We start from the raw sequence: 282,719 nt of genomic DNA on the forward strand, positions 1-282,719 counted from the left end.
TAAAACGAAGGGACACAATTCGACACGCGACGATACGCTCAAGCAGAAATAAAAACAGAAAATAATGATCACCTCATTTTTAGAATCATCTTTTAATTTTACACTTTAAATAATAATAATCAAAATGCATGTTCCATAACATGCCTACTCATCTGCCAGCAAACTCATGCGCATTCCATCAGGTCTACGAAGGTGAATCCTCGGGAGGTGCATCTCCGATCAGCCTCAAAGACTTTAGTGCAGCCACTTGTGACATGAACATCAGGCCTGAAGGGTTCTTGTAACACTTAGCTAAAGGCTCGACTGTTACATCTGAAAATGTGAAACATATTTTACTCAACTTTAAAAAAACATAACCTACTTTAGTTGAAAGAAGACGATGAAAATATCCTATGTTATAAAGGTATTGATATTTATTTATTATTTATTGTCATGAAGGATTTGGCCTCCCTAACCTGTATGGCCAGCGCTGCAGCGTGGGGATTGAGCCAAATCCTGTAATAATATAAAATAAGCTTAGTATTGTTTATAAGTTAATTTTGAAAAGGAATAAAAGAGAAGCCATAACAGCCCATAAATCTTATTTCAAACCTTACAAAATGTAATATTTGAAAGATCACAAAAATACTACGATATTTTATCCGTTAAACCTTTAACGGCCATAAGTCTCGTTTAATGTTACGATAGGAACGCAGTATCGGGGTTAAAATAATAGCATTCCGATAGAGGCCACACATTACTTTGGCACTATGGCTTTATGCTCCGAACTAAATCTATTTTAACTGCCAAAACAATAACCTCATAATCCTAATTTCCAACGCACATAAAAGCTGGGTTTCACCAAGAGAAATGCAAATACCTATAGACATATTACAATCTCCGATAAATTGTTCTCTACCAATAAGGTAAATTTTAGTTTACCACAATGTCCACAATACTTCTAAGTAGTGGTAATCGAAAATTTTCTGAAAACCACTTCTTTGGTTTTGTACCCAGAATCTTAGTAAAGACAATCTGTCAAATTGTTTGCCAACGTGTCTCTCACCCATTATCCGAGTGTGGTAAAATAGATAGTAGTACCTAGTGAAATAAGTTAAGTTATATCCTGAGACTACTACTTACTGACTCCAGCAGCACACGACAACAAATCTATGTGGCAGTGGTTGATCATCGGTCTATACTTGAATCTGTTAGGCGAAGTCCATATCTGAGCACAAGCAGGCTCGTATGTGTCCACACAATATGTAGGACAAGTGTGGTTACACGCTTGATGTGCCCCCACAACACTGAAATCATTCAGTCGCCGACCCGTATAGAAATACACTTTTCTTCTTTTAATATTGCATAAAGCATCGGACACTTGACGAATATCTACAAAGCGATACATTTTCAAATTTCAATATATTTAAATGATTCCGTCTGTAGGATTTCGAAATACGAAACGAAATTGCTTTGACTTATAACCGTCTTCGACTCAATGAACTTACCAACGATTGATTTCAATTTGCATTTTATTCTATTCAAATGGCATTCATTGTGATACTTTTTTATTATTTTTACACCGTTCCTTTCTGCTACACCGCAAACATAATCAATTATATTGGAGCACTTTATTTCTGAGCATGATTTACATTTTGTCAACGGTAAATCTGTGAAACAATATAGTCATTTTTGTAATGAATAATACTTGTGTTATTATTCTAGAAGCAATAAAGAGGTGGAGGTCTAACAGTAGATACTTACGTTCTAAATGTATAAAACATACAACAAAAACCAACACAATATTCATCTTCCATTTTATTTTACAAAATCACGGTGCCATAATATTACCACGATTAAAACAAAAACTTTTGCAAAAAATTAAGTGCTTATTTATTACCTACCTACATACACAAGGCACTATAGGTATAAAATAGTAATTTAACGTCCCATGTTAACAAGATTCTGCAATAACTTTTTAATGTTTCTAGGAAGAAATTTATGAGAGAAATTTTAATTAAATCCGCCGTTAATCTAGTCCACGATATATTTTTATCTAACGGAACTCAGCGAGTTTTGGAAACATAAATGAATTATCTTGATACAAGCGATAACAATTTACCGATTATGACCACAGGACAGGGGAAATTAAAATCCTTATGATGCAATATTTCCTCAACTAAATAAGTAAAAACTTATGAACCTGCATTTCTAAAACTTTTATTACGAGCTTGTTTTGTTTATTACCTAATTAATTCACATTTAATAGTACAAGCTTTGCTTAATTTGGGACTAGAAGCGCAGTGTAAAATGTCCAAGGATATTTATTTATTTATTTTATTTATTTATTTAAAAATCATTTAGGATATCTTGAAATCTTCACTGTGAACCAACCAATAAGTGTAAATATTACGTTACTTGGTCAAAATACTTGGAATAAATCATTGTAATTGTGTATTAGGTAATTTTCGTAGAATTTCATTATTACTTTATTTAATCATTGGATTCTTTTCACAGCCTTATGAAACGCCATTATCTTGAAATGAAGCCCCTTATAATTTATGGTCTGTGAAATTAAAGTGTCTTCTTTTAGCCTTTATTGCTGTACTCATATTTGCAGTCGGTTTTTTACGTGTTTATTTTTTGGTTAGAATTACAATCGCTAAGTCATTAAATACATAGATGGGTTAATGATAGTTTAACCCCCTTAAACATTTTACGTAATACATTATTATTTTGTCTCTTTTAATTTATGTAAAATTTGGTAATAAGAAAAAGAAATAAAACCACAATTAAAATATTATTCTTGTCTGATATTACATTCTTCATTTATATTGTTTGTGCGTCGAAATACATTTTCTAATTCCTCCGATACGCTGTATACAGCAAGGTGAAGTAGGAATATGATGTCGTTAGGATCTGAAACGAAATAATACAAATATTCGATAACGTAATGGAAAAATCACTCGATAATTTTGATATTATTGAACAAATCGGTAGCAAAACGAAAACTTACTGAACTGTACGTAATCATCGTGATAGCCCGAAATTTAAACGCCGTGAAGTACAATGGCCTTTGTGATCTATAAAACATTAAGTCTGTTAATATCTCAAAGTGAATTTATTGATCCCTAAAAGTTCGAAGTGACCTGTTTACGAAGGGTAATCAAACAAATAGAGAAGCTCTCTCTCTCTCTCTCTCTTTCTCTCTCTGCTACACATTATAAAAAATTAAAAACAAATCTGGAACTCAGAACAAAGTAATTAGATAAATAATGAACTATTCATCTTGTGGTTTTATGAAGATTTGTCAACGTGGTTGGTTGATAAATCTTCCCTCGCAAATTCAAAGCTCTCTTTCATTTCTGAATTAAAGGATCACTTTTTAAACATACATTTCACGATTAAATATGGCAATATTCAGTTTACTACATACAACTGTAGCTAATCATAGTAACCACACTAACCACCAATATTTTTTTTGTCAGTTTCAATAGGTAATTAGGTGACCAAAAACCTTTTCAGAATATTATTTAGCAGTGCAATGCACCAAACGACACACTTCACTAGACCACTGAATTAAAATGATTACAGGATTTTGTAGGTACCTAACTACTATAAGTGACAAATACCTACATACTTTTTATTATGCTATCATCATCTGCTTAGCATATTGGTGTAATAAAATGCGCATTGATAGTTAAGGAAGTAATATCTGCGCATAACTCTAGCAATGGCTCATATTCATCTCGTGAGTCATGCCTACGCGATTCTGATTAAGCACTTAACTAGGGCATTACATATGGAAATGGATGGTAAAATGACACTAATATTTTAATCTAAATCAATTAACTTGCTAAAAATATTGGAATAGTATCTCTGGAGAAGATATTATTTACAGTTCAAAGACACGTTGTCTTCTATTAATTATTTTATTTCAACAAAATTATTTAAGTTTAATCATATTAAATCATTTTAAGGACTCTACACACCAAACCAGCTTATGTCAGCGGGTGATGGTGTAGACTGCATTAGATCAACTTGTAAACTGTAGCATCAGTACCTAATAGTAACTACCTAAGCTAAAATGTAACAAAATTGTATAGATTCGATATGAATGTAATCCGGAAGCCATTTTAGTATAATCATTAGGATACCATTGTAGTGTCCTCGCCTCTGGAGCAGGGTAAGTCGCTCTATGACATCTCATGTAGTTATAATGTGTGCTATTCTTTAACAAAAACGTACAGTCCTGACGAGCTACTTACACGTATTCTTAAGATAATCAAGTATCGTCCTTACCTCTGCAGCAAGACTAGTAGCGCCCTGCGGCATCGCGGGTCACAGCGGTACCAACCGCTCTCGTAAGCCGCGTCTGCTACGCCGGCGCTCTGCAACATGTAAAGCAATAGCTACACTGTTAAATGTTGTACCAAGAAATTGTTTTACTAAATGTTAGGACAGTTTCCAATTTTGTATTTTTGAAGAGACAGACTCTAAAATTATACAGTAAAGTAGCCCACAACTAAAGTCATTAAGATTGTAGTAAAAGGATTTGTTCGTCACATAAGCCCTTTAACGTTCATCACATAAATACATAGTTGGTCGCACCTACCTAGAACCTACTATGAAAGTTAAGATATTAGGTAGGTACTTAACTCGAGTCTACACGATGTCTACGCTATTTTTTCTTATAATCGTTCCAACTAGTACTCGTAAAAGAAAATGTTAATTATACATTAATTTCAGAATCTGATAAAACTGTATTTTTCCTTCTAAAAAATCCTACTTGTATTTTATAGAACGAGTCAATGTATTGTAGAATATTTTTTCAAGTTAAAAACGGATAAAATAAATGTTTCCTCAATCGCAAACATTGTCTATGTGAGTGCAGTTTTACATCCCGCAATTTTTCACGGGACCACATCCGGAACTGGATGATTCAGACCGTATCGAAGACGAACATATTTTACGGGCGGGAAATTTGAAATTTATGTTGCCTGTGAGTTATGAGTATTTTTCGTAAACCTTCAACTTTATATTTTGAGGCGGTTACGCGGTTGCCGTAGGGTAGACCGGGGACAATAGTACCATTTTTTGGAAATTGTTCAATATTGAGAAATCTAATGAAATGTAACTTATTCTGTTAGGATGCTGTAAAAACTAGACTCTTAAGCTACAAATTTAAGCATGCAGAGTTGAACTATTATTTCGAATACTTAATGAAAAACGAATTTGAACTGTACGATGTCTCATGTTACAATTGACCCCTACAACGGGTCAATTGTACCAATAATATATGAGGCAGTAAAAGTAGTTATGTTTATCTAATCATCACTTTTATTGGTATTCTGTTCTCTTAATCTCCTACAATCATCAGTCTTTATTAATTGAGATCGAAAATATTTAGGAACAAGTATGAAAAATCAACACTTAAGTTTAAAAACTACACAATAACTTTTCTTCCATAAAAACGAAAAAACTAACTGTTTCTACATTATATGCCATCTATTTGGCTCGGATATTGCATCTGAAACAACAATAAGCATAATAACAATGATAGAAATATCAAAACTGAAAAATCTATTTTTGTATGAGGGTACAATTGACCCCTGGTACAATTGACCCTGATTATTTATACCTACTACTGCTTCGACCTTTTAAGATTTTTTCATAAGCCTGTTCATAAAGGAATAGATCCGTTGATCCGCGATCCGTACTTTTGACTCTACGCCGAGGCATCTAAAACAAAATGTTCAAATACTTAGTTACTTACTGAATTAAGCTAAAATGTACATATTCAGAAGGGTTTTAGAAACCTATATTAAAACATTTTAAGTAGGCATTTAGGTACTTATATCACCTTTTTATCTACTTATTTAATAAAACACATTAAGTATGTATCTAATTAATGCTTAATGCATGCAACTATGAATGAGCCTAGACTATATTTTCAGTAGGTAGGTATGCCTGTAATTGTAAAAATATAATTGTAAAAATGTAAAATAACCACGTGAATGTTTTATAATAACTTATCTTATTATAAGTATAGGTACTTTAAAACCAATTTAAAATATTATGTAGTAAGTATAAAATAAGGTTCCGGGGGTTAATTGTACCACGGGGTTGATTGTACCGCTACAATTGACCCCATGGAGACTGGTACAATTGTTCCAAGTTGGTAGTCAAGAGAAATCACCTAAAATTCAGTCATTTTCACAGTGAATGCCAATAATTCGCTGTCGATACAAAGTTTAGAGCCTAGATAAACTATTGACAACAATACTTTGGTAACAAATAGCATATTAGGCAACTTATGGGCTCATATATTTGACATAAAAACTTACTGCGGCTGGGCAAAAAACAAAAATCCTTCCTGTACACCTTCGTTTCTCAGCACAAGCGCCGCCGACTGGTGAGCGGATGGAAACACAAAAAACGCATATTCTGACGCTATGCACACAATCTAACGTCGCTTGTATGAAGAAATATCGCCGATGGTACTATTGACCCGTGGTACTATTGTACCCGGTCTCCCCTATTATAAAATGTAAGGAAATGCTTTTCAACGAGTATACATAGATACCTAGTATTATAGGTATAAAAAACTTAAGTACCTATTGTTAAAAACAATATTTAACTTTTCTTGTGCAAAAAATAACTTTTCCATTTTTATCCAAAAAAGGATTAGAAAAGTTAATTTTTAATTCGATTTTTTTGTGCACCTTAAATAGCATATTCTTTTTTCTCATATAAGTATTATTGTTTAGAGACGTTTTTTCTTTTTGTAGTTTTTCAAATTACTAAGTTTTTTTCGCTCCGAGGTAAAAGTAGATAACATACCGCTCTATAAATATCGTCTGCGTACCAGCACACCACCCCCATCTGAGTTAGCGCTGCGCCTATGAACAGCTTGTTGGACATATCCATCACCGGTTCCAGGAACTGAAAGAAGTTCCCTCGTAAATGTACTTTGACTAATGTACAGGATCCAATTAGATGCAATTAATGACATTTCACAGTTAATGGAACTTTCCTGTTACAGAGTTAACTTACGAGAAAATTAGATTAATCTTGAAAGACTTAATTCTTCATTGATAAATCAGTAACTGTAGTAGATAATGAAGGAATAAACAAGCAAATATAATAAAGGTAAATCTTTTTTTAAGTAATGGATATGAAAAATTATATATTCGTGCCTTTAGTAAATAAAGAATCAAAGAAAACCCACGAAGGCCAGAGCGGGCTTCTTCCCGGTAATAACATATAAAAAATGTGAATTACAGTTCTATTATACCACATTACTTTATGTAATTTTCCTGTTCAATATTATTATTGTGCACAAACAAGATTTATAAAACACCATGTGTTTAGCATTTCATAATATTGTACTAAGATTCTGAACAAAATTACTTGAATACGCATTTAATATTTTTGCGTCACTGAGAAAAGCAATATTTTCCAACTCCGTAACACAATCATTTGATCATTATTCTCATCAATCATTCAGAACGTCAGGAGCATACTTTTAAAATAACAGCTGAAAGTGTTTATTAAATTCCGTAGATTTCATCCTTAATGTAGCGTCACGAAAACAGTTACAAATAGAGACGTTTTAACTTGTAAATAACGTATAACGGACTGAAAGTTTTTATAGCAGACCACAAGTTCTTTTTGCGTTCCAACGACATCTGTTGGGGCTGAACGAAATAGAACAAGAGAACAAATGTAGAGTGGACCTCGGAAGTTTTTATTATAGTTTACTAGTTCGGACTGCGGTTTCGCCCGCGTGGTTTGGTCTACAGAAAATATTTTTTATCCTGTGTCCCCCAAGACCATTGTACGAGTACTGACTGATATCTATAGAAATAGATCAGTTGCAGTGTTTTTGTTTTTAGAATAGCCTTAATAATATGGTTTTATTGTGTTTTGTCCATAAAATCGTAACGTCAAATGACTGGAAGCTTGCCCTATAAAGACTTGTACTTACGTAGTTTTACTTGAAACGTTAGTACTATACAAACACAACATAAAACACAAAGGTACATAATATGATATAACAGATATTAGATTTTTTGTGCAAAATCAAAACTATTCTGCTACATCTACTTCGTGGACAAATAAGTAGTTTACTTCTTTGTGGGTTACCCAATTTCCCTTTAAATTGAATATCCTTATTTTATGTTTACCTACCACTTAGATTAGCTGACCAAGTATTTACAAACAACATTGACCGTAGTCACTTAACTACGAGAGGTAACTGAAATAGGGACAAGAACTTTTGGAGTAAGAACCTTTCGTTTAGTTGATAAAAAAATGAAGATCAAACCTAAAACAGCCTGAGTGTTAGTTTACTAAGTCTGTATCTTTAAATATAAAACACTATTCTTTTGTTTATTTCTAAACAAATTCGGAATGAAGTCGGTTAAAAAACATTTCGTCGTCACGTAGACGCTATGTCCTTTTACTTATTCTACATTTTAGCTGACTTTTACTGAACTATAGGTTATTCGTACCAATAAATGCTAGTTTATAAGATGTGAAGTAAACCAATAACGTACCACAATGCTGAAAACAACGCAGCAAATGTTGACCGAGCTCAGAAGCACGTTCAGTAGATTTACCACGGTGAACGCGTTCTCCAAGTCATTGCCATAGCTATAAAAACAATCTTTGCTTAGTCAAGATAAATATTAATATGGATTCATAGAACCCTCGAAAAATTGTGGTGAATTCACGACTCCACGTGAATCCACGACTGGTCAGCTATGAAAACAATAAATTACTACCTGAGGCAATCGATTTTTTCACAAGTATTTTTTTTATTTTTTATTTAAATCAATATGAGATGTATCTCAAATGTAATGCTCTAATTTTCGTGTAGGTCAATTCTAGTCCTAGCTTGAATTCTAGTAGGTATTCATAATGTTAATAGGTACATTTTTAGATTTAAAAATTGATAGCCTCAGGTCAACTCGACAATGGATCACAACAAATACGAGTACAGAAAAATTTCGACAAAGTAACAAAAATTTCTGAAGCTAAGTGGTTAGAGCAAGTAATGCCAACTGCAAATAAAATATTCTGACTGATCCATCAGTCATCAATTGAACGTCTTTCCCTCCCCCGAGAAATCAACTTTTTGCGTATCACGATAAAGTTAATCTTCCAATTTCATCAGTGGAAAAGAAATCACACGTTTCAAAACGATTTCGCTCACCCAATATGAATAAGTCACGCCTTAAGATTTTAAGACCCGACTGATTTATTTTTCGTGGATAAATACCATCGATCAAAAATGTATTTTACTCCACTTTTTAAATAGTGTGAAAACTGTAAAACTTTAAGTTTTTTAACTTTATTCGAAAGATGTAACGAGTAAAGGATATGAATATAATTATATGTAAAATATCTTAGACAATCCTATAAGTACTGACATATACCTAAATTATGCTTTACTAACATAGTTACCTACCTATTTAATTATTGTCTGTATACTTTGATGGTACTAAATAAAGTCTAATTATAATTATCTGGACCTCCTGCTTTCGGCAACTTACCTAATTAGCCTCTGATGTATTTTGACAGCATCCACAATCATCTCATAGCTGTGTTGAGATCGTTTTCTCTCATCTACGTGTTCATCTTGGCCGATAGTGCCAATAAGACGTATCTTGACTTGCAGGAGACGGAGCAGCATGCTGATGTGGCTTGCCATGGTTATGAATAGGATGTCGGCGCTTAGCATGGCGTTTACTGATGATATGCCTGAAATGAAGAAGAAAATAAAGTTTTCTAATGAGAATGTTGACATTAAAAATCACAGAATATTTTTACTCTCATCACTACAGGCTCCATCACTTCAACATCTACTTAGGTACGAGTAACTTCATTTCATCCGTGATCAAGGCGGATTCAACTACATATCGAAATGAAATGGATTATGCATATCTATTGTATTTTTATTTAGTTACTAGAAACTTTCTCCGAAAAGGAGCCTGAATGCGATTAGGCTCGCACTACTTTGGTTGAGGTCTAATAATGCCATTAACATTTCCAACCAGACTGTGAGAAGTGAGTGAAAGTCAGCTAATAAAATTTCATTCCTATCTGTTAACACACATCGGAATCGAAGAAGTGTCAATAAAAACTATGCTATGCAGTATGCACTTACCACCGTACATTTCGAAGAAAAATGCCAAAGTATGCGGCAAGCGCTTGCTCGTATCAAACGGGTAGTAGACGTGCCAAATGTCGCCCAGCCGTGAAGGGTCGCCGCGGACGATGTGGTACAGATACAGCACTACTGGAGTCAGGTTGTACATCCACACACCGAACACATTCCAGAACATGTAAACTGTTAAAATAGAAATTAATATCGTGATGAGACACATTAAGGTATTTTTACAATACCTACCTAATATGTGATTGATACAGCTATAGCTCCTTATGCCACGGTTTCATATAAGTAACTGTAGTGAGCGCGCGGCGTTCAATATTATGATTGTGACACTCAAAATGACATCCACCCCGTGAACTAGACACCTCGTAGACTGGTACTCCCCGAGTAGGTACACCACGTTATGTCTCGAGCACACTACGTAATACGTATGCCCCAAGCACACCACCTAGGTAGGTACCTAAGAATACTAACGTCCTCGTACGCCACTCAGTACACGAACGCCACAAAGAACTAACCCTAACTCTGTATGCAGTAGGCCCGATAAGTAAGAAAGCCACACTAATACTAATAATAAAAACTTAAGATTCACTTCCTAATTTTACAAACAAAATATTTTACTAACATATTTGCATAACTCTTAACGCCTTCAGGCTGTCCCGCTTAATCTCGGCTGAGGCATCATCACCGATGGTCACTGGCCAGATATCGCTGAGCTCTTGGACCAGTTTCCGAAACACCGACGAGTTGTACCAAATTAATATAAACTTCCCGAAACCTGCAATGTTAACATGAAATTGTAACAAATTATTAAAACGTTTTAATTATTGAAATCCGCATATCGAAACTGGCGACCGTGGCTGTCATCACAAAAAAGGCTTACAAAATGAGTTCGTTATCATTGCAGCAATAATCGGCACAAAGCACAATAAACAAGACTATAAAATAGCCTCACTAAAAACTCGCCTATATTTACTGTATGTACCTACAACCAAATATCTACATAATTCAAATGCAATCAAATTACACACAAATTAGTAACTAATTACAAATGTTTTTAGCTAATCTCATCTTATTCTATAGGTAGGGTAGACCGGGGACAATAGTACCATTTTTTGGAAATTGTTCAATATTGAGAATTCTAATGAAATATAACTTATTCTGTTAGTATGCTGTAAAAACTAGACTCCTAAGCTACAAATTTAAGCATGCAGAGTTGAACTATTCTTTCGAATACTTGATGAAAAACGAGTTTGAACTGTACGATGTCTCATGTTACAATTGACCCCTACAACGGGTCAATTGTACCAATAATATATGAGGCTATAAAAGTCGTTATGTTTATCTAATCATCACCTTTATTGGTATTCTGTACTCTTAATCTCCTACAATCATCATTCTTTATTAATTGGGATCGAAAATATTTAGGAACAAGTATGAAAAATCAACACTAAAGTTTAAAAACAAAACAATAACTTTTCTTCCATAAAAACGAAAAAGCTAACTGTTTCTACATAATATGTCATTTATTTGGCTCGGATATTGCTCCTGAAACAACAATAAGCATAATAACAATGATAGAATAATCAAAACTTCAAAATCTATTTTTGTATGAGGGTACAATTGACCCCTGGTACAACTGACCCTGATTTATTTATAACTACTAATGCTTCGCCCTTTTAAATTTTTTTCATAAGCCTGTACATAAAGGAATAGATCCGTTGATCCGTGATCCGTACTTTTGACTCTACGTCGAGGCATCTAAAACAAAACGTTCAAATACTTAGTTACTTACTGAATTAAACTAAAATGTACATATTCAGAAGGGTTTTAGAAACCTATATTAAAATATTTTAAGTAGGCATTAAGGTACTTATATCACCTTTTTATCGACATCTACCTACTTATTTAATAAAACACATTAACTATTTTTTCAGTAGGTAGGTATGCCTATAATTATAAAAATATAATTGTAAAAATGTAAAATAACCACGTGAATGTTTTATAATAACTTATTTTATTATAAGTATAGGTACTTTAAAACCAATTTAAAATATTAAGTATAAAATAAGGTTCCGGGGGTTAATTGTACCACGGGGTTGATTGTACCGCTACAATTGACCCCATGGAGACTGGTACATTTGTTCCAAGTAGGTAGTCAAGAGAACTTCACCTAAAATTCAGTCATTTTCACAGTGAATGCCAATAATTCGCTGTCGATACAAAGTTTAGAGCCTGGATAAACTATTGACAACAATACTTTGGTAACAAATAGCATATTAGGCAACTTATGGGCTCATATATTTGACATAAAAACTTACTGCGGCTGGGCAAAAAACAAAAATCCTTCCTGTACACCTTCGTTTTTCAGCGCAAGCGCCGCCGACTGGTGAGCGGATGGAAACACAAAAAGCGCATATTCTGACGCGATGCACACAATCTAACGTCGCTTGTATGAAGAAATATCGCCGATGGTACTATTGACCCGTGGTACTATTGTACCCGGTCTACCCTACCTATTTATACTCACTCATAGAATCGTATCCAGCAATATGCACGTAACCTTTGATAATCTCTTCCACGGACACAGAACCAGTTAGCAAAGACGCCGTGAAAGCAAATTCTCCAACCAACATCAAAAACAATGCCGTGCCTGACACGACAAACGCAAAATACACCTTAATCTTATCAAGAATCGTTTTTGGTGGATCGTCGATGAAAGACAAACCATTCAACCTCATAAATATGTTGCTTTTACTCAAAGTTTGATGAATTTCTCTTTGAGCAATTACTCTTTCGTTTCCCGCCATTATTCTCAAATTAAGAAGAAAGCGCGCCAATTTTTGTTTCTTTTTACCTTTTTATTTTTTAGGCACGCGAGAAATATTACACGCAGCCAGTATTTTCCGTTATCAAAGACGAAAAAATAAAGACGTTAAATCTCAACGTTCATTCAACACAAAATGTTCTGTAATTTAATACTACACTACAATGTTATTATGTTAGACGAGTTGTTTAATATTTTAGCAGAAGATACTTAATTCTTAATATAAAAAATCCAGTTCGTAAGAGAAACTTCTTCATAAACGAGTAAAACTTAGTTCTAATATAATTATATCTTACTTCCAAACTTTCACCGAAATTATTAGTTTACCTAATCTGTATCGATTAAATTGGAACTAATAACTCCCTGAATTATTACTTCATACATATTCTAACAACTTACCAGATTAATTGAGTGAGACTAACTTTGGAGGTAATTTCCTAAATAACTTGCTTGAGCCACACAACTTGAACAAGGATTATATAAATTAAGAGAAAGTTTATGAAAGAGGTTAGTTAATAAATTATTTTCTGATTAGAGGTTGAACCTGAATAATGAAATAAATGGAACAAACACAAACAACGTTGTGCCTTGCAGCAAACAGCCTTCAGTAATAAAGTGAGTGCAAACAACCATGTATACGAGTAGAATAGCAGCTCGGAAGGTAAACATAAATAAAATTAAAATCAATTGTCATTAGGTACCATGCTCCAGTCTGTTTGATTCGGAACTTCATTATTCCAATTTGCGGGCGAACGATGTCAACTGCAATAATTGAATTCGTAATGTAGCGACGACCAGCCAAACCTGATCCCGTCATAAATCAGGGTTAGAGGTGATTTACGACCAACAAGGGATCACAGTTCAGTGGTTAATTCGGCAATGTAATTAAAACATCACTTTAAAACGATGCAACTAGGGCATTCATATACATTCAGGAATCAATATCTTCTGAAAAAAATGTTGCCAGAAATACGGACTAGTTGTTAAATGGTTTATTAATTTCTTAGAACGTTAGATTGCTTGGCATGAAAAACTTAGGCTGCATGGATTTTGATCTTTGCCTTTTGCAAAACGAATAAAAGCAGCAGCAAATCAAGAAAGTTCGCATCGAAGTTTGATTTTACGTAACATGTTGTATGCTAAAAGTCACGTTTAAAACATATTGGACCATCTAAACCAAAACTAGAATGGAACTCATATTCGTAAATTATCCACATAATCTGAAGTTACGAGAGAGTTTGCGGACGTGGTGGATGCAACAAGGATTTTGTGGCTGCTATTGCCGACTAGGGGCACAAGTTGACGCTGACGATGCAAGTTATGATGGAAGTCACGAGTTTGTAACTGCATTTCAAGTCTAAAGCACATACATATTACACACCTGAGACTGACACACCTGCCGAGAACACTGCTTGGCGGAATTGCCCCATACATTGTAACAAGTTTCCCTCGTTATGACAATGTATAATGTCAAGGATACTGAGTTGATCACTCTTATTTCCCCTCCAAAGAAAAGTAAAACTAAAGAACGAAGCTTTTGCGTTAGATTTATCTTGTTTTGAACAAAATTGACTAAACGACCTTTAAGGCATCCTATTGACCCAAAATCCAAGGCAAAGTAGGTAGACTGAACGTTAGTGTTGTTAACGACTTTCCCTTTAATCGATAAAATATTTACCACGGCATAAATTAATTATACTTAGAATGTTGTTTTTCAATCAAAGAGACTAAATATTTACATGAATCAATCTCTAGTTCGAACTTTATGTACTTATTTAACTTAGGTAATGGAAGTATTAAACTGACTTTTCGATTAAGAACCAACAATAAGATCTCTTTTCGTAATTTACGACTAAAAAGAATGAGAAGAATTTAGTTTAGAAGTAGGTAACTCGTCGAAACTAAAAAATACACGACCTAGTCTTTTTTTCTCACCGATTGCGCTGTCGGGCATCACAAATTCGCGATCGTTCTTTTTTAGAATTGATTCGAACCGGTTCGACAAATCCGATATCGATTCCCATCACTACGCCCCACCTGTCCAGGATTATTCCAGCGGCGCATTTAGCCGGCTTTGTGGGATTAGTCGCCGGGATCTCGCGAAAGTAAGCAGCTGCTCGTTTATCCAGTGACAGGTCGCTACTTTGTTCCGCATCTGGAGGCGCCTCACGTGGCCCTCTTCGACATGCCTCACGTCACTCAATACGGAAAGGTTAGGTTTGATGAAAAACCGTAAGGAATTCTAGGTTCTTCACTCGACTTCACCCGCGTGAATTTTGATCTCTCACAGAAATGTTTTGTCGCGCACGCATCCTCCTTTTATGTTTAAAATAAACGGGATAGGTAATTATAATTAGTTTTATATCTAAGCAGCTGCTCGTTTCTCTAGTGACAGGTCACTACTTTGTTCCGCATCTGGAGGCGCCTCACGTGGCCCTCTTTGACATGCCTCCTTACGTCAATGGGGAAAAGTTAAGTTTGATGAGCATCCATATAAAGAACTAGCTTCAGCCCACGCCTTCGCCTTCGCTAGAGAAAATTTCAGAATGTCACAAAAAATATTCGCGCGCGCCCTGCTTTTGTGTTTTAATAAAAGTGGAATAAGTATCGTTATGTTGTTTACAAATAAGTATTCATAAAAATACAAATACAAAATTTCTTTATTTACTACAAGTTATAGCTTTACAGTGGTGGGTGTTCTCCTTTTAAGTAATTATACTTGTATTAGGAGAAACACGCTCTTTCAGGAGGTACAGGTCAGGATTCATTAACGAAGAAAGGAACTTATTCTCAATATAAACTGTCATGCCCCATTTCAGCCCTTTCAAGTTGTATTATAAATAAGTAGGCCATGCTCTTCATATTTCAATAGGTACCAATCAAAATTAATTCAGTGTCTAAGAAGTAAAAAGGTAACAGACAGACCTACTTTCGCATCCATAATAATTGAATGGATAGTGTACACGTGAGCATTAATTAGGTTAGGTAAATGTATTTATTTAATATAAATAATTTCTGAAGCTACGATTTTATCGTAGATTAGACCTAGTAGTCTTTTAAGTATCGCGTGAATGGTATCCAACTGTGTACATTTAAGTACTGGATATTTGTATACGAACATATTCTGTTGAATATTTCAGTAATACAATCTGCGTGTGTACCACGAGTGTAAATGGTCGGTACTCGTATGAATAAAGGTCGTATATAAGATTTATCTAAGCATAGTTTTTTCTTCTTCGTTCCCTCATACAGCGTAGTTTACATGGTGCTAGAAGCTGCCTTCAATAGTGATTTCTGGAAATCGAACCATAGCTTGGCATACACACAAAACGAGAGCCATTCGGAGTTTTATAACTATTTATTTGTGACTGATTAAAACACGAATGGTAAAACCATTAAATTAATTCCAGACTCGAACAACTCCAACTACTGTTTACAATCAAAATAAAATGAACCTACCTATCCAATGCCTACCAATATGTCAATGAATCCAAAATTAAAACATCAGAGCGTCGCCTGGCGTTCTAAAATGACGTCAGTAATTTGTTTTAAAACGTAAAAAGGTATTTGTCAATTAAACCAAAATTAAAACATCAGAGCATCGCCCAGCGTTCTAAAATGACGTCAGTAATTTTTTTCGCATTTTAAAAATGCGCTAAATTAAATTATTTTAAAACTGGCCAGTATTTTATTGCAATAATACTTCGTTGTGAAACTTCCCAGGTAGCAGGCAGGTTTCCTAGCCTCTAAGCCGAGTGAAGAGAGACGTGGGAGCGCTGCGAGCTTATCTTCTTACACCGGCAATGAGAGGGAAGCCCACTCGACGTTTTAACAGATGAAATGTATGGTGGAATATTTTTCACATACGATTAAATACTGTGAGAAATGCCGCATCGTATTTAAGGAGATGCAATGTTGGAGAGATTTTACAGAGTACCTACTCTTATTATTTAATATTATATTTCACTGTAAAGACTTTATTGGATTGTATTGTTGAAACAATTTTACGACAGATTTTTCGGATTAGACGACAAGGAAATGCATATTTATTGTTGTTGAGGGAGGGTCTTATCTTATTAATAGAATAATACTTAGTCTAATTAAAATAGCACCTATTTTAGCTGTAATGCAATCATTATGTAGATTGGTATTTCACCGTGAAGTAGATCATCATTATTATTTCTTGATTGTCTTAGTAAATTATATGCAAACAATACAGAGCGTAATATCTAATAGGTTAGAGCCTATCACACCGCAACTGAACATCAAAGTAGGTAGGAGAAACAGCGCGGTAAAATATTATTTTTCGATTAAATTTTGAAAAAAGAAAATGCGTCTACATTCTTTAAGTATATCAGGAACGGTTTCATCAAAAACTTTTATTATCATTCATAAAAAACAAAACCCTCGTAACTAACGATTTGATTCGACCATTTATGGTTCGGTTTGACAAACCCATAACAAGGTTTGGCCGATCGCGTTATTTTCGTAGCTGCAAATTCATATTCCTAATATCGCAATACCGGGTGAATTCCATTTCGAATTTACATATAGCCGACGTAATCGCTACGGGCGCGAATATGTGCGAATTTCGGGTGCATCTACGGAACGATGCGTCTATGCCTTCGTGCCTTTATTTTTCTTTGACTAGAGTTTATTAATTGTAATAGATTGAATTCACCTTGGAGTATTTACATATTACATAAACAATATTTTTTTCTTATTTAGCCTATGTTCAGTAGTGGACGTCCTATGGCTAAAATGATGACGATGATGATGAGACTTTTTTAACCACGTCCTTGAAAAATATATGAGCAATATCCACAAAACAAGTCCGACAAACTATTGTCACGCGTACGAAGTTGCGGGAACAGCTAGTCTGTATATAAATTGCAACCTATGCTGGTTATGCTTCCCGAACACCCTGTATGCATGCAGAGCAGTGCAGGCCCAGTAATGATGCAGGCCAGGCGAACTCCGTCTCCACTTCAATTTGGCCCAACCGCTCTCCAGCTGAATTCAATTACGGATACATGAATAAACATACCTTTTTCTTCCATCCCCAAACTTCATCGGGATCACGACAAAAGGAATCAAATAAATGGAATTGTTTGGCTAGGTCACGTTTTTATACTTTACTCCGAAATCGATGCTTTAATATTGGGATATCTGAATATCGAACAATTTGAAATAGGTACGAGTATATACCTACCTAATTGAATATTGTTTTACAAAAATATAGTATACAGGGTGTTAGGTAAATGGGTATATGAGCCGGCACTAGCCCATGTTAACATGGGCATATAAATGGTATGGTGAAGTCAGAAATTTGATATCATCATTTTAATTTTTTTAATTTTCATACAATTTTTTTTTTATATAATCGGTTTGTATGAAAATTAAAATAATTAAAATGAATCATTTATATGACCATGTTAACATGGGCTAGTGTCGGCTCATATACCCATTTACCTAACACACTGTATACGTTAAGTACTTACATAAGTACGTTTTTATTTGTGTCTCACATAAGTTTTCCTCGTCTCAAGCGTACCTATACGAGTAAATGCATGATTATCATTAAGATTAAATTAGTAACATTTCATCCACTAATTCATTACCTGATATCAAAAATAAAAGTCCTAAAATTAAAACCTTACCCAATTGGATAAAGATACACCACAATATTTTACAATGATAAAGTTAAAAAACCACATGAACCTAAATCAAAAAAATATCAAGGTTTCACGTTCCCGTTATATCCGAAAACAAAGAGCCAATTGTGTTTATACAGACGTATTCTCTGCAAAAAACGAACGAGCGTGAAATTCTAAAACAATCCATTACGGTGAAGCAAGGTAGACAGGGCGTTGGAGGTAATTTTTACGTATGTAAGGAACATGGCATGAAAGGTTAACACTATGTCATCTTATGTGGTTTTAATAGCGGTTGGTAACAAAAACAAACATAATATGAAATCCTGTAAAAAAAAATATTTTACACAATAAGATTATACAGTTATCTAATGTCATGAAAACATGCAAAGCTTAGGTACATTACATTTCAGGAGTCAATCTAAAAAATAAAATTTTATTTAGGTACTGCCTAATAGCACGCTTCTACTAAACTGTATAATGTATTCATGCATAGAGTTTAACAAAAAAAAGCAAAAAAGGTCAGCTTAGTACAGTGTTTTGCCTAAAGAATTTAGCTCAATCAAAAACGGCTACGAGCGCCTAGTCTACAAAGCAAATCCAACCGATGCGCTATAAATCCTACACGATGACACTCCCCGCGTTTTCTGACTCTGCTTTTAACACTTTACGAATGTATGTTGTTACCTAATGTTTATTTAAAAGTAACCACTGGAGGCCCATGCATCACACAACATCGCAAATGTTGAGGAAAACAAAAGCTCTTATTGACTCTATTTCCTGAGGGTAATTAATTTTCTTGCTGATACGAATGGGGTTGTTATTGGGGTAGGTATCCGTCCTTTCATGAAACATTATTGAATAATGTTGCTCCCATTTGTGCAAATAAATGCGATATATCACATAATTCAATCGTGATCTCAACCCACTAATTCACCCAATGAATTTTACTTTGAATGTATTTGCAGTGAGGGCACACTCACCCAAAACTTTTCGGGTACATTTCCTTGTGAATAATCTAATTAATTTAACCATTAATCGATTGGTAAATACATACATTATGGTTCCCATGAGACGGATGATTTACGTATGTCTGATTTAAACTGAATTTCACGCGGGCAGCAACAATCTAATTGCTAGTTTGTGAATAAATAAACTGGTTTTAAGCCACCTGCTATTACCATGAGGCTACTACCAGGATAAACTGAACAGTTCTCGCTAATTGATGGCGTTACTAAGCCATTAATTACTATTTGATCGGTAAACCCAAACTTTGGTTATGTATAATTTTATAATTGGAGGTAGTACGTACCTACAAACAGGGATTACAAAATTGTTGTATAAAATATTACTAAATCAGATTTTCCAGTAAACCTATGAATATTTTGTTCTGTAGCACTCATTATTAGTATTTGCGATTAAATTAATTTGTGAGGTAACAACTTTACAGAAATGACAAAATGTTTACTACCGTCCCATCCGAATAAATAGAAAACCGAATAAGCATAGTCACAAACTTTTATACGACTACGAGTGTGGTCACGCTACGTAGAGCCGAGCGCATTTTTGCTACGGTCTACGCCGTAGCTGCTGTAGACTACTAGTCCAGTCATTTAAGCTTAAATTAGGTAAGAATCTCGGAATTAGAGATACCCAGCTGTAAGTCTGTAAATACTTGTATATTGACACCCTAAAAGTTGTCTCAAAACCTACATATGGTAGGGTGTAAGCAACTATTAAATTTTAAGGTCAAAGGTCACAAAAATCGGTTTTTTGCGCTTTTTTTGGAAATATCTCATTTCCTATGGGTTTTTTGCTATTTGTATTTATTATCAATATTGTAGAATACTAAATTCTCTACAAATTTTGTTTAAAAACTTTTTTTATACGGTGAACCGTTTTCGAGATAGAGGGCGGAGAGCGCGCGGTCACTGCATCACTTCAGGTCTACTTAAGCGGTTTAGATTTTTCATACAAAAGGATTTTCCCGCTAATTCCTGTGGGAATTTCGGGAATTCCTTGTTGTAACTAAGCTTTGAGTTTACTAAGGTACCTACATGCCAAATTTCAAGCGTCTAACTTCCGTTAAGCGTTTAGATTTTTCATACAAAAGGATTTTCCCGCTAATTCCTGTTCCCGTGGGAATTCCTAAGTATACTATAACCTGCCCAGGTGTATGAAGAATAATTGTACCAAGTTTCGTTAAAATCCGTCGAGTAGTTTTTGTTTCTATAAGGAACATACAGACGGACAGACAGACAGACAAAAATTTTACTGATTGCATTTTTGGCATCAGTATCGATCACTAATCACCCCCTGATAGTTATTTTGAAAATATATTTCATGTATAGAATTCTGTCCGTCTGTATGTTCCTTATAGAAACAAAAACTACTCGACGGATTTTAACGAAACTTGGTACAATTATTCTTCATACACCTGGGCAGGTTATAGTATACTTAGGAATTCCCACGGGAACAGGAATTAGCGGGAAAATCCTTTTGTATGAAAAATCTAAACGCTTAACGGAAGTTAGACGCTTGAAATTTGGCATGTAGGTACCTTAGTAAACTCAAAGCTTAGTTACAACAAGGAATTCCCGAAATTCCCACAGGAATTAGCGGGAAAATCCTTTTGTATGAAAAATCTAAACCGCTTAAGTAGACCTGAAGTGATGCAGTGACCGCGCGCTCTCCGCCCTCTATCTCGAAAACGGTTCACCGTATAAAAAAAGTTTTTAAACAAAATTTGTAGAGAATTTAGTATTCTACAATATTGATAATAAATACAAATAGCAAAAAACCAACAGTAAATGAGATATTTCTAAAAAAAGCGCAAAAAACCGATTTTTGTGACCGTTGACCTTGAAATTTAATAGTTGCTTACACCCTACCATATGTAGGTTTTGAGACAACTTTTAGGGTGTCAATATACACGTATTTACAGACTTACAGCTGGGTATCTCGAATTCCGAGGTGAACTTACTATAATGACTGGACTATACGTGTTTCGCTTCACGGCAAAGCGCAAAGGGAATTTTCCTGGTTAGCTCGTAGATCTCGTAGACAGCCGTGATAAAATCTTATCGATGATTTTATGACAAACCTAATCGATAAAATGGCGCGATAAAAGCTTTTTATCGCGGCACGCATCCTAGGCCTACAGGCAGCATTTTTATTGTGTTTTGTTCCGATGTAAGTAAGTATGCAAATAATACTATTAAATTCTAGTAAAATTTTGGTGATATTATCTAGATGTACTGTTCGTAGCAAAAATATTATGTATACAATGTTCTAACTAAATGCTCGGTACAATGCTCACAGCCGCACCGTATATTTTCTCTTATAAAATGTGCGTATAAAGAATGAATACATAGTGTTATTTTATTTTTATTACCTGTCATAAAACATAGCTGTGGTGCTGCCTTAACCACGTACACTAACGTATAGCTGTTAGAAGGGTTTCGTAATACATTATAACGGACCGCTTTCAAATTGAAATTCAATAATTTGGACTAATTTATCACATTTGACATTTTTTTTAATGTAGCTTCGTACCTAAGTAGCTGTTATTTCATAACAAGCCCGTATTTTGGGAGACGAAAATGAGGCAGAAACCTCGGTCTTTGTGGCTTTTTTTTAATTGGATACCTGGCACTCATGCCATGAACCTTGAAACCCTGAAATTAAGAGACTCACCGATAAACTGTCTAAAGAGTTTTTTTTAAATTCAACTTAAACAAACCAGACACTTAGAATGAGCAAGTTTAATATGAAAATCATGGTTAGTAGAATAATTTCATAACTTAGCACCTATCGATTGCGCTTTGCAAATCCACAAGCGCATTAGAGCGCACTCACTCTGTACAGTAGTGCCCTTATACGATGTACGTACATCGCTAAAAGCTAGTGCAGTTATCGTCAAGTGTTCTCTCTATGGTACACTAGCCGTGATATGCTGGTATAGTAGCAGTGAAATGCTGGTAGAGCGGTCGCCTTTGCGCACTATTAAACAAGGCACTGGATGAATACACACTGTCTGTGTACAGTCGCCATGATTCTACAAATGTTTATTGCAAAATAGCTCTTAACACATACACATAAAATCCCACAGTGTTTAGCTAGATGTACCGTCCTCCACAAAATAATGAAAGCTCCAATACACGATGGAATTCACCAAAGCAAAGGGCAATTCATGTAGAAGTGTGTATAATAGTAACAAACGATACGAATTCCACATGACTACCTACGTTGTTAAATGTGAAAAATCAAAGTTGAAACTTTAAATCCTGTGAAATGAGAGTACGTAGAATAATGTAAAAATATTATCGCATTAACTTTACCGTAGTACGAGCTTTACGAAAATGCATTTACTAAAAGCTAGTAATGCTAAATTAAAAACAGTTGAATAAGGTATCTTTTATTTTTATTACTTTACTAAAACAGACAATAGGTTATGTAGGTACTTAAGCTTTTGTTTGTTTGAAAAAGACAAGACCATAAAGAATGAACTTCATCATGAAAGAAGATACGACGAAGAGTTCGCCACTTTAAATTATTATGCATATTAGTAGTAGGGAATTTNCTGATACTTTATCCTTTATCTAACGGCATACCTCATGGCCATAATATGGCCATATCCAAGAAGCACAGTGCTAAATGGAAAAGCTCCAACGATATAAGATAAACCTCTCCAAATCATTCCTAAAGGGAAACACAGGGTCATGGAGAAAACTCATTAAGCGGAAATAAAAGGTTCGTTCGTTCGTTCGTTTCAGCCAAAAGACGTCCACTGCTGGACAAAGGCCTCCCCCAAGGATTTCCACAAAGACCGGTCCTGCGCCGCCTGCATCCAGGTACTTCCCGCGACCTTCCAGATCCACCAGATCGTCGGTCCACCTAGTGGGAGGCCTGCCCACGCTACGTCTTCCAGCTCGTGGTCGCCACTCAAGAACTTTACTGCCCCAGCGGCCATCAGCTCTTCGAGCTATGTGCCCCGCCCCCTGCCACTTGATTTTAGCGATTCTGCGGGCTATGTCAATCACTCTGGTTCTCCTACGGATCTCCTCATTTCTGATTCGATCACGCAGGGAAATAAAAGGTACCTAAGCCCAAGCAATTACTGGTACGCAAACTGTGGACTGTGGTCGCTGTGGACTACGCTTAGATCTAGCTTAGCTTAGGCCCTACTTAAGATAACCCAGACAGCAGCAGCAGCTTTGTATCAGCCTTGGCTACTGGCAGTATATCAAGGGATTCGCGTATAGGATCAGGTGCAAGCAACCGACTCGAGTCTTCCCTTTACCCGACTGGTTGGGGGTGGACCAGAGTCGATAGCAAGATGGAGCCTACATGGACCGGTTTGCCCGTAGCTGCCGAGGCTTGCCTGGAAATGGTGAGATGTAAGTGCAAGAAGTAGTGCAGAAGCTGGTGCTGTCTGAAAAAAACAACTAAAACGGTCACAGCCGTAACATTTGTGCTAAAAATATCTCCTGTACTATGATTGTGAAACCTCATTTTCCTCACACTTACCTTTCCGTTAAATCACTGGTACAATTGTATGTAGAAATAAAAGTGTTAATTAAAATAATAATAATCATTAAGACGTTTAGACAAATTAAAGTTCTTTATATAGTGCTTTCTTCTTATGATATTTTCAATATTAAAATGTATTTAAGCTATTTTCAACCTTATGTCTCACACGTAGAGTTCAAAATCAATTGACGAAAAAATACAAATTATGGTAGATTGATGTGCCAGCAACTATAAATAAATTCTAAAATAATAATCCTTGCTTGCTCATGAACCAAATAGTATGAATTCATGGATAAAATAAATATTTTTTTCCGATGCGCAATAAAATTAGCCCGCTTTGTCCTGAAGAAAAAAATTTTTTCACCTACTTTTTGCGAAAAAAGTACCATACAATGTTATATTTTTATAATCCTGATAAATGTAGCTTTCTGGTCATATTTTTTTTATTAGATTATCTCCAGTGGTTTAAAAGTAAACGACGTTTATTTAAAAAAATTATTTTTGGTTTTTGTGAATTTTACTCAATATTTCAATTTTTTTGTATGAAAAGGCAAAAAGTTTGTTCTAGAAATGAATTCGCCATCCTTTAATTATCCGAAAATGATACCACACTTGCCCTAATACCCATAGTTTTGAAGATATGGGGCTTAAAGTGAAGCGCGGCGGAAGGAAACTTGCCCCCCCTCCCCCTGCTACCACAGGGGGGGCTCCCGATGTCTACCGACGGAAATCCACTCAGGAGCACCCAAAGAACCACTGTTGCAAAAATGAGCCTTCTATACCAAAGTGGAGGGGTCTCCATACAAATCATTGCACTAAATTCCCTACTATAGTCGCTTCCTTCGTCTCATAAAGTTGAATTGTAAGTGCTTCTCTTCCAAGTGCCAGTTCAATTAGAGGGCAATCTCTTGATCTCTCTTCCCGAGAGCCTTTCTATTCGAGTAGAGATGTTTGTTGTATCGATAAATCGATATTCTATGATGGATGGGATTAAACGTGGTCCGTGATGGAGTAAGCTGCGAGATGAGATCTTCTCACTTGTTCGAGGTTTATCTTTATTGATATTAAATAAATGATTGTATATTAGGTTTTAAAAATGAAATGTTCAGTGTGAGAATAAATGAGCCAAACTTCGTGAACTGATAAATATGTTATTTACATCGCAAATTATAATCTGTATCGTTCACATCACTTGGCAAAGTCATCAATAAACACACAAAACAGTACAGTAATTATGTAATTCCAAGCTTTTATAAAGTTTCCACAAGAAGGCGGATTTACCATCGGCCATGGGAATCATCGACAGAATCAACTCAACATCTCTATATTTAAATGTAAACAAATTCTGGAATGACTGAAAGAAACACAAAAAGAAACGAGGATGCCAGTACTTCCCGGAATGTTATATGAATGAGAATATAATTAGGCCTTCTGTCGGAGCGTCATTAGTAAATAAGCTGACGCAGAACGTTCTTCGCAGCGGACGGACGCCTTGACGTCTAATAGGCATTTAAAATGAGCAGACTTTTAGTTTATGACCTCTATCTAGGCTACATTAATCTAACTTAAGAGTTCTAAGACGAAATTACTTTTTTAAGAGTTCTTAATAGACCACTTTGTCTTAATTCATAAAGCAATTTAATAAAAGGCTATAGCTGTGTTTATATTCGTGCAAGAAATAAACAGAAATATTTATTCTTCAGATTTCTATATCGTAACTTCGTACTTTTCTGCAAATTTCACTTCCACGTCTTGACCGTGTCACAAACTAAGTTACTAGGGTATAAAGAGGCAAATCCTACGCCAAGCCCGGGGGAGTAGCTACAACTCGGTGTCTGTCCCTACGCCTACGAGATACGTGTGCAACTCGAGACCCATCCCATAGACAATAGTAAAAGAGAACAGTAAATCATTTTTATACTTTTGCAGATTCGTGGGTGGGTAAAAAAGAGCGTTAGGAAGAACACTTCTTCTCAAAACAAAATTTGTTACAGCACTGTTTAAAAAAGGATAAGTGTAATATAACGCAGCAGATTTAAAAAAGTTAAAACGATTTGAGTCATACGAGTATGAAACACATGTGATGGCTCATAAAATTAGAGGTTACATCAGCTATTACAAGTCAAAATACCCGAAAATTGAAGAAGATTAAATTGACACTTTTATCTTGCACTCACAAAAATTTCACCTGAAAACTCATAGCATTTCTCTTCTCGTCAAAGCGATTAAAAAAGCTCCTTACATTCCTATTATAATTGCCATTGTATTCGTACGAGCATTTCTGTACATAGTTCAAGTACTTTGAACGTAATAATTATACTGTTATCTTTTACTATACCCATACACCCATACGGCATATTGTAGAGAATTCTTTTGTCCATTAGTGATCCGGGGGGATTGTGCGGGGAAATAGCCACAATAGGGTTGATTTTATGTATAAGTCGGATTGATGTGGGTGTAGCTTTCGTTATGGGAAATGCAAATGTTTTGTTTACGGAAATCCTGGTCTTATGGAAGGGCACTCCAGAAGTTATTTTTGAAGCGTAACTTACCCAACGAAAACAAGCAAAATAAATTATTTTTAGCTTTCTTTGAATCAAATAGGCACATTTACAAAACAAAATTCAAGTTGCAATTAATTAGATGGATAAATTATTTGGATTTGTAAAAAGGTTCAGAAGAACCTATAAGTATATGAAGCCCTTCAAGTATCAACGAATCGAAACATAATAGAAATCAATTATTACCGCGCTCTAATGCAATCGCTTAGGGTTAATTAGAGATAGAAATATACGTACCATGTAATTTTCACTATCTAAACCTACCCTTTTACCTACCTATACTATGTGTATATTTGATGAACCAAAGTTCAAGTCTCAAATCAAATTATTTCATCTAAAACCATTTTGTGTTAAATACTTATTTAACTTAAACGTAGGACTCTCACATAATTAAACGATAACGTCGAATTTAACGCTCCGCAACAGGTAACGGTTAACCGCGGAAAATATTATCTAAACAAAGTTTAATCTCGAAGTAAAACAACAACGGGGCGGATGCTGAATCTAATTAGCCGAGACTTTACTTCGTCCCCGGGCTAAATGCTACTTACATTCCAAAAGTACATGAAAGGTATTTAATAAGCACACAGTGTTAAAGACAGGCAGTAGAAACTTAAATAACAAAAAAATAAATATTTAAAAATGTGGGAATATCGTAACGTAAAAACTTCAGTGGTTTACAACTAGGAAGCAAAGCTGACTAAACGAGTTTCAAACGAATTTAGTAATATTATTCTTAGGCCCAGAACAGACGGTGAAACGCAACTGCAACGAAACTGCAACTGCTAGTTACTTTTGAGTAGCATCTAAGTTTCTGCCATAGCGTCCGTTGAGAGACCACACATGACGCGACCAGTTTCAAACTTTCAGTTTCAGTTTCATTCATCAGAATCATCACAAAGTTGCAGTTTCGTTGCAGTTGCGTTCACCGTCTGTTCTGGGCCTTAGTACCTAATCAATTCAACAGTTTTATGAAAACGAGATCCTGTAAGACTTCATCTGTTTTCAGTCTAGATAGTTCTCAACTTTTTAAATTAAAAATTATTTTGAGCATCAATAGCGAAAGCAAACCTTTGAAGTCATTTTCGATCAAAAACTCAGAATTATAAATAAGTTACCAATATAACGTGAGCAGATTGAGCAAAAAAACTCAGGTGTTCGGCAGCCGACGGGAGGAAATTAGTTTTTATATTAACATCTTCTTTGTCCCACGACATCAAAGACGGAGGTGGGACACTTCGTCTCGCCCCTGTTCTCATTATCGGTGGAATTTCCAATTGATTGGGGACAAGCCGGTGGGTAAATGCAATTTCAAAGAAACGTCCTAAGCTTTGGGCTTCGATTCGATTTCGAGGAGCATTGAGAAGTTCGATTTAAGAAAGCGTCGTAAACACCAATAAATTAAGAACTAAATTGTTTTCAAAGAGTCGCAGCTGTGGAAAATTTTACTCTCCTTGAAATACTTGAATCGTCTGACCTATTTAAATAGCTTGGCCTAATAAACTAAGTCTATACCTGAGTACCTAGGTCATTAGGATAAAGTAGAAAAGCTTTTTTCGATAGTAAATTATACACAAGATAAAATCATAAATTAGATTATTTTGAAGAAAAAAAAGCATATCACTCAAAACAAAAAAAAAGATCAATCAAGCATATAAAAAATTCTTTCATATTCATCAATTAAGTACATAAACCCAGTGAGAACAGTAACAACGAGAGTCTGTTTTAATAAAAAAACAAACACTAAAAAGTAGAAAAATAATTACCTACTAATTACTTATTTATTAGGACGAATTAATATTTATGTTATACCATGATTGATACTTCTGGAGTCGGTGCCAAGATTATGAAACGTGTGAAGTTTGCTTGCACCGACTCCAAAAGTATCAATCATGGTATAACATAAATATTAATTCGTCCTAATAAATAAGTAATTAGTAGGTAATTATTTTTCTACTTTTTAGTGTTTGTTTTTTGGAGTCGGTTTTATTTTTTTTATAAAAATTAACTTATTTCTTGCTTTTTAGTTAACTAATTATTACCTTGATGTTACCACTGAAGGTAGGCAGTACATTGAGACTATATTCTTCATGTCAAGTGCTCCTAAGCGTTAAGGAGTTGTACCTACCATGACCAGTTCATCATGATGAGATGATGACTATCTGATGCAAACACTTGAATAAATTTAGAAACTATAGTTATCTATAAAATTAAAAGAATTATCCTCCAACTCCTGAGCATTAAGGAGTTGTACCTTCTATCATCACCTCATCAATATGAGATGATGATTTCCAGGAGCAAATACTTGAATAACTTAAGAAAAAGTTTGAAATACGATATACGTGCCTATAAAATTTGAGGGTTGCCCTCGATTTCCCTAGGATCCCATCATCAGATCCTGACTTGGTGACAATGGGACCACCTCAGAAGTGTACCCTATCGAACAAAAAAAGAATTTTGAAAATCGATCCACAATTGACGGAGTAATCGGTGAACATACATAGAAAAAAAAAACATACATACAGTCGAACATATAACCTCCTCCTTTTTTGAAGTCGGTTAAAAATAGATATAATAGACCTGGAATTATTGCGTTCAATACCTTGTCTACCTTTAATGTGGTAGACAAGGTACCTATTGAACGTCTTCAAAATAGATTCATCAAAAAGACCTAAAACACAATAATATCGCAGTTAGCAAAATCAAACAGGTCAAGAGTGGAGTCATGTCGTGAATGGACCGAAGTGACTCTTTGTGTTAAAGGTAGCTGACAAAAGGATCCGCGGGACTTCAACTGTCCGTCGGCATTCAAGTGATCTAGACAGAAACCCAATATCTGATAAAATTGTCTTTTGACAGTTTAATTGTCTTATCTTGCTGCTTATTCTTAAAGCAATACTTAATTTAAGTAGGTACTCGTACGTTTTGTACGTTTCAGCACTTTAAGCTAAGACTCAAATCCCAAGTAGGTACAATTTTCTTTGAATTTATTATTTTATTTAAGTCATCGCCTCTCCATCCACACAAAAATCAAAACAACTAAAACGACTATTACCTAATTAAGCACCTAACAGCCCGTGTAACCCTAAGCGGTCACATTGAGATCGCGGTAACAATTGTTTTCTATGCTAGGTACTTAAAGGGTTTTAGGTTAGTTGCTGAAACTGAAGCCACCAAAAGATTTATACAGGAATTTTAGTTTCAGGAAAGACCGGCGTACCCGTTTTACCAATACGAGCACTTATGTAGTTCATAACAACAGCCATATGAAACAAATATTATGAGTCCCTTGAAACGCGACTGCTCACCTCGGCAACAAAGAGCGAAACTTCACCATTTTCGTTGAAGCACCATCGAGTACATTCGCGCACATTCGCACTTTTCGTTCAACATTGGAAATTCAACGATTCTCCACTTGGCAAAGCGTTTTTCAAACAAGTGGATTCTCAATACGATCTCTTTGTGTTTCGCAATATACCTACTACCTAACCTAGTGTGTTCAAGAAATATGATGTTTATTTGTGTCTGTGATATGAATTGAAAATCGTTTTCCCGGCCCCAAGCAAACACTTTGAATCAATAAACGACGTTTTATTGAAGGGTTGGATCTTTGCGCATCTTGATATAAAAATAAAAAGTTAGTAAAAACGTATGGAGTTAGACAGTATGCTACTTACGAGTATTTGAGCTAAAACGTTATAATCTAATGAAATCGGACGAAGGCATCTCACTTCTTACGCCGCGTAAGCAAAGTATCTTAGCTGGGTACAATGGAGATTCAAAAGATAGGACATGTCCTGGCACTTGAGCCGGGAGCACCGGGCACTTGAGCCGGGAGCACCGGGCACTTGCCTTATCTTCGAGGCTATCTCGAGATAGAAAAACCAATGACACCAAGAAGAGTAATTTTATGAAAAAGACCCTTCAAGGTGGTGATGGATAAAGTGTGTTTAGGCTACAGCCTAACATCTTACATCGCAACTCTTGATTTTAAGAATGCTCATATAACTTCTCATCACCATACCTGACTATTGTTTTCGCGAAGCAAAGTACTTATACATTACAGATGTGCAGAATGTGTATTGAAAATATCTTGTTCGACTCCGAGCATTGGCCTTTTGAGTATTTTTCTGTGGGAATATGCAAACTTTTCCAATATAGAAACTAATTTCCCCGTCCTTCTTACATTTAATTCATGTGATAGAAAGATGACAGACAAAGAGATGTCATTGTTGTCCTGCCATTGTCACTAAACAAGGCTCATGTATTCAAAGAAGAATTTCATGAAACAGTTTTTCAATATGTCCTAAAGTTTGTAACTCAATGTCCCCAGTGCTAAGCTGCCATGATTGTTACATGGCAACATTTGATTAAAATAATAATAGTGGTTCAGTTAAATTACGCAGTAGGCCTAAGTCCAGTGCACAAAGTAGCAAATCCCAGAGACTGGAAGATTGTGGAGTCTCTCGCCGAAGAATATCCCTATATTGTCGCGTTACTGAATGCTAGCAAAGACTATATGTGCACAGGTATCATTGTTAACAAGAAAACAGTGCTCACCTCCGGAAGCTGTATCGACCCGGATCTGTACTACATAGCCGTCGGATCGGCCGTTCTGAGCAAAAGCATCAACAACAACAGCCTATTCGAAATCGCTGCAACTAGGATCCACTCGGATTACGTATTCGATTTGAGGCCGTACGATCCTAACGTCACTCGATTGCACAGTAACATTGGCTTAGTTTTTTCTGTACGCTCGGAGTTGGAAGCTTACATCCCACACGCTGATCTAGGCAACTACTACGCGTCGGAGCTGCAGGATAAAAACGTGAAGGTGGTTGGCTACGGGAAGATTAGTACGTCTAACATGTACGTTTTACAACATCAGGCTTACCACCAAACGCCGTGCATGAATCCTAAGTGGTATTATTGTATTTGCGGGTACGAATATTCGGCGTACAGTAAAACTTACGAGCAAGAATTTGGGAAAGGCGCTCCTGTTTTCCTTAGACGCGAAGTAATAGGTGTTGCTGCTTCCCCGTGTGGGGCTATGGAGCTTCCTGACGGCATAAAGTACAATATTTTCACAGTCATCGGACCCTATATGTCGTGGATACAAAAAGAACACCCAAACATAACGAAACCAATAGTATTCCGTACTAGAAATAGAGCACATAGCTCTACAGGGCGTTGCGGTATTTATATTTTGTTTATAATTAGTAAAGTAATATATTAAAAATGCTTTCTGGCTGAAGGTTTTTGTTTACTTCTTCAACTTTATGACTGTGAACAGTAAAAGTTTGAATTTATTATTTTTAAGACACTTTCCATAGTAATGCAGTGTTCATGAACATTTCTGTTAATTAATGCCTACATAAGTACTTCGCTATACATCAATGGGCAAGTAATACGCATTAGGATCTACATTATCGTATTAGAATAGTTGACTTGCTATTCTTCTGATGAAAAGTTTTGCATTCACTACCTACAACTTTGTTCTTACTCAATTTTGTAAGCAACGCATATTAATTTTTTGCAAGAAATATAGTTTCTGCTTATTACTTCTCCACAGACTGCAAGTGAATAGGAATAACGTAATTAGGAGTTAGGAGCGCTGCCATTCGGTGGCCGGCGCGTTAAGTACAAAACAGCACATCAGATTCAGACTATACATTTTCGTTGCAAAATCACCTCTATCACAACTACTTAAGATGCCACAATGTTTACCTTGATGTGCTCTGTACTTTATGCATGGAGCAACACTCGGCCAGCCCTCTACTGGAAAGTGCAGTTCTTTGAAGAAAATAGAGTAAAGCAAGTAGTTACAGCCTTGGCCCTTTTTGCACGACTGACCAAAGAACATACGAGGCAGTTATTTGTTGTTTTACATCCTTACTGCAAATGCTTGACATTTTAGGACTCGCAGAAAAGTTGACTGGTACAGTAACAAACCTGTGGTCATTTTAATAAGAAATTATGATTCATCGTATATATCGTTGATAGTTTACGTCTCTCCAACAGTCTGGCAAGAGCATGGGGAGTGCAGAGGAAATCCTACGTTTACCTCTGGTTTAGATAGACTCTTTCTGATGCAGTGGAAACTAAATACACTGATGACGATGAGATGACAGTGGATATACTCGTACTACTGCTGGACAAAAGTCTCCCCCAACTCCACAACGACGGTTAAGTACTGCCCGCATCCAAATGCTTCTGCCGTGTTTAGACGTCTTTTCGTTGAAACGACATAGCTAAGTACGAATAGTCTTAAGAGCGTTGTAGCAAAAAGTTGGCGTTCGAATTTTAGGTTTTTATTGCTTGACGTCGCGTAGTGAGTGCGCAAACTGCATTTATCTGTACAATTTCAACGCTGCGTCGACTAAACGATCTTAATCCGTAGTTGTATCGTACCTAAGACAGTACATCATACATAATAATAAAGAAATTATGTATAATTTACCTATTTGATTTTTTCTCAGATCAGACTTTTAGCAAAATCAAGTTACGTAATTAACGTATTTTTTACACTAGTAAATCCCGCGACAAGTTTTATTCTTTAAATTGAGTAAAGTAATAAGTTGATGGGTTTGAAAGAATTTATGTTTTATTTTATTCTTTTTACAGCATCAAAAGCTTGTTTATGAAAAATATTTACTATTTAAATTTTACTTTTGACTTTTTAGTTTTTATGATGCGGGATGGAAAAATTAAAATTTATTCTGATTTTGTGACGTTTCCGCACATAAATATGGATAGGTTAAATATGTAGAATGAAATGTATGAAAACGAGCGTGCCATTTTTAAACCTTATCTATAATATCTGTGTCCATCAAAGAGCTCGTAACTAAACATCGTAAGCGCCATTCACATTATTATCTAAAAGTTAATAAAAAATATTTAGTTTTTGTAAATCTAAACAAGTCAGGAACAAGTTTAAACACTCATTATGTTTAAATAATTTAAATTGAAATGTTTCTCAGGAAGTGAATTATTGTTAATTCTTATGAGAAATAAAGTTCTAAAACCGTAAACCGTTAGGAAATCAAAGAGGTAAATACTGATATCATTGTGATTTTATAGAATTTATGTGTCATGCTCTGGGGCGGGACCACCTTAACGTAGGTACATATAATATATACGAAAGAAATGTATAAAATATGTATATAATTGTAGACTTAGTTAAAAAAAATGTATATCTATAGTTTTGTTGTAAACATTAATTCAAAGTGGTCCCGCCGGAGAGCATACTCCCTAGCGGGACCACCTAGAAGATTTCGTTACTGAAGGTTTCTGAATTCGTTTATAAGCCCATAAAAATGTATATTAAATGTATACAAATCTGCTATACTCAATTTTTTATTTGATTTAGTATAAACCGATTTACGGCAAATTTAAAATTTCCTTTCGGAACATTTAGGGGAGACTGGCCCAAAGCGGGCACCAAGAAAAAAACACATGTGAAATGAGAAGTGAGTGAGTGAAGCGAATCTCATGAGCATGAATACTATGTGAAATGGAATTTCCACAAAAAAATTCATCCCCTATTTTAATTTTACTCCCTTTTTTACCAACTTTAAAGGCAATATTTGTATCTAATCAACAGCCCATAGTAAGAGGACACGTTTCTGAGCCGTACCTATTATCATCATTGATAGCACACACATACCTGGTTGTAGACTTTCGTCTTTAGGTACTGAGATATTTTGAATGAAAAGATGTTGCGTAGTTTACTGAATGCTGCCCAGCCGAGTTGGATGCGCCATTTGATGCACCCGATTTTATAGTATTTTCAAATTAATTTTTCATTTAAAGATTGAAGATGGATATTTTTTCTTTTTCACACAATAATAGTACTATGATTCTTCTTAAGTATAAAGTAGTTTATGTTGCCAAATGACTTTTAGATTATGAGATGTGACCTGTTTTCTTGCAGTAATTTTCTCGAATTTTGACTATCTTAGACATGATAAAAATGCATTTTAATGAATTAAACATCAAAATTTTCTCAATACACTTTCTTCTTTAGGGTGTGCTTATTCTAATGAATACATTCTATCTTCTTACTTAGAAATAAATTTGTTGTAATATTAGTTCAAAGTTGTGCCTTCGCGAGTTACCTGGAAATCGGGCTTTCGAAATTCGCTGTTTTCGTAGGCAAAAATTCAATTTCAACGAGATTTTGTCAATAGACATTCCGTAAAAACGTATGATAATTACGATGATATAAGTCAAAAGAAGCTATAACAATAAATTATATGACTAAAATCATTTCGAAATCTGCCAAATTCTCGATTTCTGCATGAAAAATGTGACAACGCTCTTAACTAGATGCAGCAAAAAGTTTCTATCTTTTATTTCCCTGCTGACTGTAAGAACAGGAATAACCTAATTAACCGTTACCATTGGAGTGGCCAACGTGTTGCTTTCTTTATGCACAGAGGAGCGTCACTCAGCCCTCTAGCTGTTGCGCTTTAATTGCAAATCTGGGAAGTGCAGTGAGCTTCTTTGGGAGTTCGTAGAATGGAATGCATTTGTATGAAGTTTTGTACGTACGGCTGGTCAGGTAATTATTATGATTTCTTTCAGTGTTTCTGTTTTTCAGTTCATTTCACCTTAATTTAATTGAGCCTTTTAACTTCCAAGATTTGCTTGAATTGGGACAAAACAAAATGTTTAGAGTTTGGCAACGTTTTTAATAACGCCATGCATGAACTGCGTCCTTTTTTGACGTACCTATTTCATATCACTTGCTTTGCTCTCAATTTACTTTACAACTTCTCTCAAAAATTCCATTTTTAATACTTTCTTTCTGTGATTATTGAGGATCTCTCATGCTAAAAAATCGATTGAATATCTTTTACTTTCGATAAAATATCTTTTACCTACTTATTTCCATTAAAATTACACATGCCACATATCTTAAATCGAACTATCGTCGGAGGCAATATCGATGTTAAACATCATCAAATGGATTCCTTTATCTTACATGTGAATGAACACCATAATTAAATCGTCACGCCAGGTTTCTGTTCCGCACGAGGTGGCCTTCTTGCACTCGATCTGTAGATTTCATTTCAGTTACAAATTGGAGCTGCTGTGCTACACTCTTCCGTAAGTGACTTTATTCATGTCGCTACCTATTTATCAATTAATGCACCTATTTTCTCGAAAATCCCTATTACAATAAAATAATACAGTAAAATGTTAATACATCCAGTTCCGTTATGTCATGTACATACCTGAGGCAAAGAAGAAACAAATTTCTACAATTTGAAATCTCCATCCTTACTAGAAGTTTATCTGTGCCAATAAGTGACCATCTTACAGTTAACGACCTCACTTCACATCAATTATCTTATCCGAAAACAAATAAAATTGCAAATGTTTGAATCGTAATAGCTCAATGGCGTTATCTAGATCTCATTACTCACGTTCACCAATAATCTTGTTTGTGATGTAATTTAAAAATATCTTAAACATATCTCACCCTCTGACCTCAGAGTGGAGATAAGAATTATTTAGTATCGAATCTGTAGACTCTATAGTTCGGTATTGACAGTCGAGAATGAGAGTTGGGTATCGATAGCGTTGTGTATAGTGCTAAAAATGAATTCGATCAGAGTGTTCGTGAGAAACATGAGCAACGTGAGGAAATGGGAGCCTCTGAAGCGAGTGGGCATCGTCGGGGTGCCCTTTGAGAAGGGGCAGAAAAAGTATGGAGTTAGCGTCGCACCGGCTGCCATGAGAGCTGCAGGGCTCATTGAACAGCTTAAAGAAATCGGTAAGTAATTTATTGTTATAAGGTATCTTCATGCAAAACAATCGTAGATACTTGTCTTAACAATTCCTCTGTCGTGTGAGTCTAATTTACCTATCTCATTACATCAGTTTAACTTTATCTCCTGTCTACGATCGCGTTATTAAATGTAATAGTCCAGTCATTAAAGCATTATACATGGAAGTCCGAGGAACACAATTTCTGACTTCGGGACTTTATTTAGGAGGTGAACATAGCAAAAGTCCCCGCCCTTAGCCCTTGAGCCGGCGGGGAGAGGGGGTTTAAAGGTATCACTTTTCGGTTTTTCGCTTAATCCTCGGAAACTATGCGTCCTAGTGACATGACTACTATGAGCGAAAAAAAGATTATTGAATTTGCTACAGGTGAGATAGTCAAGTTTTTCTATATCTTGTATAGTTTTCGCGACATCTGCTCTAGAAGGTCTGTAATATTGGAAATTTTATGTTAGTCTATAAATAAAGTCCCGAGGTTAGAAATTGTGTTCCAAGGATTTCTCTCTACACCGTCGTTAAAGCATTCATTGACTGGACTGTAAGAAATATGTGGTTGTTATAATCAAAGTAGAGTCAAAATTCAAGTAGGTAGGTAATTATAAGCACATAATTTATCATTTCAGTCTTTTGTTTGAGTAAGACAAAATAAAAGTTGAAGAACCACTGGGAGCTTAGTGTCACAAACAGAATTGCGACCTTTTCTAATTAAACATTTATTTAAAATCCCGTTCATTAAACACCACAACAAAATTCTTTACAGAGACGATTCTGTAACCCAAGTAATTATTCACTTACGGTTTTCGACGGGACGAATTCACTTGGCAGGGGTAAATAGGTATAGGTATGTAGGGACGTAGCTGCAGGCAAGCGAAAGGGGTGTAACAGAAATAAGATAAATCCTCTCTGCGAACTAAGCGAGAGCTAAAACATCGTTGGCAAAGCAAACAAAAAGGACAACACCAGTGAGGGGTCTGACATTGTTTCGTTTCAAGCCGTGGAAAAAGTTAAATTCTGAAAGAGAATTAGAAGTGCCCAGTTATTTTAGTTACGTACTTCAAAACTGTTAGGAGAGTACGTACGATGTTAGAACGTAGCACTTTTAAATGTAGAGTTAGCAGCTCCAATTCTCGTATTATTTTTAGACGACGCTAAACTTGATGCAATCGTGAACATTTGACTGTATAATAAATCTTAATCATAGGTACGATTTTTTAAAGTTCAAGAATAAAATATTTTTCCTATTTTTTATTTCATTTAAATTCAAAAAGAAATCTAGGTAATTCCGATGTCTGGAACGTAAGTAATGATTAAACAGGGAGTTGTTTAATCTTCTTTTTGAGGGTTAGTATCAAAAGCTGTTGTTATCTAAACTCTTACATACTTTTGGTCAAAACTTCATTCAAAGCAAGAATATTAATTAAGCAGAAAGCAACTTTGTTTTACTGCTTTTTAGAGAATTTGAAATTCCCTCCCATTCGAAGCGCGTTAAAACAAAACATTAACTTGTAACAGGTGGCTTAGACGTAAAGGACTATGGGGACATCGACATCAGCTCCTGTGTGGAGACCGTAGCCGTGGACAACATGGCGCACTTGCCTCTGGTGTCTGAGTGCAACAGGAAGCTCTCCAGTAAAGTCTCTGAGGTCCTGAAGGATGAACGGGTAGCCATCACCATCGGCGGAGATCACTCTATTGGAGTTGGTGAGAATTAACTTTATGTAATTAGTTTATACGATTTTAACGATTTTAAATATTTATGAAATTATTCTAACTCTCTCGGATTTGAACTGCAGATAGAGCACATTCTAAAGAGTCGGAAATGTCAATAAAAGCTAAGCAATATTAAATTACTTTATACTTATACGATAATATCAATTAATATTTATACGAGTAGGTATGTAGGTAAGTACGAGTAACTTCAAACAGTTCAACCTCATAAAGGCAATAAAAAAACTAAAGGCAGCCATTTTGCGTAGTTCTGGAAATAAAAAATCTTTAGAACTTTCTAAAATTGCAGCTTTTTCAACTTTGAGTTGAAAAAAGTGCAATTGTTACTTGCTGCACTGTGGCCACGTATTCCCAGCTCGCAGTACAATTTTCCTAGCTTATTTATACTACAGACCGTTTTCCGCAAAATTTGATAGTAAAAAGTGAAGTTTACGGCAACCCGGACTGAACTTTCGCGCCTCCAGGGGTTTCAGATCCAGGTGTACAGGAAATATATTTTTCCAGTGACTATATTAATGTGACAAACTGTTATTGGTATAATATGTTTGGAAACACCCGGCACATAAAAGAAAGGCTCTACATAATATTACGCGCAGTTGTGTAATATTGAGCGCTGGGAAGTTGAGTCATAAATTAATACAGGGAGACAAAATATTTATATCGAGGGATCTTAAAGATTTAAAGGGGTTAATTAAAGGTTTTTGTGTAAGAATATAGCCTTATATTCCTACGGAAAACTCCTCAACGAGATGACAACAAAAAATTTTGAAAGAAGCAAAGGTAGAATCTATAGACACCTACTACTACTTAGGTACTTCTTACCTTTGTTTACTCTGACATTAATCTATTTGCTAGCCAATATTATACGTAGGAGATACCTTAACGTAAAGAATCCCAATATAAAGTCATTATTAGACAGACACACACAGAACTTATTAAAAAATCCTGCTCACTTACAATACCCAAAACACTACCCTAAAATTCACGCGTAACGCGACCCGTATCGAAGTAACATTAATATTCTGCGCTCGTTTTATCTAAAAAATAAATTGACTTCGTTCCCCAGGAACGGTGGACGGCCACTACAACGTGAACGAAGACATGATCCTCATCTGGGTGGACGCGCACGCAGACATCAACACCAACAAGACCTCGGACTCGGGCTCCGTGCACGGGATGCCGGTGGCGCTGCTGGTCAAGGAGCTGTCGGACTACTGGCCGTATCTGCCTACCATGGACTGGCAGGTACCCAAGTAAGTGATTCAAACAGTGATTGCATGAGCACTTCTCTAACACTGATTTAAGTAAAGTATAAAAAATTACAACCAATCTCCCAAAATATAATACTTTAATTGAGAAAAGTCAGGTTCAATTACTGGCAAATGACGCTAAGAAGGGTTCAGTGCCAGTCACCCTGTATATTATAAGCTGACAAACTTTCAAATAGAATTGTCAAATCCGTTGTGATGTGTGGATACCTAAATCGATATTTTATTGCTAAGTAAAAATAATGTAGAGATCACTGAAAAAAGCTGAAAAGTTGTATCTATAAGATACTACTTAGTATGAGGTATAACATAAATAGGTAGGTACACAAGTTGAGAACTTTTAGTACAAAATCAAACAGTAAAGATAAACAATAAATCACTTTAGACAAGCCAAACTACTTGACAAAACGCAGTCCCAGCCGTCTGCCAGGCTGTCCCTTAAAGTTACCTGCTAAAGTCCCTGCGGAGTTAGCCACAAAATCCGCCTCAACCGACACAACTTGCCTTGACAGCTTAGTGAGTACTCAAATCAAATAAATATTCCAGTAGCTCAAACAGTGACAAAACCCCTTGACATGACATGTGTACATGCTTTTTGTGTGGCGAGGTGAGACTATAATATGAATTATGGCGACAGATATGGGGGATAAGCAATTAAGCTATCTACTTACCTAAGCATGTGTTAAGTTTGTGAGGGAAGGTCTCTGAATAGAAATAAGCGTAAAATATTGTCACGACAATCACACAAATTCAAGAAACTTAGCGCCAATTTAAACAGATGTTTGAAACTAAGTATGCTCGTACTAATTCACTTGCCCTCTACGGGAATCGCACCATAGAACTAAGTAAGTAGTGACTGTGGTAGTGGTTGCAACTGTAGGTATTTGAAATATATTTTTTGTTTATCGAACCAAGTAAAAATCTATCAAGTAATTATAATTACCTAGATAATTAGATAAAGTTAATAGGACCATTTTATTATTTGCAGATTTTCCATAAAAAATCTTGGATACGTGGGTTTGCGGTCCGTAGACACATACGAGAGGTTGGCTATAGAAAAATACGAAGTACCAGCATTCGCAATGGAAGACATTGAACAGTAAGTTTCTTATTTCTATTTATGAATAAAGCATAAGGCGCCGTTATTTTTTTATACCAGTCAAAAGGAATCCTTATAATTTCATTATATCGATCTCCCATTCACCTCCCTTTATTTAAAAGCTTTTCAACGCAGGAAAATGCTTTTATCGTTAACAAAGGGCGAGAATTTTTATTAACAGCTATTTAAATATCTGGTAACACTCAGGCAATATCTATCTTGCATTATTTACGGAAAAAGGGAGGCTGTACTTTAACCTTCATTGACAATCGATATCTCATTTACATTTCTGATAATTACGAATTTCGATTACGATATAAAACTTTTATTTGATTGAATCACCCTGTATATTATGTCCTCAAGTTATTTACGTACCTGGGTAAATCTAACCTACACAAAGGTATGCAATATGAAGAATCGAAATCCGTAAGAAACGAATGCTACATTGTCCTGTGCCGGAGGTAAATCAACTTTCGTTACAGATTAAATTTCGGGAGCGCTTCGCGTAATTACTTACCAACATAATATTAAATTAATTACCTACAAAAGATGACGAACGAATTGATCACGAAACTTAATCTGCTACGAATATTACTTTGCCTATAGAACGATATTTCAAATATTTTACTGTATGAACAAATATGTAGAGCCTATCTAAAAATCATTAATCATCAAACAAATCCCCTTTGTATTTTCAGACACGGCATACAAAAGTCCATACACCACATTCTCCAAGTGCTGGATCCGGACATGAATAAGCCCATTCATGTAAGCTTCGATATAGACTCCTTGGATGCTTTGGAAGCACCTAGTACAGGCACACCAGGTATTTATGTAACAATAGGTACATTTTACAGTAAGCCTTTATAGCCTTTCTTCAAAAATGAAATCATATCTGTTAAGTGTTAGGTCATAAAAGAGATAAACTTAGGCAAATTAATAAATAGCACCATATGGACCTGAAGAATGTCAATTTACACAGAGTTCTATAATAAATTGAACAAGTCCATAAGTAGGTAAGTAATAACAAAAAAGAAACTCACCACTTCATCTTGCATTCACTCTTCCACTTGCAGCATTTCACTATATCTAAGTACACTACATCACACCATACCTAAACAAAAACATCTGACAATTTCCTCCCTATCTGTCAACAGTTCGTGGTGGACTGACGCTCCGCGAGGCTATATCCCTAATGGAGATCATCCACTCAACGGGGCGTCTCCGTGCCGTGGACTTGGTAGAAATCAACCCAGCGCTGGGCAACGACTCCGATCGTCGGAAGACGCTGGAAGCCGGCCTTTGCGTTCTGAAGGCAGCTCTAGGCTTTTCAAGAAGGGGAACCGCGCCTAGAGGCATCCTGGACCTACCTGTACAGACTTATCATAATCAAGAAACTGCTAAAGCGCAACAGTAGTGCGGTTTGAAAACGAGAAAAACGATTTAGATGTTTTGTAAATAGTTTCGCATAAGCCTGGATGGATCTAAATATTTAAAGGGTCAATAGCAGCCTTTTAGCCTTTTTTTATACTTGATTTTGAATTGAGTTTCATTTCAGTACTATATTATGCTTATTAACAGTATGATGGACTAAATTACTTAGCTGCTAAAAAAGGCCAAAATTGATATCAGCTTCCTGGAATATTTTTACTTCTTCTTAATTAAATCTGATATCTACCGATTTTAGGTAATTTCACTTGGAGACGCCCAACTTTAAGTCTACCTATTAACTTAATCAATCATAATTATCGCCTATTTCAAAGTAAAGTTTTAGAGTCAGTTACAAAGTTATAATTATGATTAAATGAAAGTACCTAGTCAGCTCCAGTTTCAGGAGCGAAAATAAAAATTTTGGTAGTTACGCTCAGCTGATTGAATAAAACCGATTGATTGAATAAAATCCGATCGCATTAACATCCAGTCTTTCATTACGATTGTCCCGTTTTCAATTTGTTACATGAGCCTCTCTACAATTTGTTGATAAGCGGAACGGCAGTTAATCTTTGATTGGATTGCTGAGAACAAAGGCAGGTATTTCCATTATTATAATTCCTAGATCTGCGGTTTTAATTACGCGCAGTATGAAAGCAAGATGATTGGAATCCTAGTAAGTGATTTTCTTTTGTTTTCACATCTAATAAACCAGTAGGGGATTCAGAACCATGCGATTAATCGAGCGACAAGAATGCATTTCAGTCTCACGCGGTTAAACCGATTCGTATTAAAACGGAGCTATTTTAATTAAAGTTCTGACTGGATCACCTAGTAATCTAGTTTTTTTTTTTTTTTTCAAATTGACTTGTTGCACCAAACATTGTTTGACCGTTCCATTTACTTTTCCAATGTAACGATGAAATGTACCTTTACAGATATTCGCCTTTATTATTACTTTAGGAAGAACCTTAGAAGCTGAAAAGGACGAAACTGATGAAGAAATAGTTAAAATTCTTAACAAATACATAAGCAAGATCCCAGATGTGGCACAAAAATACGTCATCAACGAAGGCCTCACCAAAATGATATCCAAGTACTTTGATGGGAAATTAAGTACTTTTCCACTGTATAAATTAAGTTTCAAAATAGATCGGAAACCTGTGAAAATTCCTTGGGAATTAGGAAAACCTAGTAATTTCAACAACACGAAGGGAAGTAAAAAGTACACCTACGTTCGAGTAGAAAAATTAGAAGAACCCCATAATAAGTAAAGCAAATAAAAAACTTGTGTAAAATATTCATGTTTATTGCTTTTATTCCATTTACAGATTGTAGTTCTAGCAAGTGCAGCAACCGTAACATTATAGTATTACTTAGTCCCGATTTTTATTTAACATTTAGATTAAGTTAAAAACAGAAGGTACAGATGAGCTTTTATGTATTTAATTATTTCTATTTTTGTACAGTAAAAGCAGTGGACTGTAACGTATTGGTTTTCAAAATATTTACATAATATTATTTTAAGTCAGGTATACGCATGGATGGATGGAAAAAATGTATAAATACCTACATGCTAAAACATGTTTGCAAGTTATTTCATGGATCCGCGTATTTTAATGTGTTAAAGAAAACGTGAGCATTTCTTTCAAAATGTATTACAGAGGGTGAATAATTTTTCGCTGGTTTTTCTCATGTCGAGTCTGAGTTTAACGTTATTTCAATAAACGTTATTGGTATATCTTACCGGATTTTATTGTTTTGTTCGCAAGTCATTTTGAAAACTAGGCATTTGTCCAAACTTGAATTTTTCATTCATCGACTTGATGATTCAACTTACTTAATAAAATGAGGTACAACTTTAGCTGACTCAAATAGTAAAATGTTTATGTCAACAATATAAAGGACACAAGAATGTATCTTTTAGTACCTAATTTTAATTACAGATATAATCTAAAACAGTATTTTTGACATTTCTAGTATCTATTTGACGGTTATTTCTAGTAAAATTAAATATCTATCCTACTTGAACAATCTTTTTACATTCAGTTATATTTTACAATTAGATTTCATCTACTGCACAACGATTTCACACACACGCACATACAACATCAAGTTTGGACTTCTTTCTTTCTCTAGAGATCAAAATGGCGACTTATTATTACGTACCTAAAGAATTTTGTGAGTATTTCTCAAAAAAAATGTACGTAACGAAACGGTAGTAACGAAATAGTAAGGCCATAAGGCTTGTTATACATTGGCGAAATATTGTGAATGCTCTAAATTTATTCAATTCGAAATATTTGTAAGTAGCACCCAAATACGGGGTAATATTAAGGGGTTAGAAATAAAATAAGGGAGTAATCATTCATACTATTTTAATAAAATTATTTGTGTTCCATCATGTTTATCCATTTTGAGTCGTTCTCTGTAAGCTTATTGCCTTTTGGCATTGGTTTTTGGCGGCATTCCTAAAAAAACAAAAGAAGTAATCACATAAAAACGTAATCTAAATTATTTGATTATTTTTTGCTGGTGGCACTTCTGTAAAGCAGATAGTATCCAATCCTTTTGTTATTGACGCTCTATATTTTTTGAAATAAATTAAGTAGTGAATATTACTATGCTTAGTCAGGTAATAACAGTATACACTCAGCATTATGTTGTACTTTTTCGTAACGTAACGAAATTCGTAAAAAACGTAACGAAATATTAGACAAAATGAGATCAGAAACAAGTATTTTTTTGATAAAATTTGTTACAGCAAATATAAAAGCTTACTAAATGTTCGTACCACACGTATTACAAAAAATGGTTAAATGAAGACTTACCGTTCTATATAAAATCGCTGATTTTACTGCCTGTTACGAAAAAGTAATCCCACAAAACACACACGTTTTCACTAATTTTCGCGATAGATGTAATGGCGGAGACGTCAGGCCAACAGCCATTCAGAGTGCAGCTATTGTTGTCCGTGTAAAATAAATACGGAATTGTTCAGAAACCATGGGAAAGTAGAAATAAATCGTAACTAAAGAGTAAATAACGAAATAGTAAATGAGAGCGACTCATTTTGTTTTTTTGCTTTAAATTGCCAATTCATTATGACACCCCATAGAAAATCAATTTGATACAGAAACTGCGATTACTGTAGAACGATAATACAAAGAAATTTACAATAATTTAGTTACGTATCGCATTTTATGAAACAAAAATACATGAAAAAGCTAGGGTGGCAAACAGGTTTTTGTATGAAAGGTAAAAAATGACTATTTTTGAAATATCTAAATATTTGGTAATAAGTAGGATTATAGCTATAATTCTTCGTTATCTTAAAGATTAATATTCATCCTTCAAAATTGTGTGTGTGTTTTTTTTTGTGTGATGATTTATAAATATAAAACTTTTGAACTGTTTCAAAGCACACTTTTTTTTTCAAAATGTACATTTTTTTTGAGAAATACTCTTGTATAACTGTACTATGAAGAACTAATCTATTATGTATTTTCAAAAGTAAACCAGGAAATTGTCAACTAGGTGTCAAATGATTTATAATTTATTGCAATGGTTTTTAAAATTACGTCTATTTTTGTTAAACAAAATTTATCAGCTCTGCAGTTTTTCAAACTATTTGAACGTGGTATACAACAATAAAGTTTACTAACAGAATGTGCCTAGAAGTTGACTTGAGGCCGGTAATGTTTCTGGAACTTGTTTGCGTTGAGCGATAGCTTCATCTGCCACTTGGCCTGCACTCGCTTCATGAAGTGGATGTCACGTGCTTTCCTGCAACAAACGTTTTAAACTTAGCAAATAATAAAAGATCTTATGAATACGTTAAGGTACAGTCAAGCATAGCGGATTTTAAAGTTTTCTTGCAAAATAGCAGAGCGCCACTCTAAAACAGTTAACAACTTCTTTAAAAAAATGGAAGTGCTTCAAAGTTTAAATGATTCAGTAAGTAAGTAAAATAAAAAAAAAACGATTTAAATGTTAGTACTCAGGATAGTCTGTACGTACTTTTTGTGGCTCATAAAGTGGCAAAAGGATATTAAAGTCACGAAGGAAAATATTTAACTTAGAATAAGTTTTACAATGCTTTGTTTAAACAGATGACCTAGGTATTATAAGTACTATTGTTATTATCAAACTGCGCCATACAATCTTCGGAATTCTGAATTCTTACACGCTATGCGTAATTATACACAACAAAGCTCTTTGTAGTACTATAAGGTCTTATCTACTACCTGCGCCTACGATTATTTATTTATTAGTCTACAACTATGTTTATTATCTTTTAACAGTTTTACTCTTATAGCAATGACGCAAGGTCAACATTTGAATGAACGCTTATTATCACTGCCCACGTGTAAGTTATACTACGCATAAGTTATAGTTGATAAACAAAATAATACGTGTTAACGATTTTGTTTTCTTAACGATTTTGCTACTTATTTTTTATGAGATTTTATTTATATTAATGCTCAAAAACCACTGAAGACTGTATAAATGACTATTTTTGTTTATACAGTAGTTTTATACATATTTATATAAAACATAGATTTCATATTAACTGAATTTATCCACAACATAGTGAATAATGGTTTATTTTTCCACTTAAAGTACAGAAAGGGTCCCATTGTAGGTTTTATATGGTAATATAAGATTTATACTTACTTGGCTGCCTGTGCTTGGTCCTTAGGCGCCCATCCAATTGCTTTGTACATTCCTAAAAGTCTATGTAATTTGCGATCTGATTTCTTCACTAATGCTTGACCGTTGTTTGTTATGTGTTGTTTATAGTATCTGAAAAAAAAAATCATAAACCACTTTACAATATTGTACTAACATACAGTACTAAGTAATGATTACTGGTAATTTCATTCATACACTTCCCACATACATAAAGTATTTTAATCTTTCAGTGATGACCTTCTAAGTATGAAAGCAAATTGAACAACACTGAACAAACAACAATAAATGATTTCACCAGCCTTGTTCTTTATAAAAAAATCTTAGTTGGAAATAAATAAATACTGGAATATGCACACAGTTAAGCTAAGCTTTAAACATAACTGCTCGTTAATGGGACTGGGTTTCCCAATGTCTGTTTTAATGTCTCTATGACACAAATGACTCATCGGTAACCATCAGATGAAGTTCAGTTCATCAGTCAAACACAAACTCAGTGAAAACTACAAGTGACTCACTTCATAAGGGACCGATGACCAACTGTAACTCCTGAGGGTAGCACCAGCTGGAAGTCATCGCCTTCCAGCGCTGTCGGAGACTCCACTTCTTCATCTATGTCCATGTTCTCATCGTCATCTTTATGGTCCGGGTACGAGGCACTGAAAATATCATGTCATGATATAGGTAATTACTGACTTAAACAATTGAGAATATCTCAGTGAGTATACTTTAAAGATAAAATCAGCATTGATAATATTTTGACATTGAAAGTACTCAGTGTTTTAAACAGAAAATGGTTGTACACAATGACACTATATTTATGAGTGCAAAGATAATTATTAATCTAATTAGACTTTTATAAATAAAAATATGAAAGTCATCATTTTTTCAAAGCTAAATACCTGTAGTCGTAGTAATCAGCATACTCTGCCAATGCAAGCCCTTCATGCAGCATTTTGCAATGGCCCTTATCTACCATATGGCCCCGAGCAGCCTCCATGGAGTAGAATGTTCGGCCTGTGTCATTGCACCACAAGCACATGAAGCCTTGTGATATCTAATAAGAAAATGAGAAAGCATGTAATTTTATAAAGTCCTAGTTAGTAAACCTAGTTCATTTATTGGTATGTAAATACTTTAGAATATAATACCAAAAATTGCCCAACATTTACATCAGATAGAAGTCAAGTAGGTATGTAACAGTAAATTACAGAGTATAAATTAACCAATTTACTTAATAAAAGGAGGTTTAAATTCTCTTGTTTATAAAACTATTGGGACATATTAAACTGATTGTGGAAGTTTCTGACAGTAAATCAAATTACCTTTTCTCCCAAATAAAGCAACAAGCCTTTGACATCAATGCAGTACTCCAGGTCAGGTATGAAGAATGAGTGGGCCTCAGACATGTGTTTGAGATTCTTCACCATGTTCTTGCTATGGTGTGTGCAGAACAGGCAATCTCGGGGTTTGATGAGAGAGTCACTTCCCTTAATCCGGCATTCCTCCCACTCATCGGAATCAAGCTGTAAGAGAAACAAGAAATAAGATTGCACAATTATATGAAATGAGGTGACTGCTAATAAGATTTGAATAGAATTTATATAGTAGTAATTACAAACCTCTTCAATTTCAGAATCTGTCTCTATGTCGTCATCGCCAGAGTCATTTGGATTAACAACTACAAACTTGCCAGGCGCAGTCCCTGGTTGGCTGGTCTCAACTTTAACGAAACTGTCAGTGTCTGAATGAGCACTGAGCTCCTCTTCCACATACTGTTCTTGAGCTAGCTTGTGCTTCTTACTATTGAGGTGGTTATTGTACGCATTCTTAGTGTTGAACACTTTTGAGCAACACTTGCAAAACTCTGATTCACCCTGGCTATCATTTTCAGCCTGCTTCTTGTGCTCTCTAGCTCTCTGTTCAAACTCCTCCAGTGATACAGGAGGTATTGAAGCTACTTTCCTCTTTAGGTTATACCTGTGCCAGTCCAATTTATAATGCTCCCGTTGAAGTTCGGGAGTTTTGAAAAGCACCTGGCAAGTAATACACGTGAAGGTATCAGGCATTTTGGTTAGTCTTCAGGGCTCACTACGAAGTATCACAGATTATTGAACACAATGAAACTATTGATATAAATAAACTGTAGATCAATGATGAATAATTAATGTAATAGGTTTTTACGCCACTGCGAGTTTAGGTTTGTGCGCAAGGTGTTTTTTACGCTGCTGCCTGGTGGTTTGGTTGGTTGATAATGAATGATAAGCGGAATAAGAGAAATAAAAAATAAGAATTGTATAGGAAACGCATTAGTGTGACAGAGACAAAAAGATTGAAGAACCAAGTTCCTTCCTGACACTGACGTTTAGTGATGACGTCATCATTAATACGGTCCACCAAAATAAAATGAGCCTTCAATAGGGTGAAAGTATTTATCACAGATTCTATCCATATCTGTGGTATTTATGGTACGTGTATGGTACCTTTATTTAAAAAAAAATTATCCGGACAAACTTCATACTTGTTTGTGTGACAGATGATGAATGAATGAATGAAGAACTATTGACCAGCTGTTTTGTGTCAAACAAAAATTTTTACATAATAATTGATAGCAGAAAATATAAATTGTGCCATTGTATATTCTCTAAAGTTGTTCCCAAATTAAAGAATAATGTGCTAGAAATCACATAATCGTAATATAATTATAACACTACTTGCACAAAAATGCTGGAAACTGAAGACATAGATGATGATTATTTTACTCCTGCATCGAGGTAAGTATTCTATTCTTAATAATATTTATTTGCACACTAACACTAAGCGAACCTATCAAAGGTCCTCACTTCCACTACTCCTACTACTTATTAATAAGTAAACTAGACGTAACTAATAGGTACTTGTATTTATTTATTATTATTTTTACTTAACTAAGTACTTTTATAATTTTGCCTTGTTCAACTTTGTAAAGCGAATGTCTGGATATTAATAAGGCTTGAGTACAACCACATAAATAAACAATACCTATTTTACTTTCGCAGCACTTCATTGGCAAATATATTTGGAAAAACCAGAAAAGAAGATGGAACGGAAAATGAATCCTTAAAATATACTCCGCCGAAACCAGCAAAACCTGAAGAAATAAAAACCACGCAATGCCTTTTCGCTTGTGTACTAATAGGATATGACTGGTTAGTGCTATAATAAAAAAAACTTGTCTCTTTACCTATTTCGAATCATTTAATCAACCAATTCTTTTTCACTTTCAGGCAAAACGGTGCTTATGTAGCCAGAGGAAAGTTGGGATTTGCCATTATAAAAATTATTAAAAGTGGCTTTCATAACATTGTACTATATGACTCAAATAAGACAACACTATCATGTGCCACAATATCATCAGCATTTGAAATAACTGTGAAAGAAAATGTGTATTTCTCATACCATGACAATGGCCAGAAATATTGGAGTTTGTATGCTTCTGAAAATGAAATGAAAAAAATTATTGATTTGTTAAAAAGTTTCAATGCTAAAATAAAATTTTCTTCTGGTGAAGAAAAAGAGCTTCCCCAGCCAAGTAACTTAAGTGTAGTTACGGACAAGGAGTCTTCTGAACCAAGTAACCAACATGTATTAAATGAGGTCATCTTAAACACACATGCAGAAGAAAAAGAAAGTGACACAGATTCATCAATTAATAGAAGAACAAAAATGTCTATACTGAATAGAATGGCAAGTATGTGGCAGTCAGTACTGCCCCCTCGAACTATATCTACAGAAAGAACTAGTGATTCTTCAGACACAAATGATACAAGTACTAACCATAAAGCTGTGAGGCATAAACCAGTCAAAAGCATTATGAAAAGGAACAGTTCTGATAAAAATCTTCCAGAATGTCAAAGTGTAATAGAAACAGGTCACATAAATATGGAACAGGCCACAAACAGTGTTCCATTATTTACCTATGTCAATGGTCAGCTTGTGCCTGTGACAAATAGTAACATAATAAGTTGTAATAGCAGTGGGAACGATATGAGCTTCTTTATCTCTGAACAAAGAGTAAGCAATAGTGAAATAAGAATAAACATGACTAGAATGTCTGATAAAGTTGATCAAATTCTTGGAAAACTCTCATTTATAGAAGACAAGGATAAAAACAATACAACAAGTAATTTTCAAGCAGAAGTATTGCAAAAGCTTTTATCAGAGTATGAGAATAAAATAAGAATGTATGAAGAATTTATAAAATCTAAAGATTTGAACAATAGTTCAAGTAGTCCATTTATGGGACTAATTCCTAAACAGGATGTTCCAAAAGTAGACGAAATTAACATTCAAAAAATTCAACACTTGGAACAAATTAATAAAGAAAAAGAAGAAAAAATTATCCAGTTAGAATTTCAATGTAAAGCTTTACAAAATGAGAATATCTTGCATATTGAAGAAATGAAAAATAAAGTGAAATTAACTGAAGAAATAAGTAAATTGAAACAAGAATTATCTTCTAAAAATGAAGAACAGAGTAAAAGGATCCGAAAAAATGAGGAATGTTCTGAGATTGAAGATAATATGGGTGAAAAAATAAAAAATATCATGAATGATACATTCCGTTCTATATCTGCTAATTTTGAAAATGATGTAGAATACTCTGGCGAAAGAATTAAAGCTCTAACTGCCTCCATTATCAAGAAAGTTACAATTGAAGCTCTTAATAAATTGTAATATAACCTGAAGAAATAATGTTGTTTAATACATAGTTATGTATGCCTTATTGTAATTATAAAACTTATGCGTAACATTCCTGTATTCAAGAATTAAAATAGATTTCTTGTATATTTTTATAACTTCTTAAAAGCGTTTAATTTTTTATCCTCTGAATGCCAGATTTTGTATGGAAGGTGGCGTCTTTTTTTTTCGCGCGGCCATCGACCAAAATTTGTTTTTTGATTACAAAATAGTGTAATAACCAACCTAACTGTGACATGTACCTCTAAACTCAGTCTAAACTGAGTTACGAGCGTTAGAATTTTGATGATTTACATACTAGATTTGCTTTTTGCGCGCAAGTTTTGTAAGAAATTAATTTCCAAACACTATTATGCTTTAAGCGAGTATCTCAATGATAAATTACTAGGCTCTAACTTCTGATACATCTTTCCGTTGATCTGGGGTGGTCCTCCTCTCTCCTAATTGCGGTGCCCTACAGGGCCCATAATGTTCTAATTTTAAGTACTTAGTGGATGCAATAAAATATTGAGTATTAAATAATCAAACTTCTAACGCTCGTAACTCAGTTCAGACTGAGTTCAGAGGTATACATGTCATAGTAAGTTTGGTTTATTACACTATTTTGTAATCAAAAAACAAGGTTTGGTAGATGGCCGCGCGAAAAAAAAAGGCGCCAATTTCCGGCATTGTCTTTTTGTTAATCAGTCCCACCAGACTTTAGAAACGTGACAGTTTTAATTCAGAAATTGCAACTTGCAAATAAATAAGGCATTTCGAAATTATAACTGTCACATATACGTTTTGCCACTTGTCTAGGGGGCTGGTTTTAGAACACGCTGTATAAATTTTAACTATCGTTCAGTTGTGTTCGTTCATTCATTCATCATTCGTTCTCATCTACATGTCATTTAGATTTGTTTCCAGTCAAATTGTAATTTGTTTGTCTTTCTGTTTGAGTCAATTTGAAAAGATAAAGCTATGAATAAATAAAATTACATATTATAAAGTATTAAAATGGACGATATAAAAACATCTATCAGGCAGTACAATGACCAAGTATGTATCAATCAATAGGTTATCTCCAAGGAACCAACAGGTTCAATAGTGTATTTATTTAATTATTCGTTTTTTTAGCTTTCAATGGTTAATGAGGCACTAGCAGTGGTCCAAGATGATAACGAGAAGGAATCCCTATTAGCTTTGCAGTCTGAACTGAAAGAGCTCATTCATCTAACCCAGGAAAGTTTGGATGCTTTGATTGCCAAAGAAAGCACTTCAGATTCTGGTGAAGCTGAGTCTAAGCCAGGTCCAGCAGTCAGTAATGATAACAACGAAGAACTAGATGATGAGTATGCTTTGTTTATGGTAAGGAAATAAAATAAATAGATATATTTAATTAAGTATCCTTGATACACAGTCATTGTTCACATGATATAAGATTTCTTGCTACTATTTTAAGTGAATTGAATCTGTGACTACAATTAATATTAATATTTATGATCTGAAAGTTGTATCTTTCAATTTCAGCAAGAAATGGCTAAAAGTGGTGCATATGAAGGAAATGATCAAGATCAGCCAGAATGTTCAAAATCTTCTAAAAATGATAAAAATGACAATGAAGATGATGATGACAGTAATATAGAGGTACTTTAAAGTTTTATGGAAAATAGTAATATGTTGCATTAGCACTTCATCAAGCCAGTGTTGCTTCAAGTGGCAGTAATTTGTAAATTTTGAAGATATCAGATACAGATAACAGATTTTTGCTATTTAATAATGATTAATTTTAATTTACTTTACATCACATGTATTTCAGGATGAACTAGCCACATTACAAGGCATGAAGTGTGCTGTGTACCACACACATAAATGGGGTGGCCAGCCTACTCTCCACAATGCCATGGTCAGTGAAATCATTCCAAAGCAAGATGATGACCAATTCACAGACCTTCAGGTAATTTAAAATACAATCCCATAACTTATCAGGCTATTAGAAGCACTCATTGTTATTGTAAATTATAATTTAATATCTTTTGTTTAGGTGCGCGTCTTGTTCACACATCCAACTCATGCAGAAATGCTACCCTGTCCATTCTACCTTGATGGCGATTGTAGATTTGAGGATGAACAATGTAGGTGAGTTTGTATCTAATGAAAATTATACTTCTAAAAGTTTTATATTATGCAGGATTTCAACTGACTTGCTTCTTTCAGATATTCACATGGGGCTGTAGTCCCTTTGTCTAATTTAAAAGATGCTATTGAACCAAACTTCAATTCAATAAGAGTTGGGAGCAGTATATTAGTTAAATTGAAACCCCCAGATGGAGAGGTAATTCTTCTGAGTTAATCATAATTTTAGTTTGTAACTTTTTATTTGGTTTTATACAATAAAAAAAATATTTTATCTTTCAGGACATTAGTCTAACAAAGAAGACATCAGAAAAATACCACTTATGGCACAGAGCAATACTTAAAAATGTTGATATTGAGAAAAGATCATGTATTGCCAAACTTGAGCATGGAGTAAAATCTGGAGAAAAAAGGAAGTCTGGATCTGAGGAAATATATGTAAAATTTGAAGAAATATTTCCACTGAATGGTAGCATAACTATTATTATTTTTTTAGCATAACTATTATTATTTTTTATGAATGGTGGTTTTTACAGAAATTATATTTTTAGCTGAAGATGATGACAGTAGTGATTCAGATGACAGTTTAAGCGACACCGAGTATCCAGAAAGCAAAACACTAAAATCTCAAGATGAAAGTGAGGGTCGAGCCCTCTTGATTGAAAAGAGTCTTATGAACAACGCTCCAGCTATGGGCGAGTGGGAAAGACACACAAGAGTGAGTATGTATTATTTAAAATATTCTCTGCATGCTATTTAGCATTGTTTATGTTAAACAAGGGCAATTTATAATTTGGGCATCACCTATAGTTTAAAATCTAACTGGTCTTCTTCTAAAACTGGCACTAAGCGAATGAATTTGTTGTTTCTATTGTTCAATGTATTGTTGTTTCGAATCTCGACTAATGCTGTTTCGTTTTCGAAAAATGCTGTCTCATTTCTCAACAAATGCTGTGGCGTATCTTGACAAATTAATACTGTTTCGTATCTCGACAAATGCTGCCTCGCATCTCGACAAATGCTGTCTCGTATCTCGACTAATGCTGTCTTGAATCTTAACAAAAGCAGAGCCCCGATTACGGTAATTTTTAACGTCAACAATCCAGACACGCTTCTCGATTCTGCGATACGATTGGTCGTTCAACAGCGTACGTCAGCTGTTTTGACCAATCGTATCGCAGAATCAGAAACGCGTCTGGATTGTAGACGTTATAAAAGTTACCGTAATCGGGGCTCTGTGTTGTATCGAGATACAACTACTACTAATACTAATGCTGTCTCATATCTCTAGACTAATGCTATCTAGTATCTTCACCAAAACTGTTTCGTTTCTCGACTAATGTTGTCTTGTATCTCGACTAATGCTATCTCGTATCTTCACAAATACTGTTTCGTGTCTCGACTAATGCTGTCTTGTATCTCGACTAATGCTATCTCGTATCTCGACTAATGTTGTCTTGTATCTCGACTAATGCTATCTCGTATTTTCGCAAATACTGTTTCGTATCTCGATTAATGCTGCCTCGTATCTCGACTAATGCTGTCTTGTATCTCGCTCGACTATGCTGTCTCGTATCTCGACTCTCGACTAAAGTTGTCTCGTATCTTAACGAATACCATTTCGAATCTACTAACACTCGTCTTATTTCATAATGAATGCTGGTTACTTTCTTGACGAAAGGCGTCTCGTATCTCAACGAATGCTGTTTCACAGGGTATCGGCTCGAAGCTGATGCTAGCCATGGGTTATGTCCCGGGCACGGGTCTCGGCGCGGAGGGCGCGGGCCGGGTGCAGCCGGTTGAGGCGCGCGTGCTGCCCGTGGGAAAGAGCCTCGACCAGTGCATGGCGATATCAGAGAAGAATGCCGGACAGGACCCGTTGAAGGTATCATCACAGAATAATCTATACTAATATTATAAATGCGAAAGTAACTCTGTCTATCTGTCTGTCTCGCTTTCACGCCTAAACCACTGAACCGATTTTGATTAAATTTGGCAGGGAGATAGTTGTTTTGAGTCCCGGGAAAGGACATAGGATAGTTTTTATCCCGGTTTTTGAAACGGATGCGCGCGATAAAGTTTTTCTGTGACAGACAAAATGCCACGCGATCGAAGCCGCGCACGGAAAGCTAGTAATACACGTCATGTACTACGTACAGAAAGTTTTCTTTGCGAACAATGGTGTTTCTTTTACATACGTCAGTGATCGGTATTATGCCGATGCGATAGGGCTGACTGCTAGAAGAAGCTATTGTGCACCACACGCGTGTTATTTCCAGAACTTTGAAACTATTTGTAATATAACATTTAATTTTTTTTTACATAATAATTAGATTAAAACTTCTTTGAATAAGATTGTTATTTAATTACTTTGTATGTAATGTTGTTGGTATACCTTAATAAATAAAATTGTGACAGCTTCTTCCTGGTTTCGAACAAATGTGTTTTCTGTACAGGTGGAACAAAGACTCAAAAGGCTACAAAAGAAGGAAGAAGAAAGGAATAAAAGAGCGTACGAACGTGAAAAAGAGAAAGAAAAAAGAAACGTTTTCAACTTCATCAACAGAACATTGGGCGACAATGAGGATCAGGAATCTACTGCTGCTCCGTCGCCTATGGATATAAAACAATCTACAAACAAAGATTTGAATATTGAGCAATTTAAACTTACAGAAGATAGTAAAAGAATTGAAAAAGATCTAATGAAGCTGAACAGTTCTTTGTCTCGCCAAACTCCCGGATCGAATAGCCATAACAATGTAAAAGCGCAAATCGTTGAGAAAACAAAAGAATTGAACATTCTTCGAAATAGAGAACAGCAGATAAGTAGAGAGCAAAGACATAGGAAGGATAAGCAAAAAATGACAGTTTTTTAACATTAGTTAAGTACTTTTTATTTAATTAGGTTTTATTGTGGATTAAAATCAGTATGACAAAGTTAATATAGTTATTTTATTTCAGATAAACCGTTATTTACGAATACTTCATAGTCATATAAATGTATTCTATTATGAAGTACCTACATATAAAAGTAACAGGAATGTGTAGGATTGGAATCTTCTTATCGTCTCGGGGCAGGATTGGAATGAAAGACAGACATATTAATTACAAATTCCTATATTTACATATGTGATGTTTTTAGTTTAAAATAAGCGTACATGGCATAAAATTACAATTGATATACATACGAAACATTTTTTCTATAAATTAGATATTTGTACTATCAAACATTACATAACAAAGTACTTAGACATGTTAATGGGTAGTGTGACTAGCAAATAATATTTGCTGAATTAAATAAAATTTTAATATTTTAGAAACAGTGGGTCAAATATTTTAAACTAAATTACCTAATATTATCTATTCTATACCTACATTAGGTATGGAATCGCGGCTTTGAAAGCCATTGTTTTAGTTTAATTGCAAGCATTAAATTGTATAATTTTGCATATTAAGAAAATTCCTCCGAAATCTTAATTTTATTACAGCTATTAAAATGAGTATAAGATGTTATATTAGAAATTGCATAAAATATTACACATAACACGACAACATACCCTTAATTTTGCTACATGAGCAATACATTTGTACTTTTATCCCAAAACTTTAGCAGTAGTGATGCCAACTCGCGCTCGACACTACACTATACCACAATTAAGATCTAATTTGAGAGAATCGTCTAGAGACCCACTGTACTGTACCACTCGTGTGTACATCCCAAAACTGCAAATGTACGAATGTCATCAGTACTTGCACTAATAAGTATCTGGTTCAAGTGCTACAAGGTACGTGATTTGCGTGAAACGTGACAACTTTTAACCGCTCCTGTACGCAATAGGAGCAACCAACGGCGACATGTGCGATTGTCATGTTAAGATTCAGTTAAAGTTATACTGCTACCCGGACCTGCCTGCGTAACAATACTACTAATAATCACTAACTAATAACTATGCATTGAAAATTCACAAATATTAAAATTTCCTAAACAAATTCATCACAGAGATTTGTTACATCCTCGTCACGACATTCGCCGCCATCACCTTTCGCTCTCGCTCAAATAACTTCTAGTTGAATCCATATTAAAAATTTAGTGCCTAAATTACGTTAGATATATTACAATAGAGAGTGATGAATAAAAGAGAGACATTCTTTGTACTAAACTAGACGTCTTGAAATTAATAAGTACACGCGTAATGAGACTCCTTGCCGCTCTTCGATTTGTGATGTCTTTATTCCATTTGTGATTGGTCATCGAATGTGTATTACGTATAACAACGAGTTTGTATAACAAACAATAGAGTTAAAGGGTGAGATTCAGATGTAAAAGAACTTGTGAGCGCTGTTAGCGCAGTGTAAATCGACCGGCCAATTCGTATTGGCATTAGAAAACAGAGGCGGCATTTAACTGTGTTGCACTGTCACGACACCGAATACATATCGTACAGAGAAACCATTCGATTCTCGCATGAAAAAACAACTTGCGAGATAAATCATCATCGGGTATCCTCAGTATTTCGGTGCGGTGCTTTTACTAAAATTATTTATTGTGTTCATAAAAATTCTAGGTGGAATGTAAGAATCTCCTTTCGGTCATGCTCGAGTACGTTCCTCTAGCAGTTCCTCTGTACGTTATCTACTCAATGGTGTGAGTGCATGTGCTATGTGGCTTGCTGTAGCGCGCGCATTCGGCCGACTACGAAAGCCATCGTGGACTCTACGTCATCGAACACAGGTACGCCGGAGCGCCGCGCCAGGTCTATGAGATAGTGTCGCCCTCTATTGTAGTCTTTGATCGCACATTCGCTGTACTGTAAAAGAAAAGAAACTTTGTTATATTTATTTGTCAGAAACAATATGCATAATTTGACTGGGTACCTCTAAAATATGAATATAACAATAAACTTTAACACAAGTGGATAAGGCGCAACATTTAACCCTCTAGGTATATTGCTCTGGCGAATTTATTTCCACCTTATATAGGACCTTGTTCACTTGTCATAAGGTCGAAAACCAATGAACATTATTAACATGTTGTGCCTTATAGAGGTTATAATTAAACCGCATGATAACCAGGGATCTATTTCATTGATCGATGTTCGTATGGTTCCTCAATAAATCTGTTAGTAAAAATCTTTGAATTATCTGTCTTTGAAAAATAATCAAATAAGGTAAATAAATATTGTTACGTAGTTTGTAATAGATGCTATTTTGCAACAAATATGTAGTCTGTGATCACGAATTATTTCTTAACACTAGAATCTTGTACATTTAATTCCACTTAAACTCACCATCGTGTTAGGGCTCATGGTTTGCACCAGTAGCACGATGTTGGCCCGCTGCAGGCCCATGTAGTGCGCCGCTAACACCATGGCGGGGAGGCACGGCGCGTCGGCGCTGAGGCTGAACACCAGGATGCGCGAGCCGAGCAACAGATCCTCGTCGTACATTCCTGGAGAGGATTGCATGTTTAATTTTTTATTTTGGGATTCTACTCGTACAATAATATATTTAAGTACGTCCAAAGCTAGAAGTGATAAATAGTCAATTATTCAAAACCATAATTACATGTAAAGTCCGGTCGCCGGGCAGATAGAATTTCGTACAATGACCCCAAATTACTGTTAGCGCCCGTCGCGTCGCACAGTGAGTGTGCGAGCTCGACAGCGATATAATTACGCGCGGACTAGAAGAATATTCTCTAATACCAACAGCGGTCGAGCGTCAAAATGTGCTGGAGATACCGTAAACAGATCTGTCACCATACACTTTAAAGGTATGACCCATCGACCAAAAATTACTCAATATTTTTTTCTCATGCTCACCTTTGAAAGGTTGCGGCGTAGAATCCTCGGTGACCGTGTAGAAGTCAGAAGCGCTCAGCCTTTCCGTCGGATCTACCGCTGCAGATCTTTCTCGAAACTGGACCTCGTCTTTCGGCGATGTGGGCGTGGCCAAAGGCGATGGGCGAGGCTTCTTGTCGTGGCGCGGGGACTCCGGGTGCGCTGGAGCGGACCGCCGGGCGGGCGCCGAGAACATTCGCGTGTAGTCGTTGGTACGTGGTATCACGTACGTGAAGCCCTCCCGTCTTAGTATCTCCTCGGGCCGCGTGCTGTTCGACTGCGGGAAAATAAATCTCGTTGAAATGGAATTTTGAATCAAATAAGACCAGTATCATGAAATGACACTCAGGTATGAGTCTCCCTTCAAAAAAGAGTCGTGTCTGTGATTGGCTCCTAAATATTAACATTGCACTAATATCACAAGCCAGAATCTCATCTTCAGATTGAATCGAATTTAGGGCGTGTCGCTTCGTTTTAAAAAACGGACCTTAAACATCCAAAAGTAGTTTACACACCTATTTTGCATACTTTATGTGATATCCTATCACAAAGATATGGGCGATATAAACTTCCTGTTTTATTTGATTTGCTCACGTTTTATTAACTTCAGTTCACAGTCTTTATGTTTGACGTCATACGAATTACTTTCATCCAATATCGAATATTATCTTAAATGTTAGATTAGGGCGCGATAAAATGGAAAGATATTAAAGGAAAAGCCGGTCCGTAGATATGCAACTGCTGGTCGCAAAAAAGTAGCTTTCGGTCACATCAGGGGATTATGAAGATATCTAATAAATACCAAGGTAGATCATTATCGTCGATGTAAATCGGTTAAAATCAAGTCCTGATAATAAACTTTAGTGGGAAAACCCCTGAGAAGTGGATTTTATTGTTATACGCTCTTAAGGGCGAATATAAGATGCCTCATAATAACTATGAGGCAACATGATAAGTAAGTACGATGAAGTAATTTATAGTTTCCGTTAAGTTATAATTGGCTTTGTGAAAGATAAATGGTCAATTATTATTATTTAACTTCGGTATTGTAATTTTCTGATATTTACACTAGTACATAACTAACTAGCCTAAGAAGTTAACTACATAGTGTATATTTCAACGGATATGACTGCGTTTAGATTATTTTTGTAGTACATAGGAACTTGACAACAGAAAAGCTATACCCAGTTACTCGAGCATTACTGGTCGGGTGTCATTGGCGACCAAATTGTAGATCCTGTCTATACTCGTAGCTTGACTGCCACAAATAGCTCAAGTAGTAAAGGCCAACTTTCTCCCGCGTGAACACAGAGTCGCTGCTGCTGTGACGTCACGCGGTGGCCGCGCCGCTGTCTGCCCGGTTACCGCCAGTAGCCGTTGCGGTGACTACTGGGAAAGCTCCAACGAGGTAGCGAGCGAGGAGTCGCTGCTGCTGTGTGATGTTACGTAGTGGCCTGCAGCCGCTCCAGCCGCCGCTCCGTGCCCGGCGTGAACACGGAGTCGCTGCTGCTGTGTGACGTCACGCGGTGGCCGCGCCGCTGTGTACTTACTGGGAAAGCTCCAGCGAGGTAGACGTCGTGCGTGGGCGCGCCCAGCATGGCCGGCAGCCGCTCCAACCGCCGCTCCGTGCCCGGCGTGAATACAGAATCACTGCTGCTATCTGATGTCGCCGCTGTGACCGCGCCGCTGTCACCCTCAGTCACCGGCCGGTTGCCACCGTTCTGTAAAGATGTGTACTCCGTTAGTATTTGAATTATTTGGACCAAATACTTTACACAGACAAATCAAATTCATAAAATTAGGACGGTACCAAATGGTATACGCTCAGTATGAGCTGAGAAGCGAGAGCGCATTCGTCACAGCTACTAGGACCTATTCTGCGAACACCAAGAGATTCATTTGTTTCGAACACTTCGACGTGTTTTAGAGTCAACGGGGGGCTACTACCTACCGTCGTTTCTAAATTTCAGAGGTCAAACGCAAGACTTAGCATTTTAATTTAAATATTGTTTCTTAACTTTTTTTCCATAGTCGAGTTTATGTCTCTGATTCATAGAAACAAAGCGGTAAGACATTACATTGATGAAATCTATTAAGTTAAGGATCGATCTTGAACCCATTTGTACCACAAAAGCGTAATGGTCATCAAACGTGCCATGGGGATGACGCAAAGCAAGCGCCGTGGAAGAGCTCTCAGCGTCGTAACTTACGAGTTACGTCATTCCTAATCAAACGGCGTCACGCGTCGCCACACGTCCATTATTATACGGAGATGCGATCAAATGACATTTTAAAGGTTATAAGGACTTTGTATTCTGTACACGATTTTCTTAAGAATTCGCAGATGATTTTTAAGCGTATACCTATTGATGAAGATCCTGAAGACTTTTTATACGCTATAATGCGGCGATTCTAAGCAAAACAACAAATTATTTGAAAGAAAATAAGTGTAAAATTGTGAAGAAGCATTTCCAAAACGTTGTCTTATAAAACTTGTCAGAATAACAATGGGTTTTCTTTCAAACAAACATTTAAACTTGTAGAACATAGGTACAAAGTATAGCGTGTGTATATTTGTTTATAATAAATAAATGTGGCAAATCCTTGACAAGATTTACTCTTCTTTGATCTTTCTAGATTCACTATACAGAGCCAGTAATTTATATTTTACTAATAAAATGAGTGCGTAAAAGCTCAGAAATAAGTGCGAATTTGGTAATGTCATTTAACGTCATTTCCTGTTGTCTTGTATGTCATTTGTTTGAATGTGGGAAATACGGCGCTGAAACTTCCTAATGACGTTTTAGTCTTAAGACAAATGTATGTAAACCCCTTTGATTATTATTGGTTATCCTAAATAAATAAAATAACCATTGGTTAAAGAGCTCATATTATGATTTTAAACCGAAACTTCAAAATTACTGACACGACATAGCAACAGTCATCATAACTAATTGTTTTATCTTAATAAATTCGCACTTACTTATTACACGTATATTAACTAATAAACAAGTGAATAACGGCTATTGTTTTTATTGTGACTCAGACCCCGAAAGGTTACCTAACACTAATCAAAATTCCCAATTTAATTTCAACTTTATGGGTTAATCAATAAGGTCACCAATCAATAGTTGACGTAATTTTTGGTAGGATGAAATGAACCATGATACCAATTTGATTTAGAAGTCACTCTGTATATCTATGATATCACTTTAGGCTAATGTTCGACATTCCTGATTTCGATAAGTGATAAAGAAATAATTTGCAATTTAATTAAGTTAACTTATGATTGTCGGCGTACCTAAATACAGATAATCTAAGTATTGATAAATGAAATATTAGATACATAAATATCCGCTATTTAAGCGAGGATGTGAACTAATCGTTTAGTATTAACGTCACAGTTATTTTATTGTATGTATATCCGATTAGGCAACGCAAACTTATATTGTGGATTAATCTTAACAAATGCCTAATCGCTTTAAAAATGTTATTGTCTATGACGTCACAATCGATTCTGCTTATTGCGTTTGCAATTTCCCAGAAGTGTAGACGAAAATAATACGTAATCATCGTTGTGTAAATAAATCAATAAAATTATTTATTATGTTAAATATTACGATAACAACATCTTCGCGAATAAAGAATGCGCCTGACTCAGTAATCTCTTTAATCTAGAATAATAAACATTTCAAAGTTCGCGTGTAATCAGTGCCCACACACTTTTGGTGTGCGTAAATAGAATAGTTACCTTAGGAATGAATAAACCGAGCTTCCTGCCGTACGCTTTAAGTCGCGCGTTGCATACGTGTAGTCCGTTGGTCTCCCGGACACTGTCCGAAACGCGTTCGCCCGCATTTCTTTCTGTCCGCGCCTCCGCGTCCGGCCCGTTACGATCTTGACTCTCTGGAGACAAAAACATAAATATAAAACATTTAGAATTTAAATATCATAATGGGACTGATTTCATGCAGCTTTATATGTCAGTGTATCTCTTGCCATCACAGTGAATGGAAATACACTAGAAGTAAAATTTTGGCTGTCAAAATGAGTGATAAATTGCCATATTTTTCCGCCTGAGTTCAACAATGACGGATGTGTGCGTTAAAATTGTTTATACATTCACTTTTCTGCTTTTTCATTTAACAGCGTCAATATCTACTGTTTTAAAGAAAAAAGAAATACAGGGATTTTTATGCACTAAAAAAATGTTGGTGCTTACACAAAAAGTGACTTGCGAATCCATATAAACAAAACTGGAGATAAACTTAGCAAGTATTGAGCTTACTCATATTTCTCTAATTAGGTAATACAAACATTTTGAAACAACAAAAATAGTTCATCTAGTCACTTTTTCAGTGTAATTGTAAGATAACGGGAAAACAGTTAAAAAAGAAGTAATAAATTTAAACACAGTCATAGACAAAATAAATAAACCTTCACACTCAAGACAAAATTTAAGGAAGGAACAAACCAACCGGTGACTGTTCCTTCAAGGAACGAATGAGACGAGCGATAAGATAATGCTTGTTTACAGCTGTCATGATAAATGTTACGCATATATGAGTAGTCGTAGTAACCTATTTACACCTACGCGAAAACCCCAAAATAAAATAAAAGGGCAATAAAATCAGCGTTGCAAAATCCAACGAAAGCGAGAGAAAGCTTGACAACGAAAATTAATTAAAACTCAAAAATAAAAAACTGTAATTATTATGAAGTAGAAAGTGAAATGATCGATGGTACTAGTATGATACTACACACAAGCGCAATAGTAGGCATCCAATAGCATGGATCAGTGTGAGTATTATTATTTTGGATGTAAAAACGAAGTAGCCTTGGTGACCAGTCATATTGTACCACAAACTGATATCTTGCTATCTGAGGTTGATTTCATGGTTACGCTTACGACCGCAATACGGAAGAATGAAAATACAAAAATATTTTGTAGTAGGTAATGTAGGTATACTATCAGTGATATACAGCTACGTTATTACGTATGATGCCTCGAAAACACTAGTGGAAAAGTGTAGCCAGAAATGTCGTACGATATCGTCCGATTTTGCCTTACTCCGCAAAAAAGGTGTGCATATAGAAACGCCAGTTTATGATGAAAATCAAAGGGAAAACTTTTCTTTTGAAAATAGTGCAGTGTATGTAGGAGGTATGTATTATGTTAACGAGTGCGTGTAATGTATACGAGTATGCCTTCATAATAACACCAAGGTAGAAGGGCTCCGGAGGCTCTATCTATACGATAGGCTTTAGTTGGATGCCTATATTGCCTATCGTTGAGCTTTTGGGCGATTTGTTTTCTTACAACTAACAAGTGTATCGACCATAAAAAAAAAGTTTCACTGCCCGCCCGCGCATCGTAAGCGTAAAACTGAAACGCCTCACAGCTCGCTTTCGCTGAAACGCAACACCGATCTTACTGGCGTGATGTAATGGAGTATGGTATTTAGTTGTCAGTGCGTCACGCACCGGGTGCTAGCCTGTCGCGTAGCGAGCGGAATACGCGCCGCAGCGCGGCCGCGACGCCGCCGCCGCCGCGCCCGCCCTCGCCCGCCCGCCCTTCAACAAACACACCCTTACGACCCGCCACCGTACCGCCACCGAGCATGTGAGAACATCGCTACGTCACTACCACCCGTATTCACAAACGATGCTTGCTTAAGTGAAGCAGCAAATCGAACGCACAGCGTTGAATAGAGCTCTGTGATTGATTCGTGTGCTACCCTGTGCGTCCACGCGCACTGTGAGACCTCATAGTAATGTTTGTGGACGTCACGAAAAAGGTGTGTTGTCGCTAATCGATTGTTCTTTCAATGCCGCGCGAGTTGAACTCGCGAGGTCGTAACGTTTGACATCTCGTGAGTCATGCAAGTAAAGGGTGAAGAATTTTATGGATCGTAGGATATAGTAGTTTTATTAGAGAACTGTAAATCAATAAGTATTACTGAATGGACACTTATGACGATTACCTACATTTATTTGATTTGAGAGTTAAATATTGGCAAATTTTAATTATGCTCTTCAGCAGGACAGAGTTTTCTAAACTTGTAATTCGATTTGGAAAAACTCTTAGACTACGTCACCGCTCAGACTTTTAGTTAATTACCGCCCGTTAAGCCCCTGGTAGCCAAGATATTGGCAGTTTACTATTGACCAAAGCCATATATTTGCCACAAAAAAACTTGGCCTTGCATGTTATGTAAATCTATGATAAAGTAAAAAGTGTACAATAATATGACGTAAGACTTGCAGAGCGTTCAATCATTTGACCGATAACGATTTTCTCACGAGCGTGAAACGTGGATACTTCGCAAAATGCATTTAATGTTAGGATTAGTAGTGTAGTAACTCAGGTACTTACCAGGGTCGGCGGCGAGCTCAGCGACCGCAGCGCAGAAAGTTTCGAAATCGACCGCGTCGGTACTTGGCAGGCAACTCTCCGCCGCCTCGCGGGAGCACTTTGTGACGTCCCGCAACGCGTCGACTGCTTTCGTGCGAGGCAAAAGTCCGTTTCTGCCACCCGCCGCGTCGTAAGTCCTCTTCAAACGCCGTATGGTGTACCCTAACAAGTGGCGAGGATGCGTACGCGCGCCGCGTATAACGGACCGCGCACACAACAAAGCCTTCTGTATGTCTGTGAACACCGGCAGCCCTCGCCTCTCCACCGCCTCTTGCAACGTCGCCCGAGCGCGCGACAACTCAACGTATTCGCTGAAACAAATAAAAACGAGGTTATCACATACATATTTATCGCTTTCGCTCAAAGGGTGATTCAATTTTCGCGTCTAACAAGTGATGTCACCTCTGCAAATACTTTAATGGTCATACAACATCAATTTTATCATTCGATCGTTGCAACTTATACACTGTGGTTTAACTGTATAATAAGAAAATAAATAGATACGGCTATAAATCTACTTGATTTATACGATCAGACGCGTGTACAGTTATACTGTAATACACATTTAAATATCGTTAGGTAATAATAGCTTGATTTCACTTTCCCAGTTTGTTTAACTGATTTTTACACAGTTCCGAAATGGAGCTAAACAGTAAAAAATACAGATTGTGTTGCTTGAACTCTACTTTATACTTATGCAAGTGATAATTTTTATATGATTAGCAAAGAAATAATTCTTATGAAGAAACATTTAGAAGGAAATTGCATTATGTTCGTACCATTTTTGTTAATTATTTAGCTGTTCATATTTTTTAATATCTTATAATTATTATGTGCCAACGGCCTACTTGGCCTATATTTTGAAATATTACTTCCAAGATTATTATAAGAATCATAACTTTAATTAAAGTTATGTGGCATGTTGAACATAACTTATACAAGAGCAATATTGAAAAGATTGATGATTATAATACTCATTTACCTAGTTCGCTGGCATTTATTATAACTGGTTAGATATTCGAGATAAATGATCATAATATAACTTAGTCATTTCGTATTTTCGTTCATACATTATCAATCAAGTTTTTCAACTATGACAGTTCAAAAGCACCGTTGTGACTATTGTATACGTCATTGTGGTGACGATGTTGATTGATAAGCCCTTAAGTGGTTCTAATGATATAAAAACGTGTGTCATGCTGATGATTGATGCAAAATCAATAATGGTGTTTTTATAGTCTTGCATTATGTACTTACATTGTAGTTTAGCAGTAGATTGTCGAGTATTGAGTATTTTGTTACAAATAGTGATTTGGTGTTTGCAAAAATTCTACTGATGACATATTTGCCATCAGGCAAATGTGCATAAGATCTCGCAGACTGTTTATCGGCCGATATTTTGGTCGGCTTCTAATTTGATTAAGCTTAGCGCTACCGCTGCTAAGTTAGCCGCTTCCACCCTCGCTGCGACTGCGCGCGTTTCCGAATCGAGTACGAAGAGAAGTGCCCGCTTGTCGATTTCGCTCGATTCTACATTTTGACAGCTTTAATCTAATGTAATACCTCCGAGAGATACAGCTATGGAAATGTTAATAATTATACTAACTGGTCAGTGATCTTCTCCTGGCCGATGGTCTGGTGGCGCGAGTACGGCCTGAGTACCAACAGCAGAGCCGTCGGCGCGGCCGCTGCTAAGTGCGCCGCCTCCACGCTCGCTGCGACTGCGCGCGTTTCCGAATCGAGCACGAATAGAAGCGCGCGCGCCGCCGCTTTCGCTCGGTGCTCCACTTCGATCAGCTCTGTCGACCAGTCGTCCACTTGCTGTAAAAGATGACTAAGTTAGAAAACGTATTCGCATCTCTCGTACGAGGGCTGCACTAAAAGTATCGGGAATGGAATATTTCCACTGTTCCAGTCATATTAAAATCTATTTAATTGCAAACTCCAGGGTTTTAAAAATCGTATACCATTTATTTATTTAAAAAAAGATTCTCGGTCGTATCACAAGGTCTTGTCAAACTTGTTTAGTCGTTGAGAAAATGGAATTGACTCGAGAAAATTCAAGAGCGATGATTTATTATGACTTTTGAAGTGGTTTAACACAAAAACAGTGTGTTGACCGGATGATTTCTGCATTTGGTAATGAAGCCCCATCCAAAACCACAATTTATCGCTGGTTTCCTGAATTTCAACGTGGACGTGTCAAGCTCAGTGATGATCCCCGTCAAGGTCGTCCAAAAACTGCAGTCACCTAAGAAAACGTTGATGCTGTGCGTAAGCTGATTGAAGAAGATCGACATGTGATATACCGCGAAATTCAGGCAACTTTAGACATTGGCATGAGTCAAATACAAATAATCTTGCATGAACAATTAGGTGTAAAAAAGTTGTTTTCCCGATGGATACCGCATTCGCTCTGTGAAGAGCAAAAAGCGGCTCGCGTTACTTGGTGCGTCAGAACTCTCGGGAGATTACATGCAGGATCCTCAAATGCTGTATACAACATCGTATCAGGTGACGAATCATGGATATACGCGTACGAACCCGAAACAAAAAACCAGTCACGAGTTTGGGTGTTCGAAAATGAATTAAAGCCAACAAAAATTGTTCGTTCACGGAGTGTTGCAAAAAAAATGGTGGCCACGTTTGTCTCCAAAACCGGCCATGTTGCGACTATTCCTCTTGGGGGACAAAGAACGGTTAATGCAGATTAGTATGCTAGCATTTGTTTGCCACAGGTCGTTTCTGAACTCCGTAAAGAGAACTGCAACCGCCGCATCATCCTCCATCACGACAATGCGAGTTCTCACACCGCTCACTGAACAAAAGAGTTTTTAGAGCAAGAAAACATAGAATTATTAGTCCATCCGCCGTACAGCCCCGACCTAAGCCCTAATGATTTCTATACTTTCCCTAAAATAAAGAATAAATTGCGTGGTCAGAGATTTTCATCACCTGAAGAAGCTGTGGAAGCCTACAAAACGGCCATTTTGGAGACCCAAACTTCCGAATGCAATGGTTGCTTCAATGATTGGTTTCGTGTATGGAAAAATGTGTCAAAGTTCGCGGAGAATACTTTAAAAAGCAATAAATACATTTTTAAATAGTAATGTTGTTTCACTTCCTTGATTCCCGAAATTTTCAGTGCCGCCCTTGTACCCATTGCTGTATAGGATCAATTCCTGTATAGGATCTGCAACATGACCGCTTATAAAAACCCAACCAGTGAAGGCCAAGTTTATCCCAAGGGGATGCTAAACTGTTAACTGATATTGGACTCGCAACAAAATTAATGAAGATAATATTATAGAAGTTCACGATAAATATCAATTTTAGTAAGTTTTAGTGCCGAATCGTCACACAAAATTTGTTTTGTAATAAGTGATACCTACCATCAAGGTTTTCCGAGAACTTACTTCTATGTTTCTTTCCTTTTGTTTAGTCAGTGTCTGACTAGAAACACAAAAAACGTGAATCAACTGTCGTGTAAAGGTAAGACAGTAATTCAAAACAGTTTATTTTATAAGTCTATTATGATAGAATTGATGCAATTAAATGCATATTTTTTGCTTACATTTTTTTCAAATATTTTGCTACAATTATATCTGAAACTACTCTAATTGGAAATAAGAAAGCGCGTTCGCCTGTCACACGCTCGAAGAGAGCGCACGCAAACGTCCAACTTAGTTACGTATTTCGCAAATAAAAGTAACACCAAGCAACTGGACTTGATAAGTATTCCAGTTAATTGATTCATTGATAAAACGATCGATCGATAAAATATATCTATCAAATTACATCATTCCATTACTTGAAAATCTTATCAAAGTAAATTACATCTTGAATTCGAAGATTTAAGTGTTATCAAGAACAAACGTGGGATATCTAATGTTGCATGTATAGGACCAAAACACGTTTAATTTTATCAGGCAAACACACATTATCATCTATCATAAAATAACAATGGAAAATTAATTGAAGACGATATAGGTAGCGTTAATTTGCGCAACGTAAGGTACTGTCAAATTGAATGCGAGGCGTAGGCGAAACGTTACTTACAACTTCAAGTTACAGCGCATACGCTTCACAAATTCGTTAAATATCAGTCTTGTAAAATCAATTGAAGAACGACGATTTTTTTTTTTATCCACAACGAGGAAGCTCTTGGCCTGTATCTCACCTGATGGTAAGTGACGATCAGGCTGAAGGTGGAAGCGAGCTTCACCCGGAATCCTCAACCACGGAGGAACTGGCTATCTTACCTCTAACTGCCGGAACACAACAATGCTGTTAACATTGTTGTTTTGGCGACAGACTTAGGTAAGATGGTGGTAGCTAGCCAGGCGGACTTAGAACAAGCCCTACCACCAACCAAACCGAACAGAAAAATCTGCCCCCACTTGGAATCGAACCCGGGACCTCTGCGTCTGAAGCAGGTGGTCTTACCACTAGACCACAGAGGCGGTTAAGTAGATAAGTTTATTTCAAAGTAAGACAACTTTAGTTATTATTAGAGCTAGTATTACCAAAAGTATTTCGATATCCGGCTCGCCTAGCGCTTGCTTCGCGTTGATTTTGACTAAGGTTTTATAAATGTCGTGGCTATCGCTTTAATAATCTTGCCTCAAAAACTTGCTGCGGAATGCCGTTATTATAATTAGCTAATTATGAATCCACCCACATAGTAACACCTAATACTGGGTGATTGTCTCCTACATACATAATACGCGATGAACTCAGACTTCATTATATTCGGATATTAAAATAATGTGTTTTGAAATTTGATGTCCTATATTTTATGTTTTGATAGAAAAAGCATGATATCAGTTCGTGTTTTTCTGACATTGTGTTCCAAGACAAGCTCAGCGTGTATTCACAATTTATTGTTCTAATATCTATTCTAATTCTAGTTCTAATATCTGGACATCCGAGCTTTACCAGAAATGAGACCTTATTAATTACAATATTGAGTTGATTTTAGTCTACTTACTTACATCATGTTAATGTTATCGTTATTGTCTTTTCGACAAAGCTATTAATTTATTGCACGTATGGAATATTAAACGAACGGACACAAAGTGCAAACGGGCAATTCGCTAAAAGTTATACAATCATAAAATAGTAATGGACAATAAAGCTACGGCGTAAAAATTTAATTGTCTATGACAACCGTATGAAGTTGTAAACGCAAGTCATAGGTGGTTAATAAATTCATCAATGATGTGTTCACTGCGGGCTAGAATTAGCGAGTGGTTAAGAGTTCGCTGGCATATTATTACGCACTAGTACTAGCACTAGCACAATGCGATTATCGCAAACAATGCTCCGTTATGATGTACGATAATGACTGACAGTTAGACGTGGTAGGGTTGCCAGGTCCAAAAACACAGAAGCCAGACTCTGTGCTTAATTTGGCCGGACATTTTACCCTAACGTACCCCAGGGCTTGAATTCGCGGAAAATATTCTTTATTTATATGTTTTTTTTTTCTAACTAAAGAGTTGTTTATTTTGTTTAGTTTGCACATAAGGCCCTGCAGCCACGTAAAAAGACTCGTCCGTAAAAAGCCAAACATAGCCGGACACCTGGCAACCCTAGACGTGGTTGCTTACTCTACACGTGGATACGTCCGTTGTATCACACAGCTACTGAGCACTACTAGACGCAAGATAACAAAAAATAATGAGTATGTACCCTAAATATTAGCATGTATGAATGAAACCCCAGGTCAATGATTTACATAGTTAACAATGCAAGGATCAACTCAAAGATTACAATCACAAAAGTATAAAAGAAGTACGATTCGACAGTGGTTAGGCCAGTTACACACCGCGATATTTTGCAGCGATTAAAAACGCGCTAGTGTAGTCTGTAGTTTAAATGCAGAAGTTATTATGAATAACAAAAATATACTTAGAAGTCATAATTAAAACGGTTTAGCACTAAAACTAGCTCCGTTGTGGCTGCTGATGAGTGAGTGATTAAATCACGTATGTACACATGACTGCAGTTGCATTTCTAAAGACTACAGCCACTGTAAAGTGACTGAATCACAACGTGTAGATGGCCTTAGTGACCTAGTAGATATAAAGTTTTATTACAATATTTTACCCTGATCATCCGATGTTTAAACACATACGTAAATCTCAACTGATTGTTAAATTGATAAATTATTCATCGAATGTAAATATGTTGGAAATGATACATCCTCATGCATCATCATGCTTAACTCCTTAGTCTCGATACGCAGCAGCGGAAATTAACCGTCACAGATAATGTTGCCAGTTTACTGAAACTCAGTACTCGGGGCAAAGAGTAGAAAATAAATCAGGACTTTAAGTTTCATAATATCTGAATTGCTTTTTTTCAAATGGCCAGTTATTGACTTTTTAAAAACGTTTCGTTGTATTTTCACTTTTTTCTTTTATTTGTGCTTATTAAAATTTGATGTTTTTTCAGATTCAAATTCAAATAGTTTATTCAGTACATAGGCCCTTTATAGGGCACTTATACACGTCACACGTGAGTTACGATTACTCAGAAATAGGGCCATTTCGTGTCCCCATCAAGGGTAAATTGGGTCCCGCGGAAACGGGACACCGCTTAGCCATTCTACAGTAAAGAGTTGTGATGGGGTTATTTTTCAACAAAAAAGTCAAAGCTTGATATGCTGTCCTTATTTATTAATATGCGTGTGTAACGGTAAGGAGTAACTCACCGGGTTAAAGTATGTGATGCCCATCTTCTTCAGCATCGGAATGGCTATGTCCGATCTCCAAGTGGTGGGGTTGCAGGAGCCTCCCAGGAACACCTCGTACGGCGGCGGGGACGCCTCGCTGCCTGCGCAACGCAACAAGTCAACCATATGCCTCACAAAAACATAATCTACGAAAGGTGTAATGGATTTTGCACTTTCAATCTTTAGTGTAAGTTAAAAACGCATTGAGGAATTTGCTTAAGTATGTTGGTATGACACGTTCCAAAAGATATAAGTGCGTAATGGATTTGGAAGTTTGAATTATCTTTAGGGTAGGGTTGAAAATGCATTGATTTGAGATTCTGTGGTGGTATGATATGTCCAAACAATGAAACGATACTCAAAAGGGCAATAGCAAATATATGAGGTTTTTAATCGTATGGGATGTAGCTGCTGAGGACTCGGGTTCAACCCTGGTGTCAGATCTATTGACCTGCAATAGTATAGTCTTACATGGCTCAATCAGGAATCATACTTCTAATCAGATAATCAAATTGATTCAAGCCAGCACTACCTTACTTAACCATATATAAATACTAACGGGTATAAATATTGCCTGGGAATCGAACCCAGAACCTTTGAGTCAAGAAAGTCTACTACTTAAATGAATGTTCACATGTTCGCCATATCCTGTGATTATACAAATTGATGCACATTTAAAATGACCTAAGACGTAGCAGACGTAGCAACAAAGCCTTCATAAGAGTATCGTATCAATATTCGAGTGATTATCTAACAAATCACAAGATTTATCAACTACATCAACATTCAGTGTTCAGATTAAGGCCCCTAATCCGACTTTAATGGTCACGTTATGCTAATTTACACAACCATTTGTCATTATAATGTTCTTTACATTGCTATTAGATATATGGTGATATGAGAAACATGTTTACACAGTTTGAATATAATAAATAAAGTGTAGGAGTTGCGACGGCCAGCAACTATCTGATTCTATAGACACATCTTATCACGTGTGTGTAGACCGAAACCCACGCATTTCATACTACCACCATGCCTAATGCCTCCAGTCTACGTCAATACTACGTATGAATAATTCCTCGGTTACTAGCGTAGTGAGGAAAGAGAAAACGCATTCGCATTCTAGAGCACCGACTTAAACTCGGTCATGAAATACGAGCGTCAAGAAGACGTTAAGAAATAATACTGTCATGAAGGATTCCTCAACCGCAAGTACACTGAATAGTTGACCTTATTTCTAAGATGGAATCATGGCACGCAAAAGAAGAATAGTTAATTGCTAACAATTGTAGTGCGACCGAGCACGCAACTGTGCGTGAGCTGTAACCGCGGTTTGACAGGGCACGATTACCAGTATCACTTCTCAGCTATGATGGATGGCTATCAATACAACAACGGCTGGCGCTTACCTCGAATATAATAATGAGGCATCACAAAGTGTGCTTATTTTTTTAAGACGGACACAAATATAAAAGATCAAGCTATTAATAGCAGTGACTAATAATACACCTTGGTTTAGAAAGCATCACGTTAATCCGAGTACCTACTGTGGTTCGTTCAACCAGCAGCACTCATCGTTAATGATTGATGTGTATCGGCGGCGTGGGCAGCACGTCCGCTGGGCTTTGTACCACTTACCGACACCCACTTATCAACCGATGGTTCCGTAAATAGGCAAAAAACTTGTGCTTACATTAACGACGAAGGTCTACACGCCAGGCATTCATAAATCTAGGACAACAAGCACCTACTACACTTAAATATAATTAGAGAAAGAAAATAACTCATTCATGCATCACTTAACGTAGCCAACACAATCCAATTCGGGAACCTCATTCAATGCCAAAGCGAAAACGTAAACAGAGGTGATCAACAAACGCACTGCACATCCCCTTCCTCCGCTTGCACTAACGCACATTACAAATCCAAACAACGTCCACATATTTACTAATTTCTTGTGATCTTTACGACACCGAACATTTGCCAAAATCCATAGTAATCGGCCAGCACATTTCTCACTTTTGATAAAATTAAGAGTGGGTTTCGTGAATTAATGGTTGTTTATGTTGAGATGAAAGTTGCTTTTGAGAACGACGGAACACTGTTGGACGCACTTATAATATTTACAATATTTAGAGACGCACAGGGCACTATCATAGTAGTCGGCGGCATGTTTGCGGATGTAGGAACGAGGCGTGCAGCCAGCGATCTGCGGCTCCGCACGCTGTCCACGGTCGAACGGTCGACGGCCAACTGGCGCCCGCGCAGCGCAACACTACATCCAAATACTAGCCAATTCCGCATTTTAAATTCCGTTATTCCTAAAGCAAATGCAAAGTCTTCGCCATTCAGAATATTATGGTGATGCCAAGGCTTCCGATCACCCATGAACCTGTTGTGTGTTTAATACAATCAAAGTGTCATTGAATGATTGTGACACATATCTGATACGATTAATGAAAGTGCAAATCTGAACATGTCTGATTTATTGTTCCTTGCGAATTAACTGGCGGTGTAACGTTAACCCACTTAAAGTAAAAAGCGGATTGACTTAACGGTTCATGTTCATATCAATCTTTTGTCCCTTGTTATTAGCGCGTCTCAGAAAAACAACAATATTTATAAATAACATTTTAAAAGAACGAGTCAAGAAACCAACAGCAACTATTTGTCATTTATTAATCTGTGATAATTGGGAAAAAGAATGTGGAGATATTTATTGACGTATTTTCTTAAGTAAAGTTAGTGTCTAATAATTTTAGATCACCCCATAACTACTATCGTGACAAACATTTATTTAAGGTCGATCAAAAGTGTGTACACTGAAGACTTTTTTACTTGAAGGGATTCACAAATATGGATAGGTTCGATTCGTTTAGTCGAAACCAGTTTCAAAGTAAAGACAAAGCGTTGTTTTGATGATGTCGCTTTACGGAAGTTCGCTAAAGATAAGGAAGTAAGGCACGTGTTTATAGCACAATCATTTGCAGATGTTTTTTGTGTTCACGTTTGTCGTATATATGCATTAATATATTTCTATGTTCAAATTGATCGACGTGGAGAAGAAGCGTGAACATCGCACCGATACTTCCGTGCTCCGTTTATAGTTCGCGCGGAAGACTATGGGAAGGACGATTGGCATATTTATTCACTTTATCGTGTACAGCCCGCCTTATAAGATCTATGGAATCACAAGATCGGTGATTTAAGTAAATGCCATCAAACATATCCTTATTGTCATGAGTCGACGCAAATTCTGAGTAATCATTTTATATTTCGTGTAAATCAGGCTCAGCATCTATTAAGTTGGATCTGTTTTTATACCTGTAACTATTCTTACTCGTTAGTCAGACACACCGGGGGATTGACGCAAATTCATCTCGAGGCAGCGAGTGCAAAATCCAACGACTATACAATATTATTACATAAGTTCGAAGGGGCAATTAAAAACGAGTGATGACCGTACACCCTGCGAATGTACTACGAGCGTGAGCACAATCACACCGCATACAACGTGACTGCAAAATATATTCATCACTGTAATGAATAAGCTTTAGAATAGAATAGTAAATCAGTGCAACTATATTTACTGTAAGAAGATACTAATAATACTATTAGGTATTGTCGTTTTGGCAGTGATTTTAGGACAAGGATTATGACGGCGGCCAGTTTCCGAAACAGCATGCCAAGTATTGTTTACGTGACTACCAGAAACTCACATCTTGTTTATTGTTTAACCTACTTCAGGATTTTCAGCTGTAAAAGAATTTGACTTTTTCAAGAATGGTGTGTTCGGAGGGAGTGTCAGAAGTTCAACGTTAGCGTGGAGACGACAGACGTAGCGTGGGAAGTGGCCATCGACGACACTGAACTATACACTCGCGTAAAGTGAACGTATAGAGCGCATCGCCGCATCGTATCTGCCGGGACTGCCGCCGAGTATTTCTGGATTGGTACCGTGCGGAAAGTTTAGTCACGATTTGTTTGATTGCGGGACGCCGTCTCCGATCGACCTTCCGCACTGCGAAATAAATGGAAACTTCACGTCCTCAGACAACGGAGAAATATACAAATATACAACCACGGAAGCAAACCGCAGCGCGGAATTGTCACATACTTTTAGAGGCCATAAAATGTTTATACAATCTAAATATTTACGAGCGCTTTCGAGTTTCTTTTAGTAGCTGAAGATTTTTTTCTTACCGTTTATTTGTTTAATAGTTTCCTTCTCCCGAAGCTCCTTGTCGGCGTTCCACACCGGCGACTCGGGTTTGTTCGATGTCCTGCGAATGAAAACTGAAATTAGAAACAAAACACAAACGTTGTGAAAATGAAACGTGCGTAGGCGTAAGTAACGAGTTTGCAAATACATGTTTTTTGCGTCGTGAAAATTAGTGCATGTATTATACGATTCAGTGTATGACAAACATTCTCGTTGTGTGGCATTAAGGGGTCAACGCTCGCGCCAGCGGTAGTGGTAGCACCACCAGGAGTCCTCGGTTCAAGACCGGGTAAACGGCTGAACATTCTCGCGTCATCGGCGAAATTATACTGATTCATTTGGTGACTATAACTTACAGAGAACGCGAAGGGCGTTTGCGTTTATTACACCTAACAATACCGTGTTAAAATTCACATGAACGTAGGAGTGACAGTCGTCGTCGCGTCTGTCCGGCCGAGGGTATTTACAGTAAATTATGTTTCCGTTTATCAACTTGTCAGGTTCGGAACACGCATCGCAATTTGTACATCTATTACGAATACCGGTTATGATGATTTTAATACAAAAAGGTTTGCTCATACAGCTAAACAATAAAACGTAGTTACAGATTAAACGACATAATTATATAAGTTGTTTTGCTTCCCGGTTATGTAGATGACGTAATCGGCGTCACGAACCCGTGATATTCAGGACACGTTCTCGACATCTAACGTCGTGAACATGGCAATATTAAACCTCAATATTAATTATAATAGCGGGTTATTAAAACAAGTGAAGTCAAAGATGTATACCGATAAAACAGATTAAGTTTATATGTAGCCAATTGATTATTTTAATTAGTACGTAGATAAGAAATACTCATTTAAAAGAGGTTAATTTGTATGTCTACGTCAATAAGTTTGATTAGAATTTGAAACTAGCTTACTGAACCTTGCAGTATTCCCTAGTAATTGAGTAGATTTCCTATTGAAAAAGTATAAAAAATTGAAAAAACAACTATGAATAATCAAGTAGTCGATAACCAGTTTCAGTGCGTTATGAACATTTAACAAAACTAAACACAATAATCGTTAGGGTGCATACTCACTGCCTGGCCTGTCTCGAGCACCGGCGCAGCTCGGCAGCGAACACGCAGAATTCGCCGAACGTGAGCGTCAGCGATTTCCGACGAGCACATTGCCGCGCGCATACCAGCATCTCGAACACTGCAACGAACATTCTCATTAGAATTAAGAAACTCATTAGACATATTAATTAGCTTAAGTTCGGAAACGTGTAGATTTTCAGTAACTTAAAGGTAAAATTTCAGTAACCTAAAGGTAAGTTTTCAGTAAACGAAAGGTTAATTTTTAGTAACCGAAAGGTAACCCGTGAAAAAGGAATATTCGTGGACATCGTTTATTTTGATACGCAGATGAAGCAAATATGTACAAAGACAGTGGATGGGAAGAAACGGTAGGGTTTGAGTCAAGTGAATGATGTGCCAATCTTGGTAGCATCCAACTAACAGACTATAGTGATCAATAAACAGAAAAATATCACGAGTTCAACCGGAAAACCGATCATAGTCGAATAAGGTGAATGACGCAAAATAAAAGTTTGTAAACAAATGTATAAAAAGTCAACACGTAGAGGTTACAAAACAACTCGACAATTAAAAACAAACGTCATTAAAATTTGAACTTTGTAGTTTTTAAGAATAAGAATTAGCATAAGTACTTATTAGTAAAATAATATGAGTAAAAGACAAAGTGTTTCTTAATTAACGTGTACAATTGACTCACCACAGTTGAAATAACAAAGATCGTGCAGTAAAAAATGAATCAATAATTTTAACGGTTATTTCGGCATGAAAGAAACAGTTAATTTACTGTCTGGGAGAACTTAATCAAAAAAGCGTATCGAAAAAACAACAAATCGCATGTCTTACAAAAAGTGTGGACTATGGAGCCATGCAGGGAGATAATTAAAATACAATTTTAAATTCGTTACTGCTACACAGACCTCGAAACGTATTTATTTGGAAGAATGGACAAGGTTTTCTAAACAATGCACTCTCGATTTATAATCGAGTCAATCACTGGTATACTTTGGTTCAATAAGTGTTCTTAAAGTAGTAGCTGTGGTAGTAGGTCAAACAATCTGAAGACTTATAATATTCTAATATTATTATCGCAATACAATACATTCATTCAATTTTGAATTAGAGTGCAAATTCTCAAAAGTACGCCTCTTGCTTCGGGCGAAATTTCGATTGAATATTGGTTCTCAGAAAGTCGTCGAGCATTTACTCACTATGTAACTTTCTTTTAATCTCTCTTTGCCAGTTAAAACACTTTTAAAATCTTTCAAAGAAGCTTTTTTTTTCGTTATTATTAAGATCCGTTTACGTTGCTAATAAATTAACTGCCATTATCAGATCCAGTTTTTTCAACACGCCCTAGGTTTTTTCACATTTGTCTACAGATCCCTATAGCAGTTGTTGATCAAATCAGGTGTCAGGCAGGAGTTAAATACAGGCAAGTAGCAATAACGATGAGATTAATGTTTACGAGTAGGCGCACGAGCAACAAAGACAATTAACAAACCGCTTCACGAGTCGTACGTACGTTAATCAACAAGTTCATAGTGAAATAAAAATAGAGAACAATAAGATGGAGCGTAGATAGAGTAGCGTAACAACGTAATAATTGTCACCATACTATGAAGATTTATGTTTGAGCATTGTATCGTAAAATGAGGCTGAATCGAATGCGATATTGTTTCATTGTAACACATTGGTTATAAATTCTGAATATTGCAATGTTGAGATGCAAGAAATATTCATATTGCCACTATTTTACTTCCTTTTCACAAGAAAAGTTTTTTTAGTATCACAACTTCTGGGTGTTAATATTTAGTATACGAGATTCATTGAAAAAAGCATGGAATACAAATTTTCAGTACGGTATCACTAAATTTTCATGGTGAAAATGAATGAGCTTTTCATTACAAAAAGTCGTAATACCTTCAACTAACGTTAAGTTAAAAATAAACCTTGTAACAGAATCTGCTGATAACTTTTCTTTTGTCTATTGTTTCTTCGTTTCGATCTTGGTGGTGAACTCACCGTTGGTCATCAGCCCAAGTGAGCAATGAGGTGAGATCACGCCGGGTCGCACGCGCAACACCTGTCGCAATCGGCAACAATACTCTAATACTACCAATGATAACGGTGTAGAGACGCGTCCGAAAATACACCATTAATCTATAGTCACATTCGCATTACATCGGTTACTAATTACATAATTGTACGACCAAAATAAACGTTACACAAACAGGAAACCATACTATTGCATGAATAACAAAGCTGTTACTCTATCTCAAATACAATAACAGTATTGAAGTAATCCTAGGGCTCAGCATGTTGTAATCATTTCCAGTTCCAACAATGATTGAATGTCAAAGGTTCCTTTATTATGTAACCAAAATCAATGTGACGTGTAGAAGATGAAATCAGCTAAGTGCGGAAATTTTAACAGTTAGGTACATAGAGATGACAATGACATGTTAGTTTAAGAAACAATAATTAGCAACATGTCTCTGCTTATTATTATTGAAATAAATAAAATAATATGGAATAGTTTTGAAGTTGTCTTTACACAAATCATTATAGTACATACAATAAGAGGTATGTTTGAAGATACTAAATCATATTTACTACAAACGTAACTACGACGTAGTTCGTAGCTACATAAAGACACGTCAGAGAAACAATACAAATAAATATGATTATTAACATTTACTAGCCTAGCACTGGCGGTCAGGACAAAGAATACTGTAAGCTTTATAATTGGAATTACGATCGAATATGACTTCATACTTCCACATCGGCGTCTTTGTGTCTGGCGGCGATGACATGAAAAACTATGAACTAATAAATCTATGCCTTCTACTATTATTCAGTGCTTTAGTCATATTTAATCACACTAAACAGTTTGTAGCGGAAAACTCAGGAGAATTAAATTTTAATTGCAATAAAATAATTAATGTCGAGGTTTTATTATTATTAAACAATTAATGACTAGGAAGAAAATATAAAATACCTAGGGAATGACTACGAAAACTGTTCCTTTGGCACATCTTACTTTGTTTGCATTGAAATCTAAGATTTCCTTATAAGTTTTAGTTAATCAGTATCAGATTTAATTAAAAACTGAAAATAAAATTGAAATTGATAACTTTTATGGAAACGGGCGAAAAGATCTAACCGTGAACAATAAAAACAAAGCAGGTTATTACCTGCTTATTAAGTATAACCATATCATCAATTAACAAGACATAAACAGGTAGACAACAGACATCCTCACAAAAGACAATACCATAAAGTGGTTAATGAACGTTAGCGGTTATTAACTAAATGATCCGTGGGTCGAATGCAGGCGCGTTATTTACGAGCGGTAAATAAACAAAGAGGCGTAACCTACGCACGGGCCCGTAAATTGTTTTATATGACAGAGAGCAATCGGCCAATGGATTGTGCTTTTAGATACAATCGCCGCTTCATTGACCGTGTGTGCTGGGTTTAGACAATCAGTGGTCCCATTGTTGTGACACGCCTTGAACTTTCGCGTTGCTTGTTTCAGAGGGCATGTAGAGCGGTCGGCCCGATTGAGCTAGCCACACGCTTGAGTAGCTCATAAAGTGTGACAACAGAGTTGTGACCCCAGTTGTTACAACCACATGAATTTAGTAAAAGATCAAAGCACCAGTGGCAAAATGTGCCGAGTACAACTGAACCAATTACCGCAAATGATTTATTGCGGACTTACAAAACTAATAACACCATAATCGAAAAAGAAAACTTAAACTTTTTAATTAGTAGTAGTTAAAAATGTGGTTAAATTATTATTCATTATTTATAACTTTATGGTCTAGTAACTAATCTATAGCAAGAAATATCTACTCATTGATAACCATCAATGAGTAGAGATTTCGTTTCGTTTGAAGTTTCCAACAGTGTTTATGATTTTTAAACGATAACCTATATCGTCACGATGAATGGGGGTCTATTAATCATCAAGACAGTCAGCAAAACAAAATTCCCCGGTTTAATTTATATAATACAGAAAAGATAAAATTGTCAGTGTTTAATCAAACCTAGTGTGTTATTAAAGGCAGTTTACTGTTGATTCTTAGATCGCAGATAACGTACAAAATGCAATAAATTGTTATCTGTGCAATGCAACAGTTGCAATGTATGATTGCTATTAGTTAGAAGTAATTTACGACATGCGGAACCGACATGCGTAATTTTTAATAGCGTATTGACATTTAGGTAGGTACTGTTGATTCAGCCTGACGGGTGAAGATGACGTAAGCCTTTTATCGTTCATTCAATCGAATGAGACATTCATCAAGCCACATCGAATGAAGTCCATTCCCTTTGGATTGGAAGTAGAAGCTAGTACGGAGTTCGTTCCAGTATAAGATTAACTACATCATACATAGCTGCTTGGTTTATAGAGATACCGAAAAGCTATTCACTTGTAATACTTTTATATGCATACTAATGAGTAGATATTGCTAGACCTTAATTAAAAAAGATAACGATTATGTAGGATTGCAAAATTAGCTATGCAAAAGAAACAGACAGTGAACGCAGTAAATGCATAGAGATAGAAGTGAAAACATATCAACAGTCGTATCAGTATCAACTTAAAATACATCAAATATTTATATGTAGTAACTGACACGGTATATGTGACTGAAGATCACGTTCACGTACCATGTATTTTCTGGAAGTTTTCCATGAAGTATTAAAGTAATAAAATGTTTTATTCATGTAGCAACCCTTCGTTCGGGGAGTTTTATTTTGATTGCAAATAAGCAAAAGTTGAAGGCTTCTCAGTTCAAGGGCAGATTTCATCTTGTATACGAAGTATACGAGAATTGATTTTTTTATTTGGGTATTGTATAAAAGAGATTTTTTACAGGTTGGTAGAAACTTGAACCGTGAGCTCAAACCATGATTTTAGTTAAACCAGTGATTTTTCCCGAATCATGAATAAAGTCTATAAAAATACACCACCGGAATGGTGAAAAACTACAAACAAGTATGACTTTAATCATATAGGTACGACAGTTATGGACAATCATAATTATTTTCATTTTGCCGACTCGTTAACCAAAATTTACCTTAATTAGAAAATAGTATAATCTAGTCGCTTCTCGACAATAATTCTATACTTATACGTTGTATACTTAATGATTTAATTCATTGCATATACGTGGACGTGGCCACAGAGAACATTTTTCGTTATCACCAGCTTAGCTTACATCATGGTTCGATAAAATGAGTTTAACCGCGATGTCTGTATCGAATACAAACAACTACACTTATTTGTCAAATATAAACTTATAAACGAATGATTTCGTAATAACTATGAATCTTCAGCCACCGAATTTTCATAATTAACGAAATTATGCCCCATAAAATAAACATCTTTCACGATTCTTTATGTCTGTACTGTAACGTATGCGGTATTGTAATATTTTTCTTGTCTTTAAAAATGCAACCAAACTGAATACTGTACACCCGAGCAGTTTGTTACATGCTCATTCGTAAAATAAGCAGAAAACTAGATATAGACAAAAAGCTTTATCAATAGTTAAAACGCCCGTATTCACAAAAGATGCTTGCTTATGTGAAGCAGCAGAATATCGAACGCACAGCATTGAATAGAGCTCTGTGATTGATTCATGTGTTACCCTGTGCGTCCACGCGCACTGTGAGACCTCATAGTAATGTTTGTGAATACGGGCGTAAGATATCAATTAAGTAAAATAAGTCTCTACGTAAAGCTGTTAATGTGTGTTAATTTGCTGACTTAACTTTCACTAATTAAAGGCTTATTTATATCACTTATTTGTATTTATTATTTTAGACTAATAAAAATGATAATGTTTTTCTTTAATCGATATTACGAAGTTTATAAGTGAGGTTTGTTTAAAGAGATTATTAAAAAGTATTGTATCTTGACTTGAAGCTTAGAGCTTGAGCTTTAGATAAACATTTTTTTATAGCTGGGCAACAATAGTCATGGTGTTTGCTGGCTACAGATCTATCGGTCGCACTCTAGATTGTTCTACGTCTTTCCAGAATACTATCGTCTTTTTTAAAAGAAATGAAAAAGAAATAAGTCTTACCCTGGGTCTTAGTGGGGTAGAGTTCTATGTCGTTGAAAAGGCTCTGAATGCGGTCGGCGGGCGCCGGCTGGTCGGGGGGGCCGACGCGGCTGCCCCACGCACTCGCCACTTCCCTGTGGACAATGAGAAAACACTTTTAAATATAAGTAATTAAGTTACAATTTACAAAGTTATCGGAAAAATTCCCCAAACAAACGTTAAAGAATAACTATAAAGAAAGTTTCTGGACAAATTGAAAACCTGGTTCTTTTTTTGAAGTCGGTTAAAAAGTAGAATATTGGTTTGAAAAAAGTCCTAAATAAGGTGACATTCAAGCCAAAAAATCAAGGATTAGAACTTAGACACGGACACTATCAAGTTCAACTTGTATTGAGATCCAAGACAGAGAGATAAATATCAACATCTTGCAAACTGTAAAGATGAATCAAACACTTAAAAAAATCAATAACAAAATCTTCTAACAGATGTAAAAAAAAAATTGGCAGATTTACAAAAAAAAAAAGAATACGGCAACTACGTATAAAAAGTTCATTGCCACACGATCCCAACTTACATAGGCTCACTGTTCGCACATGTGAAACTAATATAAATGCGAGCCATTTGAATCACTGTCGGAGATAAAACGTATCGCTTAGACATGGAGTCCAGCTACAACTGAAATAGAAAGATATGGCTGCCCTTTAAATATTAGTGAAACAGATAGGTAGCACCGATCGGGTGTCGTGGTGCGTTACGCGCTAGCACGCATGAGCTATGCGACAGGCATATTTCTGACTAACCTTTTGGGGTAGGTTAGGTAGCTTACAGCTATAGTGTTTTGTTTTTTCTCATTAAATGTCAAACCACAAAATGGCCGGTTGGTGGCCTATGTTCAGCAGTAACTCCTATGGCTGAAATGATTATGATGATGATCATGATGTCAAACCAACCTATTTGAATGTAAACCTGTGAGGAACATTTTCATTCTAAGAATGAAGGTAACTTTATGAACAATTTTGTTCGAGAAGGAAATTAAAATTACAGATACGAAGTGTTAAATTTTGTGTGTCATAAACATCATTACAGTCTGGAAATTACTGTACAGTAGTAATATTTATTATAGTGTAGTAATGTTTATATGTCAACTGGTTTATTTACCTAACCCACGAATTTATTTATGAGGATATCACAGAAGTACGAGTAGGTAGGTTTACCTAATCACCAATAATAATATAACTTATCTCGGAACATATTTGCATGATTATTTATGTTTAAACAGTGGCAATCATAAAAGAAAATATTTTTACTCATATCGATGGTTCCAGAATCCAGATATTAATTACAATTAGATCATATAAACAAATAAACAAACGACTTCACATCTATCATATAAAATATGTAATGTGCAATAGATAACGATGGAGGTGTCACACAAAAAGGTAGGCAATTATGGGTACTTTTAACAATGACGCATCGGTGATGTGATCGTTGATATTAGAAAAAATCAATAAACTACGAGTACATTAAATAGATATCAGTAATTAATGATACCTACGTAATGTTTATATTACACCGCAACAGAATACCTAATCAAATCAAACAATACCTAATTAACACTAAAACTAGTTATTACTAGAGTCTTCTGTTGTAACAAGAAGCCGTGAACCTTCTATATTTTCCTAAGTCAATACCTTAGTCAGAATTTGAATATTTTAACTGCGCTTTTAAAAAGCTCTCATATCTACCTACGCGTCTTAGTATAAATGTAAGTTTCAGTACAACATGCATGAGCCCGAGCATGATACTGACAAAAAGCACATTATGGTAATTGGACATTATGCGCTTACAGCCGCTTTAAAAGTTTTCAAGTTTTAGGTAAGTAGTACCCCCTTTTTCAGTGGACCAAAAACCTCAAGAAAGGTGCTGGACGAAGAAAGCAGAAGCTCGTGCTTCATGGCGTTTCTTGGATGAGGCTTTATTTCAGCAGTAGACTGACATAGACATGATGAATGCACCATGTTCAGTTTCAAGGAACCAAAAGTTTATTTTTAGTATCAAATTAGTGTGAATCAGTGTGTGAAATGCTTATATGAATGGAACCAATATTTACTTTCATATCGCACGGTATGGAATTTGCAGACATGCATTTCCGGACATTGCTAGACTAAATACACCTACCGGCAGACGCTATCGTGTTACAGCGGCGTGAACTGAATGTAGTCCCCGTATCAGAAAATGACAATTTTGCCATAGAAGTTTTAGCTCTAGCACTTTGGTATAAGGTGCAAATTTAATTGATGAAATTGAACACTTCATGGTAGGTTGATGTGCTGGCAATCGTACCTGTGAATGGGGCATATTCTCACGTGAATGGACGCTTCGCGTTATCTTATTACATACGCAGAATGCCAAACGTGTAGCATGTTTGTCGAATGTGAGTAATAGTTGTTATGTTTTTGACGCTGAATTCATTGAAGAAGATGTTGATCTTCTTATTCACGAATTAGATAAAATATTGCGTAGTTAAATGGTAAACTTGTTGATGGCCTAATTGCTTAATTCTTTTGTTTACTCGTAAATATGCGATAAATCCTTCTAGGAAGCACAAACTAGAAGTAGTTAATAAACATTACAACTATTAAAACTAATAGAGCTTTCAAAAACCTTTTAATTTTCCACAAACAAAGCGATGATCAATTAAATCTTTCTAACAAAAAGATTCTACTGATTAACAAACAAAAAATATTGAGGAAGAGTGTTTCTTTCCGGCTTATCAAACAATAAAATTGAATTAAGTAAGTAAGTACCTACTTCGTATAAAAAAATTAGAAACGAATGCAGACAGGAAAACGTTGCTGCAAAATTAATAACAGGGTTTAATTAATGAGTAATTTACCATACCTACTACAGAAGCTGATTACTGTAATATAATTTCAGCAAAAACGGGAATGAATTACGCTGACTATTTTCATTTGTCGATACCCCGGGGTTTTCTAATTCTATAAATATGCCATTCATAGAATGTATTATGCACCATGTGCGTATTCATGTATGAATCAATAGAGTATCCACCGGTGTTAGGTAGGATCATAAACAATATTATTTGTAATTGCTTATATTTTGTTTTTAATATCAATCTTGGGATTAATCAAGCTGTTGTTTTTTCATAAATGTATGTTCACGTCCGCGAAACGCAATTCTTTGCAAAAAGACATCAACGGGCTCTCTTTAGCGACGAATTTTTTTACATCAAAAAACATATGTTTTACATAGCACATATTTACTATGGCGTTGCACTTCTAAGGCGTTGTATGTAGTTATGATAGGTGCTCTCTTTACAAAAATGACTAGTGTGTTATCGACTTTACATACAACAGCGACTTATATTTATCAGGCGGACCTTGACATCGCCCATAATCCCTTTAGAATATTCTACTTTTTCAGTGCAATTATACTTAGGCCCGATTCGACCAAACTTTTATCCGAAAACTAGTTTCAGTATGGGAAATATGTCAAAATGATAAGTTTATTCTGAGATTTATTTACTCGTTTGGTCGAATCCACTCTTAGTCGTTTATGTGCCGTGGTTTGTAACAAACCATACAATTTCATTTAGGAAAAAAACATTGTACTTATTCCTCACCGACATCTATCACTGTGTCCAAATTTCAAGCAATCACACACACTAACACTATTGGCTTTTGCACAAAACTTCAAAACACAATTGTTACACATTATAACAACACACATAGCTATAATTTTCATTACTTTTAATAAGTTAGTCATTCGATACGACTGGTGTAGTGCTTCCCTGTGTTCCCACTAAGGCACTGACTCAGTTAGCTTGTTAAAATCAGTAATTTACTTGTGTGTGTTTATTAATGTTTATGTTTTACCCAAAGAGTAGTTCAATAAGGTATGACGTGAATAGGAGACAGGGCACACATGATATGACCGGATCACCGGAGTGATAACCTCGGGCGCCGGACGGGTATTCGATCATCGCAGAAAAGAACTTGCTATGATTGTCACAAACATCTATGATACAATATACGTACGTTTTTAATAAGAAAAAAACTTTAGAAAACTATTTCGGGAAAAAAATAACATAAAATATAAACGCCTGAACGCCTACAAACAGAGAAGTAAGATAGAAATAGAATAGGGTTGAATTAAAATATTGTATTATGGTGTTACCATTTCATCGTCGAAATGTTTTGCTGCTACTTAGTTTGTTATTTCCTTAATGAGTTTCGTTTATACTAACAGGATCAGTAAGTAGCGTAAAGTAATCATACGAAATTTCATAAACTCAAAATCAAACATTTTATTTGCCATTAAGTAGGGTACAGGTACAGATGGAATACAGGAAAAAGTTCATTAACCTACTTAGCCAATTACAAATTGCATGCAAATATCATGAAGCAATTTCGTATCATAATCGGACAGTCTATTAAAGATCACGTCCAAAGTATATCTAATCCCAAATAGGTATGTAGAGCTATATTTGATAAGTAATATAATTATGTATTTTCATAACGTTCAACGTGTGTGTAAGGAACCATAGAGTAATTGAAATAGACATCTAATGTTATTGTTTTTATGGTTTATCAAGGCTGTTTTAAGCTGATCGATAAAGTTCGAGCTCGTGACTCATTGATCAAAATAATATCTTGTCCTGTTGGTAAAGGTCTGTGCTTATAGACTACGCAGTAAATGTTGAATATTGAAAACGTTATAGTTAATATTATGTATTGTATATTAAAAGGGATGATTTCATATCGCGTTGAGGATAGCCATCGATGTTATTTATTAAGGAAAAGGAAATAACATACGGTCACTGGTATTAATTATGCAAAACTTAAATAGTTTTAACAGTACAATAACAACAAAACCCTTTTTTTCAGGAAGTTAGCTTTATTGTTACAGAAATATAATGAATAGTCTTATTAACTAGATATTAATTGTCAAGACTTCATGAAAAAGAAAGTGCCTAAATGAATTAAATTGTATTTAGGCAGTTTTTCGTTATGAAAATTCTTTGTGAAGAGGGTTCTGATTATATTCTGAGTAGATTCTATGTTAAATTATGTAAGTTTCTCATCATGTACTTATTTAATTTAAATCTGTTATTAAATTATTTGAAATTCACGTTAAAATACCGGATGGTCCAACAAGAAACGATTTATGACTAACACGGTTTTTTTTTTCCTTTTCTTAGAAAAAAATGGGAGTCACCGGTATCTTCATCATGTAGGTAATTGTTGGTTGCTGTCGATGATTGAGTGACATGAACATGACTGATGAGTCCGGATTGTAATGATTCAAGTAAACTGGGTTAATTACACTGTAAATTATTTCAGAGCAGTCAGCCGGAAGACATCAAGCTCTCTGACTTCTGATCGGGTAGTCATGCGGTTACTAACGCGTTATTTTTGCCCTTATGACTGTTGATTGTGAACATTTCCTTATTCGGTGACAGCGCATATTTTATGTTGTTTATTGTCGTCAGAAAACATTATGAAATACTACATGTGTTTTTCTCACGCGAAATATCCAGTAAAGTTTTATCAAGATACAAAAACAAGGTTATCATCTCGAGTACCTGCTTGAAATTAATATTTGTATTGCTCTGCCTGACACAATAATGCCAATCACTTTTTAGAGTTCCTTGCTAAAATAAACCGGATTGCGTACGCAGTACGCACTTTATTTTGGCAACACTCGACTCGTGTAAATCGGGGACTCTCATATCAGGGATTGGAATAATAGCATATAAACAAATGATAAAGACTACGGAATATTACTATTACGAGTATTGTTATTAAATAATTTAATAAGAGCTAACCTTACTTAGTCTCTTATGAAATAAGTAAAATTTTTGGATAATGCAACTTTACAGCGACGTAAAAGACGTTCAGAACTCGATTCAAAGAAGGATATTGACTAGGTACTGGCCAAGCTTTTAAACGTACAGATATCACTTATTCAACTTTGTGTCATTGTGTCTTAAGTCCCACGATCATTGAATGTGATCGTGAATGTTTCCGTCATCGAATACCGTGTAGTAAAGGAGACAATAATCGAAACCGTAAAACAAATACCAATAGTAAAATTACAAACGCGTGCGACCCGGCTGTCGAGCGTCTACAAAAATATACCATGACATCATGGTGTGCGAACGAGACAGTCTCGCCCTCCCACTCGCTCTGGGCACGCTTATAAATACTCGAGTGCATTTACTTCATTCGGGTCCGATTATGTCTGGTGTACTGGCAAAGCCTGTTTGTCCCTTAAGGACGACCCCGTAGCGCCGATGGAACGACCTTTATTGACTCGTTGCATCTGTCAACGAATATACAATTACGGATAAACGCAGCCTATATCCTTAACAGTATGACAGGCAAAAACAAAGCATAAAATATCTAAATATTATAATAATATATCGGTTGTCAGTGAGCTGTGACATTGCAATATTAAAATAAATATTTGGAACGCGTATCTAACGCCAAACGTGTCCCTGATCTAAATTGGGCAACTCTACTTCCGTGTGGATAACGGTGTTTACGAATAAACAAAACTACAATGCCTACTATAGTTCAAAAGTCACATAAAATGCTTAAATGTTATGCAGCAAGCACATTTAATGTTATGCCATAACGTTTACTTTAAATATGTACAGAAGTTAGTTACAAAATTTTGAAAGAATGGAATAGTAGTAAATACTGTGAAAGTGTTGCAGTGACTCTACATTTTTGCAAGGAAAAGGAAACTACAAGTATTCATCTTTTGTGGACAATTAAATTGATTTTATATCGTTTGAGGCTTAAGTGATAAATAATACTTTTATCAGAGATCAGCTTACTGACTAAAGCCTTTATACGAGCTTATGGGAGTGACGTCACTTAAAGTTGTTGACCAGCGAGCAAGTCATCGTGCACTTAAATCACCTGTGGATTCACCAACACCATTTCAAAAGTTTCAAATGTATAATTAGTCACATTGTTAGTGGAATTTGACTAATCGTCAGTGACCTCATGCCCCTCATACTTACACTGACCTAACCAGGAAGGAACTAAGTAATTATTTACTTTGGACCACAAGAAGTTGCAACTCGCAAATTCCATCAAGTACACAAACATGATTAAGAGCTGAACAAACTACACCTTAGATAACATTTGTTTTTTTTTTGGGTCAATGTGAGAGTCATATTATCATTAATATTGAAATATAAACAACAATAAAATAATGCGCATTAAAATCAACAATCATAGAGCGACGTAATTAGCGACATCACCTCCAGCCGGGGAGCTGGGTAAACAAGTCACCATGATGTCATGCTGGTGTTGTTGACCCAACCAATAACATGAGTGAGTGCCGCTCATTTCCGAGCGCGGGCTGCGAAACATTCAAAATTTGGACATCTTCTCTCATTTCAATACAGTTGGCTACATGTTTGGTAATTTAGAAACTCTCATCTGGTTAGTACGGTTCAAATTCTTGACTTTAAAGAGTTTCTAAGTCCATGTCAGTTTCAGTAAAAAGAAAAGTTGTAGAATTTTTCCGATTCATTCATTTTAATAATCATATTTTTGGTGTCTAAAGTTAAAATTATACTCATAAATTAATAAAACAAGCTTACCTGGCCAGTGTTCCTTTTAATTTCACCGTTCCATTCGGTCTGTTATGCGCGTGAGTGTCGATGACATCATATTGGATAGGTTGAGGCTGCTCGACCGCCATGGCCTGTTGGACCGAGTCGCAAATGAGGGGCTCCATGCGGCATGAGATGGGCGCGCGCTTGGGGGGTGTCGCCCGAGGGTAGGTGTGGTGGCGCGCGGTGATCGGAGCCACCACTTCGGCCCGCCGCTGTTTCGGCAGTGTCCTAGCGCACAGAGCGCTGGCAGCATTCTTGAAGTGAGCAGTGAATCTGTTGTTACTCGCGGTGCTCAGTATGGCACCTTCCATCGTCACTCCCGGCACTTCACTCAGTGTATATTCGAATCCATGGTTGTATAGGTATTGTTACAACACCGTTATAACCTCAACTATGAAACACCATATCTGTGTCAGCTAGTGACACCTATTCAATCAATCAGCTGATACCTTTAAGCACTTTATGATTGCTACTGGAATATTTTTCGTTCACTTTTAGAGCCACTATGAAGTTATTTGCTGCTATACTGTACATGTTCCGATTCGATTCTATCTAGGAGAAATAAATACATATTACTCGTACTATACAGGTGAATAAAACGTATAAGGTAACCAATCCTTACTTACTTAATCAATTTATTTCTTTAGTAAGAAAATATATCCTACAATTTTATGTAGTGCAACTGTGCAATGAAGGTCAGTACAATTTTCTTTATGAGAGACTCATTGTACAAAAAAGGTTTTACATTTATAGCTGACCATCTAGTTAAAATTCTAGTACTATCGTCTTAGGATCTAATTTGAATTTAAAATATTACTCTGCAAGTCACCATGGACTACGTCATCTCAAATCATTACATACTTTGTTTGAGGTTGAGGTTGCCGGTAAATCGAACCACTTAAAAGGTGAGATAATGATCCGATTATGTTCAAGACCTAGATAGTTATAATTGGTAATAAATGATAGGTAAAGGATAACAAGAGCAAATTGGTTTTGTTTACAGAAATGGTATAAGTCGCGGTCTAGTTGGTGAGATATGGTCGACTGCATTGCGGCAAAGATTTCGTATAGGCGTGTACAGCAGTGTATAGGCACAGCTGGTCGACTGCAATGTGTTCAAATACAGCAACATTATATTTAACCTACATTTAACACCTTCGCGAAGTTTACTAAGCTACATTAGAACCTGTGAAGCCTTGGTTTTGTTTCGCGTTTGACGGTCACAATCGGATCCGTTTACTTTGAGCAAAAAGCAAAAAAGATTGATTTTAAAAGGCGTTTTGTGTGAGTCACGAGATGTTTTTAATAGTTGTTAATTTGATAGAACGTGCGTGGTGTCAATTTCACACATAATAACTGTAGTTATAGATATCACGCGGGTAGAGGTGATTAGTTTCGTTCCGTGTGTTTCTTGTTCTATAATGTGAGGAGCTGAGCAGGCTTGCGGAAGGCTTCGCGGCTCGCGGGGCGGGCGTGTAGGCGCTCTGACATCACCGCCGGAGCCAGCCGATCTTACATCACCGGCTGTTTCTAGGGTTGCCAGTGATGATAAGAATAAAATACTATAAATTACAGTTGTCAGATTCTGTCAGATAGTCGAGCAATCACGAATCAATCACATGTCAGAATAATTTAGGCTCGCTGTTCATGATTATTTTTTTATCTGTAAAATAGGCAATGCCTATGTGCAAATATTATCTTGAACTAGCTTTCCGCCCGCGGCTTCGCCCGCGTGGAATTTCGTTTGTTAAATTTTCCTGAATTTTCTTTGCTATAAACCTCACGGAGCCCGAGACCTTTCCAACGAATGCAAAACCGTGGAAATCGGTTCGTGCGTTCTGGAGTTATAGCGTCAGGGAGGAAAACCCGACTTATTTTTATATAGTAGATATAGATTCGTAACTAAGCGTCATCGTCGTTTCAGAATGCTTTAGTTTTGTTATTAGCACTATTGCATACATAAATACAGTTAATAATGATACTTAAGTTTTTCCGTCAGTGCAATGCTACGTGGCTACGTCGTAGTTTGGAGATTTTTAGTCGTAGCTAAAATTGAAGAGAGCGTAATATTTAATTAATATAAAAGTTTTGATGACCAATATGTGTTTGTTGATGGCATCTTTTGAATATATTTTATCTCATAGTTATTTAATTAAGAGTAGCCAACCGCTCTTTCAGGCAGTGTACTTACTTCATTAAATATTATTGACAAAAAGTAGTGGGTGTTAGCCCTAACAGCCTCCCACAGAGCCGCCTGCGACCCCTCGCTCCATATCGACAGCCGATCGCCGCGCGCGCACGTTAACGAGTAACGACCCATACTTTCAAACACCACCTAATTATTACCGCCCGATTACAAAGCCGCTCTAATTGAACCTACACCTCAATTTAAGTGAGCTAAGAGGTTTTTTGTTTCAGCTATTAGTAACATTGAAAATTGAATTTAGATGTGTCCATAATAGGCGCTAGTTTTTCAGTTCCATAACAGTCATCAAGGACTCTACATTTTAATTCAGTGTCATATTTAATTTAATTATGTTTATTAAACATCCACAGAGTATTTCACTATTTTGCTTTTCAGACTGCTGAATATAATTTCCATATTTCATTGTTTGTATATTAAATAAAATTAAGCATAAAACGTAGAAAATATGCTGTTAATGACTACATAATCATAAGGATATATGTACATACTAAAGATCTTTGCGGTTTCGATGTAATTTCAAATTACCATTATCTCATATTTACTAATAAATAACATGCTAAATGTTTAAACTTCATTTACCATGAACAGGATACATTTTATAGAAAAAATAAAGATGACGTTACCCACTTGATTTATCGCTGGTGTCACACTTATTATAAAATCAGGAGAGTTTTGTTTTTATACTGCTGATATGTGCCTCAATAATTTTATTTGAGACTTATCATGTTTATTAAACGACGGAAAGTTATTTTCATTAACACATGAAGACTGCAGATCATTGTTCGGCCTTGAATGAGCCGAATTACGTCTCTACCACACATTTCACTGTTCATCGCTAAATTAGGAAATGAGCACCAAATTAATGGGTGGCCAACTTAAATGGTCAGGTAGTGCTCGTGATAAATATGTCACCCGTTGGAATATATCGAGCGTTAACTAAGTGACCGTCCATATCCGATGCTCAAGGCTAATCCCAACCCACGTCCTCTTTGATTAACCGATTTCACGACAATTAATAGACAATTGTCTAAATTAACGTAACCTTCATTAGGAAACGAATAATTAGAATGACATCTTCAACAACGGAGTCAAAGCAGCGGATGACAACAGAAGTTACATGAATGAGTGGTACTTTGTTAGACATAACATTTAGTTGACAATGGGCTGATCCATGTATCAAATCACGGCGTAACGAGCCTATTCCGGAGTTTCGCTGAAGCGAAAAGCGCGGTGTGTCCCACATTTCCCACGGCAATGATGTCAAATTGGTTTATCAATCACTGCGGGACGGATGCGAGCGGTGTCGGCGGCCGCTCGCCTGCGCGTGGGCGGTGTATACCAAGCCGTTCAGTTCATGACGCGATGCTAATCGCGATGTGCTGTGCAATTTAATACACGAAATGAGCTCTTGAAATTCATTGAAATACCTTTCACACAACAGATCACAGCACAGTTACAGTTCTGAAGAAGCAAAAACTCGGACCGTTATGTGTTAACAGCCGATATAATAGCGCGGCCAATTTTAACTGAGCCTCGTGATGTAGACGCGGATGTGGTCGGTTATAAGAACGTTTGTTAGCAAAGGAATCTTATCCATTGCCCGTTAACAATAGAAGCGCGAGGTCAGGCTTTGTGCCGCGATTGTATTCTCCTGTAGAGCGGGTTCAAGACATCTTTGCAATAATGTCATCGCAGTGGACGAGACCATTCTACTATATTGTAATTGGAGGATAAAGCCCCGGAAGTTTCGAGATTTTCTTTGTTACATTTTATTTGAATTTAAAAGAACGCCATTCGAGATTCGAGCAACTGTTATGGTACTTTACTTAGTCGATACTGCTACTATACTAAGCGCTCATTTCAAACTCATTGCAAACTTAATTTCTCTCGATTTCATATTATCGTTGGATATAAAAATCGTAAACTCTACTGTCCTTTCATTTGATCGGTTACCAGTTTGTACGCACAGTACTTATATCTACTCTATACCAAAGTCAATCAAATACAGTAATCTTGAGATATGGATTTCACTATACACCGGATACGATAATTTGATATGACTGATGGACAAACATGGAATGATTTTAAATGACGAATTGCAATCACATATCTACAGAATAAAGTTTATGATACAATCGACATTGACAACGAATCCACCATTTTATGGTTGGTAAAGCAGATAACACACACATAGTCATTAAACGATACATCTGATCATTAAGTTTTTGTTTACATGAAACTCTAAATGACATAATCAAAATTATTTGACGCAGATGCAACGTTTTAACTGTCCATAAAAACACATGAACCTATGACTATGTAATATAAGGATGACGTCACCAGCGCTGAATCAAAACTTCGGGCTCTATTTAACTTAAACCCATGAGACTATCCATGTGCTCTGACGTGTAAAAAATATAAACTTCGCGATGCTATGAACGAGGTATTGAACCCGATGAGTGAATAGGTATTTAAGGTTACGAGTAATTACAAATTATTGTCGATAAAAATAGTCAAGCACGAAGTATTTATGTGGGTAGGTTACTGAAATGTTAGCCATAAACCGTGAGAGCGTTTAAACAGCTTTTAATTGAAATGTTTGTATGACTTCGTTACAGGACGAATGTCAATGAAATAAATCACTGTCACACATAAATCTAAGCAAGTTTTGTGGACAACAAGCATTGAGTTGGTCATTCAACTCGAATTTGTAGTGTGATAAAGTGTAATTGGATCATTCGCTCGTGTGAAATGATGTCGTACGTTTCATTGCACGACCTCTGCTGAAATTGTATTGTACTTAATGTACAGTCGACCGCCCATCATACTATACATTCCTGTTGCAAAATAGGCTGTATTACATTGAATTATTAAGACGCCACTGTGTGTAGCTTGAAGTGCTGTCACGGTAATAATATCATACAGTATTGTAACTTCATATAAACAGACGAAACGAGAACTTTCTTTCGAAATTCAAATCTCGGTATGCGCTCGGTATGCAAAAGTCGGGGGTGTCGCGAATGTGCCGAATGGACGTCGGTGGCCAAGTGTTAAAAATGACAAAACTGATTGAATTTGAGTGACCGTCATTTACGGTCAAATTGTTCAAAAACTAGTCAATTTGTCATTTTCGGTCAGTTTGATTTGAAATGAAAATTATATTGTATTAAACCAGCTTTTGCCCACGACTTCGCTCGCCCGAAATTAACGTAACAGATCATTATGATTATTAAAGTTTCAAAATTATTTACGTAGTTTTAAATAAATTAAATCTACTAATCACAAAACAACACACATTTTTAACCTATTCCATTCACAAAGTATTTTGTTTGTCTAACTAAATAAAAAAGTACAATCACAAAACTAGATAGAAATTGTAAGTAGGCAGATGTAATTAAACTGGGTACTGTAGGTGGGCAGCCCTATCGCATGTTGTCATACTGTGACGTACCGCGCGACTGTTGACATTTATTTCAAAAATATGGCCGAGTTGGAATACTGTATAGATAGTATTACCGTGGTGCTGTCGTCCGTACATTACAAAGCTTAAATCTGTTTTGGACGATTGTTTTTGCAATTTACTGAATGTGTATCGTATTAAATACAAGACGGTAATTATCAAGGCGATCCGTCGGACCTGTTTGAGCAGTTTCCAACGTCAACAAGAAGCGAGAATTTTAAAACAAATGACTGGCAGAAATTGGGAGAGATTTGGCGGGAAAGGTTTTCTTCAGTTTTTTTATTCCAGTTTGACTTTCAAAATATTTTTAATAATAATTACTGAAAAATCCTTAGATTACAAATTATTATTTATGAGATTAGATAGACAGAACAACACTCTTGATTATAAACAATTTAGCCTGTCTTATAATTTTAAGTGTTTTTTTAATTGACTGCAGTCTCAATATGCCATTTTAAGGGTAAATGCAGTTTGCATTAGTAGATATTACACTTAACTCACTTGAAGTTCAATATACTAAGCTGAAACCATAGGCATAGCAAACATTTCCAACATTATAATAAACAAATGTAACCATACCCTTAATTTTTATTGCTATCATTCAAAAAATGTATTCACTATCTGGAATTATGCAATCAATCATTGATACAAAGTTGTTAGGAAGGATAGGAGATAAAGCACATCGAAATTATCAATATGCAATGTTCTCACATAAAAGTACCCCTCATAAAATGGGTTTTCTATAAGTAACACGCATACATAGACATCTCTACATATAATATTAATATGTTATACGCTGTTACAAGGCAAATTCCGAGCCGGTAACTGGTTTTATAATTTATACGTATCGTTATTAATAAATTGCAATTATATACTTATTTAATGAATTGTCTCAAAACGTTACTAGAAGCTAGGTACCTGGTACAGTTGTAATAGAATAATACGTTATGCGAAACGGTAACAACTGCGTTAGATTGGTTTAATGACATAATATCACAATGACGTAAATATCGCGATATTGTCGTTATTTATATGACAAAGGAAGCAGAGAATAATGCATGAATTTTTTCAAGATTGTCGTAAAATATGCACCGATCCGTGGGCTGTGGCTACACGCGTCACAAGAATTCATTGTTCAGTACGCTGAAATTGTTCAGCAGTCTTACCAACTTTCAGTTTAATTCAAATAAACATATCCACACTACATTTAACGGCTTGCCGTTTTAAAAAGCCTAAGATCATCGTGTCCTTGGTGAATTGCCAACAAAAATCGTTACCGCAACACAAGTGACCAATCGAGAGAATAAGCGATAATAAAAAATAAAATAAATAACGCGAACCACTGCGAGCATAACACCTATTCACAAAACAAAACCTTGTAAATTCTAAATGTAAGGATTGGTACGAAACTACTAAAGCTAATAGAGAACCTTACATTTTATACCTTGTTTTATTCACCCGTGTAGAACTCAAATACTGTTTTTCACCAATGTACGTTTAAAAAATTGTTTCACATAACGTCACTGTAAATAGATGGGCATGTTTTATCAATTAACGAAACGTCAAAAAGTTTTTAGCGTAGCCACACATGAACCATTCAAGAGAGCTGATCGCGCAGCACTGGTGACCGGCGAACGATAGTGAGCGCCCGACCCTATTGCCGCTACCACAAGACTATTATCAACACACACGTACACATTTCTGTCGCTAAGCTAGTCGTTTTCAGTTACTTAAACTTCTCTAAAAGTTACAAAATCAAACTTTTTACTGAAGTATCAATCATTTATCATGTAGATTGTAGACTATTCTAATCCAAAGCTAATATCCATATCGAAATATACGTTAGTAACCAACCAACTTTCAAGTTCATGTTTGACATTATTTTTATAGCGAACGTAGTAAGAGCTAGCGCTGTTGCCTGGCCGCTGATAAGAGCACACAGCTATCAGCACTTACATACATACATTTTCTTGTTGTATAGGTATTTGATAAACAAACTTTGCCTGTGGTTTACACTACCTGTAAATAATAAAGAACTAAATAAGCCCTGTCGCTTAAGTGAAATAAATAGAAACCATAAAAGGCATGAAAATTTTTGGAAAAAGGATGGCCAGAGATATTACAAATAGCAGACGTCATAGCATGCATGGAATTGATATAATACTCAAATACTTTCATTTAAGTTAATAATCATACACAATACATTACGTATTCGTTTTTTATGCGACTCTATGTGTAACCAAACATTGGAAAATTCAATGTGTATGCTTTCTTAGATGGCGATCAATTTGAATTTGAAATTGAACCACCAAAACAATATAAATCACAACATAAATAAGTAAAAATATGTACATGAATATCTAACAGAACGGGTGCTCGCTCATCAAAGCTTTCTACAAAGTTTTTGAAAGAAAGAAAAGATATTCATTTGGTTTTGTAGGTGTTTTGCGAAAAACGTGAGGCTACGACTGGTTTCTAAACTACATTAATATTTAATTGTGAAATAAATACATATTTTATTAATTTCATATGTTTACTGATCCATTTAAAAGGCATTATAAAACTTAACAGTACTTCTGAATACGGTTCAATTCAGAGCTTTCTACGGACAAGATAGATCTTGCCTTTTGTAGAGTTTTGAATAAACTATCCACGGAGTGGTTGTGTCATGCCTTATTTAGGGCTGCTGTCCACCAAAGGAGACGAGACGACAGAAGACCAGTTTGTTATTATAAGCAACCAAAAGAATTTATTTACACATCAGCTAATTCCCGCACACTTCACCTCGTCTCTACATAAGCCCTTAGAAAAAGAAATAATTTCAACAACCAATTTTCTTAAAGTTTTCCATGCCATTTCAATGGGTGAAGTCAAGGGGGAAGGAAAGCAGATTTAAGGACGTGTAAATTACAGATAGTTTCATCGATTACAAATAAGGCTGTAACACCTAATAGTTGCATTCTAATTTAGTAATGCAATCATTCAAAAAGGTGTACTTGGCACACAGATGGATGTCAAAGGGGAGTAACATATAAGAGATTGATCGACATTATATTGGCAAGGAACGATCAGACGGCTTGTTTACAACTCGGCAAGCTTGCCAACAATGCCGGCATAAACAAAGGAGCGTCAAATTTTATTAATGGTGAATGATGGGATTCCTTTGTGACCTAGAGCACCATAAGCTTTTCTGGTAACCCTTTTTTATCGTCCCTTGTCAACTTGCAAAGTTGCAAGTATGAAACCAAAGCTTTCCCATGAAAAAAATAGCTATGTAAGTAGCATTTATCCTCCTTTTGACAAGTTTCAGCAGACTCTGGCAGACTTTTCAGTTTTTACCCATCATAATAGCTCAGGCTAGATTTTTAGGCTTTTGATCTAAGATGTAATTAAGACGGGAAAGCTCTATGGGCAAGAATAAATGATCGATCATGGCCACAAGATCATAGGGCATAAAAAGGTTGTTGATCGATTCAGCTTTCTTACTTTCACAAAGTTTTATAACAACCAGAAGAGTGAATGTCAAGTTAACATGATGTGCCATTAATCCACCCGATCGAATCGTGATGCCTAATCACGTGCCATTTTTGCCAAAAGACACTTAAACTGGCTACGATCATTACTTATGCCATGCCGTGTCCGTTGGCGAACAATGACCAAAATAAAGTTGATGGCGGGGATCGTGCTGTGATATTTTGGCAAGTTGGCCGGTGCGTGTCGCGGACGCCCGATGGCATCATCGCCGTGGAGGATCGTGACGTCACCGCGCCTTTTCCAAACGTGGCCGCCAGACGAAAATAGTCCCCTCCCCGCGGTCCGCGGCCCCTCGCACCGTCACCGACGGAATTAGCGATTCGAGCGGTCGACACCAGCGCAGGCCGCCTTCTCAACAGATGTTGAGTTGGCGCCTGCAACTTCGGAAAAGTGCTCATTCTTTGTCGCCCGAACAAAGCCTTCCACTCCAGCGTCATAAGTTCGAACAAAGAAATCCTAAAATTTTTACAGAAGATCTTCGAACAAAAATAAAACCAAAAATAGTATAACCTTCATGCATGTTGAGAAACTACACCTAACTTAGAGCTATTAGAAATTCTATTTGATTACGTCAATCTTTACAAAGGCAGCTCGAGGTGTTCTTTACTCGAGGCATACAAAGTCGTTTTAAAAGTCATTTAAACTTTAGTAACCTACAGACCTAAACAATGTCGGTGACTAAATTTTCCACGAAAATTACTAAGCTGACCAGTAAGATAAATCAGCTGTCGTACGATCCGGTTTAGAATTGTCAGAGAATCATCTAACTCGATTAGTTATCGAATGGTCTCAGAAAACTGGCGTACAGCACTTCTCAATAAACAAACCCAGAACGAACCACGCAGATAGGATAGGCCATTGATATTTGGTAACCTACTAAAATAGGCAACCATCTGACCTACTTCCAAGCAGTTCCGTCCGTCCAACGGAAAACGGATAATAATGTTCGCCATTAAACTTTTTGCTTGAGGTTTGTTCATAATCTATAGTGAGTACCTATAGAATGTAGATTTTCTACATGGAAGGTCGTGATGTACATGGATGACATCATCGGAATCAATTATCATAGCTAATTACTGTACAAATAACACGTTATCATAACGTTGTCAAATGTAAAGTATAAAATAATATGTTTTGATATCGTTCTTTTACAGGGTATCGAAAAGGTTAAAATTATTCATGAAAAATAATGAATTCTAGAGGCGTAGAGTAGACCATAATAAAGTATGTTTTCAGAACGTTTATTTCTAAAGTTATATTTTGTCTACCTCCCGCAATTTCTATTCTGAAATCTGCATGTGGCCTTTTCATAGATTGGAATTAGAGAGTCGTTTTTGATCATAGAACAGAAGATAAAGATAGAAGAGCCACGGAAAAATTGTAGCAAAGTAAATATTATTTGTAGAAGTCGTACTCGTATCTTTACGTTGTATGACCAAGAAAATGGCCAATTCAAAGATAGCCCAATGATCCTTGGATTAATAAAATAAATATTTATGCGAAGAGAGATATCAGTGAGGTTACTTCTTGCCGTGTGTGAGCGAATTGCATCGTTATATTTAGCGAGGCCAGGTTACGATAAGATAAAGGTGTAATGCGCTGGTGTTTTCTTTTGTTATTTCAGCAATAGTGGTGGAGTCTTGCGCCATTCATTGCTGAAAACGCGCGCGACAGTGAATCGCTTCTGAGAAACCTACTCGCGTTTCCTGGAAGCGCTACTATATTCGCACACATACACACGTGTATATGTACTGAAGTCGCACACATCGTCGCCCACGGCCAGTGATAACGCGCAACCGTGACGAGACGTATCGGTGCTCACTGCTCTCATTAACTCACTCGATATTGCGTGCCCAGCTCAGCTTACACCTAATCAAACAATTTGCTGAGCAGGAGTTACGATCCTGCTGTCAACAAAGCTAACTAGGGGAACGAGGCTAACTACTGATTAGACACAACACAGCAACTCACAAATAAATTCAGGAGCTGAGATTGCTGCACTTTGCGCCGTTCAATAGACGTCATAACGAGTCTCGTGATCATTTAAATTAAACATGATGAATATTATTAAAAGAATTTTAAAGTTCAGATACCGAAGACTCAATAGCTATTAAAGAACAATAAATTACATCGACAAAGGAAGCAATAAATGAGTAAATTGACGACTTAAAGGAAGTATCCTGTTATTGACAAAGATGTCAATGAGATGTTCAATAGAATGATAGCGGGTCATTTGGGTCAATGGGCAAAAGGCAGCGGTCAGTGGTGAGCTCATGACATGTGGTCCTAGGAGTAATGAATATCAATTGCTGATCTTTGCCATCGATGAATTTGTTTGTTATCGATCGAGCATTAAATTAAGTTAGCGTATTATAATAGCTTTTGCATCTCCGTCTGCCTACATAGAGTTTTTCCTCACAATTTTCTATTTGAAGAAAATATTAGACAGATATCAAGAAAAGCAACTTGCAGAAAACGGTTTATTCCCAAAGGTCCACGACTCTGTTGTTCTTCTTTTCCCACCAGGTCCATGGAATTTTAAAATGTACTAAGAAAAGGTTTTTTTTAATGTAGTGGAACTCGTGGACCCGTTGGGAATCAAAGTATGAACTTATTTTTTTTTATCACAATAGAGCTGTGGACCTTTGTCAATTAGCCCAGAAAACATTTCACATTTTCTCTATTGATAGATAACGGGTTTGGCATCATAATTCAAATGATAGAAACAAGTAAGTTTCGCAATAGTGGGCTTCTCGCGTTGATTGCTAAGAGTTAAGGCTTGCTAGTTTTCCATGATGTTATCGTTGTTTCCATTTGCAAACTCAAACAAGTAAACCCTAATAGGTGCTACATTGTTTCTGAAGCCGATTGTTTGCAGCCTACTTTACCAAATTACTAATATGAACTCTATGAAATTATAACGAAACGTAAACACGTTTTATACTTCCATTCGTATTATACTGATATTTACCAAGGCATAGTTGTTTTACTATGTGTTAAGACCATTATAAATATTTTACATAATAAATATCTACATTACAAAAGTTGAGGCTACTATAAGAGGAACTAATTAGGTGGGTGTCTTTTTTATCTCGATTTCACTAATCATAAACTTTCTTCGCTCGCTTTGCAAGAAACCTTGGAAATTAAAAAAATGCCTTTCTGGTAAGTGAAAGTTCCATTTGAAATATTTGTACGATACGTTTCCGATGGCACACAGAGCTTATAAAATTGCTCTTTCGTACCTACAAATATTGAGTTCCTTATTTCGTGTTAGGTACATATTTTTAACGTTCGTATTTCTGTCACATAAGAAGTTTTGTTTTATTTATTGCAGTTATCAAAACAAAATTTAGCGAGTTAAAAGAGTTCGTGGTAAATGTCAATTATCGTCGCTCGCGATAAAATAATAACAGGACACTTTTACTAATTAAAGTTGCTGTTAGCTTAATGTGATCTCATAAATGACGCGCAACATTTTATAAACGTAAGACTGTCGATCGATTCCTGAAAGGCTGCAAGGACGAAAGAAACAGTGAATTTTATCCTCAAATTGAAAAAGACAGGAATTATAAAGCCCGTTTTCCACCAAAGCGAACACCTCTCCGCTCAGATTCAGTTCGGAAACCTGATTGATTATTCAAAAGTTCAAAACACATCTCCTCTCGTCTCCGCTTTTGTGGAAACCGGGCTTTCGTTTGGGGACTGCTAGCAGTAAGTCATAAAAGACACTTTTATTCAGGTTACTTCTTCTGTAAAACTGCAATTTTGCTGTCTTATCCTATTCTCTATAAAAATGACGATTTCACAGACAAGGCACCAAATAAAAATCTTGGATTATCAACTCACTTGGTAAGGCTGGAATCGGCATCGCTGGCCGCGGCGGCGTCCGGCCGGCGCTCCGCAGCCGCGTGCATGCCTCTGCATCACCGCGCCTTGCATCACTCGCCGCCTCACCCCGTGACCACCGCCACTCACCACATCACTACGAGAACCCCCCGATACTTGATCTGATCGATCGGTCGATATACGACACCAACGTGCGGTCACGCCGCACTAAATCTATGACGTGCGCCTATTGAGGCGAAAACGCGATCTGAAACAATGAAGAAATATATTTTTAAGCATAATGGACAAGTTACACAGCGTGCTATGGAGAGGGCTATGCTCGATGTTTCTTTACGAGATCGAATCAGAAATGAGGAGATCCGTATACGAACTAAAGGTAGCAGGAAGGCGCTGGACGCAGGCCGCTATCAATCGATCAACATGGAAATCATTGGGGGAGGCCTATGTTCAGCAGTGGACGTATTATGGCTGAAATGAAGATGATGACCTACTTATTCCTTTATTCCCTGTTTAGTTAGTATATTGCGTGATGTCCCGTGTACTCGAGTCTTATGGCTCACCTAGGGCTCTGCCGCGCTGTCGTTATTGGTGGTTAGGTCCTGTCCTTCTGGCAGGAAGAGCACCACAGAACCCACTAACAGCCCCAGCAACTGGCTGGCATGCAATTTTATGTATTTTCTTGTATATTAAAGGCTTGAATCTACCTGATTTTCCAGAAAAGAATATGACTTTGAGCTTGAAGGGTTAAGATCTTCGTCTGGTGATCTCAGGTGTTATAAAACACAGTAGAAGAAGAAGTGTTCCATAATATCTTAGAACATACTTACCTAGTTTTTCATTTAAATTTTTTCTAAGTTTAGCTAGGATACATTATGGGTCTTAAGAAGAGAAACCTGATATTATAGGGGACAAGTAATGCAGTAAAAGTAATGTCTCATAAGATTTTTTTAAGCTATCCATTGCTCAAGCATAAAGCCATAGATTTCAGAGTTTGAACATCAGTAACAAATAATGTAAGTATATGAGTAGGTGCAACTAAAAGCCTGAAATCTATATTTTTTTAAATTTACTGCTGTTCCTAAATAAGACCTTGACTTTAAAACATTTTATTGTTAAGAACTAACCCTTCTATGTTTGTGCAAATACTACTGCATGGAATTTTATGAATCTTTATAATGTCAAAGACACAAGGCTTAAAGGCTATTTTAGGTACCTACCTCCTACCTTCATACTTTCTATAGAAACCAGTGTAATAATAGTTATCTAAAATAATTACAACATGGGTGTATCAAAATAATAACATTAATTACCTATATTTCTTCTGTTAGGTAGGTAGGTAGGTAGGGTAAGTGCGCTAGTTTTCGTCCAATTAGCGGAGTTGCCAACTTTGGGATGCGAAATGAATATCTTAAAATACCCTTACTCATATGTATCATTATGTCATTTTGGTTCTTATATAGTCTACTTTACGTTAATATTATATGACAATAAGTAAATACCACGGGTTTTTTTATAAAAAATATTTTATGCAAAAGAGGCGATTTCACTAGTTTTCGTCCAAAAAAATCAGTTTTCGTCCTAGTGTACGCTAGTTTTCGACCACTATGTAGAAAAAAGGGTGCAGTTGAATTATTAACTTAAAACCAATTCTACACTACAGTAACTATGGATTGTGGTATATCATTTGAAAGGTAATTTTGTTAGCTTTCAAATGATATCAAAAAGATTTAAATAAGTTTCTTACCTAAATTTGGGAAAATATTGCAATAGGTCGAAGGACAAATGGACGAAAACTAATCTACAGGAATAGCTAATTTTGGATTTCGTCCACCCCAGTGCTTGCTCATGACGTCATGGACGAAAACACAACAACGTTTAAAGCTGTTTTTTGTTTTCGTCCACATCTTTTTAACGGTTTTTATGGATTTATCACTGTTAAAAAGTGGACGTAAACTAAAATGTTTAATGTAATAGCAATAAAGATCATATTGGAAGAAAAAACATTGTATTTTGTAGGTCCATTGAAGTAAAATGATTATTAAAAATATTAACTAGGTGTCAGGGTTTCCGTCCACGTGGACGAAAACCAAAATCTTGCAAAATTGTTATGCTAGTATTAGTCCACTTTAATTATCTAAGATTTCTATACAAAAACTATAAGAAACCCTTAAAATAGTGTTTATTATGCTAATAATTAGACATACATGCCAAAAACATTACGTAAAGTAGCTAAAACAGTAATTAAACATACTATGAAAGTTCCCTACCGGCACGTTTTTTTTCTAACTTGACGACGTTTTCTATTCACCTGTGTGCAGCAGCAACTTCCGTAGATTTTTTTGGAGTTATTACTTGTCAAATTACATTTTCATGCAGGCAGAACTGTTACTTAGATATTATAGATTGTAACAAGTCCAAACTTGCACGGAAAGTTAGGTTTGTATTCTAATTTTCCGTATTTGTTTGTGGCAAGTCGGTCAAATGGACGAAAACAGGAGCTGGACGGAAAACCGGCGNCCCTACTTATGAAGAAAAGGCTAGTGTGTTGTATTGTTCTATCAATACCTACTAACTTTGAAATAATATTTCACAAAAATACCTTCACTGTCTGAAATTAATTTGTATTTTTTTATTACTCTACTTGTTTTATTGTGTAATGTGTATAATACTACTACCACTGAGATTAAAACCTAAGTGTCAGACTGAGATAGCTTAATCAATAATATCTAAGCTCAGGACATGACAATCCACATGTTTACCAAATTATATTAGCTAAAAAAAATATGTTTGGTCCAGACCGCTAACTTAAGTTTAAATATTACTTTAACAACAATCAATAAGATATAGGCAGGTACATTTAAAACCATGCCTACCTACTAACACTAACTTTCTTTTGTTTAGGAAAAAGGTGGATGGGTATGGAATCTTGGAAAAAACTTCAATCAAAAGTGATTTAAAATTTTATTCAGAAAGCATTTAGCCTATTTTGATAGTTAAATGTTTTGTGAAATAATGGGAAAATGATTTGAATAGGTTCGTCAACAAAAAGCATCTCTCTGGGGGGTAGTGTCAAATGAGGGTAGATAAAAATTTAACTAAAAGGTTGCGTTATTTAGTATGTAGGTAGTTATATTCAATTACAATCGACTTTAACAAAAGTTACGAATGGAATGGAAGTGTTCGCATAAAGTAGGTACTAATAATCATGAGATCATCGATACACAGCAAAATGTAATAAATATAAATATGACTCACCCGAGTACTCTGCTACAGAAAGACCGTGTAGGTTATCATTATCATAGTCTTGATTGAACGTCACAAACAAATTCACACAATACAAACGCGTCACAGATCGCACACTAACATACTCAGTAATAAGATAATGGGACCAATTTTATCATTTGAATTTGGTTCATGTGTAAAATACAAAGTTTTTGCATTTTTACGCTTTTCCGAATGTCAATTTGACACCCATTCACAGCAGCCCCACAAACGAACGAGAATCGGGAATTTGTTTCAACTTTCATGAGGAGGGGGAGAGAGAAACAAACAAAATTCAATGGCCTATTGAATTTCTGTAAATTATACGTGTGCTGCCATCTCTGCAATGGCTATCAAACTACATTGTCGAGTGGTGACGTAAACTATAGATTTTGACATTATTTTATGCTTGTAAGGAGGTAATATTACTAAAAGTAAACAAAAATTAAATGCAACAGATGATTTTAATTTAGTTTAATGTTGGAATTTTTTACATGTATTCATATTTTATAGTCATAAATTAAATTTTACGTTAATCAATGTGAAAATTATATTTTTATAATTTGACGTGTAATGTAGCCGTCCCGTCAAGGCCACTTCGTTCGCGTTGAACAACTTTTTTTGTGACAATGTCTGCATCTGTTGATTAAAATTTGAAACATAATAAGCTTCTAAACAAGGTCAACAGTTTTCATCAACTCACAGTCGACAAAAATAATAAGATTCAGTGTATAATATGTCTATAGTTTCAATGATTACTCATTTTAGTTGTTACAACCAAAGGTACAAGTGCAAGTGTCCGCGAAAATGATCCGTACTTTGTTTTTCGCAATCACAACGTTACATGAACATGGATGACCTAAAATGCGAATACGTAAAGAAAAAAGATGCTTCGGACTGTCACAAAAGCTGTATAGTAAAGATATTATAATGTTTTGTGCTTCAATTAACTTCAATCATGAACACAGTTCAACTATCGCGTAATGATCGGTGATTTGTTGGATCACAAAAGTGAAAATGTGATGTGTCAAACTGATTGTTTACCTCGCGGACAGGTGAGCGGTTTGTAGAAGTGGTACGCGAGGGCGGCGGGAGGCGGGCGGCATGTCGGGTCGCACGAGTCCCGTGAACGGCGGTTACGAGGCCGCGAACGCAGAGCCTGCGATGAGGCTCACCGTCCGCAAAGACCTATTCCCCGAGGCTCGCCTGCCGAAGATAGCGCCTGACGACCCTGACGCGGCCTCCACGGAGGAAGACCTAGACACCGTGTCCTATGTCAAGCTCGAAACGGACTTCGAGCAAAGCATTGATGACATAGCCAATCAAAAACAAAAATTAGTTAATGGGCTGGTGCAATCCCCCAAACCTCGTCACAGAAAGCACAAGCAACATTCTAGACGAGATAATGAGTATTCAGTACACAACGGATGCCTTCCATCTAAAAGGAAACGGAGAAAAAACTCTTCAAGGGAATCACGCCATAAATCCCATTCGTCTAATAGTGTTATGCGTTCAAAAGTGAAAGGTGGTAAGAATTTAAATTTAGTTAGCAGCAGTGAGTGTCAGGAGGATGAGGACTGGGCCGAGAAGGAAGCGGAGGAAAGTGAAAGTTCGGAAGATGAAGTGCTCAGGTGCAGTGTAAAGTTACCATTAATCAACTTGCCCCGGCAAAGTGGCAAACCCTACAGTCATGAACTTAGTCAATTATCCACAAAAAAGAGTAAAAAGGACTCAAAAGAGAGACGGACTCATGCCGTGACGCCTTGTAGTGGTAAACCGCGTTCTATGTTGGACATTTGTAGTTCTCGTAGCAAAAAGAAATCAAAGAAGTCTGAGTGCACACCCACTTATCGAAGTCAGATAGTGGATATGAACACTATTAAAATTAAGATTAAAAGGACAAATATTAATGAAACTGTAAGTATAATTCATTTTTAATTACATTATTATGTAAATATAACATTTTGGGCATACCATTTTACAATACTCATCACATATTATCTTTTTTTTCTAATCTTCTATATTACCTACCTACTCAATAGAGACAATACCTAAAATATGTTTGTTACTTTCATTGGTACTTGATTATTATGTTAATCTCTTTATGAATGGTATATTTTTATTGAAAGATACATGAAAAGAGAGATTAAAGCAGATGACAGGGGTATGCAGTGAGGTAAATAAGCCTATCTGGCTAGTTACTTTGAAATATTTTTGTACATAGTGCGAACTCAAAATAAAATGAATTATAAAATACTGGTCTTCATGTCTACTATGATAGATGATTGATATCATTTATACCTTAACAAAATGATAGTTTTGACATTTACAAATAGTAGAAGAGAAAGCCACAATTAAATATCAATTAATGTTCACTATCATCTTTTTAATCAAGAATGGTCATAAAGATAACTCTTCAAATACTGACCTTGCTTTTTGTTCCTGTGATAAATTAAAAATAAATATTATTTTTGCTGTTAAACATTGCATGTAAAATCATGAAATTGAAAGTGAACACAATAAAAGTAAACAGTCTGACTTCTGAGCATTTTTCTTGAATTAAAGAAAGTGAAACACAAGATAATTATCTAATTATCACCTAGCTAGGCAAAATGATAGCTTGGAATGTTTGTATCAGAAAACCTTGATTAAATTATTTGTATAGTCTGAAATTATTTTTTGTGTAATCCAGTATTATGGTCATTAGATATCTCACCAAATATTGACCTTTCCCTTTTGATATACATTATACATGTACGACATTTACAATACTTTTCTTTTAAATGTAGTAAATCATGTAGTCAATAGTATACTTTAACAACAAAACAAAAAGTTTCATTTCTGAAAACAACGTAGGTAAATCCTATTACCAAAGAAAGTTAACAATAAATCTAAGACAAAAATATTTCGCTTTTATGAATAAATTATTTTTTTTCAATAGTAATATTAACAATACATTTTCAAATCCTTCTATCAATGGTCTTGATAAAATGTTAGGTTTAATTTTGTATTTGTAGCTCAGGATCTAAATGAAATAATTTTCTAGCGTAATATTTCACAGATACATTCAGTTAATTTAAAATTCATCATCACTTGTGCCTTACAGTGAAAACCATAGGGGTTAAATAAATATTATGTATCTTCTCTCTTGCAGGTTTAGGGTCACAGCCTTGTATTTTTTCCTATAGTTTAACGGTTTCTTCTCTTACTTAACTATATCAGCTATCCCAAATTTGTTATACCCTCTTGGTTTTTATTTTTATAAAAAATGGGGGTTTTTCCCCTCTGCCAACTAATAAGTAATATCTGTAATAAAGGGGTCTCTTCCCCTCTTACCCAACTAGAAGGTATAATAATCTGCTTTCCCAAAACGGTGTTCTACTAAATATCTTGGTTTTTATTTCTTTAAATAGGGGGGTATTATCCCCTCTCACTCAATCATACCTGCTATCCCAATGAGTGTTTCTCTACACCTCTTAGTTTTTATTTCTATCTTCCCTTCTCACTCAATTATACCTGTTAAACTGTTTTTGTTAGAAATGAAAATTAGTAAAGCCCAGATTAAATTATCTAAAATATAGGTAATATTTATGTCAATAAGATGGAAAATTCGATCTATTCTAACAATGTTGTCTATGCGGCATATTTTTGTCTTCCTACATAAAATCAATTTAGATATAACTTTTAAGATATTGTTCTTTTACAAAGATTAATGCATATTTATCTCATTTGAATTGTAAATTGCCTATTTTAAAATAGTAAAAATATACATCTCAAAATAAGCCTAATGACTAGTGTTCCCGGGGCCTATAGGCTTTTAGGCCTAAAATTAAGCCTATTTAGTTCTTTTTTTGGCCATGATAGACTACTAGCCTTTTAAAAGGCTACTCATTATAAAAAGCCTATAGGTTTTAAAAAAACCTGTAGGCCTAAAATAGCCTTTTAGGCTTTATTTCCGACTAAAGTCTTTTTCGAGTAGTAGGCTTATTATAAGGCTATAGCCATTATTCAGGCTATGGCTTCGTATGAATTAAACAAGTATTTTTGTATTGCATTTATTTTCTAATTAAATAAAAACGTTATACATTGTTTCCAAAATATATAATTTCTTTTTTTATATATATTTTTTTATAAAATTTAACTTAATTGTTGCTTTTTAGTTAACTAATTACTACCTTGATGTTACCACCGAAGGTAGGCAGTACATTGAGACCATATTCTTCATGTCTAGTGTAAAATAATATTCCCTACAAAATACAGGTTAACATATCGGCAACCTAAAAAGACCTTAAACCGTCAGCCCACCTTAAAAACATGAAAGAATACAACTATTGGTATATTTGTACCTATAATATTTAAATAATTATCCTCCAACTCCTAAGCATTAAGTAGTTTTACCTTCTATCATCAGCTCATCAATAATTATGAGATCATGATTAATTCCAGGAGCGAATACTTGAATAACTTAAAAAGTTTATTACGTGCCTATAACATTTGAGGGTTGCCCTCGATTTCCCTAGGATCCCATCATCAGATCCTGACTTGGTGACAATAGGACCACCTCAGAAGTGTACCTTATCGAACAAAAAAATAATTTTGAAAATTGGTCCACAAAATTGACGGAGTAATCGGTGAACATACATAGAAAAAAAACACACAGTCGAATATAACCTCTTCCTTTTTTGAAGTCGGTTAAAAATAAATAAAATAGACCTAGCCTAAAGGACTAAAAACTTTTATAGGCTTTTTAGCCTTTCAAGCCTTTTAAATATGCGCCTAGCCTACAAAAAGGCTAAAACCCTATAGTAATCGGGTGGACAAAAAAAAGGCTATGAAAAAGGCCTAGCCTAAAGGCCTAAAAGACTTTTTAGGCTTTTTTCCCGCTGTAGCCCCTAATTCATAGGCTAGCCTTAAAAAAAAGCCTAAAAGCCTATAGGCCTCGGGAACACTACTAATGACTTTTTACAGTTATGTTTAAAGTCCATAATTGTATGCAGAATTGCCCAATTCTATTGGAACATTCTATAACAATCTCTATGTTTTTAAAGTGAGATCGAAACACTCATTGCTGAAACTTAAATTAACATTTTTTTCTGTCGTAATAATCTAGTTGATGAGCTGCGAAATTCTAAGTAGGTCTTGATAAAATGTAGTTACCAGCATTTGTATATCTGTTCACATTATTTCAGTCAGGTTTCCATTGATCTGAAAAGTAAATAGGAAATCAAAAGAAGTGGGCCTCTAGACTATGGTCCGTATTACGAAACGACCATTAAAACTTGATTCAATCTCAAGCAAGAAAAAGGCACTCAATGTTTGCATACATTCTGGATGTTATGCTAAGTTTGAAACATGTTTTAAGCTGTATTTCGTAGTTTATTTTATTTCTGATTTACCTAAAGGTGAGTCTAAACTAATCACTAGCTAGAGCATTTCCTTGTAACACAATAACGAGACCCTCTATGAAATGCTATAGTATATCATCTGTCACGAAGCAAACGTCGTACATTTTACCTGTATTGTACCATTCTTAAGAACGTTTCTTTACTAGAAATGCTCTAGTATGTACTCAACAGTGCTAAATAGTCAATTGATGTTGTCTCTCTATCAGAAGTTACAGATAACAACACCAACACCAACGTCAATCGCCGATCTTGGACAGAGGAAATCCAAAAAGAAACGGGCAGCTTCGCCCGCGCCAAGCGAGAGTTCGGGCGAGGAATACGACCCCAAAGGAGACAACACTGCGAGTATGAGTGTCGCTCCTAAGGCGAAACAAGCACGACCGAAGACGCCTAAGACCCGGAAGTCCAATAATTCTAAAAGTAAGCAAACCTCCAGCTAGATTATTAGATTAAGTTAGACACTGTAAACCGAGGTTTAGACTAGCAATAAAATTTGCAGAAGTTGACTTCCGCAAGCTGTCACCACTGTGTAAATCTTGCAGAAATTGGCTTGCACAGTGGCAAACAGCTTGCAGAAGTCAACTTCTGCAAATTTTATTGCTAGTGTAAACCTCGCTTAAAAGCATTTGTCGTCTATGTTTATTGTAAGACGTACAAATCTTTTTCTAAATTTTCTTTAACTAAAATGCTGTCCTGCGAAATGAAATGAACTCAAAATGGTCTATTAATAAAGCACACAAACATACTATTAGTACCAATATCGCCAACAAGATATTGAATCGGCTTCCTCCCAGCGACCTTGAATATTCAAGGCGATACTGAAGCTAATGTAGCTGATAGCAATAATATAACTAAGAGTGCTGTCACTAGTAGTGCACAAAACTTGCATCGCATTACGTTTTTAATATTCTTGCGCGAAAAAAATTAAGCATAATTTTCATAAACATGTTGTTTTGTGAACTGACTCATGCTTTAAACTCTCCAAGCTCCAGTAATCGATGTACTGGCTATGTTCAGCGGAGGGTACTCGATAGTAACGAAAAATACATATCGACATGCCTCCACTGGCTTAGTTTGGATGTCTAGCACTTTTCTGGTCAAATGGTCGGGTGGTCGCCTCATGACGTGTCCGTACCACCGCAGACGGCTCTCCTGCAATTTAGCTGGGATAGGTCTCACTTTGAAGGTGCCTCTTATGTGTGTTCATTTCATTCATTCACATTTTTTCTAATTTCTGCTAACGTCTTACTTCGTTATCAGCCTGATAAACCTGGCACACGTGTTATTATTTGTATCTTGAATTACTACTTATGAGACTAAGGTGTATTATTTTTTATTTTTAGAAAAAAGTGAAAAGACTGAAAGAACTAGTAGAATTAGTGCTGCTGAAAGTAAAGATGCCGGGCCGCAGAGTCCGTGGGCGACGATGCCTGAAGAGGTCCTCGTGAAGATATTTGAATATGCTGTGGCTTCACAGGGAACGTTACCTAGTGTTATAAGGTAAGTGAATTAAACGAGATCTTGTTTACTTTGTTTTTGTTGCCAGACGTCCCGATTTTGGTGGGACGTCCCGATTTTTAAATCAAATTTAAATGTCCCGCGCGGGACAGGCTCTGTCCCGCTTTTGGGAGAGAGACACTCACTTCATCAGACTATTGTTTGAAACTCCATATTATTCTAAAGAATATTTTTTTATTTCGATTTTTGTTTTTTTTTCTTTTTTTATTCTAAAGACGAATTTAACGATAGAGTAAATCTGATTTAAAATATTATTTTTTTGTTAAAATACATTTTCTATGGCTACTTTTGCTATCTATTGTCAAGTAAACGTAATTTTAAGTCAAATAAAAGGATAAATATTTGAAAACCTTTGATTATATACGTTTTTTTACTATGTCCCGCTTCTGACGGAAGAGTCCCGCTATTTTCACTCAAAAAGTACCAAAGTCCCGACTTGGCGAAAAAAAAAACTGGCAACGCTGTCATTTACCCACTTAAGAAGTTAAATGCGCGTTGAGCACTATAGCTGACCCACGCTGAACTGTCCCACCAAACTCAATGACAGGGGGGCGCTACCATCGCTCAACTATATGGTTTCCAACATGGCAAAAATCTGAACCAGCGATCCGGTATTGACGGTGGCGCCCCACTGTCAATGTCATCGACAGGACAGTCCAGTATTTTGGAACTATAGTTTAAATTGACATAATAATTGAAGTGCTGCTCTCATTGTTGCCTGTTGTATATTTTTTGACATTCTATTCCTTATCGAACATGACTTGTTGTTATGCATCATTGTATTTGTTTACGTATTTAATTAATATTTTCTGTATTTTCAGATTTGGCAGAGTTTGCAAGTTATGGCATATCGTGAGTTGTAGACCAGAATTATGGAAAAGCGTGGATTTGGCACAATATACTAAGGAAAAATGTAAAACAGACTACAAATTAGTGTGGCTTCTTGAAAACAGATTGTCACAATGTCAAAGTTTAAATATAGGTAAGAATGATTTCTATTTCCTGACAATATGGTAAATGGGCGAAGAAGACATCATTGCACTCTGCTCATGAATATGAAATTAACTGAAAAACAATATTTACTCAAGCATATCAATGCAGGGAAATAATTTTAAAGTTTCATTTTATCATACAAGCGTGACCATTCTCGGTAACTCGGCAATTTCATTGGTTTTTCACTATGAACGTTTATCAAAGGATAGTATTTTAGTTATGTAAAACGGAATGGCGTAGAGTAGAATATTTTAGACGTGGATATTTTCTCAGAAGCTACGTGATATCTGGATTTTTTTTAAAGAAAGATAATGAAATTAATTAAATTACAATTTTTAAGTGTAACCTTAAGCTAAGCCATTGCAGAGTTTTAACTCTAAGGGCCTACGCTAAGACGGCGCAGACCATTGATTTTTAGTTGGCTGATAGTTGTGCCCGATTTTAAATTGTATGAAGAATCGGCCAAATCAAATCAGTGTAATGTGCGCACTTCCATACATGCCCATACTGATCAACTGCCCGACTAAACTATCGGCCGACGAAAAATCGATGGTCTGCGCCTAGGCTAAAAGTTGCGCGGGCGCGTGAGGTTTCAACACGGGAGGGGCAGGGGCATGTCGCAAGTTTGTACTAGTGGTGTAAGTAAAAAGCGGCGAGTGTCCGCCGTGGAGCGCAGGCCAGCGCCCGATGACGTCCGAAACGGGTACTCGCTTTGCGTACCCGCGCAAGTTTAGCGTGGGCCCTTACGGCGCGCGCGCACGGGTTACTTGTTAAGGCTAAGAACTCATGGCGCGATTTTCACCCGCGCCCGCGGCGGTTGCGGACCCGCAGCTTCTGTAGAATGCAGATACTTATGTAAAAACTAATGCACTCACGACGCGGTTTTCGCCCGCAGCGGGTGCGGTTGTAATCGAGTCCCGCTCGGCGGTTTTCGCCCGCGCGAAAACCGATAGACGAGCGACCATTTTGTACCAGTGACTTAGCACGCGGTGCAATTTATAATCGCGCAATTCCACAACCGCCAGGAGCGCTAAGGGACTTCTTATAAATATTCTTGTTTCCGCAGCTCAATGGAAGGTGTGCAACTTGTCGTGGGTACTGGCGTGCGTGGCGGACTACTGCCCGGCGTTGGTGGAGCTGAGCGTGGCGGGCTGGAGCCGCATGACGCCCGAGCAGCTGTTCGAGCTGGTGCAGGGCCTGCCGCAGCTGCAGCGGCTGGACCTGTCGCTGACGGTGCGTGTGCAATATCACTGTCCCCAGCTCAATGGAAGGTGTGTTAGCGAGCGTGGCGGGCTGGAGCCGCATGACGCCCGAGCAGCTGTTCGAGCTGGTGAAGGGCCTGCCGCAGCTGCAGCGGCTGGACCTGTCGCTGACGGTGCGTGTGCAATATCACTGTCCCCAGCTCAATGGAAGGTGTGCTAACGAGCGTGGCGGGCTGGAGCCGCATGACGCCCGAGCAGCTGTTCGAGCTGGTGCAGGGCCTGCCGCAGCTGCAGCGGCTGGACCTGTCGCTGACGGTGCGTGTGGTGGCGGAGGATTTTAGACTTTATGTCTCCCTGTATTTAAAGTGTAAAGTCTCTTGCTGTCTGACATCAACACCGCCATTATCGCCAATATTACACTATTTTGCCAGTCTTTAAAATGCACTTTCCGTGACGAGAGCATAGTGCCTTTCGGCGACTATACTATTCTGTCTGTCTAAAAAGTATAAAATTCCCTAAAAGTACGACCCCAATACCATTGGGCTATCCTCGTCCAAATTTCGCCATTCGCATATTGTTTCGTCAGTCTTTAAAGTGCATTTTCCCTTGCAGTCAGAGACGGGCGCCTCGAGTACGTGCCTATCGGCATCGTCCATACTATTCTGTCTTCAAGTGTCCCTTGTCGAACGACACTGATACCTTTGGCGTATTGTCAGAGTAAATACAAATGAGTAGGTCATCTTCATAGAAACTCATCGAGCGCGGTTTGTATGCGAGTGCGCCAATACGTATGCGGCGCGCACGTACACACTGACAAAAATTAGCGGGGTGTTGTATTGTCACCAAAATTATACTGTTATGTCAGTATTTAGAGTGCAGTTTCCCTTGCAGTCCTACACTGACACCATTAGCTCAAATTATACTATAATGCCTGTCCTTAAAGTTCACTTTCCCTTTCAGGCCTACACTGACACCATTAGCCTAAATTATACCATAATACCAGTCTTTAAAGTTCACTTTCTCTTGCAGTTCTACACTGTCACCATTAGCCTAAATTATACTATAATGCCTGTCCTTAAAGTTCACTTTCCCTTGCAGTCCTACACTGTCACCATTAGCCTGAAAAGGACAGGCATTATAGTATAATTATTATACTATAATGCCTGTCCTTAAAGTTCACTTTCCCTTGCAGTCCTACACTGTCACCATTAGCCTGAATTATACTATAATGCCTGTCCTTAAAGTTCACTTTCCCTTGCAGTCCCACACTGTCACCATTAGCCTAAATTATATCATAATACCAGTATTTAAAGTTCACTTTCCCTTGCAGTCTGAAACCGGCGGGTCTAGCACGTGCCTATCGGCGGCGTCGATGGCGCGGCTGGCGGAGGCGTTCGGCGCGCGGTTCACGCATCTCACGCTCGCCAATAACAAGTACACCGCGCTGCCGCAGATACTGTCTTCGGTCGCGGTGAGTGCTGCGATTTCATTGACTTTATCGATATTTCTTGTCCATTTCAATTGACTAGAGATTTATGAATCTTATTTAGAAGCATGATGGATCGACATCAAAAGATAACTAATTTTATAAAAATGAAAGTCTAAGGTGCTTATTAAGACAAAGAACGAAACTAGATTCAACTTCAAGCATAGCTTGAGGCTTTTTTTTGATTGGTTGAATTTCAATATTTACATACAATCGCAAGACCGAATAGCGAATAAATGAGATTGAAATGAATTTTGAGCGCTTATAAGTAGATCATAAGAAGCGTGTCCCTAACAGTTCTTGGTACCGTATGAGATGACACCATATTGATGCTACATCATAGTAAAGAGCAATAGTGAAAAAACTTCATAGATTTTTCTGTTCGTCTATTTATGTATAATTATTTTTTCAGGCGCACTGTTCTAACCTGGAGGTGCTGGACATATCAGGCGCGCTGGCAACGTCGCACCCCGCCGCCGTGCCCGTGGAGGCGCTGCAGAAGGGCTGCCCCAAGCTGCGCGTGTTCCGCGCCGCCAACTCGCAGCTCGTGCTCGCGCCCGCCACCACCTCGCAGCAGGTACTGTGTGACTAGCACCAGGCGCTGGACACAGCGGGCGCGCTGGCAACGTCGCACCCCGCCGCCGTGCCCGTGGAGGCGCTGCAGAAGGGCTGCCCCAAGCTGCGCGTGTTCCGCGCCGCCAACTCGCAGCTCGTGCTCGCGCCCGCCACCACCTCGCAGCAGGTACTGTGTGACGTAGCACCAGGCGCTGGACAGCGGGCGCGCTGGCAACGTCGCACCCCGCCGCCGTGCCCGTGGAGGCGCTGCAGAAGGGCTGCCCCAAGCTGCGCGTGTTCCGCGCCGCCAACTCGCAGAAGGCACTGCTGGCTTCATGTAGCTATCATGACAGCAGATTGATTATATCAATTTGATCCAGGTCTTCACTACCAGATGGCGCGCGATAACTGGTATGCACAGCCGCAGAACATAGAGATGTCGAGCAAACGTCGATTAAAATCAAGCTCTGGCATCACCAATCTTCTGTATGGATTTTACTTGTACGCAACTATAATATGTGCTAAATCACAGGAGTATGTGTGACACTGCCCGACTTCCAAATTAATTATAATGTGTGATGATTGCAGGTCACAGGTTTCTTTGAAACCTACTTCAGGCACCAGTCTCTCACAAGTGATAGGAACTACGCTAAGACTACTAGTATAAGACCTTGTATCTAAGTACGCATGTATCCTACTTTGTGAAGAGAGAAAAATAAACAATTTATTTATTTACTAGCTTTCCGCCCGCGGCTTCGCCCGCGTGGAATTTTGTCTGTCACAGAAAAACTTTATCGCGCGCGTCCCTGTTTCAAAAACCGGGATAAAAACTATCCTATGTTCTTTCCCGGGACTCAAACTATCTCTATGCCAAATTTCATCAAAATCGGTTGCGAGGTTTAAGCGGGAAAGCGTAACAGACAGACAGACAGTTACTTTCGCATTTATAATATTAGTTGGGATTATTGCAGATGGAAGCCGTCGGCTGGACGCAGTTAGAGGAGCTTTCCATCGCGGGCGAAGCGGCAGCCGAGGCGGTGGGCGTCGGCGAGTACCGGTTCAACGACGACGCGCTGTCCCGCCTCGTGCGCGCCGCCACGCGCCTGCGCCTGCTGGACCTGCGCGGCCTGCAGCGCCTCACGGACTCCGGGCTCGTGCGCGTGCCCGCCTGGGACCTGCAGCACCTGTTCCTGGGCGGTGAGTGCCCGCTGTAGCTCGTCCTCCACGACGCGCGCTGTCCCGCCTCGTGCGCGCCGCCACGCGCCTGCGCCTGCTGGACCTGCGCGGCCTGCAGCGCCTCACGGACTCCGGGCTCGTGCGCGTGCCCGCCTGGGACCTGCAGCACCTGTTCCTGGGCGGTGAGTGCCCGCTGTAGCTCGTCCTCCACGACGCGCGCTGTCCCGCCTCGTGCGCGCCGCCACGCGCCTGCGCCTGCTGGACCTGCGCGGCCTGCAGCGCCTCACGGACTCNTTCGCTGTAACTCGTCCGCCTGCACGAAGACTTTTTGTATTTAGAAATTACTAACAGTAAAAACAATAGCGCACACGATACGCCCTCTCGTGGCCGCGGCGTATGCCCGCCTGAGACTTGCAGCACCTCTTCCTGGGCGGTGAGTGCCCGCTGTAGCTCGTCCGCCTCGACGTCTCTTTGTATTTAGTAATATTACTAATAGTAGAAAAGATACGCCCTCTCGCGGCCGCGACGCGTGCCCACCTGAGACCTGCAGCACCTGTTCCTGGGCGGTGAGTGCCCGCGTTGTAGCTCGTCCGCCTCGACATCCCTTTGTATTTAGAAATTACTAATAGAAAAAATAGCGCACAAGATACGCCCTCTCGCGGCCGCGACGCGTTCCCTTCTGAGACTTGCAGCACCTGTTCCTGGGCGGTGAGTGCCCGCTGTAGCTCGTCCGCCTCGACGTCTCTTTGTATTTAGTAATATTACTAATAGTAGAAAAGATACGCCCTCTCGCGTCCGCGACGCATGCATTTCTGAGACTTGCAGCACCTGTTCCTGGGCGGTGAGTGCCCGCACTGTGGCTCGTCCGCCTCCACGACAATAGTCCCTTTGTATTTAGTAATTACTAACAGTAGAAAAGATACGTCTTCTCGCGGCCGCGACGCATGTCTTTCTGAGACCTGCAGCACCTGTTCCTGGGCGGTGAGTGCCCGCACTGTGGCTCGTCCGCCTCCACGACAATAGTCCCTTTGTATTTAGTAATTACTAACAGTAGAAAAGATACGTCTTCTCGCGGCCGCGACGCATGTCTTTCTGAGACACGCAGCACCTGTTCCTGGGCGGTGAGTGCCCGCACTGTGGCTCGTCCGCCTCCACGACAATAGTCCCTTTGTATTTAGTAATTACTAACAGTAGAAAAGATACGCCCTCTCGCGTCCGCGACGCATGCATTTCTGAGACTTGCAGCACCTGTTCGTGGCCCGCGCTGTAACTCGTCCGCCTGCACGAAGACTTTTTGTATTTAGAAATTACTAACAGTAAAAACAATAGCGCACACGATACGCCCTCTCGTGGCCGCGGCGTATGCCCGCCTGAGACTTGCAGCACCTCTTCCTGGGCGGTGAGTGGCCCGCACTGTAGCTTACTTACTGTAGCTTTACTGCACATATTTAGTAATTACTAACGGTAGAAAAAATTGCGCACAAAGTACGCCCTCTCGTGGCCGCGACGCGTGCCCTTCTGAGACTTGCAGCACCTTTTCCTGGGCGGTGAGTGGTCCGCCTCCACGACGACAGTCTCTTTGTATTTAGAAATTACCAATAGAAAAAATAGCGCACAAGATACGACCTCTCGCGGACGCGGTGCCTCACCGATTCACAAGGCAACGATACAATTACGACCCCCGCAACTTTTTATAGGAATCGAAATCACCAGCTGTATTAGGGACGACAGCCACAGTTTCGTCAACGTCGCCGGCTCGATCGTCCCTATTGTGAATGAGATAAGGCTCACACGACGCATACGAGCCGATCACTGTGCCATGCTTTAATGTAAAAGATCCTGAGCTCTCTGGCACATGGTGTCGTGCTTTCCACCTAAAACATACACTTGTACCAGCTGCTTTCAGAGTTTTTTTTTAACATTATTTCTTCTTTATCCTCAGGTTGCAACGTCACACGCCAGAGCAACGCGTGCTTAGAGCTGATCTGCGAGAAGTGGTCCCACAGCCTGTTGGAACTGGACTTATCGTGGGCGTCTGCCGCGAGGGTCCTGGATGACGCCGTCTCGGCGCTGGCGGACTCACCTAATAGCAAGCTAAGGTATGACCTTGTGAGCTAAAGCCCGGTCTCTGAGCACGTAGAATTTTGTCCAATGACCCCAACCTACACATCCTTATCGCTCGCGCGTAATTATGTTGCTGTTGCGCTCGCACACTCACTGCGGGCGCCCGTCGCACAGTCGCGACAGCAATATAATTACGCGCGAGCGATAAGGATGGATAGCTTGGGGTCATTGGACAAAATTCTACGTGATCGGCGACCAGATTATAGTGATATACCTACATATTTCAGCAATATTTCGGCAACCCTAAAACATAGACAGAATACGCTTCGATTTGAAGTGCCTTATCTTGACCTCGAGTGTGTGCTCTTTTGGGCTTTTGAAATGATAGTTTTGTAAATAAATAATGTCACCCCTCTCGTGCCCCTACCATACCTCAGGCACTGATTGAGTTAAGCCCTGACCTATAGGTTATTATGTCGTATCAGATATTTTTCTACATTTTTGTATTTAATTTGTTTCAGAATACTCAATCTATGTGGATCATCAGTATCCTTGGAACCAGTAAAGAAAGTGTTACTACGATGTCCCCACATAGAGTCCATCAATCTCAGCTCGTGTCGCGCACTTCCCAGGGGCATGAAGCGTCTGTACACGGGAAAAGAACTTCAGGACCTCAAAGACAGCTTAGACCCAGAAAAGGCGAAAACCAAAGAAAATGAATCTAAGGAAAAGACCAAGAAAAATACAAACAAAACAGAGGCTGACTCTAAAACCGCTGCAGAAAGAACGCCAAAGCAAGAAGTTTCCGATAGCTCTGGAGATAAATCAGAAGCGAAGCCTCAAGAGAAATCATCAGATTCCCTTTTCCAGGAGCCTAAGAGTGTCTCTGAACCGGGAAGTCACAGGCAAACGTTGACAGACGCCGGGCGTAAGACGTCTCCTGATAGCAAAACCGATACATCTTCCAACAAAACTCCCGAAAACAGAGCTTCCATGTCGGACACCAAACGCGTGAAGGGCGACACAACTCCTAAACTGTTAAGTCCAATGGCTCAACTGAGACCCGACTCCTCCTCCACACCCAGGTCCGAACAAACTAAAGGGGACATGGGCAGTCCTCACTTCAGCCCCGTTCCCAAACCCGACAGTCAGGTGCAGAACAGTCCCGAAGTACATCCCGAATCGATCAAAAGCAACTCCTGGAGTTTGGGTCAGTTCAAAACTACACCCACTCACAAGTCCGAAGCCAGCCCCCTGAACAGAATAGAGAGCCACAACAAACTGAAACACGGCAAATTCATCGAACAATGCAGCCCCACCACGTCGCTGGACAACAAGCCGAGCCCCGAGACCCTCGGCGTGAAGCAGGACATCAAGACGCCCAACAGCTGGAGCTACGGCAGCCCGATGCCGCGCCAGGAGGCGCAGTTCGCCTCGCAGCGCAGCCCCTACTCGGCCCAGCCCAGCCCGGCGCAGCCCAGCCCCTACTCCACGCAACCGAGTCCCTACTCCACGCAGCCCAGCCCCTACTCCTCGCAGCCCAGCCCGTACTCGGCCCAGCCGAGCCCCGACACGAGCCAGATCGTCAAGCCGGAGCTGCCGAAGGCCGGCGCCTGGAACACCGGCGGCTACAGCCCGATGCCGAAGCACCACGCGCCCTTCTCGCCGCACCCGTCCACGCACGCCAGCCCCGACGCCGGGCCCGGCGCCAAGGACCCGCGCGGGCCCGGCCGCACGCCCGGCCAGTACAGCCCCATGTCGCGCCAGGACCGCCTGCACCCCGGGCCCTACTCGCCGCGCCCCGACGCCTACACCAAGCGCAGCCCCGGCGTGGCCGGCGGCTACAGCCCCATGCTGCGCGCCGACTGCCAGCTCGCCAGCCCCGACCAGCCGCCGCGACCGCCCCGCGCCGACTACCGCGCGGCCAAGGCGCCCGAGCTCGCGCCCGCGCCGCCCGACGTCGCCTGGGGCATGGACCGCTTCGGCCAGCTGCCGGGCGCGCCGCCGACCAGCATCGAGTCGCTCGTGTGGGGCGCCGGCTTCGAGCAGGCGCCCGCGCGGGAGCCGGCGCCGGCGCCGCTGAGCACGCCGCCGCAGTGGGGCGGGCTGCCGGGCTTCGAGGCGGGCGCGCGGCGGGCGGCCGACCCGTGGGCGCTGGGCCACTTCCGCGTGGAGCCGCCGACGCCGTCGCAGCACACGTTCGTGGAGCAGAGCGTGTCGTTCGACGCGCTGAGCGGGCACGTGGGCCACGCGGCGCACGCGCTGTCCAGTTTTTTAGACGAGGCCTTCGCCGAGTCGTCGCGTGTGGACTGACGCTCCCGCGAGTGCCGCGCCCGCCGCCCGCGGTCGCGTGACGCCGGCGGCGGGTGACGTCGAACGTTTCTCTCGTGCGAGTTTGTAAATAAGATTTATTAGTTAGGCGTAAGAGTGACGAAGCTGTGACAGTGCGGTCGAGTTATTTTGCAATCCATAGTCTATGAGAGGATACGTGATGAGAGCAAATTATATAGAGTTAGTGAATTCATCGATGAACTTAGATATTGTTGAATTATACTCATGAGTTAGATTTTAGAATGCGTCTTTATTTATATGCCAAAATCTGTTAATATCATCAACTGAGGCCAAAATATATTTAATTCAATTTATTTGTTGAACTTGAAACATTTAGCTGCTGTATTTATTTAGGACTTCCCGTTGGGGAGACGTGAAGATTTATAAGTTTCATGAACTACAATAAAATTAAACATTCCTTTACATTTATTCAACTTTGGTTTGACATGACATTTAGGTTTAAAAAATATCGCAAAAATCAAGATTGTTTATAAACTTTGTTAGTGGCTTTAGATAGTGTTGTTATATTTGGGCGATGCTTTAACTATAGCACATAACTTTATTCACGGCAACTTTAAGCAGCTACCTAATTTTAAGCTGCTTTATGCATTCACTGTAACAGTTGTGTCTTCGTTAAGTGATTGTTACTAAAATAATAAGTATAATAAATGTTCTGTTCTCTGGTCATTAGGTTCTGGATGTCATTAGTGTTGTAAACATCTGATTATGAAAAAGCAATATCTTGGTCTAAAGTTATGAGATTGCTTCAGCCTTAGAATATTTAATTGCAGTGCTAGGCTAGCCTGTTTATTCCAAGTAGGCAATATTCTCCGAATGTTGCCATATTGATTAGGAAAGTACCCTTCCTATTCATAAATAAGTTTAAATCAACTAACCACACATTATGTTATGTTAAATCAAACACCACTTACATAAATATCTTCTAAATATTTCAATGAACAGATGTTTTAGACTAATGCATTTATTAGATTAGCAGTTCATTTTTTTATTTTATTTTTTCTTATGGTGTTAGTGTAATTATTTATCTATCATGGTTATCATATTTATTATTCCATACTGAGAAAGAATAGTGCAATGCACTTCACTTCATTGGAGTATATTAATTTATTTATATTTTTTTACTTAAATATTTTATTACGATATTTTTATTGTAGTTCTTTGCGTATTAAGTCCCCTAAAATGTTGGAAACGTTATAAAAATGGCAAATGGTGGATAAATTATATCTAAGGCTGTTGCAAATGCTTACTCTCTTGACAACTATTAAGTAATTTGCTTTTTAATGTTCAGAAAAATTGTAATTTTAAGACTTAGTCACAAAATCTGCATATCTTTCTTGTTCCATTTGATTACACAACTTTAATTTAACTAGAGAACAATATTAACGGTTTGCTTTTCATTAATTAATATTTCATATACTTTGTTAGAAATTTCACATGTAAAAATCATAAAATTGCCTTGTCTTTCTTTTTATAACACTTACATGATAATATCTTAACCAATGAAGTTTGTGGTTGTTGGGAGTGCTGACTGAGATGTCATACCTGATTTGAAAGCGAATGTGTTCATGAAATCACGTTGTTTGATCAATTCTGTTTCCATTTTAAATATAGTCAATTGCAAATAGTTACAAATGTTATTTGTCGGTGGCATTGCGGAGTCACAAGAGAATAATAATTATGAATCGGTACAGATGTTGTAAAAATTATGAGATGTTGATTATTCTGGGCTGTTGACGTGTTGCTCGTTGGAGCTATGTCAATCGAGTTGTTTTATGGTCTACGTCCTTGTTGTTATGGTGTAACTCCGAAAGAACTATTTTAAGTTACATAAGGTCACTTTTTCTCGAAGTTAGCTTATCGCAGATCAAATAATACCATTACATAATTCGTCTCTCAATTCTATTGATAGGACTTTTAGTTAATTACTAAACTTAGGATGATGCTAGTGCACTACCTACTATGAACACGAATATTAAATAGGTAACATGATGAATGGCTCAGTTTTGAATTTAAATCAACTAATTGAAGCAATTACAAATCATGCATTTAGTATTCAAAAATCTATTTCATTGAATTGATTGCCATGTATTAGCAATAAAAAGTATAATTTATAATTATAAGAGTTAAAAAATATAATTCAAAAATGTTTATTATGTTTTGAGCTTGCAAATATTTACCATTTACGATCTTCTTTTTTTATTTAAAAGAATTTATACTTCTGATCGTTTTAGTGCTTTTTTACCATTGCTTCATAACAAATTAATTTGTTTCTTAACCGCTCATGTTAGAAGAAAGTATCCATCTGTTATTTGTAAAGTATATTTTTTAATAATATACAACGTGTAATAGAAGTAATGCAAAATCTCAATCACTATGTGTTCATGCGTCCCCGTGGGCCTAGTTCTACTGGTAGTATCACGGGTAATTTAGTTTTTCGGCGGCACAACTACTAATATAAAAACCACTATTAGTAGGACCACTGTTTTTCCATGGTTCTATAAGATGGGTCTGAGCAGTAATACCACGGGCAACGCACGACCGAAATACCCCTGGATTAGCTGTTGATTAGATTGAGACATCGACCGAGTTAACTGTCAAAGCTTAGCCAGTATTTACTTACTGCACTTTATGATGTTTTACTCTCCATAGCATACAACTTTTCATTTGCATAACGTTTAAATACGATTACGAGATACCATTGAATGATTCATTCACAATGAATTTTAAAGTACATAGTGTAATCGATTCCTACTCTCGATTCTAAACCAATTTCAATGTATGCATTCATTCAATTACACGTTTTATTTGAGCGCTAGTGTTGAGATTTTTGGCAATTAATACTTCAATATAGTATTGGGTCTAAAACAATAGTTGGGTACCTACTTCAGGTAACTATAAAAATGTCTTTTGGTCTCTGGAATTGACACATAGTAGGGCTGTGCCTAAAACTCAGATTTGGAAGTTCTAAAAACATATAAGCAACACAAATGAGGAATCTCTATGTCAAAATTATTTTCTGTATGCATAAATAATATTTTGAATCACACAATATTTGGCACAATTACTTTTTAGTTTTAATCTTACCCAAAACTTAAAAATTGGCGGTATAATTTAGTTATAATTTTGTGTTCAATCATTTTGTTTAGAATTTTCTTTTTTGAGATCGTTTTATTAACTAGCCTTTAACGCATATTTTTCCACATGAAACTGTAATAATTATCATTCTTTGTGAGAGCTTATGACCGAATGCTTAAACAAGTTAGAATAACATCGAATAAATTTCTATTTGATATCGATTATAGATTTGCCCTTGATTCTTTCAATTTCAATATTTAGACCAACCACAGGTTAGGGTCAATTTTGAGACTCGCTTGAAAATACGGGCCCACTAACTCATGTAGACGATTTTTTTTTTTCTTAAAATGAATTGCGTTAACTGATCCTTTATTATTATTATCGCCAGCATTTGGCCTTAAGCCCTCACTGCAGTGTTTATCTTATGTAATGTTTATTAAAATAAATGTATTTATGGTTTGTATATGAAATTTTAAATGCCGTCACACCAAATTATTGGATGCGCCACCGCCTGATCTAGATTTCCTGCTGGGTCCCATTCAAATTAAATTGAAAGTCCTTCTTTTTACTTTAAGTGATGCTGTTTACTTGTCCCCTTTAAAATAGTTGAATAGTTGAGACAAGTAATGATTTGCCCTCTTCATTGTTTGTTAATGGAATTCATATATTATTATTATAATACTTATATAGAAATTGCGCAAAGTTGACTACAGTAATTTTCAACTACAACTGTGTTGCTATAACTAATATTCCCAGTGTAGATTTTGCGAAAGCCAATTTCATAAATGCCATTCATATAAATATACCATGCTTCAACTTTCCACAACGCTTAGGGTGTTTGTTTTTGTAAGCTATGCATATTTTCAAACTTTGATAAGCCAAGTACAAAGTGCTTTGTATAAATTAATGTTACATAGGTACTTCACGTTGTATTTGAAGAGACCCGAGAAAACCACCAAATATTGTTTCCAAGACCTGCATTAGCCTTATAAAATTGCCTAATGTGTTACTGAAGAGAATATTTTATAGTTTTATTAACTTATTACAAAATGAAGTATATCTACTATACATAGAATGTATAAATTAAATATAATATTAGGTGAATATTATGTTAAATAATCGTGTACCATAGTATGTATAAAATAAAGTTGACTAATTACTGTAAGTTCTGTTATGTAGAGATTTTTGTTTGTAATATTGTTACACTTGCATGGACTTCTCACAGGTGGTCCAATTTTTATAATCTAACCAATAAAATATCGATGTGGTTGTACATTTACATTTTGAATAGAATTACTCTATTTATTAAAAATCTTTTGTTCGAAATCATATCCCATCTATTTCGGATTTTCCCCCCTTTTCCCTTCAATTTTAAGATACCAATCAAACATAAACAGTGAATTTGTTGACAATTTTTATTAATACAACAAGCATATTTAATATTTAACCGTATCTTCATAAAATATATTGCAATCGCATAACATTAAAAACGGTAAAAGGCCAGTAAGACTGCAATGGTTATTTCATAAAATATGTTAGTTTATACAAGTTTGAGCATACTGGTGTTTGGGTAACGGCTAAAGATGTTTTATGAACTACATTTTGCCACTGATTCGTCCAATGAATGATAGCCCAAAAATAGAATATCTTTAACGATACCCAACATCATGTATCTAGTCAATTAAATTAGTCATAGGAATAGTATAAAAACACACAAAGATTGACATAGTTTGGACGTTTGGTTTATGAAAGATGGAACTTTTTTATACTTGCAGCAAGGTATTTTGTGTCGAGCTGGAAGGCAGTGTGTTAGTGCTTTTTGACAGTGACTCGATTCCAAAACTATTTCTGACAGACCCTATATGAGGGCAACTTAATTTATTGTACTTTGTGTACAACGTGTATTGAGTGAACGACATGACTTTTATAAATAACGATGTATGCCAAGCACCCATTATGCTTTCGATTTTGTTCTGATATATTACACAGAAGTCGACTTTACAACGATCGACAAAATATACATATTATGCCTTAGGAGCGTAGCGCTTTGCGCAATGAGTATTTCCAAAACAAATTAAGACTTGAATGTCCGGATTTGGAAGAACCAGATATTATGATCTATTGGGCAGTTGACAATGTTACCTGATGGCTAGATACCCAGATTAACTGATTTCCAATTGACTAGTAATTTTAACCAGCCAAGGATCAAGTGTGTCTTATTATCCACAACAAGACAAATTCGGATCGTTCATGTTAAAAAAGGACACTAGAGGACCTTTGCTGTCTTCTGGTTAATAAATACAACAAAAAGCATTGCTTACGCTTTTAAAACGTTTAAAAGCTGGAGGCTGGCGTACCTACGAGTATAAGTTGTCAATAAAATATTTTAATATTTAAATACTAAAGAGATTAATATTAGATCCATAAAACAACATACAAAGCTAATACATTGTACACAGGATGTTAATGTAATCTGTGCCAGCCATAATTGTAAGTATGGAGGTTAAAAGACTCACTCCTTGACCCTTCGATTTCGATAACATACTAATAAACCTTCATGCTCGTAGATATGGAACAATTAACACCCTTATATACATATTGCACATACACATACATTAATAATATTCAATGCGTCTTGTACTTATTTCAGATTAAATGCTATCATAGTCGTCGTAATAGAATCCTGCGCCCACAGAGGGTGACAAAAGGTCCTGCTGAGCGTTAGAGGAATGCTTTTCGCCTTTTGATTTCTTGTGCTTATGTTTCTTCTCTTTTCGATCAGACTTGTCGCTGTAATCGCCCTTATCCTTGTCTTTGGATTTCTTTTTCTTGTGCTTCTTTTCTGGCTGTAAATGAGTAAGGAATAAACGAGTGAAAAATAATTTTCTCATCTTTATTCAAGGGTTATTTTATTATATTAATCTGAATCAAACATTGAAATAAACTTAATTACCTTTTCTTCCGGTTCTTTAGGTATATCTGGATCTTCTCCACCTGGAATATATAAATCAAGTTTTTATTAATGTAGGTAGAAAGATGAATGATAGTTGCTTATTTTATCAATTTGATTTAGTACCTTCTGGAGACCTTCGCGCGCTTGTATCGCCTGCCCATAGTGGGAAATCGTTATCAAGTGACATTTGTATGCTATGGCTGCTGTCGAGCAAAGAGTGATTGACGCTCATTTCGTCCTGCGTTGAACTTTCCTTGCTTATTGACGTCTGTCTCATAAATCTGTTTAGAGACTCGTCCTCTTCTTCAGGTCTTGGTTGAAATGATTTGTGATGATCTGAAGACAATAAAGTTTTTGGTTCCTCCATTGTAGTTTCAGATGTGGGAGTGCCGACAAAATCGAAGTCATCTTGATCGACGGTTACTTTCGGATTTGTTCCATTCTCTTCATCACTACAAACCAAGATATTTAATTAATAAAGGATAAATCTTGATTATTATATTTGTTTATTTATTATAATATTACCTGTCCGTTTCGTAATATTCTTGATTTGTATTGGACAGAGGTGCTAAGTCTTCTAAGAAACTGCTATCGAGTGTTCCTGCATAAAACTCGTCTAGTGCACCGGAAGACGATGATATATTCGCATGTGAAGGCGAGGTTACTTCACTAAAACAGATAAAGTTTGTTAAGAAAAGATTACATGATAATAAAATAACAAGAATAAATAATAAAAAAATATGTTACCTCTCTTGATTAGGTTTGGACGGAGTCATATCTAAACTGACAGTTGGTTTAGATCTTGTTAGTTCAGTGCTCACATATTGACTCTGTGATGACTGAGCATTCTCTACCACATTGCTCTGTGGTTTCGGAGGGTTTAGAGATTGTGCGAGCTGAAGAAAAACATCATATTAGTTATTTAATGAATTTATTTTTTCATTTTATTTATTAGTTTCGTTGATAGCGCTCACCAGTTGGCGCCACTGATGATTGATAGGACCTTAATTAACCTTTTCAGCGCCACGTCAAATACAAAAGCCATCACTCTGACGCCACACTTGATAAATTATATCAAAATAATCATTGTATTCATTATTATTCAGTTTACATAATACTCAATTAGCCTATTACTGATTACAACATCCATCATTGACGGTCAACTTGATGTACGCATAATTATATCCGTCATTGGCGTTGAAAAGGTTAATAGTGGGGCCAAACTGGTAAATACAAATGGGATATTCCTCCTACAGCTTTAGCGCTCCCTGGTTGGTGCCACTTTTTGAGCCACAAGCACGTATGATTTACTTACTCGCCAATGGCGCCAACTGGTGAATGCAATTAAAAGGAAATTCTCATTATATTGAAAAAAAACTCACCAGTGGATTAATGTGAGGTGGCACGATTGGCTTGCCAGCACCTATAACGATGCTCGGAGAACGATCGCTGCTGGGCTTTGGATCTGATTTAGAGTTCTGTTTTCGCTTGTTCGCTAACCTATCCAGGAATGAATTGTAGTGGGCCTCTTCTGAATTCTGTGGAAAAAACAAAGTACATATGTTATAAAGAAGTTAGATAAATAAATAGGGATTATTTCTGCAATAATAATCGCAAACAGTAAACCGTTTTTTAACAAATCATTGGCGTTTAAAATAAGGAGGATAATTTTTTACCAAATTAATTAAATTAGTATTTTATCAGTTAATTTTTATTCTATTTTTGTATAATTATTTAAATGGAAAACACTTACTTGGAAATCATCAAGTTCTTTCTCAGTCTCTTCTATATCTTTTTGATTCCTCTGTAGTTGTTCCAGCAAACTTGTTCGTTGCAGTCTCAGAAATGGTACACTAAGAAATTTATGTAGCAATCGCAATCCAAAACCATTTCTCATAGAAGATTCCGCATAACGCACGGGTGCTGTCCTGGAAAATAAATAGTATACATTCAGAAAGCATTTAATATTTTTGTAATAATTTATGTGAGCAAAATTTATAAAAGAACAAAATGCGAAGTTAAATTTCTTTAAGCAAAAAAAATTGGGAAAATTAGAACTGGTTGGTTGGCCAGAAATCGTTATAATTGTCTTTTATTTTCATTCATATCAGGTTGGTTATAGATTTCACAATCAAGCACAGTAATAAAGTTACCTGGTTAGTTTTGCATTATGTAGAGCCTGATCAATGTGATGCATATGCACTTGACGGTGGTGTTGCATGTCGCAGTGGTTGCCCAGCACAACCACTGGCAAGTCGGCCGGCACCCTTGACAACTCCTTCACAACATATTCAAATGTCCTGCAAATATTGGTTAAAGTTGCCAAATATTGTACTTGAAGGGTACAGGGGCAAAACAAGAAATGTCACAAAAACAAAAAGTTATGTAATGAACATTTTAAAGTTTAAAACATTCTTATGTGTCACTTAAAATTATAAACTATTAATAGGAATACATACAATACTATGACTCCTACTTGTTTTTACGCTTTTTGTATAATTTCAAATAAAAATACGCAGGAAATCGAAAATATTGCCATCAAAAATATACTTTTGAATTTTAGGGACATTCCTTGTTTTGCCCCTGTACCCTTCACTTTTGAATATTGTTACGGGTCAGGCCAACATGGTTTGTTATTACATTCCATATTTATTAGCAGTTGAGATCTGCATATGAGGCAAATGGGAATAGGACTGAGCTGTATTTTTCTCAAGCAGAAATCACTATACCAATCACATTATCAATATTAAACAAGTTGCAGTCTTCATGGTACCTTCATTTGACGATGTAAATTTTCAAAGATTTAAATATTCAATTATTATTATCGTAAAAATATCAGTAATATATCTTACCAGGGCTTTGTAATATCTAGCATCAATATAACACCACTAGCATTTTTGTATACATCTAGGAATGTAGCGTCCAGAACTGGAGTCTCATAGCCCTCTTCAGGGGCTGCTGGAGCTGTTTGGTTTTCCAGCTTAAGGCCTAGAGGAGGCTTCTTTTTAGTACGACCCTTATCAACAACTTCCCAAACTTCTACCTAAAAGAATAGAAATACATTTGATTCAAACAACATACCTACTACTCAATGTATTGTATCAAAAATAAAATTTTTTGATATGACACATTAATCATACCAAAATGATTATTTATTAGTTGTGTACTTTATACCTTTACTATATAGTCAGTATTCTTGTAAGTCCAATTGATGGGTGCTACTTGTATTTGATCCGTAGGCACATAATCTTCGATAAATGGTCCACCCTGTAATCTTTGAAGGAGGCATGATTTTCCCACATTTCTATCACCCTTTATTAATATTTTCACTGGAAGAAATCCATGTACATGTTACACTATTGATGTAAACATTTGGGTAAGCAACATTTCATTTTAATTTATTCAGTTTCTCATCAAATAAGAATTATTTTCAGATCGATAAAATATGAAATATTCCATATTTTGTAGGCAATACAAACTGGTGATAAATGTATTAAAATAGTAAAGTAAAATAGTTATTTACTGTTAAAGTGAACGCCTCGTGAGAATTTCTTCTGAAGCGATGATGACATCGGAACAGGAGCTGGACAGCGGTCATCGCCGCTTTTGGTTAGTTTTTTAAGAGCAGATAACATAGTTTTATTCTAAAGTGAAAGTAAAGAGAAGAAAAATCCTAAAGAAGCGAAAAACCCTCGAAATATAACACTTTGTTTACGTGACACAACAACACCAATCAGACGACATGACAGAAATGTCAAAATCAGATGGATGACATTCCACGCACAGATAATGGTGGGGGTATCGATTCTACATTCTCTGTTTTATGAAAGCTAAATAAAGATATAGTTCCAAAATACTGGACTGTCCTGTCGATGACATTGACAGTGGGGCGCCACCGTCAATACCGGATCGCTGGTTCAGATTTTTGCCATGTTGGAAACCATATAGTTGAACGATGGTAGCGCCCCCCTGTCATTGAGTTTGGCGGGACAGTTCAGCGTGGGTCATCTATATTAGCGCTTTCGTTAATAGTACTTATTCTTATCTATGTTCGTTAATTACATCGTGTATTCTCGAGAGTAGAGGCGCAACTTGTAGTGTGAAATTCCTATGAAAGTAACATTATACAATATATGTAGGGTGTGCCTAAATAAACACTACAAAGTTATTATGTGCCTTAATAAAACACAGCGTTCTGTTGAGAGAGCTGTCTATGATCTTTGCCTTATTTTAGTCTATGGTATAAGAAAACTTACCAATTGTCTCTGCTTTATCATCTAGTTTACCTTCTTCATACACCAGCTGGCACCACTTTCTATGGAAATTGGTGATCTGTCAACTTGACATTTCATAGTCGTCGGCAACAGTGTTTCCACATTGAGGGGAAATTCCCCTTTTGAGGGGAAATTAGGGTCAAGAGGGGAAAGAAAAGGGGAAAGACTATAAAAGGGGAAATTGCGGGAAATCGTAGATAAATCCTTTCGGAAGTAATGAGGGTTTTCGCGTATGATAAATGATGGCTCTAGCTGCTACGATTGGTGAATTTTGACAGTATCTATCAATGCTATGCCAAAAATATCCAATCATGCAGCACTCGGACGGACCTCACAAGTCACGCCTGCGTATTGCCATCTAGTGGATTTTTCATACACGAAATCTTTTATTATTTATGGACTCTACCGTGGACTAGTGTGTTACCGTATGAAAGGAACTGCGACAAGCGACAACACGAGCAGGTGGCGTATACTTACCCTTATTTCAATTCTGTTTGAGGCCTAAAATATTATTATGTGCAAAAATGTATGCGCTGACAGCGTAAACTAATTTGGAATAAAAAATGAGTACACAACTCCAAGTTTTTATTATATTTCTGGTCAGTCTGTAAATAAAACACAAATCGTTTAGTTATATTTTATTCATGATTGATGATTCATGAGGAAATTGATAGCTAGTGATGTGCAGCTATATCAAAATAATAGTAGTAATCTGCAAAGTCGACTGTCGATGATTTTGTTGACGAATTTTGTGTAAATAATAATATTAATACAATAGACTATAGAAGAAGAACGATAAATAAACTATAAATTTTAGGTGTGGCGTGTGGTGTCAAAACTACAGCAAAATAATTTTTGAGGGGAAAAAAGTCCGTAGAAGGGGAAATCTGAATTGCCGTGTGGGGAAAGGAAATCGTTCTAGTGGAAACACTGGTCGGCAATGTTCTACGTTCTTTACATGTGCTAGCTAAGTACTAAACAAAATTGTATACTTAAGTTAAGTATAACCTACTGAAACTGAAACAATGAAACTGTGGCAGCAGAAATAAATAAATAAATATTTCTGCTAACACATAGGACTTCCTGAAAAGGCTTATACTTAATAATACAATTTGATAAATGGAGATACTTATATGCCCACTTATATTTAAGCGTAATTTCATAATATAAGTACCTACTGGCCTAGCTTCTTTGATCAACATGGTAACCCTAGCTACTGACTGTAGCCATAGCGCGGTTGATCGTGCAAACTGCTAGAACAATGAAATTAGCTCACACTCTCGCTCCTTGAAAGTGTTCTGTCAACCACTAATTTGCAGATGTTTTNATTCCTAAAGGGAAACACAGGGTCATGGAGAAAACTCATTAAGCGGAAATAAAAGGTTCGTTCGTTCGTTCGTTTCAGCCAAAAGACGTCCACAGCTGGACAAAGGCCTCCCCCAAGGATTTCCACAAAGACCGGTCCTGCGCCGCCTGTATCCAGGTACTTCCCGCGACCTTCCAGATCCACCAGATCGTCGGTCCACCTAGTGGGAGGCCTGCCCACGCTACGTCTTCCAGCTCGTGGTCGCCACTCAAGAACTTTCCTGCCCCAGCGGCCATCAGCTCTTCGAGCTATGTGCCCCGCCCACTGCCACTTGATTTTAGCGATTCTGCGGGCNGTTAATCAAAAGCAACCTGTGGATGGTGTCGTGGTTCGTGTCAGAGCACAAAACTTTACTGTTATCTATGTTATAATATTCCACCATGAATTGAAATATGTACATATAGTAGTTTTCGTTTACGACCAGGATCGGTTTTGTAAGTTGGTTTGCGTTTGCGCGTAGTGGATGAATTAGGAGTAGAAGGATTGTCATTATCAGATGTCGAAATTAGTGAATTTATGCTTGGTATGTTATGGTCTTCCGGTACTGGTGGCGTTGTTGCACTGAGGTCGTTTTGTTCGGAAAAAAGTGCAAACGGCGCATTTTCTTTATTTAGAGTAGTAACAGGGTTATCAGTTGGTGGTGACCCGAAGTTATTTTCTTGTTCGGAAGAGGGTAATGGTGTTGGTATCCCTTCTTCGACGTCTTTATTTAGCGTATTAACTGGGTCATTCGTTGGTGATGACCCCAAGGTAAAGTCTTGTCTAGAGTTGGGTGATGGCACTGGTGTGCATTCTTCGCTGGCAAGTATAACGCTGTTGGAATCATTTGCCTGGATATCATTAGTCTTGTCATCATCCGATTCTATTTGTGATGTTGGAAAAACATCTTCATAAATATCATTCAATATCCTCCATTCTTCCTCTGTGTAATCCTTGTATTATGCAGGGGATTCTAAAATAAAAGAAAAAATACCTAAAACATAATAAAGCCACTAGGTAGGTACACTAAAAAAGTTTTTTAGTCAGTTAAAAATTAATGTCAATTAAAATTGGATCTGTCATCTAACCAAAAATTAGCGTAGAACAGTATAGTAACTGGTAAATTCGATAAATATTTTATAAAGTAAACTATCAAAACTGCCACTTACAATATTTTCCAAAAAATATTTACCTAGAATACAATCGAATCTACCAATTTCGATAGTTTAAGTTGTTAACCTCAAATGGCTTTTAATTCTTTTGCAGTTAACACTTTAATTGTGCTGCCGACTTTTGAAAGATTGGATTTTTTCCAGAAGCATTCTACTGATGTGCAAGATGGTTCTTCACTGCGACGATGAAACCACATTAAAAATGCAACAGCATGTTTGCAGCCCCCTGCTGCAGCTGGACAATCTTGACAAAGAACTGTAATCTCTTCTTCTTCTTCATAAATGACTGCTGAAACTGTATACTGCTTAGAGCGCACCTTATGTTTAGGACACATTTTACATTTCACAGTGCAGATTTTACTTTCCCTTTTAAGTTGAACATAACCAATTGCATCATCACCATATGATTCTCCTGCAATAATAATATAATAATTTAGCAATAGTTGGTCAGAGGTTAGATTACTTATTGCCTTATTTCCATTTAATGATGTGGTCTATATTAAAAAAAAAGTTGTAAATGAATTGTACTTAGTTAGTTATCTTAACATTCCTTAGCTCAGCTGAGCAGAAATCAGGATTTGAAGCAAAAAATTTTGCAACCATCAATGTGCCGATTTTGGGCAGATTTGTGCTTTCTGCTTTCACTAACCCAGGATTCATGATAATTTATATACAATAAATGCGAACTGTACAATATTTTTATGTGAAATAAATAATTATCAAGGCGTATTAGGGGTTTTTCTTTCGATGTATTGGAAGAAAACATCGATGTTTTGTATAAATCGAGTACTTTTTTAAGATTTTTTATAATCCACTAATTTAAGCATTGTATTATTAAAAAAAAAAATAATTAAAAAACAGTAAATGAGAAAAATCTTCATTATACATAATATATTAAAGTAAGAACAAAAAAAAAAGATTGATTTAAAAATAAGTAGGGCATTCTCAACAAAACTGTTTCTCCACCAGCATGTACTACAACCTATTTCCTTTAGAAACAGGATTCAAAATCCCGTCAAATTCATTACTTTGCCAACAACGCTCAGCCGTGTGTGATGAGTGGATGTAAGTCTCATCCAAAAATATAACTGGCTTTTTTCACGGCTTTTGTTCTGTTAGAGTACACTTCTGAGGTGGTTCCATTGTCACCAAGTCAGTTTATATTACATTTGTTTATAAGTACAAATATATACCTACCATGATTGATATTTTTGGAGGCGGTGCCGGTAAATTTATAAAATTTCTTGAACTTGGCACTAGGCAGGCTGGCACCGACTCCGAGAATATCAATCATGGTAGGTATATATTAATTTGTCCCAATAAACAAATAACGTAATTATTTTTTACTTTTTACTGCAGGTTTTTTGAAGTCGGTTTTAATTTTCTATATTTTAGAGGTTAAATTGATTTTTGAGGATTTAAATAAAAAACCACTTTAATAATATAATACTTTAATCATCAGTATCACTGACCCTTAAACAAAATTAATTTGTTATAAAAATTCCTGACGATGTCAGAGTTTTCTGAAAGCTTTTTAGCTGCATAATATATTCGAACTTTCAGATACTTTAAACTTATGGCTTTAACTAAGAGCGAATAGTGACAGTCAAGAAATGTTTGTTGTTTAAAATGTGAAGTCTTGGAGAAAAAAGGATATCCTAAACAGTATCTAAGACTTTCTTGCATTAGGTCGGTTAAATGTTTTTTTTTAATAAAATCCTTTATTCCTACGAAATATAATTTCACAAATTTCGCAAATTTTTATGACATCTACTGTAGGATAACACAGTCCGCCTTTGTCTTTTTTCAATTGTAGGCTAACATATTTAGTATTACATACTATAGCTGACACACATTCCTCACAGTTAAGTTCTTTTTTCAGTTTGCTTACAACAAAACCAGCTATGTATATAATTATATGTTTAGAAAATTCAGTCAAAATACTTGGGTCTGTTAAATAGTCGTGATCTTTCATTAATATTTTTTCAACCATTTCTGTATTTACAGGTTCATTATCAATTAATCTATTTTTCTCAGATGTTTTATTTATTGCTAATTCAGGTTTCGTTAGCGTTAAAATGTTTAATGTTCGAGAGGAATACAGTTTCCTGACGTTATATGTTTAATTTCTCCATGTACTAACATCCTCTTAAAGGCAGATTTAAACTGTTGTGCAGATGGATTGTTGTTAAATCCTCCTTTAGCCGTGATGGTACTAAAAATACTCTAGATGGTCCTGACTCATTTTGTATGTGCTCAGAAATTGGAGGTTATTATTTACCACCTGAGTTTCGTAAACTTTAACAACGCTTTTAATACAAATAACAAATCCCATAATTCCAATTTTTCTTCGGGATTGCATAATATTTATACCCCCTAATTTTAAGTTCGTCAAATATACAACCATCTCGTCTAAAAATTGTTTGATTTCGTTAGGTTCTATCCGGGTCCAAGTCTGCCTGGGCGATGGTGACTACCAGACTGTCCTTGAAGACCCGCCAGTCGGGCGTCCTTGATGTCTGATAACGGTACGTAGACTGACGTGGTGGCAGAGGCACAGAGCCGGAAGAATAGGTCCTGAATTTAAAGGTGATGGCCACGTGCTGCGACGAGGCCGCCGCCGCGTCATCGGTGCGCCAGTTGCGAACTTTCGAGACGATGTCATGCGACACCAGGGTGAGGTCTATAGAGCTGGATCGTGGCTGCCCATGGGTGATAGTTCTGAACGTGATCTGGCCTGAGTTCAGAACTTCAGACATAGGAGGTCTCGGTCCCGCATGACACCGTGCAGGAACTCGCCCGCCGCGTTGGGATTTATTTATTTATTTATATTAGGAAGACCAGGGTTTACATAATTGATTATTTTACAGTTAATAACACTTGAAAACCACTTATAGGTCCCCACAGATAGAATTGTGGTGGATATTTAAAGAAATTATAAAAACAGATAAAATTTATACGATACACGATACACCTAATGTTGTAATAAAGAGATAGTAATTTTACTATATTAGAGTTCCCGTTACCTCATATTTATAATAAACAACATGATAAAAATAAAAAACTTACATGATAGGCTTGAAAAAACGCTCGCTCAGCAGCCGCCTAAGCGCTGGTATGCTAGCGCTGGATGCCGAGCATAGTCCCACACGGCGTGCGTGGCGTTAAAGTCGCCCAAGATGACGCAGCGGGCGTTGCAGACAGCACTTAGTAGGCCCGTCAGAGCCTCCATTGTGGGGGATGTTGCAAGATCGGTGCGTGGGGGGAGATAAACGGATGCCACGTACAGCGGGCTCCCGTCCACCTCCATTCCAAGCACTGCCAAGTCCGGGGTCGAATGTTGAGCCAGTAACAGGGCCTTGTGCCTTGAGGCAATACTTTTGTTGACATAGAGGGCCGCCCTGACCCAATCACCGTGCCCAGACATCTGGAACACTAGGTCAGTGCCCTTTGCCAGCTTGCCCGCTCCGGTGTATGGTTCCGCAACAGCGGCCATCCCGATACCCTCACGCGATGCGTACGCCAGCATCTCCCTAAAGGCCGACTGGGACCTGTCGAGGTTAATCTGCAAGAAGAGAAGGTTGTGATCGCCGCTATTGCGTTCCGTAATCGATTTTGCTAAGGACTCTGTTGCGCATCGTGCGTAGTCTCGGGCAGGCTGGATCGGATGAGGAATGTTTGGTGTCGGCCTCGGTTTGGAATCTGACCTTGGAGGCCAGGCAGTTCACGCATGTAGGGGCCAGGTTGACCCTGTCGCAGTTTCTCGCCGTATGCCCGGCGGTCGCGCAGTGCTCGCATGTGGGGTCGCGAGCCGGGCAACGCGCCTGGGTGTGGCCGAAGCCCATGCACCGGCGGCACTGTATGAACGGTGAGAACTCCTCCGCGTGGACCCGTTGGTACCCCACGCGGACTCGTCCAAGGTTACGCATCTGGCGGAACACTGCCGGTGCGACCAGCAGTACTGCGCAAGATTTGGTAGAGTAATTAAACCAGTCAAAAGACCTAATTTTGAATAATACTTACTTAATAAGTGTAATAGTTTGCTATAATGTATTTTAAATTATGTTATACTTACCTACCATTCATGACATACTTACCTTAACTGAAAAATAACTTGTTCAGCTAATCCGAGATAGATAGATACTAGATACTAAATTAATACTATTGTCTTTATGATAAATTATAGCCTATTTTAAGTACTTGATACTTTAGTTGGATTTTGTTAACATGTCAAGCATTGAATATAATCTTGCTATGATAATAATATTATGTTTATAAGTATTTCAGTGATTATCTGTATTATGTGAATGCATGTACTAGGCATTTAATAATCTCTTAATAACTAACTAGATCTTAGTATAATCATAAATATGTTGTACTGTATTAAATAGTGCCTATACGTGAGTCATAGTCAACATGTAAGCAGTGAGTAAAGTAGGTACAACATGATGTTTTCTGTTTATTTACAAAGAAAGGGAGATGTAAAGTAATAGACATCACTATTTGCATTTTTGAACTGTCATTGGTCTATGCTCTATGATTAATATCGTCTATGAATGTATCGCAATTCGGAAGCAAATAAAACCACAAGTTGTATTTTCTAAAATCAAGTTTTATTTACACATCCCAATGTGCCAATAGTCTATGGTAGAATTGGTAGATTTAAGACTTCCGGTGTGTGACGTTTCTGTACTCGGGTTGGCTAAATATAGAAAAGTGTGTCAAGGACATTAAAATACATTCGTTAGTAAATCGGTTGTTTTTAATTCCATCACAACAGGTTATGGGCCCAGGCAAGTTTAAGTGAAGTGAGATAATAAAGTGATCGCAAAAGTATTGAGTATTTCTCGCTTCGGTAACGGGCTGCCGGCTTGCACGTGAAGTCGTGAAACAACTTGTTAAGATCGGACACAAAATCGGCGAACAGCGGGATTTCGGTGTGCCCTGCCCGTTTGAGTTGGGAATGGTACATTTAGGGCCGACTCAGAATGCCACAACACCACACACAACAGAACTTCTGATCTCCAGCACAGCCAGCAGAATAAAGGGGACTACAAAAAGGCGTCGGTCATCACCCGTGACTAGACTTCCGTTTCAGACTTCTCAACCTAGCCAGTCAATAAATCGAGCAGATTTTTTTTAGTTTTTTATTTTCAATAAGTGCTATTTGTGTCAACTAGCCTCTTATTGAATAATTTCGATATGAGAACTCACAATACTGCTCCTATGATTTAGATTTAATTAATTAATTAAACTTTAGAAGTAAAAGAAACACTATCACAAGTATTCGGAACGTCTCCCGCGCGTTTCGTTTCACTCAGAATATGTCCTAGAACGTTCCGAATCCACGATCAATCAAAATACATTATAATGTTATTTTAATATAAACATTGAAGAAAATACTGAAAATAACTAGAATTTCAATTAAAGAGCCTAAATATTAAGTTTTATTTAGTGTAGACTCAAATAATATCAATAAAAAAAAAGTGTTTCTATTGTGGTAAAATGGGACATAAAAAAGCGCAGTGTTGGTTTCAGAAAAACAGTGACAATAAGAAAAGTAATGCGTTTGTACTGTCAGCTTCAGAACATTATCAGAAATCAGAATGGCTAGTGGAATCCGGAGCTAGTGAACACAATATGTGCTGTGACCTCACTTTGTTTACATCTCTATCAAGCGCTACTCAAAAATTAGTGATACTAGGAAATGGTGACTCAATTACAGTCCGGCAATCTCATGCGCGACCTTCCCGCGGGGTGACAGACGGTGGCGGGGACGAGGTAAACAAGATGTCAGCGGGTAGCGGGGAAGGGAAACGCGTGCATATGCGCCTCAAATACGGCAGTCTCGGCCGCGCAGTCGGAGCGGCAACACGTGCTAGATATTCCGTACTACTTTGAGTTCGACGCACACGAGATTAAGATCTCAGGATGAGTAAGACTATCTCAAGATAACTTAAGGAAGTTGTACATAAAGTGTACAAATTTTTTGAAAGGCGAAATAATGACCACACATCGGCCTAATACGCANTCAATTGCGCACATTTAAAATAAACTTTGTTTACACTTTGACAGCAATAGACTGACATGCAAGGTGACATGTCAATGAAGTTTTCAGTTACTGTTGCCATTAAAAGAAATTAGTACCATTAGTTTTCCGCAACATGGCGAGGGTTTTTATGTTCCTGGTCGGGCTATAAAACCAAAAGGTAAGTGAAACACTGGCCAAAACTAATGAAATAATCTATCACTCTAATTTTGACAAGTGCTTGTCTGATAAAAGTCAATCAGAAGAGAACAAAACTCGATCAGGAAAACAGCAATAGTCAAAATACAACAATGTAAAAAATGAAAAATTAAAATTATCAATTCAGTTAAAACCATCAAAATTTTCAAAAAAATGTTGCAGTGCGGTAGATGCATTAATTCGAGCCTCGGAGCGAGGGCCTACAGCCTTTGTTGCCCGCCAAGACAGCCACCTAAAGCAAATAATAATCAAACACAAATGATGCATTATAGAACAGGCGTTAATTCCAATTTTGGAGTAAGGAGCTACAGTCTCTGCTGCCCACCGAGGCAGCCACCTTGTGGTGGCTCAGGCAAGGGTGCGGGCAGGCGTATTTGCCCGCCCGCTGACTGCAAGCCTGGCCCCATTCCACCCAACCCTTGTGTCCCGCGCTTTCATCACGGCAAGGACACCTGGAAGAGATACAGATTCTTGGCGATCTTTGTGTGCTTTCCACTAATCATCGTCCAAGCCATACGTGCTTTAGGCCAGGAACCACCGCATAAAGGGCCCTGTCGTGATTTCGAATTTATGCGCATACGCACGAAGAAATACCCTTGGGGAGACGGCGTCCAGACGCTGTTTCACAACGAACATGTCAACCATCTTCCTGGCGAATGTGAACCACCACCTCTCGACTGCGATTAATTTCGGAGATTTAGAAATTTAAATTGTAAAAAAAAACGAACTAAGTGACCTGAACGAATAAAAACATTAATAAATTCACAAATTGTATTATTGGCACCATTGTACAAAAATTCAGGAGAGAAGTGGTTTTAGTGAGCTATGGCGTAAAGACATACCTAAATTATTGGCTTTTATAGCTAGAGTGCTAGAGTTTACTTATGTAAGTACCTACGCGGGCTACACGGCATGGTGCGTTTTCCGCTTAAGATATGGTGATCCACCTACAGTCCACTTGAATGGGATTTGAAAGAGTTGAAACAAATTTTTGCAAGTTACAAACTTTTCGCGGCTACTTAGCTTTCAAGTTCCTACGAACAAAAAAGTTTAATTCTGCTACTTTTAATGCTCTCACTCCTAAAGCTCCACTCACTAAAAGTTTTTCAAGTAGGTATTTCAAAAGCCCGAACATTGAAACTTTGTATTTAGGCGACATAATTTATGAAATTTTACATGAGCTTAATACAAAAAATGGTGGTAATCAATAAACATAGATGTAGAGTGTTAAATTTAGCAGCCTAAAGGAAAATCCTTATTGTGCCTAGTGGTGGTAGAGGATCCTACATGCGCCCTAATTTGGTAATCTAGTAATAAAATTCGGGTTATCTACAGAGAGAATATTACTGGATTCAATATGACAGACAGATGGTTGCAAGTGTTAGTGCTGTGTTTACTCTAAATATGATTACATGTTATGCGCGCGCAATCCCGATGTGGAGCGGAGCGCGACGGCGCTTTGGGCAGGACAGCGCGCCGCCGCCGGGCGTCGCGATCGATAGGCGTTCTGACGTCAGTGGACGGGCGAGCGCCATTGGCCCGTACGGCATTATTAAATAAACCTCCGGACGGAGTGGCGCGCAAAGCGTCGCGCCGCGGGCACAGCACCGCAGCACGCGGCGGGCCCGCGCACCGCTCGCGGCGCCGCCGCCCGCCATGGCCGACATGCCGGACCTGTCGCACCTCACCCCCGAGGAGCGCGCCATCATCGAGGGCGTCATGATGCGCCAGCGACAAGAGGAGCAGCGCGAACACGAGATCATGAGGTGTGCCCCGCACCCACGCCCCGCCGCCCCCGCAACCCGACTTCCTGCCATCTCCCCATATCTTCCAAACTTACACCAACCCTAAGCAAGCATATTATGTGAAAGTGTTGTTTTCGTCTGTTGTTCAGTCCGCCTAGAACGATTCAGCAATTTTCAACGACATACTCTGACACATCAATAATGGCCGCTCTTCCCACTTGTCGTTAGTCTATGCGGAGCTTGTGCTTACTTAACCATAACTTGTACAGATATTGACGTAGGTACGTAAATACAGTCTCTCCTTCTGCGCGATCTATAATCTCTATTACGCCATAACGAAATTAGTGTTTCAGCTAAAGGAAGTGTTTCTGTTATAGGAGTTTGTTATTGATTTTAATTTCCCTTGTCTTTGCATATGAATCCCGAGTTGGTGGATTCAAGTTAGTTCTAACGGCCGAGTGTCGCATTGAACATGCAGTAGATGTAATGTGACGCATCACTGCACTACCGTAGCGAAAATAATAGCTTAGTACATTAATTCAATTAGGAACCCTTTGTGTCTTTGTGCTGAGTCATACATAATCGTCTTTATTACTTTCGTGAAAACCACTTCAATTTTTTGTAACTATTCAAGAAGTGAATCTTAAATTCAGTTGGGTTGTGCTCTGATGTAAGTACTTATTAATTTCTTGCTTAAATAATTTGTAAGACTAATTTTGAAAAGTATCTACAGCATGACAAGCCGTTTCAGTTTCGAGCTTAAACTTTAACAATTCTGCATAATATTTTAACTGACCTACTTTTGACCTATAAAGAAAATACGCAACTTGCGAAGTTGCGACTGGTGCTAAAACGTCTTCCGTTCCATATTCACATAAAATTAGTAGGCAGATAGGTATTTTTAGTAAGTTACGGTAGTCGGATACCTCGGAGAAATAAGAAAAAACAAAACGTTTAGTTTTGCCCTCAAATATTTTCATAGTTCCTTAAAAATCTAAAAATATTTTGCAAGAATTTGGTGGTAGAGCACTTCAGTTTCTGGATGTTTTTGTAATGTAGCGCATTGCATTTTTCAAATTTATCTCGGATACATTGAAGATCTACTGCTTATTATTACGAAAAAATAAAATAATCAATTTTATCGGGATCTAAATGAACTGAATGTGAAGTCTGGTGGTCTAAATCTTGAACTCTACCAGTGCCATTTAATACTTGTTCAGTATACATATTATAAATAACTTAGATTTTATTATTATCTCCAATTTAAAGCCAAAAATCTCGATTGATAAAATACAATAGTCACAAATTACAACAAAGCCTCAATTTCCAAATTCGGTACACGTGAAAGATAACTGAACATCGGATATTGCAGAGGAAAAGGAAACTCTCACTTGTTATTTTTAACAATGACAATAAATAAATGAATTGTTACGTTTTCGTTGTAGATATAGTTCGTGATCTTTTTTGTAAAGTTAACCAGCAAAATGTAGAGATTCATAAAGAAGATACCGCGGGTTGACGGTGCTATATCTATGGATCTCTCTGATGACCCTTATCTGTAAGGGTTGCCAATGTTTTTTACCGACTACAGACTCAAATCTTGATGGTAGTATGTTGCGATTGCATGACCACCTTCATAGAGCTATCGACTTAAATGTTTACGCGACTGGAATTATCCGTAAGCTTCTAAGTGCTTTAAAGTGAAGACTGACTGGAAGTGGAGTTTAGTGTGGACAGAAATCTTATGTATCATAAGCATGAGGCATAAAAAATAGGGCTGTATTTGAAGAATACGCGAATGTCAATCTTGTGAGCAATGAAGAATCAAAAAAATCGGGCGTCTATGCACGAATGGCACATCAAGCTATATCGTGGTATTTTAGGTGGTTTTATGTATAGCAGCTGTACTAAAATATTTTATGTGCCTGTTAAGCGTCACCACAAAAGGCTTTACAGCATGATTACATACAGAATGGAATAAGCACGAGTAACAAAGCTACCTACATTAAAAACAAAAATATTTTTGACGCACTAATTAATACCGTTTTCTGGCAAATAATACAAGCCAAATCAAATTAGACCAGATTCAATCAATTAATATGATCATGAATTCACTTAAGCTTAATAAAAAAAGCTAAAGTTAAGTTAAAGTTTAGAAATTAATAGATTCATATTAGGTAGAGCTGTTTTCATCCAAGAACTTTGGTATCAAACCTAGACCTACTTATTTAGTTGGTTTTTTAACGCGTCTAGCTTTTACCACCGATTGACCACAGGGAATAGTTGACCCAGAAAAGTTAAGTTCATTCAGTATTTTCGCGTCAGCTCTCTTCGATCAAATTGTACTCCCACGCAAAAAAAGGTACAACATACTTCATGAAAGTAAAGAACAAGTACGTGCCTGTACTGCCTGTGTCTGATACAATTCAGAGCACGTAGAGGGCCATGCAGGCGAGCCCGAGGGAATCCAACAGCGATCCACCTCGATAGACATCCCCGATTAATTGACTTGTCCCGCCTGCTCATTCTTATCACGTCTCCACTGTAAACCACAGGCTGAATCAGAATAAAACTTTAAAATCGAAAGCTTTCCATGTCTGTCTATAACTTTTGTAACGAACATAACGTTTTATGACTTTGAGTAGAGTTTGACTAAAAATGTTTAAATATTCACGTTTGATCATCAGACGCAAGCAAGATGAAGTTGCCGTGTTGGAGCAAACAATCCGCACCAGGAATGAGATGCAACGCGCGGCCGGAGTGGAATTAGCAGCCACCTGCCACATCTGTCTCAAGACCAAGTTCGCTGACGGAGTGGGGCACTCGTGCCACTACTGCAGAGTGAGGTGTTGCGCGCGTTGCGGCGGCAAAGTCACATTACGCTCTAATAAGGTAAACATAATTTTAATCGAAACGGCTAAAACTGCAAGTCTGGCGTCACAGAGTCACGTTACAAAATACTGGAAACATTACAGGTTATATGGGTCTGCATTCTATGCCGCAAGAAACAAGAACTCTTATCTAAAACTGGACAATGGATAAACAAAAACACCGGCCAAGATCCCATGTTATGGCGCATGGAATCGGATTTGCGCGGATTACCGCCTCAGGCCGACGCTTCCCTGGATAAGAGACCAAAGCTAGAACGAGCTCACAGTGCAGCGGAGAAAGAGAACCATCCCTTACAAAGATCAGGCAGCGCTCTGCGTCGGCAATACAGTCAGCAGGAGCCGCGCTGCTACGGGGAGCTGGAAGGTTTGGCCCGCACGCACCCGCACCTCGTGCACCCGCGGCAGAAGGCAGCGTACGGGGTAGAGGAGTCTATGCAACACCCGCCTTCGCACCTTCTGCCTCACCCGGGATCGCACCCGCCGATGCCCCCGCGGTCCTCGTCATCCGACGACGAGGTTCCCGAGTGCGTCTCTGACGAGAACGACGAATATCGCGACCGCGGTAAGTATGCACGCTGTTCTGTCGCCAACTACCCACTCCCGCAACCCTCGTCACAACCGAATCCTTTCAACCCGAGCTAATTTTGTTTGTCACCCCTAATACATACACAACACTACATAAAACATACAGACAACAATACAGAAAATATAAGTAAATGTTATCATAACACATTGCGTCCGGATCATATTCACAACGATAAAGTTAAGGTGTTCCGTGCGAGGTATTAAATAATTTTTAAGTACCTAGAATAGTTTCAGGTAAATAATTATGTTTAAGTTATTTAATAACATTTTTCACAGAAGTGGATAGTGTTGAGCACCTAAACTTATCTCTATGTGTACCCATCATGTCTACTCTCATGTACTCGTAGTTTACCTATGTTTCATCGTAACATCGACTTCCTCCTACGATTCAAGAAACACGTCTTCGATTCAACCAACCGTTTCTTTACAGACAATGACAGCTGTTGACGGGTTATGATGAGCATCAAATCTCGCACAAGTGATTGTGCTAGCTTTGAAGCCTTGTTTGTGATTGTTTACCACTTGTATGCAATGTGTGCCGCCGCGGGCGTCTTGTGTGCCCATATACGCGCCCGGTAGCCGCGCGCGAGCTGGCCCTCGGAGCGGCCTCACGACCTCCTCCCACTGTTGCAGGTAATAGAGATAGGAGCAGCTCCGAGAGCTCCAGGAGCCAGCGTCAGGCGATGTTAAACGAGAAAATGAAAAAGTTTTTATCGGTGAGGGCGTGATTTTCGGGAATATATGCGTTGTATTATATTGCTGAATTTAGATGTCTCGATATTCGTTAATGTTTTCACAAATGTACTTTTTCCTCTGGTCGACCAAATGTGATGGCTGTTTCAATCTATCTTTCAAATACTTACCATCATTTTCTAAAGAGATACATTTACATGTTTCAACTGGGGACGAGCTTAATCACCATTTTTTTATCAAGATTAAAGAACATTAAAACAGTAAATGTATTTCTTCATCCTATATGTACTGTTTTTAATTGTTTGAACCATACACTGTCAAACATTTTACGAATCTGAATCAATTCAGATTCACAGTAAAGTAAGAACTTACTAATAACCTACTTACAATTGTAATTTAATATGCATCTGTGGTTCAAGCAAAAGTCGCATGCCTGGGCGAAAAGAAGTGTACTTCATACCTTTTCTATAAAAATCCGTTAGATCTTGTGAAGGTGTTCTTTGTTTGATTGTTGTTTTGTAGGACTTGGATAAGTTGACACACGTTCTTTCCGCTTGTGCGTGATCACTGCTTTCAATTTATTTGTTTTTCATCTGGAGGGCGAGGCATCGGGTGCTATCATTGTGATTACAAAACAACACTCAATGTCATCCTACAAAATAAAATAACAAAAACTAAAAACACGTTTAACAACCATCGGTGCTGGAGTAAGAAGTTCCTTCTCTCTTCTTCGATATATCGGTTCCGGGCGCGTACGGGTGCGTAAGTCGTTCTACGGATGCAGACGTTGTAAGACTGGTCGCTATTGATGCCATATAATTCTTAGGACAACTTGAGGCGTGCGGGTCTCTCCGGCACCCCCACCTGCGCAGCACGAGCGTGGCCGTCAACAATTATTACAATTTGACTAACCATTCGCCGGGCGCTTACGAGGCAGAGGCGCGCGGCTTCGACGCGGCGCGCGCGGCGCCGGCCGGCGGCCGCAGCTTCGACTCCGTGACGGACTGCCGCTGGCGCGCGCGCGACGACGGCGAGGGCGCGTACCTGCGCCCGTACGCGCCGGACGAGGGCCCGCGCCCTGACAGAGCTGTATATAAGAGTGCCTACTTGTGGGAGGATTCTTCCGACAACAGACGCTTCACTGAGAGGAGAAAAAAGACTGTACGCTTTGATGGGCACGAAGGTGCAGCCACCTTCCCCAGAGGCGGTCGAGACGCCTCCGGCGCGCCCCAGGACTGGGCCTCTCTTCGCTGGGAATCTGAACGACAAACCAGCCAAGATTCTGCAACCAAAGACTCGGGCATCGATACCTCTAGCACCTTCACATCGAGTGAAGATTCAAACAGAGGCGATTGCCCTAAGGTACACATCATTATTCCCTAGTCAAAGACTTTTTTGCAACAGCCGCTGTAGAAAACATTCGATAAATCCACCAATCTAAACAAAACAATATTATGGGGCAACTAAAAGCGCATTCATAAATACATTTCAATGTAGATAGTTGATTGTATAAACGGGTTGTGGTCTATGTGTTTGGCTGTCGCATGATTGCATTGACGGGCATGCAACGGTTAACTTCTGACTGAATGTGCACCTTCGTATTTTGCCGTACACCCCTCGCCAAATTGCTGAGTAAAATTTCGATAACTCTTCTTCTGTCTTAAATTATCTATTGACATAATTATTCAAAAAATAATTCGTTCTTTTGAATTTTAGAAAATATTTGCATTTCACTATAAAGTGTTGACGTTGGTGTGAACAGTTCCCGCAAAGCTGGCAGGTGTCAGCCGACGGCAGCCGAATGATCGGGCACATGGTGTTACGCAAAAGCGTGGTGGAAGGTAGTTCCCACTCCTCCGCTGCTATACTAGGGCTCAAAGTCGTTGGAGGGAAACTGCTGCCCGATGGGATGCGAGGAGCTGTAGTTGAAAAGGTCAAGAAGGGTTCTATAGCTGACTTAGAAGGACAACTTAGGATAGGTAAGTTGATTAAACCGCACGTTCGCCATTAAAATATTTTTAAAGAAATAAAATAATAAATCCATACATTTTATTTGTGCCAGGAGATGAAGTTTTACAATGGAATGGAGTACCTCTTCAAGGTCGTAGCGCCGAGGAGGTCGCGGCGGTGGTGGCAGACAGCAAGCACGATTCGCATGTAGAGTTGGTGGTGTCGCGCCCGCTGGCTTCTTCTCGATCTTCGGCACAGCCTTGGAGGACTCATAAAGGTAATTTAGGTTCGTATATACTGTTCTTATATTTCACATAGAAAATAGCAAAAACGCATTACATAATATTTCTTGTTTGATAATATTATGTAATTAATTATAATTTTCTTTTCCATCTTGACAATAACTTCAGCATACCAACGCAGAACTTTTGCTGTTTCCCATATTCAGCATCATTCTTATATCTAGCAGTCTTCTTTTTAAATACGAGGGCATATTTTATATACTCGCAACTTCAGCTGTTCTGTTTTGTATGCAGAGGTATACACGGAAGTGATGGGCGGGTGCGAAAAGCCGAGTGTCCTTGTCACGTCTCCTGGCTCTCCCGACGTGCACGCGCGTAGACGCCCGAGGCACAATCATCACAACGCTAACGTGGCAGGGCGCATACAGGTATGTAAAAATAATTTTGCATTAAGACATCTTCGCTCGCAGCTGCTATTCTGTCATCTTTGATATTATATGATATTTTCTGACATCAAAGCCGATTGCAATAAATTATGACTGTGTTGGGATAGTTTCTGAACCTCAAAACCTCATCAAATTTAGCAACTTTTCTTCATCCCCATTGGTATGCAATACCTACTACCTACTTATAGCTTTAGTAAATATCGACTATTTCCACAGCTGAAGATATATTTCGACATCAGTGCTCTTCAGCTGCTGGTCACGGTGGTCTCAGCGAGCGGGCTCACGCCTCGAGCAGACGGCTCTCCTCGGTGTCCTTACGCGAAGATATTCCTTCTGCCGGACAAGAGCGAAAAGAGCAAACGCAGAACAAAGACTCTGGCCAATACCCTGGAACCACGATGGAACCAAACTTTCGTGTACTGCGGCATCAGAATCACTGACATCAAAAAACGAACTTTAGAGGTACCATAATAACACTCTTGTTCTTATTAAGACAAACACATTATAGATGGTGTGGTGATATTGACTTTGTCCATTTTTCTCAGGTCACCGTCTGGGATTTAAATCGTTACGGCCCAAACGATTTTCTCGGCGAAGTCCTCCTCGACCTCGATAACATTGTGATGAACCACGAACCGAACTGGTACACGCTGAAGCCTCACGAAGAGACTGCGAGTTTTAGTGTAAGTATTACCCTTAACTTCAGCTCAAGCATATGTTAGAAAGGTAAGTGCAATAGCTTACTTGCTTTACAGAGATACCGCGAGGAGGAGGCGGACGGAGAGCACCTGTCACCTCCCTCTACGTCCACGTCGCGACTGTCCGACTCGGACACGCCCAGCGAGTGTGACCTCCGCCGACACCACTCACTCTCCAGTCTCGCTTCTAGTTCCAGCCCGCCGCCCCCTCACGAGGTACCAACTCCATTTCGGTTATCAGAAGATCAAGTTCATAAGCTGGTGACTGATCCTGATCATTTGAACATAAAGCAACATAGTGTCAATTGGATCCGTCTGTACCTAGTTACTAACCCATCGATCTGCTTGCCGCTAGCTCTGGGTAGAATAGGATTGTTCTCGATTTTAAGATACGAGTAATCCGATGAGGTACATGCTCGTTGTATTACGTCACATGAAATGTTCAGATCAGTCATCAGCTTTATGAAGGTCAATGTAAAATCCGATCTCTTCTTGACTTGAGAGTAGTAAGTACAAATACTTTGAATTCAATATGTTGTGTATTTTTATGAACGCGTACGGATGTGTTCCTAATATAATTATTTTTCACAGCGAATGGACATGGACGGAAATCGTAATAATCGACGAGACATGTCTCCGGCGGGTCGCGTGCGCGCCGCTGGAATGTCCAGAGAAAGGGTATGTGCAAAAAATTGTAAATTATTAAAATTCAGAGAGTCGATTTTTGAGTTCATCAAATCATTATTTTGAAATAATAGAAAAAAGTTAAAAAAAACGGAAGAATTTTAGTGCCTAACCTAGTCATAATTATGACACTTTATAGAGTTCAACTGATCCCATCGTTTCCTAGTATTCGATAATGAATATTTAAAAAACTAGAAAGTTAGAGTGGTAAAGGTGACGTTCAAGAATCGACTCCCTGAGTGAGTTTGCGTGTGTACACACAGAGCGCGGGCTACAGCGTGGCGCGCTCGCAGTCGGCGGCGGGCGTGGCGCGGCCGCAGCGCGCGCGCAGCAAGTCGCCGCGCCGCTCGCTGTCGCCGCCCGCGGACCGCGACCCCTGGCGATACTCAGGTGCCGCACTCGGCGCCGACTCGACTCTACTCACCAATCGAGATCACCGGCATCCGAAATACCCTCTGCCGAACCACCCAATCCGATTGGTCCGTGGATGTCGATCAAAGCGGGACCGAACCCCGCACGGAACACTTCCATCGAGAAACGCACGTTCTCTCGTTGCGTCCGCTCATCACCACTTTACTGCAACTTACTGTTTTGACTTCCTCGCTCTTATTCCACTTTATCTTTTATTTCACGCATCTTCCGCTGACCTTGTCCTTCTACCTGATAAGTGCACGCTGTCACTTGGTCGTATGTAACGTACGCCGCGTCCACGTTGCGACTTTTCTCGTGGACGCCGCGTACACAATCATGATTCCATCTCATAAGATTTCAACGATTGCATGATGTTTTGAAACTGATAAATTTCTACTTGAATTAAAACGGACTGCGCAATTTTCCCAGTTTTCGTATCTTTTCTGACGTAACACTTCATACTTCATATCGTCCGTTTTACTTGAATATCATCGGATGCCATGTCTCAATTCGCGGGCACAGCACAACTGGTAATATTTCAGTAGGCGAGGATAGAGGCGACGTGTCGCGGCTGCCGACGCACGCGTACGCGCCGCGCTTCCAGTCGCGCTCGGCCACGGCCACGCCCACCACTAGCCCCAAGAAGCGCCAGCTGCCACAAATTCCCCACCAGGTACGTTCCAATTTAAGCACAAGTGATTGGTTTCGGTGAAGATGATCTAATTGATTTCTTGTTTGGTTGTGTAGAGTGGCCAGAGGGCAGTGCGGGCGCAAGTGTCTGCGGACCTGGAGGAACGTAAGTGGATCGCCCCGCATCACATTGGCGCCACACTCACCTACCGCAGCACGCCGCAAGGTCAATACACGCACACCCTGCCCAGTGCCTTGTTCACTCACTTTGTGATCTTGTAACATACAAATATTCGTTAATCGGCTAGCGAAGCAAACGCACTGATCACAATACCACGCAATTCGTTTTCTTCAAAAACGATAAGAGAGCGACAGGTCCAACATAACTAATCAAATATCATTTAGCTTTCATCACATATTAGTGAATTAGTGCAAAAAAATAGGTGGTAGGCAGGCATGCCTATGAAATTGCTGAAATTTCTCAATAATTCTAGCGGTCATATTTCTTACTATTTAATTTTTTTAGTGTGAAAGATCTTTAAAATAACAGGATTTTAAAAACCATTACGCAATATTAGGGCATAATAATAGAAGTACAAGTTATATGATTATTCCTAAAAAATAAAAATACATAAGTACAAAGCTGCAATTTCGTAGACAAGCACTGAATAGCAGAGTAGTGGAATGAATTTTTGTGTGGTCACAATACAGCAATACAATTATTTACCTTTCGGTGTAGGTTGGGAGCGGCACTACGCGGGCCTGTCAGACTCCGAGCTGGCCGCGCGCGGGGGCACGGGCTGGGCGCCGCCGCGCCGCCGCCTCTCGCCGGACGCCGCCGCCGCCGACTCCGACCTCGAGTCCGTGGCCTCGGTCACCTCTAGCGCCTTCAGCACGCAGTCCGAGAGGCCGCGGCCCACGCGAATGCTCAGGTACCAGATCCGATAGCACGGTCCCGTAGATGTCTTTGGAGGTATTCGAATTTCAATACATAATTAATTCTTCTGCATAATATGGCCCTTTGTCCATCTTGTCCCAGAAGAATTCGAAATACAAGTTTAACGTTGATGAGAGGACTGTAAAAAATATCGTTTTTAGCATACATATTATTATGTGAACAGGAATTCGAATGTTTCAAAAATACGTCTCCAGTTTGAATTCCCTGAGAATATCCACAAAGGAGTAGGCCTCAAGACTGCAGAACTCAATACTCGTTCCCGTTTTGCAGCCGGCGACGAATACTTCCTCCGAACAGTACATCTTCCTCTTGCGATAGCGCTACCCCTGTCCCTAATCACTATCGCTGCGAGCGGCTCCCTCGCCGTCTTCTGCCGTACGTGTGCATACCGGCGAATGCGGAGCGCGCGGTGCGGCGGCGGCTGCGGCCCCGCGGGGACCCCGCGCCCGTCCCGCCCCCGCACCGCGCCCGCCCCTCTCGCCGCCTGCGCCGCTTACTAGCCCGGAGCCGCTCGGCCGGCTCCACTAGAGACTACCCCTATCGCCACGCTTACGAACGAAGTCACAGCTGCCCCGAATACCCCGTCCGCGTCGACACATACAAAATAACAGAGAACCGAAAAGACTACATATTCCAAATAGCTCTACCTCGCTCGATTAAACATACACATAACGTTTCTAGCGTGACCGTGAACAGGGAACAGAGGAAGGTCGTACCGATGAATCTGACGCACTACAGTCAACCCATGCCGCCTAGAGCGCAAGTGAACCAGCTCAGAAGGAACTTCCAACCCAGACAGGAGCCGATACCTTGGCATTCTATGCGTCCGATGTCATTAGATTGTTATCACTATCAAGCGCAAAATTCAAAAGAACTAAAACGAAGAAGATTGCCAAATATTCAGCAGTTACAAAATGATCGAATTAGATCTCTACCTGATATACCAGCGGTGACTGTAGATAATATTAGATGCGATAAATTTAATAATTTCGTCGCAGCTGGGAGTAGTTTCGAACACGTAACACAAAACGAAGAAACTACCAAATATCATGGTTATGATAGCGATGGCAGCGAAGCTGAAACTACTATCCATGTTAGTATTGAGAAACAAAATAGTTTCGAAAACGCTAAAGCGGATAAATGCGATTTTGGATATGACTTAGGAAGTAGAAATCGTAGGTCTTCAATGTCCAGCATCATGGCAAACAATAATCGAAAGAAATTTCTCTCCCTTGATTTAAGGTCTAGCTACGAGCCAAAAGTTTCAATGCAGTCACAATCATTAGATATACCAGTTGGTGATGAACCCAAATGTGTGCCTAAATTGTTGACGCCAAAAAGAATTTCCGAAAATAACGCCAACCAAAATAATTCTGAATGTAATACTGTTCATAAAGTAACCAATAAAAAAGACGCAAAAGCAAAAGACACAACCAGCAAACGTCGACGTCATTCGGATTCTTTAGTAATGTTAAAATCTTCACCTGAAAGTCTAACAACGCCAGAAGACATACGAGGTCTTTTTAAAAAAATGAGTATTACATCATTCAGTATTTCAGAATCCGTAAACCACACAGATAAATCTAACAAAAAACATGGCAACGTTAGCATTAATGAAATACCAACTTTCCAAGAATACTGCTCGCCTTCTTCTTTGTTTCCGCAATGTAGCTTTGACTTACCTTCAATAAAACCTTTACCATCTATTATTAAGAAAGCTCGTACCCGATCTCATTCTTTAGCATCTACTGACCATTTAGATCATGAAATAAGTATGATGGCTAATACTATGTTTATTGCTCTTTCTCCTCCAAACCTCGGCTCGCCCCGTCGCGTGCTCACTCCTGTCGCCTCACACCTGCCACTCGATGACATCCATCACGACTCACATATCGCGGCGCCGTTATCGCACTCGCCGGATCAACCGCCCGCCGCCACTGAAACGTCAACTGCGCAATCCGTGGCGCAACGCATCTGCGACCGGGTCAACGCGGAACACAACAAAACACAATCGGCTGCGGCGAAAAAACAACGGGGGAAACCTGCATCACGCCGGGGATCGAAACGCAGCAACGACTATGGCGGGCGCGACAACGGGCGCGGCAACAACCAGCCGCAGCCGCTGGAGCGCCGCGAGTCCCGGCGCGGCCAGTTCACGCGCAGCCTGAGCAACGCTGACGTACCTCCAGATGAAAAAGCAGGTAAATAACACTTATATTTCAGGAATTTGCAGGACGCAAAGGTTAATAGCAATTAACTGATGTTTTCTTCCACATCAAGATGGAAGTCTCAGCGACACGGCTCTGGGCGGAGCCGGTGAACTGGAACCGGTCAGCGATGACGTGCTACTGAAGGCTGAACCACGAGACTACTTCGGTCCCGGGATGGGCAAGAAGAGTAACTCGACATCCCAGCTGTCAGCTACAGGTGATTCTTATTGCATCCCACACCATCATCTACTCGCACCACCCCACACTCCCGGTCAGTCTTTCTGCAACGAAATTTACTGAATTGCAAAAAGGCTGGCTTCCGTTAGAAGTATATAACTTATGTTTGTGTATTAATAAAATGATCGACAGGACGAAAACGGAGGTTAGGTTTCGGTAAACGTGGGAAAAATTCGTTTACGGTACAACGCAGCGAGGAGGTGGTGCCCGGCGAAATGCGCGGCGCCGGCGGGGTGTCGCGCGCCTCCTCCGCCTCCAGCGAGAACGACGACGACAGGTTCGCGGCGTCAGCCGGCGACATTGACACAATAGTGCCTCGGGCGGCGGTAGCTCTCGCGACGCGCGTCCTAACTCGACAATCCGATCGCGGTCCGCTGACAAAACTGACTAATGCCAAGTTGTGTACTCGATACACAGCATGTCCAAGACAACACGACAACTTTAGAGGAATGTGCGATGTCGCTTTTGTGGAATTAGTTAACGTAGTGCTTTAACTGGTAAATGTAAATGCTTCCAAAGAGCGAACAAAGACGAAACTAGTTCTAGCCGTCTAGTAAAATATGGATTTGAAAACGACGCTACATCATCCACTGTAAATAATTAATAGTGTATTCGCTATCACTGACGCCAATGAGAGTTTAAGTTTAGTTAATGAGTTAAGCGATATGCCGCATCGGCCGCTCGCGGTGGCGGGGCGGCCGGCGCGGCACTGAGCCACTGACGTGTGTTGGTGAGGCAGCGCGCGCGGGCCGCGCGGAGGCGGGCGGCGCGCGGCGCAAGCGGTCGGGGCCCGCCACCACGACGTTCCAGCGCTCGCACGAGGTGTGCGCCGCGAGCCTCGTCTCCATATCTAGCTCGGAAGGATCCTCGTAAGTCGCTCGCTCTTCCGCTCGTTTGCGCTGCAGACCGCCGAGTGCTCGCCGAACTCGATTCTTGTATGTGTGCATCGATGTTGCTCGCGTCTTCTACTCTGCCCCTCTCTGTGTGCCTCTCGTCTTGTACAAACGCATGATGCCGGTATTTATTGGTGTTTTCACTTCATTCTATTTTCTGTTCAGCACGCACGAGTCTTCTCTCGCATAGGCAACGCACTCTCTCGATTCCTTCAGACTATTTTCGATGATAGATTATGTCGGTGGTTTTCCACATTTCTATTTTCAGTCGGGTTGTCGATACGAAATGGAACCGGAGTGCTATAGCCGACGCCAAGTGTGATTGGACGATAAATGTTGCCTGACAGCCTTAAAGTGTTTGCACTTATTTTATTATTTTAAATCGTATGACAAATACTGAATTTTGTCTCGACGTACACACACCCGCCACAACACCCATGCATGTTTTACTGGACAATCACATCATCTTTTTTTATTGGTAGTAAAATTCAACGAGAAATAAATAAAACAAAATTCCAAAAATTAGGAAGATATTATTCATAGAGGCACGTAACTTTACACCATAAATAAAATCTATAATTTCTGACTTAATAAATATCCGAGCAAAACTTACGTTTACTTTCAAATAGTGCAACGCCTACAACTATTGTATAATATTATATCATTATATCCACTTTAATTATGACCCGACCCCACAACTATGATTTAATTTTGTAACATAGCACGTAAAATATAATTGACTATCTAATACCCTCTTGACCTGGATAATTTATAACATCTATTAGGTTTGTATTGATCTAACTTTGACCTCTATAACTTAGCAACAAACCATTCTATAGTGATTCTTTAGCACCTATAAAATTTATTCTACTAGATGTCTTGAAATTTTTCTATATACATAGTTACCTAATTTCCACGTTTTACCTAACTTTTATCACTCGATGCATCCGAAAGACTACCGCCCTCTTCTTCACTATTGTATCAATGTTGTCATATTGTAATATTTATACCTAATCTATTCTCCTTTAGTAGTTGAGAGAAGATGTCTGGTGAATTAATATTTTCATTTAACAACCCATAGATTACTTTAGAAGTTGTATCTGACATAAAAATCCTATCTTTTTCGCTACTTTCCGTTATGCATTGGGTCATACCGCATTATGAGTTACAAAGCAAAAAGAACTATGAAAATATATTTTTAAATATCAGTTTTGTAAATTTTTAAAAGAAATAAGTTTTCAAATAGTAGAAATTATTTAAAGCATAACTTCAGCTTGAACCCGATGCATAACATTAAGACGTAAGTTATTCACTTTCAATTAATCACTATTTAAAATTCTCAGTGTTAGATAAATGTGTCTTATCAAAATATAAAGTCAACGAAGGTAGTAATCATGGACACGTTAAAGCGCTTTTTATGTATAAAGTTATTTAGCATGCAGTAAAATCCCTTGAATTCAAGTCGACCGTAGATTGAAAGCCGGGTTGTGATAATGTATCGTGAAGTTTATGTAATGAATAGATTTGGAGATTTTGGTAGGTATTATCGAACCCCCAAAATTGGCAGATGGTCCCCTGGCATGCGGGGGTCGGGGTCGTCGGACGGCGGGGGTCTGTCGGACTTCATTGACGGCCTGGGCCCGGGCCAACTCGTGGGCAGGCAGCTACTTGGAGCGCCCACTCTGGGAGACGTCCAACTATCAATGTGTTATCAAAAAGGATTCCTTGAGGTAAGCATTAAAGCTGGATTTGCAATACTTTCGGCTGTCTAGACGTGATTAAACCATGTGAATTATGGGATGAATATTACAGGCGTGACCTACTTGGCAATAGCCTTCTCGACTTCTCGGGATCGTTACGGAAATTGTTATTTTTTTGGCAGAATTGGAGCGCAACTAATGTTGTATGAATTTTGGAATAACGACCCAACTGCCTGCCTGAAATAAGAATATTTGTTTAGATAGAAAGCTACAGTGTTCCCGAGGATCATTTTATATTATGGGACTATAAACAGTTCCCAAAGGGCGCACACTTAATTTATGATGACAAAACAATATCACGGCGCGAAAATACTGTTACTTTTAAGAGCCATTTCACAAAAATATTCCGCGCGAATTTAGGTAAAAGCTGTCAACGCAACGTCAAAAGAGTAAAAAGAACGCTGAAATGGACAAAAAAATCTTGAGCCGTGACCGTATTAAGACTTGATTTAAGTTATTAATTTTAAGGTAGAATGAGGTATTCAAACTTGATTAATTAATTTAAATTTTTAATAGAGTTTATTAAGTCTTTTATATTTATAAACACGAATAGGTATAATATGTAAAATATATATTAAGTACAAAATAAAGTTTTTCACAGACACAAAACCAGAGAGAGAGAGAGGATTGTCAGGAGCATCAAAATTTTAACACCAAAGTGTAAAAAGATGTATAAAAAGTGTCGCGACATTATAAATTCCAAACGGCGTCTAATTCGATCATTTGAATAGAATTTGGAAAGGCCTACACATTTGAGTAAACAATATTGCTTTAAGCAATTGATACAAAATTTAACCCCTCAAGCAAAATCGTTTTTGATGATGCAAGTACGAGTAAGTAAATCAGCTAAAGCCCGGTCTGTGAGCACGTAGAATTTTGTCCAATGACCCCAAGCTACCCATCCATATCACTCGCGCGTAATAAACTGTCAAAACGAAACTCTCCCATAGATTTTGTATGGCACTACAAGCAAGTGACGTCACTATTTTGTCAACCCAATTAAACTACTTTTTTCAATTATAATTCGAACAAAAATCAAAATTTACAGGTAATTTAAAATAATTAGGTTTTTAAGACCAGAATGAAGAGTCTTTTTAAAACAGTTGTGGTTTCGAATTATTTGGGTATGGTGTCAAACTGTCTATTATATTGCTGTCGCGACTGTGCGACAAAATTTTACGTGCTCGCAGACTAGATTATAGATTATATCACAGAGCATGGAATCGTCGCGCGCCGCCCGCTACTAGAGACGGCAGGAATAATAATAGCCGTAGCTGCAATTGCAATCAGACAGCGCCTATCAACCACAGTTCAGTCACGCATTTTAACCTTCTTCGGCCATGTATCTCGGCGCAGTAATGACTCCATAGAGCGTCTCGTAGTGCAGGGAAAAGTTGAGGGCACCAGACCACGTGGTAGATCACCAATGAGATGGACGGACCGGATCAAGGCCGCAACTAAGTGCTCGGTTAGCGAAAGTACCCGGAAAGCTGCAGTCCGCGAGGAATGGCGCCGTATTACGAAGAACATCACTCTGAATCGTGATTCAAGATGATGACCACGACCACTCTGACAAGAGTGTACCGACTGAGAAGAAGAGCTGCAATTGTGCGTTGCGCGCAGAGGTGCGCTCAAGCGGTCGCCAGTATCTATTCGATCGTTGTGGAGTGAAAGTCAACGAAAAAAGCATTAAAAATGCCTCATTGTGCTGTTATTTGGTGTTACAATCAAAGTGAAAACGTTAATAAACATAATTCTGGCGTATCATATTACAGGTAAGTAAGAAAACCCTACTTTTAGACTTTTTTAAAACTGTGATCCAGATGACATGTGTCCAGATGGTCAAGACTCGCTGTCATCCTATCTGGCCATGCGATAGTGATGTGGTTATGGTTGGGTGGCGTCATGTCGATAATGTGTGTTGGTGAACATGCAAATAGACTTTGAATTTTTTTTTAAATCCAGACAAATGCATGTTCTAATTAACGCATCTATAACAGAAACCTTACTTTTTTTTAGATTTCCTAATGATCCTTATATTAGCAACAGAAAAGTACAACTGGTTTCCACAAAAACATGATACGATATGCTCTGAGCACTTCGAGGCTGTAAGTTTCATAAAAAGGACTTCCAGAACTTACTTAACTTCTGATGCTATCCCAACATGAAACTCCACCCCATTATTAAAGAGGTAATAATTATTGCATATTTAATAACTAATTTTATTTTATTTTGTTGTAATAATGGAGTCGCGGATAGAAGCTATTATAAGGAAGGATTATTATTAAGCTATAATGAAATTTGTGCTAAAAAATATATATCTTTCAGATTAATTCACATTGTTCCACAAAGACTGTTGAAATTCATGACATTGCTGCACCAGCAAAACGTAGAAAGGTAATTTTAAGTAGACAAACAAGTATTTTTGAAAATTATATTATTCTAATTACTATTTTTTAGTTATTCGGAACTCTTCATTGATCTGTACTATTTTTAGATGTCTGGTGAAGATTCACTCGTAGAACCAGCCAAAGAAGCTATTCAAGATGGTATATCAAACACACAAGAAGAGACAACACCAAATATCCAAGACACACCACGCAGACGTAAATTGAAAATGTCTATATTGAGGGCTCAGCAAACCATTAAAAGGCAAACACTTCTAGTAAAACGACTGAGAGCAAACAATATAAGGTTATCAAAAAAAATTGCTAAAATGGAAAATATTATAAAATATCTACGAGAGAAATCTACTTATACATGATGAGGATATATTGACGTTACAGAGTACTAACGTAAAAAGTAATAATTTAACCTTCAATCTAAAAGGTGTTTACTCAAAGGAAGTTAAGTCTTTTGCATTAACTTTGCATTATTATTCGCCAGAGGCGTATAATTATGTGCGTGAAAAATTTAATACATGTCTGCCTCATCCAAGAACCATTCAAAAATGGTACCAAAGTGTCGATGCGAATGCTGGTTTTACTACAGAATCGTTAACGGCAATTACTTTGATACAGAAACAATCCGAACATAAGATTGTATTATGTAGTTTGACGTTAGACGAGATGGCTATCAGAAAGCGAGTTGAGTGGGAAGGGAAACAATTTCACGGCTACGTCGACATTGGTAGCAATATAAACAGGGATGACTTAAAAGAAGCAAAAGAGGCACTAGTATTTCTAGTAAATGCAATAAATGCAAATTGGAAAGTTCCCGTCGGTTTTTTCTTTGTGTGAATGGAGAACAAAGAGCAAATTTAGTTTTACAGTGCCTAAAACTGCTGCATGATACGGGCGTAGAAGTAGTTTCTCTTACATGTGATGGATGTCCAGCAAATGTCAGCATGTTGAGACAGTTGGGATGTAATTTTAATCCGGACGATATAAACACACATTTTGAGCATCCGGAAACAAAATTAAATGTATACGGTTTCCTCGATCCCTGTCACATGTTAAAATTAATAAGGAATGCCTTCCAATTTAACGAGATATTCGTAGACAAAGAAAATAGAAAAGTAAAATGGCAACATTTGAAAAATCTTCACAAGATCCAAGAAAAAGAGCAATTACATCTGGCGAATAAATTAGGCAAGGAACACATCAACTTTGAAATAAAAACAAAATGAAAGTTAAGTTAGCTAGTCAGTTATTTAGCAACAGTGTAGCGGATGCTTTGACATTTTTAAATATTAAAAATATAAAAAAAAATACCACAATATTGACTACTTTTTCTTTACTTAAAATAAAAGTATCGACTCCGTACCGCAGCACTTGTAATAAACTCTAAGACAATACGGATGCGTAGTCTATGTAAGCGTAAGTGTATTGGTGTGAGTAAATGGTGACGCTCACTAAGTGCCTATTTACACGTCCCGGTTGCCGGCTAACCGGCGCCGGGTATCCGGTGGTGAAGTGTATGGGCATGGTACGTAGCTTTCACATTTTCCGGCGTAATTAATCCGGCATGCCCATACATTCAGGACCGGCTATCTCAAGACAACTTAAGGAAGTTGTACATAAAGTGTACAAATTTTTTGAAAGGCGAAAAAATGACCGCGCATCGGCCGAATACGCAAACGACATTAATTTAGCAGAAACTGTTTCTGAAGCCACAGGTTTGTCTGAAACCAGCGTTAAAAAAATTATAAAAGAAGCTAGAACCATGGAAGCACAAGGCAGCACAGTGACTTTCAAATCACCACGGAAAAACCGTTTTCCTAAAAAAAGGATTGAAATGGACAGTTTTACGGAAGGTGTCATACGAAGAAAAATTTCACAATGGTATACTGTCAAAAAATGCATCCCGCCGTTGAGAAAGTTAAATGCGGAATTAAAACAAGAAAATATACTTCATTGCTCACGTGAATACTTAAGAAGGACAATACGTAGGTTTGGTTTCAAATATTTATCAAGCCAGTCAAAGAGGAAATTATTAATTGAACGTCACGACATAATGCGCCTGCGATGACATTACATCAGAGACATAAAAAAATACCGCCGAGAGGGTAAGGTAATAATTTTTCTCGACGAAACCTACGTGAATCAAAATCACGTGACACAAAAATGCTGGCAGTCTAATACAGAAAGCGGAACTATGCAAAACATCGGTAAAGGACCTCGTATTATAATTGTACACGCTGGCAGTCGCAATGGCTTTGTACCTAATGCTTTACTGATGTTCAAATCGCATTCCAAGACCGGTGATTATCATGGAGACATGAATGCCACAAATTTTCGAAAGTGGATCTATGAAAAACTGTTACCAAACATTCCTCCGAATCCTGTTATTGTAATGGACAACGCCGCTTACCATAGCATTCAGATCGATAAAAAAACTACAGTGAGTTCCCTGAAAAGCGGAATGCAGCAGTGGTTAGAACGGCGAGGNTTTTTTTTTTTTTTTTTTGAAGGGACGCGCGCTGGTAGCTTGAGTTGCTTTTCCAGCTTCACCGGGCAGAGTGGCGAGTACAGAAGGTACTCTAGCCGTTTGGCGATCGTCGGTGCGCGTGCCGACGAGGCCGAGTGTGGGCTTCGCGAAGCGAAGCCCAGGCTCGTCCGCGTCGGTCACAGACCGACGTTCGCGATCGGGCCGTATCAAGCATAATAAAAAATTATAAACAATAAAAGTAGTTCTGTCTATCTTTTTATTTACTCCTATATCACGTCACAAGCAAGCACAACTTATCGCAAGACTTATTCTGGCACACTTCTCTTCGTGTGTAGACGTGTGCTAGAATGACATTGCTACCTCGTCCCCGCCATCGTCTGTCACCCCGCGGGAAGGTCGCGCATGAGATTGCCGGACTATAGTGTGTCAGGATGTGGACAAGTAGCTGTACAAGTTCATAACGGGAAAGAATTGATTGGACCTTAAAACCGATATCTTTACGGTAAACTGTGCGTCTGACAAAAGTTATGTCATGGTGACAGATGACAGATCGTGTAGGTTCATCAAAAACAACAATGTTTGTGCGATTGCTAAACGACATGGGAACTTATATTACATGGTTTTTCGCTACAAAAACCAAGTGGCTAGTGTTGCAAAAGTAGTGGACAATAATCTCTATCAGTGGCACGAAAGGTTAGCGCACCAAAACTTCGAACATGTGAAAAAGTTACTTACGAAAAATGACATCAATGTGAACACAACTTCGTTGCCCAAGTGCGAAGGTTGTCTTCAAGGGAANTTAGAACGGCGAGGTGTTAAGTATGATAGCGCGATGCGTAAATGTGATCTAATGAAAATAATTGACGAGTAAAACACGGAGAAACAGTACACAATTGATAACATATTACAGGAAAATGGACATATCGTGCTTCGCTTGCCCCCATACCATCCGGATTTAAATCCAATAGAACTCGTGTGGTGGTACGTAAAAGTCGAGCTTGCAAGGACTTCCATTGATTCTAACTTGGATAAAAAGTTAAAAGATTTAGAATTGCTTTTTTCTAATTATTCGGTTGAACATTGGCGCGATTGTGATAATCACGTCATAAAAAACGAGGAAAAATATTATAATTCAGATAGAGTATGCGACGATGAAATGGACAGGTACGTTATTGTTTATTTTTAACATAATCGATTATTTTATTGATTTGACTGGGCAGAGTGCTCAAGTTAAAACTCTCAGAATCTGGTCTTTGTATGCGAAGTTGTTTGTTATTTTTGTAGTACATTTTTTTCTTTTTAGATTCATAATTCAACTGAATGAAAACGACGATGATGATGACGACGAAAGTGATGAAGAAGATCAAACAGAGAGTGAACAGGAAAGTGATATGGAAATTGATTTATAATAAAACATTCTATCATAATTTTAGTTTTTATAATTATTTGCACTCGAGCATAATAAAAAATTATAAACAATAAAAGTAGTTCTGTCTATCTTTTTATTTACTCCTATATCATATCACAAGCAAGCACAACTTATCGCAAGATTTATTCTGGCACACTTCTCTTCGTGTGTAGCCGTGTGCTACGAGGGNCAACGCAGCTTCTATTTAAAAATCCCAGAATTTCAAGGTGAAGTCACAATTAATTTCACAAGGTTATTAAACAGCATTTTCGATGTCTTAAACAGCCGATCAATAAGACCACCAGGGTGGAAAAGGGCTATATTTTCGGGAAACATTGGTTTGATGTATTCGAGCATATCTTCAGAATCTGATGCTGCCATCTGGGCAGAAATTCGTCGATTCCAGAAAAAGAACCGGCTTTGTAGGTCTTATTGTGGACATGACCAGTGCAATCTAATTATATAAAAATATTTGATAGATGGTACTAAACTTTAAAAACTAAACTGATTTCTGCTCCTCAATCGCGTTACAATCGCAAATCGATTGTGGGTTAAAATGGTATTCTACTATTATTTGACATTTGGACCAATGAACTCTCAGTGTCAATTTTGCTATTGAAGTACGATTGAGCAACAATACGTGTATAATTGTAACAATACGTGTAATATCTGTGGTGTTACCCAAGCAAATTGTTGGTGTTTGGATTAAAAAATCGACATGAGACCATCAGTGGTGTCTTTAAGGTGGCGTATTTTGGCGCTAGCAAATGCCAGAGAGCGAAGATGCGCCGTAAAACGCGTGCCTATATAAGGCGTACAGTGGATGCCTTAGAAGATTTGCCCGAGACGGAATTTATAAAAACTACTGTACTCACTCCGTATCTGACACAAGCGAGGACGTGAAGGGATGCGATATCCCCCAATTTAAAGGTTAGTAAAATGCTATTACCGAATTTTTTTAAGACCAAGTGGATAAGTAGATAAACAAATATAAATCTATTAAATAGGACATGCGACGTTTGTTTAATATAATATTTCGATTGCAGATACTAATTGCTCTCAGTTTCTACGAAACTGGGTCATACCAGACTCTGGTTGGCCAAAGTTTATTCCACCATGTGTCACAGACCACTGTCTCAAGGGCTGTGAGAAAAGTGACTGAGGCACTCAATAAGCCTGACATATTTAAAAGATATGTTGTCTGGCCCATGCAAAGGCAAGACAGGAACAAAATCAAGGCAAAGTAAGTAGACATCTTCTATGAAGATTTACATTTATTTATTGGTGTTTGAAATAGGTACTTACTTTATACTTGATGTTATAGGTTTTATAGATTCGGGATTCCCGGAGTGTTAGGCTGCATTAACGGCACTCATGTGGGTTATCCACGAGGAGAGATATTTCAACAGAAAGGGATACCATTCCCTAAATGTTATGATTGTAATACCAATAAACATTTAATTTAATTTAAAACTACATTCTAATTTAACAATTACTTATAGATATGTGATTCTGAATTGAATATCCTGTGTGTGGATGCAAGCAGCCCTGGGTCAGCCCACGACTCGAGTGTGTGGCAAAGCCATCCGATATATAATCACATGGAGTTATGTGATGCTGGAGAGCACGGGTATTTATTGGGTAATATATTGACATTCAAGAATGAAGAGCTTTATTTTGAAATAATTTGCAAACATTATTGATACTTTTAAAATGTTTAAGGTGATAGCGGATATCCACTAAGGATGTTCATGATGACTCCGATATTAAATACCATGGAAGGGACACCGGAGCATCACTTCTATCAGTTGCATGTGACTGCACGCAATTCAGTGGAGCGCTGCATTGGGGTGTTANAGGATATAGCAAAATTCCCACGGGAACGGGAGTTAGCGGGAAAAACATTTGTATGAAAAAATCTAAACCACGTAAGATAGATGAAGGGGGTAAAACGGGATCCACGCGTACGAAGTCGCGGGCGGCCGCTAGTAGTTAAATAAAATAGTTCACCAAAATTGGCAATTGAAGGAATTTGCGTTTGTCGCCACCATTATTTTTTTCAAACATTTTTTTCCAATAGCCTACAGTAGGTATCTACGGAATCGTTACAATCCGTATCGGCAAGGAGACTTTGATATCTCCATTCCTTGTCCAGCTCTGTTAAATCTACAGTAATTTGCGATGGAATGTGTTTTTTCGCGATTTCATACAATGATGTAGGGTGCAAATTAGCAGGGGTTTGCTTGACATAATTTCTATTCATGAAATTTAACGCCAATGTTTTAATTAATTCCTCAGTTTGAGTCTTCAATTCTGAGAATTTAGGATAATCAGTTTGAAACATGCAATTAAAATCATTAAACAGTCCAAGATCGTAATCTACAAAATGCATTTGGTTTTTTATCAAAGGGTTCTCCAAGGTTTGGAGAGTGAGGCGGTTTGCATGTCTTGGATCTTCAAAATTTACTATTCTCCGGTAACTCTTTAATGGATCCCACTGTTGCTGTGCTGCTAATTTAGCACACAGAAGCTCGTTAGCTCGCTATGTCACAATACGTGTTGGTCGCATTTTTCGTGTTGGAGCAGTTGGTGCACTGTGTACCTGTTATGACAGAATAATTTCTTAAAAAAAAATATATTTTTGTTTGCCGAAAGGAGATGGGAACAATTACGTACAAATCTGGGCCAAGATGTAACAAGATAAAAATTGTGTAAATTTAAAGCTTAAAATACTTTGCAGATGTTCACTAGAAATTATGCGTGTTTTGGCTATCTTAAAATCTGTACTTGCAGCTGCTGCGATTTCTGCAGATGTTATAGAGGTTTGCAGTCTGCGGCCTGAAGTCCATCTTGGATTTGTACCTTATGTGTATTTTGTAGACGAAAGGAATGACAAGGTGATGAATAGGATGTTAAAAAATAATATTAAAACATTTTTCTTTACTTAATGATTTTATTCGTCTTCTATAATAATTAAAATATCATCTAAGAACTGTGTAGGTGGTACTAAATGGTCTTGGTACCTCGCCCAGCTAAGGTACCATATTATCGACATGATATGGGCGCAGCAGCCTGTAGGCCTAGTTCGTCTGCCTACAATGCAGTTAAAATACTCAATACTCAATCGTTTATTGCATAACCACATTAGCATTCACATTAGGTCTTACAATTTAGGCAGTTATCAAAATCAAAATCAAAAATATTTATTCAGTTTAGACCACAAGTGGCACTTATGAACGTCAATAGAAAATAATAAAAAAAGAAAAAAATAATAATACAATACAATGTGGACCCAGTTAGGGCACAGCAACTTTAGGAAGGAGACAGAACGACGATCTTAATAGTTTCAAAAGAAATTAATGTACACATTGAGTTTGGTGGTGTTGAAATAATATCATAAACAATAATGATGTTTAATCTATACTAAGGAAGTACTAGTAGCGCCATCTTATGTTAATGTGGTTTGATCAAATAAAACTTCAGTTCGTTTCCTGCAAGCATTCAAGTCGTTTTATTATAGGTTATGGGCCCAGAACTCGCCGTAAATCGCTGTATTTAGTAGATTTTAACAAGAATTTTGGACGTTTAGAAGTGTTAAAGACAGTTACTAAGTGCGATAACTCAGTTTCATCTATACTTATAATAAATCTGTAGAGAGGTCAATTCTGTACATGAAATATATTTTCAAAATAACTATCAGGGGGTGATTAGTGATAGATACTGATGCCAAAAATGCAATCATTAAATTTTTTGTCTGTCTGTCTGTCTGTCTGTCTGTATGTTCCTTATAGAAACAAAAACTACTTGACGGATTTTAACAAAACTTGGTACAATTATTCTTAGTACTCCTGGGCAGGTTATAGGATACTTAGGAATTCCCACGGGCACGGGAATTAGCGGGAAAATCCTTTTGTATGAAAAATCTAAACTGCTTAAGTTAGACGCTTGAAATTTGGCATGCAGGTACCTTAGTACACTTAAAGCTTAGTTACAACAGGATATTGCAAAATTCCCACGGGAACGGGAGTTAGCGGGAAAAAACATTTGTATGAAAAATCTAAACCGCTTAAGTTAGACGCTTGAAATTTGGCATGCAGGTACCTTAGTAAACTCAAAGCTTAGTTACAACAGGATATTGCAAAATTCCCACGGGAACGGGAGTTAGCGGGAAAAAACATTTGTATGAAAAAATCTAAACCGCGTAAGATAGATGAAGGGGGTAAAACGGGATCCACGCGTACGAAGTCGCGGGCGGCCGCTAGTAACGAATAAAACAGTAATTGTGGATTTTTTTTGCAAATAACCGGCCGGTGTGTATGGTGTTTAGCCTGCTCTACACGTCTACAGATACGTCCGCGGACGCTGACAGATGCATCCGCAGATGGATCATCTCGAGTCGTCCACACGTCTGTTGCTTGATCAGTATAAGTTCATTCTCGACAGAAACACAACGTTTAAATATGGATATTGATATCATAGCTGCCGCAGCTATTTATTTATTTAGTACTTTTAACTACTACGTAAAATTAAATGTGCATCGCAAAAGAGTTATTAAAAATAAAAGGAAAAGAAGAAAATTGTGGATGCTGGCAGGCAGGCATTATACATCGAAACAGAACGAAGTAAGCGGAATTTTTATCCAGACTCAAATCAAATTTACGTAATTGCACATTACACACGTAATAACAAGATTTTTTTTGCAGGAATAGCATGGAAAACCAGCTTGCAGAACTTTACTTGGAGCCATCTGGAGAATTCAATAATTTTGTTCGAATGTCTAGCAGCGATTTTGAATACCTTCTACAAAAAATATCTCCAATGATTTTTAAAAAAGATACCGATTGGAGGGATGCAATACCAGTGAAAGTGCGCTTGGCAGTAACATTAAGATATTTAGCTACTGGAGACAGCTACAGAAGCTTGCATTACCTGTTTAAAATTTCAAGCCAAATTATATCTCTTATTGTCCCTGAAGTATGTTTGGCACTCAATGCCGTGTTAAAGGATTTAGTGAAGGTAAACTACATTACAATGAAAATTCAACAAGTTTGTTGTTTACAAAAAAATTACTTTCAGACCTAATGAACAATTAAATATTATCTGAAAATGTAACTTTATTATTATCCATCACATATTCGAAGTTTTCATAAACTTCTCTACTTGTTTGTGGTAGAATAATTTCTTGTGATATAATGTTCACTACTTCGGATTGTTGGTTGACCGTATTTTGTGGCACCGATTCCATAATTAATTAATTACATAATTCGGTGATAGTGTTGATAAATATACACTATTGCTAGTGCTAGGACGACTCAGTATGATGTTTTGAGGAGAAGAAACAGCGTATGAACCTGCATCATGCTGTTGTACCGGTGACGTCTGTTCATCATAATACCATGGAGTTCGTACATTATTTTTTCCTTTTCAATTTTTGGATATTCCTTGATTTGTTTTGCCAACATTCTACAAAATAAATCTCATTCATCTTCTTCTTTTGCGCTTTGTTTACTGGTCAATGCCTTATTTAGTGTGGTTAAAGCAGTATTCATTTTTTTACCGGCTTCCTGCAATTCAGGTGGATTGAAAGCACGACGTTTTTGTGCTTGAATGTTTGGGTTCTTTTGAGGGGTAGCAGGGACTTCTGCGTCGTCGTCGTTGCCCATTTTAGGTTTTGGTGGGATGTCACTAGCCTGCATCTTGGAAGGGCTAGCCTCTTCATCAGTTTGTGTCTGGGAAAAAACAAATACAATTTAAAAAAATGTAAAGAAATTACAGTAAAGAGCTAACTAGCAAGGTTAAAATTAATTTGCTCAAAATGAAAAATACGTATACATAATACTTTAACTTTATTTTCAGATGCCTAAAACTACGGATGAATGGCTTTCAAAGGCAAGAGGATTTAATTTTCCTCATTGTATCGGCGCTTTGGATGGGAAACATGTAATGATTCTACCGCCGCCTCATACCGGGACGGAGTACTTCAATTATAAAGGACATTTTAGCATTGTACTCTTAGCGCTAGTTGATAGTGACTACTGTTTTATGTTTGCCGATATAGGTTGCCAAGGACGGATTAGCGACGGTGGAGTCTATAATCAAAGTGTATTAAGACAAAAAATTGACACAAATGAAATCAACTTGCCACCTCCTAGTCGCTTACCTAATAGTAACACTGAATTACCATAGGTATTTTTAGCTGATGCTGCATTTGCGTTGAGTACACATATTATGAACCCATTTCCTGGGCATCATGCTGTTGGAACTCCACAGAGAGTATTCAATCAAAAACTATCTAGTTCACGAGTAGCAGTCGAAAATACTTTTGGAATAATGTCCAGCGTATTTAGAATTTTTAAGAAGCCTATACCACTATATCGAAAAATCATCTTCAATTACAATGACATGTGTCTTGTTGCACAATTTCTTAAGAAAAAGTCGAACTTCTCGACATGTGTACACTCCCCCGAATTCAGTAGATAAGTATGTCAATGGAGAATTAACACAACCAGGATCTTGGAGACAAAATTACACGGGAACATTTGATCCATTGCAACCTGTAGCTCGAAGAGCTCCTATAAGCGCAATTGATACAAGATTAAAATTTATGAAATATATTCAAGAGAACAACAATCAACAGTTATAAGATTAAGTAGTTAAGTATTCTGAAATAAATAAGATAATAGAAATTTGGTATTCGTTTTACTTACTTTATCCTCCGAATTCATGAAGCTTGGCGATTCATACACATCCATCAAAAATGCCGCCATTACGTCGTAAAATATTCAGATGGGACGGTAGACATCTTCAGCTCCAGCCCCAGACGTAATAGAAGCCTTTCTTTTTTTTTAATTTGCTCTGAATGTAGTGTTAGAATTAGTTTAAATGAAAGAGTATTTAGTTAACTTATTTTATTACGTCTTGCACAGGTCAGGTTACCATAGAGAAGGAAGAATATCCATACAAATGTCATCGAGTCTTCTAGCTGTCATTTACAATTTACACAGTATAAAAATCAATGATGCTAACATAAAATATTATTATTTCTCAACTTTCTTCACGACCCCTCGATTTAGACCTTATAAAATACAAGTATTGTTAAGTTTAAATCGCTAAATAATACAAATCAACTTATCAAATAAAGTATTAGAATCCTCATTTAAAAACAAAACTTTTACACTTTAATACACAACATTAGTTATGTTATTAATTATTTTAACATAAACATTTAAAAAGGAAATCAAGATAAAAATCCTTTTACAAATCTTAGAAGTTAGTAACATCAAAAATCAATTTTTATGACAATTTATTAAAAGTTAAATAATTAATATTTAAACAATAACTGTAGAAATTAATTCTACAATGAATATTCTTTATTTTGGGATACTTTTATTGCAGTTATTGCTGTGTTTTTAAACCAAAAACCACGATCAAAATGTGACGTTAATCTTCAAATTTGCGTAATTATTTTTAGATTTTACTCAATAATGGTAATGATTAATTCAAGAATCTATTTCATTAATGGACTACAAGAATATATGTCCGATGATTACTATATATTTTTAAGCTTATTATATGAGCATAAATAATAGATACAGGACTTTGAAAATGAGTCTGCGGCAATTTTTTCGTAAAATGGTTGTGGGAGATGGGGCACTGTGAATTAAGCAAAAGAGTTTTAGTAAATCCGTTTCATTAATGGTCAACAACAAGGATTGACCTATCTTTCGCAGTTATTAAATAATCTCTGGGTGTTGCTTAAGATAGTAATTCATGCTTCCAAAATCTTAGAAATTCGCACGAAAATGTAAAATGGCTCTTAAATTCAAGTTAACTAATCACAAACGCAGGTGACATCTTAGCTTTGCGAGCGGTATAAGCATTACTTATACCACAGGTATACACTTATACCGTACAGGGGAATAGCGTTTTGACAGCGCATTTATATGTCATATTAGAGGTATTATTGGTAACTACCCAATTAATTTGCCATTATCATTTTAGGTGGAGGTAATCCGCGCCAGAGGCTTACAGGCGCGACAAGGCAGCCGGACTCTGCCGGCGCCCTACGTCAAGGTGTATCTAGTGAGCGGCAAGCGCTGCGTGGCTAAGGCCAAGACTAGCACCGCGAGGAGAACGCTCGACCCGCTGTACCAGCAAACGCTCACCTTCAGAGAGAACTTCAAGGGATGCGTTTTGCAGGTGAGTGTAACAACACTAAGGTAAACGCCGCACCTTAGGTAGGTAGTTGTAAAAGGAGCGGTTTTTCAATAATTATAGTTTGTGTTCATAAGTTTTTGTAAAGTTCAGAAAGAACGAAAGTGACCAAACTGCTATTTCTAATTAAAAAAAATACCAGAAATGAAGCACTTATTCGCATATCTAAACAAACACATCAAAATCAAAAATATTTATTCAATTTAGACTACAAGTGGCACTTATGAACGTCAAAATATAGTAAATAAAAAAGGTAGCCCTCATGTGGCACTTTACATGTCTCCTTATCTTTTGGACCCTACCAGCGCTTCGAGACAAACATAATATGGCAAGTGCTGAGAAGAGACGCTGGAACAAACTCATAACATATTTTTCATGGGGAGTCCGCCGATATAAAGCGGCCCGAAAATTACGTCTCGCAATTTGTAATGGTTAATTACTAGGGTTTAAATTAAACGCAAGTTCATCGCCATAAACCAAAAAAGAAGAATAAGTAGGGTTTAAATTACAATAACATGAATACGGTGGCACTTATCACAAATTTTCAAAAATATGAAAATTCGTTATACAGGGTGTCCCAAAAACAATGGATAACCCTGTAACCATCGATAGGCCTCGCCATGATCTCCCTAACGTCCATTTTTGACCCCAGTAAAAATAACACCGTTTTCAAGATTTTTAAGTTTTAATGCATTTTTAGAAAATTGCCACCTGCGATTACTTTTTCTCATGCCATTTCTACAAATGAGGATACTTTTCAATCTAGTTTTTTTCCTTATCACAAGGGATAGTTGGGCTATCAAAAGAAAAGATCAAAGTTCAACAAACTAGTTTGAAAGTATGAAAATTTTAAGAAATTGCAGAAGAAAAGGAAAAATTAATTCATTGTCTTGCACTTTTGATCAGCCATCGTGTAAAAAAAATGTAGGAAGACCATCGTGCCCATTACCTTAAAAACTTCTTTGGTTAATTGAGATTCTAAAAAGGTATCACAAGCCTATGTATTATGTATTATTTTTATCTTATGGCTACTTGAATAGCAACTAGTATGAAAACTGCAAAAATGAGTTTTTCTCGTAATAGTTAAACTAGGACTGCATAGTGGCATTAAATACAAATGGATAATTTTTAGCGTAGGAATTTTAATAAAGCAACATTTTATCATCATCATCATCATCATCATTTCAGCCATAGGACGTCCACTACTGAACATAGGCCTGTACCCTAATGATTTTCATAATGACCGGTTGGTAGCGATCTGCATACAGCACCTTCCTGCTATCTTTATGAGGTCGTCGGTCCACTTTGTAGGTGGACGTCTTATGATACGCTCTCCGGTACGTAGCCTCCACTTGAACCCTGCAGCCTCAGTTCTGCGAACTACTGTGCCTTGCCCTTTGCCACTTCAACTTGCTGATCCGTCGGGCTATGTCAGCGACTTTAGTTCGTTTACAGGCCTCCTAATTTCTGATACGGTTTCGTAAAGAAACCCGAGCATAGCCCCTTCCATAGCACACTGTGCAAAAAATCGACGTTTCCGAGCCGTATATCATCACGGGTATCTGTCTATAGGCACATTTATAAGGTGTAAAACAAAAATTAAGTAATCAGAAAAACGCAGAACGGACGGCCAATGGGGCAACAGGGTTCAAGTGGAGGCTACGTACCGGAAAGCGCAACGTAGGACGTCCACCTACAAAGTGGACCGACGACCTCATAAAGGTAAGCAGGAAGGTGCTGGATGCAGGCCGCTACCAAGTGGTAATTATGAAAATCATTGGGGTACAGGCCTATGTTCAGCAGTGGACGTCCTATGGCTGAAACGATGATGATAAAATGTTGCTTTATTAAAATTCCTACGCTAAAAAATATCCATTTGTATTTAATGCCACTATGCAGTCCTAGTTTAACTATTACGAGAAAAACTCATTTTTGCAGTTTTCATACTAGTTGCTATTCAAGTAGCCATAAGATAAAAATAATACATAATACATAGGCTTGTGATACCTTTTTAGAATCTCAATTAACCAAGGAAGTTTTTAAAGTAATGGGCACGATGGTCTTCCTACATTTTTTTTACACGATGGCTGATCAAAGTGCAAGACAATGAATTTTATTTTTCCTTCTTCTCTGCAAATTATTAAAAATTTTATACTTTTAAACTAGTTTGTTGAACTTTAATCTTTTCTTTTGATAGCCCAACTATCCCTTGAGATAAGGAAAAAAACTAGATTGAAAAGTACCCTCATTTGTAGAAATTGCATGAGAAAAAGTAATCGCAGGTGGCAATTTTCTAAAAATGCACAAAAACTTTAAAATCTTGAAAACGGTGATATTTTTACTGGGGTCAAAAATGGACGTTAGGGACATCATGACGAGGCTTATCGATGGTTACAGGGTTATCCATTGTTTTTGGGACACCCTGTATTAAAATCATCACTATTTATTGCGAAGTTGACGCATTATTTTGTTTGCAGGTGACCGTATGGGGCGACTACGGGCGTATTGAGGGCAAAAAAGTGTTCATGGGCGTGGCCCAGATTATGCTCGATGACCTAAACCTTTCCAACATAGTTATTGGATGGTACAAGCTTTTCGGAACTACTTCTTTGGTAAGTTCTTAAAAAAGAAGTCTACCGATAGGTACCCGTTAAAAAGAGTACATAAACAAAACTAATAACTGTTTTTTTTTTGTTTCCAGTAACCGAGAGTACAGCACTATCTACAAAGTGTTTGGAGAACTTATATCATCACAATAAAAAAATGTCCAAATAATACATTTAGTGATACTGCTTTAATATCATGATAAAACGCGAAATATCTTGAATATAGGAAATTTTCTATAAAACGAAAGGTATAATTAAATAATGATTTGTAATTAATTTTCTTTTGGAATGCCTACCGGAGTTTTGAATAGATAGCATTTTATAGCAATGAAACAAATGTATAGTGTACTCAATAATATGTAATTAAGTATTAAAAGCCAAATGCAATTTCGCTATTTCTTTTTGTTATAAAATCCTCCCGTATAAACGAAATTGAACATTGGTCTCGTATAAACTCATCTAACTTTATCACTTCCTCATTTATCTAAATTCATATTATATTATGTAACAATATAATACTTTAAGAACATAATTAAAATTATATTTAAAACAGTTGAAGTTTAGGTCTATTAAAAATAAAATGTGAATATTTCTACCATGTTTATTTAGTCCAGTTAAGAAAATTTATACATTAACGGCAACTTTGTCTCAACATCATTCAGTCTATCCCTTACACTTCATAATCAGTCGTATGACGCATATGTAACAATCGCGAGAACACTATAATAATATACTTGATTATTTGTCGATTGGATAGTCCGCTTTAAAAACACTATCCACAATCATTGAGATTTCATTATGAAAAAAAATGAAAGTAAAAAATAAAAGTGTACTTACTAACCATGAAGGCGAACATTATTCACTTAGTCGACTGTACATAACTAAATTATTCTATGATAAAATGTCAAGGTGTCACAGACTAACACTTAGTGCAGTATTTGTTTGGGCTGCTTGGAGGGCGACGCGCCCGGCAGCCGGCCGTCACCCGCTCGCTTCACTCCTGTAGATTTGATATCTGAAAATGGACAAATATTGTTAATATTATTAATCGAATATATTTATTATTTCTTATAATTAAAAGAAGCGGCTTGTTTGTTATTGTAGTGTCGTACCCATATTATATTTATAACATTGAAGTTTGACAATAATAAAACTGAGAATGTGTATTATTCTATTTATAATTGAAATAAAATATTTTTTCATTGAATCCTGAATACGCACATTGAGCGTTCGAGTCGTTCCAATATTTTTAACCTGATTGAATAATATGATCAGTTTTTAAGAATCCTTTGAGTTGCATCTATGTATTTAAATGTGTAAGTTGCAAGCCAACCGCTAACATTAAACGCATACATGAGCAGTTTATTTTACAGATATGCATTGCATCATGCATAAAAGTCGCTGCGGTTCCGACTTAATTACGACTTGGCACTGCAATATGCTGTTGGCTTCCAACTCACATTACATACTGAACGACCGCAGAAGCAGAAACAGTCGAATATAGCAGCATTTATTTGTAACGAAAGTCTTTAGACCCCACTTGCGTGGCGGAACTCGGAAGACGATGGCAGGCTTGGTGGCGAGTGACACGCCATTAGCGGGCCAATAGATATCAGCGTGTCGTAGCAGTGTCACGCGGCAAGCGAACCACCTTGCAGATACCTGATTTGCGTGGCGGGCCCGGAGCCCTTCTCGTTGCGCGCGGCGATGAAGACCATGGCGGGCTTGGTGGCAAAACGTATCACGCCACTAGCATGTCGCGGCAATGTCACGCGGCGAGCGACCCACCTTGCAGCCACCTGACTTGCGTGGTAGGTCCGTAGCCCTTCTCGTTGCGCGCAGCGATGCGGCAGATGACGGCAGACTTGTTAGCGAGTGTCATGCCACTAGCAGGCCAGTAGCGTATCGCTGCAGTGTCACGTCACTAGCGTGCCAGTAACGAATCGCGGCAGTGTCACACAAGCGACCTACCTTGCAGCCACCTGACTTGCGTGGCAGGTCCGTAGCCCTTCTCGTTGCGTGCAGCGATGCGGCAGATGACGGCAGACTTGGTAGCGAGTGTTATGCCACTAGCGGGCCAGTAGCGTGTCGCGGCAGTGTCACGCGGCGAGCGACCCACCTTGCAGCCACCTGACTTGCGTGGCGGGCCCGTAGCTCTTCTCGTTGCACGCGACGATGCGGCAGATGACGGGAGACTTGGTGGCGAGTGTCACGCGACTAGCGGGCCAGTAGCGTGTCGCGGCAGTGTCACGTCACTAGCGGGCCAGTAGCGTGTCGCGGCAGTGTCACGTCACTAGCGGGCCAGTAGCGTGTCGCGGCAGTGTCACGCCACTAGCGGGCCAGTAGCGTAACACGGCAGTGTCACGTCACTAGCGGGCCAGTAGCGTGTCGCGGCAGTGTCACGCCACTAGCGGGCCAGTAGCGTATCGCGGCAGTGTCACGTCACTAGCGGGCCAGTAGCGTGTAGGGCGAGGGCGCCGTACACACAAGCGACCTACCTTGCAGCCACCTGACTTGCGTGGCGGGCCCGTAGCCCTCCTCATTGCGCGCGGCGACTAATCGGACTCGGTGACGAGTGTCACGTCACTAGCGGGCTAGTAGCATGTCGCGACTGTGTCACGCAGCGAACAACCCACCTTGAAGCCACCTGACTTGCGTGGCAGGTCCGTAGCCCTTCTCGTTGCGCGCGGCGATGCGGAAAATGATCGCGGGCTTGGTGGATGAGTCTACGTGCGCTGCGCCCAGAGACGACTGTGGTACGACACATGTGTTCGCTTTACCGCAGTACACACGCACGAATGCCAGTTGCGATTTTGATGCCTCCTAATGGAAGAACAGAATGACGAATATCAATAAAGAAAAAGCGAATCGTCTTTGCGAACACTTAAATCGAACAAGAGCATCGTGACCTCTCAACATAGTTTTTGCATTTGCGTCATTGGGCACTCGACAATTTAGAAGCATTAGATCTATAAGATTGCTACCATGTGCCGTTTTATTTACGAGCATCCGATATTATATGGTAGCAAATAGCAATCCCATAGATCTATAACTATTCTAATGTTAGTGACCAACTCATGGTCGTAAAACAATTTATAAGCAATCTTTCAAATTAAATTCTCAACTATTACAACAATACTAACAATGGTAATTTAACAAGTAGTAAGTGCCAAGTATAGTTTTTATTGTAAGTAGTGAGACATACCTTGGGTTGAGAGTTTGACCGGACTGCGAGATACACAGAGTATTCGAATATGCCTTCAGCGGCCACTTGTGGCGGTTCCCATGATAAATGTGCTCCTTCAACGGACTTTGATATTTTTATAGCTGACGGCGCCCCAGGGAACCCTGGTAGACATGTCTTGAATGCTGATTCCTGTAGAACAAAGATGTTTTTAAATTGGTATTATTTAAATTTTTTGTGTAACTTCAGCAAATAACGAGGTGCTGCGATAGGCTTCTGTTAAAAATGTATGACCTTTTTATAAAGGGTAGGCCAAATTTTTTTGCAAATCGCAACATTCGATTTCTCGAAAACCGTTCGAGGCGTGGATAGCAGGAAACTATGCATCGCTTCTTCGCTTCATGCAAATGCAGTCACGACGAAAGGCTTCACAGGACACTAGTGCTTTTAGTAGCACAAAAGTAAAGATTCATTATGTGAAAAGTCACACGACGCCTGTTTACAACTAAATACGGATTACGCAGTGAAAGTGAGTGTCCAAATGTTTATTCTAAGCTAAAATCGCTTACCTCACTGAACTCGCCCCGACCGCAAGAATTGATTGCTGCGATCCGAAATTTATACGCTGTGCCGTGTTCTAGGGGAGTTGTAGGCAAACTGGTGAAGTCTGGCAAACTGTCCAGGGATAAATTAGACAGGTCTACATTGGGGTCCGATATGTAGTTTTGAACCTAAAACAATAGTCAACATTATTTTACGAAATTAAAGTAAAATAAAAGTTTGTTATACGAATATTCAGCTCTTTTTTAATATTTACCGTGAAAGTAGTCCCTCTTACAAGTCCAACAGTATACCATGCATCCTCCTCAATTTGAGGTTTAACGTCTTCAGGTTCAGCCTGAAATTAAGATGAACATAATTAAGAACAGATAACACTCAAATATATCAAGATCAAACTCAATAGCTACGATAGTCGAACGGTGAAGGGGTCGGGCTGGCCGACTCGAGATCCGATGAACGCGGGTTCGAATCCCACCGCCGCTCGACTGTTGTGGTGAGCCCACTCGCAACACAAGCTTATTTAGCTTACCACGAGGGGCTAACGGGACTATTAGCAATTTGTGCAATACAAATTGCTAATAATCTTTAAAAATAAAACATTAGCGGAAGAATGGAGGGGCGTCTTCGTGGGTAGAACGATCTATACTAGCCAACGTTGAACGTAGTCAGGGCGTGCTCACATTGGCGAATGGCAAAACCTTAATCTACAGTGGCGCTAACTAGAGCCCGCCACTGAGCTACTGGCGCCCTCGCTCTCCCCGCTCGCTACATGCCTATTAATTTACGCCATCCTAGCCCTCTAAACTTGTTAATATAGCTAGCCAGGGTCGCCAACGCATGCGGGACGTTCGTTGGCGGCAGCGGCGCTCTCCCCACCGGCTACATATACTTGGAGGCTGGTCTGAGGTGTAGGGGAATCTAAGTACTGTCTATTCATCACATACAGCACATCCTCGCTCTGTGCCCTATATACACCTAATCATTTAACCTTCATACCTAACCGGCAGCGGCGGCGCACCTTTGGGGCCCGCCACCGAGGTGATTCATATACAACATCCTCGCCCTGTGTACCCTACACTACACAGCACCCTTCATACCTGATCCTGCTGGTGGTGCAGCGCGGCGCTGGCCAGGGTCGCCAATGCGTGCGCGGCGTCGGTCGGCGGCAGCGGCGGCGCGCCGTTGGAGGCCGCCACCGAGCTGCTGACGGCGCCCTCAACCATCCCGCTCACTGTCTATTCACATACAGCATCCTCGCCCTCTGTACCTCACTACACAGCACCCTTCATACCTGATCTTGCTGGTTGTGCAACGCGGCGCTGGCCAGGGTCGCCAACGCGTGCGCGGCGTCGGTCGGCGGCAGCGGCGGCGCGCCGTTGGAGCCCGCCACCGAGCTGCTGACGGCGTCCTCAACCATCCCGCCCACTGTCTATTCACATACAGCATCCTCGCCCTGTGTTCCCTACACTACACAGCACCCTACATACCTGATCTTGCTGGTGGTGCAGCGCGGCGCTGGCCAGGGTCGCCAACGCGTGCGCGGCGTCCGTCGGCGGCAGCGGCGGCGCGCCGTTGGAGCCCGCCACCGAGCTGCTGACGGCGCCCTCAACCTTCCCGCTCACTGTCTATTCACATACAGCATCCTCGCCCTCTGTACCTCACTACACAGCACCGTTCATACCTGATCTTGCTGTTGGTGCAGCGCGGCGCTGGCCAGGGTCGCCAACGCGTGCGCGGCGTCGGTCGGCGGCAGCGGCGGCGCGCCGTTGGAGCCCGCCACCGAGCTGCTGACGGCGCCCTCGCCCTCCCTGCTTGCTACATAATGTCTATACACCTGTTCATATACGCTACATACCTGATCTTGCTGGTGGTGCAGCGCGGCGCTGGCCAGGGTCGCCAACGCGTGCGCGGCGTCGGTCGGCGGCAGCGGCGGCGCGCCGTTGGAGCCCGCCACCGAGCTGCTGACGGCGCCCTCGCCCTCCGCCGCGCCCTCCCCGCCCGCGCCCTCCGCGGCCACCGATGACGACACGCCGCTGGCCCCGCCCTCCTCGGCTTGAAACATACTTCATTCAATACTTGCCATTCACAGCCGATTTATTTGTCATTTGTAGCGGTGTTATACTTTTATAACACAGCTATAAAGGACAGATCAAATTACAATACATGAAACAACATAATATCATTATACATCGTTTGCTTCAGCCAAATGAAACCAGGTGAAGGGGTCGGACTGGCCGACTCGTAATCCGGGGAATTCGGGTTCGGTCCCCGCCGCCGCGGCGCTCGACTATTGTGGTGAGCTCACTCGTGATACAAGCATATTTAGCTTAGTACGAGGGGCTAACGGGACTAATAGTAATTTTTGTAATAACAAATTACTAATAAATAATCTTTAAAAAAATTACAAAGGCCTTCCCCAAGGATTTCCATAACGACCGCTCCTGCGACATTATACATAATGGAGATCCACAAGAGACACTTTAAAAATAGGCATTTTCGAACCCAAACAAAAAGGCTATTTTAATATAGTGCGAATATTCATAATTTGATTCAGTGCATACTCGTCCAAAAACATTTGTAACTTATTTTACAGTATTTTCGGGATATAAAATATGAAAGATCACGAAATAAGCTTTGAATAAGTAAAGGACATCAACACTCAGTATGAATGCATAATATGAGTAAATCTTTTTATGCGTGCATGCGTCGCATGTAGCTTGGAAGTCTTGGAACTTGTCCATAATCACCAGCACATGGGAGAGCATGTATAAAATATCAGTCTCAAAAATAGATTTAAAGTGTTTTCTATTATTATGTTTGTTTACCACGTCTTAGAATTTTGATAAGACAAATAATAACGGTTTAAAGACTTCGATTTCAGTTAAAATTACTGCAGCTGAAGTGAAGGTATATCGAATATGGAAAAGGTCAGTACATAGAGAGAGTAAATATGGCTGGACAAGTGGAAAATGGCGATCTTGAATCTGAAATTATAATGAGATCATACCATACCTCTAAAGAATAAGCTGACGAATTATACCCCAGTTTATTTCAGTGGTAAAATTTAATCAATATGAAGTATATTAAACTATTGAGATTAAATTACCTTGAGTAAAAGTGGGTGAAAGCAAAGCCGATCCGTTCGCTGTCATAGTGAGCAACGGCATCGACTCGCTTACTGTGGGCATCGTATCAGCGGCTCCCTCCATTTCCGACGTGTCAGCATCACCAAATCTGGACGAAAGGAAATTCAGATACCTTTTGAAATTTAATATTATTGGCCAACTAAAATTCTGTAGGAAATAATACCAACTCATTTGCTTGTTGCTGCTGTGGAGTGATAGAGAATGAATGTAATACTGCCGGTCCGTTGGCGGTGGAGGATATCAGGGTGGCCTCGGTCTGGCCGCTGCTGGATATATCCGCCGCGCCTTCAGCCGTGCTTGAACTGAAATATTCGCCGATTAAAAACAAACAAAAACTGGGACACTCAAAAACGTTCGAATATGTACCTTATGCCTGTGCTGAGGACCTCTGCCGCGGCGCTACTGATGTCGTTGACGTCGTCGCTGCTTGCAACTCCCTCGCCGCCGCCCATATCTTCGTCCATTGTGCTCGATTCATCTATTGCGAGTAAATAACGAATTTTGTGTAGAGATATAACTGTTACGGTCAAAGTGATTAAATGTGAAAATTATGAATAATCGCCGGTTATTATGAATAATTACCGCATGATTTGGTAAATGTGATTAATATGAGGTCATTTATGTGTGTATAAAACTAAATCGGCGGCTTAGGGGTGGCCCAAGGGCCACCCCCGCCGCACATTAACCTATTTTACACTTTAAATCAAAACATTATGTTATAGGCATCATAGAAAAGTAATATTATGCAAGAAACATTCCAAACTCATTATGCCAAATTATATTAATATATGATATCAAAACGTTCAAAAGTTTGGCTGTACACGAGCACGTACACAAGATGTTGTTCTCTTTTATGAAATTTGTTAGTATAGCCTGACCAGGAACATAAAAACCCTGGCATAGAGGCGCTTCAATTGCATTTGATAGTGCAACACTGAGTACAGTCGTACCTGTGTTAAATTAATAGGCTAACTTTATGTATCAGGATTCAGGATTACGGGCTAATTTGATATTTTCATAAATTAACGAAAAAATATTATTATAGGTAACCTGATTTAAATAAATTAAATGAAACCATCAATCGAGCTAGTAGATTTATTTTATTATTCATCAATAATCAAATTCAGAACTTGAATATTCTACTGCAATATCTGCTCATGAACGCTTCAAACTCGGTACTTCTTTCCCAATCCCATAAAATTCAACACTTAGAAAGTGACAAAAAATTTTAAAATAGGTAGTTGAAACAAACCACAGCTAATTTTCATAGTGGACTGTACTATACGATAAACATGTCAGTCAATTTGACAACCTTTGTCGGAAACATTATTCAATGAAAATATTGTCCGAACCCTTAGTATTTCTCTTCGACAAATACTTTAACACATTGTGAACCACTTTTCTTTCACGACTATAAAAATATTTTAGCAATTTAATTCATAAAACCAATTGCGCACATTTAAAATAAAGTTTGTTTACACTTTGACAGCAATAGACTGACATGCAAGGTGACATGTCAATGAAGTTTTCAGTTACTGTTGCCATTAAAAGAAATTAGTACCATTAGTTTTCCGCAACATGGCGAGGGTTTTTATGTTCCTGGTCAGGCTATACTAAGGTTGAATTATTAAATAATCACTGTTAAATGTGATTAATTTATCACTTTCACCGCGACTGTGGGTAATTATTCATAATAACCGGTTATTATTAATAATTTTCAATTTATCACATTAACCGTAACATAACCATTAAAAAAAATTAAAGCATTTTATTTTAAAATTACATAAGGTTTCGCCTCTTCACCATCAAAATTCCTTCAAGTTGTAAATAAGTTATCTATGACAAAAATTTTCTACAAGTCATTTATGTATTTATTTCAATAAAACTAATATTTTTTATTTTGTAGTGGATTTGGAAACTAATTGGGTTGCCAGGGCTATTGTGGAGTGTGACCTGCAATCACTAGCTTTAAAATTGTGATAATGAAGTCATAAAGTAAATAAAAGTGAGAAAAAAAGGATTTCCCACATGATTCAGTTTAATATTCAATAGGAAAAAATATAAAGTTACCAATGATAATAATAAGAACACATACCATCCTGAACCATGTGTGCGCCGTCTCCCTCACCCACAGCGCAGTCTATGGGCATAGCGGAGCTTATGGACTGGTCCGGGGACTCCTCTGCGGCAGGGTCGACGCCCTCCGACTCATCCAAACCCGCCTCGTCCTTCACGTCCGGGTCAAGCTGGCTTTCCTCCTGAGGGGAATTATCTTCTGTTGCTGCCTGTTCCAAATTTTTAGTACTCTACCTTAGAATTTACTACGTTCTAATTGGAGGGATTAAATTGTTAATTTTGGTTAGTGAAAAAAGGAGATTGTTATTTGTTTGTTAGTGTGGAATAAAGTCTAATAATGATAAGTAAGAAATGGCGTACATTTAGTTTTGGTAACTATGACCAGTGACCACATTCAGAATTTGGTCTAGTAATAAAATGTAGGTAGATTTATTTATATAATGTTACAATCAAAACTCATAATCGGTCAACTGATGCCCTTACTTAGTCAATATCACTTTTGACTGTTTTTTCCAGTCAAAAGTGGATTTGACCAAGGGCGTTAGTCAAAACCACTTTTAAGAGTAAAAAATATGCTAAAAGTGGTTTCGCCTGATTTAAAATTTTACCAATCAGTCAAAATTCATAAATGTGCAATGTCATGATTTGTGAAAATTGCATGGGAATCATCAAAAATGTGTTAAAAAAACCATTTTAAAGTGTAAAATTTTTGTGGTTTGTTCATACAAAATGATCACACCTAACTTAAGATACAATTGTAATGTTGCTAGGTATTCGTCAGGTAAAAGATAAGTAGATTATTAATTTGTTCGGTCGGTTAAATAAAATGTTTTGCACTCCAAAGTAGTTTTGACTAACGCTCTTGGTCAAAACCACTTTTGACTGGAAAAATCTGTCAAAAGTGATATTGACCACTTTGTGTTCAAAGTGGTTTTGACCGATTATGAGTTTTGACTGCAACATATACAAGACTTGCCACTTGTAACATCTATGTTAAAAAGTTATTATTTTAGAGCTACAATACAAGTACTACAACATGTTACTTTTAGCATCAATAGTAAAAATAAAAGTAAATAAAATATGCTAGGGTTCTAAGGAGCACTTTCTTACAGGAGTCGATAAGCAATTATCGCCTATGTACGCAGACTCGTCAGCTGCTGTCCCGGCTGTGGTGTCATCGATGTCCATTTCTTCTTCTGCACTTGCTGTAAACATCACATAATGTTAATTGTCCATCACCTAATGTAAATTATAAAACATCTGCCTTATTTAGCACAAATGTATTATTTTCGAATTAGAATTTCATAGAAGAAACTATGAAATGATTATAAAATAATATTCTTAAAAGTTCAATTTAGCCTCAATTTCTCATCAATATTGTGTCACCATAATAGCGATATAACGGAAGAGGATACAGGAGAAACAAAAATAAACCCAATAACGGAAAGTGAAGTATGGACTTACATTACAAAATTAAAACCTGAGAAGAGCCCAGGAGAAGACAACATTACAAATGAAGCCCTGAAAATCGGTGCGCGAATTCTAGTCCCATATCTAACTGAGATGTTTAACTTAGTACTGGAAGAAGAACAAGTACCATCGCAATGGACTAAGTCAAACATAATTCTACTGTATAAAAAAGGAAGTCCACTCGACATCGGCAACTATAGACCCATCAGCCTACTATCTGCAATATATAAACTCTTTTCATCAATACTTCTCAGCAGAATAGCATCAAAAATTGATAACAATCAACCAATAGAACAAGCGGGCTTTAGACCACATTACTCAACAATTGATCACATCCATAAAATAGAAAAAGTAATGGAGAAATTTTAAAAATTTAATAAAGTGGTTTATTTGGCATTTGTGGATTATTCCAAAGCATTCGACAGTATAGTGCACTCATCCATATGGACTGCTCTAAGGAACAACGATATAAATAAAACATACATAAATATCATCAAAAACATCTATTCCAAAAGCGTAAGCAGAGTAAAACTGGAAAGACAAGGAGAAGAGTTCATAATTGGAAGAGGAGTGCGGCAGGAAGACCCACTCTCTCCTAAACCGTTCATAGCTGTGCTGGAGGACATTTTCAAGAATATGGATTGGAAAAATAGAGGCATGGATAGATAATAATAAATTGACACACCTAAGGTTTGCAGATGACATAGTTCTATTCAGTGAATCAGCTACAGACTTAGAGAAAATGTTGCAAAGTGTGAACTATGAAAGTATAAAAATCGGCTTACACATGAACGCTTCTAAAACTAAAATCATGTCAAACAGTCCTAGGAAAACAATAAAAATAGAGGAAAAACCTATAGAATATGTAGATGACTATGTATACCTAGGCAAATTGGTGTCATTTGATACAAACAGCAACGAAAACGAACTAGACAGACGAATAGGTATAACATGGAAGAAATACTGGGCAAAAAAAGAAATCTTAAAAGGGAATTATAACTTAAATATAAAAAAGACAATAATGGATTCCTGCATTCTCCCAAGCCTAACTTATGCTAGCCAGACATGTCTGGCCAGACATGTTTGATCGTTCGATATTTTGATGGTTCGATATTCTGAACGTTCGATATTTTGAGCATTCGATATTTTGATCGTTCGATATTTTGATCGTTCGATGAAACGTATTCGATATTTTGATTTTCGATCATTTGTCATTCGATATGGCGTAGGTAACCCGCCAGACATGGGTCTTTACGGAAAGAGTAAAAAACAAAATCTCCTCTTGTCAACACGCAATGGAGAGAAGGATCTTAAAACTAAGAAGAATACAAAAGACTAGAAACACAGACATCCGTATGAAAACTAAATTATCAGATGCTCTTAAATTTAGCCTAAAGCAGAAGTGGAACTGGGCAGGTCATTTGGCAAGATATAAAGATAAGAGGTGGACCTATCAAACAACAAAATGGCAAGGCCCAAAAGGCAAAAGAAACGTAGGACGGCCGAAGAAAAGATGGGCCGATGACATAACAAACAAGGCAGGGAAAAATTGGATGCACATAGCCAGCGACAGGGAAAGGTGGAAAAAGATGGAGGAGGCTTTTACCCAAGTGGGGCCACAAACAAGAGATATAGATTAATTGAATCAAACTGTAAAAATGTGGAATACAAAGCTATAATAATAGGATACAAATTTTGGGGGGTCGTTAATAGGCGCACTTACGTTATTTTATTTTTTTATTATTTCATCGGTCAATTTTATAACGAAGAGACCACCTTCATACAAATTATTACGCTTGACAAGGTTTTAAGTAACCTTATTATCCTTCCTTACCATAACCTTATTACTGTCCCCATGCTTGACTTGCAAGTCAATACTTTCCACACGTAACTAAATTAGCCCCCACACCATGTTAAGGTCATTTAATAACGTAGTTTTGCATTTAATAAGACACCGAATTAAGGACGAAGCACACTTATCAACCAGGAAACATCAAGTCAGTGTTCTTTGTATGAAACTCCGTACTGCAACGCACACTTATCCGCACCGTAACGTAAACGCCTCGCATCGCGGTTGATAGTGCACGAAAGGCGATCCCTTTCCGGGTTGATAAGTGTGATATGATGACCTTCAGCAGTTTTCCTTAGTTAGTTACAAAAGTTAGGACTTTTTGGACCCTTAAAGGTATCATAGTCATATCAAGTTGCAAGAGGCAAATAAAAACAAGATCACTGGGTCCTAGGGGACTGCATTCAACACTCAATTTGTTACACTCAAATCATAGTGTAGGTACAGTTACCGTAAAAAAAATCATTTAGGTTTTCCTCCAGTGGCCAAGAACGGAGATTATAATAACCCCTGGTATCAAACTACATAGCTCAACCAGACCTTACAACACATTCACACATAGACAATATTTATTCTTAGGAAATGAGTGAAATTTGAACCCCAGGAGTAAAAAAAAGTTGGAAGTTTTAAGCCCTTCTTCCTAGAAATCCTTTGAATAAAAAGAACTTATAGTTACCTAGTTACTTGTTGAGAAAACTCTTAGGAAAAAATACGTAGGTGTCACCAAAGTTCCAAGTAAGGTATTTCAGATAAGTGCGTGTACGTATTCGATTTAACGTTTCGTCAGTGGGTAGTTACTTAGTTGGTGGAAACAAACATTAGGTATTATTCATTTTATTAGCTATAATACAGTCTCCATGGTAGCTATTTTCAGTGACTTGCTTTTTCTTTTCCTTAAACAGATGATAACAGAAAGGATGTCACGTGTCTATGCATTCTGTTTTACATATTATTTTTCACGTTTAAATTTTCTATGAAACGCCATCTCACTCTCAATTCTTCCATCACCACCTCCGCACATGCCATCTTTGTAAGTGGCCATATTATCAGATCGATGCTAATGTATAAGACGGGGCTAATAATAGGCGGGTGCAGCGAAGCGCGCGGACTGTCGCCGACGGCCCACCTTACACCGGTCGGCCTCGTGGCGAACTTGGAGGGGGTTAAGGCATTAGTGGAGAGGCGATGGAAAAACTTCATGACGGAAAATAAAATGTGAAATTGAAAATTATTATTTGCAAATTGTCTTAAACTTAGGGCCTCTGCTGCACAAAGCAGCGACATGCGATATAGCGGTTTGCTTTTAACCGACTTAAAAAAAAGGAGGAGGTTCTGTTAGTCTGTTCGTTTTCTCTTAGAAACAGATCGTAGTTAAGTCCTAATTATGTGGATTAGTAATAGAAACCCAGTAACAAAAAAAAAAAAAAATGACTATCCACCTTAGAATATTTAATGGCATTTTTGAGACAGATAAATGAGTAGGAGGTATATTAAAATGGTTCAATAATGATCTGCCAGCTTCGTTTTTGTGTCGAATAATGACATTATTCTACAAGCTGCTACAATTTTCAAGGAAATATCAAACCGAACCATTTTACTACGTGCCTCTTTCCGCTCTTCTCTGTGCTCTACCCTCAATGAGAGTCTTCGGTTCACTATTAGCGAATAATTTAATTTGAGACACCCTTGCTTGGTGCAGCAGCTAAGTCGCCGTGTCAGGAGCAGCGTCTCAATGACACCTTGTGGAGACATGCGAAAATTAAGACCGTTTTAGACTATAATTCTTACCTAGAACTACACCAGACAGATCGCTAGTCTGTAATAATTTTCTAAAGCCAATCATAATAAGTATGACGACGAAAACAAATGTGAAAGGCATTCAAATATCGCAACAAAATAACGTGTAACGCTGCGTTTGTACTATTAATTCTCGACCACACGTTGGGCGCCACTACGAGTATAATAGCTATAGCTGGTCTCGGGGTCGTGTAAATAAAGTTCAAGGCACGATTCAATCAGTAAATAAGTCTTGTATACGAGATACGAGTATCATTCATGGGATGACATAAATTAAAAACGCAAGTAACCTATGATATTCGTGATAATGCGAGGTGATACCGACATAAATGGAGGCGTCACAAATGATGCCAAATGTCGCCAGCTTTATAGGCCGCACATTGCGCTTTACCAAGGATTCTCGATGAATTTTACTTCTATTGGGCAAATTTTTCAAAGCCCGTTTCAAACTATTTTGTTTCTTTTATTTGTAGCTTATTCATACTAGTACGTCTGTAATATCTGGTTACTAAAAACTTATTTTATAAGAACTGATAGTCTTTACCTTAATTAAATGAATTAAGACACTTAGATGTGGATATAATTTAGAGTTGGTGGCCTTCAGCGATTATCCACCTACGTCTACTAAGTTAATGAAGGTCGATGTCATTCTGTGTAATTGTCAAAATCCTTGTCTCATTAGCTTTCATTAGTCAGAGCAGCTTTATCGTCGCAAAGCACGGAAGCTTTCTCATCAAAATGTTGAATTCACTCACTATATTTTACATGTGTAACCTACTTACTATGAAGTTTTCCCAATCCTCCATTTGCTCTAGTAAATTAAAGAGGGTAACTTGCTCCTAGACTAAATGACATAATGATGATGTTAACTTTTTATTGTTTTTCACACGATAACAAATCGACTGCTTGAGATGAGACTCGAACTCGCGATTTTCGCTTGCCAGACGACAATAGACAATATTAGAACCTGGCGAAATTTCCAATATTACCCTGTGAACATAGGCCGTTTCATCAAGTAACCCTATCTTTTATAATTAACTTTTTAAAAAAATAAAACCGACTTCAAATGCGTGAACACAAAAAAAAACTAAAAATTAAAAATATTGCGTATAAAATAGTTCATCCCCAATTTTCCACCCTTGGGGGTGAAATATTTTCTTCAAATTCGCATGAAACCACCCCTTTGATAATACCTATTCAACAAAAAAATAATCGTTCAAATTGATTTATAATCGGCGGAGATATTGCGTATAAAAAAGTTCATCCCCAATTTTCCACCCTTGGGNACAAAGCTATAATAATAATAATAATCTTTATTTTATACACAGATGGTAGTGCTAAGAAGAGGTCATCACATAAGAAGCGCCAATATCGCTCCAACCGTGACTCGTCTACAAGTGTCAGCCCCAGGCGCAGTTCTCGCAGGGAGAGGTTAGTTAACAATTTACATTTTTCTATTAAAAGACAGGTTTAATAAAAAGTAATAAATAAAAAGTTGGTTCGAATGTGTAGCATTCCTTCGTTACTAATATATTTATCGAGAAGGCTTCGTTCATCTTACAACCCGGTTAAGTTACTGCGCACCTGGCTGGAATGCGACTCTCCCTCGCACTTACCCGCACACCTCTTGTTCGCCCTGTCCGTATCAGAGCGTTGATGTGACGTCTCGGCAGCCAGGTGCGCAGTTAACTTGACCGGGTTTGTAAGGCTAAGTAGGTACCATAGAGATGTCAACTAATGCGTTGAGTTCGAAACTCAGTGTTATTAGTCAGAACGCTCAGTCGCATTAGAAATGCACACAAACAAAGAAATCAATATATGCGATCATTATCCACTGCGGTATCAGTACTCAACGTTGGAATAATCTTAGTACTACGCAAGCAATGTCAACGGTCGCGAGTCACGAACAATGTGTTCTGTTTTTGGGCATATTGTTGCGACACCGGCCCCGCCCCCTTGTCACATTTCCCTTTAATTTCTGTGATCTGTGGTAGTACAGACGACGGCACATCAAGACACATATCGGCACATCTTATGTAGTTGTAATAAGACTGAATGTAGTCTAACGTGTTGTCCACTCTGTTCTAATCTTTTTCCATTACAGGAGTAAGTCCCGCCGTCGCAGCAGCCGCCGCCGATCGCTGGACCGGCGCGAGCGAGACAGGGAGCGCGAACGCGAGCGCGAGAGGGAGCGAGAGAGAGAACGGAGACGGCGCGAAAGAGAGCGTAGGGAGAGGTATGTTCAATAAAATGGGTTTACTTTTTTTAAGCACAAATCTTAATAAATATCTATTAGATTTTAGTTTGATTCAATGTTAGAATAAACTGAAATATAAGATTCATTCAAGTCTTTTTTTTTGTATCGAGAGCCTCATAGTTACAGAGAGCCTTGTTTACTTTAATTATTTGATTTAATTTTAGCAGCTACTTAATCCATGCTATATTACTTAGAATTCCTTAGACACAAAACCAGTCTAGATACTGCAACCTAGATACTGCAACTTTTACGTAGTTAACAGTAAAGATTATTCATTTAAACGTACAATCAGATTACGTCGGATTTCAATACAAATTAACTGCTAAAAGTAAATGATTTATTGCAAAATAAATAAATAATCTTCTGTTGTAGGTCGCGAGAACGCCGCCGTTCGCTCGAAAGACGTAGGCGCTCGCGGTCGCGTTCGCGAAGGCGTTCCAGAGACAGGTAGATATTATTTATTTTTATTTGCTATCAATTTTATTGTGTAAGGGATTTCTTTTTTCAGTCGATTACAAATTAGATTAAGGTTTATTCATCTATTGTTACTTGTATTTATTTGGTAAATATTAACAGCCTCACAGATGGTAACAGGTGAACTATGAATAGCGCAATACACACGTTACACAGGTGTTGACGTATTTTTTATGTGGAACATGGCAGTATACTGGGTCACTAACTACACGTCACTTAGTGAATTAGGCAAGATCAAAGAGATAGATAGATAGATGAACTCCGAAATTCAGAACATGGTAATTCGGCAGAAGCTTGAAATCAAAAATACAAGCTAAAGTGACAGTATCTGTCACAATCGCTGTAACGGGAGTAAACTAGTTCCCAAATACCGCAACTCAAGCAAGAATCCTTCTTGGTGGGATTGTTCAAGGGAACTTACGTCCAGCAGTGGACTGTCATAGGCTGGAAAAAATAATTAATTTTATTGGAGTTTCGTTCGGACGTCTTTTGGCACGTCCACTGCTGGACAAAGGTCTCCCTAAGAGTTTCCATAACGACTGGTCCTGCACTACCTGCATTCAGGTTCTTTACCCGACCTTCACCAGATCTTCGGTCCAATTAGGGATGTCGCGTATGAAAAATCCGCCAGATGGCAATACGTAGACGCGAGGTCCAAATGCTGCATGATTGGTTATTTTTGACATGACATTGACAGATATGTCAAAATCCACCAATCACGCAGCACTCACACCTCACATCCATTTCCCGCCATCTAGCGGATCTTTCATACGCGAAAACCCTCATTAGTGGGGGGCCTGCCCACATTACGTCTTCCGGCCCGCAAGACGTAGTGTGGGCAGTGAGCAGTTTATGCAAATGGCGAATAAATAAAGCGTTTATTTGCACAGTAACATTGTTTAACGTAGCCGATGTGTTGTCAGGTCCGGGGACCGGCGCCGGTCGCGCTCGCGCAGGCGGTCCCGCTCGCGCCGCCGCTCGGGCCGCCGCTCTCGCGACCGCCGCTCCAGGGACCGCCGTTCTAGGGACAGATCCAGGTAAGGGGCCATCCATAAAGTAAGTCACACGAATTTCATGATTTTTTGAGCCCCCCTCCGTCCTTGTCACAGGTGGTCACATTTCTGAGATCCCCCCCTCCCTAGTGGACGTCACATGTTTTGCAATTTCACATCGAAAAATTATTAAATTAACAGCAGTTCCGAAATTAGTTTTATTTCCATTTAAACTAAGTACTTTTTTTATGAAATCAACATTATATCGAATATTTGAAACAATTGAAATGTGATGTCACGAAACTTAGGACCCCTCCCACCCCTTGTCACACCATGTCACACTTTGTCGACCCCCTCCCCCCCTCTTTACGTGTGACGTACTTTATGGATGACCCCTAACGTACGGTTTAAATGTTCTTTATTTTATTTCTCATTATGAGCTTACGCTTACATGACAAAAACAATTTTATTGTTTTACATTAAAATTAATTGAATTAGAGAGCTTGAAAAGACTAACATTCAACGTCTAACCTTTTCTTACACGGTGTCCTAGTCGAACGCATTTTAACCAATAGTATTGCTTGCTTACGGTCTACGTCAATAATAAATTTCAACGGAAATAAAATTACACTGAACTTTAGCTATGCTTTGCTCGTAGCTGTGCGTTATGATATTTTTTCTCTTTTCTCTTCATTGTCTTTGTACTTTTTTTAGTTGTCAAATAAATAATTTTTCTTTCTTTCTTTCTTTCTTATGAGTGTGTTTAAGCACTCAATGAGGCTCGCATAGATCTAGGTTATAATTTTACTACCGTTAAATGTATTATTAGATAACTTATGTCATTTTCCAAAGTTCGTTCGTTAAGTTTCTCTATGGCAAAGCGATTAAACAAACATCGAGCTTATTTGCATAATTAAAGATTTTATGATTAAAAGAGATTAAGTTGATTTTTGATGTTATAGCGGATAGGAATGGGGTCAAAACTTATTAGGTAATTAATAAAATATAAACTATTTCAGCCGCGACAGAAGAGACAGGTCTAAAGAGCGCAGCGTCAAGGACAGCAGGAGGTCGAGGGACAGGAAGTCTCGCGACAAGAGGTCCAGCGACCTCATCAAAGAACGCCTGGAGAAGTCCGTGTCTATACCACGGAAAGGTATGTATTCAAATACATATAATCAACCCTTTAAGGCTTCCACAGACCAAACGCGGGTCAGAAGCAGTGCGGGTCAGTTGCAGCGCGGCTGAGGCACACTGAAAGCAGCGCAGTTGCAACGCGGGCGGTTGTCAAATATTAAATATTCGAAAACCGCTTTCTGCTACCGCCCTGCGTCCAGTGTGTCATGCTAACATGGCCGCCATAGTAATACAACAGCGCTGGCCCGCGTTCGCGCCGCTTTTTTCCCGCTCCCGCGCCGCCTCGTTTGTCGTTCGGCAGTTGCAGTGCGGCGCGGTTGGCAGAAATTTGACGTGACACACTTCAAAGAGTTTCTTATATTACAACTTGCGCGGGCCCGCATTCAAACTGCGCTGCTACTGCCTTGCGTTTGGTCTGTGGAGGCCTTTATTGTTGTTCTAGTTATTATAAAGTAGATATTTATTTACGTTTTTTGTTTGCGCAGAAAACCTCGAAAAACCACGCAAGAAGTCTGCCGAAAGGATTTCAATCGCACGCGAGGAGCTCTCCAAAGAACGAGTCATATCCAGTTCGAGCAGGGAATCCTCTGTGGCCAACGACAAATCCGCCGCCCAAAATGATAGCCAAGTTAAAGCTGTACATTCTACTGATGACGAAAGGGAAGAATTTATACCGATACCTACTCTACGAGAGTACTCCAAGAGCCTGTCACGCACGCCGTCGCCATTCTTGAGAAAACATGAGATTGAAAATAACAAAAAATCTGACAGATCTTGCGATGACGCTTCTGGCAAAGAACACCAAGAAGAAGAGCCTAAAGTCAAGGAGGTTAAAAAAGCTAAACGCAAATCCCGCCATACCGAATCAGAAAGTGAAAGTAGTGAAGAGGTTGCTAAGTCAAAGAGCAAAGCAAAACTTAAACGTAAAGAAAAAGTTACCTCCAAGAAGACAAAGAAACCTAAAAAAGAGAGCTCCTCCAGTGACAGTGAGTCCGAGGAGTCGTCGTCGAGTGACTCTGAAGAAGATAGGAAAAAGAAGAGCAAGAAGACTTCAAAGAAAAAGTTGGCAAAGAAATCAAGGAAAAAGAGGGCCCGCTCTTCGAGTTCGGAATCTAGTTCTGAAGAGGACGTCAAACATAAGAGTTCTAAAAAGAAGAACATTCCAGAAGAGTCTGATACAGACAAGAAATCAAAGAAGCGTTTGAAGGATCCTAGTGTAGATCGTTCGAGGTCAGAGAAAGTGGATGGGAAACAATCTAAGTCAAAGAAAGCTGATAATTCTGAAGACTCGCACGCTGAAAGCTCCGATAGCGATGCGAAGTCGAGCAAAAAGAAAGTTGCGAAACGCGATTCCACTAGTTCGGATAAAGAAGCTCGACGAGGTAAAAAAGTTGACGTATCCAAAGAAAAGCCACCTTCGCCTGAAGTAAAGTCCAGGAAAGGTGAAGAAAAGGTGTCAAAGCAGAAGCATTCTGAAGATCACAAATCTAAGTCACGCGACGAACCTGAGAAGAAAGCGAAGAAACGAGAGAAGGACGACTCCTCCTCAGACAGCGATCAAGTAACTAAAAAGAAGCCAAGAAAGAAGGTGTCTGAATCTGAATCCGAATCGGACAGTGACGAACCTAAAAAATCAAAGAAAACTAAAAAGCATAAAAAACACTCGAAGAAGCATAAGAAACACAAAAAACATAAGAAAGCATCCAAAAAGAAGGACGACTCCTCCGACAGCGAGGAGGCCGAGGAGGAGGAGGAGGAAGGAAAAGTTAACAATGAAGACCTAGAAAAGAAACTTCGCGAAAGAGCTTTAAAATCTATGAAGAAGCAAACGAGTGTGTCTGGCTCCGAATAACAACCGGCACATAACTCTTTTCGTCCACTTTTGGAGTAATGCTGACTTTTAAGTAGTGTAACACTATTACATATTAATGTTTTTTATTTTAACTAAATGTTGCTAAACATTTTTGGAATGAATTAGCATGTATGATTTAATGATTACGTGTATGTCACATTGTTAGTAATAATAAAGTCTTGAAACTATGCAAATTGTATTTTATTATGTTACATCTTCTGTTATACTTAAAACTACCTACATAACATTACTTTGGATAATACTTTGGTTAGCTTACATAAATAGGTAAAATAATTTCAAAATAATAATAGTTATTGCCTCTATTCACTGGCAATGTTTGCTTTACAGCAACTTTTCATTTATCAGATAATTGACATGTATTCAGTCATAAACATTGGTAGTATAATAGTGTTAGGTATTATCTATTTTTATACACGTTTATCTCCTCGAATATCCTCTATAACCAGTTACTAAGCTTGGTGTAATTCCACTGTTGTAAATGTTTCCATAGCCAGGTTTCTTGTACCCGTATCCGAGATGGTACGCGCCTTGATACGACGGGTTGTTGTAGCCGTAGTAGGAGTTAATGCCTCCGTTTCCTCCGTAGCCGCCATAGCCTCCGTTGCCTCCATAGCCGACAGCGCCGCCGTAACCTCCACCGGCGCCAAGTGCACCAAGTCCGCTAGTATCGTAGCCTGAATAACCCTTATAACCCCCGTAGCCAGCGTTACCGGTGTACCCGTTGTACCCTGAGTAACCTCCGTTGTACCCTCTGACGCCATATTGACTGTCGTAGCCGTTGTAGCCAATGTTGTTGTATCCGTTGTACTTGTCATCTAGAAAACCGTACCCTGTGATGTAGGAGTTGCCAGGGTAACCGCCCCAGTCCGGATATCTGCGACCATCTGTAAAAATACCAATAAGTTTTAGTCTCTTTTGAGGGTGGAGCGAGCAGCACTATCTTACTACACTGCGTTAAAGAAATCGCACCTCGCGCGACATAAATAAAATTTTTCTTCTGACACAATCATGATGCTTCACCAATATTGGTGCTATTTGAAAGCCCAATGGGGCTCACATCTGGGACCAATTAGACCAATTTTTGTGGATAAAACCAAGTAATGATGTGTCGACCATGTGTCCTCTTTAACCGATTGAACAGTTTTATAACCATAACAGTTGGCTCAAGCGTCTACTACCTGTCGCTTTAAGAAGAGACACTGGATGCTTCTAAAGACACATTTTTTGGGATAAAAACCTTTCCTTTAATGAAATAAAGTTTAGAACTAGGCTTACAAATGGTACCAATATTGGTGGGAAGTGGGGATGCATACGCTTGAAAGTGCTTGTCGCGGGATGTGCGATTTTTTGACGCCGTGTGTAGTTTGAAAAACTTACATGTAGTGCTAGCATCCGCCTTTAGGTCACCTGTATCTTGAATGTCTTCTGGTACTACTGCTTTCACAGACTCGCTGTCAGCCGCTGGCGCCGCACAAACGCATCCTAGTACGACGACTAAACACGATAGAATACGAAACGCCATCTAAAACAAAATAAACTAATAAGCAACGAATATAAAAATAAGTTTTGCGATCCTAATATTAGTGTTAGCCGCAGCCAACTTGCGATTGAATAGTTTTAAATTGCAATTTAAAAAAGCAATTATGTCATTTATAAGGACCTAAGTTCCATTACGATTAAAATTGGTCACGTACCCAAACTCGATTAGGCGGAATGACTTGAGTATTGTAAACAATGGATTCATCATTGTCTACCAATCTGAACACACTAAGTAGTTGGATAGTTACGAATGCAAGGTTGAGGGTCGTGTCATATCTGTTGAACTTCCTAGTCTTACTTTAGTAACTTTCAATATGTTGTCTTTCAATGTGTTTCAATTCTATTTATTTACATAGTTTCGATGATTCAAGATAATTTCGTTAGCTGCAACCGGAGGTTCCAAGAAAAAGCAAACTTTATTTAATTAAATTTAATTTAAAAGAAAGAAATTACAATTAAACTAAAATTAGCCTAGCCTAGTGATACCGTCTCGAAGTATGAAACGAATATGATTATAGAATAATTAGTAAAATTAATGAAACGTCGCCGCTGTCGTCATGAGAGGCGCATTTTGCTGATGCTGCTCCTCGCGGTCCATAGTGCAGTTGCAATGTTGATTTGGGTAAACTGGGTCAGCGTCGATGCAGCGATCTTCATAGATTAGGCGTACGTAACAAGATGACTTATCTAGTTACTGTTTTAAAATGATGAAGATGTATTGACGAAAACTATTCGCGGTTTCTTTAGTAAGATTTCTTTACAACTATTGACCAGTTATATTATAAACAGCCTACTGACTACTGAGTATGTAGAGCCTGTGGTAGAGCGCATCATTTAATATTATAATTTTGGCAAACTATCTGCACAATTTCTATTTTGTGCTATCTGTCTGCATCATTATAGATCAAGATTAACTACAACGTGAAATTGTGATTATGGAGCACAAGCCGATGGGATTAAGCCTAGGCGCAGACCACCGATTTTTAGTTGGCCGATAGTTGGGCCCGATTTTAATTTCTATGAAGTATGATCGTCCGATACCAAATCGGTATAATGTCGCACTTTCATAAATCTCCGTACTGATATAAACAGCCCAATCCAACTATCGGCCAACTAAAAGTTGGTGGTCTGCGCCTAGGCTACAAAATGCTCGTGGGTACGGCGTGGTTGGAATCGCAAGCAACCCGCGTCGTACCAGTAATACGCAGAGGGTGCACCACAGGTTTTTTTTAGTGGGTATAAGTCATAGACCATAGGTTGTGTGGTCTGTAGTACTTGCCGGTTGGCAGCCGCTATTGCTGCCACCCGACAAGGGAGTCCCACATAATCCGCCGCCTCCCCCAGGACGGCGGGTATCGCAAAGTATTTTCCTGCGCAAAAAAAGGCTACAAATGATATGGGCATAGAACGTTACGTGTGTGACATCGTGATATGACATAAAAGTGTCTTCATAGCGCTATTATGACAAGTAATGTTTGTTTTCATACGCTTAATTGGTAGTAATTAGTGGCGTGATGACGAACATACAAATCTAGGAACCTTAATGCTGACCCCCAAAACAATAATCGACAGTTTGTTAGTCCATTCCCACGCTAATGTGCTGACCTACAAGTGTTACGTGTAGCCAACGATTCATTATCATGGTTCAAGAACGATGCCGCAGCCTTTTCCATCTTCCTCTAGTAGTCTGTCTTGCGTTTCCATACTATAACATAGGGAGGTAACAACAACGTAACTTACAGTTAAAGCTTCTTAAGTTAACTCTGTTGAATTGAGCAAATAAGCTTAAAACTAGCTAAGTAAGTAACGCCTAGTTATTTTGCAGTTGAAAATCAGTCTACTTTGGCACTACTTAATTTTATAAATTAAGCTTTCCCAAGAGTAAGTTTGGAATGGAAAGAATTGGGGGAGGCCTATGTTCAGCAGTGGACGTTCTATGGCTGAAATGATGATGATGATAAAGAGTAAGTTAACAGGTTTACCTACCACAATATTCAAATCGAACCTCCGTCTATTGGTAATTTGCAAATTAACTCGTTAATCCGATAATTAACGAAGTTAACAATTTGCTTAACGGATTAACTTTTAAATTAACTTCAACAAATGTTTACGCTCTTACTAACTTTCGTTAAATTGAACTTCCGTTAAAGTTCGTTAGTCGATGTAATGAATTAATTTAATACATACTTCTCATAATATATGTATGTACATAGGTATTTGTTTAAATACTGAAGAAGATATTATTGTGTACGATATTATTTATTTTATTCGCGGTTTTATTACCTCATTTACTTATAATGCGCCAAGGAATGCAATCAGGACAACTGCGTACTTTAATTGCGAATGTTTTGAAAATAGGAAAGCGACCATCAAAAGCAACTCACTCACGAAACAAACCGACCTGACAGGAATGAATTAATAGATTTTTTTTATTTTAGATGTCATTACGTTATAAACCTAGTACTAATTATTATACTATGACGTTATAGTGCTATTTTAAACTTATATGGCTTGGCCGGTGTTTCATTTTCTGTTTCATCACTTAGTAACTATGTAAAAAGTTTTAGGAAGTTACTGTGATTCGAACACAAGAGTTGCTGATTTACATAATATACTTAGGTAGAGCAAAAACTACTAAGCTGCAGTCATGATGTTTATTGCTTTGTTGTCTGTGACTCACTATACCTAAGTGCCTAGGGATTTTCAATACGTTACGAAGACGAACCTTTGTTCAGCTAAACCAAAAGTTAGATCCTATTAGTGATCTAGAGTCGTTTAAAGTACAAGTCCAATGCTCTATTTCGTGTGCACTAGAAGCTGCAATATTTGTATATTTTTGAGTAAGTAAACACATTTATTTGTTGTGAAAATAGTTTTATGAAATTCAAAAATACTTAAACACTGAAATATTCAGAAAATGCAACACACACTGTAGCACTCTCACATGCACTTAAATATTTGTATTTGCAGAAGTGACTTACTTCGGATATCGTAGAGCTGCACTATTGTTCACTACACAGGCTCTAGGGTCCGAGCGGAGATGCGCTCTGCGTGAGCACGCGTGCGCACAAACCTTTATAAACCGTGAGAGATTTGTCTTGTAATTGACAATGGTCACTGGGAGGTAATCAGTTCGTTTGTAGGCACTCCGTCCTTCTTCCACGACGCTATGACGCATGACGCCGCAGCGCAATCATTGTCACCCTGCATTTAATGGCTGCTGTTCTCCTGGGTGATATCAACTCGGCCACAATTGCCGGAAACGTGTGGTTACGCAAATATGATGAATAAGTTTCATGTTTTAAACAACGACGTTCTTTTTCACATTTCCGCGTTAAGGGAGTAATCGATTCTTAAGTAGGTATAGAGTTTGTTTGAGTTGATCTATAATTAACCAAATGTAGAGCAATTAAGAAAGGGAAAAGGAAATTAAGGGAAATCTCTCTGAAAGAAGGGAGATATGTGTAAACGTTAATTAATTTTGCGATTGATTTTGGTAAGTGACAATTAAATTATATTAAACTATAGATAAACGTACTTACATAGTATATTAATTGAATTTAATATTATTAAGTAAAATCTCGCTGGTAGGTTATTCCTTATTCGACATTATTGTATGTCCTTACATTGTGATTTGGACAAAGTTACTTTAGTACCGACTCAAAACAGTCATAAAACGGCCATCTGCTGGGTAGATGACTTTCTACCTTCATTGATGTTTCAGTCGAAGTTGGGAAAATTTAAGTTTGTAGACTCTTTGAAAATTCAACTGATACTTTATACCTACTTCATTTTAAAGTTGTAAAAATGTTTTTAGTGCTGTATTACAGAAACTGCTTAAACTTAATCAAAAATATAGCAGTATGATTTTTCCTACGCTCTGCACGTATTATAAAAATCTAAGTAATTTATGCAATGCAACATGAATTAGCACTTTACAGGCGTTTCCTAAAAGCGGTGATTTTGAACACTAATGGCTGTGACGATCACAAATTGTTCCAAAATTACACCTAGACGGAAGTGTGTAGAGTATGACAAATTCGGTGAAATGATTGCAGAGACGTCTTGAATTACTCTCACGCTCGGTTGGCTGAAGGTCGTCTACACAAGGCCATCTGTCATCCTTATCCACATACAGACTACAGTACATTACCGCATACGGACAAAACCAATTTTTTTTGCCATATTGTGCTGTAGACTGTAGAGCGTAGATCACAAACAACATAACCTAGGACAGATGAGGAATTATTCTGCGTGTTTTCCATGTACCTATATTTCCCATGTTTTACTTCTGAAGTACTAAGTTTTTCAGCTCTAGGAAAAATAATGTTGCAATCTGTAAAACAAGTACATATGTGAAAGTATTGCTAAATAGGTGCATCTCTCATTAACTGATTTTAATATTTTGTAGAGACTTTAGAGAGACAGGCTTACTGTAGGTAATTCCATGATCTAATTTTCTTGTCTCCCATAGATTTTCCATTCGTTCGTCCGTTCTGGCAAATGGCCACTATTCGGGTTCAATTTTTGAAAATGCTAGAGTGCGATTAATCTTAGGTACAATTAGAATTCGACTTAAAATAGAAACTGTCGCCCACGCATTTGTATGTTTATACGTAAAGTTCTTAGAATTTTTATGGTTACTTTAAGCGAGATTGTCTTGGCCTACGAATTTGTACTTATGTGGGTAAATACTAGTTGTTACTTTACATTTGCGTAACGCTACTTAATTGCAGTACAAGAAAAGCGTTTAAGGTGTGACTGAGTTCATTAGAATATAGCGTAATTGTGTTTTTTACAGTCACTCTGAGCTGAGTAATTGTTTACTAGTTCTATTGTTTGTTTCGTAAGGGCTAAGTATACGAGTAGGTATAGAGGTAGCTTGTAAGGGAATCTTCGTTATTAGAGAATTCAACTGGTGTTCTCGAGATGAACTTTAAAATTCAATGAAGACGGCACGGTAATACTTATGGTACTATTACCGTTATGACGGTGTACTTATTCAACGAAAATATAGGTAGGCAGTAGGCACTGAGTTGTGAAAACCTCTGGAACGTAGTTAAATTAATAAACTCATAGCTATGTAGGTATATTGACTGACACCGTAACGTTGTCTTTTTCTTAAATACAAATTATTTACTTAAAATTTTATCAAGTTCAGGAAAATCCGCGTGCATTGTTCTTCCAATCTTTATACCCTGTATAAACTATTATCCCGAAACAGAAAGAAAAGCGTGTTAAAATGTAATAATGCATTGCATGCATAGCAATTGCAATACTTATTTTTTTATTAAGTCTACTATCCTTTGATTCTCATCACGTAGCTCGGGCAGATTAGGTACCTACTTAACTCATCTGAAAAAGTTTTCATGAAAATCCTGTCCAGTCAGCGTCAAATACTTAGTTCAAGACAATAAAGTAGCCAAAAAATTCGCAACACCTCTTTGTTTACATCTATATTTATAAAAGGTCACTGATTGACTGACTCACTCACTCATCACGAAATCTCAGAAACTACAACAACTAGCTAGCAGGAGTCTCAAATTTTGCATGGGGGTTCCTTTTAGAACGTAGGTGCTCACTAAGAACGGATTTTACGAAACTCTACCCCTAAGAGGGTGAAACGGGATCTACGCGTAGGTATGTAGGTACGAAGTCGCGGGCGGCCGCTAGTTTGGAATAATAAATAAATAAATAAATAAATAAATCTTTGGACAATTTCATACAGCGCCAGCTAGCCCCAAAGTAAGCAACTCAATGCTTGTGTTATGGGTGCTAGCTTAACGGATATACTACTTATATACTTTTTTTTATTAAATACATACATATTATACATATTTACACCCAGACCCGTCACAGAAATTAAAATTCATCATTTCAATTCCGGGAATCGAACCCGGGACCTCTCGGCATAGTAGTCCGTTCTGAACCACTACACCAAACGGCCGACTAATGAGGTTGTGTTAACTTTTTGGCTACTTTGGGTGTCGCCAAATATTTGACGCTGACTGTACGTAAACTTTTTATAGTCAAGTGCATCCTAGTAGGAACGTCGCCCTAAGGAATGCATCAATCATTATCAACGTGTGATCGCTTCGTAGATGTCTCTAATAGTCAAGAGCCCGCTGCGGTGCAGTAAGAGGCTACAAGTAGGTACAGGGGGCCTCGCGCTGACCCGTGTCGGTGTAATTGAGTCACGGTCGTATATGCACGTATTCTAATGGCAGTCATGTAACTTGTATGTACTTTTAACTCATGAAAATAATACGCAAGTTTTATTAATACAATCCTCTACCGAATTATTGGTTAGTACTACCTGTGGTACTACTATTATTTATTCTGTGGTTAGGTTTAGGTATAACTAATTCCTCCATTCAAATAACGTTCTGAAACTGTTGCTCTTTATCATTAACAACTTGCGTCTTGAATGAAAAAAATATTAAAAGTGAACATTAATAATAGTTTTTGTTTCATATTTTAAGCGATGAAATACGTGGGTGAAAATATCACAAGCGTAATACAGGGTGTTTAAAATTAGTTTAATTAGTACTAAAGTCTTGTAAACTTTCGACCCTATTTGAATATTGAAGGTTAAAATAACTAGTGTGGTTCTGTGCGTGCTGATTGAAAGAATGTAAATCGGTATGCAGGTCACATTATCCTCTAAGCATAAACGACTGAATAAATGGCTCCATGAAGCCCCACATGGAGCGGGGACACTCAAACGGTTTATTGTTCATCTGTTTATAATATTTAGTTCCTGGTTTTACTAATTCTACAACCTTAATACAATGAAAACAATGCATTATTTTTAAATCATTTATTGAGGCATTAAATTTTACTAAAATGGCAACAGAATATTTATTTTTGTACACATTATAAAATTTGAAATACATAAGAATATAATGCATTTTGAGACGATTTTTTTACTGAGATTATTGGATACGTACATCTATTTATACAAGTATACAATTTTGTACAATATCGTCTCATTTTTATGTGTAGGTAGGTAGATATTTTACGTCGTACTTAAAATTATTTATAAATAAAGGCCCGTCATCGTACCAAAATTTTGAGATCGTCCAAGAACAATATTATCGGGCAATCTCAAAATTGTTCTTATGTTAATAACATTTCATTCTGATGGAATTCTATCAAAATATCTATTGCTTATTTTTTGCCTTATCGTTCGTTTCGCCGGTAAGTGCTCTGGAGCGCACTGCTATTCTACGTAAACCCTTTTTCATCGGTTTAATCTCGTTCATGAGGAGATTTTCTAATTCAGTAAGGGATTTGATTTCCTTCAAGTCGCCAAAGTTAGCGCTGCGTCCTCCGTTCAACCTGCCCAGGTATTTGTAGACGTCGCTGCTCGCTTGACATTGAGCGCAGTTGTACGGCACTGGGACAGCGTTGGGGAAGTTTTGTTGTGCCGAGTTCATTCCTGTAGCGTTGCCGGGACAGTATGGGACGAAAACAACTGGGACGAATCCTATGATGCCGTAGGGTGCATATGCCGGGGCCATGCTGTTGGGTGGGCCCTGGGAGGGGGGAGCTTGGGGCGCTTGGGGATGGCCTGGTGCCGTTGCAGAAGAGTCGTTCTTGCCGGGGTTTAGAAGGTAGCACGGACAAGTTGAGGGACTGGGCACGATTGGCAGTGGGTATGGAATGACGTAGATAGGGAAGGGAGGCATTTGTCCCGCAGGCGGTGGGTAGTATGGAGGCTGCACGCCTGTGCCAGTCGGGGAGCCCTCTGAGTCACCTCCTGAAACAAAATACATTACACGTTTAATTTGTAAGTCCACTGTCATCATGAATATCTTATAACTTCTTGTAATTGCTTGCTGCTTATAAAGAAAGAAAAATAAAGAAAGAAAAAATAACTCTGTCTGTCTGTCTTACTTTCACGCCTAAACCACTGAACCGATTTTGATGAAATTTGACATAGATATAGTTTGAGTCCCGGGAAAGGACATAGGATAGTTTTTATCCCGGTTTTTGAAACAGGGACGCGCGCGATATAGTTTTTCTGTGACAGACAAAATTCCACGCGGGCGAAGCCGCGAGCGGAAAGCTAGTTTTAATATAAACAAATACGAGTAAGGGCTGATTTTTCAATCGTCGGATAACTTTTAACTGAAGAATAAGTTTGGCACATTGACAGTTTTAGTATGGGAAATATATCAAAACGACAAGGTTCTTCAGTTAAAATATATATGATTTTTGAAAAATCTGCCATAATACAAATAAAAATGTTAGTCAAAAAGTCAAAAATCTAAAAATAATCTAAGACTTTCTGTCTGAAATTACCGGCTGGGAAAATAAGCTATACAGAAATGTTCTAACTAGTAATAGTGTAACTTGATAGATTTTTTCCCAACGAGTTCGCTATGCTTATTTCTGAAGTAGAATGATAAATCTAAAAAATAAATACGAACCTGGGTATCCTGGCTGTCCTGGTTGGCCTGGGCCTCCTGGCTGTCCTGGTGTTCCTGGCTGACCTGGTTGACCCGGGTAGCCAGGTTGTCCAGGTTGTCCTGGCTGTCCTGGTGTGCCGGGCTGTCCAGGGCCTCCTGGCTGACCTGGTTGTCCTGGGTAACCTTGCTGTCCGGGTTGTCCTGGGTATCCTGGTGTGCCGGGCTGTCCAGGGCCTCCTGGCTGACCTGGTTGTCCTGGGTAACCTGGCTGTCCGGGTTGTCCTGGCTGTCCTGGTGTGCCGGGCTGTCCAGGGCCTCCTGGCTGACCTGGTTNCTGCTTGCTGCTTATAACGTTATTAGGAAATGTTTGTAGTTGTTAATTAACCTTTGTAATATTATTCGTAAGTGTATTGAAGATTAATTTATTATTACGAGTAAGGATTCACGATCCTGGAGTGTTTAATATAAATAAATACAAGTAATACAAATAAAAAGGTTAGTCAAAAATCTAAAAACAATCTAAGACTTTCTGTCTGAAATTACTGGTTACTGTGTGACCGGTTGGGAAGATAAGCTATTACAGAAATTTTCTAACTAAAATATGTACCTAGTAATAGCACAGAATAATAATAAGTACTAGTAATAGTGTAACTTTTCACAACGAGTTCGCTATGCTTATTTCTGAAGTAGACTGATAAATCAAAAAAATAAGTACGAACCTGGGTATCCTGGCTGTCCTGGTTGTCCTGGGCCTCCTGGCTGTCCTGGTGTTCCTGGCTGACCTGGTTGACCTGGGTAGCCAGGTTGTCCAGGTTGTCCTGGCTGTCCTGGGTGTCCTGGTGTGCCGGGCTGCCCAGGGCCTCCTGGCTGTCCTGGTGTTCCTGGCTGACCTGGTTGACCTGGGTAGCCAGGTTGTCCAGGTTGTCCTGGCTGTCCTGGGTGTCCTGGTGTGCCGGCTGTCCAAAAAAAAAAAAAACATACGGGTCGAATTGAGAACCTCCTCCTTTTTTGAAGTCGGTTGAAAAAGGCCAATTGTTATTTTTGTGCAAACCTATCATTTTTCTTATGACATTTCCAAGTGAAAATTCAAAACAACACTATGTTTCATCTCCCTACCTTGCTCCACCTGGGCGTCGAACCCATTTAAAAACCCATGTCACTCACTACTAGAGCACAGAGGTGAATAGTAGGGGACGTAAATGTGGATGTGACACACGGACGTGTTACATATCGAGCACGCGTGCCCACGCGATACATTTCACCCAAGTAATAGGCTGCATGCGTTACACACGAGTTTCGTATTCCACACACAAAACGCATCGTCCACTACTCAACATGTGGCTGTGATGATTGTCTGCTTAAGGGTAAAGACAAAATTTTTAGGTAACACTTAATACTTATATTATGCTGTGATAAATGTAGGTTACAATTATTTTTAAAATTAGTTAATGTATTTGTAACATAAAATAGAATAATCAAATGTTTCAGTCATTTTAACATTGTTTCACTTTACATTTTAATCTATTGCCTAAATACATTTTAGTCTATTGTCCTGGATTACTTATCTACACTCGCGAGCAAAAAGTATGGAATCACCCTATTTGTTATGAACGATCGTAAGAACTAAATGACTAATAGAAGATAAATAAAAATGGTACCATTTTAAAGGTAATATTATATACTTTAAATTAATACCATAGATACATTCATAGGCATTCAGTTCTTATGATGGTTCGGAACAAAACACAAGGGGATGATTCCATACTTTTGCTCGTAAGTATAGTTGATGAGTTCAGTGTTGCACATCGATGGCTCCTACGTATACTGGCGTAAGTGAAAAAAGTAAATTTTACAGGAGAGCCATTTTAGTGGCCAGAACCATATTTTTGAGTCATATCTTCTGACCTACTAAAACGAATTTAATGAAATTTCACATTTAGCCTTAACATGTAATGCTTTTGCTACTGCTGTTATCAATTTTTATATTTTTCTTATATATTTTGAGATTTTACGCATTGCCCTTTTACGTCGGCATATTTCTATAATTTCATGTATATTGTTCAACGTAAAGAGACTTAAATGACAACGTAAATATAATATTTTAAGCGATTACTCTCTTTATTTATGCATGTAATTATTTTAATTGTTATCATGTGCTATATCAATAATAAATCAGTTAGAAAAAGTCGTTTAATGTACCGTTTTACGTTTTAACGCAAATACGCCCATATACTGTGCTCGAGATTTAGTTAGGTCTTTTAACATAATGTGTCATATTTTTAAAAAATATAAATAACTTGAAAAAATCGAATTGCCTAAGGCGGGAATTGAACCCACGATGCCNCACCCTGTATGTATAAACTAATCTATACCTACCTACTTACTGCTTCCCTGTAATCATACTTAATTTCACTGTAGTGAATTTTCATGTTAGAGGGAGCCGCTTCCTTTGGTCTGGAGATTGGACTGCGCCAACAAAATTTACTTTATCTAATTAGATTCATTGTTTTAATTGGAATTCTGTCCAGGGCGAAGAGGAGCTATTAAATTTAAAAATTACTAGGTACCTAACAGTAACAAATTGATAATGACAAGCAGGAAAAACTTATAAGTGGCATGAAATCGAATTGAGGACATATTGGTATCATATAATTAATCGTTTGCTCGGAAGTTGAAACTTGTGTCTTCCAAATTATAAAATTTAAGTAGGTAGCGAGAATTTTCCGGGAAAAATCACTAGTTGCATGCAAAAAGCTTCCCGTTGTGCATTGTAGGTATTTTCAATGATTCATCAATACTTCTCATCAGGTGACATGTATGCCAAGAGTTTTCTCGTGGCTAAAAAATAGTCTATAGGCGTAGGCGTAGAGCACTTATTAAAACAGATCCGCAACGTCAGCGCTGCGGCAGGGCCCTTGTACACGCTGCCACTCAACCGGCTCGATTGCCAATTTAGCACCCCTGCTCTGCCGGTAACCCAGTATGAAATCATAGTGAAAATTCCAGAGGGCGAGAGATAAACAAAAAATAAGGACTCGTAATTTTCTTGGACGAAAATCAAGTCGTGTATCTCGATTGTTCCAGATCGACTACCTATAGTAATATTTGTTATTAACATATAAAATATTTAACTTTTTTTTGCTTGTACACACTGCCACTCAGCCGGCTCGATTGCCAATTTAGCACCCCTGCTCTGTCGGTAACCCGGCAGTATGAAATCTGTTGGGAAAATTCCAGAGGGCGATAGATAAAGAAAAAATTATTTTCTTGGATAGAAATACAATGTATCGCGATTGCTGTAGACCATTCGAACCTATCTTTATTTATTAACATAACCTACATATAACTGCTCTGCGAGCAAGGTTATGCCTATACGGATATCATAGTGAAAATTGCAGATGGAGATAGACGATAGATAAAGAAAAATTACGGATTCGTAGTTTTCTTGAAAGGAAATCAAGTTACACCTCATTTGCTGCAGACAATCGACTATACTTATAATATTTACTAAGTAACTTATTGACCAACGCCCCAACCCTGTGCAGTGTAGGTATACTTATTGGCATACTTACCTAAGTAAATACTTTTAAGACAAGTTATTATGTGTTTTTTTTGTATATGTAGGTATATAAAACTCAATTGTGATTTCAAACTTTAGGTCAGTAGGTTACGATTACGAGGCAAGGACGGAATAGTTTGTAAATATTATGTATGTAATATAAGGTAATATATTGTTTTGTTTTAATTAACCAACTAAACATTGTGTATAATTATCACATTTGGGTCTAGGTAGAGTTGCAAACCGGCTCGAACATCTGTTTCAATAGGAAAGCATAACAATAGTTACCCAAATAGTGCGTAACGTAATGAGATATCTAAGGTTGAGCTGAGTACTTAGTAGCTTGGCTGAAAATTGTTAAACCATAGAAATTAAATGTATGACAGGACCATAACAATTTTTTTGCTTAGCCCGAAGGTAAACTGGCAGAGAATGCCTTTATGGCGTTAAGTTCGCCTTATGTACCAATTATAATTATGGCACTAATTATGGCACTAGAGCTTAAATAAATAAATGATTGGCTGGGAGAGAATGTGTTTTAGCATTAAGTCTGCAATATATGAAAACTTTACGTACAAAATGATACTTACGTAAATAAATAAAATGTGTAATTGTAAGGTTACCTAGCCTTCTGAAAATCTTATTAAACCTCCTACTGTCTATGACTCTCTCTAGAGTAATTATCTATGACTAATTTTGAACCTATTACACACACTATTGGTTTTAGAATTTTGGAACTCATTGTTCCAAAATTCTTATCAAAAACCAAAATACACGCAATACACACCCACAACAGCCAGACACTGTTCAAATACCTACCTAGTTACAGGACAGTTTACTCAATGAATTATGGACTTTGATATTTAATTTTCCCATTAGGACCGTGGGCCGACACTATTGCGGTCCTAAACAAACTGAAAATCAACTTTGCACAGCACTAGTCGACGTATATTCTTATAATTTAATTGAACTAAGTAGAATGGGACCGTTTCCCGTGCAATATTGTTAAAATGGTTCATCTATTCCGGGAATTTAGCAAAAGGTTATTCAGTTTATTTATTACGAAATTACACCATACTTATTCATACATTTCCATGCATAAAGCCATTAGGTATTTCGCGAATTAGTAGAAATAATTCGTCAAGTAGATACTTACTTATAACTAGAGATGCNAGAGATGTGCCGCTGAGAAAGTTCTCGTTCCCGGCAATATTCCCAGTGAGAATATTCTCGAGAACCGAGAACGCTCCCGGGAATATTCTCAGTGTTCTCGATAGAATACATTTAGTTTTAATTTTAATTTTGTTGTTTATGTGATATTATTTGTAATGTTTCGAAACGGGGCGTTAAGACTAGTCGTTATAAACAAGGCATGACACGTGTGAGAGAGATATTGCTGTCTTGCTCACTCTTTTCGTGGCGAACGCGTACCGCGGCTTTAGGACTCGGCTACGGTATTTGAACATCAGTGTGCCTCTGAGTTTTAAGGCCCTTGCCACCCTAGCGGATTGCAAGCGGATTCAAAGCGGATTTAAAGCGGAGCGGCAATGCAACGGAGACGCCGCGTGAAAATATCGTGAAGCTTCCCGAAGGCTGCCCAGCCGAGCTGGATTCGATGATTGACCTTTTTTCGAAGTTGAACCTACCTAACTGGACTGTTTGTCCCAGGTATACATTATTGTCACTTCGAGTGTAGAGTCTCCAGCTTTTAGAGGGGTGGGTGCAACACGGTCTTTAGACATGATTTTTAAATCTTGTCCATGTTCATTTTGAGACCCACTCGTTGAGAGACTCTATTGAGGCCATCGAGCATTGTGCCTAGATCGTCCACGATCTCGGCCATGACTACGATATCGTCTGTTGTCTGGGTGATGTGCTCGCCGTTGATATTTATGCTGAATCCGCTCTAGCCCAGAAGCTTAAAAACATCTTCCAAGGCGATGGTGATGACGTCTCCCTGTCTCACCCCTCGCTGCAACTGGATAGGTTTCGGGTCCTGGTCTTGAAACGGACTGTCACTGTGGCGTATTTGTACAAGCCTTTAAACACTTTAATGTATCGATAGTCAATTTGGCACAGTTGGAGAGACTGCAGCACTGCCCATGTCTCAATCGAATCGAAGGCTTTCTCATAGTTCACAAACGCAAAGCGGCTGATTACTCCTTGATATTCCATATAATCTGCCGTAGCGTATATTATTATGGTCTATCTATGGTACTAAAGCCTTTTCGGAAACCGGCTTGTTCGGGGGGCTGAAAGTCGTCGAGCCTGCAAACGTGACAATTCGTAATGACTATCGAAAACAGCTTGTAGACATGGCTCAGAAGCGAAATGGGTCTATAATTCTTCAAGAAGGTCTTGTCGCCTTTTTTGAAGATGAGTATCACCATACTTCTTTGCCATGCCGTAGGCGTTATTCCCTCGAGGATGACGGAATCGAGCAGCTTCTGAAAAGCCTTTAGTGCCGGCGTTCCGCCTGCTTTCAGAAGCTCAGCCGTGATTACGGTACCTTGCTGTTTTTCAGCTTTTTGAGAACCATTCTAATCTCGTACAGACTAATGTCCGGGATATAGTCGGTAAGTGTCGGATCAATCTAGCTAGCACGTATTTTCTATAAAAATGTGTCAAATGATCCGTCAGACAAGCTATCCACAACTTATCCAGAAGTGCCGAAACAGGCCCTTACTAAGCGATTGTGAAATATGTCCTTTATGTCAAATAAGAATAGTTTAAAAAACTAAAAACACGCTTTTAATTACTAACAGCACTAAAAGGCAAAAATCATCAGGACCCTGGACATCATCTAGCATTAAAGTGCTCAAAAAGACAAATCCAACGAACCCAACTCGATGAGTTTCCACCGTTTCGTTTAGGAGTTCCTATGGCCACCTCCTGAGTCCATCATTAGGACCCTGGACATTATCTAGCACTTAAAGATCTCGAAAAGACAAATCCAATGACCCCAAACTCGATGTGATTCCGCCGTTTTGTTTAGGAATTCCTTTGGCCACCTTCCAGTCCCATCATCAGACCAGCTGGTACCACAATATTGTATTATCATCTAATCTACATTATAATTCCCAAGTTTCATGATGATACAAGACTCAGAAGTACGTGTAATTCAGATTCTAAGATTCCATTATATAGTTAGTTACATACACGACGACCTAATAAAAGCGTGATATAAACGAAAAAATGGACAGCTACATTATTTAATTACGCGTAAAAAGAAATTTCTGTCATCTTACATATCATGAAAACGACATTTCACGACGAAAAAAAATAAAATATAATAAAGGTGCAGTTGCCGAGAATATTGCCGGGAAAGTTCCCGAGAATATTCTCGGGAACACTGGGAATATAGCCTTTCACTGCAAATAGAGTGTATTGTTTAATATACACTTATCTGTCGACTTAATTTAATACTAATTCACTTAAGAAAGTTTGTTTATTTCCATTTGATAAACATGATTCTCAACCTTTCTCACTTAGGAGAACGCTCCCGGGAGCGCTCCCGAGAATATTCTCAGTTGGGAGAGCGTTCTCGGGAACGGCACATCAATACTAGTTGTTACTTTACATTTGCGTAACGCTACTTAATTGCAGTACAAGAAAAGCGTTTAAGGTGTGACTGAGTTCATTAGAATATAGCGTAATTGTGTTTTTTACAGTCACTCTGAGCTGAGTAATTGTTTACTAGTTCTATTGTTTGTTTCGTAAGGGCTAAGTATACGAGTAGGTATAGAGGTAGCTTGTAAGGGAATCTTCGTTATTAGAATTGAACCGAGACACAAAACCGAGATAAACTTTGCAATCGTGCATTGTTCTTCCAATCTTTACATCCTGTATAAGCTACTATCCCAATATTAAACAGAAAATCGTGTTAAAATGTAATAATGCATTGCATGCATAGCAATTGCAATACTTATTTTTTTATTAAGTCTACTATCCTTTGATTCTCATCACGTAGCTCGGGCAGATTAGGTACCTACTTAACTCATCTGAAAAAGTTTTCATGAAAATCCTGTCCAGTCAGCGTCAAATACTTAGTTCGAGACAATAAAGTAGCCAAAAAATTCGCAATACGTCTTTGTTTACATCTATATTTATAAAAGGTCACTGATTGACTGACTCACTCACTCATCACGAAATCTCAGAAACTACAACTACTAGCTAGCAGGAGTCTCAAATTTTGCATGGGGGTTCCTTTTAGAACGTAGGTGCTCACTAAGAACGGATTTTACGATACTCTACCCCTAAGAGGGTGAAACGGGATCTATGCGTAGCGTAGGTACTTATGTAAGTACGAAGTCGCGGGCGGCCGCTAGTTTGGAATAAGGTTGTGTTAACTTTTTGGCTACTTTGGGTGTCGCCAAATATTTGACACTGACTGTACGTAAACTTTTTATAGTCAAGTGCATCCTAGTAGGAACGTCGCCCTAAGGAATGCATCAATCATTATCAACGTGTGATCGCTTCGTAGATGTCTCTAATAGTCAAGAGCCCGCTGCGGTGCAGTAAGAGGCTACAAGTAGGTACAGGGGGCCTCGCGCTGACCCGTGTCGGTGTAATTGAGTCACGGTCGTATATGCACGTATTCTAATGGCAGTCATGTAACTTGTATGTACTTTTAACTCATGAAAATAATAGGCAAGTTTTATTAATACAATCCTCTACCGAATTATTAGTTAGGTTTAGGTATAACTAATTCCTCCATTCAAATAACATTCTGAAACTGTTGCTCTTTATCATTAACAACTTGCGTCTTGAATGAAAAAAATATTAAAAGTGAACATTAATAATAGTTTTTGTTTCATATTTTATACGTAAAAACAGTTAGTACCCAAATAGAACTTAATAATAATGCCATCGATCTGGTAGACTNAAAACCGATTATTAAAACCGAATATACTCGTAATTGGGATATTTGGAAATTTAAATTAAATAATTTATTTTACTTCTCCAAGAAACACAGAGGAATGCTTTATACTTTTTGCTTTTTATTTTTAAGTAGGTACATACCACCAGGTCCAAACGGTCCGTTAGGGCCAGAAGGTCCTCCGGGGCCGTTAGGTCCTCCAGGTCCATTGGGTCCACCAGGGCCGTTAGGTCCACCAGGTCCATTTGGTCCACCAGGGCCATAAGGTCCATTGGGTCCACCGGGTCCATTAGGTCCACCAGGGCCGTAAGGGCCATTGGGTCCACCGGGCCCAGATGGCCCGCCGGGACCACCAGGTCCGTAGGAACCGCCTGAGCCTCCTGAAAATTAATAATAAAAATTACATTCTACGATAGCTTAGCTCTTGCAAAGCAAAGGTACGCTAGGTATACCTAATTGCTATTTTCGAAAATACTTAAACTTTAAAACTGATAAAAACGATGCCTACGTAGGTTAACATTATACATGTATAGGTACTATCGAAATATCTACTGCAAAACACTGCAGGATTAAATTGCCGCTTGCTCACTGCCAGGCGTTTATTATTGACTAGCGGCCGCCCGCGACTTCGTTCGCGTGGATCCCGTTTTACCCCCATCATCCATCTTACGCGGTTTAGTTTTTTCATACAAATGTTTTTTCCCGCGAACTCCCGTTTCCGTGGGAATTTTGCAATATCCTGTTGTAACTAAGCTTTAAGTTTACTAAGATACCTGCATGCCAAATTTCAAGCGTCTAACTTAAGCGGTTTAGATTTTTCATACAAAAGGATTTTCCCGCTAATTCCCGTTCCGGTGGGAATTCCTAAGTATACTATAACCTGCCCAGGAGTATGAAAAATAATTGTACCAAGTTTCGTTAAAATCCGTTGAGTAGTTTTTGTTTCTATAAGGAACATACAGACAGACAGACAGACAAAAATTTTACTGAATGCATTTTTGGCATCAGTATCGATCACTAATCACCCCCTGATAGTTATTTTGAAAATATATTTCATGTACACAATTGACCTCTCTACATATTTATTATAAGTTCGTTCGTTCGTTCGTTTCAGCCGAAAGACGTCCACTGCTGGACAAAGGCCTCCCCCAAGGATTTCCACAAAGTATAGAAGATATATTTTGTTAATCCATTATTTAAGCTGTAAATCCTAGACATTGGAGATATGAATATTTAGTATTAATAGAATTATGCTCGTTTTCTAATTATACCAAGTTTCATTGTTTGATTGTGACTACCAGCTATTAAAAGTTTTCTCAAGAAGTTAGGCCCAACTTTTGAAATTGAATGTCAAATGTTTCGCAAAGTGTAATCACTGATCTATTGACATTCCTGGTAAACCTAAGTACTTCAGTCAGTCAAGGCCCAAGGGCCTTAACCTTAACGAATGGACGGGAGAAAAACGTGGAAGCTTTTTTCATAACGATTAGCGTACAAGACGTTTTTTTAATAAGTAGGAAAATTTGCGAAAAAAAGCTAACGTAGTTTTCATTGACCTTAATATAAATTAATATGGTTAGGGCTTGTTTCCACGGAGACATCCCTTTTTTTGCTTGTTCCTGTTTAGTAATACATACATATAAGTGTTTTCATTTAATTTCACACTTGCAAACATCCCGTTTGTAGCGTTCTGCAAAAAACAGATCCGTTCAAAGTAATTTGCATTTCAAACGCATTGGGGAACGAGCCCATACATTTAGTAATTTTCGTAATCTAACCAGGAGGTTTGCCGCATCTGCTAATCCATCGGGCTATGTCAGTGACTTTAGTTCGTTTACCTATCTCCTCATTTCTGATTCGATCTCGTAAAGAAATACCGAGCCCTCTCCATAGCACGCTGTGTAATTTTCAGCTTATTTATCAGCTTCTTAGTTAACTTACAAATCCGAAGATTCATGGATTACTTGGTTTTTATAATTTTACCTTGTCCTGGGTGAGTAACGCCGGGTTGTGGGTTGCTAGTCTGCCCCGTGCTGTCGGTAGGCGGACGCGGCGGGCGCGGCGGCCTGGGCGGCAGCGGCTTGGGCGGCACTCCGCCGGGCGTGCGACCACAGCCCTTGGGGAAGTAGAGCTTGTCCCATGGCACGATCTGGCCCGGAACCTTCTCGGTCACCGCGTTAGCAGCCCTGGGGACAAGGAATATTATTATTATACGAACTAGTAGATTTTAGTGATAAGGTAAGGATCATTAATCATACTTAAGTATCAATTCGTGCTGGTAAAGAGAGTTAAGCCTAAGTTAAAATGTTGAAATTCAGCTAAACTGGAATCTTTGCTTGCGTATTGCTTCTTGGAATACACTTTGTTACAGAGNTGACCTGGTTGACCTGGGTAGCCAGGTTGTCCTGGCTGTCCTGGTTGTCCTGGGCCTCCTGGCTGTCCTGGTGTTCCTGGCTGTCCTGGTTGACCTGGGTAGCCAGGTTGTCCGGGTTGACCTGGGTGTCCTGGTTGTCCTGGGTAGCCAGGTTGTCCTGGCTGTCCTGGTGTTCCTGGGTAGCCAGGTTGTCCGGGTTGTCCTGGGTGTCCTGGTGTGCCAGGCTGTCCAGGGCCTCCTGGCTGTCCTGGTTGTCCTGGGTAATGTCCCGGTTGTCCTGGGTAACCAGGCTGTCCAGGTTGCCCGGGACTTCCTGGCTGTCCTGGTTGTCCTGGTGTTCCTGGGTATCCAGGCTTTCCAGGGCCTCCTGGTTGTCCTGTTTGGCCTGGGTATCCTGGTTGGCCTGGGCCTCCTGGGGTACCAGGTGAGCCTGGGGTGCCGGGTGAACCTGGGGTGCCGGGTGATCCTGGAGTACCGGGGCGACCAGGAGTGCCAGGTTGTCCTTTAACAGTGAACAATAATACTAAGTTAATGCGAGTATTCGTATTATTTATTTATTTACGAGTATGTTGCTTTTCGATAAGTTATTTTCGATTAGGATATTATTGAAATAATTTATAGCTGTATGTTGGGATAGTCAAATCAGATAATATGAGAGCAGGACGTTGATTTATTAGTGGTCTTTCTTTACTTTAACTAAAAGGTAATACAGGAACGAAAGCTGAATTTTTATTTATTTCTTAGGTTTATGGCAAGTTATTTTGGTTTGAAGAATGTTAGGTTTTCGGTTAGGTTACTCAGATGTAATAATTTCACTACATACCTGGTCCACCTGGTTTTCCTGGTTGTCCGGGGTAGCTTCCACCGCCTACACCAGGTCCGCCTGGGCCACCTGGGCCGCCTGGGCCGCCTGGGCCGCCGGGGCTGCCAGGACTGCCAGGGGTGCCGGGAGATCCGGGAGTTCCGGGTGTGCCAGGGTAGTAACCGCCTTGACCTTTGGGTACAAATAAGACAGGAATATAATTTCTGAACAAATCATTCATTAAAATCATAATAAAATTGTAACAACTGTACGCAACTTAGGAAGAGGACAGTAGAATGAAAGAAGTTACTTCATAGCGATAAGAACACCTAAATTATGTTCCCTTTTTTGTATTTCTATTGGTTTGTGTTTCCAGGTCTACAATAAATTATATTTATTGTTATCAATCATATTATAAATATTATAAAATTACAAAGCAAAAAATATTTTTTCTTTCTTTTCTAGTGGCTCTAGAGGTTACAATATACTTTATTTGACTCTGTTAAGTTTGGTTTCATTAACTACACAACTAAGGCCCGGTTTTTTGATTCGTAGTTAAAATAACCAATGGTCAAATTTGACAGATGTCAAATGACAAGTGGTTAAATATCAGAAAAAAATGTTTTTCGAACAATGGTTAGCTCGACTTTTAATACATTTTTAACTATTAGTTAACATTTTGTTAATATTTAACCATTATTAGTAAAATTTAACAATTTGTTATTTTAACTATGAATCAAAAAACTGGGCCCAACTAAAGTATTTACCTATGTATATGGTAGAAATGTTTACCTGGGTAGTAGCCTGAACCGGGTGGTCCTCCTGGGCCGCCTGGGCCGCCAGGGCCTCCGGGTCCACCTGGTGAACCGGGTGAGCCGGGAGTACCGGGAGTGCCGGGTGTTCCTGGGTAGTATCCTGGAATAATATAATATTTTTTAAACTTTGACAGCAAACACTTAGGCTGAGTTGCACTAGGTACCTAACTTAAACAGTAACCGGCGTGTTTTGTATTGAGTTTGACATCAGACATTAAATTTGTTGAAGTTAAAGTAAGATGGTGCAACCCAGACAAATGGAACGAATTTTAAAACATTTGTATCCGGATAAGATGTGGTATAATATTATACTGATAGAATAGATAATTGCAATATTAAAAAATATTTCGCTATTATAAAGTTGACAGCGCACCAGTGGACTATACATTTTAGCACTTAATATAACATTAGATGTCACAATTTGAAAATTATNAGATGTCACAATGTTAAGGTACATTTGTGCATACTAAATAAAAATGTACCTGGTCCACTTGGGCCTCCAGGTCCTGAAGGTCCGCCGGGTCCGCCAGGTCCAGATGGGCCACCTGGAATGAATAATCTAGGTAGTACAACAGTAGTTTCAGTAGTACATCAACGATTTAGATTGGTGTCGCACCTTTTATGTGATATTCAGGACATTTTTACTGAACAGAAAATATCTAACATAGGGCAGAGTTTAGGTTATCAGTATTCATGAAATTTTATGTAAATTTGATAAATCAGTATGTATTTTTTTGTTTACTTCGGATACATAGTAGGCAAAATTCTACCTGGGTAGTAACCGCCTGAGCCGGGACCACCTGGGCCTCCGGGTCCACCTGGGCCGCCAGGAGAACCGGGAGTGCCAGGGCTACCGGGGGTTCCGGGGGTTCCGGGTGTGCCAGGGTAGTAACCGCCTTGTCCTGTGAAAAAATTTAATGTAATTTATTTATTTGTTTAACTATTCATATCATTTAATTAACCCATCATACTTAGTACACGGATTTGTCCGTGCATTCGCCTATAAAACAGGAGTGCTAAGGTGCTAACTTTTAATGAAACCAAGAACTAGTNGAACTAGTTTTCAAGTAAATTAATCAAAAATGCCGATTTATAATCATATAGCTCTACTTTTCAGTGATGCTGAATGCAAGCGCTTCTTGCTATCTATGGATATTTTTGGTTAAAATTAACCTAAATTAAAGAAACTTATTTTTATTTCAACAGTGTAAAGTTACCAGGATAGTAAGGGCCTTGTCCTTGTCCGCCGGGTCCGCTAGGGCCCCCAGGGCCACCAGGGCCGCCGGGTCCACCAGGACCACCAGGGCTGCCTGGGCTCCCAGGTGTCCCAGGTGTACCAGGTGTGCCGGGAGGTCCTGGGTAGTAACCGCCTTGTCCTGAACAATAAGAAATGTAGGCATCTGTTATTGAAATCAACTTTAGTAATTTATTTAGGTATTTAATATTAAATCTCGAATATTTATTTCTATATCATATTGTTGAACATGCGTACTTCAAAGTAATTATTTTAGTGTAAAACTAGAGAAAAATTTGGTAAGTTACATTTAAAAAAAATATTTTCTTTTTATTTGTAAGTTACATACCACCAGGTCCATTAGGGCCGTTAGGACCTCCAGGTCCATTTGGTCCACCAGGGCCGTTAGGTCCACCAGGTCCATTTGGTCCACCAGGGCCGTAAGGTCCATTAGGTCCTCCGGGTCCATTAGGTCCACCAGGGCCGTACGGTCCATTGGGTCCACCGGGTCCAGATGGCCCACCGGGACCACCAGGTCCTGATGGTCCTCCAGGGCCGTAGGAACCGCCTGAGCCTCCTGAAAATTAATAATAAAAATTATATTCTACGATAGCTTTCTACCTCTTGCAGGTATAACTGCTAGTTTTGAACATACACGCTAAACTTTAAAACTGATACAAAAAGATACGTATTATTATAGGTACATTATACTGTCGAAATTCGAAACATCTACTGTGCATAGTATCACAAAACACTGCAGGATCAAATTGCCGCTTGCTCACTGCCAGGCGTTATTATTGATATAAATTTGATTAATATTATTTTGTTAATCTATGATTTAAGCTGTTAATCTTTGACTTCGGAGATACTCATAATATATTAATATACTCGTATATCCGTTTTCTAATTATACCAAGTTTCATTGTTTGATTGTGACTACCAGCTATTAAAAGTTTTCTCAAGAAGTTAGGCTCAACTTTTGAAATTAAATGTCAAAAGTTTCGCAAAGTGTAATCACACTGATCTATTGACATTCCTGGTAAACCTAAGTACTTCAGTCAGCCAAGACCCAAGGGCCTTAACCTTAACGAATGGACGGGAGAAAAACGTGGAAGCTTTTTTCATAACGATTAGCGTACAAGACGTTTTTTTAATAAGTAGGAAAATTTGCGAAAAAAGCTAACGTAGTTTTCATTGACCATATAAATTAAAGTTAGGGCTTGTTTCCACGGGGATATCCCGTTTTTTGCTGGATAATAAGTTTGCAGTGTCCCGCAAAAAACCGATCCGTTCAAAGTATTCGAATTTCAAATACACATTATTAAGTGTGGTCACTCAATAGCTCATTTTTGCGGGACCCTGCAATACTGGATTGCTATGGGAACGAGCCCAAACAGTTAGTATTTTTTTTAATCTAACCAGAAAGGTTTGTCGCATCAGTTAGTCAACTTATAAATCCCATTCATGGATAACTTGGTTTAAAGTAGTAAGTATTGTGTTAATCTGTCTTTTCAATTTTAAATTAGTAGTGAAAACTATTAGGCTTGTGTAAGACCTATTTTTTGTATGCTATATATCTGTGTTATATTAAAAGCTGTGTTTTCCCAATAAAAAAAATAGTTTTACCTTGTCCTGGGTGAGTAACGCCGGGTTGTGGGTTGCTAGTCTGCCCCGTGCTGTCGGTGGGCGGGCGCGGCGGGCGCGGCGGCCTGGGCGGCAGCGGCTTGGGCGGCACTCCGCCGGGCGTGCGACCACAGCCCTTGGGGAAGTAGAGCTTGTCCCATGGCACGATCTGGCCCGGAACCTTCTCGGTCACCGCGTTAGCAGCCCTGGGGACAAGGAAGATTATTATTATACGAACTAGTAGATTTTAGTGACAAGGCAAGGATCATTAATCAAGCTTAAGTATCAATTCGTGCTAGAAAAGAGTTAACCTGAGTTAAAATGTTGAAATTCAGCTAAACTGGAATCTTTGCTTGAGTATTGCTTCTTGGAATACACTTTATTACAGAGTTGTAAAGTGTTTAGAACAAACAGGTAACTTCTATGGAAACCACACTTAAGCTGTAAAGTATTTTCACTCTCCGATTCTAAGGAATTAATTATTTCGTATTAACAACATTTGTCGTTGAACTCATAAAACAACAACAAAGCAAAATTTAATTTAATATATAATTAATTAATGAAATATTAGGCATAAAGCGTTTCAGGAGTAATTGATGCATTCAACGGGAGGATTTATCTCTACGCTGCTGCTACAAGCCGTGGGAATATAACAGTTTGTAGGTACGCGCGTAGCAAAAATTACTACGAACAAGGACACTAAATTCCAGATTCTTGTTAGAGTAGTCTACTAAAATGTTGTTTGGTGTCGTAGACGACTACGACAGCAGGCGTAGCCACTAATTTTACAAGAAACGAAGCATTTTTTATTGGTTTTTCCTTTCCGATGTATCGATGAATTATCCCTCCCGGTACCTATGTTTGTTGTGCTCTCGAGAGGGACAGTCTCAAGTCTAAACCTTTGAACTGTTGTGTCCTAATATTTNCAATATATTGAAGTGTAGGTATAAATGACTTACTGTTCATCATACTCGTGCTTCTCTTCGGGCCATACTTCGATGGGCTTCTCTGGCTCTACGACCCGGTAGCCGTGGCTGTCGGCCACGTAGTGGGTGGCTCGCAAGTAGCCGTCAGGGTCGACGTAGCCATAGCAACCGTAAGTCACACCATCCGGACCACGGTTCTCATGGTGGAACTGGCCATTCGGACCGACGTCGTAGCCGAAACCGTATGCACCTGGAATTAAAGAGATTCATATTATGTAGAGTTAAAGATGCGAAATCGAAATTTCAAATGACTAGAAAAAATTGAATTGCCTTAGGTGGGAACCGAATCCAGGAATTTAAGGTGCAACTGCTAATGATAATATTCAAGTTCTTAAACTAAACTTTTCCAATGATTGTGGGAGGTGATAAACGATAAAGTGCCAAAAAGTCTCCTAAAAGACACCTACTTATTCAGATAAGCAATTCCAAAAAGAATAGAACAACTCTTAATATTGTGTTTGATTAGGAACAAAACTTTCTTATTTAGGCCTCAGCCTCGAATTTAGCGGGCAGCGGGGCGGGAGCGGCGGCGGCGCGGGAGCGGGGCGGGCAACGCAGACCCGTTCTCGAAACAAGCGGGCAGCTCGCGCGGCACTTTAGCGGTGAAGTGTTGTGTTCGGGGATGTGTTGTCGAGATATTTGTTTTTATTCGCAAACGAAACGTCTGAACAACGGCGACAATTTTATTTCGATTCAAATTTATTCTTAACGCTCGATTTATTGTGGGCAAAAGAAGGAGTGCGCTGCCCGCTAGTTGCCCGCTCCCGCGCCGCTGCCCGCTCATTGCCCGCTCCCGCGCCGCTGCCCGCTCATTGCCCGCTCCCGCGCCGCTGTTTTCGAGAACCGGTCTATTTGATTTTACGCATAAGATCCTGCCGCTCCCGCGCCGCTACCGCCGCCGCCCCGCTGCCCGCTAAATTCGAGGCTGAGGCCTTATTGTACACCTATATTTGTCCTGAATTATACGTACCTACATTATTTGAATCATTACACATGTGGAACGTTAGCAGCTATTGAATTCTTTTTATTATTAGGTATTTCAGAAAAACCAACAATTTTTACCGTTTCTCAGAAATTGTATTATATTTCATACTAAACCAACTTGAGATATTAGCAATTTACAGACACGTAAAATCCATAATAATTATGTATGCTTCAATAGTCTGTAAATCTCTAATGACGTTGACTACAGAAAATTGACGCGTTTATGAAAAACGTTTTCGTACATAGGCATATTTTTTTTAATAGGCTAATAATACCAGTGAATATTATTAATAATAAAGGCCATACAATACAAAACTTTGCGTTGAATTAAATGTCAACTTGTTATAATAACAATCTAGAAACTGGTTACGAAATGGTAACCGTTCATACCTATTTAGTTCTCAGTTACTCGTAGTACCTAGTGGTTACAATTAAATATAAAAATTTTAACACACCATTCTTAACCTTTATTTATTCATTTTCTCATCTTTTTTATGCATAACAAGACAGGTATTTGACCGAATCGCACCTGAAGTTAATGAGATGCAGTCTAGGATTGTACACACCTGCCCTGTAAGTGCCTATACATCAGTATTTAATTTTACAAACGACGCTTGCTTTAAGTGAAGCAGCAAATCGAACGCACAGCGTTGAATAGAGTTCTGTGATTGGTTCGTGTGTGACTCTGTGCGTCCACGCGCACTGTGAGATCTTATCGTATTGTTTGTGAATACGGGCGTTAGAGTTGTTTTGTGAATTGAAACTCGTATCTTTACAGTTGTGGTTTTAACAGCAAGAAACTTACTTGTGTCATAGTTGGTTTCATAATACTGATTCTTCTCGGCGTCCTGTATGTCTACCACGACCTCATTCTCTGAGGACGCGAAGGGCCCGTAAGGCCCGTACTGGCGGCCTGTGCGGGCCTCGCGTATCTCCGCTTCATCAGTCTTCGTTTCGTTTGCTGGCTTAACTTCGCTAGTTTGTATAAATACTAGCAATGCCTGGAACAAAAAAACATATTGTTAAGAGAGTGGAAATGCTATAGCTTTTCAGGGTTACTTGCACACGATAATTATTTATAAACTTAGGGTTACTTAGACATGCTAATACTTTTGAAACAAATACAAGACAATGTTGCTGGAAATAGCGTGTGGACTGGATATCCTAGTCAATTATAGTCAACTCAATATCAAGTGGTTTTAGAGAAATTAACCAAGAATAAATAATGATTTAGTCAGTTGGAATTTACAGAGAGATTATTTACCACAAAGTAATTAAATATGATTTGAGAGAGATATGATTTAGGTAAGTATACTCGTAATAAGGTTTTTCCATTAAGTTATTGTATAATGTTACAAGAATTCTTACTCGCATAAGCAATATTAAAAGTCTCGTTTCTGAGATATTCTGACAAATATCGTTTCTGAGATTTACGGGCAAGGGCATGACTAGCATATTGAACATTTTTTTCAGGCTTGTTTAACAATAACGTGCGAATAGTGCTACACAAATAGGTACATTGATTTACTAAACTACAATAATTGTAAAAGTTAATACCTATTTCCTTTTAGGTGTATCAATGTACACTGTAATGTTTCAAAAAATCTCATAAGCAATATTAAGAGTCCGGAAAGTATCGTTCCTGATAACATTTGTGAATGCGCTATTTTTCATGAGATATTCAGTACAGTATTTTGGTTTGCAGACAAATAATATATTCGCAGTTTGAATAGTTTGAATAGTTATTAATGCAAATATCAGTGGTATTGTTGACAGAATAAATCAGCGTGCGCTGGCCTAGGAAGGTTGCCCAATGACCGTTTGGGATGGGCGCTTACATAATAGATTACTAAACACATTGTTTCGGCTAGCATCTAGGCACACCTTAGCGATGTTACTGAGATTTCAACGCATTTTTATATTCAACTGAAATTTGATTTGTACAATCACACAATTATTAGAGTGCATCGGATGCGTGATCGATGGTAGTCGGTATTTTACAATAATAAACTGCGTTGTTCATTCGGTAAACATTTCAATATGACAAAAACTTCGCCTGCTGTAATCGCTCTGTACCTAATCCATCAAAAAATAAAGGTACGAAAAATTTTCCATTGAAAAGTAGAACGACATTCCGGCCGTTTGGTGTAGTGGTTCAGAACGGACTACTATGCCGAGAGGGGTTTGATTCCCGGCCGGGCAGAAATTGAAATGATGAATTTTAATTTCTGTGACGGGTCTGGGTGTTTTCTATGTATAATATGCATGTATTTACAAAAAAAGTATTTAAGTATGTTTATATCCGTTGTCTAGTACCTATAGTACAAGCTATGCTTAGTTTGGGACTAGAGGGCGCGGTGTAAAATGTCCAAGGATATTTAAATTATATTTATATTCCGTTTTAGAAGCCTTAACGTTAATTATGAATTTCAGAAGTTTCAAATACGAGTAACTGCCGGGATGAAACCCAAACTAATTTAATAGCCATAAAATCTAGGTTTCATTTAGATCGTGAATGAGATTAAAATATAACGATTATGACTTTGAACCATCTGGAATATTTCGTATCACAAAATATAATTTGTTGATTTATGTCTATAAAATTTGCATTAAGACAAACAATGGGTGAGGTTTTTGATTTGTAGCGTCCCTGAATAGAAGTTTTCCTTGCGAAAAAAATCCTAAAGTTGATTTATCTTTTTATGTTCTAATCGAAAGAGTTGCATAATTATACATCAATAATATGCAGATGTTTTTGAATGTCCATATTAATCCATATGAGTTTGTGTTCATTGAAAATGCATTTATGAACATAGGTACAATTTTGAATTACGGTCTTACTTAGTGGGCTGATTGTGTAAAATGTTTACTCCCTAGTTTTGTGCTCAAAACTCGCTTCAAACTTTAGAACTCCATCCCTTTAATTAATTGATTTTCGACCAATCACGGGCTCAGATCTGTTCATGAGATTTAATTTAAATTTTGAATGCAGTCTCATAATTCGAAGTTAATTTTTTCACGAAAGGCCATTAATTTAAAATACAGATTTTTTTCTTTCATAAGTAGAAAATGAATTAGATATCGTAATCTGGGATAGATATCACGAAAACTTTTTACTCTAACCAATTTACTCCGTGCCCAGGGGTCCGTTTTACCAAATTACTTTTCACTTTCCAATTTGCATTTGGGAAAGTTGTCAGTTACTCTGTTTTACGATCAACTTTGCTTTGCCAAGAGTTGACTTATAAATCAATAGGGCGAAAAGGATTGATTACAAAATAAACACGATGCTATTTTAAAAATGAATATTACTTTAGAAATCTTTCGTTTGCAGAGTCAGCATAAAGTGGAATAAGTATAATGTGGAATGTAATAAGAATGTGATATCAAATAAATATGTGAAACTGTATAAAATAAAACAAATTAACAAGGTCATATTACCTAAATTTTTAAGTAATAAATGCAAATATTTTCGTGATCAAATTATTAACAACTAATCTAGCTTTGAGTTATTAATTTCATTTTGTATTATTTATAAATAAGTGTGGTCTTTCGTATCATACATTTTATTTACAAGGTTTATGTAGTTTATTTCTTAAAGTATCCATCAGGATAATACATTATGTTAGATCTTTTAGTGTTTGCATACTGAGGCGTTAAAATATCGGAATTCGTTTATGTTTGCTGGCTGCTTAACAGCAAACGAATTGGTAAAGCATTGCAAAACTGTCAAGGAGCCACTCAATATGAAATATAATAGTGATGTTATAAATTATTGATGCTTTTTTAAGACGTAAATGCATATTCACATTCTGTCAGTGAATATTTATTTTAGCGAACATAAAGTTCATTTGTTTAGTTAATCAATCAATGCCACTTAAATTACAAATAATTAAATCAAACGCGTACATAAAGCAGACAATTATTAAAAAAGTGTTTTGATTTGATTGCCCATTCTATGTACGAGTATGTACCTACCTATCTTTCAGTTATAAGCAAAAATGTAATGTCAAAAGTTGATACTATCCTTTAATGATAAATGGTGTATTTAACTAAAGTAAATTCTTAAATTGTTGTTTGATATTATGTATTAAACATACATAAAGAGTAGATTGGTATAAGTACCTACATTGAATAATTATTCAAATAATTTGCAACATGCTCGAATGTATGATGAAATTCGTTGTTAGTATAATAACTGCAGTGTTTCTTGTTTAACTAAGTGCCTAATTTTGTTTCGAAACCTAATATGATGATACCTAATCTACGACTATGCATGTATTTACATTAGACAATTTATCCTCTAATGATTATCTTGGACAATTTAGAGTAACAAGACTTTATTAGACGGTAGGACCTATTATAAATCTTATGTTTTACATAATATCATCTACTGAAAAATTTTAACCGTTGCATTGTAAGAGTTCATCCTAAGCGAGGCTAAAGCTAAACCAAATTGAATTGATGACTAACAATAAATATAGGTATTTTTCAACAGTATGAAGAACCAAGGTCCTGAAGTATAAAGGTTAGATGTTACAAAAATAAATCTGACGGACCAAAAGATAGAGATCACGGTCAGAAGGTCGAAAAATATTGTGTGCACTTGTTGCTTGACCAAATTTACGATTTATAATGCAGCCCGAGTACACGCGGTTAATACTCGCCTCCGTGACCGTAACCTCGCGCCTTGTTTCAAACTCACGTACGAGACAAACATCAAAGTAAATTGTTTTTTGATCTGGGACACGTAAGTACCCAATAGTAGTCAAACCAGGTTTGTGGACGGCGAAAATTCGCGAAACAAAAGCGTTGACATACAAAGCCAGGCTAAAAGAACCGCGCGTGGTGCGGAATAATACGCAGATTAGTCAGCCATCCTTTGGATTCCGGTCAAACTTCGCTCCTGATCTATGTTCGAATCACTTTTATTTATTTTAAACAGTGCTAGTTACCTACATTTCATTTTGGAGTGTCGGAAGTGAAAAATCGACTATGTATCATCGGTTAAGTAGGTAGAGTTAATAAAATAAGCTTCAAGAGTTAACAGATTGCTACGAGTAAAGATGAAAATATCAAAATAATATCCAATAAACTAAATACACAGCGTATTCACGGAACATGGAAATCATTAATAAGATATTTATGATTTGACGACAAAATGAAACGCACCCATGACGTTTATTGCGGTTTTATGCTCAGGGTCTTTACTGTACCATTTATTTAGTAACTTAGACCCAAAGTTCACATTAAAACGAAGAGGTTCATGAGTCATGGTCGAGATATTTTTGATAGTAATAATTCTTCGCGATATTTCACACATGAATGGAAAAAGAAACAAGATTTGAATTTCGGTTCCTCCAAAATGTTAGGACTGTCGTGATGAAGATGTTCGTGTTGCGATATGCGCTCTTTGATACAACATGTGGTTTATTTTCCCGGATTTAAAGGCGACTTTGTCACATAAAGATGACTGCAATGCATCTAATGTGGTTTATGCGTAGGCCGCAGCGCATTGTGATGATTCATTTAAAACTTGTTACTAGCCCGTGATCATTGAAACATAGTGGTCATATCTTTATGTCCAAGAGGATGCTATCGTGCTACCTACTGCCCTTGTAGGTGTTGCAGTAAAATATGTATTTAATATGCCACAGTGGTCCTTAAATACAATGCATAATGGTTAATTACCGACAGTTACAGAATTTCAATTCTAAAGCGAATGTAATCGATAGGACGTTGAGTATTGTGCATAATTTAAGCTTATTTATATTTATCTATGCGGTAGTGAAGGAACTGATTTAAAATACGTTAATTTGGTAAACAAATATTAAAAAGATATTATAATACACAGAATATTGAATTTTACGCAAATTCACAGCAGATTTGTATTTTTCAAGGATTATTTATTACTCACACTCACAATATTATCATACTAATTTATTCGAGTGAATCGACTAGGTATTTACGAATTTGCAGTGACATAATATTGATCATCGTAGATAATAATATACAGATGAAATCATGACTAGCGTTCAGTCTTAAAATGGATATGTGTACATTGTAGAGTATGGTATTAAGTATATTTTTCATAATAAAATTTATGTTTGGTTTTCGTCAGCGTTCCCTGTAAGGATTTGCATATTTATTGTGTTGTAAGATGAAGCCGTCGGTGCCGGGGACAAAATAAATGACGAAACATTCAAATAACGACATATTTTATTCGGATTCGAATTTCTCGGAGTCACGCATGTGTTGCATAAAGTTTTGGAGTTAATTTCGCTGATGTTCCCGCATCACGCGAAACGTGATTTAGTAGAAGCCTGCGGGATGGCAATAATTGATATCCTTATTATTTTTTAAATAGTCTTAGGAGGCGCATAAAGCGCAATAAAATGGGGCAAGTGCCCCATAAACAACAAAGATGGGAATTATTATTCTCGTAGCACTGTCTTCCACCTACAAACGAAAAAAACCCATAGCTGCCATAGCTGTAAAAGGGTTTAGCACTATATTTAAGTAACATTCATATGAGAAGCTTTTAAGCTTAACGCACACGATTGTAATAATTAATCTTAAAACAAAGTAAATAATTGCCCGAAGATTTATTAAAAGAAAAACATTTTTTTTTGTAATGGTTTTGTTAAAAGGCTGAAGTCAAAATTTATTGGAATTTTTATTTTCAATGTAACATTTTGCATTGCTCAATCATTTGATAATGATAATTATTTACTCGTAATTAGTTTTTAGTGCTATTGTTTACCTAAATTGACTTTCGTAACTGAAGATAGTGAATGCTAGGCCAAAAGCTAAGGAAAAGTTTGCAAGAAGGGCAATCAACTGTTTTATTAGGTGTTAAAAGTTAACGATACCCAGACAGTGTTATTTATAGAAATGACGTGTTTATTTAATTGACTAAAGAAAAACATTAGTAATGTCATTAGAAAAACAGAAATGTCTACGAGCCGAGACTGGTTTTCTTGTAGAGACCAGACCAGATACCAGATAGATTACTAAAAAGATACAAAAAGCGATACTTAACATTTTCTACATTCTGAAAACTTATTTGTACTAACAATCAAATTAATCTCTATTATTTCCTTTAAACTTTATAATAAGCTTATATCTTAAAAAAAAAACAAGAAACTTTGTCTTGGATTGTTTATAGGATGCCCAATTAAATTTGTTAGAGTTCAAACGTTTTTTTCGAATGTATATCATGTCAAGGTGCGGTCGATGACGCCAGCCAGCGAAGAGCGGGTTATGTCACTCTCGCCGTCGGATTCAAATCTAGGCGCTAAGTCGTAGAGCAAACAGGTGAAGGTCGCGTGAATCCGGCTCCCGTGCTTTACCAGCGAAAGTATTTTTCTAACCTTTATTATTGGCCATCTTTTTGTATCAATCGACCATTTTATGGGTCACGCGTGTCATCATTAACTTTTCAATCCGTGCGCAACCTGTCATCACGCTTTTCACGTGATTGGCCTGACGAGATTCAGCAAGTTTTGTACCTTTGTGTAGGTAACCATTTAACGCAATCACCAAAAGGTCGTATTCGGTCTTTTGACAGTCGTCAAATATAAATAGAATTATGTTAAGTGCTCATTACTATCGAAAATGTAAAATGTTGCAATATTGCAACGCAATTATCAAATTGTCTATACTTATCCCTGTTTTGCATGTAAATTCGGATTTAAACATTAAACAAACAGATATGTACCTAAGATGCATTGGGAAATTTGAATAATGCAAAATGTTAAGTGCCATCTTTGGTAAATATTGACTATTATTTCCTAACCGATGACATTGTAATATGTGTGTGTTTGCGCATTAATCCGATATTGTCATTGGGGATTCATTAGGACCTGTGCGTCAGTTTGGAGAACAATAATAATTAATATTTCACAACTGTCGATGTTTGTGTTGATCGACTCGTGATGAGAAATGGTCATGATAACAAAGCATTGAAATAAGATTACACCGAAACCGATTGCGGCTTATCAAATAAATAATAAAAATACTGCTACAAATGCTTTCATGCGTTGAGAAAAATGATGCCATTATTAACTGAAAAATATTTTCAGTTGAAAATATGCGTAAAAGGAGGCATTACTACAGGATCCTATTACCAAGTGTAGGTACTACTAATTTAATCTAAGTGCGTAGATTTATTAGAAAATTCTGACACTAACTATTCCGGATCGTTATCCTATTTTTTGCGCAACCCGCAATCAAGACGGTTTCTTAGATGAAACAAAATCGACGCGACGGGTCCAAGCAAAGCTATAAATAAAATAGCGAATGACAGATCTTATTCTTGTGTTCCAACCGCTTAGATTGATTTATATTCAAGACTATTATATCAATGATCTAATTCTCTTAAATTACTTATTTTATTATTATTTTAATCGGATCAGGTAGGGATTGTATCTATCACTTCTCATTAAGGGCTTTGACAAGATGAAATCATGAAATGTTAAGTAAACCAGATTTACCGGATATTTCCAATTAATATAGTTGCGGCGACATGTATGGTATACTTAATTATATTGTTAAAGTATTTATAATTGGTTCACATCCAATAACGACGTTTCCAATGGAATAAAAACTAGTTAAACTGTATAAAGTATTTCTATGTTTAAATAGAAATATCAAAGGGTGAGCTGAGCCACGAGGAACCAATTGGTGATATAGGAAAATAAGCTTTATATTTATGGGTGGAAAGAGTCATATGATTGTCGCTTGTGAAAGAATTTCAAGGTCAGCCTATTGTGGATATTAAGTCATCGCTTATGCATAAAAGGAACATTAAGGTAGTTATTATTACCAATAGTATTATTTGTTCATACAACCTAGGTTGAGCTAGACATCTGAGGCATTTACAAACATTGTTTGCAGTAAATGCATGGCTCAATCGGTGAATGGGGCAAAGAAAACGAGCATTGGTCGTCTAGCGAACTACTTCGGACATCGCGTGAGAATGGGACCGTATTGCCTAACTACCCTCATTATCCCTGATATACTTTTTAATCACTTAATTATATTGACTCTACAAGTGAAGTTAAAGGTGAACACAATATCTTTATTTTAAAGGACTTTTCCCTGGTCAGCTATGACAAAGCAGTTGTCTTGTTCAATCATTTCATGACATACCAATAACTTTAGTGCTGTAGGGACTGAAAAATAAGCTCTTAAAGCAGTCACTACAGTACTGAAATCGTTGAAGCCAACGTAATAATTGAAAATCGAGCTTATGAAACGTGTGGGAAACGCTGAATTAGCATTAAGTAAACTTCAGCGTTCGTTTACTTTATAACTTGGGGAGCTTAAGGGTGTAGCGATTCGAATTTCAGCAAAATTATGAACAGCGTGTGAGAATATAATTAATTAACGTCAACGTCATAAGTCATGTTGGTTTGTTCACCTGTCGAATTGAGCTTCGAGTGATTAAGCCTTCGCTGCCTAAAAGGCCGCTTCCACGAGCTGACGTCATGTGCGACTCTCAGAGGTGAGCTAGCTCGCATCCTCAACCTTTAAACTATTCTCCTAGGTAGGTCCGTTATTGCACAATGTCCCTGTACCTCTCGTCTCGTTTGTACAACCGGTTGATAGTATCGACTTTGATAAAAATGGACGTGACTCATAATCATAATGACATTCTTTAGTGGACACACAAAACGTGGATAAACAAAGATTTTTTGACTCATGAGGTCTATGAATCCTTTAATAGGTTTAATTGACTACTTTTAGTTGGACCAACGACATAACAGTCATAATATGTTGTTGACCCTTATGGACATGGTTGTCTTATTAATTCATCTGACAAAATTTATGTAAACGCACATGAGTTCAATTGTTTTAGAAATATTTTGCATTAAACTCTACCGTTATGTTTTGATTAGGTTTGTCAAAATAATTTTAATACGCCCATAGCCATTGACATGATGATTTGATTGACGGGACAATGAGCTGAAAAAAATAAAAACATGCTCGTTATCAGTGCTAAGCTCGCATTACCTACTGAAGATGTACGGTTTTAAAGATGTCAATGCTTCGTGAGTTTTTGCTGTAGCAGACCGTTATTTATCTAAACAATACTCCATTTAATAATACTTACTTGGGAAAGTCAATGAAGTTCGTTCATAAGATCAATTTATTGATCTAGCAGTCACAAAGGCATCTTTCCAATCGGTTGAAATTTTTGGATGTAACCAAATTTTGCACGGGTTTAGGCTGGTACACAACTGTAAGCGTTCCAGCAGACGCGAGAAATACTATGTTACAGTCCAATGAATGTCAATGTCCATTTCAAGAGACTAGATGGATAAGCAGTGTCCAATCTGTCGGAAAAGCGTAAGTATACCTACAGACAAATGGATTCTCTAGTAAGTGTGTGTCAACGATTCTGATGGAGGTTGATGCCGCTATAAGTACATAATATACAAAATGATAAAGGTACAGTTGACATAACTTAAGAAACATTGACATTTTTGTGGCAAAATCGTACTTAGATATCCGGGATATTAGGATCCTACATATGTATACACAGTGTTTTTCTTAACGTGCTATTCTGCTCAACTTTAGGGTAAAATATTGAGAAAGAAATGTAAATCCGAATCTTATTTCGTTTCCTTCATTCAAAAAAGCAAAACCTGTTCCAAATCTGATCATTCTGGCTAAAAATAATAAGAAATTTAAGTGTCCTGCTGCTGTCACGTGAATTTATTTCTCCAGTTTATCGGCCGATATGCTTAAGTTCATATTTTAACGATGATATTTTCTTTGATAAAAGTCTATATTGACATGCTGTTTATAACATAACAGTATTTACTTCGTATTTTATTGAAAATTCGGGTAATCAAGTTTATTATTAACTGCGATTCAGAATCGATCCGTGAACTTCCCATAAATTATTAATTGAGATTACCTTGGCAACCACGGATCTTCTCGTTTTCCAATGAAATTTTAAAATATCCGTAGCTTTTCAGAGATTTATGCCCCTTAATAGATTACCGATGAAAATTGAATTATTATGTAATATAATAAACTTAATTTGCTGCTGTCAAGTACCATGAGGGGCTCGGAAATCTTTTTTCTAATAGATTAATTCGCAGAATTAATAATTAACTAACTGAAATTGATAGGTCGAGTGTAATTATCTCTTGCGTCGAATGAAAGAAAAGTTTAATGGACAACGCATGAATGGATGTAGAATCGTAGACGTAACGACCTATCAGCACTTACAACTGGGGCTGTATCCTGAGTCACCAGACGTCACGGCATAAGTTCATTCATGCGTATATTAACGGACATCTTTTGTCATCTAATATCTTTCTGTACGGTCTGCTATCTCGCCATTTGTTATGTAAAGCAAACAATGCGTTTAACGTCGCTGTTAATGATGTCTGTGGCGGACCTGGTGACCAACCCACTTCTTTCCCTTTTGTCTTCCGAACAAATAGCACTCAAATTAACAATAAAATTGACAAATGATTCAAACGTGTCTAAATGTTTAAATTGTTTCAACCAAATATTGTGTGTCGCAGACATGTTTTATGTTTTTTAAGCTATATGTTAGTATTTTGGTTAGGAACGGCATATAGAATGTATTATTTATATGAAATAATAAATTTGAACGTGAAGTCATTAGTTATAGTAAAGGTTAAATGCCATAGCATTGATATCGTCTAACAGCTAATAATTTCATCAGATGTTTTTTGATAAGGCTTAGGTATTCTGTTTATAAAAGAGTGAATAGCAAAAGCTTTTCGTACTTAAACCTACGCATATAATAACCGAAGATCGCATACTGATAATCCCACATTGTCCAATGGATTGATGTCATATGTGGTATCGGAGGACATTCAACTTGCAGTGGCTTTGCAGAATATTTGGGTGGAATATTATAATGTGATTGATGATCCATGATATTAGTGGCAAGAATTTGTGCCTCTGGCATTTAATCTGAATGATTTGAGAGTATTCATCTATCATCATAAGAAACGCATTATAATAATCTATTGTTTGGGAGTTCTCTTAAAATAATTGTATCAAAATGCGTTTAAAATTGAACGCTTGTCACTGACATAGACAGATGTTCAGTTTGCGTCACATGCATATTTTAATATACTAAAAAATTAACTGAAAGTGACCTACGTGTCTGAGATCGTAATAGCTTGCAATTTTGAACATATGGCAGCTGAAAAAGACACTTGACTGATTCATTGATCTGAAAATTATTTTACTTCCAATTAATTATAGGTTTATTTAATTTAATAGGGCTATCCTATTTAAAAAGTTCGATTCCAACGTTAGCCGACTTTATTTATTTGCAATATTGCCAAACTTTATTAGCTTCGCATTAATCTGGTAACTTTAGTGGTCTCTAAAACAAACTTTAACGTAAAAATAGAGTACCTAGAGTAAGTTTAGTATACCTACGCGTACTATCGCTACGAAACGAGAAAGCGAAGGTAATACAGGTCTTAGCATTTTCAATGCATATAAAGTCACCTAACGTACTACGAGTTACCCTGAAAAAGACTTCTCTTACATTTACCGCCACGTCAAAGGATTAAAATAGCTTCATTGAAGGGACACGACTTGATTGCGGCAAGGGCAATATACATATTTGAATATAAAACGTTCTGGAAGGGTCACGAAATACTTAGTATGAAATGACAAGACCCTTTGTAACTTCTTTTACGATTGAATATATTTGTAACAATCTCATGTTCAATATTGAATATACATAACTTGGTACATAATTTTTGTGCTATATATCTATCTATATTAGCTTTTGGGGTTCATCTTCGAACATAGGCCTCCTCTTCAACCTTCCACGGACTTCCTGTCTCTGGCCACTTGCAACCATATAAGACTATAAAATTCTGCTGAAAAGTTACTTAGTATATTACAACTTAAATTAGATGTTACAGAGTTTTGCTTGGCGTCGAAAATGTCTGAGCATGGAATGAATAGGACATCTTTAAGTATTATGCTGTCCGTTAGTAACTGCTCTGATTGAGGCTTAGTTGTGAAAAGTAAGTATTTGGAGTTTCCAAATTTTTGCAAAAAACATTTCTGTGATAGGCATCATGACGGTTATTCGGTTGCTTTAGGACGTTGTTTATTGTTTCGCTAAAGCATTGATTAACTACCCCGGTTTATGATCAAGCCGTTAAAGTTTATTTCCTTCGCGAAAATAAAAAAGGTAATTTCAACATTGTGATGGAGATTAGAGGCTTTGACCCAGACATTATTATGAAGTGGCAGACAGAAAGGAGTTTTCACCCCCGGCGTCGGAAAAAAGGGGTGTTAAAGTATGACGCTTATTCTGTTTGCGGAACTACATATAAGGGTGAGGATTTTTATTCAAAGTTACTTAAATTGGTTTAGGCTATGAAATCAAACAGCTTTTTAAAGTCGGTTATTAGTCAGACGGTAAGTAAAATTAAAACATTCTTGCTCCGTCTATTTGTAATCTAGAGTCGTATACAACATAACAAAAATACAATGAAACGGACGTTTAGTTATTTAATATTTTACTGTGTCACAGTAAAAGCTTTCCCATTTTCCTGACCATCCATCAAAAATCGGACACCTGGCTTAAACTATTTTTCGCTTGTCGTTTTCATAAAGTCAGACATTTTGCATTCCGACTCACGCTTGACTGGTACCTTGACGGTAAACTCGCGACTTTGTGTGGCAAATTGGTAAATCCTTTTTTGATGATATTTTACGTAGGCTCTGGTGACTCAAAATGGCCTTCTTGGTTTTGATTTTTATTTTATACAGTCGTCGTGGGCAGAGTATTGTTTGTACCTATTTAAGTGGACAATGATGACTCTATAAAGTGATATTGAACTTAAACTTATTACATTTTTTTTTGCTAAATGACCTCTAATTCAGTAGCGGCGTAAGGGGGGGGCGGTGGGGGCGGTCCGCCCCGGGTGCCAAGCATCAGGGGGTGACACAAGTCGCGCAGATTAGTACTCACTGGCGCATCTGCATGGCAAATCTGCGGTCTATGTCATGATACGGGGGGGTGCTATTGTCTTTCAATCTTCGAATCGGTTGGTAACCCCAAAATCCTGGGGGGTACCAGGGGGTGCCGGTGTGATCGCCCCGGGTGCCAACCCATGCTACGCCGCCACTGCTCTAATTACAGCTACATAAGATGCCTCAGTATTTACCTTAATGTACTCTTCTCTTTACGTATTGTAGTTAAGTACGTAATTTTGACTTACGGGACTTTTATTATCATGGCAGAATTTTAAAGTATAAAATAAAGTTTAATATGTGAAAGACAAATAACATTTCAGAATAAAGCTAAAATTAAACACCTACATATTCTTAATTTTCCATACCTTTGTTGTTCATGAAGTGGAATACTTCATGGAATTAATTAGTTGTAGCGTTTAATTTAACATAATGAAAATTAAATGTAGAAACTTTAATATTATACTAAGGCAAATGAAAAGCTTTTAAAATTATAATTTAGATGAGACATTTTATCATTGACACTTACTTTAAAGTGTTTTTTTCAATCCTGAAATTCAGCCGCTAAGAAATATTAATAAAGCTGAAAAGTAGAGTTAACCATAGTTTTAAACGGGTAATCAGGAATGTACGGCATCCCTTTTAGTTCCTTAACAGGATAAAGAAGGTACGCTTACATTAAATTAATAATTATTTTTATTAAATGTTAATTGATGTTAAAGGAAAATTATTTATCCTTACAATAATTAAGCCTAAAGTATTAATTAAGTCTGTCGCCATAACAACAATGTTAACAGCATTGTTGTGTTCCGGCAGTTAGAGGTAAGATAGCCAGTTCCTCCGTGGTTGAGGATTCCGGGTTAAGCTCGCTTCCACCTTCGGCCTGATCGTCACTTACCATCAGGTGAGATACAGGCCAAGAGCTTCCTCGTTGTGGATAAAAAAAAAATATATAGGTTGTCCGAAATTACTCGAATAGATTCCTTAAAAACCATAAAGATTTAATTTTGTATGAAAATTATTTACTAAAATAGTATTTTAATATACTTAATACTATTAAAATCAGCACAACTAAAAGACTTCAATAATTGATATAAGGAGCTTTTTTTCTATAGCAATAAAATATTTTGATGTCTTTATTCTTAAAACTTAAACTTACCAAAAAATAAATAAGTGTTCCCTTTCCCATGACGGGAGTGAGCCCTCCCGGGCGCGTCCCTCTCGCGGCAGGCGCCAGTCCCGCGTCCACTACACCGATCCCCTACTAACGCCGCAAATTCGCTAACATCACCCGCTCTCCGCGGCCGGCTTTCAAACTAAAATGTGCAAACTCGAAGATGCGCCTCTTATACCTCTTACGTTAACTCCGATACCGCAACGTATTTGGCATATAAAGCCTGCGCGTGTGTGCGTGCCTTTCGGCTGTGTGACACATGTGATAATCGCTCCCTACATGCGCCCGCGACGCCTGCCGTATTTTAGATCCTAACACAATTATCGCCATTAATAATTACCCACCGATTTTCACCACGAATTTTACATTTTACACTCCATCAGGCTAATTGCCTTAAAAGCTTCTGTTAAATGTATGTATCCGAAAACTTTTGAGTTCAACCGCCTGCTTATTATTCACGACGCGTAATCTTTGTGTGATATGGTTATTTATATTGGGAATTATGATGTTTTTGTAACTACTTTAATGGTTAGGCACCATGTCGCAGACTTATCAGACATTCTTTTGGTGTGCTCTAAGCATGGAGGTATTTTAAAGGCACGTTCGAAGGTCACGGGTATGGGAGCCACCAATTTTCCACCACGGAGCCGGAACTTGGGCATATGAGGAGTCCTTTTGGTGATGACACCATCATATTTTACTTTATGTTTCAGTACAACTCAATAAATCTCAATAAAAAGTTATAATTTTAAGTTAATAAGTAAACAGTAAATATTCATTGGCTTTCCCCATAAATCTAACTGTAGGTATCGTTCATTCTATGTGTTTTTTTTATTCTAGAAATAAAGTAAGAAATAAATGGAATAAACAAAGGAATAAATTTAATCCTGTTATAATAACGGTACATTCAAAAGTATCAGATGGAAAATTTTAAGAGATAACTTAATTATAATAAATAGGTATATTGAACCTAGATTAAACGGAAATAGGAGTTGATTCGCCTTTGGCGTGGACAAATAAATAACTGGCTAGACACGGCGCAAGGTGATATCATCAAATCGTGCGAAATTTACCAATTGAAAAAAAAAATGAGCGAAGTATTTAGGACTAGAGCCCTAAGGCGCGGCGAAAGATTTCAGCGCATCCAATACCTAAGAGAAAGCTTTGATTTCAGGGAGAATCCCTGCTTTAAGTATCTCCTGTAATAAGATTTTCCTTTTAAAAAGTACGCTATAAACTGAAGTCAATGATTATTTCAGGATTAATAAAACATCTTTGTACTTTTAATAATTCAATTTGTAAGAAAAACGTATGTGGCAGACGTTATTATTAGATTCTACGTAGGTAACTGAACAGTTTTTAGAACCCTTATAAAAGTTTTTTTTTTTTATTAAATCCAGACGCAATATCTCTCAATCGCAGAATTAAACCCACTCTACATTTTAACCATACGTTTGCCAGTCGGTGGGCGTTCCAATATATTTTTAGTGCATTAAAAAACGAATCCATTCGAAATCATGAAATAAAACATTAAACGTTTACTTAATTTGTAATGCTAATGTATTTTCTTTAACTAATACCTGTGTTATTAACTTTATGAACATTAATCTATTTTTTAAAACACTAGCAACCTCCCGGGACTGGATAAGTAACAATATTTATAGTTGTATGACTAAAGAAAATTCGTTTTAAAAGTAAGATTTGTACCAACTTTCAATATCCTACTCCCGACAGTTTTTACTGTACGCTGATTTGTCTGTCTTATTTATTTATTTATAATAATTTTGGTTGATGTTTCTAAATAAGTCTAGTAATTGCTAATTACTGTAGCAGTGGGAGTTCTTTCTTGAATAAGTACAACTTGATGAATTTATCAATTTCGTATATTGCACGTTAAACAATTATTACACTTCACGTCTTTTACAGCTTTTCCTACAATCTTCTTACGAGTATAACAACTCGACCGTCTTCCGTCTTTACACATCTCACAACCGCTCGTCTTTTAAACTGCTATCCTCACCGTCAATCCTCATTCATCCCATCCTTTTCCTCCATAGACCAATCATTCCAGATTCCGCCGTTCAAATTTTTCATACGTCATCCTACTATTCCGTTACACACAAAATTCATTAATTCCACATTACGTTACAGATAAATCATAATATTAGGTCCTATATCATTTGAAATGTCGTCGAAAGATTTACTTATAACTCATGGGGTATGAAAGCCTCAATACGTGTATTATTTGATTTCATATTCAGGCTTATTTTACGTGTGGTTTTGATTGACTGATTCGAAATAAATTAATCCACAGCCATTTTTCTAAGAATATTAGGGTTCGTCTCGAATCTATTTATAAGCCCATCGTGAAAGCCTTGTTCGTGGAAAACAATTCTTAGAATTTCAAATAAAAGATGTAACATATTTTTTCATAAATAATTTATAGATTTCCTAATTTAGCAATTTTTTCTTTATGATATAAATTATATTCCTATCCATACAAGTTGTCGTAGTTCTGAGAAATTTCCCGGTCTGTAAACAATAGGTTGTTGTTACTTCGCTGGTTGTAGGGAATCCTTCAAATAATTTCCAGAATATCCAGGAATCTGTTCCAATTCTCTGGAGCAGAATTGTTTGTTAAATAAAAACGAGATTCAAAACCAATCACAGCAGGGTGTTTGCGATGTAACGTTAGAGCCACGATTTTTCCTGTAAAAATTTGAAGTAAAATTTAGTTTTTCCTTTTAAAAAAGGCAAGTTATATGAGTATATAAAGAAAATTTTAAAGATCTGGAAGCCTGCAAAGGGCATGTCTATAGAAATTACCTATTTTGTAACGAGATCGAAATTACTTAAAGGAAAATGTTATAAATCTTTATATAATCGAAATCCTCTCAAGGTCTAGTTTTCTCACACCTAGCACGGATTTCCCTAAATTGACTTTTTGATCTGTAAGAAAGGATGAAGGTTTGGGATAAAAAAATATGTCTCCAGAGAAAGCCTTTTCAGTCGAGCTTTCAAAGCATTGAGATTAAATGGCTTTGAAACGACAAGCCAAAGAATTCCATTATTTGGCATGATAAATGATAGCGCGAACCGCTTAGAAAAATGCCAACTACCTACAGCCAGATACACCATCTAGAATCTGGAAGTACTTAAGTGTGATGAGGTTATATTCTGTGATGGCAAAATGCGTTTGCTTTAGTAATTTTTACTGTAGAGGTCTTTCAGTAAAAAAATAGCTCATCTATACTCTTATAATAAATCTGTAGAGAGGTCAATTCTGTACATGAAATACATTTTCAAAATAAATATCAGGGGGTGATTAGTGATCGATACTGATGCCAAAAATGCAATCAGTAAAATTTTTGTCTGTCTGTCTGTCTGTCCGTCTGTATGTTCCTTATAGAAACAAAAACTCTTGGGCAGGTTAAACAGGCTCCATACTCTTGGGCAGGTTATAGTATACTTAGGAATTCCCACGGGAACAGGAATTAGCGGGAAAATCCTTTTGTATGGAAAATCTAGACCGCTTAAGTTAGACGCTTGAAATTTAGATTTTTTTTTTATAAGGCCCGACAGGCGCCACCGGATGGAGCCCACCTGATCGTGGGAGGCACCTGCATACCCGTAGGACGTTCAATGCGGTACCTTGGCCTGACACTAGACAGCCGCTGGGGATTTCAGGCACATTTCAAGAGCCTTGTACCGAAATTGGTGACCACCGCAGGAGTGCTTAGTCNGACGCTTGAAATTTGGCATGTAAGTACCTTAGTAAACTTAAAGCTTAGTTACAACAAGTAATTCCCGAAATTCCCACGGGAACGGGAATTAGCGGGAAAATCCTTTTGTATGAAAAATCTAAACCGCTTAAGTTAGACGCTTGAAATTTGGTATGTAGGCACCTTAGTAAACTAAAAGCTTAGTTACAACAGAATATTGCAAAATTCCCACGGGAACGGGAGTTAACGGGAAAAAACATTTGTATGAAAAAATCTAAACCGCGTAAGATAGATGAAGGGGTTAAAACGGGATCCACACGTACGAAGTCGCGGGCGGCCGCTAGTTTATTATAAATGCTCAATGTTAGCTGAAGCTTGAAACCTAGCGTAGCTTAGTGAATTAATCAATTATAAATTAACTGAATAGATTATACGTAGATATAATACAAAACTTTATTAAACACTAGCTTTTGCCCGCGGCTTGAAATTTAGTTTGTCACAGATCGTCATAAATTATAGCCTATATTGTGAAAGAGAAACAAACATGTTGACATCCACAAAAACTTTCGCATTTGTAATATTAGTAGGAAGTGGGAATGGATGTAGGTACGTTCATGTAGCTACCTACATCTATAAATTTGACGGAATATCTAAGATGTAACACCTTAAAGAAAGAATGAATCAGATTTGCACGTTGAATCACTTCACCTATCTATCACTTCTGTGTGCTTACCATGAGTTTACGTTAGGTGTGCTCGCTAGCGACTGCGTAAAAAAATGACATTACTTGTATGACATATTGTTCAGCGCCCCTAGCGCCTACTTTCAAGAAACAAAATCTTCATAGAGATTTTTGACGTACTCGCTAGCGAGCACACTTAGTCTTATCGTAAACTCATGGTAGGTACACTGGTCTGTTCTTGACTGTCGCATGTTTTTCTTAGTCCTAGATATACTATCGCAAGTCCCTCGGGAAATGTGTATATTTCCGGGATGTGGATCTAAAGCCAGAGAAATTGTGAAGCTTTCATACAGATTGACTTGCTATCTGTAGATCGTTCGTTGCCCTAAAGTAGTAAACGAGTTTACTTTTACTGTACTTATTTTAAGGCTTTTGAGTATAAAGTGTACTTACCAATAAGTACATAATTTAAAAGCTGTAAAGCGACCATCGTAAGTTTTATATTTATTAAAAAGATACTATCATGTTAATCACAACAAAGGGCGTAATTTGTATCGTCCCCACGCTCAAAGGTAAGTGTTGTTGTTCATAAGTGTTACTTCAATTACCAAAACAAATTAAATCGGGTAAAAGTGGACTTAAGAGTTGTTATGAATCCCTCTTACAAAAGCCGATTATGGGCTCGAGGAAAAGGGAATAAATGAGATAAATGTTGTAGCTATACAGAGTTTGGGAAACTACCACGAAAATAAACATTAATTAGGAGACAGATGATAATTATATGACACAGATGTATTTTTAAGATATCTGAGCATACCTAACCACCACTTTTAATTGGGAAAAACCATTAAGCTTCTTCGGTAATATTACCATATCTTGTACATTATCAAAATCTTAAACAAGTTCAATTATCATTTCTATTTACTGTTAAATGCTCGAGAGATGTTTATCCGCAACATTGTAAGTAATAACTACTTACGAGTAAACAATCAGTGTCGCGAAACATCGTACAGCACGTAATGCACCGTAACATTATTTGGGGAGCGCAGCAGATAGCGGTAATCTGGCACAAACACGCGGTTTTGGCCCATTCTTCGAAGGCAGGGGACAGGAATTGCGAGATTCGATAAATGGAAAGTTTTTTTTCCTCGTGATCATTTGGTTCAACGACCCATCTGTGTTGGGTCCTCGCGTGCATTTGCGCTGGCATGTAACCTGTATCCTCATTAATAAAACAAAAACCCACCGCCGATACTTTCTTAAATTCGACTGTCGTTAAAAAGGTATTTGCGTTTAGTGTGTCGGTCGCCAGTGTTATGTAAACGCGATCAAGTTCACGGCCGTCTCGAAGCTTCCGCAGCGCCTATAAGTTTGTTCCGTTGTTCGTTAACTTTGAAAGTCATAACCATATCAGCCAGTTACAGTTCACTGCTGCAGCATCTCTCAAGGGGTGCTAAAAATCATGCCAGAAATAATCTCCCATTTTTTTATTCAGCTTCTTGCTACGTTCCTTCGGAACCCTCGGTACGGTTCCCCGAAACCCGTTCATTCCACTTAAGACTTACAATTAGCACCAACAAAACGAATAAATCAGTTGAAAAATACAGTCTGTACCTATTTCAATAAAGAGTCTGAAGAATCTAGAGTTTAGTGATGTTTTTGTCAAAAAATTGAACAAAAATTGAGTAGGTACCTAAATATTATACAGCATTGGAGTTGAACGATAAGTACCTACCGGTAAGTTTTATTCTTGTGAAAATACTGCAAATAAACTTTTGACGAATATGTACAATATAGAGGTACATTATTAGAATTATAAATCTAACCATTAATCTTTCATGTAAACCTTCAGAAGGCGTTTAAGACTCCTATTAGCTCGCAAACATTAACATTACATATTTATGAACAGAAAACGATGTAGAGAGGGTGGGAATTTTGGTATTAAGTAAGTGAGTATCTCATGATGTTATACCAACAGATTCTGTTTATGCTTGGAATATTAATGTTTTGGGGTGTTATCGAAATTACAGATTCATGAGCTGTGTACAGCCACATGATAGGCTGAAGATAATTTGAGATTAGCTGCTCTTATTTGATAATTATCGGATAATTAGGTCTTATTACATTGTGTCAATTAACTGATCAATCGTGTGGTTAACTTACCTATGTGNCGAGTACCTATGTGCTGGTAATGATGTCTATGATAATCTAGTATAGTACCTGACTGTCTGACTCTGAATGATACCTTTTCAAATCTAAACAGTTGATACCCAAATTACACAAATTCGATGTATTTTGGTGTAGAGATAGATGGGACAATAGTGTTTTATATGGAACGGTTAATGGATGATTAATTATTCGGGATGTGTATAAGTGCCATGAAAAGGGCCTACATACAAATAAAGGAATTTGACTTCAAAATTTCCCAAGTAATGGGATCTGAAAGGTTGTTATTCATGCTCTTGGTAACAAATTAATTGATGTCGATTGCGACAAACACGATAATGACTAAAAAGCTCAATTTACCCAGGCGAAGTATTATGTAAGTATAAAGAGATTTACAAGAGTATGTAATAATAATATTAATTTCAGATAATATATTTGCTACTTCAAAGAGATTTATTTTATGTCTAATAATGACAAGAAGTGAATGTTGTGTTACTTGAATAAATTATGTTCGCAAGGGGTAAGTAATCTTTAGAAACTCTAAAACTTTTTCCGCCGATAAAAGTTCAATGAAATCCAATATAGTTTCCTGAAAATATTCGGAAATCTTATTTCCAGTCCGATTTTTATATCAGCTGGAGGGACTACGCGGTACTACTACTACTAATAATAAATGCGAAAGTTTGGATTTCTGGATGGATGTTTGTTACTCTTTCACGCAAAAACTACTGAACGGATTTTGATGAAACTTATAGGCTATAATTTATGACGATATGTGACAAACTAAATTTCACGTGGGTGAAGCCGCGGGCAAAGGCTAGTGAGTTATATTTTTTTTGTGACAAATCGAATTACCCATGTGGGACCACAGGAATCAAGTTTCATAGTAACTTTACTATCACAATAAAGAATATAACAGTTAAGATCTGACGTAATGTTACAAGCCTGCACTTTAGTGATAAAAGGAAATACTTTTCCTGTATGGTTATCGGTTTATTTGGACGCAACGAAACAGTTATTCTGATTTGGGCGTGCAAATACCTGGTTATGTAAATAAGCGTTTAAATTAACACAGGTTTAAAAAGAACTTCGAATATTTCACTTAAATTTTAAGACTTAAAAGAATTACGGGATAAATTGAATTCTTCAGTGTGTCTGTGAAACAAAAATGTATAAATTATACATTATACAGTTTATTGTAATTAGTTTTACATTATTTTATTTACTTATGCAGATTCTCTCACAGAACTTACAATCTGCACTCAAATCGCACATTATAATTTTATTACATCTCATAAAGATCAGAAATTCCTATTTCTTCGTTTTATTAAACAAAGGATGTTTTTGTGGACCCAAAGGCTTGAAAGTAGGTGAAAGTTCTTCGTTTTTAAGACATTTGGAAGCAAACAGCGTTTTAGGGACACAAGCTTACCGTTGTAAAGATACTTTTCAAGTACAGTGAGCCTCAAAATATCTACTAAAGCTTTGTTTAGTACATCACGTGATTCTGGTCGTACATGAAAAGCCTATAAAACAGTAGTTTCCGAGATTAGCTTAAAAGATTGAGGGGAAAGTAATAAGTTTGGTTTTCTACGTACAATTATATCTGTGGAAAATTGTAAGGGTATTGGAAGGGCAATATTTTGATGGCCTTATCGCTTACTAGCTTTCTGCCCGCGGCTTCGCGTGCGTTGAATTTTTTCTGTCACAGAAAAACTTATCGCGCGTGTCCCTGTTTCAAAAACCGGGATAAAAACTATCCTATGTCCTTTCCCGGGACTCAAAACTATCTCTATGCCAAATTTCATCAAAATCGGTTCAGTGGTTTAGGCGTGAAAGCAAGACAGACAGACAGACAGAATAATATATATAGATAACTCTTAGATTATCCAGTCAACCAGTACATTGGTAACGCCGACTTTTATTTCATAATAATAATTTTTATTCGACTGTATCATACTTACTTACCTCTTACGAGTATCAAAATGGGGAAAAGTAAATTGAAGAAATTACCGTTGTACAATTTGAGCCTTTGTTTGTACTTAAAAATCACAATCTCATAAATAAACAAACACCTAAAATTTTGCAAAATGAGGTTAATAAACTTTAAATGTGGCTGATATTATTCAAATTTTGATGTGGTAGTTATAGCGGTTATAGTGCCAAATTAAAATGCGAAAGGTTACTGCACAAAGTAGCTGGATACGCTTCATATCACGTTTACAAGTATAAAGGTGGTATTTATTAAATTGTACTTGTACTTAATAAAATCGAAAAAGCGTTATCAAAACCCAGATCCCGAAACCGTGAGACCAAGCAGGAAAAAGAGACAGCGCAGTGAAAAATGTATTGCCATCAATTTCGTGTTTTATAAAAGTCTGGCATTTGTTTGTTATATCCAGGGTACACCTACACCAGTGACTAAGTGACCAAAGATAATTTTGTGGCAAACAGTGTCCCAACATAAAAAAGTTGAAAAATGAAATTAAAACTGAGTCATGTTCCCATGTACCTTTAGAACAATATAATTTTCACAGGTATAAAAAGCCACATTCTGCAATATGAACTTTAAGGCTGAGTTGCACCATCTGACTTTGACCGTAACTATTACGATAAACGGTTTTTTGTATAGGGTTTGACAGATTTTTGACGTTTGTCAAAGTTAAAGTAAGCGTTAGGCTGGGTTGCACCACCAAACTTTAACCGTAACTATGACGATAACCGGTGCTTTTTGAATGGAGTTTGACAGATTTTTGACGTTTGTCAAAGTTAAAGTAAGATGGTGCAACCCAGCCTTAATGTTATTGAACCACATAATATGCGAAGTCTTGATTCGCACAATTTTAATATTACAATGTAAATAATAATATTAATAAATCTTTATAATCGTATCATTGTTCGAGACTCGATTTACTTAGTTGTATTTTTCATGGATAGGTAAGGGTTTCATTAGAAAGTTTTAAAATAATACTCGTAACTTAATTAAATAAGTTTTTATACCTATTTGATTTTCTGTAAACAGGGATTAATTGACACATTCAGTTAAACACTACATCGAACTTTCGGGTTTTATTTTAATGAGGTCCGGTTCTACGCACAAAATAATGTAGGGGAGACCGAGGTGAGTTGTAACAGAGGAGAGTCGTGATTTTAACTACTAGCGAGCTCGTAATAGTGGGTGTTTTTTAGTTCAAGTCTCGAACTAACAAATGCGAGTTGTTGCGAGCTTGGTGATAGTTAATAGGTTTCCAAAAATCGACTATGTCACAACTTTCCTCTGTAACAACTCTCCTGGGTCTCCCCTATTAAACCAGTTCCGTTTTGGCAATTTTACCACAACCAAATAACTGTTTAGTTTACTGATTATTTTATTGCCAATCTAGATAGTTGATGTGAATATAAATTGTCTTTTAAAATGGTTTAAACCGATTGCCATGAAGCATGTAGGTAGCTTTTAGGAAAGACTAGATTATCCACTAGCATATTTAATAATATAATTAAATATGCTAGTGGATAATAGATAATTCTTTGACATAAACTTGAAGTCCATAAGCTTTGTTGATAAAAAAATAAATAACCATAGTAGTAATTATTAAGCATACCTACGTTCTAATTATGTATAAGAAATAAATAAGAGACTTCTCTCAAGCTTTCAATCTTTAAAAAGCTCTCAATCTTAACACCTTTGTTGTATAAAGTCACATTAAAATAGTCTTTACTTATCTCACATGGATCAAAACACCATTTTATGTAAATTTATCTTGAAGACCACGTCAATTATTATATCTCAACACATAAACATTTATTATAGCAAGTACCACATACTTAACACTATTTCTTTTAACATGCTGAGGAGATCCGCATTGCACTATAATAAACGTAAGTACCTAATAGGTAATATCTACGCGAGATACACGCAGTCGTGTTGGTTAAATGGTTTAATAAATAGTTAAATGTAGGTAAAATGTTATTAACAAGTTGAAATTTATAAAATAATAATTATGAACAGATTACCTGCCTTCAGGTATGTATTTGCATAAATCCTTAAGATTTTTTAAATATGTATTTGATTTATCAAATACAGGTTAAGTACTTGAATGGTATGTTTTAATGTTTTGTAATCGTACAAATTATAAAAATATCGTGGTTCGTTCGTTCGTTCGTTCGTTTCAGCCAAANTTTTAACTACTAGCGAGCTCGTAATAGTGGGTGTTTTTTAGTTCAAGTCTCGAACTAACAAATGCGAGTTGTTGCGAGCTTGGTGATAGTTAATAGGTTTCCAAAAATCGACTATGTCACAACTTTCCTCTGTAACAACTCTCCTGGGTCTCCCCTATTAAACCAGTTCCGTTTTGGCAATTTTACCACAACCAAATAACTGTTTAGTTTACTGATTATTTTATTGCCAATCTAGATAGCTGATTTGAATATAAATTGGCTTTTAAAATGGTTTAAACCGATTGACATGAAGCATGTAGGTAGCTTTTAGGAAAGATCCTTTTAGATTATCCACTACGTAGTTTATATCTTTGACAACTAGTTTGATGTCCAAAAGTTTTGTTGATAGTCCAGTAAGTAATTATTAAACATACCTACGTCCTAATTATGTATAAGAAATAAATAAGAGACTTCTCTGAAGCTTTCCATCTTTAAAAAAGCTCTCAATCTAAACACCTTTGTAGTATAAAGCCACATTAAAATAGTCTACTTATCTCACATGGATCAAAACACCATTTTATGTAAATTTAACTTGAAGACCACGTCGATTATTATATCTCAACAGATAAACATTTATTATAGCAAGTACCACATACTTAACACTATTTCTTTTAACATGCTGAGGAGATCCGCATTGCACTATAATAAACGTTAGTACCTAATAATATCTACGCGAGACACACGCAGTCGTGTTGGTTAAATGGTTTAATAAATAGTTAAATGTAGGTAAAATGTTATTAACAAGTTAAAATTTATAAAACACTAATTATGAACAGATTACCTGCCTTTAGGTATGTAGGTATTTGCATAAATGCTTAAGATTTTTTAAATATGTATTTGATTTATCAAATACAGGTTACTTGAATGGAATGTTTTAATGTTTTGTAATCGTACAAATTATAAAAATATCGTGGTACATACAGCCTTTAGAAGTGTAAATACAGGGTGTCCCAAAAACAATGGATAACCCTATAACCATCGATAGGCCTCGCCATGGTCTCCCTAACGTCCAATTTTGACCCCAGTAAAAATATCACCGTTTTCAAGATTTTTAAGTTTTTGTGCATTTTTAGAAAATTGCCACCTGCGATTACTTTTTCTCATGCCATTTCTACAAATAAGGATACTTTTCAATCTAGTTTTTTTCCTTATCACAAGGGATAGTTGGGCTATCAAAAGAAAAGATCAAAGTTCAACAAACTAGTTTGAAAGTAGGAAAATTTTAAGAAATTGCAGAAGAGTAGGAAAAATTAATTCATTGTCTTGTACTTTTGATCAGCCATCGTGTAAAAAAAATGTAGGAAGACCATCGTGCCCATTACCTTAAAAACTTCCTTGGTTAATTGAGATTCTAAAAAGGTATCACAAGCCTATGTATTAGGCCTGCCCACGCTACGTCTTCCAGCCCGTGGTCGCCACTCGAGAACTTTCCTGCCCCAACGGCCATCGTCTCTACGAGCTATGTGCCCCGCCCACTGCCACTTGATTTTAGCAATTCTGCGAGTTATGTCGGTTACTTTGGTTCTCCTGCGGATCTCCTCATTTCTGATTCGATCACGCAGGGAGACTCCGAGCATAGCCCGCTCCATCGCTCTTTGGGTGACCTTGAGCCTTCTTATGAGGCCCATAGTAAGCGACCACGTCTCAGATCCGTATACCATCACTGGCAACACGCATTGGTCAAATACTTTCGACTTGAGACACTGCGGTATTTCGAACGTGAGTATATGGCGAAGCTTCCCGAACGCTGCCCATCCGAGTTGGATACGACGATTGACCTCTTTCTCGAAGTTGGACCTACCTAACTGGACTGTTTGTCCCAGGTATACATAATTGTCAACAACTTCGAGTGTAGAGTCTCCAACCTTCAAAGGAGTGGGTGCAACACGGACATTAGACATGATTTTTGTCTTGTCCATGTTCATTCTGAGGCCCACTTGTTGAGAGAAATATCGTGGTACATACAGCCTTTAGAAGTGTAAATATAATACAACTAGGAATATGTGTGACTTGGAGCAACAGCTTTCTAGAGCAATCATTACACCTTTTTCAGATTTGTGATTTTTCGGCGCATTTTACAATCATTAAAGCTCCAATACTAAGTCGGAGCTTATGAACTTTGAGCGTATGCGCGGTTTATTCCTTGGCATATTCTCTTGAAGCGCCGCGACATATAAAGTTCCCGCGAGGCCCACTTTTAAAAGTAAAGTTCATTCGAGAATCTATTGCATTAGAATATTTACACACCAGCGTTTACTAAAATGAGCTGGTACGCGTAAAAAACGTTAGTCAAAAAGAGCCTTCGCCTTTCAAAGGAGCAATTAAATATTAAAATGACAAAAGCGCATTCAACGATATCTTAAATAAAGACTTGCGGAGATAATTATAACCTTCATAACAGTGATGAGGGTTCTTTGACAGCTTTTATCAAGCTGTAAACCAAAAGAAACCCGACGGAAGTATTCTGACTGGTCAACTTATGTCGATTTTTTAAAGCACATTGAGTTTTAGGGTTCCCTAAAACCATCAAAAACGTAACGTAGTCCTTGACGTTTCAATATTCATAAGACTAACTTACTTGCTTAATGCCCCCATTCATACTGAAATTGTCATTTGGCAAGAAATAGGATAAACAGACAAGAAAATTGAGTTCCCAATAATATTGATTCATATTATAATGTAGGTAATTTCGCGTTGACAAAAATCGAACCTGTATATTTCTCTTCGCAACATCCTTTACTGCAGCTAAGTTATTTATAACTCATGAGGTTATTTTATTAAACCGATAAGGTTAAATACTTTGAGCAGTTATTCAAATACTTAAGTGATACGAAATTAAACCTACACGAATGCAAAGATTTATTAAAAGCAAAAAAGACTCAGTTATGGTTCGTTAATTTCGTTTTGCATACAAAAGAGAACCTGCAATAAGTTTAAATGTGTTGAACAAAGAAACACTCAAGTCTACGAAATATAATGTGCAGATTTGGATTATTATTATGACGTCTGCTAGATATAAGTGGTGGGAATACGCGGAACAAGGGCTTGAGAGCTCAAGAGCTTTTGCCTTGCCCTGCACTACTAAGGTAGTTTTTCCTTAAAAACAGAGTAATATTATTTAAAAAAATCAGTGAAGTAGAAGAAGAAAGCACTAATGAACAAGTTTCCAGTTTTTTTTATTTTAATAAAACTGATAATAATTGTGAAAGAATCATGAAAATATCTCTTCAAATAAAGAAGTTACACGGCCCTGAAGTTGCGCATAACAAATATTAGCGCCATTTTGATCGGTGTAGTCACGAAAGTCATTCGGAGTACAAACAGTAAATCACCCCTGTGGGTCTAGACAAAGTGTAAATTATAATCGCAAAGCAGTCGAAAAGTGGTCGAAAAGCCCCTTTTTGTATGGAGTTTTGACGGATTCGATTTTCGATTAGATCAAAAAGTGCGTTTTGTCTAGGGGGGCTGGTCCAGTGCTGTTGACAGATCCATTTTTTTTTAATCTAGTAGTTTTTAATTTTTCAGCAAGGGTCACTCAAGATTCTTTCTTAGTGAAATTTTGTAACCTTTTTTTAAATATGCCAGACCTGGCCATATAAAAAAAGAAGAAGACTTTGATAAGTGTCATTCTCGATAACGCGCCATGAGTGGTAAGCATTGTTTTTGAAACTAGAACGGGGTGCGTGACATCACGGCACCGCCTATGTTTGAGTTCCACGCGAAAATATGTAGGTAATTTAAATAATTAATTTCTCAGCCATTTCTTGATGGATTTAAAAAAAAACTTCACCGTCTTTTTAGTTTTGGTCTATATTTTCATCCCATTCAAAGAAATAGAATTTTTTCAACACCAGGAAACTTCTCCATTGGCACTGCCTACCTTAGAATAAGACTTGTATCTTATTTATTTATTTAAAATCTTTATTNGTCATAATTTTGTAGCGGTTCATACAACACATATTCCCATCAAATTTCATCACTGTAGTACTTATAGTTTCCGAGTAAATCGGCTGTGACAGACGGACAGACGGACAGACGGACAGACGGACAGACGGACAGACGGACAGACGGACAGACGGACATGACGAAACTATAAGGGTTCCGTTTTTGCCATTTTGGCTACGGAACCCTAAAAATCAGTGAAGTAGAAGAAGAAAGCACTAATGAACAAGTTTCCAGTTTTTTTTATTTTAATAAAACTTGAAAATATAAGCAAAACTGATAATAATTGTGAAAGAATCATGAAAATATCTCTACAAATAAAGAAGTTACAGGGCCCTGAAGTTGCGCATAACAAATATTCGCGCCATTTTGATCGGTGTAGTCACGAAAGTCATTCGAAGTACAAACAGTAAATCACCCCTGCCCCCCTAGACAAAACGCACTTTTTGATCGAATCGAAAATCGAATCCGTCAAAACTCCATACAAAAAAGGGGCTTTTCGACCACTTTTCGACTGGTTTGCGATTATAATTTGCACTTTGTCTAGACCCACTGGTCTAGTGCTGTTGACAGATCCAATTTTTTAAAATCTAGTAGTTTTAATTTTTCAGCCAGGGTCACTCAAGATTCATTCTTAGTGAAATTTTGTAACCTTTTTTTAAATATGCCAGACCTGGCCATATAAAAAAAGAAGAAGACTTTGACATAATAGTGTCATTCTCGATAACGCGCCATGGGTGGTAAGCATTGTTTTTGAAACTAGAACGGGGTGCGTGACATCACGGCACCGCCTATGTTTGAGTTCCACGCGAAAATATGTAGGTAATTTAAATAATTAATTTCTCAGCCATTTCTTGATGGATTTAAAAAAAACTTCACCCTTTTTAGTTTTGGTCTATATTTTCATCCCATTCAAAGAAATAGAATTTTTTCAACATCAGGAAACTTCTCCATTGGCACTGTCTACCTTAGAATAAGACTTGTATCTCATGTACCTGGAATTACGCAAATAAAGAAATTGATTTAATTTGATCCGCCACTACGCTGGTGTTCCTTTTATTAATTTCTTTAGTTGCAAAGGCAGTAAGTCCGGCTGAAAAGAAAAATACTCCTTCATTATATTCAATCTCTGGTATGTAAAGTCGACAGCACATCAGACTACGCCATAGCGTCAAGCTTGATGCGCACTGTGTCATCTGGACCAACATAAAAAGTACTAATTTCTAGAATTTCTAGCACCTACCTAATCTAGAATGAGTTTGTAAAACTTATGACACATAAATCTTCATAATTCTCACTCCACTGAACCTGGTAAAAATCAACCTACTAAGATAAATAAGGACAACAGACCAAAGTCAAAATAAACATAATTTGCCATTCTCTGTATAAGTTTGTGAGAAATTCCAAATACCTTATTTATTAGGATCGATAGCGTCATAGCAGATTTCGCGAATAGTATCCAAAGGTTATTAATGAGCATTAAAGTGGTTGTTGTAAGGTAATATCTACACTGAGATCTACACTGAAGCTTACTTTTTGGGTTATACATACCTACATTTATTTAGACTTTAATGGCATATAAATTGGTACATAAGGCGAATCTAATGCCATGGGTTAGGTGCTTATTTATTCTGTTCGCAAAATACTGAAACTACTGGAACTTTCTTACGTTTGGGACTGTTTTCTATTATAATTTTAATTCTATTTACACTAACTAAATCTCAAGCATTTTAGAATTAAGACGATTTCCAAACAATCTAAAACTTTTCCTAAGCTGTCGTAAAACTTAGTTTTAAACTAATGTTTTAGATTAGAAGGAATAAGAAACAAGGCTTTCAGTTAAGTCTTTAGAAAATACGAGTCAAACGAGTTCATTTAGCAAACTATTATTTAAGTTTACAAATTACATTACTTACAGTTACTGGTAAGTAAAATCAACGATCTTTTCAATAATTTATGTGTTTTTGTAAGCTGTAATTTTAAGAAAGAAGAATGAAATTCCGTTCATCCGTTGAGCGCGCCTTTACAATGTAACCGATCGATTAAAAGTGATTAAATAAAAAATGCCACATTAATAATATAACCAGAACTATATAACGGTGCAGGCGCAGGTTGAACGACCTGAAGTTACAACAAGAGACGTCTCCACCTACGTACTGTTTTGAATTTCAAATTTATCTCGGAAATTCGTGGTGACTCCCTTATTTATGTTGAACTGACCAAGCATAAACATGATATGAAACCGCAAGCTCTAGATCAGCGTTTCTTAACCTTTTTTTCCACAGACCCCTTATTAATTCAAGCACAATTTTAAGGACCCCCTTAATTAAAAAGTAGCAATAAAGATTTTTGGTGGGATTTGCCTACGATTGTTAAGTGGTCCATAGATATGGCTGCGGATTCCCATACATAATAAATGCTCGCGGCCCCCTTGGGGTCAGCGGACCACAGGTTAAGAAACACTGCTCTAGATCAAACGTGTGTTTTCCTGCTTATGATTAAAATCTCGCAGAAAAGTGCTTAGAATATTTTATGACCCTATCTCCTTGGTCGTTAGACACGTCTAGTTGGCTGCTACTAAATATTTGAGCTATTTTATTACTGTTGAATATTTTAACATTGGATATCCTGTGGTACTTATGTATGCAGAATTTTACATTTGCATGTGGTAATGATTTCTCTCTTGGTTCCTCATAAGCAGACGAAATGGCCATTCAAGTTTTTATTTTGACTGTTATCTACAGATTAATTGAATCATTCAAGTGTTGGGAAATACGAATAGTTTGTTTATTAAGCAGCTCTTATCTACTGATTATTTCCTAGTTTTAATACTAGGTATTCATAGTTCAGACTTTTTTTTACTTTAAATACAAATAATTAGTTCTGACCACAGCATAGATTATTGACCGTAAACAAGGACCAGACAAGAACGTATTGCAAAGAAAATAAAATTAAACAATTTATCGAATTGCTGGCAGGGATCTACTAGTAGGTATTCAAAATCGACAAAAACAGAAACACAATACAATAAAGGCTGATCGACCGGTGATCATTTAGTTGGTATTTTGTTCACATTACCCAAAATAACTACAGTTAAACTTGTCTTATAAATAACTCCAAAGCTTTATAGCAAGGACAACAATAAAGGGACGAATAAAAGTCTTGTTTTCAATCACCCTTAAAGAATTTAGCAAAAAGGTTTTACTACGAATAGACCTACGAAGTTTTGTTCTCAATCGCCCAAAAAGAACTTTCTCACCTTTACATTTGAATAATGTTCTTTGTAAGAATTTCTATTCTTGTGCTTTCAGTGCTTTACGTTGTCTGCAGTCTTATCCGAAATTCTGGATCTAAATACAAAACAATATGAAAGTTGAAGCACTATTTGCATTTAATTTTGAAAACGTATTTGGAGCTAAACTTTGTCTATAATCTGTTTATTTTTCTTAGAAACGACATACAATAGGATTTTCATAAAAAAATATAGGCTGAAACACAACGAAAAGCCGCTTCAATGACATTATAATTTGTAGAAAGTTGTAGTATTTTATTACGTTTTTCATTTAACATAGATACCTACTTAGCGTTACAAATAATTTGAGTTTGAGTTTGGTAAACTCCTTTGGTTAAATATTAGATCACTTGTTGTCACCCCTCCAATTAATTGATTGATCGTTACGGTGGCGTTAGCTATTTATCTTTGCTATTGTAAATAATTGCCAACCAATCAAAGTAATTTCTAAAGTGCTTGTAAGCCGATTAAAATATAAATGTTGACGGTGTAGCGTTTTCGTTCCTTACGTTACGTGTCCTTAAACACAAAGTTGAATATGATTGTAACGTTGAAATGGATTACATGGCAAAGGTAAACTTATTTTTAGTCACATTAGAACAAAAGGATTAAAATTCGCATACAACAAAGAAATCAACAACATTTTGCTACAAGGAATTAGTACACATAACGTCATAACTAGCGACCCGCCCCGGCTTCGCACAGGTGCTAAGTATTACATAAACCTTTCTCTTGAATCACTCTATCTATTTAAAAAAATAACGCATCAAAATCCGTTGCGTAATTTTGAAAATCTATTATACCTACATTTTTTTTTATCCTGTCACAGGAGGCAAACGAGCAGATGGATCACATACATAGGCTTTGTTTTATACAATGTAAAAATAACGATTTCTACTTTTCTTCTAAACACATTTCTTGTAGTAAAAAATAAAATTATATTTGCTAAGTTGTTTATTTGTAGATAACGGTAGTCAATTGGGATATCAATAGCAATTACGTTATATGGCTATAATAAATCAAACACCGAAAAAGTTTTACCATGCCGTTAATCTTAAAATATTTAGCTTCGTTAGGACTTTATGGCTTAAATGATCTTAGGCAGTTCGATTTTTTCAAGTTATTTATAATTTTCAAATTAAATGATCTGGTTTGATTTTAATGATATGATGGCAATTAGGGATAGGTACTTAAAAATTTTAGTATTTCAATATTTATGTCTTTAATTACGTTATTTTTGGAGCTAAAACGTTAGAGCCTATTTTAAATTATTTGACTTGATAAACTGATCACAGAATACCATACACATCAGGTGTACGCTAGGTATTATAGAATAATAAATACAGATGTACCTACATAGCAATGTTTTTTTATTAATTCTATGTATGTTTCTCTATGTTATTACGCCTCCGAACATCCAGCTCATGCGAAGCGGTGAAATTGATTNATCTCCCTTGACAACAAATTGAACTGGGCGAGTCATATCGACAACATGCATAGTGCCTAGCAAGCATAGCGGCCACGGGTTGTATGAGAACCACTCTATCGGCATCACGTGACTTCTTTCTGAATCTCAGACATTTAGACCTCATTATTCAGGAGGAAGCACAAGCACCCACTCCAAGACTTAAAGGAAACGATCTATGAAAGCAAAACAAGGAGACAGGATATTCCGCGATTCTGCACAAAAACCCTAAAAGAAATATCCCTCATCAACAGGATAGGTACCCTGTGTACACATCTTCGACCAAAGATAATATCCAGCTTACAGCGGAAACGCGAAATTGCTCTGGAATCAATGAAGTTAGGATATACCGACGTCTTCAAAACCGATATAAGTACTGGGAGGTGTCTTCTCGAATGACCTAAACATAATAATATCAACAACATTAGATAAGAATTAAATAATCTCAGATAGTGCATCCTACGGATGCAGTACGCTGCAAGCGCTACAAAGCAATACATTGTCATAATGTTATCAAATTGTGTTTCATGAAATGTATAGAAATAGGCTATTGATGAAACTTTTGTCCGTGACGTGAGACAGATTATAACATTAATTTGTTGAGACCAAAAGCTAGTTAGCAGTCGATCGTAACAGAATATTACTTGTTTATTGTTTTACAAATTTGATAATGATAACACAGCAAAAAAATATTTCAACTAGTTATTATGAATAATTTGTAATATTATTTGTACCTATGATTTACCAATGGCACTATAATAAACACGATACAATAATTAATTATAGTCTTTCAATTAAAGAAACCTTCAATATTAAATCAATCCATAATTCATTTATCTCGTTAGGTTCATTCATTCATTCATTTACATAACTATCGATAAAAATTTACGATCTTTTCCCAGCACTAAATGTCATTATTTGACAATTGTCAAACCTCTCCCCCCGCAAAAAGTGGTTGATCGTGTTTCCTTAGAAATATTGTAGGTTTCGTGTCCAGTGGTTTATTCGTCCAAGACAGGTGCTAATAGACTAAGAGCTGGTGAACGCCAGACCTACGTCATTTTATAAAAGCTGAAAGTTTGCCAGCGGATGCTTCCAATATAGGATATAATGTTGGTGAATTATGAAGTTTGGGTCATGGTGGCTTTGGGAGCTACTCTAAAAAAAACTGTCTGGCAAGGAGTTGGAACTGTCAAAACTGTCTGGGTGTTAGGGAAAATACTTCTAATTATTGTCCAAATATTATACATAAAAATCAGATTTAATGGTATAACGTTAGTAGAATTACAGTCTATTGAATATATAGAAAAAGCCACCGTAAAAGTTAGACTTACGTTATACTATAAAATCTGATTTTTGTGTATAATATTTGGGCAATAATTAGAAGTATTTTCCCCAACAACCAGACAGTTTTGACAGTTCCAACTCCTTGCCAGACAGTTTTTTTAGAGTAGCTCCCAAAGCCACCATGACCCAAACTTCATAATTCACCAACATTATATCCTATATTGGGAGCATACGCTGACAAACTTTCAGCTTTTATAAAATGACGTAGGTCTGGCGTTCACTAGCTCTTAGTCTATAAGTATTACATAAACCTTTCTCTCGAATCACTCTATCTATTAATAAAAACGCATCAAAATCCGTTGCGTAATTTTGAAAATCTATGATACATTTTTTTTATCCTGTCACATGAGGCAAACGAGCAGATAGATCACGAGACATAGGCTTTGTTTTATACAATGTTAATAGGTACATTGTAAAATTAACGATTTCTATTGTTCTTTCAAACACATTTCTTGTAGTAAAAAATAAAGTTATATTTGCTAAGTTGTTAATTTGTAGATAACTGTAGTCAATTGGGATATCAGTAGCAATTACGTTATATGGCTATAATAAATCAAACACCGAAAAAGTTTTACCATGCCGTTAATCTTAAAATATTTAGCTTCGTTAGGACTTTATGGCTTAAATGATCTGGTTTGATTTTAATGATATAATGGCAATTAGGGATACTCAAAAAAAGACTTGAATAAAAATTTTAGTATTTCATTATGTTTAATTACGTTATTTTTGGAGCTTAAACGTTAGAGCCTATAATATTTGACTTGACAAACTCATCACAGAATACCCTACACACCTTAGGTGTACGCTAGGTATTAAATAATAATAAATACAGATGTACTTACATAGCAATGTTTTTTTTATTAATTCTATGTATGTTTCTTTATGTTATTACGCCTCCGAACATCCAGCTCATACGAAGCGGTGGAATTGATTCGATAAAGTCAGGGTAAAATCAAATCTACATCCCTGAATAGGCGTGAAATTTTTTGGACCCATATTTCCACTCGTCAATGATATCGAAATAATTCATACGCCATGTTCATGTCTTACACACACTTATGTTATTATACACGCACACATACAAGGGTTTGGGGCAGGGATGTTATGGATATCCGTAACCGTAACCGAAACTTACAGAAATCCGAAATAAAAAAATATCCGTAACCGTAACCATAACCGATTCAAAATTTTCGGATAGTTCATAAAACTCATTTATTTCTGTAAATAGGCTTTAAAAAAGCACTTTTACACGTCCCAGTATTAACCCTACCACTGCTTCAGGACAATAAATGGGCCAGTGCTTAGAAGAAGCAGCGCAAGCGATGTAGGCAGAGTCAAGCAAGTCCCTACGCTGATTTAATTATTGCATTTTGAAGTACATGAGGTTTTTCCCATAAGATAAAAGATTTTTTGTGAGACCAAAAGGAGGTGACAGATGCCAAAGAAATCTCTTCTGTACCCATTCTATTCGTAAGGCATGAACTGTGTTGGACAACTATAATTGCAATTTGCATTCTAGATATCCGTAACCGTAGCCCAAACTATCGGATTTCCGAAATAAAAAAATATCCTTAACCGTAACCGAAGCCGGTATAATATTATTCCAATATCCGTAACCGTATCCATAACCGAAACTACATATCCATAACATCCCTAGTTTGGGGAATCACTGGGTAAATAACATTATCTGGTTTTCCTGTAAAGTGATTGATTTTAGCTTTTACGGATTATTCAAGTAAATTGAAAGCAAAGTCATGCATGCTGTGGGGACACCATTTATAAATTAAGAATAATATTTTCTGACAGTCAACGGGTTTGGCTTACGTATTTCCAGAAAGCAATATAAGTAGTACTAGTTTTAATGTTTGTAGTAAATAATGTGTATCTTGTAGTAAGAGTAGAATTTTCTAAGTGTAGTTGAAAAATTTGAAACTGTACAAAGTAGAGGCTCTACCTCTACCAATTTAGATTAAAATAAATGTTAAATATACCTGTACGTACTATTATTAGTACTGTAGGTACTATTACATTAATAGGACTCTTTTTTATACCTAACTAGGTACTTATATGGCGTGCTTCAATAAGTTGGTAAGTAGGTATATCTTTATACGAGTAGACCATTTTTTCATTAGCCAGAATTGGCAACACCAGCACATGTCAAAATATATGAAAGACGTGCCAAAACTGCTTCGTGTTTGCCAGTACAATTAGAAAAATGTCTTAGGGCCCTCGCCCACCACGTTTCGTAAATGCGGGACAGCATCGCTATTAACACATGTTTCTACAGTGTGCTTACCATGAGTTTACGTTAGATGTGTTCGATAGCGAGTACGTCAAAAAAATCTATGAAGATTTTAGTTCAACAATCTGTCATACATTTAATGTCATTTTTGTACGCAGTCGCTAGCGAGCGCACGTAACGTAAACTCATGGTAAACATACAGAAGTGATGCCAACGAGCTTCTAACGCGCTACAGCAGCGCGACTGTATCGCTACAAAAAGTCGCCGTGGGCGAGGGCCCTTACCGCCCCAAAACAGAATTCTAGTGTAGAGTTAAAATGTTCGTGAAAATCAAACCTTTAGCTTTCAAAAATATTACCGACTGTAGTTTAAGGACGTTTAACTTACTGTACTTAAGTTTATGACAAATTAAGTTGTGTGCTTTGCATAAACATATTATTTTCATTACTAATTAATTCCAAACACACAACATGATGATTCCGGTTTTACGATGATAATTTAAAACGTTTAAGACATTGAAACGGGAGTTAGTTAAGTGTGTAATTGATATACAATAAATGTGTTACTTTTAATGCGTTTAGTATCTTACTAATCGTACATTTTAAAATTTTTCACTAGCATTATTTGTTTGTATTATATTGAACAGTAAATTAACGGACCGAATTTAAAACTTTATTATTTTAGTATCAAACAAAATACATAAATTTCAAGCCAAATATTATACGATACATTCTTAACAAATTAGGTAACGAAAAGGAACAGTACTTAATAAAATAGACAATTGATATTGTTTTACACGTTATCACGATTTTGAGTAAAAGTTTTGTAATTCCAATTATCGTAACGCACACTTGTATCTAATCTACTTTGCCAGTCTTTTGCTTTCATTTATTGTTCATCAAACATAACTATGCTATTATAACTTCAAAATATTATTTACTAAAAAAAATTTCAAAATCCTTTGGTAAAGTTCCATACAACTTGATGTGGTACAATTTAGCCGACTAGGTGATAATGCTTTTAAAAAATCGCAAAAAAATATAGCTTATAAATACCGAAAAATGTTTCAAATAATTGTAATCCACACTAATTTACGTTTCTAAATAACATATTAGAAACACCCTGTGATTAAATTTAACAAAATTACAAACTAAACGTGCGTTGTCAAAAGTTACTTGAAAACAATGAAAAAATACTTTTCAAAATAAAACACACGTGTTCGTTGTCACGGCAAAAACCACATGGCCGATATTAATTGAATTTAGTTGTGTCTCGCTGAGTGTTGTAATTACAGACATTCAATAAATACTTTACGAAATATGAGGGTGGTACAATTTACCCGGCGGTACAATATACCGAACTCTCCCCTATTTGTTTTTTATTAAATTTTCGTAGATTGTGGTGCTGTCGACTGTACATTATAAAATATTCGTCGTTTGTTTTCGTGCATATCGTTAATTTGGCAATACGACCTAGGTATACTAAATTTTATGTAAAAAATATCTAATAATAACGGTTTAAACTATTTCCATAATGTTGTTTACAAGTAGAATATTTTACATAATGTGCATTCCGCCAAAACTGTTTTTCGAGAGCGCTGACCCGCTAAGGATTCCAAGACTTCACACGTGATCGTAATGACGGATTTTATTATTTTTATCATGCGTTATCCTTTCTGAATTTAAATAAAAATTAAGTCTTAGCGTAAGAGGTGACTCATTTCCCTTTACGAATACCTTGCCACTCCCACGCACTTACTATATCAGGTGAAGACAAGTTTTATAGTAATTATGTATAGTCAGGTGTTTGCTTTGATTTAGGTACAGTCGACGGCGAGTCACACTTTTGTCACAATTTTGTTACAAAATAACACATAAATTACAACTACATAAGATCTGGCTTCTTAAGTAGTAACAGATATATTTTATAATAAAAAAATTTCAATTTTCCCGGGAAAATTCATGACTCTGTCACTAAAAATCCTTATTTTTTGTTACGGTTACGGTAAAAAAGTAGGGTTTATTTACAGTGTAAAAATCGCCTGTCCTTGCTTAAAAGGTTCAAGACCTGTCTGAGATAGTTGATTTTCTATTGAAAGATTGGTATAGAAAGCATTTCAAATCTAATAATCAGAAGTTTTTGAATTTCACTAGAGTTAAATAATATTTTATAGGTAGCTACTACTACTACTAGATTTTGCCCGTGCCTTCTCCCGCGTTGATTTCGGTCTGTCACAGAATCCATCCATATTCTATAGCCTGTGTTCATCAGGGAAAATGAAGAATTCTAATGGTGAAATAATTTTCAATTCATAATACCTATTCAAAACATACAAACTTTTCTTTTACAATATTAGTGTACCTAGTACCTACCTCCAATATAATGGTTGTTGGCTTGAACAAACTACATCAAATCATCGGATTCAGTTGAATATGCCTATGTGTATCCAGATAACTTCGTTTCTTGTAACAACGACAACATTATTTGCCATATCGTAAGTGACTATCAGCAATCAAGGCAAAGGAAGGAAACCAAAAGAGATAATTGAATGATACTCAGCTAGACGTGAGTAAATACGGACTTAGATTTACCCAGAAATGAGAAAACGGAACTGCTATTAGGTAATACTTATTTATATTTTTTCGTAGCCTTGTTCACATACTCCTACCTACTTATGCATGTGGCAATTTAATTATCACATGCTATCTGTTGTATCGACGACAAATAGGCTTGTTTTGATAGTCACCTTCCACGGACGCTATACAAGATATTAATTTATAATTTGATAATTCAAAATGGAATTTGTAAGTTAATAGATGAGTCAGAATTTCATTAGCAAAGGTAAAACAAAGAGTAAAACTTTTTAAAAAAATAAAACCGACTTCAAATGCGTGAACACAAAAAAAAACTAAAAATTAAAAAATATTGCGTATAAAAAAGTTCATCCCCAATTTTCCACCCTTGGGGGTGAAATATTTTCTTCAAATTCGCATGAAACCACCCTTTTGATAATACCTATTCAACAAAAAAATAATCGTTCAAATTGATTTATAATCGGCGGAGATATTGCGTATAAAAAAGTTCATCCCCAATTTTCCACCCTTGGAGGTTGTTTTTTCTATTATTAAATTTAAATGGGACCACCCTTGAGGTATTACCTATAGGCCGAAAAAAGATTTGTTCAAATCGGTTCATAATTGGCGGAGTTATCGCGTAACAAACATAGAAAAAAAAAAAACATACGGGTCGAATTGAGAACCTCCTCCTTTTTTGAAGTCGGTTGAAAATATAAGATAACATGAAAATCATTACTTTGATGTTCTGTTCTTGTAAATATCCCTTGACTATACATTGTCACTTAATATCTAATTTAAAATTTATTTTACTTTGAAATTAGACAAATGAAATATTTTTATGAGAACATTAAAAAAACAATAAACGATCGCATTGCATTTCGGTCATATAAAAAGAAAAAAACTTTATAAGTGGCCAGCTTCAGGCAAAGAGTTTGATATTATTTTCAAATAAGTTTTCTTGCAACTGAGATCACTGTAACTTTTTGTGATAGGTATACATGATCCTAAAATAAGGATCCAGAATAATTATAAATAACGTAAGATCTTAGGCTGAATAAGATACACGTTTTTACTAATTAGAGTTAATTTAAAAGTTAAGAGGTGGGTGGCACATAGTTTCGCTAATCGGATAGTAATCTATCTATTAAGAAGTCTGTGGTAATACTGCTTTAAAATGCTAATATGGACCATGGAACTTCTGATGTGTGTGTCAAACTATATTAATATCAACTAAGTTCGTCAGTCCTTGATTATAAAGTCTAAACAAAGAGGACAACATTTGTTGAGCAAATCTTTCAAGGACTTTTCTCTGTTGACCAAACTTCTAAACACTTATTGACATCAGTGAAATATTACATTTGGCAAATACCGTAATACTTACTCTATGGGCGAATACTTACTACATATTAGAATATCTGGGAGCAGGTTTCTTTGAAACTCAGGCAATATTGACTCCTTGTGAATACTCGTATGTGCAGGGCTAACACGTAGTGCTAAAATACTCGAGACTATCGTTTTAAAACACATTAATGTTCCCTAATAACGTAAACAACCAGCTGATTAGATAAATAGATATAGAATATAATCTGACTTAAACATGGTTCTTTTATTCGGAGTAAATACGCGAATCCCGAAGGACCGATAACGTTTCTTGTGAGACACAAAGGCCATGAGAGGCGGATAAGCAGGAAATAAGTTACTTATTTTGCCTATCTTTACACTTTGCCCGAAGGAAAAATATCTCTGCTCAAGTTTTATGCCACCTTTATGGTATTTACTTATTTTTTTTAAAATTTTATGCCACAGTAAAATATTTTGCTATATAACCGAAGCGACCTTCAGCGACCTTCATCCTGGGAGGCAGCGGACTGATTGAACTTGTTTTAATAGGAATACGCCGGGTAGTATGCTGATGGTAGTACATTTTTACTGGTGATTTCAAGGCACCTGAAATGTTGATACATAATTGCTTATGCTACTTAGCTAGCATGCTGAGATGCGATCATCTATGCGACAAACAAATATCTACCTACCTACTGAAAATTTTAAGATGCAACCCTAGCTTCGTCCCGTAAGATCAGAATGAAAACAACGCTGTCACATTCTTGCATGCACCGATACTGAAATCTCGGATCGTATAACGCCGGCATTTGCATGCGATTTGCACTCGGAACACGTTCATCAACGTTATTGCGATTTGACTTGTATCTCCGGTGAAACAGCACTATTTCAGAGTCATCATTGCGGAATCGTAGCATGGATGAGTGGGTATTAATGACTGTGTTTTGAAGCAAACGTTTTGCTTTACGAAGGTTTCTGCGCTATGCAAGAATTTGAAGCACATCTTCATAAAGCGCTCGTCAGAAGCATTTAACTCACAATTTCCTAAAGTATCGTTGCAGCTCTACTTGTACTTTGCAAACAGTTGATAGGTACTGAAAGTTCCAGATTGTCGCCGTAATATGAGCAGCCGAAGTTGGAAGTTGAACATATTTCAGGAATTATAACAACAATTGGACTTGTCTTATAAAAGGAATAAACTCTGAGATTCTGAATATTCTAGAGCTTATGAATAATACCTAAATGGAGCCCATTTTCATATTATATTATCCCAATTAAGTACATATGAGATAAACTTAGCCTGAAAGCCTTGGCATACTGCCTACCCGACAAGAGCATTTGGATGTGCTATTTTCTTAAGGATTTACTTGTCTAATTCAGCTCTATAGCCTGGATTAGAACTAGTCTAGGTTTAATCGTGAGATGTTAAGATTTTGTAAGAATGCTGCTACAGAGACTGTAATAAAATGGTCTTGTCAGATGCTGTAATACCTAATAATAATACTCAACTACATTGTTTTACTTAATGTCGTAATTGGGTTTACTATTTTTTTAAATGACAGTTGTCGTTTTAAGTTATAAAGCAGCTCAATCAACCAGTTTATCAAATCAAATATTTTTTTTAGTTTGTTAAAAAGCTTGTAGTAATCATTAGTACTTTTATTCAATATGGAAACATCACCGAAATAGTAAAATATGTGGGCGTCCAAAATTTGTAGCATACCTACAATGAAGTTACATAATGATGTTTAAAGTATTGCAACAGAAATACATGCTCAGCTGAAAATAGTTTTATTTCCAGCTTTAATTTGAAGCTCTCCAGTGCAGTGGGAGTGTTGCTCGCTGATAAACTAGGTTAAGTTTGGTTATTCAATTTAAGAACAACCAGTGAGGTAATTCATCTCTGAACCAAACCAATACTACCTAGGTAGGTGTTTCATAAATCTTCAATGAGATTATACTTAAAATGAAATCACTTTATTTATCCCGAGCGCGACAAGTCGCGAAGCCAGAAGACTTGATTATATACTCAACATCAAATAAACCGCACCTTCCGCGACGCGAACTTTAACGATTTTCTTCTGACACAATCCACCTTTGGGACCTATGGGATCAATTAGACCAATTTTTATGGTTATAAAACCAAATAATGATTTCACGTGTCCTCTTTAACAGATGGATAGCGATTAATCCCAACTTAACAGTTTTATAGCCATAACAGTTGGCTCTAGCGTAACTATCTATTTTTTGAAGAAGTGACTCTGGATCCTTCTAAAGACACATTTTTGGGGCAAAAACCTTTAAACCTTTCCTTTAATTAAATGAAGGTTAGAAGTAGGCTTTTTAATGGTGCCAATATTGGTGGGAAGTGGGGATGCATACGTTTGAAAATGCTTGTCGCGGGAGGTGCGATTTATTTGATGTCGAGTGTATATAATTTGGCAGAATTGTATAGATACCAAACCACAGAAAATGCACAAATCTCGCAATTTATCTTGTATTATTTTTACAATGAAAAACCCTTGTCCGACTCCACCTCACCTGTGTTAATGGCACCGCACATAAATAAAGACCCTTGTCCAGAATGTGCTTTCTCACTGCAATTTTATCTTATACAGAATTGAAGCGCCATTGAAATGCCATTGATGTTACCCTTATTATAATGTGATTGATAGTCTGGTGAATCCAGTACAGTCAACAAAGTCACTATCAATCATTGAAGGATTTCGGAAGCAATCATTTATCAACTAGCAAAAACGTGCGTGGGCCACTCTCTGTCTCTCGAGTAAGTTTGGACGCGTTCTGATCGTATCACCTATCTGCGGGTTGAATATCAAAATTCTATAGCATTTAAAAATGTCTGCCCGACTAACTGTAAATACGAGTTTCGAGGCAATATTGTTGTCATGTGTGACAGCTAGCGGTATCGTACGCCAAAATGTATTTCGAATTCGCGATGTTGTGTATAAAAGGGAAACTCTTATCGGCATAATGGTCTGATACGATTTATGTAATTGCCGGAGGACACAATGCGCTTAGTCCCAAACTGATCCTTTCCCAAAGCAAAATATTGAATAAACTCTTTCAAGTTCAAATTGTTTCGTTTCTTCGCAAATTCCAGGAAATCCGTAAATAAATAAACCGCAGTGGTATTTTTGCCGTCGGATGTTTTTGAGAACAAAATGCGCCTGAGTTTTAGTTCCTGAGGTTCAACCTACACCAGTTATTCATTTTACGGATAAAAAATTAATATACGGTCGACAGCGCAACATAATTATCTATTTTTTAATTTTGTTGTGAAGGTGCTCTACCTTAGTACTCAGCTTGATGTGAAGTCGTTTGTAACATAATTACGTACGTACGAAAATAAAACTCGCAGTGAGTGTGTACGCTAAACATACTTAACGTAATTTAATTTGGGCACTGATAATATCTTAGGGTCCCTCGTAAAGAGGTCGTTGCCGCCGCCTCAGTGGGTTTTTCAGATTTCTGAGATCCCGTTTTTTGTTGTCTATTTACAACCTTCACTGACATACTAATGAAATTCGTATGCTTACTTTGTTTTCCCACGGTGTATTTATGGTGCAGTCCTGTTGTCCCCCCTGCTTGGCCCCCCTAGGGGAGCCAACAGGATTTCGAAATCCTGTTGTCCCGGTACAATCTCACGAATTACATGTCTTAATTGTTGTGTACATTTTATTTGTTCACGAATAGTTTTGATGACCTGAAACAACACATGTACGGAAATAGAGTTAGGATAAAGAGTATATTTTATTTTTAAATAATTTTTATAAAATATAGGTACTCGAAGTCAAAGTCCAAGTCAAGTCTTCCTTGGATCGAAGTCAAACCGACATACTTATGTGCTCCAGTATTAAGGAATCCGGTGGTTCAGTGGTGAGACGGGCGAGGGATCGCCTGGATCTCCGAGAAATTGGATTTAATTCCCAAGTGACAAACATTCGTAAGCCACATTGTGTAATTTAATAGTTAACGGTTTGATCAGAAAAATATAAAAATTTCTCGACTTGACTCTACTAGGTATTCCGCAAGGCTATTATAGAGCCTAGGTAGACAAAAACACATTACGAAGATAGTTTTCCCCAAAATGTATTACCTACTTTAAAGCAGATTTAGTGTTAGTATAAGCACTAAATTCTTATCGTACTTTGTTCGCGGTCACAAATACCGTTTGTGGTACAAATTCTGCTAACCTATAAGTCACTATAGGTGGGATTAAAAATGCGGATATGGACGGAAACCAAAACTATTTTGGAATATCAGAATTTACTATTAGAAGTTATTATTTTATTTACATTACAATCTTTTAATAAATAAACATATTTACAATTTATACACTTCATAGTTAGGGTTTGCTATTATATCGGGTTCATCGGAATCATCCACGTGTATGATCTTCTCTACATTTTCATTGAAAGTAACAACTGACTTTCTTCTGGGTCTCTTTATTTCACCGAATTCATCTTCATCGGACTCCTCCGCAGCATCTTTAAGTTTATCTTGTATGACGACTATTGGCGCTAAAGGTTCTTGTAATGGTTTAGCTGTAGGATTAGATGTATCCATTTTTGAAGAAGTCGGTATCGGCTCAACAGTGACTTCTTCAATGGGAGCGTTTAACATGTCTTGGAGTCTCCTTTCACTTCTTTTGAGTTCTTCGATATTCAACCGCGGCTTAGCAACGACGTCGGGCTTGGAAGGCTGGCCGGGTGACTCACCTTGCGACACGATACTACTAGCGTCGCTAAATTGGTCGTAGTTTTGTTTCTTTCTCCTGTAGTTAACAATGAAAACCGTGAATTATTTATGGACAAGAGATAATAAAAAAGTAATTTAGGTAACGGAGAGGCTTACCATACGAGGAAGTAAAATACCACAGCCGCCACAATTAGCAAGAATAGTAGAACACTGAGGACTATTGTTGCTGCTAACAAGCCTGTATCACGTCCCGTGATGACGCATATCTCGTTGCCTTCTAGATGATCTTCTAGTGATAGTATACTTGCTATGTCTACCGTTACTATTGTAGCGCTATTTATGTCACTGGAATGAAAAAATAAAAAAATGCTAGATCGTCATTGCTAGAAAAGTTGTAAAAGAAGGATAAAAACGGATTTAAAGGATACAATTATGCATCTTTAGAGATGCAATGGGGACTATTTCATTATTTAATGAGAACATAATATAATCAATACTAACTTTGAAAGTGTCTCCACAGAAACAGGTTCACTCTGTAGAAGTCCATATACGTATATCACTAAAGCGACCCCTGAAGTTGCGGTGGTATCCCTCTTCTTTCTCGTCGCCTGTTGTTCCTCAGATATTGACGTCACCACCGATCGGAGAGCTCTCACTTCGTACCCTATAGCGTTGCTTAGATTGCCCAATATGATTCTCTCGTCTTCCAAGAAAGCATCTCGCGCAGTGATTACGGCGATGTGTTCAGTTTCTAGTAATTTCACCTGAAAAGGAAATTTCTTGAGGATAACTCAAAGTAACAAAAGAAATTTCAATCAATGACGCCATTTGATCGAGACATACATTGTTATTGAGGGTCAAATTCATTAACGGAAATAATGCAATAAATTAGCGGCAACGGATATATTATCGTCATTTTTAAATGGATTTGTAAAACAATCCCGGAAAATACCGAGGCCCGAACTAGTGCATAAAGTTTAGCAACTTAAATTGTAAAGATAAACATCTGGTATGAGTTCATAGCACAAATGTGAACATTTTTCTCACTGGTGTGCTAAACGGAATTTTATTGAGCGTTGATAAAAATTTATAGCCGATACCATTGTAATAGTTTGTAGAAAAGTGATATCTAACTAACAATGCCCACTTACATTATGACTTTCTTTATTACTTGTTATAGTAACATTTTTGTCTAGACAAAGGTAATTAATAGGATTGTCTGGAAAAGCAGACGTTACATAAATTTTGTCATTCCAACTTTTTGTTTTATGAGGCACTATAAAGTCTTACATTAGAATTGTTTCATGTGAAAAGTTTATACTTCTGACACTAAACCGGGCTTGACCAAATGACCTTAGGAGACGAAAATATACACTATGGGACTATTCCCACCTCTCGTTCCTATCGCTGCAACTCCTGTGTAGCCAGAATCTACGGCTTGACCGCCAATAAAAACCCAACCAGTGAAGGTCAAGTTAGTCCCGGGAGAAAGTTAAACTGTCATCGCACCCGCGATGAAATTAATCATAGGAGGAGTTGGAAGAAATATTTTCTTCGAACTCCTCCTCACTACCACACTACACTACCTTGAGAGATATAGATCCTGTAAGTCCCTCTCCATTGCGGTCTGTGGCGTTCACCATCAGCATCATGTTTTCTTCCAACTGCGCGCCACTCCTAACATGCACGAATCCAGTTGTGGGTGACACTACTATTTCAGGGTCCTCACTCCAGTATCGTAACCGGGCATTTTCTCCCACGTCTGCGTCTGTTGCCTATAATAACCATAATTATAAGATTAATAATTAGGTATGGTTCTTGCAACTCACGAATGCCAGTGAGCTTTACTTGTGTGTGTACGTGTACCATGCACAAGCACATAACGATAGTGTAATGTCTGTCAAAACTTTTGAAAAACACAGTAGCGAGCTACCACACATGTAAAGCTCACTCGCCTTCGTGAATTGCAACAACTATAAGTACCTATATTCAGATATCCACCATTTCCATCACATAATTGCATGCTGTTGCAATGTAACATGAATTGGACTGAAGCTACAATTTTTGTGTTATCATGACAAAGCAACATATTTAAGTAGAAGTAAAGAACAAGGCCCATTATGGTGTGGTCACCATAATGAATCATACGCGTGCTGTACAATATACATGTGCCGAAGAATGACGGAAGCAACACTACCAAAATATTTAGCAGTTTTTGAAGTTTATAACAACTTGGATGATGATGATGATTTCTCAGTTTTGTGTTATGAGGATAATCAAACTTTATTCTACGGTTAAGAATATATTGAAGTCAGTGATTGGTCTTAATATTGAAGTTCAACCAATCACAGGCTTAAAGAGTTTTTTAGTATACTACCTAACTAAGATATCCTTCAGTTTCCGGTAGCCTTTCAGTTCTTAGGTACCTAAAGTATATATTTTTTAATTAAGGTTGCCTTGAAATAGTTATGTAAAATTTAAAATTTTCTTAATTGTACCGAAAGTATGCCATTACAACTTCAGACTTACTCGTACAAGAGATTTTATTACGGGTATGCAAGAAGCTTGCAAGTTGAAATCTGTGACCATTTCCAACTAGGACTATAAAACGCAGGTGGTGCATGCAACATGGAGATAGGAACATCTGTTTTACCTACTGGATTCCGCGCTGCGTTTCAAAGGTCGATATATTAGAACCGACCGACAAAAATACATTATTATGTGAAAAGGGATAAATTTGGTAAGTTCGGCACAAAGGATTGCGCAATTCGCGGCTTTGTCGATAAAATACTATAGCCAGTGCAAGTTTTACGTTAGTTCTTTATTATGGCTATAGGAACTATGATCCTGCCATCTACTTTTTATATCATGAAGAAAAATATTTTATCTCTTATGACTAATTTGTCAAGGTAGGTTGTAGGTTTTTGTATTGTTTTTATTACAAGATAGTAATTTGTAAAGATATTAGCTACAAGATGCTAAACTCTATCTAATACTCTAAAATTAAATACACTAAAGGGTTTGTTTTGGAGTTAAGCGGTGGGTTTTCCGAGGTTAGAATAGTTCGAGTTAGTAACTTTCGAGTTAGAAATAGTCTGTCTACATACTTTTCGGATACCAAATCTGAATTGAGATAACAAAAAATAGGAGTCTGCCTTGTGTAATTCTCATTCTAGTAATCAAATTTGTACCTATTGAAAAAACAGAAATTAATGTAAGTACATAAGCTACAGTCAATTTTTCATTTGTCAAGTGCATGAGACAAAAGAAAAGAAGAAAAATTCCGCTTGGGAAAACCCTAAAATTACGTCTTAACTATGTATCATGTTATTGCAGGTAAGTATTTATCGATGTTAAAATAAGTATTACGTTATTTTAACATCGATAAATATGATATCGTTATTAACGCAACGATATCATAATAATCGAGGATCCTATAAAAATGCTATAAACGTGAAATATCGTTTTACATTCGGCGAATTATGTGGCGATCATGGTAACTGTAAAAAATGAGGAAAATATCTTAAAGGCACCAAATAACTTTCTTTGACTTATTTGCTTAAACCTGGGTGGAGTACATTCACCTCGTAAATAAATACACAGAAAGGTAAAAAGTTGTTGTTTTTGGGGGCATTTAAATAAAGCGAAGTATTTTAGAGGTCAGTGAAAATACCCCACTCTGGACACAAAAGAAGTTTTTCTGAGACCTCTTTATCTTTTAGTTATAAAAGAAGTATTTGAGCGATGTAATTCTACTTCATGTTTTTTATCATACTTTATGAATGGGCGTGTCAGTAGACTGGCAATATGACAAACAAATAAAGCCGACTAACATCGAAACCGAACTGTCTTTATCTTATTTTTTTAATAACCGATTACATTTTTGATGATAACAAATGAAGATTGTTTACCTGTAGTTCTGCTAGGGATCGGGGTAATATTGTTTCTTCCAGGTCCAAAACAGGATACCCCACAACAATAGGTTCATTCTCCTTCCCATCAAATATCGGAGTGTTGTCGTTTATATCGTTCACAATAAGGTTCACTATGCTCCTTCGGGAATTGTATAGGATCGTGTCAGTCAAAACCCATGTGTTGGTTCCGTAGTCGTACGGTCCGAGCCAATCTAGGCGTTCGTCTAAGGACCTTTTGGTTCTTGTAACATCACCGCCACAAACTAGATTTAGTTCGACTTGGATTTGGGAAAGAGCCATGAAAGCAATTGATGGGTGTTCTCTGTCAATGGCATGGGTATGAAGACCGCTTTCATCAACATATAGCCAATCCTGGTCCACAGGCCATCTGTTGGTAAGTGTGTAGTGGCAGCCCTCATGTTCGGTGGAATTCATGACGACCAGGTTTCTATGTTCTACTTCTTCATCTCGATCGATGACTATTAGAGGCGCTACCACGATATCATCCCCGCACACTGTTACCGATTCCACTGATAAATGAACCTGTATAACCAAAATATAAATTAAATACAAATACTTTATGATAACTAAGGTAAAGTTTTCCTATTTTGTTATAGACCATTAAAAAACAAAATTTTATCTATTAAAGAGTTACATAAAACTGATAAAACGCTTGGTTTTTAACTGTAAAGTACCTACAGAATCATTTGTCAAAAGAAAAACGATTTTCTCGTCACTAGCGAAAGTCAAGGCCATTTTGAAAAGATCGTTTATAAATTGACTGACCGAGAATAGACCAGATTATAGGCAATAGGATTCGATTAGTTTAATGTTACGCTATTTGGCGTGCGCCGTCGGAATTTTAAATACATTATTAGAACAGGCGTTAAAGATTGGCTTACTAAGGTATTTTCCGATTGGATTTGTATAAAAAGTAATATCAACGAACTAACTATTCTACGCTAAACCTAAGTGATTTGCAATAAAAAGTTTTTATAAGCATCGTTTTAAAGGCGCACTCACCGTAGCGTGTCCAACCGCCTGCGTGAATTCTGTGGTCGCAATCACTTGGAAGCTGTAGACTCCACTAGCCGCAGGCGCTGAAAGCCACAGCTCGCCGTCGCTGCTCACTGAGACACGACTCCGGAGATGCTCTGAGAAAGACATTCATAAATCATTTTTTTTATGCATAACAAGGCAGGTATTTGACCACAATCGCACCTGGTGTTAAGTGGAATGCAGTCTAGGATGGTACATATCTCATAAAATTATCAGAAAGTTATTATAAGTTACTATAACCTAGCCTCAACTAGACAACGCTGCTAAAACGACTGTTTTTGTAAGACATCACAAAAATGTACAATAGCCTGATGCTCTACATTTTTGCTGCATTTTACTGAGCACCTACTACAACTTTAAAAGGTGTCACAGTGCTTGACTTGATGCTCAGTGTAGTTTGTACATTATATATTATTTAAACGAGGTTATTATATAACTTTTTAGCGCCATCGGTTTCTTTATTAATTAAACTAGAACTTTTCTTCGAAAGTTCTTAAAATTACATGCTCATAGTTTCAGGGTTCAGGGCCCTCTGCTTATGAGATACCCAACAAAATTCTCAATTATCCAAATTACTTTCAATAACAAATAAAGTCTGAACTAATTACTTTCTTACGGTTCAAGAAATACAGAATACATTCTAATTATTACTGTAAATGCTTATTAATTAATGAGTTTTCACTTTTGATTGCTCATACATTTCGCTAACAATGTACAGTCACGGAATGAAAAGGTTCGTCAGTTTTCAAATTGATTCCTTCAACGAATCGCGAACACATATTACCTTTTGAAACTATGTTACAGAATAATCTCGAGTTAGAGAAAATAACCTTTAACTGTTCGTCAGTAAAGTTCAAAATTATTGATCAAAGTTGTTTGACGATTTATCTTGTCAAGAAGATTATTATGATTGATAAACTAAAACCTTCTTGTTGGTTCAACCTGCCATTATTATTTCTATTAAGGGCTGATTTTTCAACCGTCGGATAACTTTTAACTGAAGAATAAGTTTGGCACATTGACAGTTTTAGTATGGGAAATATGTCAAAATGACAAGGTTATTCTTCAGTTAAAAGATATCTGACGATTGAAAAATCAGCCCTAAATAAAAAAAAACTATTGTCAATTGGTCAATGTCATCATTGCATTGCACTGATGGGATAGAAAAATAAACAAGCAAAACCTTATTCGTTAGCAAACGTCATATTTATTTAAATGTTAGCAGCACTGTTTCTTGCACTGTTATGTTGACAGGTTTGACTCTTACAGTACCTAGTGCAAGCGAAAACCGACACTAAGGTGACGAACCTTTTCATTCTGCGACTGTACAAACAAATTACTAAATCAAAATGATTACCATTTCATTAGCAAATTAGGGTGCGCGTAAGTTACGAACCAGACGAAGACAGAGCTGGGCAAAGCACCTAATCAAGCAAATAGAATACAAATGTTATGAGCATTTAAGGTGCATAATTCATTAACACGCGTTACGCGTTAAAGGATTATACAAGTAAAAAAAGAAAATAATGGGTCATCGTCTCGGGCCGATAAAATATGCATTTTATTGCCCACTGCATAGGAACCACATTAGCTTGTTCCATTGAAGTTGTTCCCCAGGGCTCTGGCTACATCTCAGTTTACTGGACCCTTATTTTTGGAGTAACATTTAATGCGTCATTGTCACACGTGCACGTGCGGTCGGAAGTGTCCTGGGCCCATTAATTAATGAGCGCCTCGTTAAATTTATTTGTGCGAATCGCGTGTACTTGCCCTCGTGGATAGCTTTATGAAGAGGGTTAACCCATCTAGAGTTACCCTTCTCGATCTGGTAAGACCATAATGTTTTGGTTCGGAGTTGTATGTTTTTAACCGTCTTCAAAAAAGGAGATGTTGAATTCGTCGTTAATCTTTTTTTGTATTCCTAAAATACCGTTAGGTCAAAAAAGGCTAAAAAAATTCCGATATAAGAAGAATTTGATTTATGGATTCTCCATTGTCAACTTTAACGGTACTTGTCTACTTCAGAGAAGTGACTTACTTAGGTAGGTACATTCCTTTTCTTAGGCTCATCAAGTTAATTACGATCTCGTGTTCAATATTAATTGCACCTAATGATTCTTGAGATTCTTTTAAGGAAAGTTAGTTTCGTATTTACTAAGCAGGAGTACATACGTATCCCTGCAAAATTTTATTTTCTTGATGTCTAATAGGGATGTTTCCTAGGTAAAAAAGCAAGAGTTTTAATTAGTCCGTCAATTAGCTAATCACAAACTACTCGACACATATTTTTTACTTTTTAAAACGAATGAAAATGTAAAGAGATAAAGCGTGCCAAAGTTCTAAAGAATAGGCCCGTGACGTCAGTGAGTGCGTAAAAGTGCAGCACTCTGTGACGTCGCGCGGTACTTCAACGCACAATAATTTTGTGATTATTTGTTTGAGTGACAATTAAAAATATACGTGTCCAATAGGTATTATTTTATATTAAAATTGTCGGACTAAAATTTTTTTTTAAGAAACTAGCCTACAGCTTAATAATATTTTGAGTTACTTTCTAAATAATGGTCTCCTCTACCAATATATGTATGCAAATAGATCGTTTTGCGCCAGAAAATAAAACAATATTAGGTATGTTTAAAAGGCGTGTTATTTGAAAAAAGTCTTGTAATTTACAAATTGCATTTCTTTTTCTATGGTATTAACCAACTTGGCCGACTTGAATGGTAATAATTTATATTGTAGGTAATGTAGGTATTGTATCTTTTCAATAATGTACCTACTTGAACATAGAAAATATTTATCTAGACATCAATAGCTGCTCTACTTAATTGTAAGAGACACTTGAGACAGTTCAGTATTTTCTTTCCACTTGTTTACTTCGCAATCTGTTGTTTTGCGCATTCGCAATCCTGTTCCACTGATAGTTTTAAAAGATTTGTTGCAAATATTGTTATGATACCTCGGGGCTATTGAGCCCCGTGCAAAAAGGCATCACTTTGTCAAAAAATACTTTTAAATGCAGTCTTATTTAGTTTTTAACGATCTATCGATCACTATATTTAAATAGTTATTTAATTTTTAGCGTTAAGAGTCGCATCTCAAACTAATTTGAAAATTATGAATAACTTGAAAAAATTCCCAATTCAATTCCCGCCTTAGGCAGTTCGATTTTTTCAAGTTATTTATAATTTTCAAACTATATTTAAAGTTATTTTTCTCGGATATGTTACATAACATATTATTATCCGAGAAAAATAACTTTAATTATGTATGTATTTTATATGTCTCTGCTCTTAGATGAGCAGGATGACAATCTGGGGTCGTGAGCCCATGCGCCCGGTGTGGACGCGGCTATTAATGTTGCTGCAACTTACCATTGTCCACATGCAGCCATTGGTGTATCTAGGGTTCTTTTTCAAGGGGGACCTGGCCCCTGATATGCGATTAGTATCATAGCTCATGAGTTAGTACTACCACCAGACTTTTCTGGAGATTCGGAGCCGGTCTCCGTTGTCGGAGGTCGCGTGGACCCTTCTTCCACCAGGCCTGTTCGAAATTTCTTGGGAAAAACCGCAGTCAAAAGCAACTAGCTTATTAATTAAATGTTGTGCTTACCATTGTCCACTTGCAGCGAGTAGGAGACCGGCTCTCCGTTGTCGGAGGTCGCGAGGACCCTGCCCACCAGGCCTGCCTGCCCGATCTCCACCCGAAGCACGTATGACGCCGACTCGAAGGTCACGGTCGGCAGTGGTTGCTCTTCTGAGAAAGAATTAAAGAGTCAAGACAAAAAAGTCTTTTTTATCCTAGTACAGAGTACCTACATTCAGCGTCAAATAGTTCATGTCACCCAAAGTAGCCAAAAAGTTCGCAACACTACTTTGTTCCGATTGGAATAAAGAAGTGTTGTGTTTTTGGCCAATTTGGGTGTCATGAAATATTTACCCGACTGCTCCAGAAGGAGGGTTATTTACGCTGAGTGTATCTACGTACCTACCTAAAGTTTAATAGATAGTATTTTAAAAGACAGTAAAAATAAAATGAATGGAGCCATCACATATCTTATAATCTTTTAGCCCTACAAGCGTTTCGAGATCAACATTTGGCAGGGGCTGAGAGGAGCGCCGCAACGAACACAGTCACGACTTTCAGTCGGTTCAAATAAATAAAAGTTGCGGGAGTATACATTATTGATACAGGGACAAATCTCTGACTTTATTACGAATTTTTTATTACGAAAGGTGTATCATAAAGATGTATGTACCTACGAGAATATTGCTTAGTCACATGGCAGATACTTAATACAGCTACGATAAAAATAACCGAGGTAGCTCGTTAAAAAAGCTTATTTAGGGACAAGTTAATTCTGTGTAATTTTTATTGTGACATTTGAAATAGGAACTTTGGGTACTTAACTTATGCCGTATGTAAAAATAATGTTTAACATTCATGCTACCCAACCCAACCCAAAATAACATCTGTAAAGGTTGTATAATGTGTGTTTTAAAAAGTACCTATCCTAATTGAGCCATGTTTTGGCCGACGAAACGTAACGACAATCAGTTAGGTAGTAGGTACCACAGAATAAATGTACGTAACCTAATATTATTGAAAATGTATCTACAACCAAACGTTTTCGTTCTTTTATTTTTCAATTAATGTTACCATGGTGTTGTAGAAGCGAGCAGAGCTGTAACTAGGTAGCTCAAGGCTCAAACTGGGGCCCTAATTTAACTGTATAGGGTTGAAATAGAAATACATAAATGGGAGTGAAACAGAAGCCAAAACTTGTTGGAAATTTTCCTTTTACTTTTAACGTCGTGTTCACAAGCTGTTTTATGACACAAGTAGGTATAGTACAAAAACTAAATACTCTTATGACTCGATTCTTAAGATGGGAAAATTTTCAGTTTTTTTTTTT

At 37.5% G+C, this 282,719-nt stretch overlaps 18 protein-coding genes and 1 long non-coding RNA gene across 38 annotated transcripts; 10 read left to right on the top strand and 9 right to left on the bottom strand.

The window, feature by feature from the left end:
- Positions 1-184: 184 nt before the first annotated feature.
- Positions 185-1,789, bottom strand: LOC114355631 (uncharacterized). The gene is made up of 4 exons (XM_028308573.1): positions 1,744-1,789; positions 1,488-1,649; positions 1,123-1,371; positions 185-312 (listed from the first exon to the last, which is right to left on the bottom strand). The coding sequence occupies exons 1-4, from the start codon at positions 1,787-1,789 to the stop codon at positions 185-187; spliced, it is 585 nt and encodes a 194-aa protein (XP_028164374.1).
- A 1,034-nt stretch (positions 1,790-2,823) lies between these two features.
- LOC114355635 (odorant receptor 4) lies at positions 2,824-10,846 on the bottom strand. Its single transcript, XM_028308577.1, has 7 exons — positions 10,785-10,846; positions 10,154-10,336; positions 9,540-9,747; positions 8,541-8,637; positions 6,823-6,924; positions 4,282-4,370; positions 2,824-2,898 (listed from the first exon to the last, which is right to left on the bottom strand). The coding sequence occupies exons 1-7, from the start codon at positions 10,792-10,794 to the stop codon at positions 2,892-2,894; spliced, it is 696 nt and encodes a 231-aa protein (XP_028164378.1). The 5' UTR covers positions 10,795-10,846; the 3' UTR covers positions 2,824-2,891.
- A 20,140-nt stretch (positions 10,847-30,986) lies between these two features.
- On the top strand, positions 30,987-31,974 carry LOC114355642 (uncharacterized). The gene has a single exon (XM_028308585.1). It carries the CDS (start codon positions 31,079-31,081, stop codon positions 31,967-31,969), a length of 891 nt encoding a protein of 296 aa, XP_028164386.1. The 5' UTR covers positions 30,987-31,078; the 3' UTR covers positions 31,970-31,974.
- A 4,280-nt stretch (positions 31,975-36,254) lies between these two features.
- On the top strand, positions 36,255-42,534 carry arg (arginase). The gene is made up of 6 exons (XM_028308568.1): positions 36,255-36,514; positions 38,038-38,226; positions 39,320-39,506; positions 40,510-40,620; positions 41,319-41,446; positions 41,778-42,534. Exons 1-6 carry the CDS (start codon positions 36,340-36,342, stop codon positions 42,035-42,037), a joined length of 1,050 nt encoding a protein of 349 aa, XP_028164369.1. The 5' UTR covers positions 36,255-36,339; the 3' UTR covers positions 42,038-42,534.
- A 1,125-nt stretch (positions 42,535-43,659) lies between these two features.
- Positions 43,660-48,989, bottom strand: LOC114355623 (zinc finger protein 622). The gene is made up of 7 exons (XM_028308567.1): positions 48,366-48,989; positions 48,069-48,269; positions 47,646-47,800; positions 47,262-47,402; positions 46,729-46,857; positions 45,522-45,837; positions 43,660-44,234 (listed from the first exon to the last, which is right to left on the bottom strand). The coding sequence occupies exons 1-6, from the start codon at positions 48,810-48,812 to the stop codon at positions 45,726-45,728; spliced, it is 1,185 nt and encodes a 394-aa protein (XP_028164368.1). The 5' UTR covers positions 48,813-48,989; the 3' UTR covers positions 43,660-44,234; positions 45,522-45,725.
- A 297-nt stretch (positions 48,990-49,286) lies between these two features.
- Positions 49,287-51,508, top strand: LOC114355641 (uncharacterized). The gene is made up of 3 exons (XM_028308584.1): positions 49,287-49,517; positions 49,782-49,931; positions 50,010-51,508. Exons 1-3 carry the CDS (start codon positions 49,468-49,470, stop codon positions 51,457-51,459), a joined length of 1,650 nt encoding a protein of 549 aa, XP_028164385.1. The 5' UTR covers positions 49,287-49,467; the 3' UTR covers positions 51,460-51,508.
- An 848-nt stretch (positions 51,509-52,356) lies between these two features.
- LOC114355645 (zinc finger CCCH-type with G patch domain-containing protein) lies at positions 52,357-56,540 on the top strand. The gene is made up of 10 exons (XM_028308593.1): positions 52,357-52,521; positions 52,600-52,830; positions 52,993-53,109; positions 53,282-53,419; positions 53,507-53,601; positions 53,680-53,797; positions 53,881-54,067; positions 54,150-54,316; positions 55,313-55,483; positions 56,055-56,540. Exons 1-10 carry the CDS (start codon positions 52,480-52,482, stop codon positions 56,472-56,474), a joined length of 1,686 nt encoding a protein of 561 aa, XP_028164394.1. The 5' UTR covers positions 52,357-52,479; the 3' UTR covers positions 56,475-56,540.
- A 159-nt stretch (positions 56,541-56,699) lies between these two features.
- raw (NDT-like domain-containing protein raw) lies at positions 56,700-108,221 on the bottom strand. Of its 7 annotated transcripts, none has more exons than XM_028308590.1 (13): positions 107,943-108,221; positions 104,688-104,934; positions 84,003-84,135; positions 77,902-78,019; positions 76,796-76,875; positions 72,572-72,693; positions 67,460-67,674; positions 65,815-66,164; positions 63,190-63,344; positions 60,989-61,159; positions 59,421-59,715; positions 58,887-59,047; positions 56,700-58,406 (listed from the first exon to the last, which is right to left on the bottom strand). In XM_028308590.1, exons 2-13 carry the CDS (start codon positions 104,778-104,780, stop codon positions 58,257-58,259), a joined length of 2,043 nt encoding a protein of 680 aa, XP_028164391.1. In that variant the 5' UTR covers positions 104,781-104,934; positions 107,943-108,221; the 3' UTR covers positions 56,700-58,256. The 7 variants fall into 7 exon arrangements, with proteins under 7 accessions (XP_028164391.1, XP_028164393.1, XP_028164389.1 ...); XM_028308592.1 differs by having other exon boundaries at positions 84,003-84,115; positions 107,943-108,220; XM_028308588.1 differs by lacking the exons at positions 104,688-104,934; positions 107,943-108,221 and adding exons at positions 91,624-92,186; positions 98,749-98,932 and having other exon boundaries at positions 84,003-84,115.
- Positions 108,222-108,538: 317 nt separating this feature from the next.
- Positions 108,539-129,014, top strand: Fbl6 (F-box and leucine-rich repeat protein 6). Its single transcript, XM_028308611.1, has 10 exons — positions 108,539-109,865; positions 113,560-113,773; positions 114,697-114,853; positions 115,693-115,853; positions 116,931-117,097; positions 118,397-118,537; positions 118,965-119,129; positions 120,079-120,304; positions 122,226-122,382; positions 122,869-129,014. Exons 1-10 carry the CDS (start codon positions 109,053-109,055, stop codon positions 124,658-124,660), a joined length of 3,993 nt encoding a protein of 1,330 aa, XP_028164412.1. The 5' UTR covers positions 108,539-109,052; the 3' UTR covers positions 124,661-129,014.
- Positions 129,015-129,524: 510 nt separating this feature from the next.
- On the bottom strand, positions 129,525-134,484 carry LOC114355654 (rab-like protein 6). Its single transcript, XM_028308612.1, has 11 exons — positions 134,251-134,484; positions 133,902-134,056; positions 133,580-133,770; positions 132,881-133,027; positions 132,481-132,655; positions 132,110-132,265; positions 131,475-131,623; positions 131,253-131,396; positions 130,851-131,179; positions 130,728-130,768; positions 129,525-130,620 (listed from the first exon to the last, which is right to left on the bottom strand). Exons 1-11 carry the CDS (start codon positions 134,360-134,362, stop codon positions 130,426-130,428), a joined length of 1,794 nt encoding a protein of 597 aa, XP_028164413.1. The 5' UTR covers positions 134,363-134,484; the 3' UTR covers positions 129,525-130,425.
- Positions 134,485-143,708: 9,224 nt separating this feature from the next.
- On the top strand, positions 143,709-144,501 carry LOC114355638 (uncharacterized). The gene has a single exon (XM_028308578.1). The coding sequence runs from the start codon at positions 143,919-143,921 to the stop codon at positions 144,450-144,452; it is 534 nt and encodes a 177-aa protein (XP_028164379.1). The 5' UTR covers positions 143,709-143,918; the 3' UTR covers positions 144,453-144,501.
- Positions 144,502-145,326: 825 nt separating this feature from the next.
- On the top strand, positions 145,327-178,286 carry Rim (Rab3 interacting molecule). Of its 11 annotated transcripts, none has more exons than XM_028308596.1 (22): positions 145,327-145,531; positions 148,198-148,402; positions 148,486-148,963; positions 150,506-151,041; positions 151,442-151,658; positions 151,742-151,915; positions 152,166-152,299; positions 152,534-152,779; positions 152,863-153,000; positions 153,073-153,231; positions 153,607-153,693; positions 153,963-154,089; positions 154,653-154,783; positions 154,858-154,966; positions 155,480-155,672; positions 157,769-157,899; positions 157,979-158,125; positions 158,278-158,422; positions 160,606-160,768; positions 175,098-175,295; positions 177,788-177,922; positions 178,012-178,158. In XM_028308596.1, the coding sequence occupies exons 1-22, from the start codon at positions 145,422-145,424 to the stop codon at positions 178,012-178,014; spliced, it is 3,966 nt and encodes a 1,321-aa protein (XP_028164397.1). In that variant the 5' UTR covers positions 145,327-145,421; the 3' UTR covers positions 178,015-178,158. The 11 variants fall into 11 exon arrangements, 10 of the variants coding, with proteins under 10 accessions (XP_028164397.1, XP_028164401.1, XP_028164405.1 ...); XM_028308600.1 differs by having other exon boundaries at positions 145,365-145,531; positions 154,858-154,906; positions 178,012-178,286; XM_028308604.1 differs by lacking the exon at positions 150,506-151,041 and adding an exon at positions 149,620-149,702 and having other exon boundaries at positions 145,389-145,531.
- Positions 162,364-164,922, top strand: LOC114355650 (uncharacterized). Its single transcript, XM_028308610.1, has 3 exons — positions 162,364-162,989; positions 163,127-163,195; positions 163,296-164,922. The coding sequence occupies exons 1-3, from the start codon at positions 162,963-162,965 to the stop codon at positions 163,560-163,562; spliced, it is 363 nt and encodes a 120-aa protein (XP_028164411.1). The 5' UTR covers positions 162,364-162,962; the 3' UTR covers positions 163,563-164,922.
- LOC114355651 (uncharacterized) lies at positions 166,494-167,142 on the top strand. Its single transcript, XR_003656127.1, has 2 exons — positions 166,494-166,852; positions 166,992-167,142. It is a non-coding gene; the product is annotated as an uncharacterized LOC114355651 (long non-coding RNA).
- Positions 178,156-188,084, bottom strand: LOC114355649 (host cell factor). Of its 4 annotated transcripts, none has more exons than XM_028308608.1 (11): positions 187,994-188,084; positions 186,903-187,065; positions 185,174-185,285; positions 184,975-185,109; positions 184,768-184,919; positions 183,517-183,713; positions 181,918-181,998; positions 181,670-181,831; positions 181,122-181,292; positions 180,553-180,739; positions 178,156-178,931 (listed from the first exon to the last, which is right to left on the bottom strand). In XM_028308608.1, exons 1-11 carry the CDS (start codon positions 188,069-188,071, stop codon positions 178,843-178,845), a joined length of 1,527 nt encoding a protein of 508 aa, XP_028164409.1. In that variant the 5' UTR covers positions 188,072-188,084; the 3' UTR covers positions 178,156-178,842. The 4 variants fall into 4 exon arrangements, with proteins under 4 accessions (XP_028164409.1, XP_028164408.1, XP_028164407.1 ...); XM_028308607.1 differs by having other exon boundaries at positions 184,768-184,895; positions 186,903-187,092; XM_028308606.1 differs by having other exon boundaries at positions 186,903-187,092.
- A 4,222-nt stretch (positions 188,085-192,306) lies between these two features.
- On the top strand, positions 192,307-198,995 carry LOC114355632 (peptidyl-prolyl cis-trans isomerase G-like). The gene is made up of 7 exons (XM_028308574.1): positions 192,307-192,313; positions 193,328-193,430; positions 194,104-194,235; positions 194,629-194,703; positions 195,654-195,767; positions 196,742-196,878; positions 197,345-198,995. The coding sequence occupies exons 1-7, from the start codon at positions 192,307-192,309 to the stop codon at positions 198,709-198,711; spliced, it is 1,935 nt and encodes a 644-aa protein (XP_028164375.1). The 3' UTR covers positions 198,712-198,995.
- On the bottom strand, positions 198,926-203,479 carry LOC114355646 (keratin-associated protein 19-2). Its single transcript, XM_028308595.1, has 3 exons — positions 203,253-203,479; positions 200,110-200,254; positions 198,926-199,616 (listed from the first exon to the last, which is right to left on the bottom strand). Exons 2-3 carry the CDS (start codon positions 200,252-200,254, stop codon positions 199,150-199,152), a joined length of 612 nt encoding a protein of 203 aa, XP_028164396.1. The 5' UTR covers positions 203,253-203,479; the 3' UTR covers positions 198,926-199,149.
- A 3,606-nt stretch (positions 203,480-207,085) lies between these two features.
- On the bottom strand, positions 207,086-241,270 carry CPR146 (collagen). The gene is made up of 13 exons (XM_028308575.1): positions 241,102-241,270; positions 226,747-226,942; positions 224,931-225,147; positions 223,975-224,177; positions 222,878-222,925; positions 222,332-222,490; positions 221,885-222,016; positions 221,597-221,659; positions 221,092-221,214; positions 220,321-220,491; positions 219,502-219,999; positions 209,405-209,629; positions 207,086-208,033 (listed from the first exon to the last, which is right to left on the bottom strand). The coding sequence occupies exons 1-13, from the start codon at positions 241,129-241,131 to the stop codon at positions 207,435-207,437; spliced, it is 2,664 nt and encodes an 887-aa protein (XP_028164376.1). The 5' UTR covers positions 241,132-241,270; the 3' UTR covers positions 207,086-207,434.
- Positions 241,271-272,379: 31,109 nt separating this feature from the next.
- Positions 272,380-281,573, bottom strand: LOC114355634 (uncharacterized; the record flags this gene model as incomplete). The annotated part of the gene is made up of 7 exons (XM_028308576.1): positions 272,380-272,904; positions 272,985-273,173; positions 273,330-273,592; positions 274,415-274,603; positions 276,740-277,285; positions 277,766-277,896; positions 281,417-281,573. Coding segments are annotated over 7 exons (1,926 nt in total), but the record flags the coding sequence as incomplete, so codon positions are not given.
- Positions 281,574-282,719: the final 1,146 nt, after the last annotated feature.

Source organism: Ostrinia furnacalis, unplaced genomic scaffold, assembly GCF_004193835.3.
Source record: "Ostrinia furnacalis isolate ACB-3 unplaced genomic scaffold, ASM419383v2 OfSCF2450, whole genome shotgun sequence".
Taxonomy (NCBI): Eukaryota; Metazoa; Arthropoda; class Insecta; order Lepidoptera; family Crambidae; genus Ostrinia; species Ostrinia furnacalis.

Coding starts and splice junctions, on each gene's coding strand:
- LOC114355631 (XM_028308573.1), bottom strand. CDS start 1,789: ATGAATATTGTGTTGGTTTTTGTTGTATGTTTTATACATTTAGAAC. Junction 1,650..1,743: donor ATGTTTTATACATTTAGAAC/GTAAGTATCTAC, acceptor ATTGTTTCACAG/ATTTACCGTTGACAAAATGT. Junction 1,372..1,487: donor CAAATTGAAATCAATCGTTG/GTAAGTTCATTG, acceptor ATCGCTTTGTAG/ATATTCGTCAAGTGTCCGAT.
- LOC114355635 (XM_028308577.1), bottom strand. Junction 8,638..9,539: donor ATACATCAGAGGCTAATTAG/GTAAGTTGCCGA, acceptor TTGTTTTTATAG/CTATGGCAATGACTTGGAGA. Junction 6,925..8,540: donor GCGTTGTTTTCAGCATTGTG/GTACGTTATTGG, acceptor AACTTCTTTCAG/TTCCTGGAACCGGTGATGGA.
- LOC114355642 (XM_028308585.1), top strand. CDS start 31,079: ATGATTGTTACATGGCAACATTTGATTAAAATAATAATAGTGGTTCAG.
- arg (XM_028308568.1), top strand. CDS start 36,340: ATGAATTCGATCAGAGTGTTCGTGAGAAACATGAGCAACGTGAGGAAA. Junction 36,515..38,037: donor TGAACAGCTTAAAGAAATCG/GTAAGTAATTTA, acceptor AACTTGTAACAG/GTGGCTTAGACGTAAAGGAC. Junction 41,447..41,777: donor ACCTAGTACAGGCACACCAG/GTATTTATGTAA, acceptor ATCTGTCAACAG/TTCGTGGTGGACTGACGCTC.
- LOC114355623 (XM_028308567.1), bottom strand. CDS start 48,812: ATGCCTGATACCTTCACGTGTATTACTTGCCAGGTGCTTTTCAAAACT. Junction 46,858..47,261: donor GGTCATCGGTCCCTTATGAA/GTGAGTCACTTG, acceptor TTTTTTTTTCAG/ATACTATAAACAACACATAA. Junction 45,838..46,728: donor GACCAAGCACAGGCAGCCAA/GTAAGTATAAAT, acceptor CGTTTGTTGCAG/GAAAGCACGTGACATCCACT.
- LOC114355641 (XM_028308584.1), top strand. CDS start 49,468: ATGCTGGAAACTGAAGACATAGATGATGATTATTTTACTCCTGCATCG. Junction 49,518..49,781: donor TATTTTACTCCTGCATCGAG/GTAAGTATTCTA, acceptor TTACTTTCGCAG/CACTTCATTGGCAAATATAT. Junction 49,932..50,009: donor GTACTAATAGGATATGACTG/GTTAGTGCTATA, acceptor TTTCACTTTCAG/GCAAAACGGTGCTTATGTAG.
- LOC114355645 (XM_028308593.1), top strand. CDS start 52,480: ATGGACGATATAAAAACATCTATCAGGCAGTACAATGACCAA. Junction 53,420..53,506: donor ACCAATTCACAGACCTTCAG/GTAATTTAAAAT, acceptor TCTTTTGTTTAG/GTGCGCGTCTTGTTCACACA. Junction 53,602..53,679: donor TTTGAGGATGAACAATGTAG/GTGAGTTTGTAT, acceptor TGCTTCTTTCAG/ATATTCACATGGGGCTGTAG.
- raw (XM_028308588.1), bottom strand. CDS start 91,949: ATGGAAGGTGCCATACTGAGCACCGCGAGTAACAACAGATTCACTGCT. Junction 78,020..84,002: donor CTACCCCACTAAGACCCAGG/GTAAGACTTATT, acceptor TGTTCGTTGCAG/TGTTCGAGATGCTGGTATGC. Junction 66,165..67,459: donor CAGGAGAAGATCACTGACCA/GTTAGTATAATT, acceptor TATTTGTTTCAG/CGAATACGTTGAGTTGTCGC.
- Fbl6 (XM_028308611.1), top strand. CDS start 109,053: ATGTCGGGTCGCACGAGTCCCGTGAACGGCGGTTACGAGGCCGCGAAC. Junction 114,854..115,692: donor ACGTTACCTAGTGTTATAAG/GTAAGTGAATTA, acceptor CTGTATTTTCAG/ATTTGGCAGAGTTTGCAAGT. Junction 117,098..118,396: donor GGCTGGACCTGTCGCTGACG/GTGCGTGTGCAA, acceptor TTTCCCTTGCAG/TCTGAAACCGGCGGGTCTAG.
- LOC114355654 (XM_028308612.1), bottom strand. CDS start 134,362: ATGTTATCTGCTCTTAAAAAACTAACCAAAAGCGGCGATGACCGCTGT. Junction 134,057..134,250: donor ACGAGGCGTTCACTTTAACA/GTAAATAACTAT, acceptor GATTTCTTCCAG/TGAAAATATTAATAAAGGGT. Junction 133,028..133,579: donor CTAGATATTACAAAGCCCTG/GTAAGATATATT, acceptor CAATATTTGCAG/GACATTTGAATATGTTGTGA.
- LOC114355638 (XM_028308578.1), top strand. CDS start 143,919: ATGTTGCAGTGCGGTAGATGCATTAATTCGAGCCTCGGAGCGAGGGCC.
- Rim (XM_028308596.1), top strand. CDS start 145,422: ATGGCCGACATGCCGGACCTGTCGCACCTCACCCCCGAGGAGCGCGCC. Junction 148,964..150,505: donor CGACGAATATCGCGACCGCG/GTAAGTATGCAC, acceptor TATAATTCTTAG/GACAACTTGAGGCGTGCGGG. Junction 155,673..157,768: donor CGGCCCACGCGAATGCTCAG/GTACCAGATCCG, acceptor ATCGAAACGCAG/CAACGACTATGGCGGGCGCG.
- LOC114355650 (XM_028308610.1), top strand. CDS start 162,963: ATGAAACTCCACCCCATTATTAAAGAG. Junction 162,990..163,126: donor TCCACCCCATTATTAAAGAG/GTAATAATTATT, acceptor TATATCTTTCAG/ATTAATTCACATTGTTCCAC. Junction 163,196..163,295: donor CACCAGCAAAACGTAGAAAG/GTAATTTTAAGT, acceptor TACTATTTTTAG/ATGTCTGGTGAAGATTCACT.
- LOC114355649 (XM_028308606.1), bottom strand. CDS start 188,071: ATGGACATCGATGACACCACAGCCGGGACAGCAGCTGACGAGTCTGCG. Junction 185,110..185,173: donor GTCCTCAGCACAGGCATAAG/GTACATATTCGA, acceptor CGAATATTTCAG/TTCAAGCACGGCTGAAGGCG. Junction 178,932..180,552: donor GCAAGTCAGGTGGCTTCAAG/GTGGGTTGTTCG, acceptor GTCCATTTTCAG/ATATCAAATCTACAGGAGTG.
- LOC114355632 (XM_028308574.1), top strand. Junction 194,236..194,628: donor GAAAGAGAGCGTAGGGAGAG/GTATGTTCAATA, acceptor CTTCTGTTGTAG/GTCGCGAGAACGCCGCCGTT. Junction 195,768..196,741: donor CGTTCTAGGGACAGATCCAG/GTAAGGGGCCAT, acceptor AAACTATTTCAG/CCGCGACAGAAGAGACAGGT.
- LOC114355646 (XM_028308595.1), bottom strand. CDS start 200,254: ATGGCGTTTCGTATTCTATCGTGTTTAGTCGTCGTACTAGGATGCGTT. Junction 199,617..200,109: donor GGCGGATGCTAGCACTACAT/GTAAGTTTTTCA, acceptor GTATTTTTACAG/ATGGTCGCAGATATCCGGAC.
- CPR146 (XM_028308575.1), bottom strand. CDS start 241,131: ATGGGAAAGGGAACACTTATTTATTTTTTG. Junction 222,017..222,331: donor ACAAGGCCCTTACTATCCTG/GTAACTTTACAC, acceptor ATTTTTTCACAG/GACAAGGCGGTTACTACCCT. Junction 221,215..221,596: donor TGGAGGCCCAAGTGGACCAG/GTACATTTTTAT, acceptor ATATTATTCCAG/GATACTACCCAGGAACACCC.